We start from the raw sequence: 247229 nt of genomic DNA, 5'->3' as shown, positions 1-247229 counted from the left end.
CATAGGAGCAGAAGAATCCTTTTTGCGAGATATAAAACAAGACTGAGTTTTAGAAGGGTTGAAATCAACTAAGTTGTCTTTGCCCCACTGGAGAATTACCTGAAGATCGGCATTTAAGGAATTGGTAGCAGATTTTCGAGAAGCTGAAGCTGATTGAGCAGGACAAGGTTTCTGAAAATGGAAAGTGGAATGCAATGTGCTGTCATTGGCAAAACTATGGATAGGATTTCCAGTCAATGGAAGAAGGTCATTAATATACAAGAGGAAAAGAGTAGGGGAAAGAACTGAACCTTGGGGGACACCGGCATTAGTGGAGAAGTAAGAAGACAGAGAGCCATCTACCATCACCCTCAGTGAGCGATCAGAGAGAAAACTGGATAACCAATTACTAAAAACAGTTGGCAAACCATAATATGGAAGCTTGTTTAGAAGACCTTTATGCCAAACACGATCAAAAGCCTTTGAGATGTCAAGAGCAACTACTTGTGTTTCACCGAACCTTTCCATTGAATAGTCCATAAATGGGTAACATAAGCCAGAATATCTCCAGTGGATCGACACTGACGGAATCCATACTGGTGATCGTTGATCAGACGGAAGGTTTCTAGGTAGTTTAAGAGTTGGCGGTTAATTGATTTCTCCATTACTTTAGAAAGAGTAGAAGTAATTGCAATGGGACGATAATTGGATGGGAGGGATTTGTCACCCTTTTTAGGAACTGGCTGGATATGAGCAAATTTCCAAGCAGAAGGAAAAACACCTTTGGAATAAGAAAGTGAAAAAACGCGGCAAAGAATAGGACTAAGTTCAGGAGCACAGGTTTTGAGAACAAGTGAAGAAATACCATCAGGACCTGGAACTTTCTTAGCATCAAGATTCATCAAAATCCTTCTGATATCCTTTTGATGGAAGACCACAGGAGGCATTGAATGGAGCATGTTGGGAATGGTGGGAGGTATTTTACCAAGATCATTAATACATGAGCTGGAAGAAAAATGGGATGCTAGCAGGTCAGCTTTATCCTTGGCTGAAGTGGCAACAGAACCATCTGGTGTGGACAGAGGTGGGAGCAAAGATGGGCAAAAGTTGCGGCCAATAGGTTTGGCAAGAAACCAGAATGCTCGGCTACCATTAGGGCAAGAAGCAAGTTTTCTACTCCTAGCCTGTTCAAACTCTAGTTTGGACTGTTTATAGCTGCTTTACAACTGTTGCGAGCTTTGGTGTAGGCAGAAAATGAAACTGAAGAATTAGAAACAAGCCAATTTTTTTTTTTTTTTTATGAAAATCCCAAACACGAAAGGTATCAAAACCTATAGTACTTAGTACCGTGCATGGGTTGAAGGAAAAGTATGGGAGGAGGGGGATGCCGGAAACTTTGCTCTAGAGACTAAACATGGGTTTCACCACTTCAAGCCTCCAATAAGCAAAGTGGTGGTATTTCACCGGTTGATGAAAGTCATCTACCACCTGAAATTTACGATATGCAACGTTCTTCTCTTGGACAGCCTTAGCACATTTATTGGAAAACCAAGGTTTAGATAAAGGACGAGATTTTAAAGTGGAGTGTGGGATAAAGGATTCCATTCCTGCAAGAATAATTTCACTGACACGATCTGAGCAAACGTTGACATCAGAAGTTTTGAAACAGTAATCCGACCAAGGAAAAGAAGAAAAGAAGTCTCGCAGGTCATCCCATTTTGCATTCTTGTAATGCCAAATGACACGTGGTTGGGAATAGCCATGAGATAAAGGTTCCATTGGAGAAGAGACAATCACCAAGTTGTAATCTGAAGTGCCTAAAGGACCTCTCACTTCGATCATGTACTTAGAAGGGTTGTTTGTGAGAAAAAGATCAAGCGTATTGGCTGTATGATCAGGATTGTCCGGTATTCTTGTAGGTAAATGAACAATCTGTGCTAGGTCATTAGTAATTGCAAAAGCCTCAGCATCTCGACCTGCTGGGTCGGTGTGACTAGAAAACGGAAGCCAGCTGGAGTTGTGAACATTAAAATCACCAAGGAAAATTACTTCACTGTTAGGAAAGTTGGACTGGAGAAAGTCAAGTTGCAAAGAGGGGAAGTCAAAGAGCTCCAAGTGATTGGTGGAGTTGGGAGAACGGTAGAGACAACAGATGAATTTGACACAATGAGGTACAGAGATTTTAAGCCAGAGAAGATCAAAGAGAGGAGATTCCAAATTGCCAAGTCTCTGACAGGGAATATCAGAACGGACATATGCACAAGTACCACCTTTGAGGCAAAAGGAATCATACAGCGAATAATTTGGGCATCTGAGATGAGCAGTAGATGAATCAACCGATAACTGAGATTCTGTCAGAAAAAGTACATGGGGTTTGGCAGACTGCAAGTGGAAATGGACATCGTTGAGATTAGAATTGAGACCACGTATATTTGTGAAATGAATTAGGAAGTCCTTGGGAAGTTCTGATCATTTCGCAGATAAGCTTGCTCTATTAGTTTGACAATTCATGGTGTATTCAATAGTAAGAAAAAGTAGGTGGGACATGTTGTATGAAGTAATGAAATTTTTGGATATGGCGTACATGTGGTAAGAATATACCCAGATCCTTGACATAACGTGGCCTCGACAATGCTCCCCGCATTCACACTACTCGGACTCCCTCCGGTCACTATCTGGCAGAGTAGAGGTAGCAAGATTATTATACACTAGCTGATCCGGAAGCTTCCTAGAGAGTTACCAATAGGTTCAGTCCGGTGTACTAAGTAGCGGCCGGCCTGCGAATACCGTTTTAGAGCTGTACCCTCGAAATGTAAGGAATATTGGATCTCGCCACGACGTTCATCAATTAATCAACTATAATATTACAATGGTCAAATGAGACAAGAAACCAGACTTATTATTATTATTATTAAAGTTAAAACTGAAGTTAAATTTATTCTTGAAAAATCTTAAACACTATTTATGAAGAGTTGAATCTTCAAAGGAATGTATCACACAACTTAAGGAATCCAAAAGCAGTTGTTTTGCCTTACCCTAGGGTACTAAATAGATTTAGAGATAGGCATACAATGAACATATTAAATAACTTGTTGGCAAGCATTGATTTCAGGCTCAGGAGAGGTTATTCAATCTGTAAATTAAAATTCCTAGTAAGAAAAATTTTGATACTCAGTGATACAGTAGAATAGATTTTCAATGAGGATCAATCACTACCTCTGTTTACAGAGTGGAATGTACTATGTGTAATGACTTCATTGTCTTTTCTGTTAGCTAACAATTTTGTATGCAAAAACTGATTTAACTGATGAATTGCAAGTTGTTGTCAAGAAATTTACTTTTCTTAACGAGTTCTTGTATTGTAAACAAATTCACATGATAAATAAATTTGTATTGTATTGTATTGTATATTATTACTATAATTATTATTATATTATTAGCTACATGGTGCAAGGAAGCCTGAGGCTTATGCTGCACCAGCCAAAAAAAAAAAATCCTGAGCTACCCTCAGCGAGAGAGAGATGCTACTAGGCTTTACATACCAACTAAGAAATATTATTCAAGGTTTAGGCTTAAATGGATGTCAGATGAACTAATGAGACATGTGGCAGAGAAGAAAAATGCATGGGATACATATAAATTAATGGGCGACATGGAAGCCTATGATAGGTATAAGCTGGTCTGTAACCATTGTAACGAAGTCACAAAGGAGATTAGGCAGGCAAAGGCAGATTATGAGAAATCCTTGGCAAAGGATGCAAAGAAAAACAAAGAGTTCTTTACCTATGTAAACTCTAGAAGGAAAGAGATGAATCAGATTGGTCCACTGGATATTGATGGTTCAACTGTTGATGATCCTGCTCAGGTGGCTAACAAACTAAACGAGTATTTTGCATCTACAGTCACACATGAGGAGTTAGCATTAGCATTAGTAGAGGCATTTGATGCAAGAAAGCAAGCTTATGCAGCATCAACCAAAAAAAATAAAGTAAAATAAATAAATAAAAATAACCACTTCCACTTCACCCCTCTGTTCGTTCGCAATACCTATCCAGCTGAACCTTAAACTTATTTAGGCTATCAACTTCCACGACAAGGGATGGAAGTCTGATCCACCTACCAACCACCCGCTGGCTAAAGGCAAATTTCCGCACATCTATCCTACATCTGTCTTTCCTCACTTTGAATTTATGCCCTCTCAGGTGATTATTCTGAGCAAGAGGAAGAATCCCATCAGCATTCAGCATGCTCAACCCATTCAAGGCTTTGTACACCTCTATCAGATCACCTCGCTGGTGCCTAGTCTCCAGACATTGTAATTCGCAAAACTTAAGCCTTTCTTCTTAAGAGCACCCCTTTGTTCCATTCACTAGTCTCGTTGCCCTTCTCTGTACTCGTTCCAGCAGCTCTACATCCTTCTTGAAATGAGGCCTCCAGGCCTGTATACAGTACTCTAGGTGTGGCCTGACCATTGCCTTATATAAGGGAATAATCACCTCCTTATCCCTGCTAGAAAAATTCCTATATATCATTGACAATACACCATGAGCTACTCTTGCAGCCCATCTGCACTGCTCAGAGAACTTCATATCTGCCTGCACAACCACCCCCAAGTCCCTTTCATTCTCAACCACTGTCAGTGTAGTACCACAGAGTTGATATGTTGCTGTGGGGTTGCTGTTTCCCATATGTAGTACTTTACATTTGTCAATGTTAAACTTCATTTGCCACTTCTCAGCCCATCTGCTCAACCTTTCCAGATCCTGTTGCAGCAGCATAGTGTCAGTAGTGTCCTTGACAACCCTGCCAACCTTCGTATCATCTGCAAACTTGGACACTAAGCTTGATATACCATCATCAGTATCATTTATAAATACAGAAAACAATAAAGGACCCAATACTGAACCCTGAGGGACTCCACTAATAACATTAGTCCACGATGAGCAGTGTCCATTGATTACCACTCTCTGTCTTCTCCCCCTCAACCACCCCTTTATCCATAGCTGCAATTTGCCTCCAATGCCATGCTGCTCCAATTTGTGCAGCAGTCTTTCATGTGCAACAGTATCAAAAGCCTTTCTAAGATCCAAGTATATAATATCAAAGTTATTCCCTGCATCCAGTTCTTTTGTGACTGCATCATAGTATCCAATCAAATTGGTCAGGCAAGACTTCCCCTTAACAAAACCATGCTGTGTCCGAGCTATAACTGAAGTCTTGTGTAGATGATCCTGCATTGCTTCTTTAACCAGTGCCTCCATTAATTTTCTGGGAACAGAAGTTAAACTCACAGGTCTATAATTACTTGTGTCAGCCTTTGATCCTCCTTTGTGAATTGGGGTCACATTTGCACATCTCCAGTCCATGGGCACCACCCCCGAGTCCAAGGAAGCTCTCATAATTATGGCTAAGGGTTTGTTTACTTCCTTTGCTGCCTCCTTTAATATAACTGGATAGATCCCATCCACCCCAGGTGCCTTTCTTGTGTTTATCTTCAACAATTTCTCCTCCACTTTACTCTCAGTTATTACAAGATTCTCTAGCTTACTGCCAGAGTTGAATACACCTCTGCTCATCGTGGACTAATGTTATTAGTGGAGTCCCTCAGGGCTCAGTGTTGGGTCCATTATTGTTTTCTGTATTTATAAATGATATTGATGATGGTATATCAAGCTTAATGTCCAAGTTTGCAGATGATACAAAGGTTGGCAGGGTTGTCAAGGGCACTACTGACACTATGCTGCTGCAACAGGATCTGGAAAGGTTGAGCAGATGGGCTGAGAGGTGGCAAATGAAGTTTAACATTGACAAATGTAAAGTACTACACATGGGAAACAGCAACCCCAGAGCAACGTATCAACTCTGTGGTACTACACTGACAGTGGTAGAGAATGAAAGGGACTTGGGGGTGGTTGTGCAGGCAGATATGAAGTTCTCTGAGCAGTGCAGATGGGCAGCAAGAGTAGCTCATGGAGTATTGTCAATGATATACAGGAATTTTTCCAGCAGGGATAAAGAGGTGATTATTCCCTTGTATAAGGCAATGGTCAGGCCACACCTAGAGTACTGTATACAGGTCTGGAGGCCTCATTTTAAGAAGGATGTAGAGCTGCTGGAACGAGTACAGAGAAGGGTAACAAGATTAGTGAATGGAACAAAGGGGTGCTCTTACGAAGAAAGGCTTAAGTTTTGCAAATTACAGTGTCTGGAGACTAGGCACCAGCGAGGTGATCTGATAGAGGTGTATAAAGCCTTGAATGGTTTGAGCATGCTCAATGCTGATGGGATTCTTCCTCTAGCTCAGAATAATCACCTGAGAGGGCATAAATTCAAATTGAGGAAAGACAGATGTAGGAGAGACATGCGGAAATTTGCCTTTAGCCAGCGGATGGTTGATTGGCGGAACAGACTTCCATCCCTTGTAGTGGAGGTTGATAGCCTAAATAAGTTTAAGGCTCAGCTGGACAGGTATTTTGAACGAACAGAGGGGTGAAGTGGGTTTTTTTTTTTTTTTTTTGGCTGATGCTGCATAAGCTTGCTTTCTTGCATCAAATGCCTCTACTAATGCTAATGCTAATGCTATCCTTTCTGTAGACATTGTACTCCCCAAATTCCCATTCTGCATTCCTTATATCTGTGTGACACCACGTCTCTGAAATCCCAACAATATCTGCCTTTGATGTTTTGAGCAATACCTCAAATTCATCAAATTTATTTACTAAACTCCTAGCATTGGTGTACACGCAAGTATACATGCACCAGCTCTTCCTCTTAGCCACCCTAACACAACCCATGTGTTTACTTGAACCCCCATGATTCCCAGCAGTCTCTGAAATATCCTGCATCTTATTTTCCAGGCTGCTGCTCATTCAAATAGAAGCAGTGCAAGAATCACTTTCTCCTCTGCCAGTGGCTACTGTTAATCTATTATTCCTTGTATCCCCCCAATCTAGCTGTTTTCCAACCCACCTAACACTGCCTCGATAGCATCAGCAAACATACTTGCACCCTTTCTATTTAAGTGTATCCCATCCCTATAGAAGCAGTCTCTCCTGTTAACAAGTACAGACCAGGCTGAAAAAAATTCTACCTCTTGAGCCCTGCACAATCTTTCCAGGGCCGAATTGATCGACAGGGCTCTCATCATATACTCCCTCCTATCGTGTCTGGGCAGAATTGCAGACACTTTCAAATTCAACCCTAATTCACAGCTTTTTTTCATCAGTGACCTGTACTTGTTAAGTAATTCTGCCGGTCTCCTACTATTAATATTATTAGTGCCAACGTGTACAACTTTATCACCTTTTGTGCCCTTAAAAGATTATATCCGCTCTACAACGTCATCAACCTTTGCCCCTGGCAGACATACCCAGGTCCTGTTCCACCTATCCTTTTTACAAAGCATGTTTCCCGTTTCCCTGACAATAGAGTCACCAACAACTACTAGTTCCTTTGGGACCAGTGCATTCTGCCTTCAGAGTTATTCAGGAAGGGGAATGCCAGAGGTGAAGTAAACTCTGGCAGTGAGCTAAATGATTTTGTAATAACTGAGAGGAAAGTGGAGGAGAAATGGTTGAGGATAAACACAAGAAAGGCCCCCCCGGGGGGGGATCTATCCAGTTATATTAAAGGAGGCAGCAAAGGAAGTAAGCAAACACTTAGCCATAATTATGAGAGCTTCTTTGGACTCCGGGGAGGTACCCATAGACTGGGGATGTGCAAATGTCATCCCAATTCACAAAGGAGGATCAAAGGCTGACACAAGTAATTATAAACCTGTGAGTTTAACTTCTGTTCTAGGAAAATTAATGGAGCCACTTGTTAAAGAAGCACTGCAGGATCATCTAGACAAGACTTCAGTTTTAGCTCGGACACAGCATGATTTTGTTAAGGGAAAGTCTTGCCTGACCAATTTGATTGGATGCTATGATGCAGTCACAAAAGAACTGGATGCAGGGAATAACTTTGATATTATATACTTGGATCTTAGAAAGGCTTTTGATACAGCTGCACAAATTGGAACAGTGTGGCATTGGAGACAAATTGCTGCTATGGATAAAGGGGTGGTTGAGGGGGAGAAGACAGAGAGTGGTAATCAATGGACACTGCTCATCGTGGACTAATGTTATTAGTGGAGTCCCTCGGGGTTCAGTGTTGGGTCCACTATTGTTTTTTATATTTATAAATAATATTGATGATGGTATATCAAACTTAATGTCCAAGTTTGCAGACAATACAAAAGTTGGCAGGGTTGTTAAGGACACTACTGATGCTATGCTGCTGCAACAGGATCTGGAAAGGTTAAGTAGATGGGCTAAGAGGTGGCAAATGAAGTTTAACATTGACAAATGTAAAGTACTACCTATGGGAAACAGTAACCCCAGAATAACGTATCAACTCTCTGGAACTACACTGACAGTGGTAGAGAACAAAAAGGACCTGGGGATAATTGTGCAGGCAGATATGAAGTTTTCTGAGCAGTGCAGATGGGCTGCAATGTAGCTCATGGTGTCTTGTCAATGATATACAGGAATTTTTCTAGCAGGGATAAGAAGGTGATTATTCCCTTGTATAAGGCAATGGTCAGGCCACACCTTCAGTACTGTATACAGGTGAGGCCTCATTTCAAGAAGGATGTAGACCTGGAACGAGTACAGTGAAGGGCAAAAAGATTAGTGATTGGAACAATGGGTTGCTGTTACGAAGAAAGGCTTAAGTTTTGCAAATTAGTGTCTGGAGATTAGGCACCAGCGAGGTTATCTGATAGAGGTGTATAAAGCCTTGAATGGTTTGAGCATGCTCAATGCTGATGGGATTCTTCCTCTTGCTCAGAATAATCACCTGAGAGGGCATAAATTAAAATTGAGAAAAGACAGATGTAGGTTAGATGTGGGGAAATTTGCCTTTAGCCAGCGGATAGTTGGTTGGTGGAACAGACTTCCATCCCTTGTTGTGGAAGTTGATAGCCTAAATAAATTTAAGGCTCAGCTAGACAGGTATTTCGAACGAATGGAGGGTTAAAATGGGAGTGGTTTTTTTTTTTTTTTCGTTTTTTTTTTGGCTGATGCTGCGTAAGCTTGCTTTCTTGCATCATATGCCTCTACTAATACTAATGTTCTCCCACTCAACCATCCTTTCATCTATAGCATTTACTTGCCTTTAATGCCACATTAAAGAATTCTTAAAATCCAAGTACCGTAAATGATATCAAAATTATTTTTTGCATCCAGTTTCTTTGTTACTGCATCACAGTATACAGTCAGACAAGAATGCCCTTTAACATATCCATGCTGTGACTGCAGTATAATTGCATTCCTCTCTAGATGGTCCTGCATTACTTCTTTAACCAGTGACTCCACTATTTTCCCTGGGATGTTAAGGTAACAGGTCTGTAAATACTCATGTCACCATTTGATCCCCCCCCCTTGTCAGTTGAGGATACATTTGCACATCTCCAGCCATACATACCTTCCCATGAATCCAAGGATACTCTCATAATTATGACTAAGGGTTTTGCTGGCTCTCTTAATATAATTAAATAGATCTCATCTACCCCCATACAAGTGTTTTTTATGTTCAGCTTCAACAATTTTCTTTCATTTTCAGTTATTACAAAATCATTTATCTCCTCGTTGAAGTTTGATAAGCTTCTGGCATCCCCTTTCTAAAGAATTGCTCACGTGTGAATGTAGATGCAAAATATCTATTCAATTTGTCAGCAACCTGAGCAGGGTTGTCAACTGTTAAACCACTGACATCAAGTGGCCGAATGTGATTCAGCCCCGTCTATTTACTGTAATATATGCAAAGTCTTTGCTGCTGTTCTTTGCATTCTTTGCCAGAGACTTCTCATAATTACAGTGTCTGGAAATTAGGCACCTGCGAGGTGATCTGATTGAGGTGATTGAGGTGTATAAAGCCTTGAATGGTTTGAGCATGCTCAATGCTGATGGGATTCTTCCTCTTCTCAGAATCATCACTTGAGAGGACATAAATTCAAATTAAGGAAAGACAGATGTGCGGAAGTTTTCTTTTAGCCAGCGGGTAGTTGGTTGGTGGAACAGACTTCCATCCTTTGTTGTGGAAGTTGATAACCTAAATAAATTTAAGGCTGAGCTGGCCAAGTATTTGGAACAAACGGAGGAGTGAAATGGGAGCAGTTTTTTTTTTTTTTTTTTTTTTTTTTTTTTTGGCTGATGCTGCATAAGCTTGCTTTCTTGCATCACATGCCTCTACTAATGCTAATGCTAATCTACCTTAGTTTGCCTAAACTCCTTTATGATTTTATTATAGACCAGTTAATATCTGCCATAGCTTCTGTATCACCTGATAATTTACATGCATTTCACACATTTTTCTTCTCTGCCACAGGTCTTATCATTTCATCTGACATCCATATAAGGCCAAGCCATGAACAGTCTTAGTTGTGGAAAAAACCTAATAGCTTCTATGATTATTTCCCTGAATGCTTGCCATTTAGAATTTGCTCTTGGTAACATCATCAGTTTGTCCTACTCCATAGAACCCCCAGGGGCTCACATCTGATATGGGTTTTGCACACCCAGGGTCCTGAGCTGGATATCATCATTCTTCTCTTTCTTGGCGATTCCCTTCTACTTCTCTCTCTCTTTCTCTGGGTAACTCAGAAATTATTTTTGGCTGGTGCAGCATAAGTCTCAGGCTTTCTTGCACTATGTGGCTAGTAATAATAATAATAATTTAAAAACTGTCTAAAGGCTGCTACACACATTCAGGTAAACCTGCCAGTTATGCCTGCGCAGGCACACCTGTACAGGTCTGGCAGACGCTCACAGTGCATCCACATGCTCCAGTAAACCTGTCACCATTCATTCAGTCGGCTGACCATGGCATCACAGACAACGTTTTAGCAATAGTTGGCTTATTATTTGCAACAAAGTGTTTTTTTCATAGAATTTATGTAATTATTAATGATAGTCGAATAGGGAAATCCCCCAATCTGGCAGTGTGCCTGCCACATTGCTACACATGCTCCGGTTTGCCTGCACAGGTCACTCCATTTTTCATATTTCCTCCGGTCACCTGTGCAGTTTTATGATCCACATGCTCCGGTAGACCTGTACTGGCATGCCTACACAGGCATAACTGACAGGTTTACTTGAACATGTGTAGTGGCCTTAAGAGCACTGCAGTCACCATTATGAAAGCAAAAACCTTTCCCTTTACCGTTGAGAGTAGTTTTGTCTTTAAGTAAATGCCACATTAGTACACTGATCACTGCCACCCATCGGTCTTTTCAATGCTGTATTTACATATAAGCTAAAAGCTATAGCTTAGGGCCTCACATTACAAGGGTGGTCTTGCTACATCTTAAAAAATCCTCTTAATATTGTCACAGGTGAAACTGTAAGAGAGAAGGGCTTCATACATGTTATAGCATAGGGACACAACAAGTTTAAATCCAGCAATGGCTCTTTTATCTGCAGCACTTTAATACATGAAGACTCGCTGCTGTGAACCAGATGAGTGTTGCCTCTCTAACATGCTGCTGTAGAAAACAATCATCCTGTAATGTAAATATACAAACGTTTTCTAGTGCATGAATGATGAACACACAAATTTCAATCAATATCTGGGAAGTTAAAATGCCCCATTATAAGGTATTCTAATTTCCTGGCCCACTCTCTTTCTCTGTATAGTTGTGTAGTATCATCATCTCAATCATTAGGCCTATACCACAGATTATTAAGTACAGATAGTCAACTTCCACAAAGTGTTTGCAGTGCTTCACTTGGCGAAATGCTCATTTCTTTTGGGTGTACTTATGGGACAGTCTTATATTTTGGGAATATGAATAAATTGCATCGAGTATTTTCGAAAGAAAGTGATATTTCAGTTATAGCTGGCCGATTGATGGGGTGGGAATTAAAATTCAGCTAATTACAAGAAGAAGAAAAATGAAGTGTGCTGCAGCAGCTCATTGCTGATGGATCTGTGGCCTATAGCCCACTTCCACTCTCAATTTTGTCGTCAGAGTGCTTATGTCATGCCAAACTGACTGAACATTGCATTGGCCACCCATATCGACTGTATGCACTGCCTTAGATTTAATATGCTTCTTAACTAAGAGCATAACTCTCTCCCTCCTGTCCTGTCTGTTCTTCCTGTATACATTGTACTCCCCATATTCAAATTCATCATCGCTTATGTTTGAGTGACACCATGTCTCCGATATCCCCACAATGTCTGCATTTGATGACTTTATCAGTATTTAAAATGTATCAAATTTATTTGCTCCTCATTAGCAAAGAAGCAAGTATAATCTGGCCATACAGAATTTTGGGTGTCAAAATTTAGTTTCGTTTCAGCCTATGTATCGGAACTAGTCGAGAAAGGGAATTCCTAATGACTGAATACATCTCTCCCCCCAACTGATATATTCAAGTTGATCTGTTTCTGAGCCATTTGTTCTTGTGCATTCTTTTTCTTTCTGAACATACAGGTATTTCAGTGCTGCAGAAGACCACTAGAAATTAAATTTTATATGAAAGAGATAGGTGAAATATTGGTGATTAGTCATAATTAAGGAGTAATTGACACAACTTTATATAAGGTCTGAACTGAAATTGTGAGATTTATTAGATAATGAGCGGTTTCTATTACAATTAACAACTAACGAATAAATGACGCAGTCTCTGTATCTAATCAATCTGACAGTCTTGCTCGTACAACTTAAAACTTTGGAGTTCATTATCAAGTCATGAAAATGCATCTGCTTTTTCTTGCAAAGCTGGTGGTTAATGCCAGTGCCACTTTCTCAGTGTTACCAAGAGTACGGAGGTAACAATCAGTTTTCTAATAGATCTTTAAATTTAAGGTCAAACTTTATGTAGTGTTAGAACGAGTATTATAATTAGTAGTGCCAAATTATGCAAGCATATAGAGCATTAGCCAGAAGAAGAACAAAAAAAACTCATCTATCCAATCCCTCTAATAATTTGTCTGATTTCTCCTTAAAGGTATACAAACAATCCACTTTCGTGATATCACATGGTAGTCTTTCATCCAATGAGCAACTGAATGTTACAGTCAATTACCCTCAAGGTGAAAGCAAATTTTACCACTTCTATGAACATCTGAGACATCTTTTGTGTGCGCTTGACTAGTCTGGTTGATCATCTCTGCACTCATTCTTTTGTGTGCGCTTGACTAGTCTGGTTGATTGTCTCTGCACTCATTCCAAGTGATCAACATTCTTCTTAAAATGAGATTTCCAGAGTACTGTATGCAGTACTCTGGATGTGGCCTGACCATTGCCTTTTTTTTTTTTTTTTGTTAGTGCATCGGCTTCTGTGGCCATAATGCACCTCCCAAAGTTTTTGCATTTTACTCTGATCCAAGCCAGATGCGGGATTCAAACCCGCGACCTTTGATTTGTCAGGCAGGCACTTTACCCACCTGGCTAGCCCGGTCGGCGACCATTGCCTTATACGTAGGCATAAGCTTGTGTTTTCTACGGTTACTCTCTTGAATACTCATTTAGAATTTGCAATTGTTAACATCATCAACTTGTCCCACTGAAAGGAATTTAACAACTGTCTAAGGCCACTGTACTCGCCTTTACGAAAGCAAAAACACTCTAATTTATCGTCGACAGTGGTTATACCTTTAAGTAAATACTACATCAATATTATTATGATCACTGCCACCTAGAGTTAAGTGTAATTGTGCTTTAGTGAATACTTAAGGTGGTAGGAAATGAAAAAGACCTGGGAGTAATTGTACAGTCAGATATGAAGTTTTCTGAGTAATGCAAACAGGCTGCCAGGGCACGTCATGGGGTTTTGTCAATGATATACAGGAATTTTGCTAGCAGGGAAAAGGAGGTGATTGTCCCTCTGTATAAGGCAATGGTCAGGCCACGCCTTGAATATTGCGTACAGGTCTGGAGGCCTCATTTCAGGAAGGTTGTAGATTTGCTTGAGCGTGTACAGATAAGGGTAACAAGATTGGTGAGGGGAATGAAGGGATCCTCTTACCAAGAGAGGCTTAAGTTCTGCAAATTGCAGCAGCAGGAGACTAGGCACATGCACGGTGATCTGATTGAGGTATATAAGGCCTTGAATGGGTTCAGCACACTGAATTCTGATGGGATTCTTCCACTTGTTCAGATTACAAACCTAAGGGGGCATAAATTCAATTTAAGAAAAGACAGATGTAGAATAGATGTGCGGAAATTTGCCTTTAGCCAGCGGGTGGTTAATTGCTGGAACAAACTTCCATCTGTCGTTGTGGAAGTTGATAGGTTAAATAAATTTAAGGAGGAACTGGACAAACAATTAGAGGGGATTGTTTTGTAATTTTATTTATTTATTTTTTTTTTTTTTGGCTGATGCTGCATAAGCTGCACTTACTTTCTTGCATCACATTACACTACTACCACTACTTGGAAATGTCAAGAAGCCATGTGTGAAAGATGTGGGCACACTGAAACAAAATCCCACATCTAAGAGATGTGGGACTTAGCATTAGCATTAGTAGAGGTATATGTTGCAAGAAAGCAATTTTATACAGCATCAGCCAAAAAATAAAAAAAAAATTAAAAAAATTCCCGTTTCACCCATCCGTTTACTCCAAAAGTTTGTCTAGTTTAGCCTTGAATTTATTTAATCTGTGAACTTCCACAACGACAGATGGAAATTTGTTCCAGCTGACTAAAGACAAAATTCTGCACAACTACAACTGTCTAAAATTCTAAATTATACAACTGTCTTTCCTCAATTCGGATTTGTACCCTCTCAGGCGATTAATCTGAGAGGATACAAATCCAAATTAATCGCTTTAGAGGATACAAATCCAAATTTGGATTTGTATCCTCTCTAGTTCGGTGTTAGTCCAATCTATGACCCAGAAGGTGTATGTTAGTACTGGAGCTGCATAGGTGTTTATTGCCTTAACTGTGTTCCCTCCGTTCAATTTTGCTTTCAGCAGGCTTCTGAGTCTCTGATGATATTTTTCGGTCAGGCACTTCTTGATTTCCTTGTGTTCCAACTGCTCAGCCTGCATCATGCCTAGATATTTGTAGGTCCCTTCTATCATAGCTTCGATCTCTTTACCAGTCAGCAGCTGGTAGTTTCGGCCAACTAATTTTTCCTGGTGCAATCTGTGGTCTTGTATTTGTCTAGACCAAAATTCCATCCTAATATCATTGTTGAATTCTTCGGTGATCCGGAGTAGTTGCTGGAGTTGATTCTCGGTTGCCGCGTATTGCTTGATGTTATCCATGTACATCCGGTGGGTGAAGGTGTACAGGCTCTTTCTTCCTTCTTTGAGATTATATCCATAATTGCTGCCGTTGAGCATGGTGGATAGCGGGTTGAGTGCTAAACAGAACCATAGTGGGTTCAGAGCATCTCCCTGAAAGATTCTAATAGGGGATTGGCTTGGTTGTGATGTTCTCGACCTTAATGGCGGTACTCCATTTCACCAATGTTGCTCCTATAAAGTTTGTCACTATCGGATTGACCTTGTAGATCTTCAGGGTCTCTATTAGCCAGCTATGAGGTACGGAGGCGAAGGACTTGCGGTAATCGATGTAGGCCGTGTATAGATAACGGTGCTTCTTGAAGGCTTGCCCCATAACTGCGGCATCTATGGTTAATTGCTCCTTGCATCCTTTGCTCCTCCGCTTGCATCTTTTCTACTGTTCGGCCATTATGTTCTGGCTCTCTAAGTGGTCTGATATCTTCTTAGTAATGCAGCTGGTCAGGATCTTGTACATCGTTCGGAGGCATGTGATTGGCCTGTATTTCGCCAGGTTTCTTGTATCTTCATCTTTAGGCTTTGTGTGCAGACCTCATGACAGGAGATATGTGACTCCTTCAGTGAGAAGCTTCGGGATTGTCTCCGGGTGCTTTATTATTCGAGTGAACTGCTCTGCTAGGTGCTTGTGTGTTCAGGTGAACTTCTTGTATCAGTAGTTGTGGATGTTATCAATTCCCGGGGTTCGCCAGTTGTGGGTGTCCCTGATCGACTGTTTTACTTCTTCTCGCATATTCCACTCTCTCATCTCTTGTATGTCCTTCGTTTTCTTCCGTTCTACTTCTATCCAGGGTGCTTTTCTGTTGTGTCTTACTTCACTGCTCGAGATATTTCCCCAGAGGCGCCTCCGTAGCCAGGTGGGAAGGAACAGCAGTGCGTAGCACACGCTTCTTGATTAGACCGGGGTTCGAGCCGTCACCACCGAATACGGAGGATGCGGAAAGGTCAGGGAATGACCACCGCATATCCCCGGAGCAATATGGCCTTAGTTGCTAATGCTCCTAAAATCCAATTAACTAACAAACAAACAAACAAACATTTCCCCAGAATTCTTCGATCGTCTTCTTCTCGGGTGGTCCGTTTCCTGCTTTCTCATCTTCACCCAGTTTCCTGTAGAAGGCTGTTTGGTCCTCCTCGAAGATTCGGTTGTTTATTTTCCTCTGGAAGCTCTCTTTGTATCGGTGTAGTCTCTTGCTGAGTGCGAGGAGGTTCTGCTTCAGTGTGTCCAAGTATTCTCCTGTTCTCTGGTCTCATGTTTGCTGTGGGCGCTGTCTCTCTTCTATTTCTTCGTAATAGAAGAAATTCTTACTTTTATTACGTGTTGATACTGGGTCAACTGACCTATCTTGACTCTTAATTCTTCTATCTTCTGCTAAAGTCTTCTTTCCCAAGCTGGCGATTCCTTCTGTTTTCGGTTCTTCTGCTGCTGGTCTGAAACGACAGACCAATAATCCTAGTGGCTGCTATGGCAGCACAGTATACGGCTGTGTGGATAGCCTCCAGCGTTGCCCCATTGTTGTTAATGTAATTAGCATTAGTAGAGGCATTTGATGCAAGAAAGCAAGCTTATGCAGCATCAGCCAAAAAAAAAAAAAAAAAAACCCACTTCCACTTCACCCCTCTGTTCGTTCAAAATACCTGTCCAGCTGAGCCTTAAACTTATTTAGGCTATCAACCTCCACCACAAGGGATGGAAGTCTGTTCCACCAACCAACCACCCGCTGGCTAAAGGCAAATTTCCGCACGTCTATCCTACATCTGTCTTTCCTCAATTTGAATTTATGCCCTCTCAGGTGATTATTCTGAGCTAGAGGAAGAATCCCATCAGCATTGAGCATGCTTAAACCATTCAAGGCTTTATACACCTCTATCGGATCACCTCGCTGGTGCCTAGTCTCCAGACACTGTAATTTGCAAAACTTAAGCCTTTCTTCGTAAGAGCACCCCTTTGTTCCATTCACTAATCTTGTTGCCCTTCTCTGTACTCGTTCCAGCAGCTCTACATCCTTCTTGAAATGAGGCCTCCAGACCTGTATACAGTACTCTAGGTGTGGCCTGACCATCGCCTTATACAATGGAATAATCACCTCCTTATCCCTGCTGGAAAAATTCCTGTATATCATTGACAATACTCCATGAGCTACTCTTGCAGCCCGTCTGCACTGCTCAGAGAACTTCATATCTGCCTGCACAATGTATATCTGCCTGCACAACTGTAATGTGACATTATTTGCCAATTGAGGTGGTCTGTTACTCTCCACAGGATTTTATTTGGCCACGTGGGTTCTTGTGGGGTCCATTCCTTCGAATTCTGTTAGGGCCTTCTTCCACTCGTCTTCTATTCTGGATAGCATGACTTCGTCTCTTTCCACTTCAGCTACTCTGGGTCGTATTTCTTCTTGCTGTTCCTCCTCCGATTCCATGGTATGCTGTTCCTCCTCTGGTTCTATATTGACCATATTCTTTGTGATTTGTAGCAGCCTGTTGACATCCTGCTTGATTTTTTCCAAGATGACAGGAGCTATTAGGTTCTTCGTGAAGATGGTCCTTCTCTGGTCTTCTAATCGCTGTTCGGGGACCTGAATATCCGGGTATCGTTCTAACCCCTTGGTATGTAGTCGCGATCTGTTCATTGTCATATAGATCTCTAGCCTGGTTATTTCATACTATGCTTGTATGATGTATGTATTCATTTCAATGCTCCACTTCATGTGTTGGCGTTTTCTTTCTTTCTGGATGGTCACTAGCAGAGTTGCGCAGGAAACACTTCCAGTTGGTGAGGCTGGATGGTCTTGCCTTTCTCTTGTGGTAGCCTTACTGGGGACAGCGCCACTTGCTTCATTGTCTTGCTCTGGAGACTGTCTCCAACTTTTCGAACCGACCCCTCTGCCTAAGGCCTGAACGCGAGTGACTTTATCCTGCGCCAACCTCGATTCAGTATGAATAATATTCATCTGTGACCTCATCCATCTATGGAGGCGGACTTCTTTAGCTTCGACTTATTTCCAGTGGTTTGTTTATTTATTTATTAATTAGTTCTTGTGAGTGACACCAGATGGCGCTACTATCTGCTTCAGCCATCACTTCGACCTTGGGGAAGGTAAGTGCAATGGGATTACTTTTGCGATCTTTTTTTTTTTTATCATTTAATATTATTATTATATTGGTCTCCCAATGTAATAGAGTCACGTACGCTTCCACCAATGCGGGATTTGAACCCGGGTCCATCAGGCTGGTAGTCCAGTGTCTTAACCACTGGGCCATTGCACCCCTTAATTATAATTATTATTATTCGTTTGTGGATCACATTTTACTACATTAAGAATAAGTTAAATCTTAGAACAAAAGTTACCTTATATTATGCATTAATGGATTCCCAACTCAATTATTCAGTAAATGTATGGGCACGAGGAAATATAACTGAAATAAGGGTAATAAACAACTCAATCAACAGGATTTTGAGACTTTTAATGGGGACAAACTTCTTTTCGAATGACCTGAATAGGAGAAGGCAATTTTTGTTGAAATATAAAAATACTTTATCCAGTTCAAAAACTGAAGTTAAATTTAATCTTGAAAAATCTTAAAATTATTTTTGAAGAGTCGAATCTGCAAAGAAATGACTCACATAATTTAAGGAACCCCAAAGCAATTGTTTTGCCTCACCCTAGGGTACTAAATAGATTTGGAGATGGGCATACGATGAATATAAAAAACAACTTGTTGGCTAGTATAGATTTCAGGCTCAGGAGAAGTTATTCTAGCTCCAAATTAAAATTCTTAATAAGAAAATTTTTGATATTCAATGATACAGTAGATTAGAATTGCTCTGCAGATAAATTGCTATCTCTGTTTGCAGTGCGGAATGTACTATGTGTTGTGATTTTATTATCTTTTCTGTTAGATAACAAATTTGTATGCAAAACTGTTGTAAATGAAGAATTACAACTTGTCGAGAAATTTACTTTTCTTAACAAGTTCATTTATTGTAAACAAATTATCTTAATTAAAAATAAATTGTATTGTATTATTATTATTATTATTGCTCTTATATTATTTCTCCCTGATTCGGGGTTCCACCTCGTGACGGGTATTGCTACCAAGTACACAAGGTGGTTTTTGTTGTTATGTCTGGTGTTACTGTTGGTCGAGGAACTCTCTGACTATCCTACAGGTGTTCAGGATTGCGACTTTCTGGAGTTCCTTATAGGTGTTCGGTGAGAGACCTATTGCTGCTAGGCTGTTATGTAGGGTCTTTGGCACCATACCTGTGTTTGACACGATGATCGGGATGGTCGTTACTTGTTGCATATGCCACATCTCTTTGATCTCTGGTCTTAGATTCGTGTACTTCCTGATTTTTTCCCCATGGGTTTTCTGCAGATTGCCAGTGTTGGGTACCACTATATCAATCAGATAGGTAGTCTTTTCCTTCTTTTTGTCCACAAGGGTTATGTCTGGTCTATTGTGCGGGATGGTCTTATCCGTTATTATGGCGCGATCCCAGTACAGCTTGTGGGTTCGGGTCTCTAGTACTGCCTGGGGTTCGTACTTGTAGTATGGTACACTTTCTTTGTTCAACTGGTATTTCCTCGCTAGCTTCTGATGTATTATCCTTGCTACCTGGTCGTGTCTATGAGCGTACTCAGTCGGGGTGATCACCTTGCATCCCCTTGTGATGTGTTGGATCGTTTCTGAGGCCAGGTGGCATTGTTGACATGTATCATTGGACACTCCGGACTGCTTGGTGATGTATTTTCTATAACATCTGGTGTTGATTACCTGGTCTTGGATGGCCAGCATGAATCCTTCAGTCTCGGGGAAGAGTGTCCCGCTCATGAGACATGCATTGGAAGCAGTTTTACCTATGTGATCTTGATGGAGATCATTGTAGTGTCTGCCATGGAGTGTCTTCTCTGCCCATCTTTCTAGCTTCGTTTGTATCTCTTGGTTGAGGGGAGACTCCTCGCTTAGGTTGAGTTGGGTATACCGCTTGTCGATCTTCCTTACGACCTGGTGGAGTGCTGCTGTGTGTTTCTGGAAGTAATCCTTCAGGTTAACTATCGCTGTCTTCTGTTGCTCAATGAAGTCTATCAGTTTCCTTCTTCCCAGGCAATTGTCAGTCTCTCCACGGCAGATCTCAGGTGGTGTTGGCAGCTCCTGGTCATCATTGTCCTTGTCTTTCTCATGATATCCTCCAGGTCGGTGTTAGCTCAATCTATGACCCGGAAGGAGTATGCTAACACTGGGACTGCATAGGTGTTTACGGCTTTAACTGTGTTCCCTCCATTCAGTTTTGCTTTCAGCAGTTTTCTGAGCCTCTGATGGTATTTTTCTGTCAGGCAGGCTTTAATTTCCTTGTGCTATAACTGCTGAGCCTGCATCATCCCCAAGTATTTGTAGGCCTCTCCCTCTGCCATGGCTTCGATCTCTTTAACAGTCTGCAGCTGGTAGTTTCGGTTGACTAATTTTCCCTGACGCAATCCGTGAGTCTTGCATTTGTCTAGACCAAATTCCATCCTAATATCATTGCTGAATTCTTCGGTGATCTGGAGTAGTTGCTGGAGGTATTTCTCGGTTCCCGCGTAGAGCTTGATGTCATCCATGTACCTTAGGTGGGTGAGGGTGTACAGTTTTCTTCCTTTCTTCTTTGAGGTTATATCCGTACTTGCTACTGTTGAGCATGGTTGATAGTTATTATTATTATTGGTGTTATTGTTATTGTTTTATTAGAATTATTATTATTAGAATTGCTATGCAGATAAATTGCTATCTCTGTTTGCAGTGCGGAATGTACTATGTGTTGCCAAGGCAACCAGTCAGCCCCCCCCCCAATCTCTTTCGTTCCAAAATGTAGTTACTACAGCAACTGTCTATTAATAATTGACATATTCGAATCATAAAAATATCCCGAATCTGTTCAAAACACACAAAACAGAGTCTGTGTGAATCAACTTTTTCTAAGTGCAAGTTGTGTGTTTCCTGCTACGCAAGTTAATCTCTTTCAGACACATTACATCCGCCATAAGGCTATACTTTCCTTAGTATTAGAATCAAGGAGACACCCAGTGATTCCTGGTCAATACCAAGTCTGTAGCATAACTGAATGTTGTTTCTGCATCAGGGAATCACCTTAAAAATGGAGATCGGTTTGACAAAGAAGGGGAACGTATATGGATAGAACTCTAAAAGGGGAGCGAATGAATATTTTATTAGTTGGGGATTTAAGTACAAATATATAAAGGCCTTATGAGCTAACTGTCTTATTCAGTAATTTCAGTAGATTGATAAAACTTTGCTACAAAAGTAAAGGCAAATAAAAGAATGCGAAGAGAAAGTTAAGTCACCAGTCTCGCCCACATCCTGGTTCCTGTCACAGATAATGTTATCAGCGGTACCAGACGGTGGATGGCGCAGTGGTAAGTGAGAAAGGAAATCGAGTTTACGATTACAGCATTTACGCAAAGACGCAGCTGTATGTTGGCCTGCAAGCCAACAGGATGAAGGCCGAGGCCCAGCAAGTGCGTAGATGCGTGCACCAAGACCTGGAAAGGTCCCACTAGAGGGCTGTTGACTTTGTCTCGAGGTCATAATCCTCATTGGACGGCAAGAGTCACCCCAGGAATTTAGTATCCAATCCGAAAACTCCTTTGTGTTTGTGAGGTGATGTAAAAAGGGAAGACGAGGAGCAAGAGGAGAGGTGTGGAAGAAGCCAGGTCGTTAATGTAGACCAAGTGAACGTCTCATCCCCCCCTACCCGTAGTGCGGTCGCCACGTCCACGGTGGACACGAGTCCTCAAAATTTCGCCTGCATCAGTATTCTCCCGAGTTCTCCTTAGAAGCTACTGACGTTGAGGCACACAAAAGTCCGTGAAATTGATCGGTAAGTGCTCCTTCTGCAAATAGTTTGCTTATTTAGACATCCCGGACTCGTGACACCGCCCCACACATACACACATACCCACTCCACACGGAACAGTACACCCCTTTTAGGTAGACAGCTCCCGGACCAAATTCCAACAATGTTAGGGTTAAAGAATTATGTAATGTCGTGAATCATTAAAAGGGCGTAATATTGATCATTGAATCAACTAAGTACAAGCTAATAAGATATTGCACCACTACTCAGTTGTCTAAGGGCCCACTCTGAAGAGGTAATTGTAAGGTGTTGGCCAATAACTCTGTTGTCTTGACTCTTGCCCATAACCACCATATGTGGAATAGTTGTATTGTTAATCATCCTGTTTTCTATTAAAATGTTTATCTGTTAATCCATAAATGTGTCCATGATCCTTTTATTTACTTGGGGGCATAAACTGAACTAAGAGACATATATAAATAGATAGGTGAACATCTAGATATAGAGAGAAATCTAGTTAGAGCAAGAAGTCTCTAGATAAAACACAACCGACAACAAGCATAAAGGTGGAAATAAATCAGTTAAGTAATATTTTAATACGGGTTATTGCGGCTCTAGGTTGAAAAGGAAGACCCAACCTGGAAAACCTAGGGTATCACACAACGCACTCTAAAGGTGAAAACAAGTGAAAACCTGCAAGTGAAAACAAACCCTTTTCACGATGGGGGGCGGATTCGTCCTAGACTCTTCTTTGAGTTGAAAACCACTAGTCCCCAGTTGGAGGTTTAATCGCCAAGTGAGCATTAGCTAAAGATTCCATTTAATGATGTTATTATAAGGCCAGGGGATTAGACCTCACAACAATATTGGTTGCCGTGTCCAGGATTATCTCAACTATAACAAATAGAACAATATTGGTTTCCGTGTCTAGGATTATCTTAATTATAACAAATAGGCCAGTTCGACTATAACATTCTAATCTCCCCTAACTCATTATTATTGTCAATTGACGTCTATTATAGTAAACAAAAAAAAAAAAAACGATACACTTGTATATATATATATCTGATATAAGTGAAAGTGTTGTCAATAGTGTTGAGAACTTGTTCGGTATGAAATCATGGGAGTGATAATATGTTTAATAAAATGTTATAGTTTCAGAATGAGGAGCTCTTCGACAACAGAAAGGTAAGACAAAAAAAAACTGTGTTTTGGTAGCAATTATTTCTAATTTCAGTTGAATTGAATGTCAAGTGTGTTTATGTGGGAAGGTAGCGTACATTCCTTAACGTATTATGGAGAATAACATGGAACAGAATGGGCAGGATCAATTCAGAGCTGCCGCACCCCTATTACAACCCACAATTGCTGGATTTTCTAACCTAGTACCTGTGTTATCAGGCTCGTCAGAAGATTCAATTTCCCCTAGCCATTTCTTTGCTAGTTTAGAGGAAATAGGTGGTCTAGCTGGATGGAACGACTTAGTTAAAATTATAGTGGCAAAAAGTCGCCTGAAGGGACCAGCATTTGATTTCCTATGTGAATCAACGGATCTGAAAAGAGAAGTAGACTTTGAGCAATTTAAGCAAGCTTTCATAACTCGATTCGAGAAAACTGAATCGTTGATAGTGCAGTTGCAGAAGTTTAATTCTGCCAAACAGGAGAATGGAGAGAGTGTGGTTCAGTTTGCTACCAGGTTGAAAAACCTGTGCCGTCATGCTTTTAAGACTAGAGGAGATAACGAAGCAGCAAGAGAATTAAGAGATCAGACGTTATTGTCTCAATTCTTAGCTGGGCTGCAAAGTAAAATTAAGAGATTAGTGTTATCACAGAATCCTCCTGATTTTGAAACAGCATTTGCTTGTGCTAAACTCGAGGAGGAGAACGAAAATTTAATGAAGAAACAGTCTCATGTTGGTGTTTTAGAAGTGATGGAAAGAAAATCTAAGGGTGGTAAGGAGCCGAATAAGAGTCCTAGAAGTTTGGAGGAGCCGGGCAAGAAAGAGGCTCAATCAGACCTAGGTATAGGGAAGTTAGAAAGACAAATAGCAGCATTGAGCACTGCAGTAGAGAATCAAATGGTAGATTGGCGACATAGAGTGGAGCACTCACAACCAGTTGTTTCTCCCTCGGCTGTGAATCAACCTCTGACAAGGGAACCTTTAATTCTCTTGCCCAATGAGGACACTCTAACTCTACAGCCAGAAAGATCAGAGAGGCGGTATGTGAATTATGTACCTTTTGATAACCGGTACACTTCACAAGGACTGTCCTCTAACATCCCTCGCTACAGGTATGGCAGTCAGAGGCCATTATCTTATTGTAGTTCGGATGCACAAGGTTTTCGACCACGGTTTTCTCCAAGAGGAAGGAGGGTGAATTTTGATATGGCACCACGCCCACAAAGGGAGCAGTATTTTCCTCCCAATCGAACCTATCGTTCACAGGTGGGCTTCTATCAACGGACACCCAGGAATGTGGCTGTGCAACCTACTCAGAGATGGTCTGGTGTGGGTAATACTCGAGCGAATTTTCAGTCAAACCAACAAACACGAGGAGGAAGGTGTGCTACCTACCCTAAAGAGAGATGGTCCCCTAGACAACTTACTCCGGTACAGAATGGTTTACAGTCTTATGCGTCTGTTAGCTATAATGATCCAAGTGGTAACCGGAAAGGAGCAAGTAGAGTTTATCCTTCTAACATAAATGGTGAATATAAGGGTAGCAGGTCTCAAACAGTCAATAACGTAACTGTAAATGAAGCAGGGGGATTTTCGAATAAGTGTGAGGGTTCTGAGCATAATGATTCTTGACTAATTAAGAGAGGTAGGTTAGGCGCGCGGTCAAAAAGGGTTAAATTTGAATGTGGGAGCGTATCAAAATTAGATGATAATATTTTGCCTATCGTTAAAGGCCTAGTTCAGGGTATTCCAACCTTATTTCTGGTAGATTCAGGTGCATCGGTTTCATTGCTCTCCCCTGAGATATTTTCTAAAATACCTCATAACGACCAATTGCCAAATAATCAAATATCAGAGACGGTCTATTCTGTTACGGGTCATGAACTTCCAGTGCAGAATAAAGTGACTTTATGCATTTCCTTAGATGGTGTGGAATTTATTGAAGATATCCTTGTCTCAGAAAGTAAACTGAGTGATAAATATCAGATGGTTTTGGGAGCTGATTTGCTGCGGAAGCACGACTTTGTGATACATATGGGGACAGGTATGATTAAGTCAGTGCCAAGGCGTGTCTGTATGCGTGAAGAAGGTGTTAGGGAAAAAATAATGAAGTCCTATGAACCTACCCCAGGTAGAACTGTTACACAGGAAATAATTCCACCTCTCACGGAACGTGTTCTAATGCTACAGTGCGACAATCAGTTAAAAGACGAGTGTGAAGTGGTTATAGAACCTAACCCTAAATTTAAGAATGACTCTTTGGCAATAAAATGTGTTCTTTCATGTCTCAATGACAAAAGACAGGCCCATGCTGTCATAGCTAATTTATCTACAGAACCAGTACGCCTGCAAAAGAACTCTAAAGTAGTTCAGGTTCACGCCATAAGTGACCAGCAGTTTAAGTTAGCTTCTGAATCTTCAGAAGGAATGGATGAAGACATTATTACTATGGATGATTTTGAAATAGATCATTTGAAGATGCACGAGAAAGAACAACTGCAAGAGTTGTTATCGAGATATTTGGATGTCTTTGCAAAAGCACCGCATCAGTTGAGTGGTTCAGATGTTCTCAAACACAGAATTAAACTCACAGATGATAGACCTATCAAACTGAAACAATATCGTGTTCCACATGTTTTTAGACCTGAAATCGACCGCCAAATACAAGAATTGTTAGATGCTGGAATTATTGAATATAGCAAGTCACCGTTTGCGGCGCCATTAGTGCCAGTTCGGAAGAAAGATGGCAGTTTACGCATCTGCATTGACTTTAGGAAATTAAATAGTATTACTGTACCAGGTGCTTATCCAGTGCCAAACATGGAAGATACTCTTAGTATGATCGGGAAGGCTAAACTATTTTCGAAAATGGATCTTGCGTATGGTTACCATCAGCTATTTGTACATGAAGCTGATCGTTTCAAGACAGGCTTCATCTGTCATGCCGGGTTATTTAATTACCGACGCCTGCCTTTTGGGCTTCGAAATGCGCCTGCAACGTTTAACCGTGGCCTTCAATTCGCTTTAAGAGGTCTCCAATCCGAAGCCATCTTCATCTATCTGGACGACATCATTTTGTGCTCAGAATCGTTCTCTGACCACCTCCGCAAACTTGAATTAGTGTTTGCAAGATTGAGACAATATAATCTGAAATTAAAGCCTAGTAAATGTGAATTTCTGAGAACTGAGATTGATTTCTTGGGACATGTCGTTAGTGCCGAAGGAGTGAAACCCGACCCCAGAAATGTGAAAGCTGTAAGGGAGTGTAAACCCCCAAAAAACGTGAAACAAGTTCGTGGATTTTTAGGAATGTGTAACTTCTATCGCAAATTCATCCCAGACTTTGCTAGTATTTGTCTTCCTTTGACAAAACTGACAAAAAAATCTGTGCAGTTTGTATGGGACGAAGCTGCAAATAAAGCTTTTGAGAAGTTAAAAGAACTGTTGACTTCCGAACCAGTTCTTATATATCCTGATTTTGAGAAGGAATTTTATTTAACTACAGATGCCAGTGAAAAAGCGATCTCTGGAATTTTGGAACAATGTGGACAAACTGGTGTTCGCCAACCAATAGCGTATGTGAGTAGGCAACTAAGGGCGGCCGAGCTAAATTACAGTGTTACAGAAAAAGAAGCATTAGCAATTGTCTTTTCCATCAAACAGTTCCATCCCTTCATATATGGACGACAAATGGTTATAGTAACAGACCACAGACCCCTGCAATACTTACTTCATCTGAAGAATCCAAATGCACGTCTTACACGTTGGAATCTTATGTTGATGGGGTACGATTTTACAGTTCAGTATCGCCCGGGAAAGAAAAATCAGAACGCAGATTATCTGTCTAGACCAGTTAGTGCACTGGACACACAGATGCCAATTGACTTGAATCAGCCAAGTCAAGATGGGAGCAATAGTGACGGTAGCGATCCACAAGAGATCACTCGTAAATTGCAACGAGAAGATCCAAAACTAAAACCAATTTTGGAACAATTAGAAGGAAAGGCAGAACCTCTTTCCCCCAAATTAGCAAACCAATACTTTGTAAGAGACGGACTGTTGTATCACTATTCCCTACCATCAGATAAGTCAACTAGGGGTGAACCTTTGGAACAACTAGTAGTACCAAGTAAATTAAGAGGTGAGATATTAAAAGCATGCCATGATGCACACTGTTCAGGACATATGGCTCTCACCAAGACTCTTCAGAGAATCAGGCAGGACTATATATGGGACAACATGTACTCCGACACAAAGAATTATGTTAGTTCTTGTCCAAGTTGTATGGAAAGACGAGGTTTTAAACCTAAAGCCAAAGCGAATTTGGTTAGAGCTGAAGCGGAAGCAAAACCTTTCTATAAAATTGCAGTCGATGTGTTAGGACCATTACCAACTTCAGAAGAAGGTTACAAGTATATCTTAATGGTAGTGGATCACTTTACACGGTATGTGGAGGCATATCCTATGCGTACTCAAACAGCTCAGCAGGTCGCAGAAACCCTCATCAATGGAGTAATAAGTCGTCATGGGATACCATCCATAGTACTCTCAGATCGAGGCAGTAATTTTGTATCACAGTTAATGCAAGAAGTGTACGCAAAACTTGGAGTTAGAGCAGTACGAACGAGTGGATATCATCCCTCAAGTAATGGAAGATGTGAAAGGATAAATCAGACATTAGAGAACATCTTGTCACACATGGTTGCCTCTGCTCAACATGAATGGCCTAAATTTTTGCAGATTGCTTTGTTAGCCTATCGCTCTGCATTTCACAGCGCTACAGGAGAAACTCCTAGTTTTCTACTGTACGGACGTGATATTGTATTGCCACAGCACATCTGGAAATCTGATGTTCAGCCAACATACTCGTCATTGGAGAATTATAGTGAAGCATTGTGTGCACGACTGAAGAGAACTTATGAGATTGTCAAAGAAAACTTAGAAGAAGCCGATGAAGAACAAGAAGCCTATAGACGTAGGAAAGCAATTGACAAGAAAATACGAGTTGGCAGCGTAGTTTATTTGTATGTGCCTAGAGTGAAAAGAGGTTTTACACGTAAGCTGGCTCGCCAAAATGTTGGACCATATCGAGTTATTAGTCAGACATCTCCTGTAAATTATGAAATTCAAAATTTAACCAAACCAAAAGACAGACAACTCGTACATGTAGATAGACTTACAAAGATTACTGAAAGGAAACCCTTTTTGGAAGTGAAAACTAGAATAGAGGAGCAAACCGCTCCAAAGCATGTGGAGGTACACCCCAAGGCGACCTCAGTTGAAATAGAGGAAGGAGAGGAGAGCGACCAAGAAATTTGGTGGGATGCTCTCCCTGGTCAGCTGGGTAGGACATATCGGCAGATAAGACCGGTATCCAGACCAATAGATGAGTCAAACAGGACAATTAAGCGATCACTGTCGTCGGAGGAAGTTCAACAAGCATCACGAAGTGACTCACAAGAGTATCCTGACTCTAGAACGTGGTTAGGCCGACCAACACATCACTATCACTTAAGAAGTAGAGATCGCCAATTAGAACGAACCTCAGAAGAAGCAGATGTCAAGAGTACTGTTGAAAGGCGTAAGCCAACTGTCATTTTTTTAAGCCAAGAAAAGGAAATTCCAACAGATGGCGAGGCATCACTATCCACAGGTGAAACAACTCATGAGTTCGAGGTATCTGCAACGGAGGAAGAGGATGTAACAGATGACATTGAGACAGATAATGATGTTGAAGGAAGAAGACTATCCACAACGGAAGAAGTTTCAGATGTTGAGGGTACGGAAGAACGGTCATCGCAAGATGCTTTAGAATGGTTTAAAGAAACGGTTGGTAGATGGAAGATTTAAAAAAAAAAATAAATAAAAAAAAAAAAAAAAATAAGAACGAATGAAATGAAAAAAAAAAAAAAAAAATTATATATATATAACACAATGAAAAAGTACATCTCCTGAGGAAGATATTGATGGAACAGGTGAGGAGCATCTACATCCTCCAACTTGCATGTTTTCTAAAGGCTTTGATAGGTGGCTCGCAGGTAAACAAACAGAATACATATATACTCATAGTTTGTGTGCATATGATTACTTCGTATTCATTCATCTCAGTCAACTCTGTACCAGTTGGTTTTACCTTGTAGGTTCCCTCCTGTGAAATAAGGCTATACTGAAAAGGCAAGACTAATAGAATCGTGAATATCATGAGTCCATGGTTTGAATCTTTAATATCACGGAATGTATGGATGATAGGATGTTTATTAATTATAATAGTAAAGGAAGCTGAAGCTTATGAGATAGAAAAATGTACCATAGTAAATGGCAGTTATCGCTGTGCATTTGTAAAGCCAAGTGAAGTGAAACTCGATTTAATGGTAGAAGGCGGATGTGTTAAAAATAGATGCAGAAATTGTTTAAAACAGTGGGTAACCAGAATACTGTATTCCAATGGATCATTGGGTATTCCTCAACACTTTATTATTAATCAAGTAATGCGTAGAAACGGTACTTCTCAGGTCTATCGATGCCAAAAGGAAGGAAGACCTTGTCACTGCTCACGTCAGAAGTGTAATGGGTCGATGGAATTTTGTTTTCAGATGGAATGTAACCAACAGTCGGATTGCATTTGTGACATAGAATCAGCCGAAACAAGCTGGTTAGCATTAACGGATGGAGGAATTTCTATAAATCCAACGCTTATCTCTTTTAAACGCTGCACTGTGCTGCGACCTTCTTCGAGGTCACATCGACAGTTATTAGCTGAGGAGATGGCTAAGTTTGAGGAGCAGGGAATTAAAGTGCTGTTTACGGATTCAGTATTTACATTAGATAGAAGAGGGACTTTAATTATTCGAAAACAAGGCATCGAAAAGATAATGCGTGTCACTGAACCTTTACAAGCCCAAGTACCTTTAGAAATGTTGAGAATCCCAGGAGCATTAAAATTTTCCTTCATTACTGAAAAGGGCAATGTACTGCAGGGGGTAGTACATGTTTCTGGAAGAAATGAATGTTATCAGTTGAATTGTGTTTTTTGTTGGGAGCTAATTAAAAATAGGCATTGTCTACCAGAATCTTTAGTGTATTGTATCTATGTAACTGTAGGCATTATGACATTAATGGCTGTCTACTACAGTAAAGTACTGATACAATTATTGTGGCAAGTTATCAGAGCCTTAACATTGCTATTAAGGGCCGGATGGCGTTTAGCGAAATTAGCAGGTCACATTTCAGCTATTGCGGGAATTAATACCGGTGAAAGAATAGCCCAAACGACTGAGCGAGTCAGTCAACATTTTGATAATCATGCGAGAGGAATGGGTAGAGTAAATGATCAAGGACCATTGATTGCAACTGTTATTATGTTGATAGGGTTAATAATAACCACGCTAGCTGTAGACGAATGTAGTAATCATCAAGTTATACCATCCGAAGTACGAGAGTGTGATGGAAACGAAGGCACAAATCCTTGTGAACTGTTTACCCATGCTCGAGTTACACTGAGGAATGCTGCCCACGCTCACAACTTTCTGCCGACATGCCATATGACAGCCAAAATAGGGTGATACAGGCACTGACCAATCCACTACGATTACAAGCTCTGACGAAATCATGTAATCACCATACCTTCAAGAAGAACCCTACCAGAAGCGAGTGGAAGGAGAAGGAAACATTATTTGCGTACGTTCGAGGATACATCTGTAAGACATATCCTGGCTCCAGTCTGTCAGTTATTGGTTCCTCAATTACCCGACTCGATGCCTGGTACTCAGCTTTGGATATTAATGCCAATATTCCAATCCTCGAATCCGAAGAGCGAAGAGTTTTCATGGAGAGAACCATCGACGAAATATGTGCAGGGTTGAAACTCCACACACTGTGCATACAAGCAGACACGATTGTTCATGCACGAACACCACTTGCGAAGTTATGTTTTAAGAGTCGTGGGCCTCGACGAGAAAAACTAAGAGTTACAATTTGTCTGAACAATTCACTTGCTGAAGCTAGTAGCTACCTTCTCCAGACTTACGTAAGATTAGATGTAAGGGTAAAGATTCTCGTAGGGAACCTGAAGAACATCACCAAGAAACTTCACAAGGAAAAAATTGGAACACATGGCCTATCCTCCTACGGACTGTCCTTGATGGTCATTTATTACCTACAACAAGTTCGTCCACCCGTCCTCCCAGTATTACAGGAGATACCTGGGATGACAAGAGACTGGTGGATAGAGCGACGACCTATATCTTTTCAGAATACCCTAGGAGAAATAATCAACACTTGGCCCATATGGAAGAGGAACCAAGATCAAGTTGGAGAACTTTGGTTACGTATGTTACTCTTTTACAGCGAAGAATTTGATTACCAGAATGTAATCATATCGATCACACGTGGACGAATGTGCTTCCGAAGAGCTGAGTGGGAATGGAAATCCCCACTAGCCATTGAAGACCCACTTGAAGTAGAACGAAATCTAGCAAAGCAAGTTAGCCAATGGAACTTTCTTCAATTTAGACAAACTCTCCGGTCAATACTCATAAAGGTTGCCACTACAGAAACAGAATTAGAAAGAGAAGCGCTAGTCGGGAGTAACCCTTCCTTTGTTGACCGTGACGAAGAAATTGCTAAGATTGAACCAGCTGAATCTAAAGCCCTGTCATGCCTGACGACACACCAAGAGAATCATCAGCAGATACCAGACACTGAAGTCACATGCTGCAAAGAAGAGATGGTTTAAATATGTAAATGTAGAACTATCAAAAAAAAAAAAAAAAAAAAAAAAAAAGGTTGTATACTTACAACCTTGCCTTCTAAATATTATTTTGGGTAATCCATTGGTAGGTAAACTATGTTAAGACGCAATGTTAACTTAATTGGTATATAAAATATGCACTCTATTCCTTCTTAAAAGCATTCACATTATAAAGAAGTCTGTGATGAAAAGGTTGCTGAAAGATGATGAATAATATTCTCAATGCATACTTATGTAATGATTTAAACTTCTTTGGTTGAATTTCTGAAATTGAGAGGAAGGATGTTTTAAAAAAAAAAAAAAAAAAAAATATCTATATTGTAATAAGCTTCTTAATGAATATTGTTATTTCTATGTAACTTGAATTGAAATGGTTAGTTTATGGTCATGTCATATTACTATATTCATATTCTTATATCACATGATATTATTATACCTTACTAGGAGTATGTTATCTCAAGATATTAGGTAACCTAACGTATTGTATCGTATTATAATATGTCCCATACGGACAAATATCAAGTGTATGTGTAGTTCCATTTGAACTGGGTTGGTTTCGGATATATCAAACGAAAAGCCACCCAGAAATGTATTTTGGAAGTTTAAGGAGGTAACTTAACCATTTAACATTTAACTTTATCATTTGATGTTTAAGGTATCGTGTTTATCTATTTACTATAGTGATATATATAACCAAGATATAATGTTAAATCAAGAAATATAACATTGATTGAAATGGATACTAACAGTCAAATGTAAAATGACCTAATATAACCTACTATGAGCTGATTTGTAATACTGATATTACGTTTTGTTCTTTTTCTTTCATGTAAATGGGCAATGAGTGACGACAAGAGAGAAGTGCCATCATCAATGTTGGGCCGATGTGTTCTTAGTGTTTCTCAATGTATTAGGACTTGTCTTAATGTAAGTGCCATTTAAAGAGGAGAAATATAGATCTATGTAACTCCCAGGGACTCAAACACACCAACATCCTATTCCGTTCTTCTTCAAACAGACTAGAACTTTGTTCAAATAAGGACCTGCTCTCCACAAAGACGCTGTTGTTCGAGGAGTGGATCGGTTACAACCCTCAGTGATTTAAAAAAAAAAAAAAAAAAAAAATGAAAGATTAATTTACAGAAAGACTGTGTTTTCTCACAAGAATTTCTCTGAAAACTGTTGCTGAACATTCCAAATTAGACTCTTAGTTTTCACCTTCCTAAAGTGTAAATTGACTGTTCCAGAAGTGTGTGTGATACCACAATGAAGATTTGTTCACCAACTCTGGTGATCTATTGTTGTTAAATTTTATTTTGATAAATTAATATGAAGTTTTGGTAAAGAAATTGGATCAATGATCAATGTAAATTTCTCACAAGTTAGAGGTATAACTGCGGAAATTAACTTAAAAAAAAAAAAAAAAAAAAAAAAACAAACTTTACGCGCAAACGAGACACATACTTAGAAAATTCGTGTTTCACAATCTTTTAGCTCAGTTATTACTCTTTCCTGATAATATACCGTAAATTAGAAAGGGTCGAAAGGGCCTACGGCTCCTAACGGCACCCTACAACTTCTTCAGTCAGTCGCACTGACCTTTACCGAGGAGAACTTCTACCACACAAGAGAGCGCGCTCATATCAAGTACCTTTTTAATAATAATAAGAAGAATAAATAAAAATAAGGACATAAATATAATAAGAGGAATAACCATAATAATAGTAAATAAATTGTAAAATTTATCAGCTTACATTTGGTTCTACTCCAGGGAGGGAGACTGTTCTCGACCAATCCTTGGTCTTCACAGTTGGTGAATGGAGGAATGTTGCCAAGGCAACCAGTCAGCCCCCCCCCCCAATCTCTTTCGTTCCAAAATGTAGTTACTACAGCAACTGTCTATTAATAATTGACATATTCGAATCATAAAAATATCCCGAATCTGTTCAAAACACACAAAACAGAGTCTGTGTGAATCAACTTTTTCTAAGTGCAAGTTGTGTGTTTCCTGCTACGCAAGTTAATCTCTTTCAGACACATTACATCCGCCATAAGGCTATACTTTCCTTAGTATTAGAATCAAGGAGACACCCAGTGATTCCTGGTCAATACCAAGTCTGTAGCATAACTGAATGTTGTTTCTGCATCAGGGAATCACCTTAAAAATGGAGATCGGTTTGACAAAGAAGGGGAACGTATATGGATAGAACTCTAAAAGGGGAGCGAATGAATATTTTATTAGTTGGGGATTTAAGTACAAATATATAAAGGCCTTATGAGCTAACTGTCTTATTCAGTAATTTCAGTAGATTGATAAAACTTTGCTACAAAAGTAAAGGCAAATAAAAGAATGCGAAGAGAAAGTTAAGTCACCAGTCTCGCCCACATCCTGGTTCCTGTCACAGATAATGTTATCAGCGGTACCAGACGGTGGATGGCGCAGTGGTAAGTGAGAAAGGAAATCGAGTTTACGATTACAGCATTTACGCAAAGACACAGCTGTATGTTGGCCTGCAAGCCAACAGGATGAAGGCCGAGGCCCAGCAAGTGCGTAGATGCGTGCACCAAGACCTGGAAAGGTCCCACTAGAGGGCTGTTGACTTTGTCTCGAGGTCATAATCCTCATTGGACGGCAAGAGTCACCCCAGGAATTTAGTACCCAATCCGAAAACTCCTTTGTGTTTGTGAGGTGATGTAAAAAGGGAAGACGAGGAGCAAGAGGAGAGGTGTGGAAGAAGCCAGGTCGTTAATGTAGACCAAGTGAACGTCTCATCCCCCCCTACCCGTAGTGCGGTCGCCACGTCCACGGTGGACACGAGTCCTCAAAATTTCGCCTGCATCAGTATTCTCCCGAGTTCTCCTTAGAAGCTACTGACGTTGAGGCACACAAAAGTCCGTGAAATTGATCGGTAAGTGCTCCTTCTGCAAATAGTTTGCTTATTTAGACATCCCGGACTCGTGACACCGCCCCACACATACACACATACCCACTCCACACGGAACAGTACACCCCTTTTAGGTAGACAGCTCCCGGACAAAATTCCAACAATGTTAGGGTTAAAGAATTATGTAATGTCGTGAATCATTAAAAGGGCGTAATATTGATCATTGAATCAACTAAGTACAAGCTAATAAGATATTGCACCACTACTCAGTTGTCTAAGGGCCCACTCTAAAGAGGTAATTGTAAGGTGTTGGCCAATAACTCTGTTGTCTTGACTCTTGCCCATAACCACCATATGTGGAATAGTTGTATTGTTAATCATCCTGTTTTCTATTAAAATGTTTATCTGTTAATCCATAAATGTGTCCATGATCCTTTTATTTACTTGGGGGCATAAACTGAACTAAGAGACATATATAAATAGATAGGTGAACATCTAGATATAGAGAGAAATCTAGTTAGAGCAAGAAGTCTCTAGATAAAACACAACCGACAACAAGCATAAAGGTGGAAATAAATCAGTTAAGTAATATTTTAATACGGGTTATTGCGGCTCTAGGTTGAAAAGGAAGACCCAACCTGGAAAACCTAGGGTATCACACAACGCACTCTAAAGGTCTGACCCTGCAAGTGAAAACAAACCCTTTTCACGATGGGGGGCGGATTCGTCCTAGACTCTTCTTTGAGTTGAAAACCACTAGTCCCCAGTTGGAGGTTTAATCGCCAAGTGAGCATTAGCTAAAGATTCCATTTAATGATGTTATTATAAGGCCAGGGGATTAGACCTCACAACATATGTGTTGTGATTTCATTATCGTTCCTGTTAGATAACAAATTTATATGCAAAAACTGTTGTAATTACAATTTGTTGTCAAGATATTTACTTTTCCTTTATATTTACTTATATTTACTTTTATTTTTATATTGTAAAGAAATTCTCTTGATGAAAATAAATTGTATTATATTGTATTATTATTATTATTATTATTAGCTATATAGTGCAAAGAAGCCTGAGGCTTATGTTGCACCAGCTAAAAAAAATTTCCGAGTTACCCTGAGAGAGAGAGAGAGAGAGAGAGAGAGAGAGAGAGAGAGAGAGAGAGAGAGAGAGAGAGAAAGGAATGATGATATCCAGCTCAGAATCCTGGGTGGGCCAATCCCATATTCACCAGATGTGAGACGTTTTATTATTATTATGATTAGCCATATGGTACAAGGAAGCCCGAGGCTTATGCTGCACCAGCCAGAACCCGAGTTACCTTGAGAGAGAGAGAGAGAGAGAGAGAGAGAGAGAGAGAGAGAGAGAGAGAGAGAGAGAGAGAGAGAGAGAGAGAGAGAGAAAGGAATCACCAAGAAAAAGAAGAATGATGATATCCATCTGAGGACCCTGGGTGCGCCAAGCCCATATTCACCAGATGTGAGCCCCTGGGTTTTGTTTCAATGTACGCTAACTATTTCTTGTGTGATTTTATTTTTAAATTTGCAATCCTCAACGTTCGTTTGTGGATCACATTCAGCAATAACAAAGCAATAATTATTGTAATTATGATTTGAACAAATAGACGAATTTCGGAACATTTCTGTGGGTTAGTGAGATAAAATCCTAGAAATCAAATAGCTTGCAAATTGACCAAGCTTATCCATTATATTTTGAACTGTTATTTCCCTCTGGTTTTCAGTGTCAAGTGATATTATTGTGTATTTGTCATAAAAGTACATATATAAAATAAGTTCAAATGGCGAAAATATGCTTTTATTAATTTTTATTATTATTTAATTATTTATGAATTTTGAGTAATTTCATGTTTCCGTTTGATTGTGGTGGCGTTCATAGATTATGACTGTGAGTGGCGTCGGAACTTTAATGGGATATTGTTTGTATTGATAGCAGCAAGAAATAACCAAACACTTCAGAAAATGATGTTTGTATTTGTTCTGATAAAGTGCCCAATATTTTCATTAATGTATTCAGTTTAAATTAAAGTAACGAAATACCTCGTAATTTTAAAGAATGTTCTAACTACTCTGTATTTTTGGATATCCTGCTTCGTGTTTTGGGAAAGGTAAAATATGTACACTTACATCTTGGGTGAGTTTAATTTTTCGAAGGTACAATAAAAAAAATAAAAAAAAAAAAAGTGAAAAAAAAAATATGTACTTATGGTAGTAAGCAATGAAATACCTCCTGATTGTAAAGAATTTTTTTCTTAACTATTTTGGATTTTTGCATATTTTGCTTCGTGTTTTAGGAGAAGTGAAACATGCACAGTTACATCATTGTCAGGGTGTTTTGTACACAGTTTAGGAAATATAGTATCTCCATACGCCCAATAAGAAAATAATCTACTCAAAAAGTGAAATTAAACTACAAACGTACATGAAATATACGATAAAAATTAAAGGAGCATTAAGCGTATTACAGTGTTATAAGATCATTTTTGTTGCATTAATTATCCCTCTAGTAGATGCACACCTGTGGATGTCCCAACCAGAATACCCCAGGGGCTCACATCTGGTGAGTATGGGCTTGGCACACCCAGGGTCCTGAGCTGGATATCATTCTCTTTCTTGGTGATTCCCTTCTACTTCTGACTCTCTCTCACACAGGGCAACTCTGGATTTTTTTTTTTTTTTTTTTGGCTGTTGCAGCAAAAGCCTCGGGCTTCCTTGCACCATATGGCTAATGATGATGATAATAATAGGTGTATTGAGTACTGTACTTATTAAACTGCTTAGCAACGGCTTATTGTCACAGTACTCACCTCAAAATCTGTAATTAAAAATTTGGATTAATAGAAGGGTAAAAGAATTAAGATTAAACTATTTAAAAACATGCCCTAAGGAGAAAGAAGTGCACAACTTTTTTTCCAGGTTGTCATCTGTATACTATACTCCACAATACCATTAAAGTGTTTGTTATAAAGGCAATCAATCGGTTATTTAAAATTAGGTACTTGTTAATGTATTCATTATCATGAGAGTACAGTAGATGCAAGAAAAAATAATATATATATATATATATATTTTTTTTTTTGTATAAGTTAATGTCAACAGAATTAAAAATCACTGATAGATAGTAGATGTTTCCATAAGCATATAAATGCACATAGAGACCTTCTGTGGAATATCTTTTAAGCATATACAGGGTGTCTCAAAAATATTAGTACAAACGTTGAGGGGAGGTAAGTAACATCTAAAGGAATGTGAATTCGTATAGGAACCCATAACTGGAAACGTCACGGGAAAGTAGTAGCAAAGGCAGAAATGACACAAGACAGTAATTAGTGGCAAACATTTATTTGACATAATATTAACAATGGAGTACGAGATGGATGCATTTCATGATGTTACAACAGATGCTCGAAGGTTTCACCATGAGACGCGATGCGTGCATGACACCGACGCAACAGGGATTGGCAGACATGGTCGAACACACCTGGAGTTTCTTTGACAGTAGCAGCAGCAGCGCAGACGAATCTCGCCACGAGATCCATTTCCGTCTCCACAGACAATTCATACACAATAGATTTGAGGGCCCCCCACAGAAAGAAATCAAGGCTCGATAAATTATGTGATCGTGGGGGCCAGGCAACGGGTCAACCACGGCCAATCTATCGACACCCAAAACGCCTGTTCAATTGGTCACGAACACACCTTCCATAATGGGCAGGCACCCCTTCATGTTGAAACCAAATGTTGCGTCTCACATTTGCTGGAACATCGTCAAGTAACCCTGGTAGAACTTGTTCAAGAAAGATCCGATATTTAGCGGAGTTCATGCGGGATGGTAACAGGTATTGGCCGACTAAGCAGTTACCGACCATACCTGCCCACACATCTATTGCGAAGCGATGTTGTGCACACCTTGGGGTGCACAACATCGCACACCGTGTGGGTTGTCGTGAGCATTGTGCTGATCGAATAAGCCTTTCCGAGTGAAATAAGCCTCATCTGTGAACAAAACATTGACATTTTCCCTCTCACAAACTGATGAACAGTGCTGTCTACCAACGTACGGTGACGTTTCCGGTTATGGGTTCCTAAGTGATTCACATTCCTTTAGATGTTACCTACCTCCCCTAAACGTTTGTACCAATATTTTTGAGACACCCTGTATGGTAGAAATATATTTTAAAATAAAAGTTTTATATGTTTTCATGGTTAGTTTACAATCTGGTACCTCCTGATTGATTGTTGCAAGTAGCAGTGATTGACATACCTAACCCGCTGGTTAGTCTCAGGGTGTTTATCCCCACCTTGCCACTGTTTTAAAATCGGGAACTCGTTTTCCGATTGTAAAGATTAACTGAGAGCCAGATTTGCTCTGACTATTTTCCATGCTTGATTGAATTTCTGCAATTCAGTCAACAGTGCATGATGTATGTAAATCAGATTGAAAATAAAAAGTAATAAATTTGCAAATTTAAATCTGCAAATGAAATCAATAATGTTAGGTGCTGATGTAATAATAAAAGTTTACTTATTAATTTTTAGTATTGTATACAATAATGACAGCCATATGTAGAATGAAGTGCTGATGCATTAGGAAATTTTGTGTCATACCAGTATTCCACTGGTGCCTGCTGTATTTTGTCTACCATGCTAGCTGAACTCAGAAACTGGCCAGAAGACTTATAAAAATTTTAATGAGAATTCCACTTACACAATCAGTTTCACAGAATGTAAAATCTACTAACAACAAAAAAAAACATTCTTTTCATAGACTTAAACTTGTAATCCAATTACATCATCTACCAAAAAATTTATAATAATCTAACTAGCACACTTCAAACTGAAACAATATGTAAGATATGAAATCAAAACCAAAAATAAATGAATTTTAGACCTCTACATCCCTCTAGGGGCAATTTTTTGAAATGATGACATTCATTTTTATTAGACTCGTGATTTTCTCAACAAATGTTTAAGCATACTGTTATGCGAGCAAGTGTGTTGGCATATGCAGAATGCTTAATGCTCAGATATGATTATTTTATTGACATACTTTTTGTGTTTCAGCAGAATCACTGATGCAGATTGAATGACAAACTGTACTGAGGAATATTAACATTTGCACTTGCATCACTCTAATAACCATTTTAATTTTCAATTTTTTTTTTTTTGTTGGTGTACAGGAAATGCTAATGCGGCTGTTTTAGGGTGAATTTCATCTGTGATTATATACAGGGTGTATCATAACACGTGGGACTCACTTCAAGGATGGATTTAGGACCTAAAAACAAATAAAAAAAATTCATGTGAACATAGATCCGATTTCGCCTTTCTGAGTTATACCCATTTTTTATGCTCCAGGAACTGTGCGCTTACGTTTACAGAAAATGCTCAACATAACCACTTTTGCACCTGAATACTAGCTTGCAAATGCCTCATCATAGATCCCTCCTCACTGCTCAAAAGTACTAGGTATCTGTTGGATTTGCTGGCAGCCTTGTTCCACTTGGTGGCGGACCATTTCAGTGTTATCAATTATTGTGGAATACACAATGGATTTCAGATGGCACCACAAGTAAAAAATTGAGTGGATTTGGGTCCAAGGAGTGTGCAATGGGTTCTGCACAACTTATCCATTTATTAGGGGATTACTCATCCAAAAAGTTTTTAGCAATGTGGCTAAAATGAGGTAGAGCACTGTCATACATAAACTACGTGCAGTGATTGACATCAAGTGTAATTTCTTCCAACAACTCATTTAAATGTTCTCTTAACAAATTGCAGTAGGATTCTCTTGTTAATCTACCAGGCAGAACAATAGGCCTAATTAAGTTGTTGCCAATTATTCCTGCTCATACCCTTTATGCTGAATTGTTGCTGGTGTCTTGATTGAACATTGGCATGGGGATTTTCTTCAGCCCATTGATGAGTGTTTTGAAAATTGACTACACCATCCCTTGTACATCCAGCTTCATCAGTAAACAATACAGCAGATAGGAAATGCTGATCACAAACACATATCTGCAGAAACCAAGAACAAAAAGCTTCTTGTGGCAAGAAGTCAGCTTTAGTAAGTTCTTGTACTCGCTGAAAATGATATGGATAAACCTGATGGTCACATAAAATTCTCCACACAGTTGTATGTCCCATGTTCTCTGCTTTTGCTATCCCTTTGGGCATGAGCGGATTAAGGTCGGTTGAGGCCCCGGGCGCAGAAGAAAATATTGGGTCCCTTAAAAAAAACAGACAGACAGGGAAAATAAAAATACATGTTAACCATTTTTTTAAATAAATAAAAAATATTATGTACTATTAATGTTTTATTTCCAATAAAATTTGAATATAATATAATTAATAATAGGATAATAATAATCACAAAGTTTTGTGATTATTATTCAAAGATTATTTTCAAAGTTTTGAACTAATATGTTCAACTAATTTGTTGGGGTTTTGCGTGGGCCCTTCAGAAGTCGGGGCCCAGGGCGCGCGCCCGGTGCGCCCCCCGTTAAATCCGCCTCTGCCTTTGGGTGCTGTCACCATCATTTTCTTCAACATGATTGAGGATCCATTCTTCCAAATCTCAGCAATTCTGGTGCTTATGACACTTATCTACCACCATCTGAAACTCGTTTTCTAAGTCAACCATTTTCCACATGTATTCTCTGAAAGGTCTTTTAGCAAGTTCATAAGTGAGATGCATGTCTGCCTTCTCTCGATTTGAATCAGTTTCCATTAAGACCTCAAATGCACAGTATCAAAATGTTAATAACAAGCTCCAAATGTAGTGCACTTGTCAAGAGAACTAATTAAAATCGCTCAAAGAGCACTATGAGATCTTGTTTGTATAAACGCAGTGAGCCCCCTCTATGAAATGTCAAGTTAATTTGTAAACAGTGGAATACAGTTGAATGGAGCCAGCTATGCTAACTCAGTTTGTGGAGAGAATTGCTGGAAAACAAAAATGGCTGTAACTTGGAAACAAGGTGAAATCAGACCTATGTTTACATGAACTTTCTTAATTGTTTTTAGGTTTTATGTCCTAAATCCATCTCTGAAGTGGGTCCCACATGTTATGATACACCCTGTATATAATGTATAGGGTAGACCATTTATTAGTTTACCGAGAAGAGGTGCAGTTAATTAAAAAAGTAAATTGTGGAAAACAGTTTGAATAATTCATTTAAATCATAAACAATATGTAAATGTAACATTAATATTAATAAAGTAATGTGAACACGAAATTGACTTCAAGACTAAATTGTACAAATTATTTCTTGGTAAACTAGTATATGGCCTGCCTGTATATCGAAAATCAGTAGGTAGTGGCAAATGATGCAAAGAAGCAAGCTTATATAGCATCAGTCAGAAAATTAAAAACTATATACCTCATCTGTCTATCCCCTTTAATAATTTGTAATTCTCCCTTAAATGTATTCAAGCTATCAACTTCCACAACACCAGATGACAGTTTTATTCCATCGAGAAGATGAAAGCAAATTTTTTTCACATCTGTCCTCCAGTCGTCCTTTTTTTTTTTTAGTTATGTCCCCTTATGTGTGTTGTCTGAAAGAGTAAGCACTGATCTGAAAGATCAACATTGCACATTATGGGCTTAGCTGCCAATGCGCCATTAAAAACAAAACCAAACCAAACCATCAACATTTAGTTCACTCAAATCATTTAAAGCTTTAAACACTGCAATCAGGTTTCCTCACAGGTGCATAGTTTCCAAGTACTGCAATCTGCAGAGATTGCAGTACTTGCAATCTTTTGTGATAAGAATACTGAATGCAAAGAAGGTGATACAAAAAATGAGGCTTCCAGACCTGTATACAGTACTTAAGATGTGGCCTAACTATAGGATAATTTCCTCCTTATACTGGCAAAATTCCTTTATATCATGGACAAACCCCAACAAGCTGTCCTAGGTTTCATGTTACTCCGAGATGTTTCTTATTCTCCACCACTTTGAGTGCAGTACCACCTAATCTTTTGTTATTCTAGGATTACTGTTTCCCATGTGTAGTATAGGGAATCCTTGTTATCCAAGGATAATTGTTTCCAGAAAATTCCACTTAAAACGGGAACCAATTTTCGTAATGTTTATTATTTAAATAAAACTAAATGCAACTAGGCATAATATTTTAGGAGTTTAATATTCTATATCTATATAATATCGGAGTAGATACACCATAGACAACTCTTAAAGAAAAACTATGATAGTTGTGTGAAAAGCATCACTTCATCTGTATCTCTTATTGTGCTCATCCTTCACAATGAGTTGCCCATGTACTGTACTACCTCGAACAAGTAGCGCTTCACTAATAGAGAAGACTATTGTTACTTATTCTCAGTGGGTGCTACCACCCAGATGGCACCGTTTCAAGGCTAGTTGGCTTTTCATCAGTGGGTGGGCAGGTATTGCAAGTGAAACATTACTTATTCGAGGCAGTGCAATACATGGACAACTCATTGTGAAGGATGAGTAGATATGGTGTATCTACACCGATATTATATAGTAATGTTTGTTATGTACTTGTACATAGTAAAAAATGGATGAAGGAACTGAAAAATGAGAAAATTATTTAATTAGACATTTTTTATTATAATATGCTACACAATGTAAGGTTAAGTAAAGTTTATTGAAGTTACACTATTTTTCAGTTGTACGAATAAAGAATGAATCCAAAGTTGTTCATGTTTTTTTTTTTGTCATATTTTTTCAGAAAATGCTCAACATAACCACTTTTTCACCTGAATACTAGCTTGCAAATGCCTCATCATAGACCCCTCCTCACTGCTCAAAAGTACTAGGTATCTGTTGGATTTGCTGGCAGCCTTGTTCCACGTGGTGGTGGACCATTTCAGTGTTATCAATTATTGTGGAATACACAATGGATTTCAGATGGCACCACAAGTAAAAAATTGAATGGATTTGGGTCCAAGGAGTGTGCATTAAATTCGCACTTAACATTTGTTGCACAGTCATGGGAAAGGTCGTTCTCACAAAAAAAAAAAAAACCTTGCTTCGTTAATTTTTTCAAGGGAAAAAGCTTTAATTCTTTAATTTTCAAATCCTCATAACTGTGGGTACTCGGATACCAGGGATCCCCTGTACCTTTCATTGTTAAACCTCAATTGCAACTTTCAGTCCTTGTTGATTGCCCAAAATATGCAAGAGAATGGTAAAATCTTTTCACTCCAGCCACAACAGATGACCCTCTTTCACTTATAGGCAATAAAACAAATGTCTCAAGCATTTTTACCTTTCTCAAAATGATTAATGTATACCACCTCCTTTAATTAGATAAAAAACTAACTTGCTGGTACTATTTTTTACAATTATCTCTATCTGACAGGAAATAGCATAAATTCTTACCATATATATGGCGCACTATGGCCATAGTTGCCGATGCGCCTAAGAAATCTCTAAACCAACCAATCAACCAGCAAATTTCAGCCCATCTGCCAAATTTTTCTAGGTCTTGTTGCAGTTCACAATGCTTTTGCTATATTTATAAAATATAGCAAAATTGTTGATTTTTTTTCCTCTATCCGGGAATGGATTGAAATGTTTGTCCCAATTACATTACACATTTCACTTTTAGGCAATAAAACAAGTGTCTCAAGCATTTTTACCTTTCTCAAAATGATTAATGTATACCACTTTTACATTTCTCAAAATGATTAATGTTTGTCCCAATTACATTAGATTCACACATTGACATCACATGCTACTCCTGTGCAGTGTGTGTCTTATTGCCTGCACGTGATGTCACTTTCTCGTTCATCATGTTTCTCCCTAATTTAAAAATTTGAAAGTATAATAATGCTGTGTGACACAATTTCTTGATTTAAAGTGATTATTAGTATTATAATGTACCCAGTATATAAATTTGCAAAATTCTAACATTAATACTGTTTTTACAGGTATTGTGACCATGCTTTGAAGATGGCCGTCAAAAACTTTGTGTGTTAGCCACCCCTATGCTGAGATGCATTGAGTACTTTTTATGGTTATTAATTATGCATATTTAAAATTTGTTGCTGTTGACATAAAATATAGGATTAATTCTTAAATTAGTCCATATGTACACATTTCTTTTTCCATGATGAAGCTGTCGAGAACTTTTTTTGTTCTCATCATCACTGTAGCTTTAACCTCTTTCTTTATGTTCAAGTTAATTTTGTTCTCTGATGTGGAAAACACTAAGACTGACCAGCTCCAACATTCTACCCAACAGCAAAAAGGAGTGGAAGTCAAGGTGAATATTGATAGAAGGAGAACTGCTTTTCAAGAACCAAAAATAATTTTGCTTTGGACAACATTTTTCACAAAGGTCGATTACATTCCTCCTCTAAAATCCTTACAATGCCCAATTTCAAACTGTCATATAATTTCTAATCGTAGCATGTTGTCTAAAGCTGATGCTGTTATTTTTCATTTAAGAGATATTAATTTGGATGATATGCCACAAACAAAATTTTCATGGCAACGGTGGATCCTTCTACATCATGAATCTCCACCACATACGCCTGATATCCTCAGGCCACTGAATGGCCTTATGAACTGGACTGTTACTTACAGACTTGATTCAGATGTTATACTTAATCCTGAAATCTTCCACAGCCCCAATCCAGTTACTCAGAGTCAGAATTTTGCATTAAACAAGACAAGAATGGTTGCATGGTTTGTTAGCAACTGCCACACTCCAAGTAATAGAGAAGGCTTTGTTGAAGAGTTCAAGAAAAGCGTTCCAGTTGATATTTTTGGCAGCTGTGGACAGAAAAATTGTTTACCAAAAATGTCCAGAGAGTGCTATAATGAAATTGCTAAACAGTATCGTTTTTATTTTTCATTTGAGAATTCTATCTGTAAGGATTATGTAACAGAAAAATTTTTCTTTATCCTCGAAACAAATATGGTTCCTGTTGTTTTGGGAGGAGCAGATTATTCAAAAGTTGGACCACCAAACTCTTATATTGATGCATCATCATTTCGTTCCCCTCGAGAATTGGCCCAGTATTTGTTGTCAGTAGCTAAAGATGATAAAAAATATAATAGTTATTTGGAATGGAAAAAACATTATGTGCTAAAACATTCTCACTATGCATGTGAAATTTGCCGGAAGTTACATGATGCATCTGAACGTCCATTTGTATATACAAACCTTCGTAAATGGTGGTTTGATGAAGCAAAATGTAAAGCTTGGAAACCAAATGTTAATTGATATTTTGCATGCATGTGTCTGTATGTCTGTGTATGTGTCTTTTGTAGGGTATATGTATTTTATCAAGATAGTCTTATTTCATCTTTAAATTAAGTTATTGAGAAATACTGCCACTATCAAAGGAACAGACCCAAAGTTTGTTTTACTTTACCATTCTTCATAGTCAAAACTGATTTAAAGCAAAAAAAGAACAATTTGGTTATAATTATTAATAAGGATGAACGTGTTTCTACATTAGTGCCAAAAATAGGAATATTTGCCTGAAGTGAAAGAGGGTGATCCTTTTTTCATACGTACCACCTAAACTGTAGAGTTCATTATGGTACAAGTCCAAATTATTCATCTGTTTTTATTATTATTATTATAATACAACTGTTCTAAATATTTCTGTTGTTTAGAAAATAGCATAAATATTCAAACCAAAAATGTCCCCGAGACAGAAGATGAAGGAAAACTATGTTGTGTGTTCATATTAGATCAGTATGTTAAAGTTAGGAGTCATGTAAACCATAATTGATTACATTCTTTAAATCCCATATGTATAACTTATATTCTGTTTATTTAACTGTCACATAAATTTTAATATATATTATTTTTTGGTAGCTTTAATTTAAGGCAAAGTTTTATATTATATTAAATATGTCAAAAATTTTATATTATACAAGATGAGCATAAATTACATCTTTACTATACATCATTGTTAAATTTTAAAAAGCAGCAAGTGAGGTAGAAAAGAAAGTTTTGTTCCATTGGTTATTCAGAATGGTTTTGTGATGTATAACAAAGTCAGTGTATGCTACTTGAGCGAGAAGAGCAATTATTGAAAATTTCACGCTGTAAGAGATTTATTCAGACTAAATATAATATTCAAGTGCAAGGAAACTCAAGCAGTGTGCAAGGAAGACCCACCATTGGCCCACATATGGTATAAATACCGTGTGAGAGGACAGTTTACTTTGGAGTGATAGCAATTGGCAGCTTACTTTGAAAGAACAGGTCAAGGGAACTCAAAAAATGGTTTCTCTGCAGTCCACAAGGTGCAGTTACTGGTATTTAGATGCCACAGTCAGCAGTATACACTGAGTGGACAGCCATCAGAAACCTACCTAATAATGCGCAGACCCACTTTTCGCCCGGATAAGGGCAGTCACATGGAGAGGCATTGTGTCCACTAGTTCACGAAAGCATTCCACAGTTATTTCCATCTATGCTTACTGCACCACTATCCGTAATTCTGTCGCATTCCTGGATGGAGGATCCAAAGCTTGAATGGACCTTTCTATAGCATCCCAAACATGCTCTACAGGGTTTATGTCTGTGAACGAGCAGGCCATTCCATGGTGATGAAATCTGCGGAATGCTCTTTGAACCATGTTCTAATCACCATGGCTTTGTGGGGTGGCGCATTGTCCTGCTGAAAGAGTCCATTGAGTGTGAGTGCACGATGACCATTAAGGGATGCCGATGGTCTGCAAGAATGGACATTTAACCTGTTCAGATGTACCAGAGGTCTCAACGTGTGCCAGTTGAACACACCCCAGACCATTACCGACCGTCTACCTGCCTGAACAGTTCTTTGTTGACATGACAGGGTGCATAGCTTCATGTGGTTTCTGCCAGATACGCACCTTCCTGTCTGCTCAAAATAACTGGAAAATGATTCGTCAGACCAGGAGACCGTCTGCAATCATCCAAGGTCCAGTGCCGATGTTCTTTTGCCCAGTTCAGTTGTAAAGTCCTGTGTTGTGGTTTTAGCAATAGGACTCTGGTTGGCCGGTGGCTCCCATAACCTATTGCAGCTAATGATCGCCTGATGGTCTTGGTGGAGAGGTTTCTGGCACCTCCCTCATTGAAGTCGGCAGTGATTTGTGCCACTGTTGCTCTACAGTTGGCTGGAACAATACGAGACAAGATGGCCATGTTCATCCACCACCTTTCTCTGCCCACAGCGCTGTCCACGATTAGATGTTATTCCGGAAATGGCGTATTCCAGATACACTCTTGATACTGTTGAATGGGGATAGTGCAATTTCTGTACCACCTCCACAATTGTGTGACCCATGAATCGGGCGTCTCCGTAGCCAGGTGGGCAGGAGCGGCAGTGCGTAGCACACATTTCTTGATTAGACCTGGGTTCTAGCCTGTGACAACCAAATACGGAGGATGCAGAAAGGTCAGGGAATGACCACCGCATATCCCCGGAGCAATGTGGCCTTAGTTACTAATGCTCCTAAAAAAAAAAAACCAAATAACCAAGCATCGGGCACCCACTTTCATCCTTCTTTCAGAGTCAGTTAATTCACAACGTGTATCCATACTGACATCAAATTACCATCTACGTGAATGCAGTGTACGTATATACATGACAAGCAGTGGGTTCGTCCACTAGCAAGAGGGGTGACAGCACTGCGTTGCCCAGGAACCAGGTATCACATGAATTCTGTTCTTTCGGTGTACTAGGTGTATATACATTCCCGTCTGCATACATAAAAACCATGATTGCTGTATGCAATAACACCAGATGTTGGAGCAATCAGGAAAATTTCTGCCATTGTTGTTTAAAGGTTTATGATGCGAAGGCATCTCAGGCCAAGGTGTGCCTTACCTAGATTTCAAAATTTTAAGCATGGTTACACTTGGTTTTCACCACTAGTTATGGCTGATAGACCATAAAGGAAATTTGTCTTCAAATAAATAATACTTTTTTATAGTCCAAACTATTTGTCTATGGTCACATTCTGGTATATTTTCTTATATGTGCTACATGTGGCATGCTTTTCACATTCAGCAAATCTAGGAAGTGATGATATTTCTAGATCACTGTGTGAAATATGGATCAACATAAAGTTTTATATGTATACCATGGAGGGGTTGGTATGTTTGCATTCTCTTCCATTTTTTGAAGTTACTGCTTGATTTTTATGCTATTTCTTGAAGACCATAAGTAGGAACAGATTTACCAAATTTGTGTGCTTGCTCTTAGGTACAAAGCTTCTGCACCCTGATATATTTTTTAGAAGAGAAAAAATTGTAGCAATAGAACACAAGCAGCTACTTTGGTGACATTCCTAAGAAATTATTAACTTTGCCAATGGGAAATTTGGCTATGGCTAGATTTTCGATTAATCAAAACCACATGCATACAATGCATTACATCATAGGTGTGAAACTCAAATAGGAATGAGGGGCCACTAAACCTTATATGAGGATCAGTGCAGACCGCATATTGACTTGACTTGAAAACTCATTGGTTTTCAATATTATATGTACCGTATTTATATTTATTTATTTATTAACACATATATGCATACAAATCAGATAAGAACTATAGATAAAAAGAAACTTATTATTTTAGGTTTTAATATTGAATAGATTCAGAATCACTACAAAAGATATCACAACCAAAAGAGGCGAAGATAAAGAACGCGAGAATTACGAGAAATGTCGGATAACTTATGTGGAAAATTAGTTTCCCGATAACGGCACTCTAGCGCTGCTCACTCAGTAAACAGACGGTAGGTGTTATCGGTCTGGAGCAAAGTTGAGAATGATATATTGATTGACAAGTAGGCGTGGCAAACAATGTGCTAATTGGTGTGCGAACACAACACATGATAACATCGGTTTAGTATCACTTTAGTAGCACTAATGGTAACTTGCCCTAATTGCACATGCTCTAACCTTTTTTCACCATTATTTCATAATGGTGAAAAAAGGTCAGGTTACCTCCACTTGAACCTCTTGGGAGCTTGAACCCCCTCCTGAAGGGGGTAACCTAACCAGGGCTGGGGAGTAGTGATGATTTTGGGGTTACTCCTTGCCCTACTCCGGAGTAAGATATTTTTTCTTACTGTTACTCCTACTCCTATTATACTCCTCAATAAAAAATATTTCATCATTGCCGCATGACTCATCAGGCTACTTTTTGGAATTCTGATTACATTATGATTATATGGTAATTACTATTCAGAATTCAAATGGCTGTATTTTTTTTATTTAATGCAAATTTGAAATTACACAATATATATTTGATACAAACATTATTTATTCAATACAATGCACTAATACAGTAATTTTTAATTTAATTTTAATTTTTTTTAATTTTAATTTTTTTTTAATTTTACAAAAAGAGCAAAAAACTAGTAAAAACTAAAACTAAACTATACATTGTCTTTTAGATTGAGTTAGTTCTCAAAAACAGTATGGACTCAATCAAATCTTCTTTCATCGAAGCACATAAATCAGATTTTATTATTTTGAGTGCTGAAAACAGCCTTTCAACACTGACTTGGGTAGGTGGTAGAGCAGTAACGCAAAAGGCTGCATCTTGAACTATTAGTGGATATGTTTGTATTGCATCTATCACCTGTAACTTTGATGTACGACCTACTTTCTCCACTAAAGTTAAAGCTTGATAGAAATCAAAGCGGAACTTCTCGTAACTGGTTGCTTCCAGCGCTGCAGCTTCTCCTTGGTATTTGTATTACTAGCTTGAATGCGTCTCTTTTTTATTTTTTCTTGATGATCATGCTGTTTTTCAAAATCACATTCATCAAATTCTGAACTAGAAGAAGAAGGTGATGTGTCAAGCTCAGGGGAGGCCATATAATCTTCTTGTTTTAATCCTGTTATTTTTTCACTTAAATCAAGTAGTGCAGCTTTTCCTCTTACTACCTGATCCTCTGATAGCAAAATTCTGTAATTTGGATCAACATAAATTGCTATTTAATAGAAAATGATATCTAATAAGATATCATTTTCTATTAAATTAGTTTCTCTGCGCTCCATAGACTGTTTGATTCCATCAGCAATGAGACCACCAATTTGGGAAAACTTGAGATTAGACTTTTCCATTCTTTGTAGAATGATCCAGGTGTTAAATAAGACTCTTGGAACTTTAAAGTCGCATTATATGGGTGGCGAAGTAATCTTTCAAGCTGCTCAACTTCTTCCCATTCGTGATCAGATAAAGTTATTTCAGGATTTGCCATATCAATAAATAGAGGCTTTAATTCCAAAAGACATTTGATCATTAAATAAATACTGCCCCATCTAGTAGCTTGATCAATTAGAGCTCCTTTTCCGCAGCACCTCTTCAGAATAGCATCAATCTTGGGGGATCGAGCAGCTACAGCAACCTGGCACAACTTATGAGATTAGCTGCATGAGCTCCTTTCAGACCATCAAGGATTGCGAGCTGTAAAGTATGCACACCACACCTCATATGTTGTATGTTGACGTTGGGGAAAGTGAAACTAATGAAATTGTTTGCAATAGCATCCAAGGTCTTGTCTAAGTACTCATCTTCATCTAAATCACTGTACACACAGCTTTCTCCTGATTCAAAATCTGTCTTTTCCTCATTAAGCTTCTCAACAGTTTTTATCATGTTCGATGCATTGTCTGTAACTATTGTCAAGATATTTTCCTTCTTAATTCCAAAATCTTTGAGCACATTTTCAATCAATTTGCAAACCTGTTCGCTTGTATGTTGCGCTTTGGTATCTTTAAGTGCTAAAGTACGTATTATCGTTTCTTTATTTTCATTCACAAACTGGACATTTATTCCAAAATAATTTACCCGTTGACGGGTGCATGCATCCATCTTCAGATGAATATACTTTCCCTTTAGCATCTCCTTCAAAAAATTTTTTGATTGTTAGCTTTCTCTAATATTATGTCGTTCCAAAGATACTCTCAGTTTGGCTGCCATTTCACCACTCAATCCAATAAAACCTGGAGAAGTCCATTCTTTACAACAAATTCAATAGTACACCCTTTGAATTTAGGAACTGTCATTGCTATAGTAATTTTTTGGGTCTCAAAGTACTTTGTTAGAATATTTTTTCCTTCTACTTTACAACCTGTGCTAGAACTTGATGAGTTTTTGTTGCTTTCCTTTTCCTCCATAAGCTTGAATTGTTTTGAATGCAAGCGCTCTAAATGGTGTTTTAAATTGGATGACCTGGTGGGTAGCCTCCTTTCCCTGCGCTGATTTCTGAATTGCATGGCTTATCTCCATTCATCAATTGACATATGAAGACATTTTTTTCTTGAGATAATTCAAAGTATTCAAATACTCCAGCTTTCTTTTGTTCCATTTTAGACTAATTAAATTAAGTAGTTTATCTCAAAATTAACTTTAAACAGGCTTACAAATTCATATTACCTAAACAAAAGATAAAAATTTAAAATTTAAATTAGACAGTGCAATATAATAAAATTGTTTTTTGGTGTTTGCATGTACAATATAACAACAGGAATAAGGAGTAACAAATATATTTTGTTACTCCTTATTCCTACTCCTGTAAAAACCTCTTACTCCTACTCCCCAGCCCTGAACCTAACCTTTTTTTCTTTAAAATCACAGTCATGTTTAGAAATACATTCATAAAAAAATAAATTTTTTTATGACTGTATTTTTATTTTCTTGTTCAATAATATGCCCTAATGGTGAAATAAGGTCAGGTTACCTCCACTTGAATCCCATGGGAGCTTGAACCACACCTGAAATGTGTAGGAGGTAACCTAATCTTTTTTCTTTAGAATCATGGGTGGACTAGCGCATAAATTGTTTATTAACAAAATATTAATTTTTTTATTACTATATTCTTTCTTTTTCTATTATTTCCCAACCTAACGAGTTTAGGTTGCGAAATATAAGGAAACCTTTTCTTTTATTTTCTAACTACTATTTAAGCTCATGTTATGAAATACAACAAAAAATAAAGAAACCTTTTCCTTTTTTCACAACCAAACCTAAATCAATAATACAGTAAAAACACTCATCAACTCCAAAAATCTGCTTTTAATCATGAGAAAAAAACAACGAAGAACATAAGAATGAACGGAACGAAACTTTTTTCAGAAAAAAAATTCATGAATACCTGAATAGCTATTTGCAGTTTGAGTAACAATATTGTGAAAAGTATCTTCATGATTTTTCCCATAAATTTGACACCACATATTCATTGATGTGACCCATCAACATATGTTTCCAACTGCCATTTACTCTTTTAGTTACACTTTTTTAGTTTCTTCCACTGGGCTTCATTATTATTCATATGTGCTCCTGTATGTGGATCTACAAAATGTTCCTTGTGTTTCACCATTAAATGTTTGTAATTCTTTTTTTCTGAGGCCGTAATACGGCTATATCCACGCCATTCATCTGTTATGATGATAGTATTTTTCTTCGCTACTTTTCTAATAATGCACAAAAGAGTTTTTGCTTTCCGATTTTTTATCAATTTCATGAAGACGAATTTAGATTCTCTTTCAAACACACCAAACAGCCATTTCTTCTTAGCAGTTAAATTTCTCGTCCTCTGTGATGTTTTGGTTTTACCAATACAGTTTCGTCTGCTTCTACAATTTCCCCCAATCCTCCCAACTTAATGGGTTTTTTTATCAACTGCAATTCGCAAATATCTCTTAGTTTCTTATATAGTATGAACCAGAGCTGTAATGCTAAATACTTTCTAATTGATATCAATGTTTGTAATAATAAGAGAAGTTTACCTCAATATAGTACGTAGAACACTTCCGTATAATACTCTCCAGAAATTAAACAATCATTGTTAGTACACAATAGGCAGAAGAGCTTCCAGCTATTCGAGTTTATAGGCAAATATGTAAGGTTGACATATAGTTTCCTTTATCGCTACTGGAAAGCAGTATCCAGTAGTCAGTACAATTGATGACACATTCTGGCATTAATACAGAAAATGGATTAATACAGAAAATGGATGTACATCTGCATGTTTATCTGGGAGGAGAGAGGTTAGTATGTGATATTAGGTAGGGGACATAGTAGTAGATGTGGTTGTTCAGTAATTCCAGATAGCCGGTCATTAAACTAAAAGGCGAACTTACCCAAAAAGCTCCATAGCGATTTGCTAGGCACTACCTGCTCTTCCTCATCAGTCATAGCGGGAAATTATGTAAGTTAGCTTTCCAATAAACTCACCAACAACCCCCGTTTTTCCCCTATTCCCAATATATAAATGTCCCTCTCCCCTTTTGGATGGTGCCTCCGTAGCCAGGTGGGAAGGAGCAGCAGTGCGTAGCACACACTTCTTGATTAGACCGGGGTTCAAGTCCGTCACCACCAAATACGGAAGATGCGGAAAGGTCAAGGGAATGACCACCGCATATTCCCGGAGCAATATGGCCTTAGTTGCTAATGCTCTTAAAAACCAAATAACAATAACAAACCCTTTTGAATGGTCCTCTTTTGATTGGTTAACAGCCTATTTCTGTGGGGAAAAGCAAATCTAGGATCACCTATCCTCATAATTAGACAAGTTTAATTTGAGAAATCTATCGAGAGAAAGGAGCAAATTATTAATTGATATGCGGCGATATTTCCGGGTTATACCAAGGTATTCTCTTCATTCAAAGTCTATTCACCTCTATTCATTTTCTGACAAGAGTCAACTCGCAGTAATCAGTTCGAATTTCACTCAAGAGTACCTTCCTGATTCCGACTTTACTCACTGGCACCCACAGATTTTGCCACTGTATACCTGAGTTATACTAACGCGACACTAGTTAGCTGACCCTATCGAGTGTCAGCTTCATGCAGTAGAGTGACCGAAACTATGGGAGTGAGATGGAAATTCGATTACTGCTTTCCTAAAAATAGAATCGGACAAAACAACTTTCAACCCGGCCTTATTACTTCACACATATAGTGATTAGCAAAAGTAACGTATGGCTATTTATGAGAATATTTTCGATGTAAAAATGTTCACGTTTTTATAATCCTCCCTTCTACGCCGAAAATTTTTTTCGAGCAGGGAAAAAGTTACCTCCTGCTCAAAAAAAATTTAGGTTTTCGGATGCTTTTATAATATAAAAAAAAAAAAAAAAAACAAATAGCACGGAGCCTTTCGGAGGGGGGGGCAAAGGGTGGAAGAAGAACCAACATTTCTCCTCTAACAAAATTAAATTACCCTTATCTAATATACATAATACAAAATAAAAAGATAATTACATAACAGTTTTCCAAGTGCCATTTAGGTGCCTATAGGCAACAATGTTATCTTGTCACATAAAACAAAACTTCCTTCTCTCTTTTTTTTTTTTTTTTTTTTTCCTACCTTACCTTGGTCGTTACAATTTCTTCTGCAAGATTGCATATAAATAAGCACTAATATATTCTATAATGTTCTGTTTATGAAATAGCAAATGTCTCTAGGTTGTAAATAAAAAAAAAAATGTCTCTTGTATCCCGCACTGTTCTTTATTGACTACGTTGTAAAAGTGTTCTCTCGTTGATGACTGAATCTTGGGGAACCATGCTTTGAGCTTCGGGAGAAACACTACACTAGCGGTCCAAAGGGCACTAAGGTGATTTCCACTTCTAGGACAGGCTGCATGTAGCTGCTACGACAAACTCTTTGCTCCAATGTAACATGATAGGAAATAAAGGAAAACACAAATTAGTACCTGTTCTCGGCCTTAAAGACATTTACAAAGTATCATATACCTTTAGCATTAAACATGCTTCATTACAAAGTAATACATTATACATACAACATTATTCAACGACTTGTATAGATATATATATACTTAGCATTGGATATGAATTATGTTCATGACCGTTATTATATAGTCAGACAATACATTAAACACACAAGGTTATTATACACTCATGTTGATATACATTTTGGTTAAACATAAGATAGACTAGTTACTCCTCAAAATACATAAGGATTTACTAAAACAAATGTTCGGAGTAACTTTCAGTGGTAAAGTTTAACATATATTTATACACGAAATTACATTTATGTAAGATTATAATGATATAGACATTTACATTGTCTTACATTTTGATAATAATAAAAAAATATATATATTTATTTATTTTTTTTTTTTTTAGCATTTTTTTTTTTTTTTTTTTTTGAATAAATAGGGAAATTTCAATTAATAGGATAATATATTTGGTTAAGTAATAATATAATTCTGCATGGGGTTGCATGGCTATTTTTGTAATTATATAGTCATTCGTGCAACATTCAAGAATCTTCATATATAATAAGAAGATTATACAGTATATGAAGTCTCCCCTATATTTCTGTCTCCCCCAAATGTAATCAGTCTCAATATTGCCTGGCTGTAATATTTGGCTAGAAAATGATGTAATATACTATTATAAAATGATGTAAACCCTCATAGAATATGGACATTTATATGTCCGCCATTGGATACGTTCATTAGATAGATTACATAATGGATATATTTAAATACACTTAACATAGGTGGTACATATGATTAGATAACATTGCAAGTTTCTAATATACAATGCTTCCTGCAATGTTCTATGAGCACCAAGTTTACTGTTAATAGTTATTCTGTTACTCCAATCCACCAACGAAAGGCCCCCCCCCGTTTTTTTTTTTTTTTTTTAACTTAGTTATTCCTTTCCTAGCAATTGCCTGACACCCTGGGCTGTAAATTTACTCCCACCATTCCGTTATGGTAGGGGACAGTCTTGCTTTTATCAACCCCTTAATCTCAAGCCACTGGGTATATAGGTCAGCCGTGTACACGGCACAGCGCTCGGATGGGTGATTCCAGGGACATCTGAAGGAATGGTCCCTCACCGTTGGCAGTGATGCCTTCTTAAAGGAGGAGAGAACTCTGATATTTACTACAGTCCTAAAGGGAAGGATCTCTTCAAGGTGCTGTGCTTTTGCTTCCCCCCATGGTAAGGATTGTGTGGTATGGCCTTGTTGTTTGGAATAACCAAGATCCAAAATGTGGTGAGGGCCCCTGGTTTTAGGGTGGAAGTAATAAACTGGTTATCCCAGGTGACGCAGGCGATTTCTTCTGCGGAGAGTGTAGCCTCCACATCGTCTGAGCACAGGAAATCAACAACAATCCAATTGTTGAAAGGAACTTGGTACGGCTGGGGAGGAGGGTGTCTTATAGATGGCATCTGGGTTTGTTTCCTGTTTATGGGCTGCGTGCTGAATACCCCACACACTTGCTGTCGCTTGAAGAGTCTTTGCGGGGTAAGCACCAGTTCTGCTCGAGGGGCTTGATGGGTGTCCTCCGATGTGGAAGAACGTTTTACCGTTCTCCAAAGCCAACGACCAGGTACACACAGGAAGGACCATAGTGTGCATAATAGCCTTCCGAGGTTCTTCCTAATTGAAGTGGCTGAGAACAATAAAACACCTACAGTAAGTAGAGTACAATTCCCTTTATCCACTCTTCCTCTTCTCATTTACCTCTTTCAGTCAAAAGATTTGCTTCATTTACTCTTCTTTCCTTCTCCTTTTATGCATAACTCCATGGAGAGAGAGGGGGGTAGAAGATCTTATAACAATTGCACTTCACAGTTATACTTCCCATTTACCCTTCTTATTCTCACTCTCTGTCATAAATATCACTGTTTTGCTTCCCTTTCATTCGTCTTCAAAAAAAAATGACTTGATTTATTTGCGAAAGCATGCCATACATGAAGAAACAACAAATGTATCCAACAAGGTATGGATAAGAGCATAATAGGTATTTTGATCCAGGAGGTAAATCCTCCATCAATTAATTGATGAAACCATACTGACCGAGGTGACGGTCCGAATGCAAAACTAGATATATAGGAGACTTGTGAAAAGTTAGGGTGACTTAGCCGAGTGGGCAGGAGCGGGAGTGCGGTAGCACATGCTCTTTGAGTAGACTGGGGTTCAAGCCCCTGACTGCTGAATACGGTCGATCTGCCAACCCACACTGGACCAGCGTGGCAGATTATGGTCCATTTCCCTCAGCATGAATTGTTGAGGAGGCTTCCATCCTGCAGTGGGTTGATAATGGCTGCACTTTACTTTTTTACTTTTACTTGTAGCGCTGGGTCTTCCAAACAAAACTCTTATGTCTTTACAGGCTGTAATAGTTCGAGCAATTAAACACAAATTTTCTTTGTGACATTTAGTATCTCTCTTGAACTGGATAGTGTAAGTGGTTGTTTCTTGGGTTAATTTAACTGATCTTGTGGCCACTAATATGTTTTGGAAGTTTACCGAGACAGTTCCAGCTAGGCATGTTGAAAATGCTTGAAAAGTAAGAGTAGCTAGTGTGTCACATGTAAAACATCCAATTGGTCTAGTAATGTCTTCCACAAATTTGGGGCACACTGTATGTGTTTACAGATAAAAATCAAACTCAAAAAATGATAAATCCAGGGTCAATGGGGCTGATTGTAACATTGTTGATGTGAGCCTGCCTGAGGGCTCGATTTCCAACTGGTGAAAAACTTGAGTTTTTGGAAGTTTATTGATTTTGTTTGCTACCATTTGTTCCAAGTAGGATTCACTTTTTTGACATCGCACCTTCTCTTCATAAAACTGACATTGTATCATCCGGTCATCAAAAATGAACTGTTTTGAAACACTGTAATTTGCTTGTACGTCACCGATTTCTCCGTATTTTGGTCTGGACACTAAAGCTGCTTGGTCTAAATAAGCCTCACTATTATCACCTACTCTCGAAATCAAATGGTGTTCAAGGATATCAGTGGGCTGATCGAATGTTCCCAAGACTTGAATCTCAATGTTATTTCGTGTGATTGCAAAATTCTTTAGCACATGCACGTCAAAGCCCACGGATCAGAGATGAGATATGGCCGACGAATATTAACAGAATTTTCGTGTAATTTAATTTCTATGGTTTCTGCAATTAATAGTCGTGTATAAACGTTGGACACTAAGTATTTTGGCCTTGTTAAATAAAAACGTATGTTTTTCGTTAATGCCGTGAAAAGCTTATTTTACAAACTTAGTTTCTTATAATACTTGATTGCTGTCACTTTCAAAATCTCCAGAGGGAATGCTGTTGTAGTTACTGGCGTGCATGTTGACCAAAAGTATATAACGTACAGTATCTTTTTAAATGGAAGTTTTGTATTTTCCATAAAATTATGTTTCAATAAAGAAACTCGCGAAGAACATTTTTTTACAACATCAGAACTTTCCACGACTCCGTTCATGATTCAATTAGTTGAAAATAATTATTGCACTTAAAACGGTACAATTTCAGTCTTATCAATTTAGATTTCATCAAAAAATCGAGCAACATTTTATTTTCCTTACAAATTTCTTCCATCTCTAAAAGATTCATCGCTACTATTACCTGTTTACTGTTCCACAGGCTTTCCCGTTATAGTGTGTGCTTGCTGGGCAATGCTCAATGAAACCATATGGTTTACGTGCAAGCTCAGACACTAATATAGGTGTCCAGGAGACCTGGGTTTCTCACAATCAACTAGTGGTTTAGTATTGTTAGGACTACAGTCTCGTGTCCTCAAATCTTATCCTGAAACATGGAGGATAGATCCGCGACAACAAGAAGGCGCTGTGATCTCACTGTGAAACCCTCTTGGAAATTCATTGGGCTCCAGAGTATCGCATAACAATGGTTCTTTTACAATAACTTATTCAGTGAATTATGTGTAACTAGAGAGAATGGTCAAGACGCAAAAAGGTAAGCAAACAAAACATGATTTATTAAACATAAACACATATTACACTAAATGAATATAAGTGATGACTTATTGCATCTTCATGTTAAAAGAGTATAACTCTATACCTTCGTCACTATATACTGAAAGTTACACAATGTACTAAGGGTTAAAATATAAATGGTACATGTATAACAGTTGGTTGGTGTTCTTCGTGTGACATTTATAAACAGCCACTGCTCGTACTCTCAGGAACTGACAAACATCTTGCTGTTCAAGTTTTGGGGGTGCCAGTGTCTACAAAATTAACATATGAGTTCAACAATGATTAACAATATTACATTTAATAATGGGTCGCATTAATAATACATTTTAAGGTTCAAGTGCTATAAAACTGACATTCGTCATAGTGTATACTCAGGAGGAGAAATGTCTGTTAGGGACTTAATATTTAAGTAAAGTGTAGGACTTGATGTTGGTCAATTTAGTTTGGTATATGCGATCAAGCAGCGAGGGACAACTTACCGGAAAGTCTTTGCCTCATCTCAGAGATTTTAGATTCCTCACAACGATCCATTGGATATTCCCCTTCTTCCTTCATACAATACGCCTTTCTCTCCCTAAAACTTCGCTACCGCTTTCCACAACTGCTCTAATACATCAAAAATACGTAACCAACCACCCTTCTATGTCTTCCCTCAATATGTATATATATAGATTCCCCCTTTTCTAATTTTGAATCCTCGTATTGGTCAAAAGGCTAATTCCATGGGGAAAAGCAATTCCCAGAGACTACTGTGCCGGAAATCTGACACAATCAAATTGGAATTCATGAGGGGCATAGGGGAACTTCATATTTGTATCAGGTTGCGTCTCTAGACTGTCCAGTGGTAATCACTAGATCTAAAGTCTGATCAGTTCCACTTATTTTCAGACAACAATCATGAATAACGGCCTCTCGCTACTAACTAGCGGACACGTAACGGTGGTGTAATGTCTCACAACTCTTTCTCTGGTGCGGTGTCAATTGTACGTGTGAAAACGAAAGTAAAACACAGCCTTCTCCCAATCGTCTTACACATACAGGCAATGACACAAGTTTGGGGCATCTGCTCTCACTCTAAAGTTGAACCAAACTAGGTAAAAATTAAGATATTTTCACATTACCATTCATTACAAAACTATTATGCATCGTTCTTCACTGGTAAATACACATCATAATGTCAACCAATGATTGCACAGTAGCTTGTCATGCCCACCCCCAGTCATTTCATCGTTTGACATGCCTACCTGTCAATCAATATATCCTTCTCGATTTCTGCTCCAGAGCGATAATACCTACCATCTGTTTACTGAGTGAGCAGCGCTAGAGTGCTGTGTCGGGAAACTAATTTTCCGTGTAAGTTAGCCGACAGTTCTCGTGTTGGCTTTCTTTACCTTAGCCCAAAAAGATTTAAAATTAATTTCATATTGTTTGCTAGAAATGTGACATCCTTTGCAAGAAACTATTTTATCAATATCAGGTATAAGCTTTTGTGATAATGCAGTTTTCAGTATGGATGATAAGTGCTCACTTGTTAATCTCTTCCTATGTGAAGTTTTAATTGTCTTCAGGAGTGAAAATAACTGCTACTACCAGACATAGCTAAGATTCTTGCAGCAAACATGCGCATTTCAACAAAATATCTTGGCAAGTAAGAATAAAGTCAGGAACACCAACTTCACTACACTTCTCTTTTAGCACTGTGTTACACTGAATTTCAGCAAGTTCCATTTGAATGTTACTTTTTGCTTTTTCAACATCAAAAGAAATTGGAGCATTAAATAGTAAAAAATTGTTTTGACACACATCTTGAATCCTTCAAATCGTCTTTCAAATTCAAATAGTAATTCCTGAATATTTGAGGCTTACCTGCTGAAATTACAATAACCAAGTGAATCTTGATAATTTTTACAAATGTAGGAAAATGAGTCAAATCACAATTTTTCAGTTGCCTTTCCCAAAGTCTGAGTTTTATCTTAAAAGCTTTAACGCAGTCATACATAAACGTTATAACCTGATTTCGACCCTGAAGTTTTAAGTTCAGTTTGTTTAAATGCCCCATAATATATGAAAGCCAAATTCTGAATCCAGTTCTTATCATTAAGTTGTTGTGGTAACTATCCTTTCATTTCTAAAAACAAGTGCTGGCACATGCAAACCAAGGTCAAAAGAGAATTTTATGATTTTTAGCTTTAAAATTAAATATTATCTGCATTTTATTGTATTTTTATTATTTTGTTGAACATTTCCCAATTAAATTTTAATCTGATTTGGGCCATACTCAGGAGTACTTGTGGGCCATGTGTTTTGACACCTCTGCATTATATTATGCATCCATCTATGCTTTCTATGGTTATAGACTGTTTTTTTCTGTCTCATATTCTATTTTTTTTTGTTTAACAGTATTTTCAAAGATAATTTGTGTTCATCTAATTAAATATTTTATATTATATCAAGTATATTAATTTTAGGTACCACTTCACATACAGTATTAAAGTATATAAAGTTGCATTTAAATTAATATACTTAATGAAAATTAATAATATCTGCCTTTAAAATATTAAATATTTTTATAGATATTTTTGTACTATATATAAACATATTATTTTTCCTGATATATTTAAAAGTTAATTTTGTTTCGCCTCAATATTATCCAATATTCTTACCCTTCACTGTTATGCAGAAATATAAAGTAAGATGAGTTAGAGATGAGTAAGGCATTTTTTCCCTTTCCTCAGACCAGAATAGTTAAAATGTAACGAAACAATTCACTGTCCTACATTTCTATCTTTGATATTCATACAAGTTGTATATGTAGAACAAGTTTCATAATATGTATCTGTGATTTTCATTAATTTGTTAGTCATAATAAATAATTTTTCAGGGCACAACTGTTGTTCAGTTAATAAGGTTGTGTCTCGAGCCCTAGCTGTAGATATATTTTTGATATTGGTATTAGCTGAAACTAAATTATACAACATATTTAATTCTTCAAACTGTTGGGCAGATGAGTCAGTGCTGTCATCATGGTTAAGATAATAATACAAACTTAGTCACATTGTCAGGCTGTAATTTTTTATTGACTTCATCCTTAGTTTGAATGTGTGCTTTCATATTTGAAAGGTGAAGTTCATTTTCTGTTTATTAAAGAGGAAAATGATTGCTGTTTGTTTTTTAATCCAATTTTAATATGTTTTAAATAGTAGGCTAATCTCCATTATTTGGGTACCACTTGTCTCCGTGCAGTGGGCGTGGGCGTAGAACAGAGTGATTGTACAGTTGAGTTCTGTGATTGGGTGATTATTATGAAGGCATTTTCTTTCTGATTGTTTTGTTGTCATCAAGGAGGGGGGTGCTTAGCTTAGGTAGGGTGTTTATCTCCCATCCTGCTGTTTTAAAATCATAAAATGAGTTCCCGATTTAAAAACAGCGACAAGTGAGAGGATAAACACCCTAGACATATCAACCTAGGAGGACAGTGGGTGGGGAATGCAGTGAACGGCACCTGCCAATCACTGCTTTGTTCTGGTTCATTTGTTGAACTATAGACTAGTACCCAAAATCTGGAGTTTTACCAAATAGTATTACAAGATTGTGAGTTGTATATTGTTACTGGATGTTGTGTTCTTTGGCATCCTGGGGCTTAGCAGCAATTTCTTTATTAATACGTAACTTCAAACAGCTTTTCTCTTTTATATCTGAAATGCTAAAAACTAATTAGGTTAATGGGGTTTCAAAGAAATAGGTGTGCTGCATTCTCAAGTCATGCAATTTTTAGGTAGCGAATACCAATTTGAGTATAAGTAAAATTAAGTTAAATTATACTGTTTGTATAATTTTCAGCTTAAATATTGGTTTTCCTTCCTTGTAAGGCAAGGAAGAAAAATATCTTGAAACAGCAAAATAATTCGAATATAAAAAAACAAAACTTTAATAAAATAAATAAATCAAGGATAATCTATACAAGAATAAAATAAAATTCCCTCCAAACTGATTAAGTAAAGGAATAAAAGTATTAATATATAAGATAGCTTTTGAGGCAAGGTGTCTTGTTATCAACTCAAAGAATGAACTGCATACAGTATATGTGACATGCATCTGTCATAGACAAGCATAGCTGGGCTTAACAGTATTGAGTTGCATGGGAGGATTATCTGAGGAAAGATGGGTTTCTCTCTGCATCATTGAACCAACTTAAAAACATATTTGCTTTTAATATTAGTTTTTTAAATACTTTAGTCACTTAGTAGAATCTCTAAGAATCTCTTAGTAGAATCTTACTTGTGCATATGTCCGTTCTGATATTCCCTGTCAGAGACTTGGCAATTTGGAATCTCCTCTCTTTGATCTTCTCTGGCTTAAAATCTCTCTACCTCATTGTGTAAAATTCATCTGTTGTCTCTACCGTTCTCCCAACTCCACTAATCACTTGGAGCTCTTTGACTTCCTCTCTTTGCAACTTTCCTAACAGTGAGGTAATTTTCCTTGGTGATTTTAACGTTCACAACTCCAGCTGGCTTCTGTTTTCTAGTCACACCGACCCAGCAGGTTGAGATGCTGAGGCTTTTGCAATTACTAATGACCTAGCACAGATTGTTCATTTACCTACAAGAATACTGGACAATCCTAATCATACAGCCAATACGCTTGGTCTTTTTCTCACAAACAACCCTTCTAAGTACAAGGTTGAAGTGAGAGGTCCTTTAGGCACTTCAGATCACAACTTGGTGATTGTCTCTTCTCCAATGGAACCTTTATCTCATGACTATTCCCAACCTCGTATTGTTTGGCATTACAAGAATGCAAAATGGGATGACCTGCGAGACTTCTTTTCTTCTTTTCCTTGGTCTGATTACTGTTTCAAAACTTCTGATGTCAACGTTTGCTCAGATCGTGTCAGTGAAATTATTCTTGCAGGAATGGAATCCTTTATCCCACACTCCACTTTAAAATCTCGTCCTTTATCTAAACCTTGGTTTTCCAATAAATGTGCTAAGGCTGTCCAAGAGAAGAACGTTGCATATCGTAATTGGCTTGTTTCTAATTCTTCAGTTTCATTTTCTGCCTACACTAAAGCTCGCAACAATTGTAAAGCAGTTATTAATCAGTCCAAACTAGAGTTTGAACAGGCTAAGAGTAGAAAACTTGCTTCTTGCCCTAATGGTAGCCAAGCATTCTAGTCTCTTGCCAAAGCTATTGGCCGCAACTTTTGCCCATCTCTGCTCCCACCTCTGTCCAAACCAGATGGTTCTGTTGTCACTTCAGCCAAGGATAAAGCTGACCTGCGAGCATCCCATTTTTCTTCGAGCTCATGTATTAATGATCTTGGTAAAACACCTCCCACCATTCCTAACACGCTCCATTCAATGCCTCCTGTGGTCTTCCGCCAAAAGGATATCAGAAGGATTTTGATGAATCTTGATGCTAAGAAAGCTCCAGGTCCTGATGGTATTTCTCCACTTGTTCTCAAAACCTGTGCTCCTGAACTTACTCCTATTCTTTGCTGCCTTTTTTCACTTTCTTATTCCAAAAGTGTTTTTCCTTCTGCTTGGAAATTTGCTCATATCCAGCCAGTTCCTAAAAAGGGTGACAAAAATCCCTCCCATCCAATTATCGTCCCATTGCAATTACTTCTACTCTTTCTAAAGTAATGGAGAAATCAATTAACCGCCAACTTTTATACTACCTAGAAACCTTCCGTCTGATCAACGATCGCCAGTATGGATTCCGTCAGTGTCGATCCACTGGTGATATTCTGGCTTATGTTACCCATTTATGGACTAATTCAATGGAAAGGTTCGGTGAAACACAAGTAGTTGCTCTTGACATCTCAAAGGCTTTTGATCGTGTTTGGCATAAAGGTCTTCTAAACAAGCTTCCATCTTATGGTTTGCCAACTGTTTTTAGTAATTGGTTATCCAGTTTTCTCTCTGATCGCTCACTGAGGGTGATGGTAGATGGCTCTCTGTCTTCTAACTTCTCCACTAATGCCAGTGTCCCCTAAGGTTCAGTTCTTTCCCCCACTCTTTTCCTCTTGTATATCAATGACCTTCTTCCATTGACTGGAAATCCTATCCATAGTTTTGCCGATGATAGCACATTGCATTCAACTTTCCATTTTGAGAAACCTTGTCCAGCTCAATCAGCTCCAAGTTCTCGAAAATCTGCTGCCAATTCCTTAAATGCCGATCTTCAGGTAATTCTCCAGTGGGGCAAAGACAACTTAGTTGATTTCAACCCTTCTAAAACTCAATCTTGTCTTATATCTCGCAAAAAGGATTCTTCTGCTCCTATGCTTATCTTTAGTGACACTCCGATTTCTAGGCAAAATGATATATCTCTTTTGGGGATTACCCTGACTTCTAATCTCTCTTGGCACAAGCACATTACAAATATTGCTTCCTCTGCATCTAAAAAATTTGGTTTTCTCTTTCGCTCTCGGCGTTACTTTTCTCCCAAACAGCTGCTCACTCTGTATAAATTGCAAATCCGCCCCGCCATGGAATATTGTTCCCACATCTGGGGTGGTGCCCCCAAAACCTCTCTCAGGCTTCTTGATTCCATTCAGAAGAGGGCAGTTAGGTTAATTAATGATTCATCTCTAACAGAGTCTCTCCACTCGCTTTCTCATAGACGCACTGTTTCTGCTGCATGCCTCTTCTACAGATACTTCCATGGGCACTGTTCTTCTGAATTGGCTTCTATAATTCCCGCTCTCTCTCTTTCAAAACAGTCCGAACACGTGCCGCCACCAGCCAACATCCATTTACTGTCCAACTTCAAACCCACAGAACCAACTTTTCATCTTCCTCATTTATTCATTCAACTGCCATTTTCTGGAACAACCTTCCTTCATACGTATTTCCTGAAAATTACAATCTACAGAAGTTCAAGTCCAATATCAACAGATATCTTCTATCGTCTTCTCAACCTCCAACCCAAGCACGGTACTAAGTACTATAGGTTATAATACCTCTCGTGTTTGGGGTTCTCATAAAAAAAAAAAAAAGAACCAAAGAACGTTGAGGATAATAATATCACTTATAATAATAGGAATATAAAGATTGTTTATAATAATATATATAATAAGATTACTAACAATAATACAAATAGAGTAATAAGAATCACTTCATTGAACCAGATAATAAAATATCTGAAAACAGGCTAAAATTCCTTTTACACATTTTACAGAAGAATTATCTGTAAAATGTTAAAGTACAAAAGTATTATATGAGCTTTACATTAGATTATCTATTGAAATATTTGAGTATTGCATTTAAAACATTTAACATTGTTTTTATATATTCCATGGGAAGGGCATAATTTGATCTATTATGTCTGTTTATTAAGGTGATTGCTGCTCTAGGTATCAGTGTGTTATAACCCTCTGTAGCTTGTTGTAACTAATGCAGGAAAGCCACATACATATAGAATTGGTAGGTAGTCGCTAATTCACATCTCTCCATTAATTGGTACAGTCATATTTTTTTATTTTTAGTTTGAGAAAATATTTTTTACTGCATTATGTTTTGTGTCTGTTGCACTCTCACTCCAGTGATAACTGGCTGCAGAAACTGGTATATGTATTGAAGTGTTTACTCAGACTCTGTGATTTAAGGAGGTGTTGTTTGGCAGGCCATCTGGTTCTGCAGACCTTGTGAATATTTGTAACATGGTGTTTAAAGCTGAGCTTAGGGTAGAAGATAACTCTTCAAATAGGCCTACAGGGTTGGGAATATTCATATTGTGAATTAAGCAGTTGACACCAACTGTGTTAAAGCATGTTGAATTAAAATAAATAAACACGAAAACCAATTAAATAATTTAATATTACTCAGATAAAATGATGTAAATACTAATTACAATAAATACTATTTACAATAACTTATAATAAATTATAAGTTATATAATTTATAATAAGTTAATAACTTATAATCAACAGCACACTTTACCTTGCAGTACACCATTAAATACCCTCAGGCTCACGGCACTCCTCACGTGGTTCAGAAACACATGCAATGTTCTCATGTGTTGCAGAACCGGAAATGGCTCGGGAGCGTGCCAGGCGGAATCGTTCATCCCGTCCAAGGATCACTGCCTCAAAGAGGGGATGAATACGTATTCCCCTGTCCCTATTGATAGTATTGTTCTCAGCGGAACAAATCCGCAAGCTCTCGAGCCATTTGCGGTCCCAAAACCTGCACGCCCGATCAATGATAACCGCTTCGTCCGGGGAGATTTGATGATGCTCCTTCCAAAAATGCTCCGCCACAGCAGATTTTCCATAGTCTGCGTTCTTTATCGCACTCATATGCTCCCCCCAGGCGATCCTTAAAACGACGTTTTGTTTCACCGACATAACATTCCCCACAATCCGGGCATTTGATACTATAAACGACCCCACTTATAGATTCTCTTGGTATGGGGTCTTTTACCTGACACAACTGTGTACAACCTACGCCCTGAAAGCTGCACACAGTGTGTCTGGCAATTCCGTAACACACGCGCTATGCACTCAGTTAGACCCAGATAATAGGGAATAGGGTATGCCGTGGGAACAGGTGCTTTCGTCTCTGCTTTCCTTGAATATATTTATTTATGATCCTCTGGGGGTAGCCACATTTCAGGAGATCTGCTGTGATGCATTTAAACTCCTCCTTTCTATCCTCAAAGGTGCTGCAATGGGACTTAGCCCTGTCTATTAATGCCCTAATCACACTACTCTTGTGATGGCTGGTCTGAGCCATATTGTAATGCAAATACTGGCCTCGGCACATAGATTTCCTAAACACCCTAGTCTTTAACCTCGATCCTGCCCTATAGACCAACACATCCAAAAATGGCAGGGTACCCTCTACTTCCACCTCCGAGGTGAACTTAATAAACAGAGAGAAGCTGTTAAGAAAATTAAGAACTTCATCTTCCCTCCCCTTCCGAATAATTGTAAATGTATCATCTACATATCTTTTCTACGGACGCATGGGGAGCACTCTTTAATCAAATATTCTAACCTCGAGCTCCTCCATAGCTAAATTTTCGCTAAATTTTCGCATGGGGGAGCCCATTGCTGCGCCGTGATCCTGCTTATACATAGTGTTACAAAACATCATAGTGGTACTTGACAGGCATAGCTCCACACCACTGCAAATGTCCTCCACACTTACCTAGGTCCTACTATTTAAGGTGACATCCTTCTGTAGAGCCATGTGTGTGCACACTGCACTCCATGATCGATAGGATGCATGTAAATAAGGATGTCATATCAAACGATATCATGATCTCATCTTCTATGGACTGTTCCCTTACAAAATGTACAAAATCTTTACTGTCCCTAATACTGAACTCAGAAAGCCCCACTATAGGCGACAACAGTCTAGCCAGGTACCTGGACAATGCGTGTGTGGGACTGCCCATAAATGAAACAATAGGCCTAAGTGGCACCCCCACTTTATGTATTTTAGGAAGGCCATAAAACCTGGGCAGTTGACATCCCGTTGCATGTAAAGACCAAAACTGTTCCTTAGTAATCCTATTAGCCTTTAACCAAACCTGCAACATCTTATTAACCTGGCACTCCAAGCTTGCCAGTGGATTCCTACGAGTGATCTTATAAGTTGCTCTGTCGTTCAAAAGATCTAGGGCTTTGCTATAATATGCCTCCTTATCAAGAACCACAGTTACCCCTACCTTTGTCTGCGGGCAAGACCACAATACTATCTTCCTGTCTCAGACCCTTAAGTGCTAACTTCTGTCTAATGTTAAGATTAGGAGCTGTCCTAGCCTGGCTTAAAATGGCTGAGGTCCTTGCCCAAATTTCATTGGCTACAACTATAGGTAATTTGCTGACCGCTCTCTCTGTACCCATCGCCACCTCTGCAATAGGCGGAATCATTGAGAAATGATTCTGCCTTGGTTCCTAAATTTAGCACCTCTTCTTGTTCCTTGGTCAATTGTTTATTGCTCAAATTACATGTAAAATTGGTAGCCGCATTACCACTTTCAGTATTACGCTCGACCATAACCTCTTCCCTAAGTCTACTGAACTTATCCATTTTCCTCCGTCTGTAAATATTAGCAACATGCATTGCTTTAGTCGTCACTACCCTCATGATTGATGACAAATGTGCCGGGCTACACTATCACTTATCTTCCTTAAACACATCTTTTTCTCTCCTAATACAGTTCAAACTCCTATGCAACTTCCCAATCCAAATGTTCAAAATCTTCTTTTGATACCCCCTGGCAACATTAAACAGACGTTCGTCTTCAAAGGGTAGCTTAACACGGAAACCTCGTGGAATAAGATCACTCGTTTTACACCAATGGGGCGAACCTCAAATGTTGTTCTTGCTTGGTAGAAGATAACGCCAAGATCTCTGTGCTGGATTACTAGAGGATGGGAGTTCCATGGATTTCCAGGTTTAGTTGAGTTGGGTGTGATTTAAGTGAGAACACCATTTGTGTGGATTTATTTGATTTATCTTAAAAGAGAACTGTGCTAAGTATGTAATAAGATTCTTAAGGCTGTTAGTGATGGTTTCGGTGCCGACCGGGCTAGCCGGGTGGGTAAAGCGCCTGCCTGGCAACCCAAAGGTCGCGGGTTCGAATCCCGCCTCGGGCTTGGATCAAAGTACTGCAGAAAACCTTGGGAGGTGCACTATGGACACAGAAGCCGATGCACCAATAACTACCAAAAAAATGGTTTCGGAAGCAGAATCAGGTTGGTTGATCCCATGGATTTTATAGAGGAACTTCAAATTGTCTGTGTAACAGATAAATTCTGTTTGCTGGCACAGCAATGGGTGGATGGCAGCTGTAAAGAGGAGCCCAGAAAGAACTCCACCTTGGGGAACATCTACACACACTTTCCTTGTGAATGATTTTTTATTCACAGTCAGATGAAGGATCCTGGTGGTAAGTAGTGACTTTAAGAATTCTAGAATATTGCTTTTGATCTGGTATCCCTCCTCACAAAGCTGAAGGAGGGGCCAGACATCTGTGCAGTCTAGTGCAGACTGGATATCCAGATAAACAATTGCCATCTCAGCCCTATCTCGTAGAGCCCTCAGAATAGTGTTGGTGGTTGCCAGTAGGTTGGTGATGGTGGACCTGTGTTTTAAGGCAGGCATAATGAATAAATGATGAATCACAAGGTAGTAAACAAGGTAGTAGTAAACTGATCCTGTATGATAAGAAGAATTTCTAGAAGCTGTAACTCAGAAAGGTCTTTTTAGATCCATAAGTTCAAATGGCCTAACTTCGACAGTTAGGACACTTGAACAGTTGTTTAGTTATATTACTCCAGCTTGTGGGTTAATGTCACACTTTGGCAAAAATGTTTAGGATGTTAACAGTCAGTTGGAATAGTATTTGTGATTCCAGCATAACCAGTGGGTTTGGGCTAAACTGCATGAAACAGGTTTTGCTCACTGTGCATATAAGCAGTCTGCTTTATTTCTTAAGTATGTGCCACAGGAACATGATATCATCTGATGTGTGGACTGTGAAACATGATTCATCAGCTCACATTATTTGTGGACTGTTGCAAGTTCAGTTATCTTGGGCTTGAGATATAAGCCATGGTCATGGTATTTACATCTTTTGCAGCATCAATTGATCCAACAGCTCTTCTTATTTTCTGGTGTCTTGCTGTCTCTTTCTTGTGCAAGTGGAGAGGGTAACTTGGTGATTTACTGTTGCAACCTCTTTCAGCTGCCTTCAGGTCTGGGAATTGTTAATGCTTGCTCTTTGGGTGAATAATATTATCCTGTCTTCCTTTCATATGGTGTTTTATAACAGTTGAGATGACCCACTCTGTTGTTGATGAATGGACGTACTCACATTATGGTATTCTACTCCTAACACCTCTTTGGAAGGGGCACCTCTGTCTTCTCCTAATCCCATCCTCTCTAACTCCCTACACTTGAGTCTGCTGTGTTGCAGTATACCAGTTTTGTGATCCCTGTAATGAAGCATTGTTTTTGGAACTTTATGTGCTCTAGTATGTTTTGAAGGGTAAGTATATACAGTGTTAATCTTATTATACAGTACTAAGCATTGTATCATGGCAGTTTTCATATTAGGGCAAACTATTATACTGGGCTGAATGTACTGGTCCCTGTCTGATCGGTAAAGTTAGACTTGTTCTTTACTTGGGAGCGTGACCACCCTGGAATGCCTGATATGGCCAACTTTCATTTTAACCTGTAACCGTATATAGAGGTTTTTGCAAAGTATTCATTATTGTACTTGGGTGGCAGAACCGTACTTTGTATATAGTGTTGAACAAACTAAGTTTGCTACTTGGTGCTGTTTCTTTGGGCTTAACGGCACAAGGGCAACTAGGCAATAATGTGCCTTCTACTTGGTGCACTGATCTCACATTGTGGAAGAACTTTTCCATGAGTTTCCTTGGTATTTCCCTGCTCTGAGTAAAGTGCATTACTGCAATAGAGAATTATATTGCTGTTATATTTGAGGCGTTTGCTACTACCCAGACTCGTTTCAATCCTATATGGGCTTTCATTGGTGAACAGTTATGCAGTGTGATGATGATCTTACCAACCCAGTGACAGAGATATCAATATTGTCATCAAAATATTCTTTAATAACCTTAATAACCAAGTATACAGAAGTAAAATAAAAATATAAAACTGTATATTTACATGTAAATATTTACCCTCCAATTTATCCCATGTTCCCTGTCATTAAAACAACACTTATCCTATCTACCCAGGCCTTTTCTGCATTATTGATGTATTCTGCAAGTGGAAGTTAAAAGTACAGCCAACTTCCAGCTTGTAACATCTTGTCAGTAGCCTTGCAGATGAAACTGCCCTTGCCACTTTTCATGCAAAAGGTAGTTTATTGTACAGACTGCAAAGAATGGTATATATGTCAAACCAAGAGTTGTCTTCTAGACTGCACAGACCAGCATTTGACTTCTGTTTGAAAGGGGGGGGGGTATGTAGGATTCTCTTCTGGCTGGATAGTTTAGTGATATATAGGCTCAGTCAAGTTTAATAGACATCATGCCTGTCCACTGTACCATCACCATTGGTTGGAATCGCTATACATTTCCACCACCCCACTTGCTTTTACCACAACTTGGGCTACCCAAACCTGTTTTGGAATAGGTAATAACCCAGAGGGATAAGAGATGGAGTCAGAACATTGCAAGAACTGACCATGTGATCTTCCCATCCTGCTTTAGTACTGCGGTGCCTCTGTAGCCAGGTGGGCAGCAGCAGCAGTGCGTAGCACACACTTCTTGATTAAACCGGGGTTCAAGCCCGTGACCACCAAATATGGAGGATGCGGAAAGGTCAGGGAATGACCACCGCATATCCCCGGAGCAATATGGCCTTAGTTGCTAATGCTCCTAGAAACCAAATAACAAACAAACAACAAACATTTAGTACTGCTTCTCTAGTCTGTTTGTTTATTGTAACACATCGGTCTAAAACTTCATGGTTGACAAAGACATTCTGGGATGTTGAAGGCTACCATTTGCTTTTTAATTTTTTTTTTTATCCTGTTTTATCTTACTTCCACTTTATTTTAATTGAACAGTTCTTACCAGTTTTATATTTTATGTGCAAATATACAGTTTTATATTTTTATTTTATTATTTTTCTGCATACTTGGTAAGTTAGTTATTACAGAATATTTTGATGTTATTTGTTCACAACCCAGAAGGCCTCTTTCATTCAATATCCATAATATGAATACAGGAAAATAAAATGAAGTGGGATAGTTAATGGTGAAAGCTCATTGATATGTATGAAGTGCAGCTTTGTCACCCAAGTATAATAGTGATATGTATAGCACTCATAGCACAGGCTTTTGTTGTTAACCCACCTTGCTTCATTTTATTTTCCTGCACTCTCAGGTTTGTGAAATAGACTGTGCTCGTCAGTCATACCATTGCTATTGGTTAGAATCACTATACATTTCTACTATGCCTACATACTTTTACCATAACTTAGACCTACACATAGACCCGGTTTTTTAATAGGTAATAACTCAGAGGGATAGCATCTCACGTATTGTGAATACTTCTTGCGACTGATTTGTTAAGGTTTTCCGAAGGTTTTGTTAAGGTATTGGTGGGCAAAATAGGCGAATGCCTATTTGCCCACCAATGAGATCTCAAATAGGATCAAAACTAGTCTGGGTGGTGGCAAACGCTTTAAATAAAACGACAATATACTTCTTCATTGAAGCAATGCATGATATTTAGAGTAGAGAAATACCAAGACAGCTTGTGAAGTGCCTTCTCTTTTGTAAATTGTAAATTAGTACACCAAGCAATAAACTTATGTTTTCAGTACTACGGCTCTGTGACCCAAGTATAGTAATGGTATAAATAGCACTCATAGCAGAGGCTTTTGCTATTAACTCAGAAACTGTTTAGTTTATCTGTGTAATATTGAATATTTGCAATAAAGTTTCTCCCACCCTTTCCTTTTCATTAGTTGCCTAGTCATGTTGATATCTATTACACTCCAGCATAAGTTGGCTCTGTATAGGTAATAATAATAATTACTATTTTACAATATAATGGACTGTAGGCACAGTAGTGTGATTTAAGTACTCTCTCTAATAAATTTGTCATGCTAATGGGGCTTTTTAGGGTCTGTAGTCTAACGAAGGATCCTTATAATGTCACTCGGTTGTCTGTCTGTCTGTCCGTGTCACAGCATTGTATCTCTGGAACCACTCAACCTATTGACTTGAAATTTTGCATGGGTTTGTACATCATGTGGGCCAACATAATGCCATATTGATCACTATTGACAAAAATTTGTCTGAGAAATGGGGAAATGTGGGGGGGACAAAAATGTCGACAACCTATTATACACCGTTGGAAAGAGCTTAACGAGTAGGTTTAAAATATAATTTTAAAATTAAAAATGGTGGTGCCAGACAGGAAGATGTGAGTAATTTTCATGTCTCCCCCCTCTATTTCCGTCTCTAATGGAGCTAAAAATTTAAAAATCATATTAGTTATGCATTATTCGATGCTTATCAAGGGTAAACTATTCTGATTTAAATCTATCATTTAATTTTTGTGTTAAAATTAAAAAAACAATTTTTTATTGCACTTCAATAGCGTGCTTCTTTGTACTAAGTAACTCTCCTTTTGATGACAAAAAGTTTGCTAAATAGTTAGTTAATAATTCTATAAAGGTCATTTATAAATTTTGTGATGAGAAGTATTTTTTAACAATTTTCAAAGCAAAAGTTGTACCGGCAAGGAGGTACTCAGAGAGGTGGTGGTGGTGGTGGTGGGGGGGTCACATGTGCCAGAGTCTTGCACGGCCCTCACCTGCCATTGCTTCTCCCCGAAGACTTTAATCGCTTCTCTAGGAAAAAGTCAGAGTCACTTCTCCCACCCACATTCACAACAACTTTTTTCAGTTACCATAAAGCTCTCTATTTGAGTATACTAACGACCATTCTTGACTACGGACCCTTCATCCTGAGCATCTGGCACTCAGTAGTTGACCGGTTCATTTTCCATTACTCTCTCTTTCATTTTGCATTAATAGTGATAAAAGAAGTTTTTGAACAGCGAAAGAAAGTATAAGGCTTTATAAAATCATAATGTTATATGCATCATAATATGAAATTTTTCAGGAATAACGAAGTTTGGTTTTGCAGCTATAACTTTTTTTTTGTCTAACTGTAGCCTGGGATTTGGTTTTTCAAATTTTGGTATTTCAGATAAGCAAAAGTTATGCTAAATATAATTTTGGTTATTCATGAACAGTTGGAATGCACTCAAGATCCAGGGACTGGGTATCACAATTCTGTGGCTTTGATTATTTAAAATTATTTAAATTTTTTTTTTATCATGCTGTAAGGAAAATATAATACTGTATATGGCATTAATATATATATATAGCAGGGTTTACTGTACATTGTTATTTTATTTTATATTTAAGTATTTTTCTATTGTTTTTTGAATATTCCATTTATTTATCTTTCATTATTTTTTGTAATATAAATAATTTTTGTCTGAATATATTAGTAAATTTTGGGTTTCCTATCACATGTTGGGCCCCATGGCTGCAGCCCTCAGCACCAATGGCCTCTGATAATACTGCTACTAGAGATTTTTACCGTACTGTAAAATATATGGAAATAGTTAATATATATTGAAGTAAAGTTTACATACTTGAAAAATCAGTGGTTCCCTGGAAATAGCTGAAAAAATGGTTTGCATAGTTGCCAAATATTGCAAAACCATTGTTCAGTATACAGTATTTCAAATTATTATATAATTGAGATTCTTATTATATTTCATTAAATAACAGCTCAGTAGCCAAAAAGAAAAAAGTGCATTAATACTGAGTGATTGTGTGTTATTGTGCTGTTTATATTGTAATTAGTGACTGTTAGTTAGAAAAATTAAAATGAAAGTTTCCTTTGTAATTTTACATCTTGTGACCATGCCACAAAAATCTTATTTTTGTGTAGTAAATCACTTTGTGGAGTTGTATCACTTGTAGAAATTATAATGTTATGTCTCATTGCTTAAGTTGTTTCAATGAATACGACAGCATAATTATAATGCCAAAATCACTGTGTGCAAACCGGCAAATCCTTAAAAATGTTAGTTGCTACATAGAAGATTTTTACATTATCTGTTAAATGTTATATGCTGTATGTATATTTTGATATGGTGCCTATACTGTTGTTTGTATATATAGATAGTATAGCAGTAATTATATAATAAATAAGTAAGAAACTGTTTTTGATTCATTTAATGTATATTAGCAAATGGTAACCCTTCGTAACCTGATAACAAATTTCAAAAGCTGTCAATTTAAGACGAACTATAAATTTACAGCACTTGCAACATATTCATATTTAACTTTGAAAATTAGATAACATTTATATCTTATTCCCACATTTCAACAGTTCCATGCCGACCGGGCTAGCTGGGTGGGTAAAGTGCCTGCCTGGAAACCCAAAGGTTCCGGGTTCGAATCCCACTTTGGGCTTGGATATCACGATGGTGCCCCACTATCCGGTTGGATCTCACGGCCATAATACACGAAGGAAGCAGGAAAAAACTGGTTCCTTCGTGTATTGCTCATATCATACGATAAAAAAAAAAAATCCATATTTTACATATATATATATATATATATATATTGGTATTAATGGCTCCAAATTCATGCATTCATAAGTGTATTCACAGGTTGATTTGTATGCTATGGAAGTTGAGAAAACCTGGACTAACTCGTGGGTAGATAGCATAATTGGTAGGATCACAGTTCTCCCCACATCAATAACATTGCTTCCGATGCATGGCTCACAAGCGGGACGCTCTTCCCTGAGACTGAAGGATTTATGCTGGCCATCCATGACCAGGTAATCAACACCAGAAATTATAAAAAATACATCTCAAAGGAGCCTGGAATGTCAGATGACACCTGTCGATAATGCCATCTGGCCTCAGAAGCGTTCCAACACATTACTGCGGGGTGGAAGGTGATCACCCAGACTGAGTACACTCACAGACAAGACCAGATAGCCAGGATAATACATCAGAAGCTAGCATAGAAATACTATTTGGGCGAAGAAAGTGCACCATAATACAAGTACGAACCCCAGGCAGTACTAGAGACCCGAACCCACAAGCTGTATTGGGACCGCGCCATAATAACGGATAAGACCATCCCGCACAACAGACCGGACATAACCCTTGTGGACAAGATGGAAAAGGCTACCTACCTGATTGACATAGCGGTTCCAAACACTAGCAATGTCCCGAAAACCCATGAGGAAAAAATTAGGAAGTACATGAACCTGAGATCAAGGAGATGTGGCATATGTAAGAAGTATCAACCATCCCAATCATGTCAACAACCGGTATGGTACCAAAGACTACATAGCAGCCTATCAGCAACAGTTCTCCCAGAGAACACCTACAAGGAACTCCAGAAAGTCGCAATCCTGAACACCTGTAGTATAGTCAGATTTCCTCGACCAACAGTAACACCAGACATTACAATCACCCTGTGTACTTGGTAGCAGTACCCATCACGGAGTGGAATCCCCCAATCAGGGAGAAATAATATAAGAGCAACAAAAATAATAATATAATCTCCGCTTCTGGTGAAAAAAGACCTGATTTCGATTGCCATCATGATGCCAGGAATTTTTGTGGGTCATTTCCACAATGCGGCTAAGGTAGTCAGTTTCAGGCATAGTAGTAGTAGTCATAGCATATTAATGTATGCATGGTGGCACTTAAACTAAACTAAAAAAAACAACCAAACAGGCCATCCGAATAATTAAATTCATCTGCTGTGCTGTGTCTTATGTATGTTAATTGTGTGTTGTATGGTCGATTTGTCTGTTTTGCTGGACGAAAAACCCCAGTTTCTGTGGGGGAACTGTGCTGTCTGCGCCTGATACCAACTAACTCAGCCGTGGAGTGAAAAAAGCCCATTAAAGTTCCTCGCGTCATCGATGGGATTCGAACCCGGGCCTTTTCCGCCCGGTGTGGGGAAGACGGTGACGATACCACTGTGCTCTCCGTGCAGACGCACCTAGACTCAAAGTCCATCTCCACTGTATGATCAGTATCAAGTAGAACATGTAGCAATTAAAAAGAAAGAGCCACTCGGCCACCGGGGAGCAAACGCCAGATTTGCGATAGCTTCCCGCTACACATCCCTAGAGCTGGACCTGGGTCAACTTTTCCTGTCTGTGCACAATGCACGAACTCTACACCCATGGGATGAAGTGCAATACCGATAGATGTTACCTTCCCCGCATCCTGGCTGCCCACACCAGGAAGTACAAAAAAGAAAAAACGTATGCAAGCAGTCAGGAGTAAATCCTGCATCATCAATTCATGATGCTAGCATACAAAAAAAAAAAAAAAAAAAAGCTGACAGCATAGATAAAAAAAAAATAATAAAAAAAAGTGTACAGAAAAAAACTACACTTAATCACTGTAAATCAGTACATTAAACTGCCTCCTCTTCTGAAAAGCTTTCTGGCAAAATTGAAATGTCTGAAAATACTCAAAACTAGATAACAATTTATGTTCATTACTTCTGCATAAATCAACCACCACATTTACTAGATCAAGATTAATTCTCATCTGATCGTAAACCGAACAGTCAAATAACACATGGTCCCAAGTCTCTAAAGCCTAACAAACACAATACTAGTCAAACTCTATCCCTAGCTCGCGAAACTTGCTCTTCAAAGATCCATGATCAGTTAATAAGTAAGAAGTCTCCATTCTCAAATAAAACCACTTGTTCTTCTTATAATCTATAAGAAAGATCTATCATATCAGGAATAAACTTCCTGGTCACAGCTGCTGTCACACTGGAATTCCATCTTTCCTGCCAAATTTCTATTAGTTTTGACATAATATTCCTATTAGATATCTTTCAGTCAACCTGAATATCATTAGTAATACCAATAATAGTAACTGATCTACACTTTCTGGTAAAATGAAATACCCTAAAAATTATAAACAAATCCAAAGGAAGAGTACCTGCAAAAACCTGTATAGCGTTCGCAGATACCGTTTTACACACCCGTAATATAGTTAATAACATAGATCTTTGTAATGAATTTAACTTATTTCTAAATTTAACAGTATTCACCAGCAAAAACCAAACAGATGACACAAAAGGCAAAAATATAGCTTTGTAGTACAAGGAAAAAACTCTTCTATTCAACCCCAGAGTCTTTTCTTGCAATTCTGACAATAGAGGCTGTAAAAGTTTTAACCTTGCTGGCTAAGTGTTCTAAATGAGCAGCAAATGTAAATCTATCATCCAAAACAACTCCAAGATATTTAACCTGAGGAACAAGAGGTTTATTATCAATAAATACCTTCGGTGGACGATTGTAATCAAGCTTGCCTTTTTAAGCATCATCACTGTTTTAGCAGGAGAAATCTTGAGTTTGTTATTCGAAGCCCAATGAGCAAGACTGTTATCACCACTCTCCCAATTTTATGTTCAATTTGTTGTCGAGATTTACCCTCTACCAAAAAACCAAATCGTTCGCAAAAGCTATCTTATGACACTCAGACTTATCAAAGGCTAACCACAAGTTTAAAACCAAGTTCCAAATAACCGGGCCCAACACTGACCCTGGAGGACATCCGCCGTTTATAACCCTTTCATATTTCGAATGCTGGGACCTCGCTATGAATTTCCTGTCACTTAAATAACTTCTTATTATTTTATGTAGAATATCCGGGAATTTTAATAATATTAATGTTAATAGAACATTCTCAAACCAAACAGTATCGAATGCTACTACTAAATAAGGCCAATACGTACTTGCTATTAGATTGCTTACTGAAATTTATTGAACCATTGATGGCGTCCTCAGTAGAGCAACCCCTTTTAAAACTATACTGAAATTTTGAATTCTAAAATTATATCCAAAAATAAAGATTCCAATCTTAATAGTATTAATTTCTCAAAAACTTTATCTAAATTGCTAATAATGAGATTGGGCGAAATCCCTTGGATTAGTTAAAGGCTTACCCGGTTTCTGAATCAACTTCAATAAAGCTACCATCCAAAATGAAGGAAAATTTCCTTCAAGAAAACATTTATTAAATGCATTTATACATTTAACAACACATCAGGACACAATTGTGTGGCTCTAATAATACAATTATTTTCAATTTCATCCAACCCTGGGGTCTTATTTATAATTAACTTAGAACCATTAACTCACTTAAATTAAACAAATCTGTGTCGTTAGAACCATGATAAGCTCTGTTTTCTCCCCTAAGCATAGCCTGATACGCAGTATCCTGTGCTTCACAGTCAGTTAAAATTAACTTATCAGTAATAGACTTGATAATTGTATACCAATCACAGGATTCCATATCATCAGTTATGACAGTACTTATCAGATTATTAATATTTAACTTATATCTTCATATTTTAAATAATGAAGCCCATGGATCATTATTCCCAACAGACAACACTAAATCTTGCCATGCCTTGAGTTTATGAGAACAGATTGGTTATGATACTGTTTCCTTTTAATTCTAAAAAGTTCCCTACTAACCAGGGCCTCAGCCATACCTCGACCTCTCAATCTTTGATACCTTTTCCTCAGGTTAAACATCTCTGATCCTAATATAGATAACTCATCAGACCACCATAGTACATTGTATGCCCTATCTCTTCTCCTTCTTGCAGCAAAGGACAAGGCATTATACCTAGCTGATAGAAAAAAAAAAAAAAAAAAATACTAACTCAAGTGCATTCAATTTATAGAAACTGAGTTTAACTTCATTTGTAATATTACTCCAAATTAAACTATCAAATCTATCCCGATTAATTTTCCTGAAATTAAACTTTGAGCACTCCTGCAAATGTGTCTCAACCAACTGTCCATCCATCAAATTAATATAAAACACAATTTACTTATGATCACTACTAGTAAAATTAGTAATTACATTCCAATGAAATAATCTCCTACTTAATTAGTAAGAAGTCAAGTTTATATCAATATTAGAGTTCTCATGAACATTATCAAAAGTGTATGGTTTGTCAGGTAATATACTGTATTCAAATTCTGACTCAGAAAAAATTCCTCCATTTGAACTGCCCTAGTATCAGCTATGTTACTATACCACATATGGGACTTAGAATTAACGTCCATAGCTAGAAGAACGTTTCCTCCAGCAATAAAATCCATAACACGTTCCAATAGTTGGATGAAACAATCGATACTCACACTTGGAGGACAATAAGCTGAGACAATATAAAAAGACATAACAACTGTATTAATATGAATACATGCAACTAACTCAGCGCAGAGACTAGAAATCACTGTCACTTTTAATTTTTTATTTAATATCACTATTGCAGTTTTAGGCTTGACCCTCTTGGTGTGAATCACATTGGCAGTTATTGGAAAACTTGTCACCCTATATGATCCAGCAAATACTCCAACATAAGGCTCCAGCAAACACAATATTTCGAAACTGTTTTCAATCATGACTACCCTAGCCTCATCCATAAGAATTCGAGCTCTTTAGTTGCATACATTTCAAATATACTCCTGGAATATCACAGGTAACATTTACTGAATTCAAACTACTCATTACAGATACGCGTACTTGCAACCTCCATAGCTCTGAGAGACTCAGGACATTTGGGATCTCTAATAGAATGATCACTTATCCTTCCACGTCTTTCACAATTAATGCAATTTGTTGGCTGACCCTTACTCTGGCAATCCTTGTAAATGTGCCCTGATTGGGCACAATGCCCACATTCAGTTTTGTGAGAACAAAATGCAGAAAAGAATGTCCATAACCTAAAAAGTTAAACAGTTAACCTAAACAGTTTATTAGAAAATGTCCATAACCTAAACAGTTCAAGAACTTTGTAACAACTATGAACTTGCTGAACTTATGAGAATTATAACCAAGATAGATTCTATCATTGCAAAATATATACTTATACACTTTTGGTAGAAAATTAATGATCCAATTGGTTACTTTAGGTTTTAACCCAGTGTTAAACCTAAAGATTGTTCCTTCTTTCACCTCCTGCTCGCTAAAACCATATTCAAATAAATTCGTGTAATATAGATCCTGGAGCATTTCCTCTTTACTGATTTCTTTAGATACATCAAAAATTAATATAGTTGGGTTTTCAGCTTTACCTTATCTGCTTTAATACCTTTAAATTGCTCCAGACTGGCCATTCTGTTTAAATACTTTGATTTCTCTGTTTCTAACAAAACCCTTTTATTTTTAACAGTACGTAGGTTCCTAATCTTAACTCCCTTAAAATTCTGTCTCAGGGACTCCACCACAATAACTTCCTTAACTTTCTGACTAGTACCATACGATGAGCATTCCTCGGTCCTCAATATCAAAGTATGATTGATTTTAAACTTCACAACCTTTGGTTTCACATTGTCTGTTCTAACCTGTCCTTCATAGCAAAGATTTACCTCATCATCGACAAACGTCTTCTGGACGACATTAGATTTAACCTTATCTGCGTAAGATATCGTCTGTTCACTACCTCCACTCAACACAGGTTTCCCCTGACTAAATCATCAAACCTACCTTGAAGCTCATCAATCTTCGCCTTCAACTTTTCGTTGTCTAACAACAGTGTCATAGCGATCGTCTCCATATCCACCCATTTGTCCATAACGAAATTTGACACAGCCTTGGTCACTTTGTTGGATTCATTAGTTGTGAAATGAACAACTAACTTCCTCAATTTAGATGCTAATTCATAAATAGAGATAACATCCACATACCGACAACGCTGTTCGTGAATGTTTGCCACAATAATGTCACTTTCTCTGACGTAGTGACAGTGCTTCTCCTGCTAACAGCTCCAAACAAAGCTATCTTCATGTACATCCAAAAATTCTGGGTGTATGTCTGGGATCTCACAAAATTTTGAAAAGTTTAGAAAATATCTGTAATTCTTGTATTCCTTCCCTGATCTCCTCGATTTGAGTACCCTGATCCTCCACATCAGACTGACTCTGACTAGAGGGAAATTATCAACCCTGAGCTCGCTAATGTATGTCATACTACCAGTTCTAACTACAGCAACGGGCAGAGGAAGATTTGCCCCCTACAGCAGCTACACCAGTCTTAATTTTTCTCTTCAATAGCTTACTATCAGAAATTCTCTTACTGTCATCAGTATTTAGATGGGGAACTCTAGAAGAAATGGGGGAAAGCAGCCTCCTCCTCTTTCTTCCCCCTGCCTTCTGTACTGTCCTTCTATCCATTTAAATGGTTAGGAAAACCGCGAACTATTTGAAACATTTATTTATCTGAAATGAAAGGAGAGCACTATTTTCCCTGTAGACTGTCCCAAAGCAGATCAACTCCAGTTATTCTTCCTATTGTCTGCACGGGTAGCACAGTGGTATCGTCACCGTCCTCCCCACACCGGCTGGAAAAGGTCCGGGTTCGAATCCCTCGATGACGCGAGGAACTTTATTGGGCTTTTTTCACTCCGTGGCTGAGTTAGTCAGTCTCAGGGATAGATAGCAAGGTCCCCCCCCCCCAGAAACTGGAGTTTTTTCGTCCAGCAGAACAGGCAAATCTACCAGAGGACACACGCAATTTACAGACACGAATACGGGTTAATGTAATAATTTATCGGTAACCCTAATATAATGATTTGGTTATTCTTCCTATTAGACTTATTATCTTCTAGTAGATTGCTCATCTTCTAATCAAAAACGAATATCAGAAAATCCACACTAACAATGAGCAATCCGCAATTCAAGGTGGGGTCGATAGCACTGTTAACGTGCAAAACATCAAGGTTACCAAAAAGTAATTCCAAAACTTATATATCACTTGAATATCACTTACTTCAGCAGTTAGTAATTAGAAACAAATTAGAGGTACAAACAAACACTCAGCAAACAGCAGCGAAAGATAATCTGGTTATAACAATAATCCGCTACTCTGCTCCGAAGTCAGTCTCAGGCAAGGCAGCATGGATTTTTCTCCCGGATACTCGGGTTTTTGGGCCAGCAAACTGCAACCCTCGTGGCTGCTGTTTTTTATGGGCCTTTTTCAGAATGTGGCTGAGTTAGTTGGTCTTAAGTGAGGATAACATGATTTTTTTATCTCGAAAACTCGAGTTTTCGTCCAGCATAGAGAAAATCTACCTTAGAGCACACGCAATTTACAAATAATATGCATGGAGCAATATTGCCTTAGTCGCTGATGCTCCTAAAACCCTACAATAACAAAAACAAACAGCAAATCGACCAGAGCCCACACGCAGTTTATAGACATATTATATACAGCGTAATGTGGCCTAAGTTGCTGATGCGCTTAAAACCCTTCAACAATAATTGGTCTTCAAATTCCTCGCGACCTTTATTTAAGGGTAATGAAAAATATGAGTATGCGTGTCATTATCAAGACTACATAAATCGGGCATTGCAATGGGGATACTTTGAAGGAGACATGATTCAGAATTAGGCTATCCAAAGGAATCTTTTTTTTATTTTGATTATCATACATCCTATCTTGTATGGTAACCTAAACAATTTGAATTTTAATTGCATTTTTTTTTCTCGAAGCTTTCACGCCATCTATTGTCACCATAGAAAGTCACATTTTTTTGTTTTTTTAAACGATGTTATTATGCATCTGTATACAAACATCTTGTCAAGGAAGTTGGTAAATCATGCTTCTTAGCTTTGACTTTCGTTCAGGATTTGGCACAGATAGTACGCATACGTCAGTTTTTGAACAAGCTACATTTTGCAGTCCTACGTTATACCTCTAATTTTTGATGGGCTTTTCCGAAGGGTCATGACTGTGGAAGATCCTTTCTTCGTAGTCAAAGAGTAAGAACGAAAATCCTCTTCAAATGCTGTTAATTTATTAATTTTGATTTCAGTTGTGCTTGTTCTTATTGATAAAACTACGATATAATATTATTTATACTTGGTTATTGTTATAATACTTCTGTCTTCGTATGTACCATTACGTTAGGTGACAGTTATTATTCGGTATTCATATAATTACAAAAAATAGCTAATAAGAATATTTCAACTACTCTACTTCTCTCCCTTTCTCTTTTAACTCCTTGAAAAACTTGGTTTTGTGGTAACTTAATGTTTGCATTTCGATTATTTGATTCACAAATGTGAAGTCAGTTCCGACTTACATATTTATTACCCTTGATTTGAATGGATTCTGATCCATCCTTGATCTACGTTAGCATTAACATTAGTAATGGCATATGATGCAAGACAGCAAGCTTATACATTATCAACCAAAAAACTCCCACCACACTTCCTGTTTCATCCATTCATTCCTTTCAAAACTTTCTCCAGTTCTTCTTGAATCTGTTTAAGCTATCAACTTCCATAATAACAGATGGAAGTTTATTCTAGCAATCAACCACTTGCTGGCTAAAGGCAAATTTCTACACATCTATTCTGCAACTGTCTTTACTTAATTTGAATTTGTGCCCCCTCAAGTGCTTAATCTGAGCAAGAGGAACAGTCCCATCAGCATTGAGCTTGTTCAAACCATTCAAAGCTTTATATTATAGCCTTATATGTTATATATATATATATATATATATATATATATATAACATAAATATATTATATATAAATATTACTGGAGTGCTAAAGAAGAAAGTGTAACTTTCTCAAACATTTGGTCTTCTACAAATGAACAGATGTACTGTTCAAAATATGGTTATTTTGTAATATCTGGTGCCTGTGAGGTTATTTATTTATCAATTGTGATGCACGATAAAGCATGGCTTAGTGGCGAAGGCTGGAGTGGGTGGAAAAAATCTAGCACTGCTGATTGATTCTAGTAAAAATCAGCAATTTTAGTTACACTTTAACATTTACTAAGTAAGAGCTTCCCTAGGCTCAATTTTCCTACGTTTTATTAACATTCAATAATAATCAAAGGAATTACCTTTATTCCTCTATAGGACTTTTTATCCAACTCTCCCAGAATGCTGATAAATTACAAATAACTTAAAATCATTTTAAGTTATTATTCATAATTTATCAGCATTCTGGGAGAGTTTTATAAAAAGTCCTATAGAGGAATAAAGGTAATTCCTTTGTTTATTATTGAACTTTAACATTTAGTATTGTTTGATGAATGATTTTAAATACTGAACCAATTTGAAACTAAACTATACAGAACCATCAGTATGATAAGTAATGTATAGTGAATTATTTAGAACACATCCCCAACCCACCAGGGAAAATTGATTCAAGTAGCAAATATAATTTTACGTTGTAGGTTTTACTAGTGCTCAACATATCTGGTCTCCTGGTCACTATTGGAAGTTAGGGTTTTACAGGTTCATTAACAGCTCTCAGATTGAATTGAAAACTCTTGGTTTGCAATTGTTGTAGTCTGTATCTTGCCAGCCTTGACTTGACTTTTGACCCTTAGTACAGACACTCACTATTGTTAGCATTAATCCACTTCTGTGTGATCAGAGAAAATATTAATAAACATAAAGTTTTTCATTCGTGAAAACATTGTACTCTTTATGCTATAAAGCTTTGTTTGTATAAGTGTTGGTTGTAAGTCAGATGTTCACTACTTGGAATGACGTGGCAAATTGTCATCTGTTATGATTTTTCAATTTGTGTGCTTTGACAGGCTGTTAATAATTAATTTATCATTTATAATTAATTTAATGTACAGATAAAACCAATGGAATATTTCTAAAGTAATCGAGAGAGAGAGAGAGAATGTTATGCTCCACTAAGAATAAAATTATTCTATGAAGTGGAATGTGAGATTAGAAGTTAGATTAATTTAATCTATATAATGAAATTATATATAATATACAAATTTTCTAAAACATACAAATTTTAAAACTCTGGAATTCTTGAGTTCCAAAGTTTTTATAAGCAATGAAATAACTGATTGGCTGAAAGAGAAATGAGTTGCTTAACCTTCCATCACTCATGTTCTCAATTTAAAAGATACATTCGTGTGGTGGCTGTATGATATCCCTTTTTGTTTTAATTATAAAAAATTAATTTTTATTGAATTGAAAACAGTGTCAATTAAATATGATTTTCTGAGCCAAATTAAAAAATATCAAACATAAGTAAACAAGAGAAACTAATAATAATAAATAAATATTTATTGTATTTTTTTAGAATTTAAGGTTACTGATCCCTCAGGTTGAAACACACATGCTCATACGCATCTATATTTTTGTTAGCTACTCATGTTTATCTGAAAAAAATCAAAGCTCTATGGCAAGATTGGACATAATTAATGTTGTTAATTATGTCTAACCTTGAGTTCGGTGCTGGGCCCATTGTTGTTTTGTGTACTTATCAATGAAGGTATATCAGGCGTAATGCCCAAGTTTGCAGATGATACAAAGATTGGCAGGGTTGTTAATGACAGTAAAGACAGCATGCTACTGCAACAGGATCTAGAAAAGTTAGGCAAATGGGCTTAGAAGTGGCAACTAAAGTTTAACATTGACAAATGCAAAGTACTGCATATGGGTAGCAGTAACCCAAGAGAAACCAGTTAGTATAACTGTTTGGTACTACACTCAGGGAGGTGGAGAATGAAAAAGACCTGGGGGGTGATTGTGCGGTCAGATATGAAGTTCACTGAGCAATGCAGATGGGCTGCCAGAGCAGGTCATGGAGTTTTTTCAACGATATACAGGAATTTTGCTAGCAGAGACAAGGAGGTGATTATTCCCTTGAATAAGGCCACACTGTGAGTACTGCATACAGGTCGAGAGACCTCATTTTAGGAAGGATGTAGAGTTGCTAGAACAGAGAAGGGCAACAAGATTGGTGTGAGGAAAAGGGGTACTCTTACCAAGAGAGGCTTATGTCTTCAAGTTGCAGCATCTGGACTAGGCACCTGCAAGGTGATCTGATCGAGGTGTACAGGGCCTTGAATGGTTTGAGCTGGCTCGGTGCTGATGGGATACTTCCGCTTGCTCAGATTAAGAACCTGAGGGAGCATAGATTCAAATTGAGAAAAGACAGTTGTAGAATAGATGTGCAGAAGTTTGCCTTTAGCCAGCAGGTTGTTGATTACTGGAACAGACTTCCATCAGTTGTGGAAGTTGCTAGCTTACATAAATTTAAGGCTGAACTAGACAAATATTTGGAGTGACCAGAAGGGTGAAATGAGAAGGTATTTTTTTTTTTTTTTTTTGGCTGATGCTATATAAGCTTGCTTTCTTGCATATGCCTCAACTAATGCTAATTCCCATTCCCATGTGGCATACCACATGGGAATGGGAATTAGCATTAGTTGAGTTAAACAAAATTGCCTAAACAAAAGATATACACTTCTGCTTGCCCGGTGTCTGTTAAATGCTACACAAAAAAATTAGTCTCATAATTTATATGTATATTGAAATGAGAACAGAAAATACAGTAAACCCTCGATTTAATGGACTAATAGGGAAGAAGGGGTGTCTGTTAATGCTGAAAGTCCGTTAAATCGAATGTAACTTGGGGGGGGAGCATTTTTTATTGTTCTTAATGTAAAAAAAAAAAAAAAGCTTTAATACAATATACAGTACTGTACAATATAAAATTGTTGCAATTTGGCCTTTGATTTACAGATATCAGAAACAGTTTTTTTTTTTTTTTTTTTGTTTTCTTTTATGCCATAAATTTCAGAGAAATTTTATTAAATGTGCCAGAGAAATTAGAGCAAGATGCCTTGCTCTAATTTCTCTGCCACATGTAAGTTCACACGCTTTATTTTAACTCCACTATAAATAACTTGGTGCAATTTTAAATTGTAAGGATTGTAAAATTATATAATAAATAAAGTCACAATTCAGAAATCACAGAAACACTCTGTATACAACCTGATGGTACGATAGTGTAAGGCAGACTGACACCGAGACAAAGCGAGTCAGTAGACCTGCAGTTTATTGTCCCGAGTCACGTTCAGCTCACAAGCACCGCTCTCTTATCTGTTAACTGTAATCTGGGAAAACAGCTATTTGAACGCGTTTTCAGAAAGAATAAAAAACAATTTCCTGACTACAATTTTCTGAATTTGATTATAAAAATAAAAGTAGGTAATTATCAAAACAATAATGGAAATAGGTAATTATTATTAATTTTTAATTAATAATTAAAACTGAAGTTTTGTATAACCTAAAAAAAATAATATTGTCATGTACATTACTGTATTATTATTTGTCTGGTCTGTAAATCGAGGGTTTACTGTACTGTATAACCAGTTAGAATACCGGTGAGCAAAGGTACATGGGAGGATTTGATTTCATATACAAATAAAAAAAAAAAAAAAAAAAAGAAAAATTTAGAAAAGTGACATCTCTCAGACACCATACTAGAAACAGAAGGTTAAAAAAGGTCATATAGTTAACACACGAACAACCTGAAATTATAGTTAATGAAGTTGTTACTCCAGCTTAGAGTAGTCCAGAATTATTAAAACATTGTTTGAGTTCTGGATTAGTGTGTACAAATTTGTGCATTGAAAGATTGAGCTTATGCCCTCAATCTTTTGCAGGTTAATATATTGGCTGCCAAAAACAGTTAAAATGAAGCCATAAACTCCTAATCCTCTGGCTGCCTTGGGGCTATATTAGAGATTTTTTTTTTTAATTGAATGAAACCCGGTTTTGACTTCGATTTATATTTTACAAACGTGTACAGCCCATTGGCTATGCTATGAAGTTAAAAGCATGCTGCAAGGCTGTTAATTAGTTTTGTAAACATAATTAAATTCAGAGCAAAAGCCTCAAGCTATGAAAGCTATAAAAAATCATATTTGTTAGGCATAGCCTCATTCTGTATGTAGCTTGAACAAACAGTTTGCTGCTTAATGCCTCCACAATATGAATCAATGCATTAAGTAGCAAACTCAGTTTGCTCAAAGCCATGTATAGAAAGAGGCTATGCCCAACATATACAGTGACTTTTTACTTTTGTAAATTAAAAATAATACCCTTTTTGTTTTCAGAAAGCTAAATTAGGCCTCCTTGTGTTTTTTTTTTATTTTTCTCATAAGCAAGTTTATAATTTTTTAGAAATAGACAAGGAGTTACCTTTTATTTAGTCAGTAGGATTTCTTCTTTTCCAATTCTCTTTATGCAAATAAATTACAAAATGATACGTTAAAACCAGATTACATAATTTAAAATAATTTAAAGCTCAATGTGTTCCTCACTATTGACACATGGGCAGTCCAATGCTCCACGATCACAGTGGCCCCAGAAATATCAAAACTCCCCATGCAACTTCTAGTAAAGGAAGACATTTTGTCATAAACATGAATTCGAAATACAAAAGAAATACTATTAAAATGAGATAAAAGTACGATAAAACAATGAATTTAAAATGCACTAAAAATTCCTCCCTTATAAGCACTGTGAGGATCTTGAGGAATAGTATAACCTATTGCAGCTGCCAGCTATAAAAACACAGTCAAATTGTATTTCTGTATTCAAAGAGTTTGTAACCCGCCACTGCTGATGTGTCTGAGAGATACCACTATTTAATTTTTTTTTTTTTTTTTAATTTTGAAAAAAAAAATCAAATCGTTCTCTGTGCCTTTTTTTCACCATTTTGTGTGCCCTTACCTCACCATTTCTAAATGATTATGCACTATTTTTTGGTTTTGTTTCAATATAATATGAAATATGAGAAATTAGTTTTATATTTGGCATTTAACAGATGCCAGGCAAGCAATAGCATCTGTTTCCTTGTACTAAACCAGTTTCATGTGGTTTCTGTAAGATGCTGGTAAGAGCTGTCTAAGTTTTTTCTGCAAAACCAAAACCATAGTTTTGGTTTTGCAGAAATGAAATATGAACAGCAAAACTGGTAAAACATAGGCATCTGTCAGATGTCACGTCTGTGTTTCAATCTAGGTGATGAGTGACCTTCAAATTATAAATATAATAAAAACATTCTTTCTTATTATTATTGGTTTCTCTTGTTTATTTTTGTTTGATATTTTGTAATTGAGTTAGCAAATCATATTTAATAGGACATTTTAAATTCACTAAAAAAGCTAAAAATATTTTTTTTATAATTAAAACAACGTGTCTCACAGATGTCAAGTAAATGTTTGTTCCATTTAGGGTGTGAATGACAGAGGATTAAAAAAGAATAAATTATTTTAACATAGCAAAAAATATCTCTTGCATAATTTTTACTACATTTTGGCCAAAGTAAGGTATTGGTATCTGTATAATCCATTGCCTTTTAACCAGGCAGAGAAGTAACAAGTTGTAAAGTTGACACTTAAAAAGTTATTTTTGATCTTGTTTTTTCCAGTTAGTGTAATAAGTTGGAAAAATCTTGTAAAAGTAATGGATCCATGTTAAGTTATTCTCTCAGATATGCCAGACAAGCTGTTCTTGCTACCTGGGAGTCTAAAACGCTGATGGAACTGATATTCAGGTGACACTCAAGTCAAAGTGGACCCAATTTCGGCGAAGTCCGGACGGTCTATGACAGCCAAATCCTCTGCTAGCACCTTCACGATGGTGGTACTGTTAGTAATCCTGGGTATAACCTTCATGCACAAGTACATGGTGGGTGACCACCCAGGTGTGAACCAACGTAAGCAGGGGTCGAGGTGTGGCGCCCACACCACATGGAGGAATGCCGCCCCTCTATGTTACCAGGCAGTACTAGGTGGTAGATGACTCTCATCAACCGGTGAAATACCACCACTTTGCTTATTGGAGGCTTGAAGTGGTGGAACCCATGTTTAGTCTCTAGAGCTAAGTTCCGGCCAACCCTTCCCTATCTCTTCCATCATGCAGTATGATTGATGATTTTTGAGGTTATGATGAATGTCGTGGCGAGATCCAATATTCCTTACATTTCGAGGGTACAGCTCTAAAATGGTGTTCGCAGGCCTGCCGCTAGTTAGTACACCGGACTGAACCTATTGGTAACTCTCTAGGAAGCTTCCGGATCAGCTAGTGTATAATCTTGCTACCTCTACTCTGCCAGATAGTGACTGGAGGGAGTCCGAGTAGTGTGTATGCGGGGAGCATTGTCGAGGCCACGTTATGTCAAGGATCTGGGTATATTCTTACCACATGTACGCCATATCCAAAAATTTCATTACTTCATACAGCATGTCCCACCCACTTTTTCTTACTATTGAATACACCATGAATTGTCAAAATAATAAAGCAAGCTTATCTGCGAAAAGATCTAAACCTCCCAAGCACTTCCTAATTCATTTCACAAATATACGTGGTCTCAATTCTAATCTCAACGATGTCCATTTCCACTTGCAGTCTTCCAAACCCCATGTACTTTTTCTGACTGAATCTCAGTTATCAGTTGATTCAACTACTGCTCATCTCAGATGTCCAAATTATTTGCTGTATGATTCCTTTCGCCTCAAAGGTGGTACTTGTGCATATGTCCGTTCTGATATTCCCTGTCAAAGACTTGGCAATTTGGAATCTCCTCTCTTTGATCTTCTCTGGCTTAAAATCTCTCTACCTTATTGTGTAAAATTCATCTGTTGTCTCTACCGTTCTCCCAACTCCACTAATCACTTGGAGCTCTTTGACTTCCTCTCTTTGCAACTTGACTTTCTCCAGTCCAACTTTCCTAACAGTGAGGTAATTTTCCTTGGTGATTTTAATGTTCACAACTCCAGCTGGCTTCCATTTTCTAGTCACACCGACCCAGCAGGTCGAGATGCTGAGGCTTTTGCAATTACTAATGACCTAGCACAGATTGTTCATTTACCTACAAGAATACCGGACAATCCTAATCATACAGCCAATACGCTTGATCTTTTTCTCACAAACAACCCTTCTAAGTACAAGGTTGAAGTGAGAGGTTCTTTAGCACTTCAGATCACAACTTGGTGATTGTCTCTTCTCCAATGGAACCTTTATCTCATGGCTATTCCGAACCTCGTATTGTTTGGCATTACAAGAATGCAAAATGGGATGACCTGCGAGACTTCTTTTCTTCTTTTCCTTGGTCTGATTACTGTTTCAAAACTTCTGATGTCAATGTTTGCTCAGATCGTGTCAGTGAAATTATTCTTGCAGGAATGGAATCCTTTATCCCACACTCCACTTTAAAATCTCGTCCTTTATCTAAACCTTGGTTTTCCAATAAATGTGCTAAGGCTGTCCAAGAGAAGAATGTTGCATATCGTAATTGGCTTGTTTCTAATTCTTCAGTTTCATTTTCTGCCTACACCAAAGCTCGCAACAATTGTAAAGCAGTTATTAATCAGTCCAAACTAGAGTTTGAACAGGCTAAGAGTAGAAAACTAGCTTTTTGCCCTAATGGTAGCCGAGTATTCTGGTGTCTTGCCAAAGCTATTGGCCGCAACTTTTGCCCATCTCTGCTCCCACCTCTGTCCAAACCAGATGGTTCTGTTGTCACTTCAGCCAAGTATAAAGCTGACCTGCTAGCATCCCATTTTTCTTCGAGCTCGTGTATTAATGATCTTGGTAAAACACCTCCCACCATTCCTAACACGCTCCATTCAATGCCTCCTGTGGTCTTCCGTCAAAAGGATATCAGAAGGATTTTGATGAATCTTGATGCTAAGAAAGCTCCAGGTCCTGACGGTATTTCTCCACTTGTTCTCAAAACCTGTGCTCCTGAACTTACTCCTATTCTTTGCTGCCTTTTTTCACTTTCTTATTCCAAAGGTGTTTTTCCTTCTGCTTGGAAATTTGCTCATATCCAGCCAGTTCCTAAAAAGGGTGACAAATCCCTCCCATCCAATTATCGTCCCATTGCAATTACTTCTACTCTTTCTAAAGTAATGGAGAAATCAATTAACCGCCAACTCTTAAACTACCTAGAAACCTTCTGTCTGATCAACGATCGCCAGTATGGATTCCGTCAGTGTCGATCCACTGGTGATATTCTGGCTTATGTTACCCATTTATGGACTAATTCAATGGAAGGTTCGGTGAAACACAAGTAGTTGCTCTTGACATCTCAAAGGCTTTTGATCGTGTTTGGCATAAAGGTCTTCTAAACAAGCTTCCATCTTATGGTTTGCCAACTGTTTTTAGTAATTGGTTATCCAGTTTTCTCTCTGATCGCTCACTGAAAGTGATGGTAGATGGCTCTCTGTCTTCTAACTTCTCCACTAATGCCGGTGTCCCCCAAGATTCAGTTCTTTCCCCCACTCTTTTCCTCTTGTATATCAATGACCTTCTTCCATTGACTGGAAATCCTATCCATAGTTTTGCCGATGATAGCACATTGCATTCAACTTTCCATTTTGAGAAACCTTGTCCAGCTCAATCAGCTTCAAGTTCTCGAAAATCTGCTGCCAATTCCTTAAATGCCGATCTTCAGGTAATTCTCCAGTGGGGCAAAGACAACTTAGTTGATTTCAACCCTTATAAAACTCAATCTTGTCTTATATCTCGCAAAGAGGATTCTTCTGCTCCTATGCTTATCTTTAGTGACACTCCGATTTCTAGGCAAAATGATATATCTCTTTTGGGGATTATCCTGACTTCTAATCTCTCTTGGCACAAGCACATTACAAATATTGCTTCCTCTGCATCTAAAAAACTTGGTTTTCTCTTTCGCTTTTACCTTTACTTTTCTCCCAAACAGCTGCTCACTCTGTATAAATCGCAAATCCGCCCTGCCATGGAATATTATTCCCACATCTGGGGTGGTGCCCCCAAAACCTCTCTCAGGCTTCTTGATTCCATTCAGAAGAGGGCAGTTAGGTTAATTAATGATTCATCTCTAACAGAGTCTCTCCACTCGCTTTCTCATAGATGCACTGTTTCTGCTGCATGCCTCTTCTACAGATACTTCCATGGGCACTGTTCTTCTGAATTGGCTTCTATAATTCCCGCTCTCTCTTTCAAAACAATCCGAACACGTGCCGCCACCAGCCAACATCCATTTACTGTCCAACTTCAAACCCACAGAACCAACTTTTCATCTTCCTCATTTATTCATTCAACTGCCATTTTCTGGAACAACCTTCCTTCATACGTATTTCCTGAAAATTATAATCTACCGAAGTTCAAGTCCAGTATCAACAAATATCTTCTTTCGTCTTCTCAACCTCCAACCCAAGCACGGTACTAAGTACTATAGGTTATAATACCTCTCGTGTTTGGGGTTCTCATAAAAAAAAAAAAAAAATGTTAAGTTAGTTCAGTATTAACCTCCTATATCATTCGCTATATTCTTAATAATATTTGCCATTAAGAAATATAAATCTAAATGATTTAAAATGTTATTATCAAAGCATTAGCATGATTTCATGGATTGTGAATATTTTAAAAATGTTGACTGTGTAGACAAATCCTTTTGTCCGCACGCACGCATGTGCGCACACACACACTTTATTGGCTCTGCTCACCCTATTTTTTTTTTTTTTTGCTTAGTCTCTAAAAGGGAATTACAATTATCTTTGTCTTCCAGCAGAATTTCCCTTATGTACCAAAGCAACTATGGTAACTACACATGTCATTAGATGTGAAGTAAAATATTTTTAGAAAAGTGATTGCAGTTTCATTGTTTTGAGGAGCTGTTATTTTGTTGTTGTTATTTGGTTTTTAGGAGCATTAGCAACTAAGGCCATGTTGCTCCGGGGATATACGGTGGTCATTCCCTGACCTTTCCGCATCCTCCATATTTGGTAGCTCACGGGGCTCGAACCCCGGTCTAATCAAGAAGCATGTGCTACACACTGCTGCTCCTGCCCACCTGTTTGAGGAGCAGTAGGGCATTTATTAGTGTGGTGCATAAGATGAATCTTTTCCAGATTTTATCTGGGGAGTGCACTCAAGAATAAAGTTTATACAAATGACTTGCATACTGAGAATGAACTGAAACAAAATATTGAGAATTGCAGTTCTTGCCATTGATGAACATATTCTTCACAGAATTGTATCACATATACTAAAAAGAGTGAATGCATTTCTACACAAGCAAGGTGGACACTTCTGTAACCTTCTCTTTGTTTTTAACTCTGTATTTGTTGCTAATAAAATTTCATTATATTGTATAGTGGGTTTCATTCTAATTGGATTATTTCTTAAATTCTGCCCTGTGCTAGGTGGGAGCGTTTTGGTATTATTACAGAGCACCTTATCTTTTGCTTAATTTTGTAAGATTTTTCCCTTTTGGATTACTACAATTTTCCCCTTCCCCAAACAGATGACATATCTACTATATACACTGGCCAAAGCAATTACAGAATCGCTGTACAATTTATTTTATTGGATAATCCACTTTATTCATTGTGGCTGCAATGACAGTGTGCATTTTTCTGACTGACATGCAGATGTAAATTATTAAATTCTTCATCAAATATAGGAAGAGAACAAATTCGGGCATGCAATTGTTGTTAAATGTTTGACCACATCTAGATACATGTCAGTTTTTCAATTACAGCTACAAACAACAATATACATGTCAATTATCATCTGAAGCAACTGAAAATGCTATCTCATATCAATTTTCCCAAGTCTACTGCTTGGAGAGTCATCAGGAAAATGGAGATGGAACAGTCAGTGTCATTAGCAGGTTTGTGTAATCAGTTTCAAGAAACCCAGACCATTTGTAGATGTTCAAGTCAGGGTTATAAACTGTTAACAACACCAAGCAAGATCATTTAACTCTCTCTCCTTTCTGGCATATTTTTAGCTTTGGCTGCTGCACCAGCAAAATCTAAACATACATATAAACACTCTCCTTACCAATGCTTGAATGCTAGTGGATGCTTTGCAGCAACAAGAACATGGGTATCAAACCAACCACAAAATAGTCTGCACAGACACGGATTTCATGTGAGAAGGCCTATGGTATAAAATCCTTGAATGCCTGACATCATAAAGCCAGAAGAATGAGGGCACTCAAACATAATTGGACTAATAAGGAATGCTGCTGTGTACTCTTTACAGATGACTACAGTATTATGAATTTCATGAGCATATCCAAGAGGCCTTAGAAAGCTATATTGCTGACTGTCCAGTGATACTTAAATCAGCTCAAAACAGCACTTACACAAAAGTGGTGACTGATTTCACAAGGACTCATTGATATCTTAATTTTATCAATGTATCGCAGATGTGTGTTGTGTGTTTGTTTAGTTTTTAGGAGCATTAGCAACTAAGGCCATATTGCTCTGGGAATATGCGGTGGTCATTCCCTGACCTTTTAGCATCCACTGTATTTGGTGTTGACGGGATCGAACCCCAGTCTAATCAAGAAGCATGTGTTACGCACTACTGCTCCTTCCCACCTGGCTACGGAGGTACCTCCCAGATGCGAAATGTGTTTGGCAGTTATTGGGGACCATACTACAGTTGTCTTCATAGTCATTGTCCATGCATATGCCATTCACAATGGTTTTAGAAACTGTTCCTACAAACTAAAGCTGCAGTTACCCTTCACTCTGGAAGGTAACTGCAACGTAACAGGGTGCCTCCGTAGCCAGGTGGGAAGGAGCAGCAGTGCGTAGCACACGCTTCTTGATTAGACTGGGGTTCGAGCCCGTCACCACCAAATACGGAGGATGCGGAAAGGTCAGGGAATGACCAACGCATATCCTGGAGCAATATGGTCTTAGTTGCTAATGCTCCTAAAAAACGAAATAACAAACAATAACAATAACAAGCAATGTAACATGCACTGATTGGAACTTATCTGCAGCTACATCATGAGGTATATGCCACCACATTTACACAAAAAACACTGTTTACACATGCCGTAAAAATAATGATTTCCTAATTGTTTTTATATACACTTTTCAAGATGTCTGTACTGAGCACATAGAGGGAGTTAAATCTGTTTCCATAACTTATCATTAGTTGGTGTTGTGAAGGAAAATTCTTGCAGTTTCTTATAAAGCTTTTGGAAGGACTTAAGAATTCATGACTGTACTGCAAAAAATGTTAATGACAACTGTTGTAAATAGTTGCCAGTATATGAAGTTATGTTATGCAATAGATACCAATACTTGTTCCTATTTGTGAAATACAGAAATAATAATTGTAATCAATAATTACAATTATTACATGATAATTTGCCTTAGCAAGCTTGTGAAAATATCTAATGATGTTTCTGCTTTAAGGAAATATATTCTTAGGAATAAAAATTGTATTAAAATTATAAAATATCATAAGAATTAAAATAAACATTTTTAATTCATTTCATATATTTTAAATATTAGACATACATTTACCAAAACATTGAGGTTAGTCTGTACAAACTTATATATATATAAGTAATAAATAGATAATTAATTTCTCCATGAATGGATAAATCTTTCGTGAATTAATGCCCATGGATTAAATACTCTCCAAGCTTGCACATTTATTATTTACAAGGATGACCATTGCACAAAACAGAAGGAACTGGAAAGTTGCTGGAGAGGCTTTTATCCTTCATTGGATTGAAAATGCCTGATGATAATTGTATGTAATTGGGAATAACTCACAATATTAATTTTCTATCTTTCACAGTTGCTATATCAGCATATTTACAAAGAAATAATTTTGTTTAGAAATAAAACAGTAGCTTTTTAATGTATTTATGGCCATTTGGGCATGTTTTCAATTTTTCCTTCTAGTGAGGTAGTAAAAGCAGTAACAAAGACGAAAGATCTTTACCAACGCTGGTGTGAACTACGAGATCTAAATATTGTTAGCAAAGAAGAGCTGGAATGGACAACCAATGAATTGCGCAATAGTCTTCGTAGTATTGAATGGGATCTAGAAGACTTGGAAGAAACTGTCAGTATCCTTCATTAAGAAAACTTTGTGTAGGACTTTGATAATTAATTGAATTAATTAGGACCTACAATTTAAATATTAATTTGAATACTAAAAAAAAAAAAAGCAACAAATGCAGTATGGAAAATAACTATTCCTGCTTATTTGGAATTAGGAACTGCTATTTGAATATTTCTTCTCATTGGTGTTTATCAAATATTAGTAATGGAATCCTGTAAGGAATTATTTGTTTATAGTTGCTACCAAGAGTTGTAACTTATAAGTTACAACCCTTGGTAGCAACTATAAACTTAATTTTTACTTATAAGTAAAAATTTTCATTTTCTTTGCTTTTAAATATTTTGTAACAGCAAAGAAAATGAAACTTTTACTTTTACTACCAAGTACAACTCTTGGTAGCAACTATAAATAAATTCAGCCTTTTCACATAAATCCCATTTAATGTTCTTTCTTGAAGAAAACTACTTTAATATATATAGGTTTATATGTGGATAATTTGTGCTTCTCATTCATGTGAAGGGATTGGGTATGTTATGCCTACTTCCAAATTGCATCCTTACTGCCAGATAAGTTTAGAGCATGTTAGGAGGAATCCCAAATTCAGCAGCAGTATCAGACTGCTTGTTCTTGTTACCCTTTTATACAGTCCTAGTGATTTTATCTATAAGTACCTGCATTGTTCTGCATGATTAACATTCTTTTACTCCTAAGATGAGGGTAGCCTTTAAATTCACAGATTGAAGTTGCCTTACATTAAGTTGTCCTCATGATCTGAATCTTTTTTTACTTTTCAAAATATTTTCCTAAAAACTTTCTTGCACTATCAGTATATCAAAAGCATTATACAAGCCATTTTTAATATATCTCATTGTCATGGTTTGTGGTGATTTGAGGCTTTGTCTGAATTGACTCTTCGTCAGCTCCATATTTTTCCCTTGAAAATAAAAAGCAGTGTGTGTAGTTTGGAGAGAGTAGGGGTATTATGGAACATCTCTGCACTAGTACTTTCAGTTACAGTTTGTAACATGGCAAATGTCTGCATTTTTATTACAAAATATTAAATGTAAGAGCTGGAGGACATAATTTATTGTTTCCATTTATCATAACCATTCATATTGAAGTTCATGGTCGTTTCTCACAAATTTAACAACAGAGCATTTTAGAATTTCAACATGTGCTTCCTTATTTCCCATTTGTACCATGTAGCATAAAGTGCATTCTTAGAATACGTTTGTAATCAAAAAAAGCACTTTTTCATGGCCAAACAGTTAACTTTGGCATTTGGTGGCATAATGAATCTGAATGTTTTTACTCAAACTGTTGCTTATTTTGGATCATAATGAATAGAATCCAATTCTCATTGCTGGTTCTCTATGTGACTAAGAAATCTTTGGCTTTTTTGCAAATACCTTCATATGCCTCAGTATGTTTTTGTTTGTGTGTATATAAGTTTTGTATATTTGCTTGTTTGTATATAAATAAGGTATAACTTCCTACGAGCACAGAGATTTGACATTTTTAGGTGTCCTGCCATATGAGAAAATGTTGTTGATGAATTGTGATTTGTTGCTCTTTATCTGCGATTCCTATGCTTTTGCAATGGTAAATCAATGTTTCTGCCAGTTAAACTGCAGATCTTATCAAACTGTTCATGTCATTTCTTTTATAGTATCTACACTGTCAATCTTATCAAACACAAGCTTTCAACATACTGTTTATTCAGTCTATAAATGTTAATAGTGTAGTCTGCATTGCATTGCATTATTTCATGTATATTTGATATTTTTCTTAAATTAATTGAATATTTACATTTTCTCTGATTAATAGAAGTGAAAATTAAAGGACTAATTCACAGTTAATTACTAATTAATTAATAATATATAAAATGCACAATTATTTTCATTTTAAAAATTTCTTCATGGATTTTTAATAAAAATAATATACTCTTAGGAAATGTGATAGTGCTCAAGATGAACAACAAAACAAGCTATATTTATTTGTTTCTACTATAAGTTTTTTTTAATTATCAATAATTATGCCAATTTAGAAGTTAAGTTATTAGGGAAGTAAGTAAATTTGAATATACACATTCAGAATGAATTAAAATGCTCTTTTATATTATTCAGCCAACTAATTTGATGATTTTCTAGACTTGTTTTGGTAAGGCCAAATGATGCAAGCAAGCAAACTTTTTCTGCATCAGCCATAAAATAATAATAAGAATTCAAATAAAATAGAATAATCATAATAACAGTTTTATTTAAACAGTTTTAATCTGTCTAGTGGAGGAAAGTCATTTTTATATACCTTATATTAAGTCACTGCCTCTGTCATCAAATATGCCGATAGCTTTTTCAGTCACTTCTAATAGAGATTGCAGCTATTGCATGTCATATATCGGCTACCTGGATTTATACCTAATCTGGATTTTTGATCTTTTCTCCACTTCTTATCTGGTTAGAAGGGTGTAATTTTGTAAACAATCTCTTTTGACATTATAATGTTTCTAATTAAATTTGAGCTAATCCATCGCATGTTCCACTGTGCAGCTATTACATGTCTCATATCAGCTACCTGCCTTACATGGTTTTATGCATGTAATACATACATATAAAGCATGCAAGATTTTATCGTCTATCCTTGCATTGTGTAAAGATTTTTTGTTGGTGAAAATCTTTTCACATAAATTTTGAATCCTACTTTATAAAAAATGTATGAAAATTTCTATTCATAAAAATTAATAAAAATAAGAAAAATAATATAAACAACAAGTTTTTCAAAAATATACCTAAATTCCGATAAAATATAAGGTATGGCCTTTACCCCGTAACATAAAATGCCTCATTTTAAAAAATGGTAAAGGCCCCACACCTTATATTTTAATGGAATTTATTGGAATTAAGGTACAGTAAGACCCCCCCCCCCCGTATCTGCAGGGGATACATTGCAAGACCTATTGTGGATGGCTGAAACCACGGATATAAGCGAACACCTGCTGACCCCATATATAATGTAATTTTCTTGTACTGTACATACACTCATAATAATTGATAAATTAAACACAGTAAGACATTACCAACATTAAAACGGTAATAATAAAGTACAGCAGACTCTCGATTTCCCGGGATTGGATTAACTGGGACACTTCAAGACTCCAAATTTTAAAAAAAATAAAATAAATAATAATAATCAACCAGAAATCATAAAATTCCAGTAATACCTAGAATATGTATAAACAGATATTTTGAAAGTTGTAAATAAGCGACAAGAACCAGCGTTATAAGTAGCCATTGGGAGATTGGTGTACCTATTATCTTGCAATCCCCACTGTCTTCACACCTACAGCTTAAAACAAAAAAAAGAGGGAGATCAAATGTTTAGTTTGATTTGGTGCTTCACGTCAATTGTCATGTTCCGTCACACTGCAAAAGGACAAATTTTGTTTCATTATTTGTCAGGGATGTCGGAATTTTTTTTTTTTTTTTAGAAATAGCGAAAGTGATGGGCAAACACAAGAGTTTTGCTTTCAAATTAAACAAAAACTTGAAATTATTCAAGTTTGAAAACGGTGCATCCGTTAAATCTCTGAAGAACCTTTATAATGTTATGTTAGTGATGAAACCATATGCAACGTGAAAAATAAAGGGAAGCTATTCAATTTAAAATTTACATCGTAAAAAATAAAGGGAAGCATCATATTGAGCACGCGAGTAGTAAGTGTTAAGTTTTTTGTTTCTTTTCCATGGTTAACCATGGGTAACTGAATCAGCAGATACACAACTGTATATTTTATAAAAAGTTGTTTTTTTTATATTATTTTTTATTTCTATGTTACATTGGAGTATTTATTATTTATTATAAATTCATTATTTATTATATATTTATTATAAATGTATTTATTATTCTGTTATTTATAATTTTATAAACTATATACACCACAGTAAATAAATTTAATTTTTAAAAGTATTTATCATGGTGTTTTTATTTTTTGATGGATAACACCTGGGAAGAAAATGTCTCATTTAAATACATGATTAAATACATAGCCCATGTATTTAATCATTGTGTGAGTGGCTGCCATTAATAATGTAATATGTATTCAGTAAAAATGAATGTGTAACCTCTTCTGACATTGGCATTGGCTGTCTGGAGAATAAATTAAATTTAATTAATTTTAAATAAAAAAATTCTCTACAGCAGCATTCTTAATTAAGCACATTTTTTTGGAGCATGATCACAGGACATAATTGGGTTGAAAAGAATGAGGTTTAAGGGATGTCTAATATGGCCCACAAAGTTTTGTGGGCCACATAGTTGGAAGGCTTGCTGTAGGATGTGGAAAACATGATACAAATTGCTTTCTATTGAAATAAAAAAATGTAATCAAAGTACCCTTTTGAGGGTATTTTATTTGCATTTTTTATTTCAGTGCAAGGTGTTACATTAGGTCAGTGCCTGCCACTCTGTTGACATTGATATATTATGAACATGCCAAAAATAATTTAATACCCCCACTCAGAATTTTGTAAATATTTGACCCCCCCACCCTATTTGTTCCTTATTTTTAATTTGATGATAAATGCAACAGAATGACCTTCCTTTGTTTTGGGCAAAAATACATTTAAAAAAAAAAAGTAACAGTAAAGGAAGATGTAGTACTAAGCATAAGTTTAACTAAGACCATCTGAAGTCAATTCTTAGCTTTTGGAGAAAAAGAAGTGTCCAGAGCTCACTGGCTACTGAATATTATTATTATTATTAGCCATATGGTGCAAGGAAGCCTGAGGCTTATGCTGCACCAGCCAAAAAAAATTCCCAAGTTACCCTGAGAGGAAAGAGAAGAATGATTATATCCAGCTCAGGACCCTGGGTGTGCCAAGCCCATACTCACCAGATGTGAGCCCCCTGGAGAAAAGTAAATATAAAATTTTTAATGTATTACTCAATATTTACATTTTAATCAGTCTCTTTATAGTAGAATCTTGATTATCTGTAGTGGTTAGGAAAAACTTTTGCCTGGATAATCGAAAAAAATTTAAAGAATCATAGTTATATTGATTTAATTTTTTAAAAAACTAAACCTGTATTTTAAATTTAAAAATGATTCTTTAAATTTTTTTTAATTTAAAATGTTTTACATGGCACTTTAAAATATTGCTTTTTTAAGGTCCTTAACTAATGCTTCAGGTATTGTAGAAAAAAATCCCAAAAAGTTTAAGATAGACGACATTGAAATTAGCAATCGTAAAACATTCATTGAAAGAACAAAAGAAGACGTTCAGGTAATGCTTGTGGCATGCTAATAAAATTCTTTAAAATTTTTTTCATTTCACTTTTTTTTTTTTTTTATTCAGTTCAGTAATATATATATGCGCATTATAATTTTTAACATTTTGATTGAGCCCTCTTTATAGGTGGGTTCTGTGATTGTCTGAAATTTTTTTGAGCTGTTTAGAACTGACTAGTAGTCACATTTTCAATTTATATTATGTAGTTAGTGTCAATAACATAGACATTAAATCATTCCTTTCATTAATAGTTCCTAGACATTAAATCATTCATTTCATTAATAGTTCAAGTTTTTATTTTCTTTAAAAAAGTCCTATAATACTAAATAATTGCAAACATGTTTGGGCAAAGTAACCATTAATCTGCATCTTCATCATTTAGGTGTAAACATCAGAGCTGATACCTAAATAAAAAAAAATTTTTCCTTTTTTTGCAAATATTGTAAAATATGATATCAGTAATTCTACAAACCTTACAATCTCTCCTGTTTGCACTCCATTGCAAGTTCTTGTGTTCCAATTAGTGTGAACCAGGCTGAGAAAATTTTCACTCCTTCAGTTTCCACCATTTTCCGTACCTTTCTTCCATAGTATCCTCCTGCATTGATGCTCACATTGTGTATTTCTTTCTGCCATACCTATCAGAATTACATACTGTTGAACTTGGTTATGACGAGCATCAAGGGACTGACAAAATTTCCTTGTTATAACCATTACTCACTATATCAGTGATGAGTTAAAATCTACCCCTATTTTTTTTTAATTCTCAATAAGTTGATAAAAATATAGATTCAAAAAACAAAAAAAAATTAGAGAGAAAAAATATTAGTATATGCCTACATATTATTTGTATTAATATGCTTGTATTTGGTTTTTCAATCAATCTAACCAACCGTCATTACATACAAAATCGTCTCGTCCAAATTGTTTAGCAAATTTTTCTGCTTGAGCCTTCATGATCGGATTGTCTATTGAAAATCCAACACTTCTTTGTCTAGTGAACCATTGATGCAATGATTCATCGATGTTTGTAACCTTGCACTTTCTAAATTTTTTTTCTGGTTATGTTCTTTTCCAGTGCTGATTTGTAAATGTGTATATTCTTCTACATGGCGATACTATTCAAGAGGAAAAAGAAAACTTTTTGACACTTCAACATTTTTTGCGCCACATTTGAACTCACAAATATTTTCGACTTTTTCATGAATCAAGAGACTTTCTTTTGTTAGTAGACATGTTTCCAAAGGAAGGGTTCGTTTCTAACTGATTTAATTTAAAATGAGAGTAAAGTGATCTACATACAAAGTTCTTAGAAGCCCCATTCCCAAAATTCTTATAAGTCCCAAAATAAATTTATGGTTCAGTGAATACAAGACAATCTGTAAATAGGATAACCTGACAAGTGGAATGGCAATGACCTATTGTATAGCCCCTGTCCCCGAAAGGACAAGGTCATAAACTGTCCGCTAATCCAATGTGGATGGTCATAAAAGCTAATTCGCCCTTTTCATTTTTGTCTATTCTAAGAATTTGGTTTTATTGACTACCCGAGCAATTAAGAATGTTTGCATAGTTACCAGAATTTGTATGATATATCTGTGTAGTATTCTCATTATAACAGTGACCGATTGTATGGGAATATGCATAAATTAAAATCATTATGGCTTTTTACTCATTACAGCCGTGACTCGTTATTTCTGTGCTCATTATAACCAAGTTTGACCGTATCTAGAACGTGTATATAATACAGTAATCTGTCCCCACATCTGGAATGAAAATTTATTATTATTATTAGTAGTAGCAAATGATGCAAGAAAGAAAACTTATACAGCGTTAGCCAAAAAGGAAAAAAGCTGACACTTCCCATTTCACTTATCTATTCCCTCTAACAGTTTATGTAGTTCATCCTTGAATTTATTCAAATTACCCATTCCACAACACCAGATGGGAGTTTGATCCAACAAAAACTACACTCTGGCTGAAGGCAGATTTCTGCACATCTAACCTGCAACCATCCTTGATTTGAATTTATGCCCACACGTGCGTGTAGTTGGAACAAGAGGAAGGATTCCATCATAATTGATGATTCCATCAATTATGATGATTCCATCAATTATGATCCATTACTTGATCCATTCAAGTCCTTAAACACCTCAATTAGATCTTCTTGCAGGTGCCATTTGCTCCCCTTGTCAATCTTGTTGCTCTTCTCTGCACTGGTTCCAACAGATCAATATCCTTCCTAAAATGTGGCTTCCAGACCTGTATTCCCTATTTCTGCTGGCAAAATTAGTGTATATCATTGAAAAAACCCCATGGTCTGCCCTGGGCAGCCTGTCTGCAGTGCTTAGAGAACTTCATATCTGACTGTACACATGGGTTTTTTTCATTTTTCACTGTCCTGAGTGTAGTGCCACACTCAGGGCAGTGGAAAATGAATTGGGATTGAATTGATGAATTGTAAAAATGAATTGATCTGGGATTGCTGTTTCCCATATGAAGAACCTTGCTATGTCTTATCCCGTCTAACTAATTTGTTGAGATCTTGTTACAGTAGCATACCCTGATTACTGTGATTAACTACCCTGCAAACCTTTGTATAATTTTTTTCAAACTTAGATGTTAAGCCTGATTATGCCTTCATCAGTATCAATAATAAATATAGAAAACAGTGGGTCCAACACTGAACCCTGGAGGACTCTGCTAATAACATTAGTTCAAGAGCATTGCCCATTGATAACCACGCTGTCTTTTCCCACTCAACCATATCTTTATTCATTGCAGCAACTTGCCCTTAATGCCACACTTCCCTAATTTGTATAGCAGTGTTATGTTGTGATTTTTGCATCCAGTTCCTTTGTAACTACAGCGTAGTATCTAATCAAATTGGTCAGACAAGATTTGCCTGTAACAAATTCATGTTGTGTCTGAAGTATAATTGCAGCCTTGTGTAGATCCTGTATCGCTTCTTTTACCAGTGATTCCATTGCTTTCCCTGGAACAGAAGTCAAGCTAACAGGCCTGTAATTATTCATGACTACCTTTGATGCCCCCTTTATGAATTGGGTATATATTTGCATATCTCCAGTTCTGAATCTAGGGATGCTCATAATCATGGCTAAAGGTTTTCTTACATCTGTTGCTGCCTCCTTTAATATAACTGGATATATCCCATCCATCCCATTTGTCTTTTTTACATATAGCTTCAACAATTTCACCTCCACTTTCCTCTCAGTTGTCGCAAGATCACCACCAGAATTTGACTCACTCCTAGCATTCCCATCCCTAAAAAAATTCCTCATGTGTGAAGGTAAAAGGAAAATACCTATTCAGTTTGTCAGCAACATGAGCAGGATCATCAACAGTTAATCCATTCATAGCTGGTGGATTAATGTGATTCAGCCTCTTCCTTCTACTATTTACAGAAGTAAAGACGTCTTTGCCGATTTTCTTTGCCAGAGACTTCTTGTAATCTGCCTTAGCTTGCCTAACCTACTTTGTGACTTAATTGCAGACTAGTTTATATCTAATGTGTGTACCAAATTTTTATGTATATGCAGCAGTCCAGTCTTCTTAAACAAAAGAGCATGACAGTTATTGGTCCCACTTATTGTAAGTCATTAAAATAAAATAAACTGCTTATGTGGCTTTCCCTATCTAGGTGACCTTTAAATTGTCCTAAACTGTTAGCCTTAGACAAATAGAGGAAACTTATTCCTGTACTTAACAGTTCATTGGCTAAAAGCAAACTTCCTGCAATCCATTCTAAACCTATTTGCCCATAATTTGAATTAATGGGCCTCTCAGCTCTGATATTATTTATAGCTGTGAAAATTTCACCTTTATTCATTTTACTTCTCCATCTCAGAACCTTATAGACCTGGGGAACTGCATCAGTTCCCCTCCCCTAAAATGACCAGATCTCAAATATGTAAGATAAATAGCTCACATATTTGAGATCTGTATGAAGTTTTCATTCTACATACTTTGAGGGGGAGTTAGATAGGTAGTTTATTTTATTTTATTATTTATTTACTTATTTTTTTGATTGGTGTAACATAAGGCTCAGGTTTCCTTGCACCTTATGGCTAATACTGATACTTTCCTCATGTGGATATCCTTCTGCAAATCTCACCAGGTGCCTCACCTGAGTTAAAGCATTCCATATTCATATCATGCTGAAAGAGTGAACACACAGTTTGGGACCAGTGCAGTGTACTCTTAAGGACTGTCGGCAATGAACACTTTTTTTCAAGAAAAGGGTGAACAGAAAGTGGACATGGAGGAGTCCAAATGGATTAACAACTAATGAAATCGACTTCATCCTCACTAACAGAAGATATATCTTGAATGATGTTACCGTCCTGAATAAGGTAAATGTTGGAATTGATCACAGAATGGTAAGATGCACACTTGATATAGTTGTAGGAAAAGAAAGGAAAAAACTGACTCAAGTAAATAATACTTGAGTCTTTTAGATAACAGAAGAGGAGAAAAAGCAGTATGTACTGGAACTTAAGAACAAGTTTGAGCTTCTGCAGACTGCTTCAGACCAAGATATCGACGAGGAATATTACAACTTTCTGAAAGTGATAAAGCCCAAGAAACCTATAGGGAAGAAGAAAAAATTAGTCAAGAAACACTTGTTATGATGAACCGAAGGCGCCAAACGAAGAGCAAGATAAACACTGACAAGGAGAAAATTGAGTATACTGAGTTATGCAGAGCCATTAGAAAGAGAAGACATAAGAAGATTTAACACAAGAGAAGTAGAACAAGCATTAAGGGAAAACAAGACTTAAATCAGCAGCCATGAGCAGTAATACAGAAAGACAAATGATACTGAAACTGAAGAATAGTGATGGTGTACTTATAGATAGCAGAGAAGGCATAATTCAAATAGCAGAAGACTACTATAGAGAATTAACAAGGAGCGAGGGAATGATGCCAGCAGTGTGGAAGATGGATCACAAATTAGTAACACATATGACATACTCGATTTCTTCCTGATGAGGTAGAACATGCATTGAAGAATCAGAAAGCCCTGGGGGAAGATGAAGTTACTGTAGAGTTGTTAAAATTGGGAGAAAGAGACATAACACAGAAACTGGCAAGACTCTTCACAAAATGCATTAGAAAAGGTGTGATGCCTAAGGAGTGGAATAATGCATCATAGTTTTGCTGCATAAGAAAGGAGATAAATCAGAAATTGGATTATAGACCAATTAGCTTGTTATCCCACATCTACAAGTTGTTCACAAGGGTCATTACTAACAGCTTAGAAAAAATACTTGATGAGAATCAACCAAAAAAGCAAGCTGGCTTTAGGAAAGGATTCTCAACTATGGATCACTTTCACATAATATCACAGCTAATGGAGAAAGCAAATGAATATAAAACACCATTGTGCCTGGCATTTGTGGATTATGAAAAGGCATTTGACTCCATACAGCATAAGGCAATGTTTCGGGCACTGGAAAGACAAGGCATAGATACCCCACATATTATGATTTTGAAAAAAATATATGAGAACACTACCTCCTTTATTAGACTAGACAAAGACAGTAGCAAATTTAAAATTGAGAAAGGGGTTCGACAAGGAGACACAATATCTCCGAAGTTGTTTACTGCTGCCCTCGAGGAAGCTTTCAGAAGATTAGACTGGTTGCAGAAAGGAGTTAATGTGAATGGAGAGTACCTAAACCATTTACGATTTGCAGATGACATTGTGGTCATAAGCCATGATCCCAAAGAATTAGAGGAAAATCTTAATCAGTTATGCACAGTTAGTAAGGATTTTGGACTAAAGATGAATATGGCTAAAACAAAAGTAATGATGAACAAGTATGGCACAGAAAGGGACGTAATGATTGAAGGAGCAGTAATTGAAAAGGTGGAGTCATATACTTATCTGGGACAAGTTATTAGCTGTAATAATGATAAGTGGCTGGAAGTCAAGAGAAGAATAAATTTTGGATGGATAGTATTAAGGAAATATAGTCACATACTGAGGAACAATATCCCAGTTTGTCTGAAACATAAAATAATGAACTCCCCACCGTAACTTATGGAAGTGAAACTTGGACACTCACCAAAAGAATGGAAGAGAAGCTGAGAACTACACAGCGAAGAATGGAACGAATTATATTGGGAATCAGACTGTTAGATAAGAAGAGAAACGTGGATTAGGCAGCAAACTTTATTTTAAACCTCCTTTATTAGACTAGACAAAGACAGTAGCAAATTTAAAATTGAGAAAGGGGTTCGACAAGGAGACACAATATCTCCGAAGTTGTTTACTGCTGCCCTCGAGGAAGCTTTCAGAAGATTAGACTGGTTGCAGAAAGGAGTTAATGTGAATGGAGAGTACCTAAACCATTTACGATTTGCAGATGACATTGTGGTCATAAGCCATGATCCCAAAGAATTAGAGGAAAATCTTAATCAGTTATGCACAGTTAGTAAGGATTTTGGACTAAAGATGAATATGGCTAAAACAAAAGTAATGATGAACAAGTATGGCACAGAAAGGGACGTAATGATTGAAGGAGCAGTAATTGAAAAGGTGGAGTCATATACTTATCTGGGACAAGTTATTAGCTGTAATAATGATAAGTGGCTGGAAGTCAAGAGAAGAATAAATTTTGGATGGATAGTATTAAGGAAATATAGTCACATACTGAGGAACAATATCCCAGTTTGTCTGAAACATAAAATAATGAACTCCCCACCGTAACTTATGGAAGTGAAACTTGGACACTCACCAAAAGAATGGAAGAGAAGCTGAGAACTACACAGCGAAGAATGGAACGAATTATATTGGGAATCAGACTGTTAGATAAGAAGAGAAACGTGGATTAGGCAGCAAACTCAAATAAAGGACATTCTTATCAAAACTAAAGAACAAAATGATCTTGGGCAGGACACACATAGCTCGAAGACATGATGACAGATGGACTAAGAAAATAACAGAATGGTACCCAAGAGGAGCTAGAAGAAAACCTGGAAGACAACAATGGAGATGGACAGATCAAATTCATGAGTTTGTGGGTAGTAAATGGATGGCCATTGCACAAAAGAGAAGGAACTGAAAAGTTTCTGGAGAGGCCTTCATCCCACAGTGGATTGAAAATGGCTGATGATGATGCAGTGTTCTCTCTCTCTCTCTGTGGTACATTCCTTAATACCATATTTTCATCCTGTATTTCTTGTATTTTTGCCGGTTTTGAACTGTATTTCTCAATTGAAATGCTTAGCTCATGCATGGATGTATTGCTGCCTCTCTATAGATTTTCGTTTCTGAACTAACATGTACATTTTTTGCTGATGCATCTGGATTTGTTTTCATAATGTCTTAAAGATTTTCACATTTTTCTGCATCAGTAACATTAGTTGTTATTGATGCAACCTGAAAGGAAAAGTCAACACTTTGTGTGTATACACAAAATATTGACTATCCTCTTAGATCATACGTTTATTTTGGCACACTATGGCCACAGATGCCGATGCGCCTAATAAATCCCCAAACAAACAATAGGTTGAATGCCAGGTTGCACATATTTCCCATTTATATATGTGCAGGTAGGTTGATTGTACTTGTCTCTTTTTTTTTTTTTTTTCTCTTTTCTAGTCATAAGGGTGAAGCCTAGCATCAATTTTTTGGTTGTATAAATTAAAGTTTTTTTTTTTTTTTTTTTTTTGCCTGTCTTTTATTGGCATATTTATTGTTATTTTTTTCCTCCCTAATCCTCAATTTTCTATTGGACGTTAGTCTTGTGAACCATTGGTTTTCAACACTGGAAGAGATATGTTCCTCATCATTTTGAGGCATATATCTCTTGCAGTTGTATATTGGTGAGAGGTTACTGTATTTAGTTATGTTGTTTTGTAAAGTTCATTTGATGATTTAGTATAGTGGAACTGAGGTAAAGACAGTAAAGACAAATACAGCACTAACTGGGTGGAAGCCTCTGCTGATATAAAAACGAACATAGAGATAATGGAGTTCAAAGAAAAATATATGTGATGCAGTTAGCAGGCTTCTATCTCACAGGAACTGACTTTGAAGTGCAAGGAGATTATAGAAAATGCCGAGACGTGTTCGACGTCAACAACTTTAACAGAGGGCAGATTATCTGCCTTCGAGAGACTGGATGGTTGCTGACCATCATCAACGGCATCTGGAATGGTGCTGTGCATAGGTCACCTTGGATACAGAATACTGTCAAGTGCTGTTCGGCGATGAATCCTGCTTCTGCTTGGGGCCCAATGATCGCAGCATATGTGTAGTGACAATGTGGTGAATGCAGTGATCCTGGAGCCATTGTTGAATACCATACTGCGTGGCCTCCTGGTGTGGGGTTTGATAATTAGTGATTATCAACGTCAATCTTTCTGCTCTCTCACCAAGGTTCTGAAATCTGCTGCTCTCTCTCCTTTCTTACTGGAGTGCCTGACACCATTTTCAGCATGAAAATGTCTGAACACATATCCTAGGGGTTTCCTCTGAGTGTCTTCATACTGTGGACATGTTGACCAGCTAGTCTCTGGATTTCTCCCCGTTGAGCATGTGGGGGACATGATTGGATGCCATCCACAGATCCAGCACAGACCCACAGATGCTCTGCGGGAGTAACTTTATAACACTGATATTGCAGTACTCTACAGAGTACTGCAATATCAGTGTTATAAAGGTGTATGTATTATATTTATATTATATTATAATTAAATGTGTTCTATATATTATTGTCTTTCCTGTTTTGTGCAAGGGAGCAAAACCCCAGTGTTCAGTTTCCTGGAAATTGTCTAATCGGGACTGTTTGATGTGCTGTGTAAAAAGCCATTTAATACTGTAAACTACTTCTTTCATATGCTTTTTTTACTTACTATTATTTATATCTTCAGCATTCCTAATGAGAAAAACCCAATGTAGGAGTGTATTTCTTAACATAAGTATAGCTATCAAGATCATAGATGGCAAGTCGCACTCAGAAAACATGAATACAAACTTGAGATTCTTCAGTCATATGCATTTAACTTCTTTTTGTATATTTATTTCAACGCGCTGAACCATTAGGTGCCAGAGAGTGGGAGCTATTTATATCCTAAAATCTTTATCTAGTTTTACCCTCATTTAGGCAAATTGCTAGACAGTTATCTTGTGCCACCCAGTAGCAAAGTTTTTTTTTTTTAAAGAATTGAAGAAGTGGAATATTGTGTGTATGTGTGTGTGTGGGGGTTTGCATTATTTTAAATTATTTATATATTTAAACAATAGCATGACTAATATTTATATGCTACATATTTTCAGTGCATGAGAGACAAGATGTTTGACAACAGAGAAAAAAAAATAAGGCAGGTAGGTATCCCTTAATTAGATTTTTTCCCCCTTTTATAATTGGCTCTTTTATATTATATAAAAATTATATATTATTTTATATTATAGACTCAAAAATATTCAGATATCATATTTTTCAAGGAAATTAATAATATGAATTTTGGCTGTAATTTATAGCCACGAACCTTAAGTAGCTGAAATGATATTTTTTCAACTCCTCATTCAAAGCATTATCCAATTGTACAGTTTAAGAGCAATGTGCCACCCATTCACTGATGTACCATTACAATTAATCTCAAAGATGATCAACAAGATTCAGATTAAAGAGTCTGTACCAGCCTTGTTATTTCTGCATAATCATTCTCCTCAGGTGTTTGCAAGCCTGGTTTTTTGGTATTTAATGTACATATAGGGTTCATTTTTATGGAATTTCCACAGTGTAATTATTATGGAATTGTCTGATTCTTCTATGAGACATGACTTGATTATAGGCATTAAAGTTTATTGCTGGGACAATGTATTTTAATAAGTAGTGATAACATATTGGATCAGTGAGCTGCAGCTCTTCCACAGAAACCAAGGTCATGCAACTCTATATATGGGGAGCAGATACACTTATTCTCCCTATGGCCTATTTGCAGAGATGACTAATGGGATAATATCTCCCACCTAAGGTATTTATGATCCTTCTCTATAAGTCTCTAAGTACATATCTTGATTGTTGTACCAAGTATGTTCTACCATATTTTCTTGTTGCTGGCTACAGGTCAAAAATGTTAAACTGCTGTTCAGCCATTTCAGTTTACTTTGAAAGAGTTGAATAGATTGCAGGCAGGCAGTGAAAATGACTGATATTGCATCTGAAGCAAATCACTGATATTTTGTTACTGTTGCATTCCCTTAATGATGACTATAGCTGCCCTTTGCATTTGTATACAACCTTTCTTTTTTGAGCCGCCTCCGTAGCCAGGTGGGAAGGAGCAGCAGTGCATAGCATACGCTTCTTGATTAGACCGGGGTTCGAGCCCTTCACCACCAAATACGGAGGATGCAGAAAGGTCAGAGAATGACCACCGCATATTCCCGGAGCAATATGGCCTTAGTTGCTAATGCTCCTAAAAACCAAATAACAAACAAACAAACAAACAAACATACAACCTTTCTAGTGTCAGTGGGTGTGGGAGGAGGGGATAATTCAGAATGTTTAACCTATGTGGTTGTAAAATACCATAGTATGTGGGATAATTAAAAATACATTTTCCGAACCTATTGTCAAAAATTTAATTTCTGTTAATTAGTGTGTCAATAGAAGGATATTACATGGTCCATAAAGAATTAATTAATGAAGAATTGCTAAACCATATGAATTTCACTGTGCATAAAGGATCAGTTTTTACTGTTTTTGCTTATGTGAGAATAGTTAAATTACTTTGCTTTTTAGTAAGTGTTTTTCTATATCCTTAAATTTTCTAGTTTATAAGAAAATTTTCTAAGTCCAAACAAATTATTTACTATGCACATTACAAATTTAAGAATTAAAATATTTACAGAGTATTCTTAGTTCAGGGTCTGGACAGGCAAAGTATACAAGGCTTCAGAATGAATCAGAGAGTCCAACATACTTCATTGAAGAGAATCAGCAGAAGCAGCAGGTACAGGTTTGATTTTATATTTATTTGGATCTCCTTTCACTTTAAAATTTTTAATTTTAATAATTTTGTCTCTAATTAGGCTGTTTTATTTGTGTTATAAAATTTTTTTAAAAAATTTTCTCTAGTTAATTGTTCATGCACAAGAGGAGGATCTAGAACGTATTGCTGATACAGTAGGCACATTAAAAACAATGAGCAGGCAGATTGGAGATGAGTTGGACGAACAGTCTGTGTAAGTCTTAAGGATAACATCATTTAATTTTTGTTTAAATAGGTGTAGCTCATTATTGATATTTGTGAATGTTATTTGAGACTATTTGATAGTTGTTGAGTCTATTTAAAAGTTCTCTACTTTTTTTTTTTTTTTTTTTTTTAACTGATTAGCAAAATATAAAATTTTTTGTTGTATAACAGTGACTTCAATATATAAATCCATCAACGATGTATGTTAAATTTAAAGGCTGGTTAAAACTTCTTCCCCAAAAGAATGAACTTTCAGTTACCCTAAGTCAGTGTTTCCCAACTTATTTTAATCAACAAACCCTTTTCACCTATAAAAAATTTTGGAACCCTGACAATTTTTACTGATCAAAAAATCAAAAATAATTTATTGAAAATATAAAAAAAAACCAGATTAATAATGTAAAGGCAAATATTATTAATTTAAACTGGTAATTAATGCAAAGTATTAAACGTCTTCTTTTCTTTCAATATTCTTACAACATTTGGTTTAATTGTGGACAGCTGAATTCTAATATCAGGAGTGGCATCCAACTTACTTCTGTATTTTGTTTTTGTCGCAGTGTAGAGCAAAAATCCACTTTCGCACAAATATGTGGTACTAAACGGCAACAAACAATGAATTGCTTTTTTGAATAAATTTGGATATTCTTCTTTTAAGTCACACCAAAACTCAGTTAATGAAACTTCATTAAATTTAACTTTTATTTGGCTATTTGATGTCAGGTCGATGAGATTTTCATATTCTGAAGTAGATAGTTCCTCTGGTTTTTCTTTAATATTGAAACGATTGAAAACCCAATAGTTATTGTCATCTTTTAGTAGAGGAAAGTATTCATTTAATGCCACAGTTATTGATTTTAGATGAGAAATAATTTCTTTTCAAATTTCTTCAATTTCACAGTTTGATTCCTGTAAAAAGTCATTTAAAGTTGGAAATTTATTTTTTTCAACATCCATGGTCCAGTATTGCAACTTTTGTAATAATGATTGTAATTTATCTTTTGTGTTGAAAATATTTACATTTTTTCCTTGAAGGGAGAGAGAAACATCGTTCAATTTTGTGAATATATCTGCCAGATAAGCAATTTGACTCAACCACGAAACGTTTCTAAAGCAATCTGGTAATAGAAACTTGTCATTGTGTAAGAATATGGCAAGCTCTTCTCATAATTCAAACAATCTAACAAGAACTCTGCCACATGACAGCCATCTAATTTCAGTATGTACTAGCAAAGATGTATGTTGACTGCCCATATCTTTACATATAATTTGGAATAATCTTGTTTTCAACAGTCATGTTTTCACAAAGTTAATAATTTTTGCTGCTTCATCTAAAATACATTTTAAAGATGAAGGGATATTTCGACCAACCAGTGATATGAAGAACACAGTGGCTACTCGTACACATTTTGGCAACATTTTTAACTCGTGTTACTGCCCCTTTCACAGGTCCTATCATTGACTTCACACCACTGCTACATACATCGACACATTTCTCCCAACTTATTCTACGAGTCTTCATAAAATCGTTGATACATTTAAATATCATTTCTCCTGTTGTATTGATTTGTAAATTTTTACAGAGTAACATGTCTTCTTCAATAGAATTATTGTAGTAATAACGAACGAAAACTAATAAAATTGATAGGTTTGCAATGTCCATTGTCTCATCTAATTGTAAAGAGTACTCATCACATGACTGAAGTCTTAAAATAAGTTCCTGCTGAATATCCTTAACCATATCATGAATTCTGTGTGAAACTATTATTTGAGAAAGAAATTTTATCAATTTGTTGACAGGATTTCTCCTCGAACATACACTGAACAACGTCTTTGATGCATGGTTTTATGAGAGTTTCAGAAATTGTATGTGCTTCACTTGCGAGCGCTATATGGTAGCTTACTTTGTAGGAAGCCATTGTTGCCCTTTCGCTATCCGACATAAAATATTGTTTTGTCAAGAGACTCGAGTTTTCTTTCAAAAAATTTGACATCTTTATTTTTATATTCTAAATGGTTCGTTTCAAAATGTCTGCACAATTTAGCTGGCGCTAACGAACTATTTGATAAGATCTTATTGCATAATATGCATAACGCATCAGGGGCCTCGGGATTTCCTGTGGTCATGAATCCGAGTAATAAATAACTCGAGTCGTATTTACATCTTTTATGACTTGGTGATGTTTTGGTATTGACAAACAACACTTCCCTTTTCCTCGATTCATCTGCTACACAAGTAATGCTAGTGCCTTGATCTATATTGTCGTCAGTATCTACTTTACCAGTCTTCTTGTCACTAGAAACATGTGAACTGCTTGCTACACTTTTTTAAAACTCCTTCTCTCAAACAACGATCCATGTTATTTTAATTTGGGGTATACACAATCGTAATATTATAAATTAATATGATGCCCACTTTATTTTTATACGAAAAGTACATAAGACATCACAAAATGATTGCAGTGCAAAACACCACTGATCTATGACTGATATGCCCGCTCGTATGCTGTACCGCTGCACCCCCACCTCACTACAGATGATTTTGTCAGGGGATATGACTCAACTAGTGGTGGAATAATTGAATGCAAGTATTTGATTCAATTGTCCACCATTAGACTAACCAGATTTTATTTTCCACAAATGCGAGCTGCACAGTCTGTGCGCAAGTCTCCTCTCCTCTCCCTATGTAATATTAATAATTTTTGAAACTTTATTTAAATTTTTCATACATATTTTAAACTATTAATTAGAGCTCAAAAGCTAATTTTATTGCGGAACCCCAAATTTTATCGGCGCAACCCCCAAGGTTCCACAGAACACAAGTTGGGAACCCATGCCCTAAGTTATCCCACCATCTTTACACAAATTTGCTTTTAGAATTCAAATTTTGTGTTGCATTTTGTATATCCATTCGTGTACACTTGCTCATTATAACTTGCAGAATATGACTGTTATGCATGAAATATGAGGGATAAAATGTTGCGAATATTTTATTACAATCATTAGACCAGAAGTATAATATAAATAAAAAGATGAACTTTACAGATATTCATATTTTAAATCAGTTTTCCATCAAATCTGATAGCAGCAAATATTCACTTCATTTAAATAAGTGGTAACTGAAGAGGCATTTCAGAATGCATAACCCATACTTAGTCAAGGATGGACTATTGAAGCTGACAACTGAATTGAATTCTACACTATCAGAAAATTTTTATTCCAGCAGGTCAAAGAATGTACAAGGGGCTCAAATATCCTCGACTTGGTTTTCACCAAGGAGCCAGTAGCAGATAATCTCTACGATGTCATAAAATGAGTAGTATTAAAAGAGATTTCTGAGGTGAAAGGAAAAGGGGAGGACTTCAATTTCGAGAGAGAGAGAGGGGGGGGCTGTAGTGGATTGAGGTATTTCTTGGGCTCTATTTACTGGAGAGAGAGAGCTATATGCTGTTAGATAAGAGTTTGTGGATAGTATTTAAGGGAAATTTATCCTGGAAACTACAAATATATTTGTTATAGTGGAGAAGTTCTGCAAAAGATACCCAAGTGGATGACAATTGAGGTTAATGGTTTAATTGAACAAAAGAAAAAAGACAACAGTCTACTTAGACTATTGTGAGATACTAATTTATGAGTATTATGAACATATATATGTAATAAAACCACCAATGGTGAACACAGGTGAAAGCTATGTATGGGAAATACCTAGCAAAGAGAGCTAAAAATGGAAATGGTTCTTTTTGTACATGAACACAAAAAAAAAAAAAAAAGAAAAAGAAGAGTGAATCAAATAGGCCCTATATTAGTCTCTTCCAAGTTTGTTAACAAAGTTGGATCTGAAGCATCAATGTTAATTAGTGTATTGAATGTGTGTTTGTAAGAAATATGGAAAAGATTTTCAGTTTTTGGGACTAACCCATTTAATGTTGCAAAATAAACATGGAGAGTAAAGTGCTTAATTTTTAAAATTTTGAGCATTCATCGTATATAATGCTTTTGGCATAGTATATTCAAAACCAAATAGTATTAGCCTAAATATAATTAGGCTTTAAAAAAAATTAATTTTTGTAAGTCATCTTAACTGTTTCATAAATAAAAGTAATATAAATAAAACTATATTGTTTTCTTTTGCATCTGAAAATATCTCATTATTTTTCAGCATGTTAGATGATCTTAGTCATGAAATGGAAACAACTGAGTCCAGATTGGATCAAACTATGAAAAAACTTGCCAAAACACTTCATCTTTCAAATGGTAAGTTTTTGAGAATATACAACTTTGGAATCTTTTCTTATAAGAAATGAAATATCACTTCCTATCCTTTAGCATGAGGAACAGTATGTTTTGTATAAACCAAGTTTGCATTAATGAGATTCTACTGTATTAGTAAAAATAATAAAACTTAATTGATCTCTTAAATAATAAAAAAGATCAATTAGATTTATTAATTTTTAATCAGTGAGTCTAGTTTTTTATTTGGAAATTGTTTGAATTGATTTTCTTTACAAAATGCTTGTATGGATATTTTCTTTACAAAATGCTTGTATGATTTTCTTTACAAAATGCTTTATATTATTATTTCTTCCTTAATGTTCTGGATTACAGGTTAACTTTGTTCTTCACAATAGTAAAAAGCATTGAAAATAGACCCATATTGATTACATATGATCACTGTCAATAACAGAATGGTTTTTCACCATTCCTGTACATTTCTCTTACCGCCATTTTTATAATCCAGTTAATACCCCCCTCATGGCATTTTTCTATTTGTCACTGCCAGTTTATTTCTCCTTTTAAATTCAAAAAGCTTCTTCCTCCTCTCATTCCATCCTTTTAATCACTATCATTGTACACAATTCCTGTTCTGTTCCTCTGCTACCATCATATTCGAAATCCCTCTGAATACCAGATAACAGATCTTTTCATTTATTAATTACAGCATTATCACAAACTAGGTGAACAACTTTGTATACTAATAGCAGTTGTGTATAAAATGAATATGGAAAGATGGTCATAATAGTGAAGGGCACGTGTGTCTTCTTTTTTTTTTTTTTTTTTTTTTTTGAAACAATTAGTAGTTATCTGTCCCACCAGAGGCACTGCAGTAGCATCAACAAAATAGTTGATTTCTCCAATCCGTAAAAAGCAACGTCTTCTGGTTTGAGTAAACAAAGTCAGCAACAATAGTTTGGAGATGACTTTGCACTTGTTTTACAAAGAATCCTCCTAACAGAAATTTCATGAATATGAGTAATGCAGCAATTGGAGGGGGGGAATAAGACACTAGTGCTACAGAAGCGTTAGTAGCTGATGCCTACATCGAAAATTTTTTTCAATCATTTTTTTTTAGGATTGTAAAATTTTAAACAAAAAAAAAATAAGTAATCAATAATGACAAACACAGCATGCACAGGTCATATGTGGAGTAACAAGTTGACGAAGCTTAAAAAATAGGAATGAAGAGAAAATTCTGAAAATTTGTTTTGTATATGACTGAAGATTTCAGTGAAGGGGACACACATATCATAATAATGTAAAAACATACAGAATTCCAGCTATCAGTATTATCACAAATGCAATAAGATAGAATTGGGTACCTGTTTATAACAGATTGCATTAATAGAAAAACCCAATAAACCAGAAACTGGAAAATTGTTTTGTGAAAGTGACCTCCAGCAACGTGTTTTAATAAAATGTGAGCTTGCACGAGGTGGTAATAGTGTTTTTCCGCCTTAACCCTGTGAAGTTAAAAAGAATACAATAGAATTTTTTTTTTTTTTTTAGTCAAATTAGTTGATAAAGAGACAACTGTCTAGAAAGCCTCTATTGTATTTTATTGTGTTATCTATTAAATGTTTTACTGGTTTATATCATTGTATTCTTTTTAACCATGGACCCCAGTACACCAGGCCCATATATCATAATACATTCCCTGTAAAGTTCTTTACAGAAAATTTCATTATGACCGTTATCATGGTGGTACTAGTATATCTACTAAGAAAAGGAAAGTGATCTATCTGATCAGAAAATTAAAATAATAAGATGTATGAAAATGGTCAAAATTTAACAAATATTGTGAGGAATTTAAATTTGTCAGTGTCAACAGTAAAGACAATAAGAGAAGCGGTGAATGGATCTGCACCAATGAAGTCTTATATTAACCAAGGCTACGAAATACATTATACATTCAAGAAGGATGTAGAGCTGCTGGAACGAGTACAGAGAATGGCAACAAGATTAGTGAATGGAACAAAGGGGTGCTCTTACGAAGAAAGGCTTAAGTTTTGCAAATTACAGTGTCTGGAGACTAGGCACCAGCGAGGTGATCTGATAGAGGTGTATAAAGCCTTGAATGGTTTGAGCATGCTCAATGCTGATGGGATTCTTCCTCTTGCTCAGAATAATCACCTGAGAGGGCATAAATTCAAATTGAGGAAAGACAGATGTAGGATAGACGTGCGGAAATTTGCCTTTAGCCAGCGTGTGGTTGGTTGCTGGAATAGACTTCCATCCCTTGTCGTGGAAGTTGATAGCCTAAATAAGTTTAAGGCTCAGCTGGACAGGTATTTTGAACAAACAGAGGGGTGAAGTGGAAGTGGGTTTTTTTTTTTTTGGCTGATGCTGCATAAGCTTGCTTTCTTGCATCAAATGCCTCTACTAATGCTAATATGTTTTTACAGTACGTGTTCTTCTTTCCTTTTTTGTTTTCTCATGTGCCACTCCAGTTACTTCACCACCGTCCCTGGCTAAAATGTTTAATTGAGCTAATTAAAAATATAACTTTTTAATTAATTGAAAAATATATAACTTTTTCCTCATTCGTCTGAGGTTTTATTAATTTTGGCAGATCAGGGGTATAGTAGCAACATTTTATTAGTCGTTCCTGAGTTACGTAAAACTCAACTTATGTAAGAAGTCCTCTTCATCATAATTTGATGTTTATATAGCTGCACTATTTCTAGGATTTGCAGTTATTATCACTATCCTACTAGTAATAATATATTTAAGCTTTTTCAAACTTTCCATTATTTCTTTATTTGACACTGTTGCGACAATATTTCTTCTTTCTTCACTAGAACTCTTAAATCCTTAATTCTAAAATTTCCCCCACCAGATCTCAAACCTACCACATCCAGTTCACCCATCCATCTCCCTTCTTAACTTCCCTCCTACATCAAACTTGCATTTGATTGTTGCTGTCTTAATTCTCTTTCCTATCCCTCCCTTTCTCTTATTACAACTTGCTCTCAGCCATGAAGATTTTGCTTATTGATGACCTGGAAAGCCTCATCATCTTACTATAATCAGAGATCTCATCACCGATATCACAAACTTTTGAGTTCCCTGCCATCATATACAAGAAAAATAAAGAGGCCATAGTGATTTCCCATTGCGTTTCATGACCAAAGTAAATACAAAAGGTGTATTTACTTCACCTTTTGTATTTATCAACAAAGCAGGCCTTTGTCAATTAATTGTAAACCATTCATATTTCCATATCACTGCCAAGATGCAACTGTTCAGTTAACTAACACCAACCATACAAACAAGATAACTGGTTATTTGTCTTTAATATGGCTAATTGTTTACCTATACACAAGCAACATTCATGCAAAATTTTAAAACAGATTCATCCAGTCCTAGGTTGTTCAATTTTTATTATGCGTGGTGCATATAAAAATATTCTTATATGCACACTAAATATCATTACTATAAAAACAACAACCTACTTACTGTAATTACCCCAGAAGTATCTTATATAAAATCAGTTATACTCTTAAGATGCTGCCATCGTGTAGATGTCGTGATATCGTATTAGTAATGGCCATATGGTGCGAGGAACCTTAAGGCTTATATTGCCATCAGTCAAAAAGAAAAAAAATTAAATTAATAAATAATAATGAAAGGAAAAAAAATACCCTATGTGTTTCCCTCCTTAACTATTTAACTGACCTTTGAATTTCCCCAAACTCACTAGGATATTACCCATCTTTGGACTCTTTCAAGAAGCTTGTCTTTTTTTAGGTGCCATCTCCATATTTGAACACATTATTCTAAGTGTTGTCTAACATGGGCTTTCCTTGCAACCTGTCTATGATGCTTGGAGAACTTCATGTTTGACCATAACTCTCAAGTCCCTTTCTTCCACTGCTGACTTTAGTTCAACTCTGTCAAGTGTATAAGTTACTTTGGGGTTACTGTTCCCCAGGTGTAAGACCTTGCACTTTGCTAGATTAAAGCAAAGCTGCCACTTTTCTGACCATCCCTGAAGTCTATCTAGGTCACTCTGAAAAAGCTCTGCTTGGCAGTGATCATTAACTACTCTACTAGTCTTTACAGCATCTGAAAATTTAGACATCACACCCTCTATCCCTTCATCGATATCACTTAAGAAAATCAAAAACAATGGTGGTCCTAATACTGATCCTTGGATAACCCCACTTCTAACCTATGTGATACACAAACAACATTCATGTAAAATTTTCAAACAGATCCATTCAGTGTATATAGAATATTTTGTGAAAAGAATATTCACCTATTCTTTTCACAAAATGGGAATCTTCAGTAACAGCATCATATGTTTGTACTGTGAGATATAAAGCAGATGTGTAGGGATGCCATATGTGTGTGATTCCATGACAGGAAAGATGTAAGTTACCGAATGTGGCATAGTAGTCAGCACCTGACATGCAAGCATGGGTGTACCTTGGAAATTTTAACTCTGCTGAGGTTTTCACACAACTGTCTTGAGATGTGTCCCATAACTAAATAATGTTCAAACAATGGCAGTCTTGTGGTCAGAAAGAGCTGTGATGACTCAGTAAGCAGAGGCTAAAAAGACTTCTGTGGGGCTACAGTCAGTCAGATAACAACTATGTACAACATAAGTAACCAAAGAAGCATTTCAGAATACACAACTTGTCTTACCCTGTCGTGGGTGGGGTATAATGGACTCCTGTCAATGAAAAATAAGGTACAGTTACAGTGGGCTTGGGATGACCAACATCGGATAGTGAAAAATTGGAAAAATGTTGCCTGGTCTGATAAATCCCATTTCCTTCTGTTTCATACTGATGGGAGGACCAGAATTTAGTGAAAACAGTCAAGAGTCCATGGATCTATCCAACCAATGTCAACAATCTGTTATAGTGGTATCAGTATAATAGCATGTGGAGTGTTTTTATGATGCACGTTGGGTCTGTTGGTACTAGTGGAGTAACAGATTATGTGAAAATTGTTTCAATCTAGGCATGTCCCTTCATGGTTGCAGTGTATCTATTAGCAAATGGGTTTTAAAAAAGGATGTGTCATGTCACAAGGCCACAATTGTACAGAACTGGTTCCAGGAACATGAGTGAAGAGTTGTTGCTCTCCTCCAGTAAATCAACAGTATAGCCTACTGTTGATTTACACTAGATATCAATCCAGTGGAGCATTTATGGGATGAGTACTCTTATTAGAGATCTGGAGTAATCCAGTTTGCAACACAACACAGGCCAGCATCCCTGTTGCATGCTTTCAACACTTTCTGCCACATTGAATCTAGTCTGGTCTGAGGGCTAAACGGGACATGCTCACTATTATGCAGGTATATTTAATGAAGTGACATAATCAGTGCATGAATAAGTACATTTTGTCCTAAGTTGCTTTGCGTGCCTAAAAACTAAAACATTCATACCACCACCTATTAAGTAAAAGAAATTCATGTTAGCAAATTTATTTTAAAAATAGTCTGCTTTCTTAAAATAATTATTTTAAGTAATCCAAAGAATTAGCTTTCTGCTGCTACATTTTATCAAATACAAATAACACAGTTGCACATAACTACAGTAGTATCTTCCATAAATTAAAAAAAAAAAACTGATTTAGTCAGAAGTTTAAGCTATATAGACATTTAAATTTATCAGAAAAAGTCCATATTTTGACTTCTCATTTATTTTGCTTGTATTAGATTGTAATAACAAAAAAAATTATAAGGTGCATTTATTAACTTCCTCTAATATACATTTTTATTTTTCAGATCGAAGACAGTGGTTAGCAATCGGTATGCTTCTTACTGTAATGGTGGTTGTGATTATATTATTTTTCATTTTGTGATTAGTACAAAGGAAGAGAACTTTTTTTTCAGTGATATGCAGCTACATGTCTATGCAGCTCATGATTACAATCTCAGCAGAATTCTCTCTTTTTTTTTCCAGTCCTTGAAACTTTGCAGTTATTCTGGTGTATAGTCTTCCGTTTCCTCTACTAATGTGAATTATTTCAACATTCCATACTTTCATAACAAGAACGTCTGTTTAAAAACCAAAGAGTCAACACCAGTTGACAATGAACTGTGGACCGAACAAAACTGTAAATAGTTATAGGTGTGAATGTGTACAAAATCTTTATAGTAGCATGTAAGGTAGCAATTTAATTAGGACCAGTATTAACATTCTGTTAATTTAGGAATATTTGTTGGTTTTGTAATTTGTTGACATAGTAATCAGGTAAACTGATGTGTATTTCTTGGTATTCTGAAACTTTTTCAGAATTAGATAATTTTTCTTATGTAAATTATTTAACTGTGTACAGAAAGATATACAGATTTGTACTCTACAATCCTTTATAGATAAATTAAGTCTGGAGTTGAATAGCATTTTTAGTATTTCTAGTCTTTTATTTACTGTACAGCATCCATTTTTCAGGTTTTTTTTTTTTTTTTTTAAGTTTGGTTTAATATATTAATTTATTATAATGTATAAAATGTTTTAATACTAATTTTTTTAATATAAAAGCTGATAATTGTATATTAAATGATACGAATTGTGCAGAATGTTGTATACTACTATATTTAAAAAAGTTAGTGTTAGGTTAGAGTCATTGAGGTGGTTATTTCATTTGAGAATGAAAATGTATTTGCTCAGAGAAAGCCTGAGGGCTGACATTACATATTATCATACCATATTTTGCAAAATTAAAAATGGCAGCTTAATTTAATATACATAAGAATGTCTGTAAAGCTGGCAAATTATGTGTTAACATAGATATTTCAAATTTTTGTTTAAACACCATTATTATAGTTTTCATGGGAATAAAAGGAAGGCATGCAGTCCAGAAGTGAAGGTTACTACTTGAAGTATTTCTTATTGCATCCTTAGGAACCATTCTTTTAGAATGGTTCCTAAGCCATTGTTTTATCTCTGGAGAATAATTAGTCATCTGTTGATATATAAAATAATTCATGTTATGCTAAATTGAGTAGAATATTGCGGAGTATTTAATGTTGAAAGAAAATTGTTTGACTTTAATTTCTATATATTGTATATATATGACAGACCAAGTTTGTTCTTGTTCCATGACTCCTATTCTTTGGACTACATTCCATAAACAATTTCAGATTTTGTGAAACTTTTAGAATTGGATCGTCCACTATTTAATTTATATCTGGAAGATACCACAAATCCAGTGGTTTAGTCTTTCCTGAATAAAATGATATTGTCTGTAAATTATGTTCCAGAGTCACTTTCACAAGAAGCTTAAACATCTAAATCACTCGATCTATCAAACACTCTGAACATACTGATCTTTCTTAATTCAAAATGAGCAATGTACCAGTGTTCCCAGAAGCTTCTTCTGTTTGAGTCTGTTCAAGCAGTCCAATTAAACTATAATTTCATATACTCAGGAATTGGAGTATATTAAATCAGGGTTGGAATTATTAGTATTTTTTGCATAACTTAGTGTTTCACACAAACACTGCAATGCAGATGAAACTAGTAGAATGGGGATTTTTAACATTACCTTCTCTGTGCCAATTTTAAAATTGACTTTTTTTTGATTGGGGAAGGGTTTTGTAAAAAAATAGAAAACACATTCCTTATTTTTTAAATTTAGTTTATCCAAATAATTTTTTATAACAGACTTCTTCTGTAAACTTCTGCCAAGACCAAATAATTCAGTAATGTGGTGGGGGAGCACAAATTCCTCATGTTGACGGTATACAATCTTTTCCACACAGGGTGGTGATTATAACTATAATGCTACTCACAATGGCATCAAATGAGTAAGGCTTCAGCATTGAAAATGTGCAACATCAAACTAACATTGGCAAGATTTTTTTAGGTGGGTGTCAATATATTTTCAGATATATTGATATCCATATTTTCTAATTGAGTGTATTTTACAATCAGTTTGCCCATTTGCAGGACAGAAAACTGTTTTCAAGAGGAGGAAATCAATCTTTGCCTGAGGCTAATTAGAATGCATAGTGCCATTGACAGGATTCAAACACTGAATGCTTCCCCCCCCAAATGTAGTGGTTATAAAAACTCTGCACACACAAAAAAAAAAAAAAAACCCAGTAAATCACCAAAGTAATGGTATTTTTTGTTACATCTCATTGTGAATGCCTTCCCAATGAGTTACCATGATATTGCATTACCTTGAATAAGCAATGCTTCAATTGAGAAGACTAATGTTACTTATTCTTGGCAGATACCACTACCCAGATGATACCGTTTCAAAGCTTGTTGGCATCTCATTGGTGAGTGGGTAGTTATCCCAGTGAGTGACAATCCAGTTATGAAGTATAACTCCATGTTATGAGAGAGGCCAGATGGTGTGCAATAGTGAACATTAAAGAGGTTGAGGGCTGAAAGCCTGACTATGGGAAATTTACTAATGGCATTCACTGAACATTGTGAAGGCTTGTAATTAGTATAGTTTTCAGAATCACTGTCCTACACTGAAATATAGACAGCGAGCTTCTTGAAAGGGTGCAAAGACGGGTAACTTGCCTGGTGAGATCGGCAAAAGGGAGTCCTTATGAAGAAAGACTTCGAATATGTGGGTTGCAGAGTTTGGAAACTAGGCACCAGAGGAGATTTGATTGAGGTGTTTTAAGGCTCTGAGAGTCATCAATAAAATGAATGAGGTAGAAATTTTCAAGATTATAAATGATGCTAGAACTAGGGGACATAAATTCAAGTTATGGGGGGGGGGGAATGTTTAGATTGGACTGCAGGAAGTTTTATTTTAGCCAGGGAGTTAAAAATTATTAGAATAAGTTGCCTACATGGGTGGTAGAGGCTGACAGTTTGGGGAAATTCAAAGGTCATCTGGATAGTACCTTTGGGTGAGGGAAGCACATAGGATGATAGGTTTAATTTCCTTTTCTTTTATTAATTATTATTTTTTATTATCATTCATGTTTTTTTTTTTTTTTTTTTGGTTGGTGCAGCATAAGCCATAGGCTTTCTTGCACCATGCAGCCATTACTAATACTAACTTTAATTGATCATTTACACGGTGGCAGCTTTCTTTTTTAAGGCAAGGATTGCACAAAAACTTGAGCTGTTTCTTGGAAATTCTGAGTTTTGCCTAATAGGCAAAACTGTTTTCATTGAGACAGGTTGCCCATGATGCACATTTCTGCAGACCTGATTTGCCAAAGTTTTTCAATTTGGACTGATTGGGTTGTTAGCTGCTGTTAGATTTCAGTTGTTCAACCATGTTTTTCAGAGGTCCTCTTGACAATGGAACTTCAACAATTACATCCTATTCAATGTTAAGGCAGCTGTGCATAGTTGTTGGAGCAAGCTTATAGCAGGTTCTCATATCCACAACTAGATCACCATTGGAAAGCAGCTTGTGCAGGTTCTAGTATTAAAGGGTTTTCATCATTACTTGTGCTTGCAGTTAGCAGTGGTTATAATTACTGTCCTCTCCATGCTAGTTGGAAAAGGGCCAGGTTCAAATTTCATCAATGTGAAAGGAACATTCATGGACTTTTTTCACTCTGTAGCAGAGTCAGTCTCAGGCAAGAATCCCAATGAATTTATTATTATTATTGTCCAGCAAAACAGGCAAATTGACCAGAGAAGACAATTTTATGGACATAATACATGGGTGGATGAGGCTGGCCATTGGTAACCCTAATATAATACTTGTCAATCACCTTTAGAGAATTAAAATTCTGTGAAGATGGTGGTGGCCTTACAAAATGCTAAAATGATGTGTTGCTGGAAATAGATTTCTGTGACAGAAACCATTATTATTACAATGGCATAGAGATGTATCCTCTGTGATGGTATAGTGGTTTTGCCACATGTCTGGGTTCAAATACTATGATAAATCTCACCCTGATAAACCAGTCTGGTTTAGCAGGGTTAGATTTAGGACTAGGGAATAATCATCTTGATTTTTCTCCATCTGACATGACATGCCTTGACTGGCCATCCAGAACCTTGTTTCAACTCCAACCATGCACTTATTCAGTTATTGTTACCTTACCAGCCTACCACCCTCTGATGTAACACTAATCAGACAAATATTAGTGAGCTTCCTTAATATGCAAAGTGCATTAAGGCAGCTATTTTTCTGTGGGATGCCTTAGAATGTGTGCAGCAACCCTGGCAGTCATATTCCTCACAACATGGATCTCTTCAAAAAAAGAAAAACATTATTTCACACTCCTAACCTAAGTATTGTGGCATTAAGGCCAAAAAATGACATTCCAACTTAAGAAACAGTTAAATGAATTATTCCAAGGTTTAGGCTCAATTTATTTGCCAGAAGTCAATTATCAATTTCCCACTTTTTTAATCCACATTTGCAAGAAAGGCCAATGAACAAGTTTCCTAAGAAATATTTATCAACATTTTGTGCACCACCCTCCATTAGCAACATATGTCAAATATATTTGATTTCTTCTCGAAACTGTCCTGCTGCTGCTGACCAAACTGTTTATCAATGCAATGATTTTAATTTTATTTTCAAAATACTGTAAAAGTGATTGCATCTGCAAACATGGCTTCTTTTTTACAATTTCATATTTGAAATTTAAAATTTCAAATATAAAATTTTAAATTGTGCAGTTACCAAATTTTTTGATCTCTGAGTATTGAAAGAGTACTATTAAAATTTCTGTTGATTGTTGTCATTGTCTTTTGACGTTACTTTTCTTTGTAAGTGTAACACCAGCCTTCTGCAACGAACAAAAATGCTTTCTGTTAAATCATTAAATTTAAAACAACAAAATTGTTGAAAAGGTTGTTTATGCATGGGTAATGCAACTTCCATCATTTCTACTACCCAGGTAGTATGCATGCATTGTTTGATTATATCTTATATTGTGAATACTTTCACAACAAGTTGCTGAGGTATTGCACTGCTTTAAATAAGTAAAGCTTCACCATTGGAGAAGGCCAATGTTACTTATTGTTAGCGGTGCCGCCTGGGTGGTGGTGTCTGCCAATAATAAGTAACATTAGTCTTCTCCACTGGTGAAGCGTTACTTATTCAAAGCAGTGCAATACCTCGGCAACCTGTGAAGGTATTCACAATATGAGATATAATCAAACTATGCCTGCATACTACCTAGATAGTAGAAATGATGGAAGTTGCATTACCCATGTATAAACAACCATTTCGTACTCTTAGACATTTAGTCAAGAAATATTTTTAGATTAAACAAAGTTGTTCTTATCAATTTTGAAAGAAGATATGCTATGCCTCTAATTGCAACAACCAAAAATGTTTTGAAATGTGTAGCTTCACTTCTACTTTACGATTCATGGACTGACGCCATGGATCGTAAAGTATGGAAGAACATCACAGAGCAAGTCCGAAACCCTGCGGCACCTACAGCAGCATACTGGTTGCGTGGCCAACCACCTCCGCCAGCTAAGGACCAAGAAGAAGAAGAAGCTTCACTTATGTGCTTTTATTTTTTCTATATTTTTAATGATCACAGTAGACATTTTTACTTTACACAAAACCTAGTTTTATGCATTTTATTTACATATCACAGTCCTTGTTTCTAGTACAGGCAAGTGGCTGTATTAAACATTATGGATCTGCTATCTCTGATTATTCTTACACATTGATGCTATGGAATAAAAAATATGAAAAAAAAAAATCAATATGAATGAATGTTTTACACCTTGTTAGTCAGTTTGGATTGATTTTTAATGACATTAATGAAAAACACTTATAATATTGCGTAGCTCATGGGACGCTGTTCAACCAAATGGCACTCTAAATGAAGAACACTTTTTGGACAATACCAAATGGATACCAAAAGCATTAACAAAAAAAAAAAATCATTTTTATTTCCTAGTACTAGAATATTTGGCCTGGATAAAGCAGCATTAATAAACTACAATAAATGAACTATCAGTATGATAACAGGACTTTATTTACAACTCCACCTAACATTCAATATATGCAGCAAAGCAATATTAACTGAGCGTTAGGCCAGTTAATATGTGCATGTCAGTTAATTAGGAAACTACATTTAACCGAATGTTTTCTATAAATGAACATTAGATTCAAGATGTACACTTGAAGATGATTTGCAAATAATCTCGTTTTTTTCAAAAATGAAATAATAAATACAATTACAACACACGCCTGATAGTTAATCAGGCATGTGTTGTAACTTATTCAATGAAAGCTGGCAAGTTGCTTTTTTTTTCCCCATCTTAAAAAAATCTTATAGCAAACAGTGACATTGTGAAGTGCACAATTACTTCTTTCAATGTTGGGACTGGAATCCCCTATAACAATTCTCTTACAACTCCATTATTTCTTTTTAACATTTGAGATTCAGGCTCCTTTAAGAGGTACTGAAGATCATCACTATCATCCTTTTCTTCAATTTGCATTTGTTCCTACAATGCAATCAAACAGCCAATTACGAGGTCTTATCGTCATCATCCACTTCCAGGTTAAGGTGTTTTCTCCACACGTAAAATTGACTTTTTTTTTTGCATTTCTTGGAAATGTTTATTGGTCATATGGCAAAAAAAAAAAAAAAAAAAAAAAAATGCAGAAACCAGTCCAGGAAAAGCATTGCAGTAGCCCATTCATCTTATTCAATTTTTAAATCACTAGTAGTGAAGACTATTAATAAAACATATTTGAACGCCCAGGAATTCTCACTATGATACACTAAAAGTGACTAATTTGAAGTCACCAGTTGCATTACCACCTATTAATAAGATCAAACAGTCTTTGGCAACTTTGAAACCAAGGTAGTCTTACTGTACAATGCTAATCCTATGACGTCCACTTGAGTACCACTGTATACCCTGCCTCGGTAATTTCAGCTAGCAACATCTGTCAATTTTATATTATATAGTCCTGCAAGCATTTTGTATTTTTGAAACCATCAGCAGTTAAACATTACCAATAATGTTGGCCACCACGATCATCAGATCTATCCCCTCTTGATTTCTATCTGTGGGGTATAATGAAAGATCATGTCTACAAGACGAAATCACGAAGAATTTAGGACAAATTTGCCGAAGCTGACATTACAATGTGCGTGAGGGGCTTGTATGAATGTTATAGCAAGGGCTGAAGCTTGTATCGAACAATGGGGGGGGGGGGACATTTTGAACATTTTTTGTAGATATTAACATTCTGCTACATAAAGGAACATATTAAACATTAGGTGGCAGCATTTGAGTTTCCTTAATAAAGGAAATCATTAAAAATTTATAAGAAAAACTAAGAATTTGTAAAATAAATAGAAATAAAAAAGGAAGTTTTTTTCAGACCATCTCGTACTTATTATTGAGCATGTTAACCCTAACTCACTGCCAAAAGGCACCATACCTTCACTTTCAGCTCTTATTATTTAAATTTTTTCTTCAAAAGTAATTGTGCTTTTTTTTCACCCCATGTTCCCTTTGCCCTCTCTTTTCACTCATCAGAACCATGTGGTAAAAAATGCTTCTATATAATTACTGTTCTATTAAAACTATAAAAACAGAATAATACTACAGCAACATGACTGAGGCTGCTGAAATGATACTGAAAGTGAAACCAGACATTTGTTTTAGTTTCGCTTTTGGATTTATAAGGCACATTAGCTTTCTAATCTCATAAATAAACTCTGATATGATCAGGGGTGTACAAGTACATCATAGTGTGCTGAAGATGCAAAATTGTGTAACTACAGATGTACAGTAACCAAGCATTAGATGTATTATAGCAAAAGATATTATATAACAGCGGTTCCCAACCTTTTTTGACTTGCAAACCCCTTTCAACGTAATATTTTTAATGCGAAACACAGCCTATATTCTCTGAAATCATGTAATATTTCTGAATTTTTATTATAAAATATTTTCAGTACTACATTTTTATAAGCGACATTGCATAATAATAAAAATTAAGTATCATTTATACTTCATAAAGCAGTTGAGTCCAAGCTATATTTCAAACAGACTAAGAGTAGAAAACTTGCTTCTTGTCCAAATGGTAACAGCATTCTGGTCTCTTGCCAAAGCTATTGGCCGCAACTTTTGCCCATCTCTGCTCCCACCTCTGACAAAACCAGATGGTTCTATTGCCAAATCGGCCAAAGATAAAGCTGACCTATTAGCGACCTATCTTTCTTCCAATTCGTGTATTGATTATCTTGGTAAATCACTTCAAACCATTCCCAGTACACTCCAACGCCTCCTGTGGTCTTCCATCAGAAGGATTTTGATGAACCAATGCTAAGAAAGCTCCAGGTCCTCGTGGTATTTCTCCACTTGTTCTCAAAACCTGTACCCCTGAACTTACTCCTGTTTGGTGTTGTAGTTTTTCACTTTCTTATTCCAAAGGTGTTTTCCTTCTGCTTGGAAATTTGCTCATATCCAGTCAGTTCCTAAAAAGGGTGAAAAATCCATTGCAATTACATCTACTCTTTCCAAAATAATGGAGAAATCAATTAACCACCAACTCAAACTATCTGGAAATCTTTCATCTGATCAACGATCACCAGTATGGATTCCATCAGTGTCATTCCACTGGTGATATTCGGTCTTATATTACCCATCTATGGACAAATTTAATGGAAAAGTTTGGTGAAACTCAAGCCATTGCTCTTGATATTTCAAAGGCTTTTGATCGTGTTTGGCCTAAAGGCCTTCTAAATAAGCTTCCATCCTAGTTTGCCAGCTGTTCTTTGTAACTGGATATCCAGTTTTCTCTCTGACCACTCACTGCAGGTCATGGTAGACTGCTCTCTGTCTTCTAACTTCTCCACTAATGCTGATGTTAACCAAGGTTTAGTTCTTTCTCCCACTCTTTTCCTCTTGTATATTATTTTTGTTTATACTCCAGCACGACCACCAGGTCAGTGGAGTTTATAGTACAAACATTAATTGTATTTAGTAGTCACGGGCTTTAACCCCGGCCCACTCAAAGAGCATATGCTATTGCACTCTCGCTCCTGACCACTCAGCTACGTCAGGCCTATTAATGACCTTCTATTGACCGGAAATTCTATCCATAGTTTTACTGATGATAGCACATTGCATTCCACCTTCCAGTTTGAGAAACCTTGCCCTGCTCAAAGAGCTTCAACTTCAAGTATCCACTGCCAAATCCTTAAATGCTAATCTCCAGGTAATTCTAGAGTGGGGCAAAGATAACTTAATTTCAATCCTTCTAAAAGTCACTCCTGTCTTATGTCTTGCAAAAAGGATTCTTCTGCTCCTATGCTTATCTTTGATGATGCTCCAATTTCTAGGCAAGATGATATATCACTTTTGGGGATTACCCTGACTTTTAATCTCTCTTGGCATAAAGCACATTACAAATATTGCTTCCTCTGCATCTAATAAACTGGGTTTTCTCTTTGGCTTTCGGCTTTACCTTTCTTCCAAACAGTTGTTTACTCTGTAGAAATCACAAATTCACCCTAACCATGGAATATTGTTTCCACATCTGCGGCAGTGCCCACAAAACCTTTTAGCCTTCTAAATTCCATTCAAAAGAGGGCAGTTAGGCTAATTAATGACTCATCTCTAACAGTCTCTCCACTCTGTCTCATAGACATATTGTTTCTGCTGCATACCTTTTCTACAGATACTTCCATGGGCACTGTTCTTCTGAATTAGCTTCTGTAATTTCTACTCTCTCTCTCTTTCAAAGCAGTCCGAATACATGCCGCAATCATTTAACATCATTTTACTGTCCATGTTCAAATTCACAGAACCAACTTTTCTTCTTCCTCATTTATTCATGTTGTCAACTTCTGTTTTCTGGAACAACCTTCCTTCATAAGTATTTCCTGAAAATTACAATTTACAGAAGTTTACTTCTAATGTCAACAAATTTCTTCTTTCAACTCTTTTTCAATCCATGCATGGTACTAAGTACTATAGGTTCTAAAAAAAAAGTACATAACAGTGATCCTTGAGAATGAAAAAAAAATTAGTATGGAAAACATTTAACATGATATACTGTAAGATAAACTAATTATAAGGAATTGTGGGAGATGTGGTTTCTTTCTTTGGCATTTCTTTACTTTTTATTTAATTTTATTCTACTTTATTGTTTATTATTAGTAATATTTTGTAGTTTACAATAATAGACTTATGTAAATCTAAGCACATGCCATTATAGAATTTTTAGTGCGCACCCCTGGTTGGGAACCACTGTTATACAATATATATTAACGGATGATGCAGAGATGATACATTTTATAAAAATACTGTACATGCAGTTCTATTTATTGCTTTCAGAATATAGTTGTTTTCTATGAAAAATCTCATTAAGTTAAACTTAAAAACAAAATGTATGAAGTGACAGTTTGTATGGAAATCTTAAATTATAGAAATTTAAATATAATATAGGGTAAATTCAAAAACACAGTACTAAAAAACTTTACCCTAATTTTTTAAAATTTAAATTGTACTTGTTCTAATTACACTTACAGCTTCATAAAGGAAACATAAAAAAAAACCACACTTTTAATTTAAATACACTATACAAAACCACATGCATGGTCAAGTCCTAAAATTAAAAATGTATTTTAAGAAATATATATTAGGTTTGTGCCACACCAATTTAGTCAAAAAATGACAACAGCCACTGAAAGAATCCCAGAATAGATGACCACCAGCCTGCCTTTGAAGTTATCAGTCGATTAAGTTTTACATCAGAATTTATAAAATGTTCAACAATATCCATTTTTAAACTTAACGGCCAACCTTTAGGTTTTCCTTCATTCAGATTTAATAAGCAAACTGTCTTCATCTGAAAGAAATAAGAAATATTACATAATTTTAATAAAGTAACCAGGCCTGTTTTGTTAAATGACTGAATTGTGGAAGTCAGCAACAGTAATTTTTCATGACAACATATTATCACATTAAAAGCTTTGTGAAATTAAAATACCTTTATACATACGTAGAATGAAATAATTATTTAATACTCACATATTGCTTTAGACTAAACACTGTAGTAAATCTATCTGCAGACAGCAAAATGACCTCTTTGGCTGTATTTAATGGCCTCTTCACCTCTCGGGCATATGCACGTACATTTTCATTCCTACGCAACTCACATACTGCTTCAAGGCCTTTCTAAAAATGCATAGAGAAATTACAGTTAACAGCTGAGCCTCAATCATAAAATTCTACAACTTAATCTATTGCAACTAAATGATTGCATATATCAAGATCACCCATAAAACCTTAATTTAAAAAGAATAATCAATCTAACAGGACAAAAGATTTAACTTTCCTGATTTTAGTTGCTCAGTTCAAAGACAAATTAGAACCACTGCTAATATATCAATTGTTCTGGACTTATTTATAATTTTGAAGCTGATGCAAACTGGCAATGATGGCACTGGGTAAAACTAGTTATTTAAAGATTACAATATAAGGATTATGATCCTGAGGTCCTGCAATAGGCTACTAGTATGAGGATTGTCAATTAAACACATTTAAGGTTTTAAACAGTTACCTTTAGAACTTAGAAATTCACTCCACTTATCTATATTTTTTCATCAAAATATTCTTTTGGTTTTGGAACTATTCTTAAATGGCTGTTTTTACTTCAGTGTCCGAATTGAAAAGAAGTCTTACAACTTTTTTTTTTAACGGAATAAATAGACCAATGAGTCATATGGGTGAAAAATCTGGACTGCACAAAATGTTTGAGTGCCTTCTTTTGACACTGTGGGGGGGTTCAAAGTTTTGCATACCAATTTGAGTTAATTTGGCACAAGTTCCTTAAAGCCTAACAAAAAGAAAAAACACTATGGTAGTTGAAAATGGTTACTAACTTTTCTGGCAGCAACATTTTTATATTTTGCACATGCAGACTGAGGATTTCACTGTATACTGGAAAATTAGATTCTAGTTCAAAATGATGGCACCAAGCTTCACTCACCACAATCTTATTCAAAAATTCAGTCCTCTTTGTGACAATTTAACAAATGCCAAAATAAGTCTCATTTGCAATTTCTCCTCTCGGCAACCTTGAAATCTACCAAGCTGACTATGCTGGAAAAAAACCACAATTGTATATAACAGAGTGAACACTTTAAACACTAATATTTAGCAGCTGTGACAGTTCTCTGTTACACAATTGTTATAAGGTAGTACAATTTTATCTCCTCTTTTGCTTCTATCGCAAAATTTCCTGGCCACTTTACAATGGTAGTTTCTAAGTAGCAGTCTTCACCATATGAAGCCAACGATCAGTTATAAATTGTAATTCTTGTTGCCCTTCAACACTTTAAAATTACACAACCATAACAAAAAGGAGATAAAACAAAGGTCTTATTATGAGCTAGCAAGTTGATATGGTGATTTAAGCATACACGTGCCAATTTCCTTCACTCTGTTAAGAACTGTTGTGTTGATGGTGCATAAGCTACTTTGGCTATAATGTGCCTACTGTTTACAGCCTTCACACATATAGGTTTATTCTGACTGAGCCACTTATAGTAGTATTGGCATGTGATGCAAGAAAGCAAGTGTATGAGCTTATGCAGCATCAGCCAAAAAAAAAAATTTACAAAATTCTCTCTAAATGTTTATCTAGTTCCTCCTTAAATTTATTTAACCTATCAACTTCCACAATGACAGATGGAAGTTTGTTCCAGCAATTAACCACCTGCTGGCTAAAGGCAAATTTCCGCACATCTATTCTACATCTGTCTTTCTTATGTACATAGTATCCAGTGTTCCTGAGCTATATTCATTGATACAAACAATTTCACTGACAATTATAGTTCCTCAGCATAAATCTTGCTACCTTCAATTTTAAAAATACTTAAAAAGTTATGAAACTGAATGAACATGTATCCATTCATAGTGATAATTTTACAGTGGGCTAAATCTAAAAATGAAAAAATAGAGAAATAAAAGAAAAGTGCAACACAGCGTTAAAGTAAACTTATATGTAAACAAATTTATTTTAATGCAGCATGCATAAAATCACAATTTTATAATGTTTCATTAGAGTAACTAATGTTACCTGGAGGTCCACAAGTCCTGAATTAAAAGCGTTATAACAACTGAATTCCTCTAATGATGCTTCAAATTCTCGATGCAATCTACGAACTTCCAAATAAACCCTATATAGCAAGTAAAAAACTGACATGATTATATATACACACACACACACATTTCATGTAATTTATTCAATTTCTCATGAATTTTTTAAAAGTTCATTTTATTTTTGAAAAAACTTCTCTAATATTGGGCAAGCCAAAATAAGAGCATTTATATTTAAAACGCATTTATGTACGAAAGAATTTAGGTATTCGGGAATTTTCAAAACATTTGAAAAACCTCACACCTCAAGACCACACACAATGCATGTAAACTGATTTGTGAAAAGATAAAATTTTAAAAAATTGAAAAAAAAAATTTAATTAAAATTAGCGTTAAATTTACTGCAATCTGAATATTTTCTTTCAAAAGCATTTAAAAAAAGAAAATCTTTTGAAAAGTTTCTCTTTTCTTATTATTTAATTATTTATCCTGATCATGCAGTAGATATCAGATGGTCACCCACCTGTCACATCTACTGCAAGTGGTCACTTCAGCCAAGGATAAAGCTGACCTGCTAGCTTTATCCTTGATCTTGGTAAAACACCTCCCACCATTCCCAACATGCACCATTCAATGCCTCCTGTGGTCTTCCATCAAAAGGATGTCAGAAAGATTTTGAAGAATTTTGATGCTAGGAAAGCTCCGGGTCCTGATGGTATTTCTCCAATTATTCTCAAAACCTGTGCTCATGATCTTACCCCTGTTCTTTGCCGCCTTTTCTTTTTTCATTTTCTTACTCCAAAGGTGTTTTTCCTTCTGCTTGGAAATTTGCTCATATCCAGCCAGTTCTTAAAAAGGGTGACAAATCCCTCCCATCTAATTATCGTCCCATTGAAATTACTTCTACTCTTTCTAAAGTAATGGAGAAATCAATTAACCGCCAACTCTTAAACTACTTAGAAACTTTCTGGCTGATCAACGATCACCAGTATGGATTCTGCCAGTGTCGATCCACTGGTGATATTCTGGCTTATGTTACCCATTTATGGACAAATTCAATGGAAAAGTTCGGTGAAACAAGCAGTTGCTCTTGACATCTCAAAGGCTTTTGATTGTGTTTGGCATAAAGATCTTCTAAACAAGCTTCCATCTTATGGTTTGCCAACTGTTTTTTGTAATTGGTTATCCAGTTTTCTCTCTGATCACTCACTGAGGGTGATGGTAGATGGCTCTGTTTTCTTACTTCATCACTAATGCTGGTGTCCCCCATGGTTCAGTTCTTTACCCCACTCTTTTCCTCTTGTACAAAGGGTACTAGGAAAGTTTTGCAATACAGCTTTGTTTATTTAATTTTTTCAAAGTAATTTCCTCTACATTCAATACACCTCTCCATCCTCGGAAACCAATCTTTAAACCAGTTCTGCCAAGTTTCACTAGGGAGTAAAGCACACTCGCTGTCCCAAGCCCGTAGAAGGTCCTCATCACTGGAAAACCGCCTCCCTTTTAGCTTCATTTTCACATGCGGGAACAGTGCAAAGTCGCAGGGAGCAAGGTCTGGACTGTAGGGAGGGTGCTCGAGAAGTTTCAGTCCTGTCGTGGTCAAATATTCGGTGCAGGCTTTGGCGCGGTGAGCTGGAGCATTATCGTGATGGAGGTACCAGATGTCCATTCTTGACTTTGGCCACAGGTTCTTCACAGATCCATTGACTTTAGGCAGGCATTGTTCAGTATACCACTTAGCTGTGACTGTCTTCTGCGTGTCCAAAACGACACGTTCCACAATTCCACTCGATTTAAAAAATACAGCTATCATTTTCTTCTTTACAGATCGGGATTTTCTGACAATTACGGGTGTGTCGTCATCATCAAAGACCCAAACTTTGTTTTGAGCCTTGGTCGGCAGATCGTAATAGTACAGCCAAGTCTCGTCACCTGTCACGATGTTGTTCACATACCGAGATTGTCCCTTATCAAACTTTTTTAACATCTCCCGGCACCAAGTCACACGTCGTGTCATCTGCTCTTCAGTCAGTTGATGCGGCACCCAGAGAGAACAAAGTTTCTTCACGTGCAAATGATCTTGCAGAATCGAACGAATTGCTGGTGCTTTTAGGCCCAAAGTATCCTCTATCTGTTGGTAGGTCACTCGCCTGTTTTCGTCAAGCATTTTCCTCACAGCAGTAACGTTTTCCTCCGTAACTGACGTTCGTGGCCTTCCCGGCCTCTCAGAATCCTCCAGAGTGAAATTTCCCCTTTGGAATTCTCTATACCACCTGAATATCGTTGTACGATGTGGACAATCATCATCTAGTGCAAGAGTCATTTCTTCTAAGCACTGGTCTGTGGTTAAACCACGCACGAAATTATACCGCAAAACTGTCCTTATCTCATTTCGTGACCACGATGCCATTGCAAGCACTTTACACTCTCACTACTAATGAATAATTGAGCCCATCGACTTGGCGTGGCGGCTACTATGCACGTATGAACATGTCTCAACATGCAGCAACAAGCAGCTTCCTGTGATTCATTATTGCATCATATTGCAAAACTTTCCTAGTACCCTTTGTATATTAATGACCTTCCATTGACCAGAGATCCTATCCATAGTTTTGCTGATGATAGCACATTGCATTCCACTTTTCAGTTTGAGAAATCTTGCTCTGCTCAATCAGCTTCAACTTCTCAAATATCTGCTACCAATTCCTTAAATGCTGATCTCCAGGTAATTCTCCAGTGGGGCAAAGACAGCTTAGTTGATTTTAGTCCTTCTAAACCTCAGTCTTGTCTTATATCTCGCAAAAAGGATTCTTCTGCTCCTATCCTTATCTTTGGTGACACTCTGATTTCTAGGCAAAATGATATATCTCTTTTGGGGGTTACCCTGAATTCTAATCTTTCTTTGCACAAGCACATTACAAATATTGATTCCTCTGCATCTAAAAAACTTGGTTTTCTCTCGGCGTTACTTTTCTTCCAAACAGTTGACTCTGTACAAATCACAAATCCACTCTACCATGGAATATTGTTCCCACATCTGGGGGAGTGCTCCCAAAACCTCCCTCAGGCTTCTAGATTCCATTCAGAAGAGGGCAGTTAGGTTAGTACTGTTTCTGCTGCATGCCTTTTCTACAGATATTTCTATGGGCACTGTTCTTCTGGATTGGCTTCTATAATCCTGCTCTCTCTTTCAAAACAGTCCAAACACGTGCCGCCACCAGCCATTTACTGTCAACTTCAAACTTCACAGGACCAACTAGAAAAGAATGATCTGTCATTCTTTTCTATTTTATTTTAAAATACCAATCACCTCATAGTCCTTTAAAAGAACTGATATCACAACTAATGCTCTGAAATTGTATTATCATATGAATTTGTGTATCAAAAAAGGAAAAAGCACTGAATAAAAAAAAAAAAAAAAAAACAGTAAGAATATGTTGAAAAATATCTGAATATTAACATTCAAATGCTAATTAGTTGCTAATGCTTTGAAATAATTATAAAAGAATTGGTTTCCACTAAGATACATAAATCTATATCAGAACCATTATAATTAACCAAAACTGTATGTGATAAGCAATTGCTTCATGTACCGTAAACAACTTTTGAAAATTGCGTACTATGCTATTACAGCATGACCCATAACAATTACAAATTAGCCTGTCTGTGACCATGAATTTGCACAGTCCTAATATACACATCATACAAACTGACCAAAACAGTTTATGCACAAAAAAAAAATTTTCAAATTAACAACGGTGAAACTATTGTTTATATGAAAAGTTCCTAACCGACCATTCATCTACATATTTTATACAGCACTTTTTATTTCTTAAGGTTGTTCTAACAGTGCTGCTCATAAGAAAATAATTTAATTTTTTAAATTTAAAAAAAAAATTTAATTTTTAAATTTAATAGTTTTATTTATTTTATTTTTAAAGAGTACTGCAAAATATCAGTACAGACAAAAACAAATTTCATTAAAATTACAGGGAAAATGCCCAATAAATTCAATCTTCATTTGAATACCGATATTCAGAATATTTAACTAAATATATGCTTTCGAAAGCATTTTAAAATCTATTATATATAATACAATACTATCACCATGATTTATCTTGTTTTAGTATAAATAAACAGCAATTCAATTAAAATAAACAGTTTTATAGTACATTATCCTATCAAAAGTCACGGGTTGGTTTGGTTGTGATGACTACTTCAAGTGTGCAATGCAGAAGGCTTTCTGCAAATTTTGGAATATTGTGCTCCATTCCTCCTTTAAAGCATCAATGCTCCACTAATGAAGAGGGCCATCATGGCTTTGTCCTATTTCTGCATCCCATTTCATCTAAAAATGTTTATAATTAGGTTGAGGTCAGAACACTGTTCTAGCGACTGCATTATTCTGATGTTATTCCCTTCAAACCACATGTTAACAACTCTTGCTGTGTGACATGGAGGGTTGTTGTGCTGGGAGGTAAAAGATACAAACAATTGTCCAGAAAGCATTTGCAGATCCATGCACTGCAACCAGCAAATGAATCCAACAAAAAGTTTATGGCATGATCTAGTACATACCATAAGAAAAATCCCCCTCCCCCAAACATACTTCATTCTACTTCACAGTTGGGGCAACACACTCAGGAGCAATTTCCAAGCATCCTTCTTACTATCGTGCTGGAAGAGAGTGTAATATAACTCACTACTCCATATGACCAATTTCCATTCTTGCTGGCATGGTTCAGTATGCCTTGAACCATGCCAGCAAGAGTACAAGTTTTTGTTATCGAAGGCAAACTGCAGCTCTATGAAAATTCATAGCATGAAGCTTTCAATATGTGGAAACACATACAGGTTTGCTTGCATCCACTTTCAGCTCCAAACTCTGGTTCTCTTGGGACTGATAAGATGAAGTAACTGCTACCTCAATGATGTAGGCACATCTACTTGGTCATTTCTTAGGTTTGGTGTCACTGGACTTCCATTTCTTAAGCACGCTGCCAACTATCAAACTTGGGGGCATTAACTGCTGGACTACACATGTACAGACATGTATCCCATATGAAATCTAATTATCATTCTCCTCTGAAACTCTGTTTAGCTCCTTCCATGTGCTTGTTGTTTGCCATACATGTTTGAAAATAATTCCAGGCTAACTGCTGATCACCTGTATAAGGTCAAGATACTTGCATACACGATATTGTAGTTGCATATATACAAATACTAATATTTGCATAATAGTCTCCAACTGCTAGAATAAGCAACCCACATGTAGTTGGGAGTGCTTCTTTATTCATTAGTATTTGCATATCTCATATAATCAGAGTGGCATTCCCATTGACTTTTGGTAGGACACGATATATCTTAAAAGATTTGATAAAATAATTTGTTTAATAAGATCATACTTATTTTCTAGATCTGTAGAATTCATAGGCAGTGGCAACATAGAACTGGAAGTAAAGTGTTCAAAGCTATTCAGCAACTGTGTGACCTACATATAAAAAAAAAAACAAAATGTTATATATATGAAATATCAAAATATGTGCAACTTTGGAAATTACCAGTCTACCCTTAATCATCTGAAAGATATTAGACTGCTCCACTTTGAATAACTGGATCTTCAGAAATTTGGTAAATATTTATCAAATAATTTTATGAACTGGGTAAATGCTGTGTATTAAATATTGGTTAATTCATTGAGAAAACCAAGAAAGTAAAAAAAAAAAAAAAAAAAACTTTGGAACAGCTAAACAGCAAGTGGAGTGCCAATATCGTTATTCAATGCTATAAGGCAACACATATGTGCACATATATGTCAGAACTCATTCTATCACACCATCCATTATTTGTTCCTTTGTAGTACAGCCAATGTCCATCTTCTAGTTTAATCAAATCTTCACCTTTTCTTTGAATCTCACATACACCAATGATGTCCCAATTGATATTTTTCAGCTCTTGTAATAGTTCTTCTAGGCATGAGTCTGTACTCACAGACCAAATATTAAGCATTCCAATGTCTAAAGTCCAAAAGCAGCCTGATCAAGCCTGGTGATTCTTAGCACCCTCTGCCACTGAGCTGGTCTTCCTGCTGCCATAGGTAGTAGCTTGCAGGCCTGTAGGGAATGAAGGCTGTTTATTTTGATGTGAAGCCATGATGAGGGAATGGGCCATAATCTGCCATGTTGGTCCAATGCGGGTTTTTGGACTGATTTAGTCTGGTGTCTTAGCTGTGATCTGTTCATCATGGGTGACCCTGCTAGGAGTATACGCTCCCAGTGGCATAGTTTTCAGCTTCATTGAAATGTGCAAACACTCCCACCACAATAAGGCATTGGTCTATGGGAGTGATGAATTGTAGTTACTTGTGGTAAAAAAAAAAAAAAAGACATTTATCAATACCTTTGAATGCAAATCAATTATGTTCATTGTAATAACGAAGCTGAGTTTTTCATGTTCATCAATATTATTGTTGTACCTTAATAACAATGGACAAACAGTAGGCACAAGTGATTAATTGTATGACAGTCAGTGCCAGAGAAAGTGTACTGGACGCAGAACGCCAAGACTGGACATTTTAAGAGTAGAAAGGGTTACTTGGTCTGATGAATCCTTGTTCTGATTGTTCCATGCTGAGGGCAGGACCAGGATATGGCAATAGCAGCACAAATCAATGCAAAGTGACATGTATCAACACTCGTCTGGTGGCAGAAGTTTGATGGTGTGGACATAGGACTTAACATGGCGCATGCCCTCTGATACTGGTGGATCAATGCCTAAATGAACATTGCTGCTGCTAGATGCATCCTTTCAATGCTTACATTTTATTTATCTAGTAATGCTTACTTTCAGCAGGACAATAAACTGCATCAAAAGCATGGATCATTTGCAAATGGCTGCAGAAACACAAAGGTGACTTCAATATACTTCTGTCACCTATCAATACCAGAACTCAAGCAGTTTCATATGGAATGATTTCTTAAAATGGTATCCTTATGACTTTTTCCCATAGCCATGCATACTGTCTAGTAACACATGAAGTAAACATTTTATTGTTGCCAACACAAAATTTGAAACATTCCATGAAGGTAGAAAAGATCTCAGCAGAAAGGGACATGAAAAAAAAAAAAAAAAAAAAAATCAGTCAGTATTTTTTATATAATTACCACAAACACCAACTGTTAGAAATGAAAATGATAAATTTTAATACCTATGAAGGGCAAAAATGATGATTTCGCAATAGTTGCTTCAGAGTGAAACAGCAATAAGGATTAAGAAAAATTTATGCAAGATACATTTAACTCTAAAAATTAAAAGTAGTCTTAATTCTTAAAGATATCTCTTATGATGTACACCTACCTTAGACCTTATCAAATCACTTGCAAGCACTTCATTCGCTTTTTGCACCACTTCAGCTGCTTCTCTCAGCTCATTCTATGACCACAAAAATAATGCAAATGCAAAAATTAGTCATGTTATATACAAAAAAAATTTGCAAATTATAAAATGAGTTAAATCCTAAGTAAAGGCAAGGAATCTCTCTCTCTCTCTCTCTCTCTCTCTCTCTCTCTCTCTCTCTCTCTCTCTCTCCCCTCACAGTATCATTAATCACTACTATAAAAAGCATTGTTGATTTTTGAGGTATTTTTTTAAAAAAATGTCTCAATGATAACCAATGAGTTTCATCTATGTTAATCCATGAAGGAGGGAGTACTTTGGATTATGCATATCATCTTCAGATAGATTCTACTGAGTAAATTCCATGAATTTCAAAGGCATTTGGTTGTGTTTGCCATAATGCCATTCTAAGCAAGCTCCATCCCATGGTCTAGTATTTCCTTTTTGCAATTGGGCAATCAAAGTTTCCCTTTTGGCAGTTCAATCTGTATGATAGGTAATTCTCTATCTAAACTTCCTAAATCAACACTAACCAGTAGTTTAAGGTTCTTTTGAGATACTCTCATTGCTATTCACCTGAAGTACTCAAAATACTCACCACTTAAATTCTGATTTACAAATCATTTACCAATGTAGAGGAGGGAAACTTCAACCCTTCAAAAGCCAAAACTTACATTATTTTTTATTTTTTTAAATTGTGTATCATGTTTGTCAGGGGTGATTCATGAAGAAAAGGAAGCATTGTGGTTACAACTTGCATTCTGATTTTTGAAATCTTTTAGTTTCAAAAATCATACCTATAATTGTTATTATAGGAAATGATTTTTGTAAGTAGTTTTTAAATTTACAAATATTATTAAATTATATTCATAAAATTTCTATAATCACAATTTTATACTTGTCTCATCCACACAAACTGCATGGCTATGTTAATGCCATATACCCGGATTGCTGTGTGCACATGGAAATACCACTAAACATGTACACTCAGTTTGCAGGCTGACTGCAAGTACACTAGCACTGAGACTGCAAAATTAGATAATTGCACATGATGTGCTGGCAATGCTTATATTTGTTTAGGAGTAAGTAATATTAACCTTATAGCAGAGTTACAAGTAACTAAAATAATTTATAATTATTCACCAACTCCACTTGATTTCAAAAAAAATCTCTAAGTGTGCAAATGTTCAACCTGTCCATGAGCTGTCACTGATGGCTGTACAAACACGTGTGTTCACCAATTGATTTACATGTTGTGCAGGCTTAAAAACCTGGAATAACTCATGAGGGATACCCCACTCTCTCTGTCTGACATTGATAAACTGCAAACCCAGATTGAATTATGATGGAATTCAAACTTAGACCTCTCCAATCAGTCATGAGTGGAGAACTCACTATTTCTGATACACTAGCATATCAGAAATTTCACTTTTCCTGCATCTAAAAAATTAGAGATTATCTCTTTTGTTCTTGGTTATTTTTTTTCTGAGCAGCTGTTAACTCTATATCTGTACATCTCTCAAATTATCCTGTGGAATATTGTTTCAGCATGAAGGGCAGTGTTCTGAGACCTCAGAGCATCTGGATTAAACAATAGGTCTCTCTTCCTACCCACTCACTCCTTTTGTTTTCACAAGGATGCTCTGTTTATCTAGTAATTCCACCATTTTCTTCTAAATCAATAAGAAAACATACATCAACAACCCAACTTAAAACTCAGAAAACTAATTTTTCTTCATTTATTCTAGCAGTCTGTTCCCCAAAACAACCTTCCTCTATATGCATTTTTTCTAAAAACTGCAATGAGATCATTAGAAGATGGGCATGAGGTAAAAATTATTGAAATAAGCATTATAAAAAGCACAGCTTATTTTAATTTAGAAAAGGCACTGTTACAACACTTAACAAGTTATTAATGTTAAACTAAAATAAAATATATGAAATGTATATTTACCTTCAGCATTGCTAAGTATAATTTAAAGTATTTCTCTTGTATGAAGGCATTGCAATACTCATCAAATGCCTGCAATAGCAATAAAGAGAAAGATGGAAAACACAAACATTGAACTGATGATGACAGCTTAAAAAAATAATAATAAAAATAAATTTTTTAGGTAAGGAAGATAAATAATCATGCAGTTACATGGCAAGCAAGTGCCACTATACAATTAAATGATTTCAATGGTCAACAAGTATTTTTAATCAATGGTAAAAAAAAAAAGGGTGAGGGGTTGGACAGTTTTTGCATGTAATCTGTCTTTAGTTATTTTTTTAACGTGCCTAGTTTTTGTGACGACACTGTCTACATAAACACGATGGGTGATTAATACTATTCACATATATATTCTGCCAATCTAGGTGAATATAACAATATCAGTATGAAAAGCCTAGTAGCTTTCAAGATTAATTCCTTCCCATTTAGAATTTGCTGTTGGTAACATCGGTTGGTCCCACTGTACAGAATTTAAAAACTGTCTGAGAGACCACCATAGTCACCTTTATGAAAGCAGAAACCCTTAAACTTTACCCCTGATGATAGTTGCAGTATGATTGATGTCTTTTGAGGTTGGGATGAACACCACTGCGAGATGCAAACTTCCTTACATTTTGAGGTTACAGCTCTAAAATGGTGTTCGCAGGAAAGCCACTAGTTAATACACCGGACCAAACCCATTGGTAATTCTTTAGGAGGCTTCTGGATCAGCTAGTGTATAATCTTACTGAATCTAATCTGCCAGAGTGTGATTGGAAGGAGTCCAAGTAGTGTGTATGTGGGGGGCATTGTTGAGGCCACATTATGTCAAGGATCTAGGTACTGTATATTCTTAACATATGTATGCCATATCCAAAAATTTAATTACTTCACACAGCATGTCCCCCCCCTACTTTTTCTTACTATTGAATACACCATGAATTGTCAAACTAATACCATCAATTGTCAAACTAATAGAGCAAACTTATCTGCAAAAAAATCTATACCTCCTAAACGCTTCCTAGTTCTCACAAATATATGTTGTTTGTTTGTTATCTGGTTTTTAGGAGCATTAACAACTAAGGCCATATTGCTCCGGTATATGCGGTGGTCATTCCCTGACCTTTCCGCATCCTGCGTATTTGGTGGTGACGGGCTCGAACCCCGGTCAATCAAGAAGCGTGTGCTACGCACTGCTGCTCCTTCCCACCTGGCTACGGAGGCGCCTCACAAATATATGTAGTCTCAGTTATAATCTCAATGATGTCCATTTCCACTTAGTCTGCCAAACAGCATGTACTTTTTCTCACAGAATCTCAGTTATTGGTTGATTCAACCACTGCTCATCTCAGTTGCCCAAATTATTCGCTGTATGATTCCTTTCGTTTCAAAGGTGGTACTTGTGCATATGTCTGTTTCAATATTCCCTGTCAGAGAATTGGTAATTTGGAATCTCCTCTTTCCAATCTTCTCTGGCTTAAAATTTCTCTACCTCATTCTGTCAAATTCATCTGTTGTCTCTACCGTTCTTCCAACTCCACTAATCACTTGGAACTCTGACTTCCTCTCTTTGCAACTTAATTTTCTCTAGTCCAACTTTCCTAACAGTGAGGTAATTTTCCTTGGTGATTTTAATGTTCACAACTCCAGTTGGCTTCCGTTTTCTAGTCACACAGATCAAGGTGATCAAGATGCTGAGGCTTTTGCCCTATACAGCATACTAATGACCTCACACAGATTGTTCATTTACCTAACAGAATACTGGACAATCCTAACCACACAGCCGACATGCTTGATCTTTTTCTCACAAACAGCCCTTCTAAGTACATGGTCAGAAGGAGTTCTTTAGGAACCTCAGATCACAACTTGTGATTGTCTCTTCTCCAATGGAGCCTATATCTCATGGCTATTCCCAACCTTGTGTTGTTTGGCATTGGCCCGATGACGTGTGAGGTTTCTTTTCTTCTTTTCCTTAGTCGAATTACTGTTTCAAAACTTCTGATGTCAACGTTTGCTCAGATCGTGTCAGTGAAATTATTCTTGTAGGAATGGAATCCTTTATTCCACACTCCACCTTAAAATCTTGTCCTTTATCTAAACCTCGATTTTCCAATAAATATGCTAAGGCTGTTCAAGAAAAGAATGCTGCATATTGTAATTGGCTTGATTTTTGATGAAAATCCACCCTACTATAGAATATTGTTCCCACATCTGGGGTGGTGTCCCTAAAACCTCTTGGGCTTCTAGATTCCATTCAGAAGAGGACAGTTAGGTTAATTAATGACTCATCTCTAACAGAGTCTCTCCACTCTGTCTCATAGATGTTCTGCTTTTGCTGCATGCTTTTTCTATAGATACTTCCATGGGCACTGTTCTTCTGAATTGGCTTCTATAATTCCTGCTCTCTCTTTCAAAATAATCCGAACACTTGCTGCCACCAGCCAACATCCATTTACTGTCCAAATTCAAAGTAAATCCCACATCAGTACAGTGTGATCACTGCTGCCTAGTGTTTCCTTTATCTGCAAATTCTTAATGCATGAATAATAACTGCTGAGATCAAGAGTATTACTCCCCCTAGTTGCCTCTTGAACATGCTGCTTTAGAAACCAATGATCCAATAAATCTACAAAAGTCTTGCCAGTGTATGAAGGACCAACCACAAGTTCCAGTCAATATCTGGGAAATTAATGGCAAATGATGCAAGAAAGCAAGCTTATATAGCATCAGCCAAAAAAAAAAACATAGCTCACCCATTCATACCCTCCAAGAATTTGTCCTCCAAGAAATAGATGCTTGTTCCAACAATCAACTACCTGCTGGCTGAAGGCAAACTTCTGAACATCAATCCTGCAACCATCCTTCCTCAACTAAATACTTTTAGAATTGCCAATAAATCTGAGTGGGGAATCATGAATAAAAGTTGGTTAACTATTATCTGATTAAAAGCAGATTTCTTGGACCGTGCAAAGGATAATGCTAATTTTAGTATCAAAATTTCACTAATATCCCCTCTACTATAGAATACAGTTCTCTCATTTAAATATACAAGGTATTTATAAATTTAGCAACTGATTTCCACACATTCAAATGTTTAATAGCATTACCTTTGTTGCATCTTGACTTCCTTTAACTATCAAATGATTTATGTAAGCTGGCTTCCTTGGAATGAAATCACGATTCTTTGTAAAATGAAGAAATTTTTCTGTGAATCAAGATGCCAAATTTTGAAATAAATTTGAAATAATTTTGAAGTAACAAAAAATTCTATTAATGAAAAGGAATGAGAGTTAACACAATCTGAGCACATGATTTTGATTACTTACCTAGAGAGGCATTCACGGCATTTGAAAAGAATGTTTCAAGAACTTGATTGTTCTGTAGTTCTAAAGCTTCTCCAATATGCTGAATGCTATTCTACAAAAATAAAGACAGTTTTCAAATAATGACTTATTAATGATTAATATTGTACATAAGTTTTATTGACTGACTGTGTGTGTGCGTGCATGCGTGCGCATCCATTCAAATTTAAAGCATCCATTAAAATTTAAATCCCTCCACAGTATTTGTCAGTATGCCATTTAGTAGCCAATAAGTCTGAAGCAGAATTTTCTTATTCTTAGAGATTTCCTGTGCAATTTCCTACATGTGCTCTTTAGATATCATGTCTGTGCAATCACATATTCGCAGGACAATTTGAATGTTGTGCAGACTCAAAAACGGAGTAAATATGGTGGAAGGGAGGGCAGTCCCTCTGCCTGAAATCAGTTAACCCCAGCCTAATACAGCTGAGTGATCTCAAAATGAAAGTACAATGGCAAATGCATGCAAGTTGACCATGGCTCTAATCCACATGATAATGCAATAGTAGCCGAGTGGTCAGGAGTGCGATAGCACATACTCTGAGTGGGCCAGGATTCAAGCCCATGACTGCTAAATATGATTAATGTTTGTATTGATTGATTTATTGTAAACTCCACTAACCTGGTGGTCGTGCCAGAGTATAAACAAGAATATTTATAAATAAAATTGACTGAAATGCTTGAATGAAAAAAATGAAGATGAATGATTAAAAATTTCTCTTACAGAATAGAGTCATAGAAACATTTGTAAGACCTAAAGGCATAAAAAAAGGTAAAAGTTAAACTGCAGCCATTATTAATCCACTGCAGGATGGAAGCCGCCTCAACGATCCATGTTGAGAGAAACAGACCATAATCTGCCACGCTGGTCCAGTGTGGGTTGGCAGATAACCATAATTAGCAGTCAGGGGCTTGAACTGTGGTCTACTCAAAGAGCATGCTGTTGTTCTTATTTGGTTTTTAGGAGCATTAACAACTAAGGCCATATTGCTCTGGGAATATGCGGTGGTCAATTCCCTGACCTTTCCGCATCCTCCGTATTTAGTGGCGACGGGCTCAAACCCTGCTCCTTCCCACCTGGCTACGGAGGCACCAAAGAGCATGTGCTACTGTACTCTGCTTCTGACCACTTGCCTATGGAGGCCTAATGGCATAAGATGACATAAAAATACCAACCCATATTACATTACCAAAGGTGATACAGCTTGGTAACTTAGTCATAAATGCCGATTTTTTTCATGTCAACATATAACACAGCTGCATGTGAATATTTATCAATGAATTTTTTTAGGTATATTGACACATACGTAAAGTGCCTATCACCTACACATCCATCTTTTGACTAACAACTGGACTTCGAATGGAAGGATTTTCATGAAAGTTTACATTTAGTGCTTTTAGAAAGGTCCATCACATATTTCATTAAAATCAGAAAAACAAATCCAGCAATTATTTTATTTTTCATATATATCACATTATCCGCATATTATGTTGTAGTTGGATCACTGAATATTGTTTGTTGTGCACTGACTGGAGGAACAAATGGGCAATATGGTGGATGCACAGAAAATAAGTTCTTCATTTATTTAAACAACACATGTAAAAGCTGATTTTGAAGAAATCATTTTTTTATTTTATCAATTTACTAATTATATACATAATGGATTATTAGAATTTACTTATTATATTAATCACAGCAGAAATGTTAAGCAACTGTTGCTTTTCAAATTTTATTAAAATCCAGAAGGAAATAAGTAACCTCACATTATGTGAAGTACTTGCTGCTATTTGCTTATTTTATTAAATCACAGAATTAATTAATTAAATCTAGGAGGAATAAGTATTCCAAAAAGTTGAGTAAATAAAGATTGTAAAGTATGTGAAGCGAAAATAATTACTTTTATTTATTATTAGTTAATTAGTAATCAATTTAAAACTAGTTAATTAGTTATTTAATTTTCACTTATATTAATCACAGAAAATAAAAAATATCAATTAGAAAAAAATAAAAACAAATACTTGAAATGTAATGCACCGAGTACATTACCTGTTTATTTTGTCAACACTACGCTATATATAAGGTGTCTGCCTGTGTTCCACAGCATGCAATTATTATAGCCCTGTGTTACACCAACCCCAATAGAAAAATAAAGATTTATTCATTCATAGGAAAGATCAATTCAAAGAGTTTAAATCTGGTACTTAGGTTGTGGCTTACTGAGCATGCTACTAGGCAGAGTTATATTCCTTAGTATTGCAAAATGGCATCCAAGCAAGAAGGCATTTCATGTGTAGCTTTAGAACAAAATTTTTTAAATCCGTTGTGACAGTGGAATGACAAATTTGGCATAAGTATGTGACGAATTTACTAAGTAAACCATTGGTTCTTGGTTGGTAAAAGCATTTTGTACCAATGTACAGTAAGACCTCTCTTTAACAAACTTCCATATAGCGAATTTTTCTATGTAGCAAACTTCTTTGATTTTCCCTTAGTCGTTACATTGAAAATAGTTTCTGTATAACAAAGAAAATTTCCATATAACAAACTGATTTTGAGAGACCCGGGTACGCATTGTGCACACCTCTGGTTTTTAGGCAATAAAACTGATGCTGTAGAAAGCACGAATGAAGAGCTAAAAGGATTAAGAATTAACCCCTTCAGCACTTAAGTGCTAAAGGGATTAATTCCACAAATTAAGAGTTAAAATATTCTACAATTTAGTGGTGCCTGTAAAACGCTGCAGGAGGAAACTGGTCAACCGCTGCATGCAACAGAAAAAGATGGAAAGTTTTAGGAGAGACCTTTGCCCAGCAGTGGGTCAGAGTGTCTAAAAAGAAGTAAAACTTACACAACCTATGCATTACTGTATTGAGAAACTGTGCTTGTCAACTACTACTGAGTCCATAGCCAATTGGTAAAGATTAAGGCATATTGCCGACGTGGTCTTTGGCTCCGGTCAACTCGTTTTCTACTGTAAGTATCCTATTAGAGAATTAGGAGAAAGTGATTTTCCTTTATCCAGGAAATTCATCTGTTGTTTCGAAGAAATGAGTCATCCACACTAAATTTCACCTGTCTCTGTTTACATGGTAGGTACAAGTGGTCCTTCAGTCAGTTTGTTTTAGTTGCAGAGCAAGTAACCTTACAGTATCTAAGCAGAAATCCTTGAGTGTAGTGTGAAAAAAGTGGAAGTGATTAATAGCGTAGATCGGGGCATTAGAAAAAAACAGGGGAAAAAAAAAAAAGGAAAAAAAAAAGAAAAAAAAAAAGAAATTGCTTTAAAATTTGTATTCCTGCCAGTAGTGTGTTAATTCTTCTGAAAAACTGGTTTCGATTTTCAAACTGTTTGAGGAAACGGGACCCAGTCGGAATCTTGCAAAATTATGCTTTTGAAGATGTAGATGAAGCAGTTTAAGTGGATGATGTTGATTCGAGACCAAAATGTGCTGATAGGGCCATTAATAAAAGAAAAGGTGAGTATGCAGATTTTCTGTGGGATAAAACATTCCAAGCCAGTTATGGTTGGCTGGACAAATTAAAGGGCGGCACGGCTTACTGGAAAAAATTATTTCTGCTAAAAGTGGAGTTGTAATCGAAGGAGACTGTACTCATTGAAAAGAAACAGTTTTGAAAAACAATTATGGAGGACTACAAGTCATATTCAACGTGGATGAAATAGGTCTATTTTTTAAACGTTTTACGAAAAGGCACCGACTTTAAAAGGTGATAAATGTTCAGGAGCCAAAAATAGTAAGGAGAGAATTACAGTCTTGGTTGGTGCAAACATGGCAGGTAATAAAAAACTGAAGCTTTTGGTAGAGGCAAAAGTAAACAACCACGATATTTCAAAGGAGTCAAGTTGTTAGAGTTGGACTACAACTACAACATAAAAGCTTGGATGACGTGGAATTTTTGAACAGTGGATTTTAAATTTCGATAGAAAGATGACAAAAAAAAAAACAGAAAAATCGCATAGATTGTTGACAACTGCCCACCACTCGGTAATTTCGAAACTTACAAGCATGAAGCTTGTTTTCCTCCCTCCGAATACCTCTTCTAAACTGCAGTCAATGGACCAAGGCATTATCAAAGAATTTGACAATGTACTACCAAAGGAAAATACTGGAAAAAATAAAAATAAAAATAAAAATATATATATATAAATATAATGAAAATAGAAACCAACAAACCTATAGATTTGCAGATGTGCATATCAGAGTTAGAGAATGTGTGGAGTCAAGATGTGATGGAATCAACGATTAAGAATTGTTTCGGAAAAGTAAAAAGTAAAAAATAATAAAGTTACATTCACCCCTAGACAGCAATCAAATGTTAGGAGAGTAAACAAAACCATAACATAGCAATACAAAATCTATATTGGGTAATATAAAACATACAAAGATAAAGATACAATGCGAAGACATTACGTTCGACATAAATGCTCAATATACAGTCAGCATCTATCCAAGCAGAGTGCGGGGATGGCAGCAGGATATTATAGACTGATTGGAACAGGAGAAGGAGCACAGATCATCCTCAAGTACAGAAGCCACGTAGGACGATGGCAAAATGAAGGTCTAAAATTGCAAGATAGCATAGTATCTGCAAAAACTTTGGTTCTGTAGGCCTTGTCAACACACAAATTGCTTCACAGTTGATGTTTAAGTCATTGAGAAGTGTGATCGTGCTTGCTGGGAACATATGACTGAACGAGCTGACTTGGTTGAGGGCAGGTCGAATCACAGATGTTTGCCGATTACTTATTCTTCTGTTATTCTTGGGTGGGATGATGAGGCTATCAATGTTGGGAGAATCTAAGTTTACAGGAAATGAGCTTAGAGAAGGTAATTATGTTGTGAGTGATGATGATTTGCTTCTAAAGAATCATTCCATGCAGCGAATGTAGTATACCCCTAGAGATAGTAAGGGGATGTCTTGAAGTCCTATTGAGGGATCGAAGAAGCCAATACTCAATCCCCAAGAACTGCCATAAGTAGGTTGGAGGGGCAGAGGACCAGATTTCTGATGAACAGAGAGCCACCAGTACTACACAAGATCGGACTTACTTAGTTGTCAGCTTGCTATTGCGGTAACCCACCAGTTCCCGTTGAGCTGACCAAAGGGCTGAGAAGAATTTGTTTCTAGCTTCCTTGAAGTTCTCCCGAAAGACAGGTTCGAATCCCATACCGAGCCTAGGTCCTTGTGAGAGTTGACAAATTTAATTTGATGTCCATTTATAAAGATGTGTGTTGGAATTATTTTTCTTTTCATAAGCATCATTAAGCAGATTTTTCAGCATTTAGTTCAAGACCAATATATTGAAGAAAGGTGCTTATCTCAGATATTTGTTTTGTGCAGCTCTTTGGCTAGAGCGCGCTTGCTCTGGATGATCTGAAAGAATGAAGAGTTTCAGATCGTTGGCATGCAATGTCATAGGTTTTGCTAAAATGCAAATTAACAGATGTCAGCGACAAACTACTACAAGACATTGAGCAAGCTTGGGAAGAGTTCCAAGCGAGGTTTGATCAGTGGAGAAACTGTTCTTGACAAATTTTTAGGAGTTGATAATGATGTCATAGTAGCTGAATATCTGAGGGAATCAACACAATATCGACAATGGCAGGATGAAAATGAGTGAAACTTTGAAACTTTGTGTAGAGGCCTTCAGTGGGAATAAAATGTGCCAGAAAATATATTTGAGTGTTTAAACAAATGCTAACAATTTTTATGAACAATGTACAGTAAAATCCAGTGCACAACAAAAAATAACCAAATATTACGAAATAATTCTTAAAAGTGTACTAATACATTGTGCACATCATGAAAGTAGTCATTTCTTAATGTGTGTATTAATAAATTGTTTTAAAATAGTAGAAAATTTATTCATTTCTGAATTTACAGTATTTTTCATTGTTGAAAATGTCATATTTCTTTATAATGAAATTTTCTGCACAGTGAATTTTTTCAAGGGAACCATCAATTTCATTATATGGAGGTCTGACTGTATTTGAATTTTGCAGACCTGTCAGTGAGGGTGTTGAAAACAGACAATTTTTAGAGTGGTCTGTAGAAATCAGTGCAGCAAGAAATGATATGCAGCCTGCTGTCATAAAAGGCAACATAACATAGCCAAAACAACTGTTTGGCATGTCCTTCAAAAATACTTTCAATTTAAGAAAAATCGAACATAATCAAAATGTAGTGCAATGCATACATTAACTGACTTTTATATGTTTACAGTATGTTTAAGTTATTTTAATCTTTTATTCCTCAAAGTATATTTAAGTCACAGTTAAAAAATATAAACCATCTTAAAGGCCAACTCAAGGTGTAATGAAAAATTAATTCGGTGTGAGCACCATTAGTGATTCAAGGAACATTGAAGTGATATTCAACCTCCTGCTAAACTTATTAGAGAATAACTTGATCAGTTTTTACAAGGCTCTGATTTTTCTTGAGCTCTTCTAGTGTTGTCAGCAACAGAGGAACAGACATTCTTTCACCACTTGATTAATACAAATCTAATACATATTATTCATATTCCACTGGAAAATAGCTCATTAGATTCAATAACAGCAATTACTGTGACTAATGAACACAGAGAATCAACGTTTGGCATACCATCACATTTCACATTATATAAAACTATTATGCTCTACCAGAAACACTGATTGAATAAAAAAGAATGCCCCTTGAACCAATGTTATTTTCTCCAATTAATAGTGAGGCCTTCCTTGAAAATATGATTCTTGAGTTCTCCTCTTTTTAATTAATTCTATTTTATTTTTTTGGTCGTTCTCTCTCTCTCTCTCTCTCTCTCTCTCTCTCTCTCTCTCTCTCTCTCTCTCTCTCTCTATTTTGATATTGAGGAAAAAATTAATAAAAACAAAAGGAAATTAAAATCTACTTACTTTAATGGAAAAAAGATATCTCTCTCTTATATCATTTGTTACAAGACTACCTATTTCTGACAAAAAACCTGCAACAGCTGTTTTAGTTGCATTTTCGATATATTTCTTTAAGGAAACTGTTGTCACTGGTAAAGGCACATACTGTAAAAATTCCTCAGCTTCCAACTGAATAGATAAGAAAAAATTAGATTAATCAGAATAATTACTAAATACAGACTAAATACAATGAAAGTGAAAATATTACTGTAATAATTCATTCATCACAATAAATATAATAATTCAATTTTAACTAATGGAAACTTCACAAATAGTTTTATCTGACTCAATATTTTTATCAAAATGCTGATGAAATAATTTTCTTTTATCATTTATATACCATTTATCATTTACATAAGAATAACACTTATTTTTAGAATTTTTTTTATATTAACAATAACTTACACTTTTTTTACTGAAATTTATAATTTTTTTATCTTTTCTTCTTATAACAGTTGAACTTTGGACCAAATTCAGGTATGAATGAGAAATAACTGACAACTAATTTATTGTAAAATCTGATATTTACATATATACTTGACAATCAGTGAATTGTGACCACCTATCTAATACCATGTTGGGCTACCAATCGCACAGATAATAGCTGCCATTCTCCAAAGCACTGACCCCACTAGATGTCTGAATATGTCCGTAGGTTTGTGCAGCCATGCTGCCTGCAAGCCTTTCCACAGTGCTGGAACAGATGACAGAAAACTGAGGTCAGGCGAATTGAGGCCTATCAAGATGGGTGATATTTTCACTGTGTTCCTTGAATTACTCATGCACAGTGGTGCATTGTCTTGGAAGGTCCTGTTTCTGTCTGGGAAAAAATACAACATGGTAGGAGACATGTCTCCCCTAAGCACTGGCAGTAGACCTCACCAGTGAAATGTTGGTCAATATGCACCAGGGGTCCTAGTTCCTATCAGCAAAACATAGCCCCATATTAAGCGGCCATTGCCACCTGCCTGGATAGTGGGCACCATGCACAATGGGTCCATGGACTCGTGTTGCTTGTGTCATATACACACACAAAGGCATCCATTAGCATGTTATACCAGTTATTTTGATTCATCTGACCAGCACACTCATTTACAGTCCTCCAGCATGGTGTTGGCACCATGCTGGCTAAGTCCCATAACTGCTACTTTATCACTTTGATTTGTACAACCAAATGCAAATTACCACTGCTCTAGTGTATGAAGCTGATTGGTTTTTTATATTACAACCTATGTGGCATAGTCCATTACAGATGGTATAGTCACAATTCAGTGATCACTGAGCACATATATTTTTTAAAAAAATTTATTTGAATTTATTTTTTTTAAAGTATATTACAAAAAAAAAAAAGGAAGACACATACAATTTAAAAAGAGATATTTTTAGGCAATAAAATATGATCTCACAGAGTGTAACAATAAAAAGCATTATACATTATACAAGCATAATGTAACTATGATAGAAAAAGGGTGGAACTGCAAGAGCATACTGCAGGATATCCTGCTGATTTAGTAATACTAATGATTTTAAAAATCAAATATATATTATATATATTTTTTTTCTTTTTTTTTTTTGATTTCCAGCACTCCATTTTTGAAGTTCATAACATTGCATTAATATGTTCAGTGCTGACTGATGCATGTGTGTGCAAAAGGATTTTTAATCCACATGGATCAAAAACCATGTGACTAAGAATCATTTTCTTCTAATTCGTTGGAAAACTGGATATTTTTGTCAAGCAACCTTCATCAGCAGTTGTTTGTTGTTATTTGGTTTTTAGGAGCATTAGCAACTAAGGCCATATTGCTCCGGGATATGCGGTGGTCATTCCCTGACCTTTCCGCATCCTCCGTATTTGGTGGTGACGGGCTCGAACCCCGGTCTAATCAAGAAGCGTGTGCTACGCACTGCTGCTCCTTCCCACCTGGCTACGGAGGCGCCTCATCAGCAGTTGATTAATTCAGCCATGGTGAGAAGAAAGCATAAAAATGTGTCTGCTCTGTCCAGTCCAGACTGACTCAATTCCATGATTGAGTCAATTTTGATTGGATTTGGATCCTTAAGGTTGTAAGTAAAATTGGCAGCAAACATGTTAAACAGAGATGTCACTTTTATTTCTTTCTTTTTTTCTGTCAAAACAGATGTGCAGAAAACATTACTCATGTTTGCCATTTTCAAAAACCAAACTTTATTTATCCTGTAAGCGGAGTTTATAGAAGCTTAATTAAAGAACAATAATTCAGATATTAAAAGCAGTAAGTTAATTATGTATATGTCAACTTCCCACCCATCACAAGTGTCATTACTATGAGAACCAGAGCAACTTGTTATTGTGTCAATCACAAGCTGCTCTGGTCCCTGTTCTGCCTAGCAACATGCCACTCTGGATACAGAATTTAAGTTGTGCAACAATAAATGCTTGGAAAATACAGAGCAAGTGAAAGCATTATTAGCCACTCTATTAAAGCTGAAAGTAGTATATTTTTCTTACACATTACAAAAAAGTCATAAGAGGTAAGACATCTAAAAATAATAATCAACGAAAAAAACTATGTGCAAATTAAATTAGCATTTAACTGGAAGCTTTGTCTTATGCTCTGATATTCATCCATTATAATGTGTATAGTTTAGTATATAGATTCTTAGGACAGTACATGAAATTTCTCCCATTTCAATGTCTATCTTGTAATACTACTAAGCAAATAATTTGAACCCAGTTTATACTATTCAATGCTATTTACAGAAAGCATGGTTTCTGTGTTTTATTGATTATAGACTTAGTGCCAGAAGGCTATGAAACACAGCTTTGCCTAATTTGTGAACTTCTGTGATGATCACTGAGGAATAATGCAAACCACAAGGACTTTAATTTTTACTGTTTCAAAGCTGCTGAGGCAGTATGAACTGTAGAAATTATAATAATACTGTTATTATTAAAACTGAATTGATTAACTATACAAAGTGTATTAATTGGCAATAATTAAGATATGCATTATGAGATTACACCTAAACATCCTGCAATACCTGAAATTCACAATATGGTTTGAAAAGTTATTGGTTTACAATTAATTATGTAATTTGCATTAAAAAGAAATCAATGTCCACCTAATGTATCCACAAGAATATTTTTCTTCATATTCAATTATTATGGAGAAAGCATTATTCAAAACTTTTGTGCAATGTTTTCAGCAAAGGAGAGAGAGAGAGAGAGAGAGAGAGAGAGAGAGGCAGATAAAGAAATACTATAAGAGCTGAATAATGCAAAGTACAAGAATTCTATAGCCAAAGTAGTATCAACTATATGGTCATGTACAAAGAACAGAGCTATATTTCCTATTTTTTTTTAAGGCTATTGAAGTAGAGGATCATCCTGAAGTTCCAAGCAGTGAACGTACAAATAAAATGATATTCTAATTTGCATGTGCAAGAGAGAGAGAGAATTCATGATGTTATGATTCATGATGTTAAAAATGCTACCATTAGAGGTAAGCAACAAAGTTTTGTACAATAAATGTCACTTTTGGACAATTATTACTTGTGATTTGGCAGTACTCTGCCAAATATGCCAATTTCTGTTACTTACTGTGAACTGAATCCAGAGTCAATCACAATTTTCGAATTCCAACTCACCCTTAAAAAGGAACTATTAATGCTGTTGTTACCAGAGTAATAACAGATAAATACTCCTGCTATCTGACATCAGCTAACTACAGCCCAACTATAGAGGCCTTTAGAAATTCTTCCAGTCTATGATGGGACTTGAACCTAAAACTCTCCAAATGAGTTATAAGTGGCAAAACCACTATGCTCTCAGTCAAAATAACCAACAATCATGAAAATGAAAATGAAGATGTGTTAAAAAATCAGTGCAGTCTTCAAATACAAAGCTTGGAAATTAAGAAATCAGTTACATTCCTTCATGTGACATTAGGGTGCTACAAAAACAAAGTAACAATGTATTAAGAAATATCCCTTATTTGCATTTGAAGACCATCAAAAAATATACTTTTAATTTTTACTACAATATATCAATGTCAATTTCTGATGATAAATTTCCAAAACTCAAGAGTTCATATCAAAAATCTAATATAGATTTCTGATATGAACATTTACTGCACATTTATATTGATTAATAAAAAATGTATGACCTATAAAGATTATATTATAAATTGATTTACCACTTACTTCTACTCTATTCTGTGACTCTGTACATTTTAGTTTTATTTTCTTTTCATTTATATCTTTCATTCTTTCATATAACAGGCTGATTTCTTGCTTAAGTTTTTCCTTTGCTTCGACTGTTGCATCTTCTAAACTGTATTTCAAATAAGGATATTTAATTTACTGGTAAGAGCATCTTTCAATATTAAGAAAAAAGGGTTTTTAGTTAAAAACATTCAAGAATCAAAAAATTGAAAATTATAAAAATATTAATGATTACAGTTACTTCTACAATATATTAAAATGACTGATCAACAACATCCAGTGGTGCAAATGACACATGTAACAGAATAAAATGACACTGAGTTGAATTTATTTAGAAAGAGGCAGATAATCAGTGGCTTTCAGAGCAGAAAATGCAATGACCACTCCAAAGTTAGCGATTTAGCCGAATTTCTTGATCCTCATAGGGAAAGCACTTCAAGTGTCCCATGTCAAAAATCTTCTTATGGCATCTTATTTTATTTACAGTAAGTCCCCGACTTACGTAAATTTTTAAATTTTTTTTTAAAATTGTAAAATTTAAAACAGTAAAAAAAAAAAATAAGCAATCAGTAATGATGAACAGGGTACGTGAAAATTGCACAAGTGAAATACAGAGTAACAATCTTAAAAAATAGGAATGAAGAGAATATTCTGAAAATTTGTTTTTTTCTATGAAGGGGACACACATTTTACCATAATAATGTAAAAACCTATAGAATTCCAGCTATCAGTATTATGAAATGCAATAAGATCAAGTTTACTACCTGTTTATAATGAATTGCACTAACAGAAAAGCCCAATAAACTAGAAACTGCAAATTGTTTTTATTGTTTTATGGTAGTGACCTCCAGAAATGCTTTAGAGCTCATGTCAGGTGATAGTGTTTCTGCTGCTTTAAAACCTGTGAAGTTCTTTACAGAAAATTTCATTTTGACAGTTATCATGGTGCCAACTAAGAGAATAAGTGACAGCAGTGCTATTAAATCAGAAAATTAAAATAATAAGGATGTATGAAATCGGTCAAACATTAACAAGTATTACGCACAATTTAGATTTGTCAGTGTCAACAGTGAACAAAATAATAAACAACAACAACAGAATCCAAAAAGTGAAGGGATCGGCACCAATGAAGTCAACTATAATAACCAAGGCTCTGATATGTATTTCACTATGAGCAGCCTCTGTCCCAATAGCTGCACAGTGTGTGACAGGTCTGTAAATCCTTGAGATAAGGAATACACACAGTAGCAACAGAAGTTCTTCCCCCCTTACTCCAAACAAACCCACCCAAAATACTCTGGCCTAGCCCATCATTTTCACAGAGATCTGCTGTGCCTAACCTCCTCCAGTCTATCATTGGTGTGTGTGTGTGTGTGTGTGTGTGTGTGTGTGTGTGTGTGTGTGTGTGTGTGTGTGTACAATAACATGCGTTTTTTCTTCCTTTTATGTTTTCTTTTCTTATGGGCGACTTCCAGCTACTTCACCGCTATCCCCAGATAAAGTATTAAAGAAGTCTACCCCAATAATATTTTAATATGGTTTTTAATTTAATATAGTTTGACAATTGCCTTCTCTTTCTGGTCTATCATTGCTGATAGGTTTAGTTTGGGGGTAGGTTGATGTGCATTGGCTGCGCTTTGCTCTTCCTTGATAGCAGTTAGCAGACTATATGAATTGAAGACAAGTTTAGTTTTATATAATATCATATAATTTAACAATCACCTTTAATAGGGATATGTTTGCATTTTAATACTTAATTTTATATTACATTAACCGGATCAGTTTGATGTGAGCGTCGGGTCAAGATTTCCTACAATAAAGGTATGATTCGATCTTATATTTAAACAAGAAATTTTCTGAGCAGTGCAGACAAGCTGCCAGAGCAGGTCATGGGGTTTTGTCAATGATATACAGGAATTTTTCTAGTAGGGAAAAGGTGATTATCCCTTTGTATAAGGCAATGGTCAGGCCACGCCTTGAGTACTGCGTACAAGTCTGAAGACCTCATTTTAGGAAGGATGTAGAGTTGCTTGAGCAAGTACAGAGAAAGGTACCAACATTGGTGAGGGGAACGAAGGGGTGGCCTTACCAAGAAAGGCTTAAGTTCTACAATTTGCAACGTCTGGAGACTAGGCACCTGTGAGGTGACCTGATTGAGGTGTATAAAGCCTTGAATGGGTTGGGCACGCTGAATTCTGACGGGATTCTTCCACTTGTTCAGATTACGAACCTAAGGGGGCATAGATTCAAATTGAGGAAAGACAGTTAGAATAGATGTGCAGAATGTCTTTAGCCAGTGGGTAGTTTATTGCTCAAACAAACTTCCTTCTATCGTGGAAGTTGATAGCTTAAATAAATTCAAGGAGGAACTGGACAAACATTAAGAGGGAATGAATGTGCGAAAAATGGGGGGTTTTTTTGCTGATGATGTATAAGCTTGCTTTCTTGCTATTACTACTACTATTATAGACCTCACTATGTTTTTCAAAAATAACATTTCTAAATGGAATGGGAATGTTATGTTAGGAAAACATGGAAGGTTTCACAGTTGCTGATCATCTAACCTACTTAGTGACAACCGAATAGACAGAGAAAATAATTGATAACTTGCTCTGTAACAGATTAGTAACTCATAACTACAATAAAATAACACCAACCAGATAAATGACAGAATATGTAATAAAATACACAACTAAATACAGGATAAAACTATGTATTTAATAGAAAAAAAAATACAAAATAAAAGAGGCAGTCATCTTCAATGGCTTCCTTTGCCAGTGTAATTTACAGTGACAGCACATTCTTAAATAACACAGCAGGATCATGGCTCAGTATGTATTAACAAAAGATTACACGAGTTACCTCTACATGTGCACAGAGACCAGAAAAGGCCCAGAAACATGTCAGGCTAAATTCATTCTGTCCAAGAATCTCAGCCTGAAGCATGGGTTGAATACGGATCCCCCATCTCTCTTAATGGTGCTGTGCTCCAAACCCATAAGCTCTTGAGCAATTTCCTGTGCTAATAGCTATACAAATGATCAATGATAATTGTCTCTTGAAAAATTAGGAGAATCTCCTGAAAGTGCTTAGCAATAGCAGATTTCTCAGGGTCAGCAGACTTTAGTTCTCTTACATGTTCCCCATGTGATAATTAAACCTCTGTAGAGGTTTAATTATCTCTGTAGAGCATTCTACACAATGCAAACATTTCATCTTGTATATACAGTTCTAGTTATATCCTTTGTGAATACAATATCCTTTACCCTTAACACAACTATGAGCAGCCTCTGTCCCAATAGCTGCACAGTGTGTGACAGGTCTGTAAATCCTTGAGATAAGGAATACACACAGTAGCAACAGAAGTTCTTCCCCCCTTACTCCAAACAAACCCACCCAAAATACTCTGGCCTAGCCCATCATTTTCACAGAGATCTGCTGTGCCTAACCTCCTCCAGTCTATCATTGGTGTGTGTGTGTGTGTGTGTGTGTGTGTGTGTGTGTGTGTGTGTGTGTGTGTCATACTATAGTACATGTAGCTTGCTTTATTGCATTACATGCCTCTATTGCTATTACATGTATTGTCCCTGAGATAAGTTTCCTATATACTTTCATTTTTATTCTAAGGCCATCCATACCAATCAAAACAAGCAAAAAGTTTATAGGAAACCCATGTGTAGAGCAATACATACACTACAGTATGGCACAAGCCAATATTTATAAAAATAGCATAACTTTTATAATGCTTAAATTCAGGGCCTTAATGAATAGGGTTTAGTCTCACTTTAGCCACTCTGATAAAGTCTGGAGAAGGTTAGCCAGGCAAAAGTGGATCTTCAAAAGTGAAGCTACATGTTTTTTTTTTCTGGTGGGGAGAAGAGATGGAGAAAAAGCATTTACAACTTTTAGTCATCAGTGTATTATATTTTATTAAATACTCTCTCATTTAAGGAGATGGTGTTTTTGGTTATGGCTACGAGTGATTATTTTCCAAACTGCTGAGGCCAATTTGAAGAAATGAGAAAATAGCGTCCCATTCAGTGCAAGTAAATAATACCACATTTTGAATACCACATGCTGTTCAAATAGAAACTTATCTGAACAATGCATAATTATACTTCATGTTGTTGTAGGGTTTTTAGGGGCATTAGTGGCTAAGGCCACATTGCTTTGTGTATATTGTCTGTAAATTGCAATACTTCACGTAGATAAAAAAAAAGAAAAAAGTTTACTTACAGTGTTAAGAGGTACAATACTACAAACCTTCATTTCTCTGTTACTGAAACCATTCAAACACAAATTTTATGGATTCAGTAACAGAGAAAATTTATGAAATTGATTCATAAATGAAATGAAGAATTTATTTGTGGCATATCAACGGCAGGAGTAAATAGCATTGATATTGTTTAGGACCTATCTGCATAAAATTTCAGCAATTAATTTCTTCCTTCAAATTAAACACAGAAGAATTACAAATACCATGTCCTTTTCCATGTTTTTCTTTTCTCAATGAAGTACCTTGCTCAAACTTTTAGTAATCCAATCTTTTTGTTCTATCATGAAAATTTTAATGTTTATGTTTCAAAATACCAAAGTGTGAAATTTGGTATTTTGAAACTTGTGAAATTTTTTTTTTTTTCTGAAGCCATTATTATTGTATGTAATCAATAAACACGCGCAATCACTACAAATGTAAACAGCTGAGTGAAACTGTTTGCCATGAGGGATGTAGACTTAATTAGCTGAGTTACTAAAAACACTAGCCCTCAATAAAACACAATTTTCAGGGCTATTTCTACAAGGATTTCTTTTTTTAATGTAAATTTTAACTTGCTTAAAAAAAAAAACACACACACACACACATGAACAGAGGGGGAAAAAAATACTTGCTTTTTCAGACTTACCCATGCAAAAGCTGTGAGAGTAGGTGATATGATTTAGAAGATGCATGATTATGCCAGCTCTAAGGGAAGAAGGGAAAAAAAAAAAAAAAAAAAAAAAAATCACGTTATGCTCACATATCTCAGAATTTCAATCAACAGATTATGCATGCATTGTATTGGAGGAAGAGATTATGCAGAAAAGAGGAAATCAGTAATTGACTTATTGCTTATAACAGAATATAACAGGTTAGTTAGAGAGCTAAAGTGTCAAGTGAAAAACAAAAATTCTAAACATCAGGAAAATAATTTGGATTACAAAGATGTCCTGTAAGCATGTGTAACAGATGCATAAAGGTGAAGAATAATAGCACCTCATATGTAGTATTTTTTTATCGAGTATCTACAGGAAAAATTTTTCATCATATGCAGTTATTTACAGAGAACATTAACTGAGAGAAACATAGCATAAGCATCAGTTTACTAATGATAAAAACAAGATAGATTTGTGATTACACAAATTTCACATCATCTATTAATGATGTAAAATTTGTAAACATGAATATGTAACACTCAGATAGCAAAAGTGATCAACAATTGTAGTAGTAGTAGTGGTGGCATGTGATGCAAGAAAGCAAGTGTATGGAGCTTATGCAGCATCAAGCCAAAAAAAATAAAATTTCACACAACCATTCCCTCTAAATGTTTGTCCAGTTCCTCCTTAAATTTATCTAACCTATCAACTTCCACAACGACAGACGGAAGTTTGTTCCGGCAATTAATCACCCGCTGGCTAAAGGCAAATTTCCGCACATCTATTCTACATCTGTCTTTCCTTAATTTGAATTTATGTTCCCTTAGGTTCGTAATCTGAACAAGTGGAAGAATCCCATTCAAGGCCTTATACACCTCAATCAGATGCCTAGGCACCGCACAGGTGCCTAGTCTCCAGCCACAGCAATTTGCAGAACTTAGCCTCTCTTGGTAAGAGGATCCCCTTCATTCCTCTCACCAATCTTGTTGGTGAGAGGAATGACATGCTCTCTGTACATGCTCAAGCAAATCTACATCCTTCCTAAAATGAGGCCTCCAGACCAGTACGCAAGGCATGGCCTGACCATTGCCTTATACAGAGGGACAATCACCTTTTCCCTGCTAGCAAAATTCCTATATATCATTGACAAAACCCCATGGCCTGCCCTGGCAGGTCATGGGGTTTTGTGTTGGTACCGTGTAAACCATAGCGCGTTACCATTTCATATTGAAAAAAAAAAAAATGTAAATAACATGGGTGTCTTGATGGATCTCTGCTTGCATTATTATTCAATACCAGTAGGAGAAAGCCAGCACTGTTAATATTCAGACCTGGCTTCCTCTTATATAGTCCACGTACAGTGGCTGTTTATCGTCTGCACTCAGTGGTGAGGAAGGAGGGGAATGGATTCTGAGTACAGATCTCAAAGCTGCACTGTGTAAAGTTTCCAGTTTGCTTGATTTCTTCCAGTTTTTCATATTGTATGAAATCGGCCTCAAATTAAAGTTCAGTGATACTCTCATCTCCACCAACCAACAGCTTGTAATAGTTGTTTATATGTAATGTTCTTTCATATCTCTCCTGTGCAGAGTGGATTACCCAGACTTCCTTGGGATGAATGATGTGGTTTAATCCCCAAAAATGATGATTGAACCACATCCTGCTGTTCATGTAGAAGATCCTTATAGACTTTATTTTAAAAACTGAATGCATTTTGTCATTCAACTTCCATCTTAGAGTCAGCTTGGTCCCAGTGGCAACAGAGACTAAATTTTGACTGTTAAGGTTGGAAACTGAATGCGGAAATGTATATAATTTTCAAATTATTTCCATGCAGGTATCACTTCAAATAAAGGATGCAAAAACAAAACATGCGGCCAACATGTTTACGACCACTGCTTTGGCTGAGAGGAAGGACCACATGGTTTGGTTGGAAATAATCGTAAGCCCATCATAAAGTTAAATAAGTAGGTACCGATTAACATGATCACTGGTTAGTACAATCATCCACTTTATAGAATCAATTTCAAAAAGCCAATCCAAGCCATTAAAATGCACTACACTTTCATCATTTATTGCTGTGTTTGGTTATAAGAATCAATTTTGAATGCCTTTGATATTTTTCTAAAGCACATTTCTGGAGGTCACTACCATAAAACAAAAAAAATTTGCAGTTTCTGGTTTATTGGACTTTTCTGTTAATGCAATTTGTTATAAATGGGTAGAAAACCCGATCTTATTGCATTTGCAACAATGCCAATAGCTAGAATTCTGTGGGATTTTACGTTATTATAAGAAAAGTGTTTCCCCTTCCATTTCCAAGAAATCTTCAATCATAAAAAACAAATAAGTTTTCAGAATCTTCATTCCTTATTTTTTTAAGCTTTGTAAACTTGTTGCTCTATATCTCACTTGTGTGTATTGTGTTAGTTGCAATTTGTGCATGCCGTGTTCTTTGTTATTGATTGCTTATCTTTTTTACTGTTTTAAATTTTACAACCAAAAAAAAAAGTCAGTGAACAGAAATATCAGTTAGTTAGTAGGTATGTTGTTTGTTTGTTTGTTTGTTATTTGGTTTTTAGGAGCATTAGCAACTAAGGCCATGTTGCTCCGGGATATGCGGTGGTCATTCCCTGACCTTTCCGCATCCTCCGTATCTGGTGGTGACTGGCTCGAACCCCGGTCTAATCAAGAAGCGTGTACTACGCACTGCTGCTCCTTCCCACCTAGTACATATGTTACAGTATTAATTAAGCTATGTACGTAAGAGTTAAACTATGGAAAATAAGATTTTCACATATTTAATTTTGTTAATTGGTAAGATAAAGTGTAAATTTGTGCTTTATATCTTTCCTCCTATTTTTGCTCACTGTTTAATAGAATTAAAATTCAATTTGCAAACGTGATCACAATGACAGGAGCTTACTATATATTGTATAGTGAATGGTATTTTATTATGGAGAATCCATCATAAAGTGATTTGATCATACAGTAAACAAATCATAAAGCAGGGGTTCGCTGTAATTTGTATTTATCTACTTATTTTTTCCAGTGCAGCAAAAGTCTGTGGCTTCCTTGCACTGTATAGCAAATACTATTACTCACTCCAAACTCACAGAACCAACTTTTCTTCTTCCTCATTTATTCCTTAAACTTTAGTTTTCTTGAACAACTTCCCTTCATAAGTATTTCCTAAAAATTACAATCTACACAAATTCAAGTCTATAATGCCAACAAATATTTTTTCAACCTTCAACCCATTCATGGTATTAATACCTCTGAGCTTGGGACCTAAAAAAAAAAAAAAAAAAAAAAAAAAAAAAAAAAAAAAAATGCTGCAGCTTTTACTACTTGATATTCTTTACAATTCAATCTTTTTATTTCACTCATACATTGGCTAGAAAATTCAGAACCATAATTATACATGACCTATATACAGTATTTTATCAGATTACAGGATGAGATTAAAAAGTTTCCAGTGACTTCATAACACCGTTTCAATTTCCTTTTCAGTCCAACCATAGAAATCATTCTATATATTGGATACATTGCATACTTAGTTGATAAGGTTGAATGGACTCTGCTATCTTAGTAGATATTTTCTAATTCAGCTCATTTTCCTTTTTCTGTTGGAAGCATTGCTACAGTGGGATATGCAGCCAAAAATATAGTGAGGCTAGTGGCCTGCAGATACTGGATTCCTCTAGAACAGTGATTAAGTAGATAAATACATTGGTGTGCCAATCCCACAAACCGGCAATTATAAAGTGAGGAAGCATAAGGGTACTTTGAGAGCTTCAAGGCAATGCACTCAAGAAAAATGTTAGGAACCACTTTTCTCAACTGATATAGATACATTGCTTACTTCTAGAGATATAGGCATCAAAGAAATGATGGTCAATATTGTCAAGAAAAACTGTCTAAAGTTCCCAAAAATTTCAAAAGAGCCTGTAGAGAAACAGTTGCCAGAGGACATACTGCATGCAGAATGTGCCCACAACTGTTCCACAAATGAGATGCATGGCAATTTTTTTTCTAAGTATAACCATATCATGCAAAAAGAAAATGGCCTCTTGAGCAGGGAAACAGACTCTGAAGTGATGAATCTTGAGAGATGCTGTTTTCATGTGATGGTCTTTGTGGAGAGGTAGCTTGCAAAATGAACAATAACATAATATTCTTGGTAATACAGTCAGTCCTCGTGTAGCACGATAGTTGTGTTCCTAGAAACCCTTGTGCAATGCAAAATCATGCAATATAAACAACAAGTCCTATGGGAAAAATAGGGTTAGGTGCCGACCACCCAAGATTGAACACACATTTGTAACCAAAACATTACCAAACACAAATAATCATAATAAAATACTTACGTATTTTATTACGACTATTACATAATAAAATATTGCTAATGCTTTTGCTTCTATCGTAAGCAAACTTGTTTTTTGTTTGATTTTCTATCCAAACAGATGACAGCCATTCCATCTCTTCCAATTCTTTGTGTCTTAATCTAATGGATTTTAATTACATTACACTTTGAGTTGTTCCTGCTGTGAAAGTTGTTTTATTTTCTCTGCATTCTTTGTAATTCTCGGCGTTGCCTCATCGTGATGGGTCTGTAGCACGTGCAATATCACATGATTTTTCGTTTCACTCAAAGCGTTTCACAATTTCATATTTTTTTCTCTATCGACAAAGGCAGACTGGCCATAAGCCTTACCGGGGGAAACCCCTGTGGGCTGGAGGCCGGTGTGATTTTGGCCATAAACCATAGTATGAGGCCACTATAAATTTTCCCAGGTAAGAATTTTTGACCCAGTCCGCCTCTGTTTATCGATATTGCTTTTCTTTTTCTCTCTGAATCTGCAGTGTCTTCACCAGGACGCTTCCTTTTCACACCTTTTAAGTATTTTACTCATTTTTAGGGAATAAAGCACAATTACAAAACGAGGATGCACGCTTGATACACATAAACAAAGCTGCATGTGTAGCAACTGAAACAACACCGTAAAGGCAGAGATACACTATTAACACCTCACATTTTACTAAAGCACATTTCTAGGGGTTACTACCATAAAACAATAAAAACAATTTCCATTTGTGTTTCTGCTACTGGAATCTGTTATAAACTGGTAGTAAACTCGATCTAATTGCATTTGCGATTATACCGACAGCTGGAATTGTGTGGGTTTTTAAGTTTTAGGGTGAAGTGTGTTTCCCCTTCACTGATATGAAAAACAAATACATTTTCAGAATCTTCTCTTCATTCCTATTGTGTTGCGTTCGGTTGGGGTGATTCCGGTTCGACTGCCATTTCTTGTAAACACAAAGGCAAATCGTGCATAAGCGAATTCGGTTCATGTTATATAAGATACGTTCCCCTATTTATATATAGTGTATGATCGAATTTGTGTAGTGTAAACACATGTTATACGAGGACTGACTGTACCATTCTTCTAACACATGTAATTTTATGGTGCAGGTCTCTGTTTTTCAACAGGTCAGCGACCAGTTAAAGTTTGGTGTGCGATGGACTGATGAGTTCTAAGATACCACGCTAGACGCAACAGAACTACTATGATATGAACTGAAACAATATGTGAGGACTTGTCTGTGCAGGCCATAATTGCTTGTTGACTGGTTTGCTAGTGGGTAAAAAAAAAAAAAACCACTTATGTATTGTTAGGGCCATCTGAGAATTGCCTCATCTGTCCATGTGTATTATGTCTGTAAATTGCATGTGTTATCTGGTTGGTCTGCCTGGATGAGAAACAAGTTTTTTTGGGGGGGGAAGAGTGTGGCAATTATAACCACTATGTTATAAATGAAGACTGCTGGAGGAGTAGAGGGAAATATTTCTGATACCAGCTTTCAAATTGTGGAAAGTGTTTCATGAAAACTGTTTTATATTAAGGCCAAAGGAGTCCCATGCCATATTATAATTTGTTCTGTAAGCTACTGTTGTCTTTTCTCTTAAGTTTCCCAATACTTTTGGTTAAGAGCATATATTACAACATAAATATATTTGATATATCTCATATCAGAGAATTATATTAAGAATTTTTTTTTACTATAAAAAAATAAATTAACCTCTAATTCTGGTTTCCTGATGGCACCATCATTGTATTTAGCATGTAGTAATGCCATTTCTGATTCATAAAACTGCAAACAGTCTTCGGCAGCAGTGTGTTTTAACCTTTCAGTAAATGCATTCCACCGACTTGGTACCTAAAAAAAAACCAAAAAACATCTGTTTAGTGCAATGAATTAAAAGGTTAATGTTTATTTCAGATTTAATAATTTCATTCAATTATAATCAGAAAATTTCTATTCAGTTCTGGTTATGCCCATCTTCTGAAAATATCTTTCTCTCCTACTACTTCTGAAAAGATTCAAAACAAAAGTAATCTAAAACAAAGAACAAAAACATTTAAAATGTTCAAAAAATATTACTATATTTAATTATTTGTATTATATAAATAATCCCAGATGTGGGAACAATATAAATAATATCACATGAATTAATTTACAGTAATACCCCGACTTACGCGAACTCAGAGTTACGCGGTTCTTGATTTTTTTCGTTTGGCAACGCTGCCGCCCACTATCTTCAAGGTCGTTTTTCATATGTTATCGATATACGGTGCGACGGCGGAGAATGAGAGCGAAAGATGAACAAAATTTAACTTTGCTGCTTTTATGTTTTTTATATCAGTGAAGGGGAAACACATTTCACCATAATAACGTAAAAAGCAACACAATTCCAGCTATCGGTATAATCGCAAATGCAATTAGATCGAGTTTACTACCAGTTTATAACAGATTTCACTAGCAGAAACGCAACTGGATTTTTATTGTTTTATGGTAGTAACCCCTAGAAATGTGAGGTGTTAATAGTGTATCTCTGCCTTTATGGTGTTGTTTATTCAGTTGCTACATGCGCGAAGCTTTGTTTATGCGTATCAAGCGTGCCTCCTCGTTTTGTAATTGTGCTTTATTCCCTAAAAATGAGTAAAATACTTAATTAAAAGGTGTGAAAAGGAAGCGTCCTGGTGAAGACACTGCAGATTCAGAGAGAAAAAGAAAAGCAATTATCGATAAACAGAGGCGGACTGGGTCAAAAATTCTTACCCGGGAAAATTTATAGTGGCGTCATACTATGGTTTATGGCCAAAATCACACTGGCCCACCGGGGTTTTCCCGGTAAGGCTTATGGCCAGTCCACCTCTGTCGATAGAGAAAAAATATGAAATTGTGAAATGCTTTGAGCGAAATGAAAGACCATGTGATATTGCACGTGCTACAGGCCTAAATGAAGCAACGGCGAAAAGCACATGACAATTGCAAACTTGACAGGTTGAAAATTGAAAAGGGCTCAATTGTAAAGGGCTTAAAAATTTTAGAAAACAGACTCCAACGAAGAACGCGTTATAGCTACAAAGCAAGGAATAAAAAAATTATTAGCTTGCTACGAAGAAATTCTGCGTGAAAAAAAGAACGCGCTGTGTCGTCAGACGAATTTGTTAGATTTTATGAAGCCATCGACATCGAAATAACTTTTTTTACGTAAGTCATTTGTTTTTTAATACATATTTTGTATTAATATGTATAAAGAACTGCAATTTTATTAATATTTTTCTTCTAAACTAGTGTTTTTGTTAGTCCTTGGTCCCAATTAAGCAAAATTTATATGTATTTATATGCAAAGTTGTACCCCGACTTACGCGAATTCGACTTACGCGATTTTCGTCGGACCCACCTATCGCGTAACTTCGGGGTATTACTGTACTTCAGTTCATTGAACCTTAAGGGAAATTCAAACACTGAATGCATTCAGTTCATTTAAGAACTCATGGATTTAAAAACTTAGCAGGATAAGTTTCTAAATCCACTTTTATATTTTACTATCAGACTTCAAAAAAAAAAAAAAAAAAAGCATATAGTTTGAGTATGTTCTCTCATAAAAAGTGGAATAATATTTCCATCAGAGAAGCCAAGTAGTGTTCTACTTTCCATGAGCAAATGGGCATGTGTTTCCACACTGTGGACATATTGCCCACTCCAAATGTTGTTCCCCTAACTCAGATTAGCCTACCTTTCCTGTTTCCAATGAAATTTGAATTCAGAGTGACAAATAAAAGCATGAGAAGTAATGAACACACTATACGGTTCTCAAACTTTGAGCCCATGCCTCCCTTGACCTGTAAAATATTCCTGGCACCTCCTTTGAAGTAAAACATCTATAATTGTGCAATTTCTTATTTTTAATATGTTAATACAATAATTATTACTACATGAAATAATAATCGGGATACTATTTTATTCTTAAAAAACATTAATGTGATGTTTGTGCTTGCTTTTCATTGTATAATTCATGAAACCTAAGCATTATTTTTGAAATTGCGACATATTTCTTTTTTAAGATTTAATTTTGATCTGTACTTAGATTTAATGACTGCCAATGCTGAAAATCCAGCTTCACTGAATGCATTCAAAAGGTAAGAACTTACAAATGGCACTGGTATTCACGAAGCTTTATTGCTACATTCTGGGTATTCATGATTTGATAAACACCAAAATTCATATAAAGATAACGACAAAAAGGGAACACAATGTTCTCTTCGTCAAAAATACACCAAATATTATCTATAATTATTTAGATTAATAATACAGATCACATAGTAGTAGATATCTAATAGTAAAAAAAAATCATTCTTAATACATTTTTAATATTTGCCATGGAAATCTTGCATAAACTATTACATTGTCCACGATTCACAGTTTGAGATTACAATTATGGCACCTCCCCAGGGTGTCGCGATGCACAGTTTGAGAACCATTGCACTATACTATTAAAGAATTTTTAAGATATTTGTTGACATTAGACTTGAATTTCTGTAGATTGTCATTTTTAGGAAATACATGTGAAGAGTTGGACAGTAAATGTAGATGTTGACTGGGTTGTGGCATATGTTTGGACTGGTTTGGGGGGGGGAGATAGAGAATTATAGAAGACAATTCGGAAGAACAGTGCCCATGGAAGTATCTATAGAAAAGGTGTGCAGCAAAAAGAAAACATCTGTGAGACCAAGTGAAGAGACTTTGTAAGAGATGGGCCATTAATTCATCTGTGAGACCAAGTGAAGAGACTTTGTAAGAGATGGGCCATTAATTAACCTAACTGCCATCTTTTTGAATGGAGTCTAGAAGACTGAGACAGTTATGGGAGTACCATCCCAGATGTTCCATTGGTAGGGCAGATTTGTACAGAGTGAGTAGCTGTTTAGAAGAAAAGTAACACTGAGAGTAAAAGGGAAAACCCTGTTTTTTTTTTAGATGGAAAGGAAGCAATATTTGTGACATGTTTATGCCAAGAAAGATTAGAAATCAGGGTAATCCTAATAGAGATATATGTGATCTTCTCTAGAAATCAGAGTATCATCGAAGATAAGCATAGGAGCAGAAGAATCCTTTTGTGAGATATAAACTAGGACTGAGTTTTAGGATTGACATTAACTAGATTATCTTCTGTTGTATTTATCTTCAACTAAGAAGTTGAAGATAAATACAACAGAAATGGGACTACAATGGAAATGGATACAATATAATAGAATACAATGGAAATGGATACAATATAATAGAATACAATGGAAATGGATACAATATAATAGAATACAATTTATGGAATACAATGGACTTAATTTATATAAATCGCTTGACAAATATTTATGAAGTGAAGTGAATTGGGATATTTTTGGAAGGGTTGGGATTTTTCACAAATAACCCTATTCAATTAGTTTAACTTTTGTGATTTACTAAGATAGCTGAGTAAAAGTTGAGGATAGGGGAGGGATGTAGTATGAAGTGACAATGTTTTTAGATATATCCCATACATGTGGAAAGGTATATCAAACTTCTTAATATTAAATCCCCTCTCTAGTGACCTTCCTCAATGATTAAAATAAAAAAATAAATAAATAAGTGATGAAATGATTTCAGGAAAGTCACAGTGAATTGTGCATGTGTGTTTACCTAATGAAGGGATTGAAATAAATAATTTCAGAAATTATTTTTTTTTCCACAAAAGCAAGCCCATTAAGCCCACAATTATTTCTTTAACTGATTTCACCAATAACATAACCTATGCCATTAATTTCCTAACACATAATCTAATTCATTTACAATTTAAATGAAAGTTAAAGTTAAATAAATATCAGAATGATTTTATGTTGAATATCATAAACTTAACTGAATACATACATACTTCAGCCAATGATCCTTCATTAGCAGCATTAACTAAAATTTCAAATAGACCAGCAAGTTCAATTCCAGAAATTGGTTCATCTATTTTAGGAAAAAAAAAATAATAAAAAATAAATATTAACACAATAAATATTAAGCACTTAATGAAACTAAGATAATAAATTTATTAAGAAAACTATTCCAAGTACTAGAATCCTAAGACTTATTAAAAATTCATTTGAGAAGATTAACTAACACAACAGAATATACCACTTTCTTTGGTTCAGCACTATTTGTACTTTTCATTATAATGTAAATAAATCTCCTTTCTACTTGACTTTTTTTTATTTTTTAATTATCTACAGGATGATTGGAAAGTTTCTATCTATTTTTAAAATGCTGTTATACAGGGTGCAAAATCAGACAGAATATTTATTCAAATATTGTTATTAGCCTTATTTATTCAAATAAGGCTAATAACTCAAACTATATTATTAATTTCATGTGATATAAGAGTGGTATTAAATACTGTATAATAATAATAATCTTAAAACAAAACAAATTTTAATATTTAAAGCAAGGTAGCAGAATACTTTAGTTAACACTATAAGAATTTCTTCAACAAAACAAGCTGCTAACTGTCAGATTAATAATACAGTAAAAAAAAATGCACTTTTTCCTCTTAAAAGCATAAAATGTTATTACCTGATAATTTTACAGGCCACAGCTATACAGAAACATTGTCTACAACTATAACATAAAATACTGGAGAAAAATTGCACAAAGAGGAAGAATGATATGCGTGAAAATAAATAATTATAAAATTACTTTTACATATCATTACAGAATTTTACAATCTTAAACACTATAATTTCTCGAATAAAACACTTACTATTCTTCTTCTTTGGAAAAATCTTCTTCAATTTTTGAAGAAGCTCATCTCTTTCCTGCCTATAATCAGTTGTCAGATCTTCTTCAGTAGCCTTAAAGAAATTAAGAAAATATTTTCATATTATTTTGAAAAAGGTTTTATTTAACAGAAATTTAGCACCTCTTAATTTATACAATTAAAAAATGTGTGCACATGCACAACACACAAGTACTGAAAAATACTGTGCCAATGTTTAATCAAAGGAAATGACATATGTTGGGAATTACATAAATAAGGTAGGCTCAGTCCATCATTTCCTTGGCAAACACTTGCTAACAACTGGACCTTGCAGTTTGCAATCCCACATACCATATGCAAGAATTTTTTTTCCCTTAATTTTCCATAAGATTTTCTGTAAATGCTGTTGCCATTTTCTTTAAATATAGGATTTCCAGTTCTTAATATTTTACATATAGGTAAAATAGTGATATTAGAACTGCATTGGTTGGGGGGAGGGGGGCAAAAAAATTGTTGCTTAATTAGATTTAAATTTTTTTAGCTGTGCAATATGTTTTATTTTTAAATTCTAAATATAAAAAAATTGATTGATGAACAAAATTAATACCTGAGAAAGATCCACAAGTAGGGATTTTTTAGTTGCTGGAAGGAACAGAGTGTGGCAGTCAACTGATTTGAAAATATCTAAAATAAAATTCCAAAAGGAACTTATTATATCTCTTAGTTTATATGATCATCTAAAATTAATAACTTTGATTATTAGTTTTTAAGATATAAAATAAGGAATTACTGAAGGCAGAATTACAGGTTCATTTTCTGCAATGGATATTACTCAGGACTGCACATTATACAGACTAACTAGTGTTACATCAATGGCAATGATGTAATAAGGATACAATAAGGTGCCATGCCACTATACAAGTATTATGCAATTTTTGTAGCTAACTTTAGAAGTATGGTTAATGAACTAATGAAAAAGTAGTTATCTTTTCTCATTAGTTCCAGTAACTCAATGGACAGTACAGTTAACAGGAGGGAATGTATCGCAGAGAACCTCAAACATTTTGTTTAAGGTTCTCTGTGATATGAAAGATTTCATCTAGTTCTTTGATCGTTACCTCCTTCGTGGTAACATTTTGATCTGGCTCATTTAAAAATTTGAATTTTTAAATTCACGTCTGCATTGACTTTATTAGCAGGAGACAAACACTTTAACACGTCTTCTTCCGATGGTTGATGGAACACACTGAGGCGGGCAGCAAGCAAACGTTTGTTTATTGCCTATCCAATGCACAGTAAGCCTAACGCATGATTCAAATCTTTTTAAACTATCGCATAAAAAAAAAAAAGATTGCATTAACTGGAAATTTTCATCGTGTAAAGTGAAAAGTGGTATAATTTTTTCAAATAGCAGTAACTGAAAAACGCATTAATCGAACTCTCATTATGCGAGGCCTGGCTGTACATATTTACGATTTTGTTGATACTTGAAAAAAAAAAAGAAAACCTTTTAAACCTGGGAACTCCATAAAGTGGGAACTGCCTGTATATATGAATAAAATTAAAATAATTACTAGTCTTTGAAATTTTAGTCACAAGCAAAGGATGAAAGGAACAACATTTCTGAATTAATACATGGGGTATACAGTAAAAATTACATTTTGATAGAGGTTAAGAAGAGCTTATATGGCTGGAAATTAATTTAAGGAATTTCAACTAAATTTCCAGCCATAAGCAAATAACGTGTTTTGGACTACACACTAAAACACACTGTTCCCAATAAGTTTTGTCATCAAGACAAAAGCATGGATAGCATTAAAAAAATTTCAGATCTATTCACACAAATCAATATTGCAGAGTGAAAAAAAAGTCTAGTCTCATACACCTCCATAATACTTACCAAGAAGACTGATTTCGTAATCTTCATTTTCTCGTGCATGACTTTCCATTAAACGGTGGAGCCACTGTTTAGGGGTTTCATTGTCCAAAGTTAATTGTACAAAATCTTGCACTATCTATAAAATAATATTAAGTATTTTATTTTATACATAGTAATTTATAAAGGAAGCTAACAGCCAAGAGCATGATAATATTCAATGATAATGATATACGATAATACTCAATGATATTAAATTCCACATTTCATTAGATGTGTTTCAAGGGAAAAAAATCATTTTTTGAGAAAAAGTTAATAAATCAATTAAACTGAGAAGATTTTAATTACCCACTTAAGATTAATCTATTTGAAATACTGGTTCATTCCATTTTAGACAGAAGAATAATGGGATATTTCACCTCTGCTAGTCAAGACAGTAATTAAAGGTAATGTTCAAGATGGCAGTTACACAAATACTTATTTTGGTGCCAAATATCTAATTCCATCTTTTTTGACTGAGTAATCACAATAAAATCCACATTTTCAAAATTAAATAAACAAATGGTTTTATTTAATTATTTTTCCTATGTAATAAAGGAGTTTGAGTAAGAAATATATCCGGTATACATGCTTTCCATCCTTCATAATCGCATTCATGCAGTTGAAGCTTTGCATGACCATATAATCAAAACCATTCCTAATATGCATGGCTGCACTACAAAAAAAAAAATAAAATAAAATAAAATAAATGCAATAAAATAAAATGTATAATTAACACTGTTTATATTCAAGGATGCTTCAGGTTAGGAAAAACATGCATTCATACATTAAGAACCTTCAGGTAAAAGAGCCATTGGGTGGCAGCAATCACAGTGAGGAATTTACTAATGAGGAATTTAATTGTTTGTTATTTGGGTTTTAGGAGCATTAGCAACCAAGGCCATATTGCTCCATGGATATGCGGTGGTCATTCCCTGACCTTTCCGCATCCTCCGTATTTGGTGGTTACAGGCTCAAACCCCGGTCTAATCAAGAAGCGTGTGCTACGCACTGCTGCTCCTGCCCACGGAGGTGCCAGGAATTTAATTACAAACATAACTACTGTCATGGGAAGATAAGACTTTTGCTTTAGTAAGGGTGACTACAGTGGTTTTAGATAGTTTTTCAATTCCGTGTAGTGAGTTCAAGTGAGGACGTTACCAACAGCAAATTCTAAATGGTAGGTATTCAGGAAGAAATCAAGGAAGGTACTATGCTTTTCATACCAATGAAGAAATACTGTTCAGGGCTAAGACCTAAATGGATGTCAGATGAACTCTTCAGACATGTGGCACAGAAGAAAAATGTGCATGGGATGTATATAAATTATCAAGTGATATAGAAGCCTATGGAAGATATAAATTAGTCTGTAATCAAGTCACAAAGGCAGTTCAGCAAGCTAAGGCAGATTATGAGAAGTCTGCAGCAAAGACTTCTGCTTATATTAACAGAAGGAAGGGGCTGAATCACATTGGTTGAATATCTATGGGTTAACTGTTGATGACGCTGCTCAGGTTGCAGACAATTTGAATAAGTATTTTGCATTTACATTAACACATCAGGAATTCTTTAGAGAAGGGGATGCCAGAAGTTTATCAAACTCTAATGGGGAGCTAAATGACTTTGTGATAACTGAAAGGAAAGTGGAGGAGAAATTGTTGAGGATGCACATAAAAAAGGCACCTGAGGCAGATGGAATATATCCAATTATATTAAGGGAAGCAACAAAGGAGGTAAACAAACTCTTAGCTATAATTATGAGAGTATCCTTGGATTCAGGGGGAGGGTACCTATGGTCTGTAAAAGTGCAAATATATTGCCAATACATAAAGGGAGAGCAAAATGCAACATGAGTAATTACAGACCTGTTAGCTTAATGTCTGTTCCAGTGAAAATAATGGAATCACTAATTAAAGAAGTAATGCAGGACTATTTGGACAGGCATGCAATTATACTGCAATCACAGCATGTTCAAGGGGACAGTCTTGTCTAACCACTTTGATAGATTATTATAATGCAGTGATCAAGGAACTGGATGCAAAAAATAATTTTGACATCATACACTTGGATTTCAGGGTAAGCTTTTGATAATGTTGCACATAAAAGACTGCTGTACAAAGTGGAGCAATGTGGCATTAATGCAAGTTACTGCTAGGGATAAAGGAATGGTTAAAGTGAAAGAAGACAGAGTGGTTATCAATGGGCACTACTCAATGATATTAATGAAGGTATATTAGGCTTAATGTCTAAGTTTGCAGCTGATACAAAGGTTGGACAACAGTCAAGGGTCAATGGGTTGAGAAATGGCAGTTGAAGTTAAAATCGATAAATGCAAGGTACTGCATATGGTAGGAAGTAACCCCAAAGTAACTTATCAACTTGTAGTGCTACACTCAGGGTAACAGAGAATGAAAAAGACTTGCAGGTAATTGTGCATTCAGACATGAAAATCTGTGAGCAGTACAGACATGCTGCCAGGAAAGCACATGGGGTTTTGTCAATAATATACAGAAACTTTCCTAGCAGGGATAAAGTGATTATCCCTTTGTATAAGGCCATGGTTAGTCTGCATCCTGAGTACTGTACACAGGTCTGAAAGCCTTACTTTAGGAAGGATGCAGATCTGCTGGAATGGGTGCAGAGAAAGGCAACCAAAATGGTGAAGGGAACAAAAGGGTGCTTTTACCTAGAAAGGCTTCAGGGTGTCTAAAGCCATGAATAGATTGAGTAAGCTGAATGTTAATGGCATTCTTTCACCTGCTATAGCTACACATATGAGAGAACATAAATTCAAGTCAAGGAAGGATGGTTGCAGGATAGATGTGCAGAAGTTTCCCTTCGGTCAGTGGATGTTTGATTGTTGGAATAGGCTTCCATCTGTTGTGGAAATGGATGGGTTGAATAAATTCAAGGAAGAACTCAATAAATTTTTGGATGGTATGGATGGGTGAACTGTATAGGTTATTTTTTTATTATTTTTTTTTTCTGATGCTATATAAGTGCTTTCTTGCACCATTTGCCATTAATACAACTAACTTTTTATCAGCAAAATCAAAGCTGCTTTTTTCAGATGAAGAACTGCAGAACATTAAAATTAGTTTTAAATTAGTTTAAAATATACCACTTCTGTGCCTTTAGATATAGGGAAGATAACCAACAAAAGCAACCTGATAGATTTATAAGTTTTTATTTATTTGCTTTGTGTGATTGATTTAAATTTGAATAAATTAATGCCTGCAAGTTATGCATTAACTTCGCTTCTGAAAATAGAATATTTTATACTTTGCAAACCATTCTTTTTACTTCTTCAAATGATGATCCATTCCTTCAGTTCATGTAATATATAAAACTCCCTGTTTAATGCCGGTTAATTAGTACCTCCGAATTATTTTTTGTTCTTTACTAACTTAACAAAGAATATTTTTATAGAATATTAAAGAACTTCTACATATCAGAAAACTTACCCACATAAGAGGAGGAAAAGTGAGGAGATCATGGTTTAATTCATTTGTCCACATTGCTTTAGACATCTGTGATCTCAAGGCAAAAAGCTATGGAAAATTTCAATTAAAATGTTAATTTACACCTGCAGTTTCTTTTGTGCTGGAAAAAGCAAAAACAAATCAAACCAGAAAAAAAGAAAACACTGTGCATAACAACAAAAGTTAGTAATCCAATTTTAATAACAGTGGAACCCAAAAGGCCAATTAAGATTTAACTTTTATTATATTTGTCAGTAATATTAACATAGTTTTCGTTTTGTCTTTGTATTATATTCTAGATATACATAAAAGCAATACAAGTTTTCAGAAAGAAAGCATTTAATGTAAAAGTTGTTTAAGCATAATTTAAATAAAAACACTAATCAAAAAATCAATTTAAAGGTGGCATAATTCATCCAGAAAGATGACTTAAGCTAAGCCATTCACACAAATATGAGCCTTAACTTAATGAGCAGTTCCTTGGAAAACTATTGACAAGCATATGAGACTGTCTGAGAACTTTCTTTTTAGATGAGAGGCTGTCAGAAGGGGGGAAAAAAAATTTTTTTCTCTGTGAAATGGTCTGTAACTAGTTGCTACTGACTGTTTTGTCTATATTTTTACAACTCATGTAATAGCTAAAGTATTTTCAGGCTAGCAATATTCAATAGAATAGATCAAATTTATACAAATTTTAGTGGACCTAAATACAGAAATTCCATGTAACCAAGCTGAATTGATGTAGTGATAGATATGCTTAATTATTTTTTGAAATTTTGCATGAATAAATGCTAAAAACATCTTAATAATCTCAGTTTTAATTTCTGAATGTACTTATAAAATTTATGAATATGGTCAAAGACAACAATCAGATATCGATGACTTGACTTCTGATATGCTGATGCACATGCCTGTAGCAAAAGTAGTCACTGCAAGCACCTACTGTATCAATTTGCCCAAAATTTAAAATGTGAATAAAGTTTTGAATAGCAGATAACTGATATGTTATTAAGTGTAATTAGTAGATAACTGATATGTTTCTCATATCAGTTATCTCATACATACCTGCACGACTTTTAGAAAATGGATTCTTTTATACAGATTCATTTTCTAGTTGGAATGTGCTGAGACAGCATACCAGTTTTCTTCTAAATTAACCATTTCAAAAGTATGCACGTTGATCTAGATTTTTCACGTGTGGCAAGAAAAACTGATAATGAATGATTTGTAGGTTGAACAATGAATGATAATGATATGTGGCGATAATACTTTCTCAATGTATAAAACAAAAGAATTTAAATTTCCGAGGACAATATAGGTATGCCACTACATTTGGAGAAAACAATACTTGCAAAAAAATAATGAAATCTTGAAGTATGCTGCACATTCCATATTTTTTCTAGAGCAAATAATTAAGAGAATTCATAAAACATTTCATGTACATTGTTTCTTGCTCTGGGTTAAATATGAGCAGATACCTGTACTGAGGCACAAAGCTGCTGTTAAGACAGGCACTTAACAGCAGCTTCATGTTTCTGCCAATAAACTCATTAATTCCTTAATTGAAAAACACAATGCATATGATTTTAAAAACACAAATTTGACCAAATTCTGGAAAAAAAGTAAAAATTTTCATTCAACCATAAAGGATACATGAATTGCAGGAATCTTCTGGGGAACAACCAGAAAAGTTTACTAGTACACACATGAACCCACTGGTCACAATTTTTGTACCTGCAGATAAGCTATTTTTGATTACAGGAATTCCTCAATTGGCGCGAGACTCAAATTAGCACGGTTTATATTTAGCTACCAATTTTCGATTGGCACGAATCAAAATTTCGATTAGTGCAGTATTTTGGCTTGGCTAACTGAAGCTGGCGATGCTACGAAAGTCAGTACTAAGATACGAATGTAAATACACTGCTAAAGTATGCATAACATTAGAGAATATTATAGAAACACATCGCAAGGGGCAGGGAAGAAAATGCGTAGGATGCATATAAATTATCAGATGATACAGTAATCTATGGTAGATAAGGTACTGTAAAAAGGCAATTATGAGGTATCTTTGACAAAGGATGAAAAGAAAAACAGCAAAGATTTCTTCATTTATGTAAACACAGAAGGAAGGAGATAAATCAAATTGGTCAACATGATATCAACTGTTGATGATCCTGCTGAGGTTGCCGACCAACTGAATGAGTATTTTGCATCTACATTCACATATGAGGAATTCTTTAGGGAAGTGGATGCTCTGTTCACAAAAGGAAGTTACTGTTTATTTCATGTCATACCTTCTCCATTCAGAAATAAACAAAAACAAACGCAAGATACAGTGTGGCAAGCTAGTATGTTTTTCTACCATAAGAAAATAAAAAGAAACAGGATTATTTCAAACGTGTATTATTACAACAATTGAAATATTTTCTAACATTATGCACTCTGAAGGACAACACCGGCTGCACTGCATTTATTACATACATGCAGATCAGTTGCTTTCAGTTGTTCTTGCGTTGTGTGTTAATGTGCAGACTCCCGTGTATCTTCCACCATTAATTACTGCGCATACTAATCAATTACATTAATTTCTATTAAATTTTTTATATAGTATTAGGTAATTATTAACTATGGATAAAAGGAAAAGTGTATCTGATAGTGCCTCTGGTAAAAAGAAAAGAAAAGTGATAACGTTAGATGAAAAAATTGAAGTCATAAAAAGATTTGAAGATGGTGATAGTAAAATACAAATTTCTTGACATCTTGGAATGCCTGAATCAACATTTCGGACGATTTTAAGTAAAGCCAGCGCATATTAAGGAAAAAGGTAAGCTTGCTTCATCATCAGCACGCACACAAACCACAAGAAATAGAAGTGTTAAAAGTCAACAATAGAAAACTTGAGTAGAGTGGTAACTGAAGAAAATGTTCAAGAAAGTTCTTCAAAAGAAAAAGTGATTTAAGCGGAAACTGAAGAAAATTTCACCACCAGTAAAGGCTAGTTTGAACGTTTTAAGAAAAGAACAGGACTGCATAATGTTGCATTGACTGGAGAAGGGCAGATAAAGGCACGCAAGTGCAGATAAAGATGCAGCCATGAAATATCCCAAAATTTTAAAGAAAATTGTTGATAACAGCAGCTACACAGATCAACAAATATTTAATGTTGATGAAACAGGCCTTTTTTGGAAGTGAATGCTAAAAAAAAACCTTTCTAGCAAAAAAAAAAAAAGAAAAGACAACCAGGCTATAAAGTTTCCAAAGATAGAATAACACTTTTATTGGGAGGCAATGCAGAAGGCGATTTGAAATTAAAACCCATGGTTATCAACAGAAATGAAACTCCCAGATCTTTTGGTAAAGGTTTTAATAAAGCAAGCCTACCTGTTGTTTGGCCCTCTAATAGAAAAGCTTGGGTCATGAAAGCTTTATTTGAAGAGTGTTTCACTAGCTATTTTTGTCCAAAATTAAGGCTACTGTGAACAAAATTATCTTGCATTCAAAATTTTATTAATTTTAGACAATGCCCCGGGCCACCCACCAGCACTTTCTGATTTGTGTGAAAACGTGAAAGTTATTTTTTTTTTTTTACCTCCAAATACAACAAGTCTTTTACAGCCTATGGATCAAGGCATAATCGCTACTTTTAAGGCCTATTATTTACGCAGAACATTTACACAAACAATTGAAGCAACAACTGGAGATGGTGCAGTTTCTTTAGTTGAATTTTGGAGAAATTACAACATCAGGAAAGCAATAGACAATATTCATGAGTCATGGTCTGAAGTAACATCCAACAATATGAGAGCAGTTTGGAAGCATATTTTACCACATTGCACAAATGATTTCTGTAGTTTCACTCACATCAACGCTATTATTGATGAAATAGCAAATATTGGAAGAGATCTAGGTTTGATGAAATTGACAACAGTGATGTTTGCAAATTGCTGGAATCACATTCAGAACAATTAAGTGATTCTGACCTATTGATGAACGAGCCTATGATTGTTGTTTGTTATTTGGTTTTTAGGAGCATTAGCAACTAAGGCCATATTGCTCCGGGAATATGCAGTGGTCACTCCCCGACCTTTCCACATCCTCCGTATTTGATGGTGACGGGTTCGAACCCCGGTCTAATCAAGAAGCATGTGCTACACACTGCTGCTCCTTCCCACCTGGCTATGGAGGCGCACGCAAGCATATGACGAGGTGGAAATTTGCAAGGAAGAAAATGTTCAAGAAAAGAAGTTGACATTAAAAGAACTTGAAGGAATATTTCGTACAGCTGAAAATTTGAAACAACTAATCATGAATGCAGACTCAGATATCGAGCGCAGTATGCAAATTCGCAGGAACATTGAAAAAGATCCATACAAGAAAAATTTATGATGAAAGGAAAAAAGAAGTCTGCGCAAACCAGCCTTTTGAAATATTTTACAAAGAAATAAAGTGAGTTATATATTGTAATTTTTTAATTTCAATAAACTTTTGATTACTGTACTTCAAATATTTATAATTATCCTTTGCTTTTATACTGCTGTATAAAAAATTTCCATAAATAATTTTAAAAATATTGATTGGAATATTGTAGGTCTTGGAATGAATTAGGCTATTTTGTATTGATTATTACCTTCAATTAGTGTGATTTTGCATAGCGCACCATTTTTGCGGAACCAATTAATTGCGCTAATCAAGGGATTCCTGTATATTTTAATTCTGAGGTCATCCCAAAAAGGAATGAAGTTACGAATTCTATCGAAGCATTAGTAATACCATACCTGAGTTCTCCTTGCCAAGAGTTCCAAATAATCAATATCGACCTGGTCAATGATCTTCACAGAATTGTAAATCAACTGCGAACTTATCAGTGTTGATACAGCAAAAATCTTGGCATCATAATTTTCAGATACGTTGTTAGCAGCAAATCCTAAAAATGAAATATAGGCATTTCATTAATATGATATTCATGAGAAAGGCAGTATTTCGCTAAATTTTTATTAGCAAAAAAATTCATAGAACTGGTAATATGAAATCATTAATATGTACACTGCTTAAAGTAAATCTAAGTGATCAGAAAGCAAAGTTAAAATGTTGTCATTTTAACATGCTCTTAGTTCTGTAGAGCTAGTTTTGCCTTTTCACTGAGTTACTCCATTACTGCACTACTTGAAATAAATAGCTTCACAAAAGAAAAGTACCTGGCTATTTATATAAACCGTGTAACACTAACATGACAGCTGTTTCCATGGTGCTGTTATCCCATTGGGTAGACACCAGACAGTCCAGACACCATCAGGATCTGAATGATGAAACTAAGACCATGTTACAACAGAGAGAGAGAGAGAGAGAGAGAAAATAGCGTTTTAGTGTCTAAAAATGCTGAGGCACAACATATACCTGAGACAATAATATGGAAAAGAAACAATCAAAGAATGATAAGTTTTTGGCGGAATAAACAATAAGCAACATTAAATATTATAAAGCTAAGCTTCCATACTTTGAAAGAGTAAAAAAAAAAGTAAAGTGCAGCCATTATCAACCCACTGCAGGATGGAAGCCTCCTCAACAATTCATGCTGAGGGAAATGGACCATAATCTACTACGCTGGTCCAGTGCGGGTTGGCAGATCGACCGTATTCAGCAGTCAGGGGCTTGAACCTCGGTCTACTCAAAGAGCGTGTGCTACTGCACTCCCACTCCTGCCCACTCGGCTACGGAGGCCCTGACACCAATTTCCAAGGTCAATCCGCCCCCTCCCTTTCACATCATGACTACATCATTTGTGAATGCTTGAGTAGGCATTTTCATAATTACTAGATTGTGAGGATAAAACTTACTTTGTGGCAGGTTGATTCTTTAGAACTTGCATTAACAAATTTCGTATCGTGTGAGTGAAATATGTAACACAAAGCATATGTAGTGAAAGCGGCAACAAAAAACATCCAATCAAGCATTTAACAGAAAAATCATTTGACAAGGTTACATTACCTTACCAAATCAAGATCTAAGCCAACAAATGAAATGCTAGTGGAGTAGGATGAGAGAAAACTGCTAGAAAGTATTGTGATCTTCTTTCAATGAAAGTGGTCAATAAATTAACAAAACCAGAGGTCAGGAAGATTCATGCATGTAAATGGTATGACATAGAATCTTAATATAAAATTCACAGTGAGCACAATTTTAGTATTCCTCCAGTACAATCTTCAGTTTTGATCTCCATCAATGACCATTTTTTAAATGTGAGAAAGATGTGTAAAAAATTCTTTACAGCTACATTCATGTAAAAGGAGTTCGGCATATCCCCCACACACATCAAAAATCCTTCACATCAATGAGAAATAAACGTGACAGGGTCACTGTCAAAAACAATTGAAATTATTCCCTAAGCTGAACTTAGGGAATAATTTCAATTGTTTATTTGGATTTCAGCAAAGCATTTGACTCAGTTCCACATGAGCAGTTACTTTATAAGCTGGAACAGGTTGGAGTCACAGGGAAAATCCTTAGATGGATAGCAGGGTGGCTTCAAGGCAGAAGGTTGTGATAAATGGTTATTCCTCAGATTGGGTTGATGTAAGGAGTGGGGTTCCCCAAGGATCAGTATTAGGACCATTGTTGTTTTTGATTTTCGTAAATGACATTGATGAAGGGATAGAGGGCATGTCTAAATTTGCAGATGATGTAAAGATTGGTAGAGTAGTTAATGATTACCGCCAAGCAGAGCTTCTTCAGAATGACCTCGATAGACTTCAGAGATGATTGGAAAAATGACAGCTACGCTTTAATCCAGCAAAGTGTAAGTTATTGTACCTGCGGAACAGTAACCCCAAAATAACTTATACACTTGGCGGAGTTGAACTAAAGCCGGTAGTGGAGGAAAGGGACTTGGGTATTACAATACAGTCAGATATGAAGTTCTCCGAGCATTGTAGACTGGTTGCAAGGAGGGGCCCATGGTGTCCTATCGATGATTTATCAAACAATCACTAGTAGAGATAAGGACGTCATAATCCCATTACATAAGGCTATGGTTAGACCACACTTGGAATACTGTGTTCAAGTATGGAGACCGCACCTAAAGAAAGACATTGTTCTTCTTGAAAGGGTCCAAAGATGGGTAACTCCCCTGGTGAGATTGGCAAAGGGTGTCTATATGAGGAAAGACAGAATATGTGGGTTGCAGAGCTTGGAAACTAGGCATCTTAGAGGAGACTTGAGGCTCTGAGAGGCATAAGCAAAATGAATAAGGATGAAATTTTCATGGTTATAAATGATTCTAGAACTAGGGGTCATAATTTCAAGTTATGGGGGGAGTTGTTTAGACTGGATTTCAGGAAGTTTTATTTTAGCCAGCGAGTTATAAATTACTGGATGGGTGGTAGAGACTGACAGTCTGGAGAAATTCAAAGTTCAGCTGGATAATTATCTAAGGAAGGAGGGAAATGCATAGGTTGTCCATTTCCTTTTTTCTTATTATTTTTAAAATTTTCTTATTATTATTATTTTATTTTGTGTATTTTTTGTTATTTTATTTTATTATTTTTTTGATTGGCACAGCATAAACCATAGGCTTCCTTGCACCATATGGCTATTACTAATACTAATATTAATTTCCACAGAGTTTTGGTATAGGAATTTTGCTAGCAGGGAAAAGGAGGTGATTATCCCTCTGTATAAGGCAACGGTCAGGCCACGCCTTGAGTACTGCGTACAGGTCTGGAGGCCTCATTTTAGGAAGGATGTAGATTTACTTGAGCGTGTACAGAGAAGGGCAACAAGATTGGTGAGGGGAATGAAGGGATCCTCTTATCAAGAGAGGCTTAAGTTCTGCAAATTGCAGTGGCTGGAGACTAGGCACCTGCACGGTGATCTGATTGAGGTGTATAAGGCCTTGAATGGGTTCAGCACACTGAATTCTGATGGGATCCTTCCACTTGTTCAGATTACGAACCTAAGGGGACATAAATTCAAATTACGAAAGGACAGATGTAGAATAGATGTGCGGAAATTTGCCTTTAGCCAGCGGGTGGTTAATTGCTGGAACAAACTTCCATCTGTCGTTGTGGAAGTTGATAGGTTGAATAAATTTAAGGAGGAACTGGACAGGCATTTGGAGGGAATGGTGTGATTTTTTTTTTTTTTTTTTTGGCTGATGCTGCATAAGCTCATACATTTGCTTTCTTGCATCACATGCCACTACTACTACTACAATAGACTTGAATTTCTGTATATTGTAATCTTCAAGAAATGTGTGACAGGAGGCTGTTCTAGAAAACAGAAATTGAAGAAATAAATGAAGAGTTGGTTCTGCGAGTTTGAAGTGGAACAGTAAAGGATACTGACTGGTTGTGACACTTGTCTGGTCTGGGGGGAAAGGGGGGGGGGTTTATAGAAGCCAATTCAGAAGAACAGTGTTCACAAAAGTATCTTTAGAAAGGGCACATAGCAGAAACAGAAGTCTACAAGACTCTGTAAGAGGTCTGTCATTAATTAACCTAACTTCCCTCTCTTGAATAGAGTCCAGAAGCCTGAGAGAGGTTATTGGGCACCACCTCAGATGTCGGAACAATATTCCAAGGCAGGGTGTGTTAAGATTTTGTACAGAGTGAGTAGCTGTTTAGAAGAAAAGTAACACTGAAAGTGAAAGAAAAAAAAGCCAAGTTTTTTAGATACAGAGGAAGAAATATTTGTAACGTGCTTATGCCAAGAGATATTAGAAGTCAGGGTAATCCCTAATCGATATATGTGATCTTGTCTAGAAATCCAAGTGTCATCGAAGATAAGCATAGGAGCAGAAGAATCCTTTTTGCAAGATATAAGACAGGACTGAGCTTCTGAAGATTTGAAATTAATTAAGTTATCTTTGCCCCATTAGAGAATTACCTGGAGATCAGCATTTAAGGAACTGGTAGTGGGTATTTGAGAAGTGAATATTTTTGCAGGTCAAGGTTTCTGAAACTGGAAGGTGAAATGCAATGTATTATCATCAGCAAAACTATGGATAGGATTTCTGGTGAAGGCCATTAATATACAAGGAGAAAAGAGTGGAAGAACTGAACCAGCATTAGTTAGAAGACAAAGAGCCATCTACCATCACCCACAGTGAGTGGCCAGAGAGAACTTGATACGCAATTACAAAAAACAAAAACACAGTTAAATAACCATAAAATGGAAGCTTATTTAGAAGACCTTTATGCCAAACATGAATGATCAAAAGCCTTTTAAATGTCAAGAGCAACTGCTTGAGCTTCACCAATCTTTTCCACTGTATTTGTCCATAGATGGGCAACAATAAACCAATATATCACCAGTGGATCTACACTGACAGAATCCATACTGGTGATCATTGATCAAATGGAAGGTTAAGAAGCACACAGAATCTAAGGTAGTACACCCAAATGATGTGGATAGACAGTGCAATGTTGAGTCAGTCTGGTGTTTGTTTTTTTTTTTTTTTTTTTGGTTTTTAGGAGCATTAGCAACTAAGGCCATATTGCTCCGAGGATATGCAGTGGTCATTCCCTGACATTTCCACATCCTCCGTATTTGGTGGTGACGAGCTCGAACCCCGGTCTAATCAAGAAGCATGCTACGCACTGCTGCTCCTTCCCACCTGGCTACGGAGGCGCCTTCAGTCTGGTGTGACATAAGCGTAGGGAAAACTAAAATGAACATGGGAGTATGCTACAGATGAAGTGACTGTCATAAGTATAATGAACAACTATACAGAAAAATAGAATAGGCCAGTAAATCAGAATATCTTATAATGGAGGCCTTTAACCATCAAGATATTACTGGAGCTTGTGGGCTGGTCACTTGCACCATAGCAGCAATTTTATGGCTTCATTGGATGACTGCTTTTTACAGCAACAGCTTAGAAAGGTAACAGGAGAAAGCAATACTCTTGATTTGATTATCAGCAGTGACTCTTTTCTTTAGGAACCCCTAAGCAGTAGTGATCATAATAAACTGATGTGGGCTCTACTTAAAGATATAAGTACTGTCAATGGTAAAGAGAAGGGATTTTGTTTCCTCAAAAGTGACTACAATGGTTATAAGACAGTTTTTAAATTCCTTTCAGTGGGACTAACTGATGTTGTTGCCAAATGCAAATTGTAATGGAATGAGAAGAAAATTCTCCACGATGAAGGACAACAAAAGAGATCTAGGGGTGACTGTACAATCTGATAAGGTTTTCTGGGAGGTTCAAACATTGCTAAGACAACTCATGGGATTTTTTCAATAATACACAGGAATTTTGCCAGCAGGAACAGGAGGTGATTACCAATGGTTAGGCTGCTTATTGGTCTGAAAGCCTCATTTCAAGAGGAATATAGATCTTTTGGAATGGGTACTGAGCAGGGCAGCCAGGCCAGTCAAGAACACAAAAGTGTACTATTACCATGAAAAAACCTCAGTTCTGCAAATTGCAGTACTTGGAAATAAGGCACCTGCAAGATCTGATTGAAGTGGTTAAGGCTTTAAATGGACTGAGTAAACTAAATACTGATGGCATCATTGCTCTTTCTCATTCTCAGGCAACATATATAAGGGGAACATAAATTTTAAAAAATGGATGGCTACAGGATAGATGTGCAAGAATTTGCTTTCAGCCAGAGTAATTGATTATTGAAAGAATCAAACTACCATCTGGTAGTGGATAGTTTAAATAAATTTAAGGAAGAATCAGATCAGATATTATTAGAGGGGATGGACAGCTTGTTTTGGCCGATGTATAGTGTTGCTTCCTTGCATTATTTGTCACTACTAATACCAATAAGTGAGAGTGTTGATATTATATGTATCAGCATCAAAGTACCAACAAATTGATATTTAAATATATATCAATATATAAATTAGCACTAAATTTGATCAATTTATTTTTAATATATTTTTATACAGCATAAAGCTGGAATATATTGGGTGCCTCATATTTCTGTACACTACTGTATGCATAATTCTTTCTCCAAGTACATATACTTGGAGATAGTAATGACAAAATATAAAATCAAATGGTACTTACCTTCTGTATCTAAAAAAATAACTGATACTTTCTGTCCAGAAGCCAATTCATAGACCACAGGCTGAAAATTTAAGAATACTTTGTAAATAATTTGAAGAAACATGTTCTAACTTCAGACACAGACATAGATAAGGCACACAAGCATGATTCTAAAAGCACTTTAAGCAAAAATTATGTTGCTGCTAAACAAAAGCACCCTGTCTCTTTCTCCCTCTCTCGCTCTCTAAAAAGTGAAAAATGAAATATGCAATTCAAAATAAAATAAACATTAACACATTCATCATGGCAAACACTAATTCAATAGTTTATGTTATGTTTTAAATATCCGTACAAAATTTGTTTATTCTGTTGTATGCCTTTGGATGTGGTGCATGCATGTGTGCCACAATAATTCCAGTTTGCACAAAATGACCAGATGAGCTATAATATCTATGCAGTACTGTTTCTCAAAAATGCCAAAACCATGTGAAGGGTAAAAATAAGGACTACAAATTACTCTGACAAACAACAAAACATTGAGAAATGCAAGGTACGTAACTGCACATAGGTAGCAAATCCCAGAGTAACTTATCAACTGTGTGGTACTACACTCAGGGTAGTGGAGAATGAAAAAGACCCAGGGTAAGTAATTATGCAGTCAGACATGAAATTCTCTGGGCAGTGCAGATGTGCTGCCAGGAGAGCTGAGAATGGGGTTTTGTCAATAATATACAGAAACTTTGCTAGCAGGGATAAGGTGGTGATTATCCCTTTGTTTGCAGCCTAACCATAACCTAACCTAAAGCCATGGTTAGGTTAGTACTCAGCATCTTGAGTACTGTATTCAGGTCTGGCAGACTCACTTTAGGAAGGATGTAGATCTGCTGGAACAGGTGCAGAGAAGGGTAGCCAGATTGGTAAAGGGAACAAAAAGGTGCTCTTACCTAGAGAGGCTTCAGTTCTGCAAACTGCAGCATCTCAAAACCAAGCACCTGAGGGGAGATCTGATTGAGGTATTTAAAGCTTTGAATGGACTGAATTAGCTGAATTTCAATGGTATTCTTCCACTTGCTGCTGAGACTACTCACGTGAGGGGGCATAAATTCAAGTTGAGGAAAGACTGTTGCAGGATAGACGTGTGGATGTTTGCCTTCAGCCAGCAGGTGGTTGATTGTTGGAACAGGCTTCCATCTGTTGTTGTTGGAAGTGGATGGGTTGAATAAATTCAAGGAAGAGCTAGATAAACTCTTGGAGGGTGAACACTGCACTGAGATTGAAAGAAATCATTTTTAGAAGCACTTGTGAAAATACGCCAAAACTTTTAAGACAAGACTTAATTGCCACACATGATACTTTTGTTTCATAATAATACTCCTTCCACATCTTCAACGACATGAAGAATTTATGGGTTTTTTTCATAAATGGCCATGTTGGTCTCAGGCAAGGTATGCAAAGTTTATCTCCCAGAAACTTTTTTTTTTTTTTTTTGTCCAGCAAAACAGGTGAACCAACAAAAGAATACAGGAAATTTAATGGTGAAATATACTATGAGAATGAGTTTTTGGCTTGGAGAATCCTCAATAAGTTTTTTTTTTTTTTTTTTATTTGCATTAAAAAAGAAGTTGCCTCAAATCTCAACATGAACCAGTAAAAAGTTTTCAGACTATTGGTCATTCAAAATAATATGCAGGCCCAAATTTTTGGGTTATCCGTCATAAATTTCTTTAATAAAAAACCATTTTCTTCAACTTTAGTGGTGTCTAAACATGAATTTTTTTTTTTAAAATAAAAATAAATAATAATTCATATTTTTTAGCATTTTCACCCAAATGAGAAATGAAAAAAAAAAAAAAAATCCTTGAAAATAGCTAAATCAACTGCAATTGAAAAGGACTCAATAAATTGCTCACATCAGGGATTCAAACTTGGAACTTTTCAAAAAGACAGTGAGTTGATACAAGCTACAAAAGTATTAAGTACTACAGAATTGTGACAAATGGGCCTGGAGTACTGGGGTCCATAGTTTAACAAATAGATATTTATTTAGAGTATACCCAGTATAAAATAAAATAAAATAAAATATTTCAGTAGCTTTCGGAACTCGTGTCCCTTTATCAACTGACAAATTTGAATACATTACAAGCAAAGTGTGGCACGTTACTCATTCGTCATTGTTGTAGCACGGACGTGTGCTGCCTTGCGCCAGTGATCATCCATCAATAAAACGGTTGTCTCCAGGATTGGATGTATACGCATGCCTTTCTGGCGATTTAATGCCTTAGGGTTGTTCATTATGTTTAGTGACTCTAGCCATAGGCGGTGGCGAAAGTGTCGCGCGTGGTCCACTATCTCAAAGTCGCCATTATTTCGGCTTGCCGAAACTGACCAGTCCGCGCTTGCAGAACATTTTTGGGCTACCAACCACGATCTTGACCCCAAGCGCGACTTTGAGATAGTGGACCACGCGCGACACTTTCGCCACCGCCTATGGCTAGAGGCGCTAAACATAATGAACAACCCTAAGGCATTAAATCGCCAGAAAGGCATGCGTATACATCCAATCCTGGAGACAACCGTTTTATTGATGGATGATCACTGGCGCAAGGCAGCACACGTCCGTGCTACAACAATGACGAATGAGTAACGTGCCACACTTTGCTTGTAATGTATTCAAATTTGTCAGTTGATAAAGGGACACGAGTTCCGAAAGCTACTGAAATATTTTATTTTATTTTATTTTATACTGGGTATACTCTAAATAAATATCTATTTGTTATACTACAGAATTACTAAGGTACATAAATAAAGTGAATTTAAAAGAAGTCTAGCAAAAGCAAAATGTAATATGTTTAACAGTTAGGAATCCAGAAGATATGAATCGTCTGTATTCCTCACTTTTACATTGATTATTTGATTTAATTATTTTTGATTTATGCATTAAACTTATGCATACATTATTTGATGTATGCATAAGAAAAGTGCAGTAAATAATGCTTAATAATATTACAAGTCATTACAGTTTCTTCAGGTAGGATTAGGTGTTCAGTATTAGCTGAGATGATCTCTTAATGTTTTCAACGTCTGCATAATATTTACAATATGTTACCTTACCTGTTATATGTTACCTGCATCTTGAAATGATACTAAACATGCTTTTGAATATTTCATTAGTCGGCTACATTAATGACATATAACTGAACCAGTTTAAATTATGTGCAACAAAAAAATTAATTTAAGAAGAAAAAATTAACAAAAGAATTAAATTATGTCCACTTGCAGCTGACACTGCATGTCAATTTTAAATTGATAAACAACGATATCATAATAGATATGCAATTTTATTTCAGCCAGTCAGATAGAAACTGATTGTTGAAACAAGCTTCTATCTGCTGTTGTGGAAGTGGTTAATTTGAATAAATTTAAGGAAGAATTAGACAGATTAGTGGGGGATGGAGATTATGTGGGTAGTTTTTTCCTATTTTTTTAAGGCTTACACTGTAAAAGCTTGCTTTCGTGCATTGTTTGCCACTTAATATTAACATAAGTGACAAGAGACTGAAGAGGACCCCAATTTCAGAAATTCAATAGTGCTAGCATTTGTGAATATTTTGATTGATTTGTCCTCTCTTCCCCCAAAATCAGTATAACTGTATAGTGTGCAACACTAAATGATCTTATTTCTATTTTCAATGGTTATTAATTATTTATTTTTTAAAAGTCATATTTATCCATTTCATTTCAAACTTATACCAGATTTTGGAAGTTTAAAATATGGTCACCAACAGACATATTTTTCCTTTAAATTTTGCTATCAGCTCAAATATATATCAAGAATGTCATGCTAGTATGCCATTGCTCAAGTGGGATTTCAAAAAACCCACATGAGGAATAGTAATCCTAAAATAACAGTTGATAGGAATGAATTAAAAACAGTAAAGGGGAAAAATGGATCTGGCAGTTAAGACATGGGAGCAGATATGAAAGTATTAATGTAAGTATCAATAGATAACATTCCTTGAATGTTTTGTTTCCATATTTAAACAATGGGTATCTTTAAAAAAAAAAAATCTGTTGGGAAACTTTCATATGGATGTAATTTATCTTCTGTTTCTGTATCAACTGTGATGCTGAGGTTCTTCACAGAAATCATATTAATCACCTTTGGTTAAATCAAATCTCCAACAAAATGCAAATTATTTCTGCAACAACTAAAAAAATAGAAATTATGGTAAATACAAATGATGCGAGGACAAGCTGACTACATATTGGAAAACTCAAAATCTGGTTTTTCGAGTTATGCAGTAATCCAAAAAGTTAATGCTTTTACAGAAAAAAATTCTGCACACATTGCAATTTCAAAAAAAAAAAAAAAAAAAAACACACACGTTACGTTGAAAAATATTATAGAAAAGAATGTGTTGCCAGATAGGCAACAGACATTCTTTTCTAACATTTTTTAGCTATAATTTTTTTCTATCATTTTATTCATATGTTTCTACATTTTTCCTGTTTTCTCAACGGTTCATGGAAATTCCTTGAATTTTCAATAAAGAAATTAAAGAGAATACTTGCTTTGAAGGTAGGCAGAATTTCAATTGCACATATAGAATGGATGAAGGGTATGAAAAAAACTAAAAACTGGTGTACTCTGACACTACGTATGTGGGTCAGGTTAATAATATCAGTAGATAACATATACCCTATAGATTATATTCTTGTGTCAGGGACTATGAAAATAAAATCAAGTACTTGGCGATTAAAAAAAAAATTTCACCAAAGATTTCCCAAAACATTCACAGCATGAGAATAAACTTCTTAATTTGTAATACAGTAATGCCTTGTAATATTACAAGCAGTTCCATTATCGAGAATTATGGAACTCATCTACTAACTCTACTCACTAAACATTAGATACAGATAAATTATAAAATGTATGATTAGCACAATTAAACATTTGTAAAACTGCACAATTTCATCAAAACATTGCTGCATGAAATGCTACAAATGGAAACAGTTAAAATTATTTTTTTTTGTCTTACCTTTCCCCACATCCATATTCCCATTGTTTTAGGCCTAACAGATGGTCCAATACCAAATCCATCATGAGATTTGCCCATTAACTGGTTCATAAGAAAAGATTTTCCAGAATGAAATTTTCCAACTACTGCTACTACTGCAACAGAGCCATTTAATCTGTGTAAGAGCTGAAAAATGAGTAATATATTCACAATAAAAAATAATACAGAGAATGAATACTTGAAAAATAAAAATCTATTAAAAGGACTGATTCTTTAATAATACACTTAATTATAATACACTCATTTCAGTGGCACAAAAAACTAGCTATTATCATTATCGTGATAATATTATGCTGTTAAGTACAGTACATGTGAAATTTAAATAACAATAAAAAAACTATTACCCTAATATTTTCTTTCAACAGAACTAAGTTTTTATGTTTTTCATCTGGTATAACCAGCTGAATAGGTTCATCTGGAAATCTGTCTGCTTCATCCGGGAATCTCTCAGCTTCATCCAGGAATTCATTAGGTTCATCCTTTACAGCTGTATAAAAGAAAATTTCTTTGATATAAAGAGAAAAACTATGAATAATCATAATTTTCACAAAGTTAGAAATTACAGTTAAAGGATATTTGCATAATTGCTCACTGGCGAATAAGAGACTGAATAGACAAAGATAACTACAAATATAATGTACAAATTCCAAAGACTTCCCAGACATTCACAGCAATGGATAAACTTCAATCACTGATTTCTTTTAACATGAAATATTCTTTTTCATTTTAAAATAAAAGAAAAAGGCTTTTTCCATTTCCAGCCATTATTATAGGAAGTATTTCCACTGCTCTCATCTTAAATTCTACACTATAAAAGAATACATATAGTCAGGCATATAGGTGTCCTGTGTAGCACTAAAAAATCATCTCTAATTCTGAGGGTGATACATGCTGAGTATAAAATCCTAAACGGCGCCTAGGTAGCCAGGTGGGAAGGAGCAGCAGCGCGTAACACACGCTTCTTGATTAGATCGGGGTTCGAGCCCATCACCACCAAATACGGAGGTTGCGGAAAGGTCGGGGAATGACCATCGCATATCCCGGAGCAATATGGCCTTAGTTGCTAATGCTCCTAAAAACCAAATAAATAATAATAATAATAATAAATAAAATCCTAAATTTCAGTTAAAAATGTGTCCAGGGTTAGAAAAACATGAATTAATGCCTATATATTATAATTTATTACATATATATTTTTACACAAATATACATTGTTGTCAACTTTTAAAAATGCAATTTTGTTCTTCATACAACTAAAACAGTTCATGAAACTTGCCAAAGTTCTGCTTATGTTTACTTTTTGAGCTCTCAAAAAAGTAAACTTTCAAGATCAACAGTTTCTTATAGCAAACATTCTTCCATATTCAGGCACTGTTTACAAGAAAAACCAATTTGCAATATAGAAATAAACAAGTAAGAAATGGCTCAGTTACATAATCAAAACCTCCAATTTAAACATATAGCATTAAAAAAGAGTGATGTCACATTATCACCTACGTTTTGATTCCAGACTTTCTAGATAAGGCAATACTGTATTAACAGTAACAAATGATGCAAAGGCAAGCTTAGACCTCAGCCAAAAAAAAAAAAAAAAAAAAGGCATAATTTACTCATCTTCTCTAATGATTTATCTGATCCTTCCTTAAATTTATCCAAACCACTTCCACAACAAAAAGATGGAAATTTGTTCCAACAGTCAATTGCTCTCTGGCTGAAAGCAGATTTTTGCATTAGTCTTTAATTTAAATTTGTCCCTTAGATATCCAAGAAAGACCATCAGAATTTAGTTGACTCAATCCATTTAAAGGCTTAAACACTTGAATAAGGTCACGTTGCACCTAGTTTCCAGATGATGCAATTTACAAAACTTGAGTCTTTCTTGGTAAGAGTAAACTTTTGTGCTCCTGACAAATCTTGCTGCTCTTCTTTGCACTCATTCCAAAGAAGCAACAATACAGGTTCTATACCTTTACAGCTTTCTTTATAGTTTACTGAGCAGTGTAAGAAAATGGCACAATAGAAACTTTTAAAATAAAATATGGAATTAAAAAGTAGACAAATTGATAATAAGAACCATACTGCAATACACTGCTACAAGAGATGCACAAGATGACTTAAAAATGGGGTAAACTTATAAAACAAATGTATAAATTCAAGAAAGTAAATAAATCATTGAAGTTACTAAGCTTTTTGTACCAATTAAGAAATGTTATTCAAGGATTAGACCTAGATAGATGTCAGATGAACTGATGTGACTAGTAGAGAAAGAGAAGAAAAATACATGCCATGATTATAAATTAGGGGGAACCTACAGTAAGCATAAACTAGTCTGAAATCAAGCCACTAAGGGTGTTAGGAATGATAAAGCAGCTTACGGATCCATCCATAATTATGAGAGCATCCTTGTGTATGGTAGGGGTTCCTACAGATTAGAAAACATGTAAATGCCTCCGCAATTCACAAGGAGAATCAAAAGGAGGAAGCTACAATAATAACTTGACCTCTGTTCCAGGGAAATTGAAGTCAATTGTTAAAGTAATGAAGGATCATCTTTTTAGCATCAGCAGAGGCATATTATACAAGAAAGCAAGCTTATGCAGCATCAGCCAAAGGAAAAAAAAAAAAAAAAACTGCTCCCATTTCACCTCTCCATTCATTCCAAATACCTGTACAGCTCAGCCTTAAATTTATTTAGACTATCAACTTCCACAACAAAGGATGGAAGTCTGTTCCACCAACCAACTACCTGCTGGCTAAATGCAAACTTCCGCACATCTATCCTACATCTGTCTTTCCTCAATTTGAATTTATGCCCTCTCAGGTGATCATTCTGAGCAAGAGAAAAAATCCCATCAGCATTGAGCATGCTCAAATCATTCAAGGCTTTATACACCTCTATCAGATCACCTCGCAGGTGCCTAGTCTCCAGACAATGTAATTTGCAAAACTTAGCCTTTCTTCGTAAGAGCAACCCTTTGTTCCATTCACTAATCTTGTTACCCTTATCTCTACTTGTTCTAACAGCTCTATATCCTTCTTCAAATGAGGCCTCCAGACCTGTATACAGTACTCAAGGTGTGGCCTGACCATTGCCTTATACAAGGGGATAATCACCTCCTTATCCCTGCTAGAAAAATTCCTGTATATCATTGACAAGACACCATGAGCTACTCTTGCAGACCGTCTGCACTGCTCAGAAAACTTCATATCTGCCTGCACAATTACCCCCAGGTCCTTTTCATTCTCTACCACTGTCACAGTGTAGTACCAGAGTTGATATGTTACTCTGGGGTTGCTGTTGTTGTTATTTGGTTTTTAGGAGCATTAGCAACTAAGGCCATATTGCTCCGGGATATGCGGTGGTCATTCCCTGACCTTTCCGCATCTTCCGTATTTGGTGATCACGGGCTCGAACCCCAGTCTAATCAAGAAGCGTATGCTACGCACTGCTGCTCCTGCTGACCTGGCTACGGAGGCACCCTTTCAACAGGGATGGGATACACTTAAATAGAAAGGGTGCAAGAATATTTGCTGATGATATTGAAGCAGTGTTAGGTGGGTCAGAAAATTGCTAGCTTGGGGAGATTCACAGACTAACAAATTAACAGCAGCTGCAGGCAGATGTGAAAGTGATTCTTGCACTGCTTCTATTAGAATGAGCAGCAGCTTGGAAAACAAGGTGCTGGGGAATTCAAGGACTGCTGGGAATCATCATGAAACAAGTAAATACATGGGCTGTGTGTTATGGTAACTAAGAGTAAGAACAGGTGCATGTATACTTGAATGTACACCAATGCTACAAGTATAATAAATAAATTTGAAGTACTGGTCAAGACATCAAAAGTGTCTTGAGCAGCAATAAGGAACACAGATATAAGGAATGCAGAATTGGAATTTGAAATGTTGACAATGTAGTACAATGGGGAGTACAATGTGTACAGAAAGGATAGATATTATAGGAAGGGAGAAGTAATTATGCTGTTAGTTAAGAAACACATTAAACCTAAGGCAGTATATCCAGTTGATATGAGTGGGCAGTGCAATGTTGAGACAGAAATTGGAAACCAAAAATGAGAGTAGGAGTGTGTTATAGGCCTAATACCTCTGATGAGGAGAATAAACTGTACAGGAAATAGTGAACCAGTAAATCAAAATATATATAAATATATATATGTATTTTTTTTTAACTTTCCAGATATTTACTGGAACTTGAGTCGGTCATTTGCGCAATAGTTGCACCTTTGTGGATTTATTTGATGACTGTTTTCTAAAGCATGTTTGAGAGGCAACCAGATTATCAGCAGTGATTATTCCATTAAGAATCTGCAGATAAAAGAACCACTAGGTTGCACTGATCACAGTGTACTGATGGTAGATTTACTTAAAGATGTAATACCATCAAGAGTAAAAGAATGGGTTTTGGCTTTTGTAAAGGTGAATAAAGTGGTCTCAGACTGTTTTCAATTCTATAGTGGGACCAACTGATGATGCTACCAACAGCAAATTCTAAATGGGAAGCAATGAAGGAATTAATCTTGGAAGCTACTAGGCTTCCAAGATTAAGACCTGATTAAGACCTGTGTCATCTGATAATTTATATGCAACCCCTGCATAGGGGTTGCATATAAATTATCAGATGACACAGAAGCCTATGTAGATATAACCTAGTCTGTAATCAAGTCACAAAGGAGGTTAGGCAAGCAAAGGCAGATTATGAGAAATCTTTGGCAAAGGATGCAAAGAAAAACGGCAAAGAGTTCTTTTCTTATGTAAACTCTAGACGGAAGGGGATAAATCAGAATGGTCCACTTGATATCAATGGTTCGACTGTTCATGATCCTGCTCAGGTAGTTGACAAACTGAATGAGTATTTTGCATCTACATTCACACATGAGGAATTCTGTAGGGAAGTGGAGACCCAAAGCTTATCAAATTCTAACAGGGAGTTAAATGATTTTATAATAACTGAGAGCAAAGTGGAGGAGAAATTGTTGAAGTTAAACATAAGAAAAGCACCTGTGGGGATTCAGTTATATCAATCCAGTTATATTAAAGGACGCAGCAAAGGAAGTAAGCAAACCCTTAGCCATAATCATGAGAACATCCTTAGATGCAGGGGAGGTCCCCATGGACTGGAGAGAGCTGCAAATGCATCCCAAATTCAGAAAGTGGGATCAAAGGGTAACATGAGTAATTACCGACCTGTTAGGCTAACTTCTGTTCCAGGGAAAATAATGTAGTCACTGATTAAAGAAGTATTGCAGGATTATCAAGACAAGACTGCAGTAATAATTCAGACACAGCACGGGTTTGTTAAGGGGAAGTCTTGTCTGACCAATTTGATTGGATACTATGACGTGGTCACAAAGGAACTGATGTAAAAAATAATTTTGAGAATCATATACTTGGATTTCAGGAAAGCTCTTGATAAAAGACTGCTGTACAATTTGGAGCAGTGTGGCATTAAAGGCAAGTTGCTGCTGTGGATAAAGAGATAGTTGACTGGGAGAAGAAAGAGTGGTAATCAATGGACACTGCTTTTCATGGACTGATGTTATTAGTGAAGTGCAGAGGGTTCAATGTTGGGCCCATATAATTTACATGTAATTTCCAAATGAAATATAATTTCATTTGGAAATTATATTTCATTTGGAAATTACATGTAAATTATAGAACTGTTAAAGAATTATAGAACTCCACAGAACTGTTCTTTCATCTACCCCTTTTGTCCCGTATCAAAGATCATCCTCCATTAACTAGAAATGTTATCCATAGGTTTGTAAATGGTAACGCACTACATTCCACTCTGTAGTTTGGTAATCTTTTCTACACATACACAATTACTCAAATAGCTATCACCAATTCCTAAAATTGCAGATTTCTAGGTAATTTTCTAACAAGGGATAGTAAACTCTGTTAACTTCTTTCCCTCTAAAGATACATCTTATTTCCTGAAAAGAATAAATAAATAAAAAATCAGTTGCACCTTTGCTCACCTCCTTGAACACTCATATTTCTGATAAGAATGCAGCTCTTTGCCTCAAATTAATCTAACTTCTAGGCATGGCATTCACTGCATAAGCAAGTCACAAATGTTGCTTCATAAAAAAAAAAAAAATTCTTTTACTCTCAAATTCCTTGCCTCTGTCCAAAATATAAGTAATCAGATTAATTAATGACCCTTCTCTCACACTTAGCTGTACACATGCATTCAATTTCTGTTGGCTCCTTTCAGCTTTGATGCTGGCAATTTTATCAGCAGAAATCAGAAATGTACAAAGTGAACTCATTAAGGAGCCAAAGGAGCTTAAAACATTAACATGTTTTAAATAAGCAACTACGGTTAATAAAAAAAAAAAAACTGTTAATACTGTTTTTTTAATAACCACAGCACTTAACTAATGCACTGCTTCCCAAAAAACTGCATGAAGGAATTTAAAAAAAAAACAAAACACTTAAAATAAGTTACAATATTTATTATTCTTATAATAAAACTTTCCCAATATAAACTACACAAGTAGTGCAAAAGATGTATGCCCCCTCATTTTCTAAGAATCCAATGGCAGTGTATTCTCTTTTACAACTAAACTTTTGAAAAGCCACTTATAACTGAATACTTATATCACCTTCCACTGGATCTCGATATTTATTATATTCAGAAGCCAATGTAATGATATCTCCTGGAAGAAAAAGATCATTTAAATTACATTTTTATAATTAAAAATATTCCCAGGTTTAAAAAAAAAAAAAAAAAAAAAATTACTAAGGCCAGAATTGAGAGATCAAAATCTCTTAGAAATATTTCAGATTAATTTATGAAAATCAAGAGCCATACTTAGTAGACATTCCTAAATTATATTAGCACAGAGTGCAGGACAAGGAAAGCAACTGTAATTAGAAGAAATTTTCTGAAAAATGCAGTATTTCAAACAATGTTTTATAAGAAGGATCTTTATTGCAACACTTAGAATGACAATTTACATAATAGCAGTTGCAACAGTCTGTCATGGCACAGTGGCCAGGGGTTAACAATGTTCTACAGAGACATATTACTTCAAAAGCCAAAATACTCAAAAGCCTCTAGAAGGAAGGGGATTAATCAGATTGGTCCACTTGATATCAATGGTTCAGCTGTTGATGATCCTGCTCAGGTAGCTAACAAACTAAATGAATATTTTGCATCAACATTCACACATGAGAAGTTATTCAGATAGGGGAATGCCAGAGGTGAGTTGAACTCTGACAGTGAGATAGATGATTTTGTAATAACTGAGAGGAAAGTGGAGGAGAAATTGTTGAAGATAAACACAAGAAAGGCACCTGGGGTGGATGGGATCTATCCAGTTATATTAAAGGAGGCAGCAAAGGAAGTAAGCAAACCCCTAGCCATAATTATGAGAGCTTCCTTGGACTCAGGGCAGGTACCCATAGACTGGAGATGTGCAAATGTAACCCCAATTCACAAAGGAGGATCAAAGGCTGACACAAGTAATTATAGACCTGTGAGTTTAACTTCTGTTCCAGGAAAATTAATGGAGGCACTGGTTAAAGAAGCACTGCAGGATCATCTAGACAAGACTTCAGTTATAGCTCGGACACAGCATGGTTTTGTTAAGGGGAAGTCTTATCTGACCAATTTGATTGGATACTATGATGCAGTCACAAAAGAATTAGATGCAGGGAATAACTTTGATATTATATAATTGGATCTTAGAAAGGCTTTTGAAAGGCTTCTGCTGCACATGGAAGACTGCTGCACAAATTGGAGCAGTTTGGCATTGGAGGCAAATTGCTGCTATGGATAAAGGGGTGGTTGAGGGGGAGAAGACAGAGTGGTATCAATGGACACTGCTCATCGTGGACTAATGTTATTAGTGGAGTCCCTCAGGGTTCAGTGTTGGGTCCATTATTGTTTTTTGTATTTATAAATAATATTGATGATGGTATATCAAGCTTAATGTCCAAGTTTGCAGACGATACAAAGGTTAGCAGGGTTGTTAAGGACACTACTGATGCTATGCTGCTGCAACAGGATCTGGAAAGGTTGAGCAGATGGGCTGAGAGGTGGAAAATGAAGTTTAACATTGACAAATGTAAAGTACTTATGGGAAACAGCAACCCCAGAGCAACGTATCAACTCTGTGGTACTACACTGACAGTGGTAAAGAATGAAAAGGACCTGGGGGTAATTGTGCAGGCAGATATGAAGTTCTCTGGGCAGTGCAGATGGGCTGCAAGAGTAGCTCATGGTGTCTTATCAATGATATACAGGAATTTTTCTAGCAGGGATAAGGAGGTGATTATTCCCTTGTATAAGGCAATGTTCAGGCCACACCTTGAGTACTGTATACTGGTCTGGAGGCCTCATTTTAAGAAGGATGTAGAGTTGCTGGAACAAGTACAGAGAAGGGCAACAAGGTTAGTGAAGGGAACAAAGTGTTGCTCTTACGAAGAAAGGCTTAAGTTTTGCAAATTTCAGTGTCTGGAGACTAGGTACTGGCGAGGTGATCTGATAGAAGTGTATAAAGCCTTGAATGGTTTGAGCATGCTCAATGCTGATGGGATTCTGCCTCTTGCTCAGAATAATCACCTGAGAGGGCATAAATTGAAATTGAGGAAAGACAGATGTAAAGTGTAAAGTAAAGTGTGTTTAGGGTCAAACGGCACCAGAGGTTTCCCCCATCTCCACATAGTTTACATTGTGGGTGAACCAGTTGACTGGAAAAGCCAGAGATTTTAAAGTGTATGGACTTTGTATATGTGTGATGCCTTGTACCATTATTCATCTGGTCATTTAGCTGCTGGGCCCCTACTGAGGCCCAACGTTGCCCCACTTACGCCCCATGGAGGCAGACCAGGAACCCAATTTCACTCTTTTCATTCTGGCAGGTCCTGCTGCTTAATTTTCCGAGATTTCGGCAGCTAGGACCTAAAAAAAAAAAAAAAAAAAACCAGGAAAGAAATAAACGCATCAACGTAGGGATAGAATCGCTTAGTTTTGCTAGGCCAAGTTATGGGCGTAAGGTAATTTAGACATGTTAAGTTTTTGGTGTGTAGGGCTTTCGCTAGAGTATAGGTAGAGAGTGGGGGAGGCAGAAGGCTGGGGGGAGAAAGACAGAAATATGGGGCCAATAGAGAAGGTAGCCAGAGTTTTCAGTGGGCATGCCCCTGCCCCACCAGAGTAGAAGATATAGGGTGGAGAGGAGGGGAGGGGAGAACGAAAACACCCCCCCTCCCCCCAAGGAAGTAGCTATAAAGGTGAAGGGGCTAGAGTGCCCTCTTCAGATCGCCATATGGCTATTGGCAGCTACTGTTGCATTTCTGTTTTCAAGTTTCTTCACTCATGGGGCAGGCTCCGTCCTTCTGCTTGTGTCCCTCATCTTTAGTTTCAGCCCTTACATTGTCCTTGCTGGTGTCTCAATAGTGGTACTTGATGTCAGTCATTGTAGATGGTGATTAATGTCCTTCGCCTGACGAAGAGGTCTTGTGCGAACTGGGATAATGCTCTATATTCATCCTCAGTATCTATGAAATGGGATTCCAATACTTTTGGTATGTATCTTATTTTTGTTATAAGTACCCCTCTGAGGTCTTCATATTGCGGGCACTCGTACACTATGTGATTCCAGCTTTCTGTCTCCCCGCACGTACAGTAGGATAGATGTGCGGAAATTTGCCTTTAGCCAGCGGGTGGAACAGACTTCTATCCCTTGTTGTGGAAGTTGATAGCCTAAATAAATTTAAGGCTCAGCTGGACAGGTATTTCGAACGAACGGAGGGGTGAAGTGGAAGTTTTTTTTTGTTTTTTTTTCTGGCTGATGCTGCATAAGCTTGCTTTCTTGCATCATATGCCTTTACTAATGCTAATACATAAATAAATAATAGAATGATAAATAAGTGAAATAAAGTACAGAAAAATGGAGAAATGACTTGAGTATACTACATATATAGAATATTAAGTGAGTGTACAACCATTTGTTTCAAAATACATACTATAAGGATATAACATTGAAGTGCATAAATATGTACATAGTTGGTTGTGTTAAGAATATACACTACTCAAATTATAATAGTAGTGGCCTTGGCCACCCCACTGAGTATTCCTTTCCTATATTGTTGATCTCAACAGAACTTGAAGTCGACATTAAGTTCTGGACTCGAGATAGCATCTGCTGAGGAAAAAAACTGGTCCGACAGATGGAGTCTTTTTGCAGAGGACTTAACTCAGGGATTGCTCGTAGACGTGCCGTTGGGATCCTCCATGCACAGTTATCAAGGAGGGGGAGGAGATGAGACCGGTCATGAGTTTGACTGTTGTGATGAGCCTCCTTTCATTAATGAGCAACATGAGCCTTGGGATGTTAAGTGCATTGGCCATATCAGTGGTCCGGAGCTGGGGAAGCAGGCTAAGTTTGTGGCACGCCCACTTGAGAAGCCAATACTCGGATGAGAAAACTGGTTTGGTGGTAATAATTAATTCTCTATTTAAATTCACAAGTAATTCTCTATGCAAATTTCTGCAGCATAGAGAATTACTTGTTTTAGTTCATTGATAGTCACATGACAATTGTGATTTTTAGCATTAGAAGTGGCAAATGATGTAAGAAAGCAAGCTTATAACAGCATCAGCAAAAAAAAGACCTCCCAGTTCACCTATTCATTCTCTCCAATAGTTTGTCTAGTTCTTCCTTGAATTTATTTAAACTATCGACTATCAGCATCAGATGGAAGTTTGTTCCAACAATCAACCACCTATAGACTAAAGGCAAACTTCTGCACATCTATTCTGCAACCGTCCTTTCTCAATTTGAATTTGTGCTCCCTCACACGTGTTGTCTGAGCAAGAGGAAGAATCCCATCAATCCTGTTGCAGGAGCATACTGTCATTAAATATCCTGTCAACCTTTTGTATCATCTGCAAACTTGGACATTAAGCCTGATATGCCTTTATCAATATCATTAATAAATATAGAAAACAACAAAGCTGGAGGATTGCACTAATAACATTAGTAAATGAGAAGCAACGTCCATCGATTACAACTATCTGTCTTCTCCCACTCAAATATCCCTTTATCCATAGCAGCAATTCGCCCTGCCATACTGCTCCAATTTGTGCAGCAGTATCAAAAGCTTTCCTTTAGTTTGTTTTATCTAACTGCAGCTAAATGTTAACAAGGCGAACGACAATAAAAACTAATAAAATTAAATAATGCAAATAAATTCCAGTTTACTTTCTTTTAAAAAATCTCCTTAACTGTAACTTGAAGGAATAGCCTTAGCTAATACAAATATGGTTATTTGACAAATTAAACTTCGCGCCTCAATGCAGTTACTTTCTCATGTTACAATTCTTCAGTTTTAATGAAATATCTTATATAAAAAATCATACACACATATGTATTGTCTTATTTAAAAAGAGAGAGAGAGGGAAAAAAAATATATATACATTAAAACTATTCCATTATTGCTCAAAAACTCAATTTCGTGAAAATAACAAATTAAGAAGTTAAAAGGGAATGTCTTACTTCGTTCCGATTCACAAGAGGAAGACAGGAATAGTAAAAAATAAATATTTAAAAGCACAAATTTTAAGCAGTCCATCAATACTAATTGTAAAATCCTAATACACACCCTTTACTAACACCCACTCTAATAATACATTAACAGCTAGCGGCAAGACATCACCTGTCTAAAACCGGTAAATGTGACCAATACGCCACCTGCTGACGTAAAAACAATTAAATATCAGTTTGGACAGGTGTGAAACCTCTCCCTCACCGGTGGCGCAGTGGATATATTGACCACTCTCCACACCGGGTCAACGTTGAATCCAGGGAGATGACCGGAGGGATGAAACTCTCCCCTGAAATAAAATTCCCCCCCACCTCAAGCGAAAATTGTAATTTTTATTTTAATATTCGCTCAAAGATCTCGGACGTTGAAATTTTCGATACATTTTTTGTTTAATTTTAATTGAAATTTAAAATTTCTGGTTTACTCATACAAGCAGTAGTCGCCACACGAAGAGCATGCATCGATATACGAACTGTGAGCTGACAGACATGCACCTAGTGTATGGATTAGCAGAGGGCAATAGACGAGCCGCTCAATGAATTTATGGAGACGCTTCCCAGACAGACGTGTACTGGACCACCGTTTGTTTGCGCGTGTGCATCAAAATTTGTGCGATTATGGGTCATTTAGAGGTAACAGGAGTAGTGCGGGCAGACCACGTTCGACGCGAACTCCCGCAATGGAAGAAAGTGTGTTGAATGCCGTCCAGAATAATCCTACTACCAGCACACATGCCGTTCCCTCTGCCTTAGGGTCTGGCACCACGATTCCTTACACCCCTTTCATCTCCAAAGGATTCAGTTACTGCTCCCCCTAGATCATCCTGCATGTGTGGCTTTTGCGCAGTGGTTTCTCCAAGAAAGTGTTCAAGACTTGAATTTTCCAGCCTATGTTTTCTTCAAGGATGAGGCTTATTTCACTCGGGAATGCTTATTCAATCAGCACGTGTGTGGGCTCACGACAACCCACACGGTGTGCGCCAGAATGCGGCACAACATCGCTTCGCAATAAATGTGTGGGCAGGTATGATCGGTGACTGTTTAGTCGTCCCATACCTGTTACCATCCCGCATGAACTCCGCTAAATATCGGATCTTTCTTGAACAAGTTCTTACAGGGTTACTTGACGATGTTCCAGCAAATGTGAGACGCAACATTTGGTTTCAACATGACGGGGCGCCTGCCCATTATGGAAGGTGTGTTCGTGACCATTTGAACAGGCGTTTTGGGCGTCGATGGATTGGCCATGGTGGACCCGTTGCCTGGCCCCACGCTCACCTGATTTATCGAGCCTTGATTTCTTTCTGTGTGCTTTACCTCTCGAGTATCTTTGCCAGAATCGACGTCTTCAGCTGATAAGTACGCCGCTGCGGAGGTTGAAAGTTGGGGAGATTTAGAAGGGGTCGGCCGCTCATCCTTACGAAAGAACATAATGGATAACTGGACGGTGGCTTTTTTTTTTCTTTTCATCGTAGATTTCTTTGTAGCAAGCAAGCATTCATATCATTCACCCCTCTGTTAACTTTTAAGAATCGTTCGCTGTCAGGATCCATCTCCTCAAACCTCGCCATTGCCGATGCAATTTCACGAAATGTCATTGCCATCTGGTGATGAAGCGTCTCGGCTCCTCATTTGGTTCATCTCGAGCTTCGGTAGAAATATGACTCTCACGTCCGAATTGAAATCATCTAGATGCGTAGGATGTCCAGGAGCATTATCTAATAGAAGCAAAATCTTGAAAGGAATGTCGTTTTCTTTACAATATTTTTCAACCTCGGGAATGAAGCAGCATTTAAACCAATCCTCAAAGAGAGATATTGTTATCCATGCTCTCTCATTAGAGGAGTTCCTGTAATGTGATTTTTGTGAACTGACCATTAGTATTTAAATGTTAAATAATAAATATTTCCTTCTGCTTCCTATTTTGATTTCTCATATTCTCTTATGTTAACATTCATAAATATAGAGATTTGTTTGTAACATATACATACACTGTGCTGCCACACCCCTGTACACATGACCACAACTGTGGTCATGTGTGCAAGTCACATGACCACAGTTGTGGATATAAATGCAGCAGAACAAGCTTTCTAGTATCAGTTAAGGTAACAAACTGTAGCAAGAATGGACTTCGAACGTGGTATGGTAGTAGGTGAAAGACGTGTGGACAAAGCATCTCTGAAACGGCAGTTCTCCTGAACTTTTCACGCAGCACAGTTTCAAGGGTGTATTGAGAATGGTGCAACGAATAGAAAACATCTTCTCAACGGCATTCCTGTTGAATAAAATCGCTTGTTGATGACAGAGGTCAGAGGAGGATGGCTAGAATTGTGGAAGCAAACAGACAGCCCACAATGTCGCACATCACGTCAGAATACAACCTTGGTGCGCAGAACAAAATATCGTAACGGACCACTAGTCGCACTTTGTCGCGAATGGGCTACAATAGCCGACGGCCACAGTGCGTACCTTTGTTATCAATGAAGAACAAGAGAGCCCGCCTCCTGTGGGCACAGCAACACCAGCACTGGATTATCGAGGATTGGAAAACAGTTGCTTGGTCTGACGAGCGAAGTTCCTGGTGCATCAAACTGATTTGTTGATGGAAGGCTCAGAATTTGGAGAAAACAACATGAATCGATGCACCCGTCATCTCTGAAGACTACTGTGCAAGGTGGCAGGGGCAGTGTTATGGTGTGGGGAATATTTTCTTGGCACACGTTGGGTCCATTGATACCCGTAGATTCACTTCTGAATGCCACATCGTACATAAACATCGTTGCTGACCAAGTGCATCCATTCATGTTGATGGTTTATCCTCAGTCAGATGGTTATTTCTAGCAGGATATTTTTAGCCTGTTATTTTTAGCCTGTTATTTCTAGCAGGATATAGGATTTAGCCCCACTCAGTCCGCGGGTCTAAATCCTATTGAACATCTTTGGGATAAGCTGGGAAGGGCTGTTCGTCCAGGCCTACACCTCCGTTGAATCTCAAGGAACTGCGTGACACACTCATGTCTGCATGGTACTCCATTCCTGCACAATGTTTTCAGTATCTTGTTCAATCTATGCCTAGACGAATTCAGGCTGTTTTGAAGGCTAAAGGAAGCTCAACACTCTACTAGGTAGGTGTACCTAATAAAGTGGCAGCAGAGTATATGTTGTAAATATTAAATAATAATAATAATAATTATACACATATACTACATGCACCCCCAAAATTTACATTCCTTCTCCCATCTGGTATAAACACTCTGGACTGAATACTGACACCGGGTGGACAAGTCTTATCAAATCACTTCAATGACGCGAAGAAATTTTACCTTTTTCACAACGAACTGAGTTCGTCAGTCTCAAGCAAAAGTTACATTTCTGTCACTCTTTTATTTTAAATTTTGAGATCCGGGAGAGATATACGTAAAATGTCCACAAAATATCCAAATGGACCACGGGAAAATAGGGAAAGTCCCTATGGACTGGAGATATGCGCATGTGCCTCAATTTCATAAAGGGAGATCAAAAGGCGACATGGGTAATTACATATCTGTTGGCTTAACATATGTTCTGGGAAATTAATGGAATTACTCGTCAGGCATCTGGACAGGCATGCAGTTTTATTGCAATCCTAGCATGGATTTGTTAAGAGGCAGTCTTGTCAAACTAATCTGATCCATTGCTATGATTCAGTCACCAAGGAACTGGATGAAAAAAATAATTTTGACATCATATACTTGGATTTCAGGAATACTGTTGATACTGTTGAACATAAAAGATTGCTGTACAAACTGGAGCAATGCGGCATTAAGGGCAAGTTACTGCTATGGATAAACGGATAGTTAAGGAGAAGAAGACAGAGAATGGTTATCAAAAATCACTGTTCTTCGTGGACTAGTGTTATTAGTGTAGCTACATAGGGTTCAGTGCTGGGTTCATTGTTGTTTTCAATATTTATCAATGATACTGATGAAGGTATATCAGGCTTAATGTGTAAGTTTGCAGACGATACAAAGGTTCGCAGGGTGGTTATCGACAGCCATCAGGATGAGCTACTGCAAAACGATCTAGGAAAATTGAGTCAATGGGTTGCGAAATGGCAGTTGAAGTTTAATTCATTGACAAATGCAAGGTATTGCATATGAGTAGCAGTAACTCCAGAGTAGCAGTGTGGTACTACGCTTAGGGTAGTGGAGAATGAAAAAGATCTGGAAGTCATTGCACAGTCAGACATGAATGCCCTGAACAGTGCATACATGCTACCACGACAGCTCATGGGGTTTTCATCAATGTTATACAGAAACATTGCTAGCTGGATAAGGAGGTAATTATTCCTTTGTATAAAGCCATGGTTTGGCCGTTTGTTGAGTGCTGTATTCAGGTCTGGAGGTCTCAATTGAGGAAGGAACCTGATCTGCTGGACCAGGTGCACAGAAGGGCAACCAGACTGGTGAAGGGGACAAAAGGGTTCTCTTACCTAGAAAGACTTCAATTCTGCAAATAGCAACGTCTCGAGACTAGGCACCTGCGGGAGATGTGAAAGAGGTGTTTAAAGCCTTCAATGGATTGAGTAAGCTAAATGTTAATAGCATTCTTCCACTTGCTGAGACTACACACGTAAGTGGAAAATTTTTCAATTGAGGAAAGATGGTTGCAGGATAGATGTACGGAAGTTTGCTTTCAGCCAGCTGGTGTTTTTTTTTTTTTTTTTTTTTTTTGGAACAAGATTCAATCTGCAGTTGTGGAAGTAGATAGGTTGAATAAATTCAAGGAAGAAGTAATAAATTCTTGCACGGTACACATGGGCAAACTGCGTAATATATATATATATTTTTCTTTTTGGCTGATTACGCTTGCTTTCTTGTATCATTTGCCATTACTGCTACTACTACACTATTTATTTATTTATTTGATTTTATTTTTATTACAATTTTTTTAAATTATTTTTGTTTATTATTATTATTTCTTTATTTTTTATTTATTTTTTTTATTTCTGGTACACAGTCTTCGTCTAGCCAATTGTAGTAAATTGATTTATCAAACACTAAGATCGTATTTCAGTGATAGACAGATTAAGGTTGTGTCACACCATCTAGTTTTCAACAAGTTTGTTTCCAGAGGATGTCCATAGGGCTCAGTCCTTGGACCTCTCCTCTGGAACTCGGTTCTTGATCAATGGTTAACAAGAAACACTAAATTAAGCTAAGCTATACATACGATCTAGGAACACTACAGATTGTTTCAAGTTGGCCTATGCTGATGATCTACTGATATGTATTGCAGGGTGATCCAGGATTATCCTGGAGAATAAGGGTAAAGAAGTACTGGATGATTTTTAGGGTTTGGCTAAAGACAATAAATTCAAGATATCGGAGACCAAGCTTATGATTTTTAATCATCACCTGGATTACAATCGACTTTCCCTTCAATGAGTTATGATATTGGCTACCTATAGGTGTTGCCGAACCACTTCTACTAATTATCTTCATGTTATATCTGGACAGATCCCTCTAGAGTTATATATAGCATACAGAGGAATGCTATATATAAGTCTAGAGGAATCTAGACTTATGATGGGTATGTAACCTCAAAAAAGACTTGTCATGCAAGATTATGGATATTGAAAGCAACCCTGCAGTTGACTTTAAATTAGAAAAACAGAACTTATGGGCACAATTCTCTGTGGTGTGGCAGAGATGGGCTGAAAGTGAAACTGGAGTAACGACACGACAGTTTATAGACGATGCGCTTTTTGCTAAAAATAAAAAGGCAATGCATTGGTTTTACCCATCGATGAGCACCTCTTTTATCATAACGGGTCATGGCTCGTTAATGAATAAGTTGTTTAAATTGGGGTTAGAGCCAAATCCCTTGTGCTTCTGTGGGGACAGTAAGAACTGGAGCCATGTTCTGCTTTCGTGTCCAGCGTACGAGGAAGAGAGAGCTGAATTACTATTACTTAGTGTTGTTCATAACATAACCTATGATAATGTCAAGATTCTTGAACAGGACATCAAGAACTTTGTGGCTTTGCAAAGATTTTCGGAATTGGTTTTTAAGAAGAGACTTACTTTGATGGTTAGGACTATTTGAAGGACTTGTGGACTTGCTGATAGAAAACTTGGTAATGGACCGTCATTTGGTATTGAAAATTCTGTTTTGTTTAGTGCTGGCTTGTGCCAAGTTGAGAAGTTTTTTATTTAACATTGCTTATTAATGCTTTTAATAATATACTATACACTGAGTGATCCATGAATTATGACCACCCTATGAAAACTGAATGCGACTCGTTGGCCAGTGAGGTGCGAGAGTGCGGAGTTAGTCGACCTACGTAGCATAGATAAGGTGTCAGTGGTTCAGTAGGTAGTAAAATTCCGAGCGTGATGGATAAAATTAAGGATTTATCGGACTTTGATAAAGGACGGATTGTGGGTGCTTGACGAGCTGGTGCCTCGATTTCTGCTTATTATTATAATTATAAGTCTGATTGGCTTACTGCTTGGAGGGAATTGATGTGTACATAACTTAAATCTAATTGATTTTAGAATTGTTAATAATGTTATTTTACTGATTATTTCATTTGAAAATAGGTGACATGTTTATCTACCTCTGTGACTAAAGGGGTTGTCTTATTTTTGACACAAATCATGTCTATCCTTAGCTTGGTTAGATTTCACCACTATTTTTTTTTTTTTTTCTCCTGCAGGTTGGACAACCTGTGGGATAGAGTGCATCCATTGGTATTATCCCTTTGTACAAGGCCTTGTACAAAGGGATAATACCAATGTATTATCCCTTTGTGTGGGTAGGCCGCACCTTGACTATTGTATACAGGTCTGGAGGCCTAACTTTACGAAGGATGTCAATCTGGTGGTACGTGTGCAGAGAAGAGCAACCAGATTGGTGAAGGGAACAAAATGGTACTCTTACCTAGAAAGGCTTCACTTCTGCAAATTGCTGCTTCTGGAGATTAGAAACCTGTGGGATAATCTGATTGAGACGTTTAAGACTTTGAATGGATTGAGTAAGCTGAATATGAATGGTATTTTTCCTCTTGCCGAGAATACACACGAGGGGGGGCAGAATTTTAAGTTGAGGAAGGATGGTTACAGGATAGATGTGTGGAAGTTTGCCTTCAGCCAGCGGGTAATTGATTGTTGAGTAGGCTTCTATCTGTTGTTATGGAAGTGAATGGTTTGCAAAAAATTCAATGAAGAACTAGATAAATTCTTGGAGGGTATGGTTACAAGAAGTTTGTAGTGTTTTTGGATGAACCTATATAAGTTTACTGTCTTGCATCGTTTGCCACGACTACTCCTATTAATGTATAATGCTCTAACGTGTATATACTGGATGGGGTAGGCGAGGGGTCCGGGTAGAGGTTATAGCCAAAATAGCGTTTTCTTTTTTCCTGATAAATGATGATTAAAGCTTGATGATTCTCCAGAACACTATTTTATCGCCCCTTTAGAAAATCCTCTGATCACCCCTATGATGTATATGATAAAATATAAAAACGAAGATTTCAGGTAATGAATTCATAAATATGCCAGTAGCATGGCAAACCAATAAAACTTAACCTAATAAAATAACAAAAATAACAGAAAAATAGGGGGGGGGTGGAGAATAAAGAATAAGAGGTAATGTTGAAGCAACGTTCCTAAATAATTTAGACAATTCAAGCCAATTCAGAACACTATTTTATCGTCGAGATGGGGCATAATGGTCAGTCTATTTTATTTCATTTTATTAATTATTATTTTCAGTTTATTTAGTCACATAATGTTGTTAGTCCACGTTTTCACCTTAGTGAGATTTCATATAATTTGGAAACTGGTGCCTACTAGGGGATGATAACGCCACACCCCATCGCACTGCAGCTGTTGATATGCTTTTGGAAAGTGAGGACGTTGTTCGTATGGATTGGCCTGCTCGTTCCCCAACCGATCTAAATCCCATCGAACACATATGGGACGCTCTGGGGAGACACCTAGCGGCTCGGTCATACCCACCAGAAAATGAAAATGTTCACCAGCTAAAGATTGCGCTGACAGAGGAATGGACGATGTTACCGCAAGAACTTATCAACAACATTGTTCTAAGTATGGACAGGCGGTGCAAAGTCTGCATCGACATTAGGGGAAGCCATATCTCCTACTGAGGACCACCCTTTGTTCTATCTTTGGCAGTGATGCATCTGTATCATGCTATGTTGCCATTTTGGAATAAAGTCCCTCTGTACCGTTTTGTTTCTTCCATCATTTCTGTACCTCACGAGGTACCTTTATGCTTTTCCCCATATCCAGGCCACTCCTATGAGAAGTTACAGGTGAAAACCTGACAGGTCCTTAAATTTTGCACTTTTGTATATATATATATATATATATATATATATATATCTTTATTGAGATGCAAAGAGAATGGAGCTTTTTACCAGGGATCGATAATAAGCCCCACTCTCTTGGATCTAAGACTAATCAACTAACTAATGATCTCCGAATTCAGTGCAAACATATCTTTTTGCATGCAGACGACCTAATTATCAGAACAAAAGACGGTATCATCCATTTTCGTAAAAACTAAATCCACATCTAGACACTCAGGGCCAGATTTAAACTTGTTGTGGGCCCTAAGCTATAACATGTATGAGGCCCCTCTCTCTTGCAAATTCGCCTGTGACAATATTAAAAAAAAGATTTTATTTAAGATGGAGCGAGGCCCCTTGTATGTGAGAACCTAAGCTGTAGCTTGTTCAGCTTATATGTAAATCCTGCCCTATGGATACTCGGAAATATTTACAGGACCATATCACCCCGTTCACTAGTACCATGCCCTTCGCCGAACCAACTGCTTAGAAAAAATGAACATTCTTAGAGCAATAGTTGTCAAAAACTGGGGTGCTATTCGTACCAGCTTTCTCACTCTTTATCGAGCTTTAATTGGATGCATCTGGGCTATGGCTCTCTAGTCTATGACTCTGGCTGAGGCAGGAAGAGTGTACTAGCATGCCTTGAATCTATCAATCACCAAGCTCTCAGAATGGCGTTAGGAGCCTTTAGAATGTCCCCAGTTCAAAGCTTATATATAGAGAAGCTCAAGAATCGCCATCATCTCAGAAGGAAAATGTTATTAGTAAGCTATGCATCCAAAGTTTGGAGCCTGCCAACTAAAGTGATTCAGCTACAAGACAAACAACATACATTAGTATTCTTCTGGATCTCAGCCCATTGTGGAACATTTGGAAACGAAAACGCAGATCAGGCAGTAAAACCACCAATAAAATCAAATGTAATTGATATGAAGATTCCTGTCCAAGATTACAAAACCATTGCACTAAAAGCTTACTACTCCCAATGGAAAAATACATGGCAAGAACATAGTAACAATAAACTGATGGAAATTAAGACCCAGCCATCCTTCTAGATCTCCAGTACCAGGAAAGTAAGTGTGATAAATAAATATTTATTCATCTTACTTTCCTAGTACTGGAGTGTTGATCGTGACGTTGTCCGCGAACTATGGTGAAGATACAAGGAGTCAGAAGCTGGTAGCAGTATACCTGGTGGAGGGAGGTATGTTGCTAATCTCTCTACAGCACCAACTTTCTGGTACTGGCATAAGTTCGCAACATTGTATCGACTTCTTTCAGACATATCTACTACAAGAATGTCCATATGTGACTGGTGCAATCTATTTATGGAAGGAGGGGTGCAAAAGAGCGACTTCTATTCAAGATGACTGGCGGGTTTGTGTGAGATGTTGCCTGTTTTCTTTCATATGTTACAGTGGAGAGACAGAGAGAAAGTATATTAAGTGACAAAAGCAACGAAGGTTGTGAAGCTTCAGTATATTCTGTCTGTATATTCTGTGGTCAATTTGCCCATTTTCTGGAATGCAACCCTCACCTGTGATCCAATAACTCAAACCAGCATAAAGCCCATAAAAATTCGTCATCCCATTGACGAATTCGAACCCAGGACTTGGCCCTCGTGAGTAGCACACTTAGTATAATCATTGTCCTCTCCACACCGGTTGGAAAACACCTGAGTTCAAACCACGTCAATGACGCGAAGAATTTTTATTGGTGGATGAGTTAGTCGGATATCATGATTTTTCTCCCGAAAACAACGATTTTTTATCCAGAAAAGCGCAATACATTATAGAACACGCAATTTACAGACAATATGGCCTAAAATGCTGATGCGCCTAAAATCCTGCAGCCTACAACAACCAACCAGTCCCGTACTTTGCCACCCGGCATGAGTTCTTGTAGGGTTTTTTATTTTACTTTCTTTCTTTTTTAATGAAAACCCTAAACACGAAAGGTATTACTTGATAGCATGCGTAAGCTGAGAAGATAAAAGAAGATTCTTGTTGACTTAAATTTCTGTAGATTCTAATTTTCAGGAAATACATGTGAAGGAATGTTCTTCCAGAAAACAAGTTCAAGAGATAAATCAGCAGGAAATAAAGTTGCTTCTGTGATTTTGAATTGGACAGTAAATGGATGTTACGAACGTTTCGCATTGGTTAGAAGACAAAGATGGGATTTACAGAAGTCAATTCAGAACAGTGGCGTGGCAAAACCTATAGAAAAGGTATACAGCAGAAAGAAAACGTTTAGAAACAGTAGAGAAACTTTGTAAGAGTCAGTTAATTAATGAACCTTACTGTCCTCTTTTAAATGTAGTCTAGAAACTTAAGTCACCAAAGTTGACAAATTGTGTGAAGACCTCTAAAGATTGTCCACCCAATCGATTTTAAAATTTTTCTATTTACTGGTCGTAAGCACGTTGAGTTCTATGACACAATGGAGGTCAGAAATTTGATGTACTCAATTTAGTAAAATAATTTCGATTTAACGACTAGAACAAAGTACCATATTCTAAAAGCATAATACGAATTGCTTCCCCATCGTTCTTATTTCTATCTTTCCTCATACATATTATTTTTAAAATAAATCCATTCCCGGGACTTTTTGATCCGACCTCGTACATCATACACAATTATTAAAAGAACGCTCTCATATTGGATTAATAACAAATAAGAATTCTGGTTGCCTTTCACATGTTTTAGAATATTTACGTCTACACTAGGGTTCATGGATCATAATCTGAAAAGACATTATGGGGAATTTTGAAATCAGTATTACAATAATAAAATTTAAAACCTGGTGATGTCATGCCCTGAATTTAAAGCAAACATCTCTTTGATCTACGCACAAATACCTTCTTTAAAGTTTGGAATCTTTCTAATGTTCAAGTATAATTTGGTCTTATAAACGGGATTCCTTTAATATTTTTCACCAATTTTAGTGTCCATCGCAAGGCTCAGTGTTCAGCTGGAAGATGATAAAAGTTTGTTTGTTTGGGGATTTTTTTTGGCGCATGGGATGCGCCAAAAAAAATCCCAAACAACATACAACATAACAACATACCTTGAAAACATCATGTTAAAAATGTTAGTGGCAGTTTCTTAGTAAACTTCAAGTCATAATAATAAAGATCAAATTATCATTTAGTCCATGGTAGTCGAAGCGTAAATTCTTATAAAACATTTTATTTACATCTAAAAAAGTCTAAAAGAAAAATATCACATGGCACGTATTTCTATCACAGTTATGATATCTGTGAAGCCAAGTATTTTTAAAGATTATAAACTCAGCTCATTAAAAAGATGTTCCAAGTCTACTTGGGGGTCGGATTCTGGTAGTTCATTTTCTACAGTCAGTGACTCAGTAGGTTTCATCCAGATGGCCACTGATACTGTGGTAGTCAATACCGGTAAACTTCTGAATATTCTCTTGTAAGCCTTGCAGTGCGCATCAAATGACATAACGCTTTTCTTGTGGCAGAAAGGACCGTAGATTAACCACAGTCCCATTTTACTCGACTCCTCGGAAATATACTTGAATGCTTTGCCACCAGCACTGTCGCAATAGAAGACCAAAGCGGCTGGTTTCATGGAGGAGAATGCGACCTGAAAAAGAAAAATGTTCATTATTGCAGCAGCATTAGTTTCGGTTAGGAGTATTTTAAACTCCAAGCAACTAATTCTGTGAGGAATCACTATATTATGTCTGTAAAAGTACCAACGTACTTTTATAACATCATGTCGTAAATGGTAGTGGTGGTTTCTCAGCAAACTTGAAGTCATAGTAATAAAGATCAAATTACCATTTAGTCCATACAGTAGAAGCATTCGTATTCTTCAGTCGGTTTGCTGTTTTCTGGACGAAACACTCGAGTTACCGGTTGGAGGAAAAACCACAATCTTCGCCCATGACCCAGCTAATTTAGCCAGTGGGAAAAAAAAAAAAAAAAAAAAAAAAGAAAAAGAAAAAAAGCTGTCATTGATGGGATTCGAACTCAGGCCTTCAACATGAACGGATGCACTTGGTCAGCAACGATGTTTAGGTACGATGTGGCATTCAGACGTGAATCTATGGGTATCAATGGACCCAACGTGTGCCAAGAAAACATTCCCCACACCATAACACTGCCCCCGCCACCTTGCACAGTCTTCAGAGATGACGGGTGCATCGATTCATGTTGTTTTCTCCAAATTATGAGCCTTCCATCAACAAATCAGTTTGGTGCACCAGGAAGTTCGACTCGTCAGACCAAGCAACTGTTTTCCAATCCTCGATAGTCCAGTGCTGATGTTGCTCTTGTTCTTTATTGATTACAAAGGTACGCGATGTGGCCGTCTGCTCTTGTAGCCCATTCGCGACAAAGTGCGACTAGTGGTCCTTTGCAATATTTTATTCTGCGCACCAAGGTTGTATTCTGACGTGATGTGCGACATTGTGGCCCGTCTGTTTTCTTGACAATTCTAGCCATCCTCCTATGACCTCTCTCATCAACAAGCGATTTTCTTCCACAGGAGTGCCGTTGAGAGGATGTTTTCTGTTCGTTGCACCATTCTCGATACACCCTTGAAACTGTGGTGCGTGAAAAGTTCAGGAGAACTGCAGTTTCACAGATGCTTTGTCCAGTACGTCTTACACCTGCTACCATACCACGTTCGAAGTCCGTTAGATCACTCCTTTTCCCCATTCTTGCAATGGTTTGTCCGTTTAACTGACACTAGAAAGGTTGTTCTGCTGCATTTATATCCACAACTGTGGTCATGTGACTTGCAACGTTGTGGACAAAGCATTTGTGTGCATAGCAGGTGCGTACCTAATAAAGTGACAGCACAGTGTACAATGATTTATCGAAAAGAATTTAAAAAATGAATGGCGTTTATTCTAAAAGAGCGAGCGAAATCTGTGACGTGCTTTCATTTATTTGAACGCTCTTTCTAAGTTCTGCTTTATTTCCTTAAATATTTAATTTCGGTTGTACAAACATATGACGAAAACTATAACTTTGTGTATAAATTCATAGTAATGCAATTTGCAATGACTATTTCTATAATTATAAGCATTAAATTTAAAATGCATATTTTAGTTTGTAATGGTTTAGGGGAGAAACTAAAATATTGTTTATTCACTGGGAAAAGTTTTCTCTTTAATACTGCAAGGCTTTTCTGAAATGATATGGTCGTGGACAATGAATTTCTGTTTGCTTTATTATACATTTTTTAATACCTTATTTTAAAACATCTAACACAGAACCTTTCTAATAACATAATGTATTAGAAAGGTTCGGGTACTTATTATGAGCAGGCCGTAATGATTCATCGAGCTGCATATAAAAAAAATAATAATAAATAAAAGAAACTAAGCCAAATTTCACCTAAAAAATTAAGTCTTCAATTAATGAATTTAAATTTTAATATATTAAATAAAAAAAAATAAAAAAACTTCGCGCATTATGGTCTAAGTTGCCAATGAGCCATTAAAAACCAAATCAAATCTTAAATTAAAAAATATAGTAATAGTAATAAAGGCATGTGATGCAAGAAAGCAAGCGTATGTATGAGCATCAGCCAAAAAAAAAAAAAAAAAAAAAAAAATTCACACAGGCATTCCCTCTAAATGTTTGCCCAGTTCCTCCTTGAATTTATTTAAGCTATCAACTTCCACAACGACATATGGAAGTTTGTTCCAGCAAAGAACTACCCGATGGCTAAAGGCAAATTTCGGCACATCTATTCTACATCTGTACTTCCTCAATTTCAATTTATGCCCCCTTAGGTTCGTAATCTGAACAAATGGAAGGATCCCATCAGAATTCAGCGTGCTCAACCCATTCAAGGCCTTATACACTTCAATCAGATCACCTCGCAGGTGCCTAGTCTCCAGCCGCTGCAGTTTCCTGAACTTAAGCCTCTCTTGGTAAGAGGATCCCTTCATTCCCTTCGTCAGTCTTGTTGCCCTTCTCTGTGTACGCTCAAGCAAATCTACATCTTTCCTAAAATGGGGCCTGCAGACTTGTACGCAATTCTCGAGGTGTGGCCTGACCATTGCCTTATACAAAGGGATAATCATCTTCTTTTCTCTGCTAGCAAAATTCCTGTATATCATTCACAAAACCCCATGACTTGCTCTTGCGCCTGTCTGCATTGCTCAGAAAACTGCATATCTGACTGCACAATCACACCCAGCTCTTTTTCATTTTCTACCACCCTAAGTGTAGTACCACACAGTTGGTACGTTTCTCTGGGGTTACTTATACCCATATGCAGTACTTTGCATTTATCAATGTTCAACTTCAGTTGCCACTTCTCAACCCATCTGCCCAAATTTTCTAGATCTTTTTGCAGTAACACACTGCCATTACTGTGATTAACAACCGTACCAACCTTTGATCATCTGCAAACTTGGACATTAAGCCTGATATACCTTCATCATCATTGATAAATATACAAAACGACAGTGGGGCCCAACACGGAACCCTTCGGGATTCCACTAATAACATTAGCCCACGAAGAGCAGCGTCCATTGATTACCACCCTCTGTCTTCTCCCACTCAACCACCCTTTTATTCATTGTAGCAACTTACCCTTAATACCATTCTGCTCCAATTTGTACAGTAGTCTTCCATGCACACAGTTTTAAAAGCTTTCCTGAAATCCAAGTATATGATATCAAAATTACTTTTTGCATCGAGTTTCTTTGTAACCACATCATAATATCCAATCAAATTTGTCAGACAAGACTTTCCCTTAACGAACCCATGCTGTGTGTGAATTATTGCTGCAGTCTTGTCTAGATGATCCTGCAATGCTTCTTCAACCAGTGACTCCATTATTTAACCCGAAACAGAAGTTAAACTAACTGGTCTGTAATTACTCGTGTCACCCTTCGATACCCCTTTGTGAACTGATGATACATTTGTACATCTCCAATCCGTGGGACCTCCCCTGAGTCCAAGGATGCTCACATAATTATGGCTAAGGGTTTGCTTAGTTCCTTTGCTGCCTCCTTTAATATAACTGGATAGATCCCATCAACCGCAGGTGCCTTTCTTACGTTTAACTTCAACAATTTCTCCTCCACTTTGCTCTCAATTATTACAAAATCATTAAGCACCCTGCTACAATTTGATAACGTTCTGGCATTTTCAATCCTTAATAACTCCTCATGTGCGAATGTAGATGCAAAACACTCATTCAGATTGTCTGCTATCTGAGCAGGATCATCAACAGTCGAACCATCGATATCAAGTGGACCAATCAGATTAATCTCCTTCCTTTTAGAGTTTATATAAGTAAAGAAATCCTTGCTGTTTTTCTTAGCATTCTATGCCAAAGATTTCTCGTAATCTGCCTTCGCTTGCCTAATCTCCTTTGTGACTTGATTACAGAGTACCTTATAAATTTTAATAAAAATTTACGATTAAATATTGTCCAGATATTATTCAAATAAAATTAATTAAAATTTTTAATTATTTAAAAAAATCGAGTAAAAATGTTAATCGGTATAACTGATGAAAGGTGTCGCTGTGTTAGCAATCAGTGAATCTGTTCGTCTGCAAGGAAATTCACGTAGTCAAGGGGATAGTAATAAATACACCAGCTGCCGTTGCAGATGAACTCAACAGTTATTTTGCATCAATATTTACAAATGAAAAGCCTTTTGTGGCAAAGGGAAATTGTGGGAGCGAAGTTAAAAAATATGTAATTAATGATATTGAAATTTCGCAAGATTATTTAATGAAAAAACTTTCGAGCCTACAGACCAGTAAGGCTCCTGGAGTTGATGGAATATACCCTATAATCTTAAGAGAGGCAGCAAGCGAGTGCATTGAACCATTGAGGCTAATTATGCGAGCATCATTAGACTCTGGGGAGATTCCCTTGGATTGGAAAAGTGCAAATGTATCTCCCATACATAAGGGTGGCTCTAAAAGTGAAGTTGGAAATTATCGACCTGTCAGTCTGACTTCAGTAGTAGGGAAAATCATGGAGGCAATGATCAAGGGTGGAATTCAGGATCATTTGGATCGAATTGAAATTCTCAAGGATACTCAGCATGGTTTCGTAAAGGGAAAATCATGTTTAACAAATCTGGTTCGCTATTTCGAAAGGGTCACTCACGAGCTGGATTTAGGGAATAATTTCGACATTGTTTATTTAGATTTCAGCAAAGCTTTTGACTCAGTCCCACATGAGCGGTTGCTTTATAAGCTGGAACAGGTTGGAATCACTGGGAAAATCCTTAGATGGATAGAAGGATGGCTTCAGGGCAGGAGGCAGAGGGTTGTGATAAATGGCTATTCCTCAGATTGGGTTGATGTAAGAAGTGGGGTTCCCCAAGGATCAGTATTAGGACCACTGTTGTTTTTAATTTTCATAAACGACATTGATGAAGGGATAGAGGGCGTGATGTCTAAATTTGCAGATGATGTTAAAATTGGGAGAGTAGTTAATGATCACTGTCAAGCTGAGCTTCTTCAGAGAGACCTAGATAGACTTCAGGAATGGTCAGAAAAATGGCAGCTGTGCTTTAATCCAACAAAGTGTAAGGTATTACACCTGGGAAACAGTAATCCCAAAAAAACTTATTCACTTGGTGGAGTTCAACTAAACCCAGTACTGGAAGAAAGGGACTTGGGTGTTACGATACGGTCAGACATGAAATTCTCTGAGCATTGTAAACAGGTTGCAAGGAAGGCCCATGGTGTCCTATCGATGATCTATCGAACTTTTGCAAGTAGAGATAGGGACGTGATAATCCCATTATATAAGGCTTATGTTAGACCACATTTGGGATACTGTGTTCAAGTATGGAGACCGCACCTGAAGAAAGACATCGAGCTTCTTGAAAGGGTGCAAAGAAGGGTAACTCGCCTGGTGAGATCGACAAAAGGGCGTCCTAATGAAGAAAGACTTCGAATATGTGGGTTGCAGAGTTTGGAAACTAGACACCTTAGAGGAGATTTGATTGAGGTGTTTAAGGCTCTGAGAGGCATCAGTAAAATGAATGAGGACAAAATTTTCAAGATTATAAATGATGCTAGAACTAGGGGACATAAATTCAAGTTACGGGGGGGAAATGTTTAGATTGGATTGCAGGAAGTTTTATTTTAGCCAGCAAGTTATAAATTACTGGAATAAGTTGCCTTCATGGGTGGTAGAGGCCGACAGTTTGGGGAAATTCAAAGGTCATCTGGATAGTACTTTCGGGTAAGGGAAGCATATAGGATGATAGGTTTAATTTCCTTTTTATTTTATTTTTTTTATTTATTAATTATTATTATTTAGTTATTTATTTATTATTATTTTATTTTTTTTTTTTTTTGTTTTTATCATTGTTTTGTTCGGATTTTTTTTTTTTTTTTTTTGGCTGGTGCAGCATAAGCCATAGGCTTTCTTGCACCATGCGGCCGTTACTAATACTAATACTAACTAATACTAAGTAGGAATAATAATTATTATTTTTATTTTTTTAATTTTCCTATATCTGGATTGTGTAAATGAAAGTATTTTATTTATTATTTTGAACGTGCAATTCTAAAGAAAATATACAGTTCTAAAATCTAATATAAATGCAGTTATCCTAACAATAAATATTATCTTTCTCAGAGGATATTTGATATTTATAAGCAAACTATTCTCGACACTGTGCACTTTTAAAAATTCTTTTAAAATGGGAAATGGAATGGTACGAGTGTTTATAATTTCATATTTAATTAATTATTTATATAAAGGTCAATGATAAGAAGTATATAATATTGAAAGAAATGGGGATTTCAATTACGATTAGATTTTAGTTTCGGACAGCTCACAGGTCAGAAATTTTTCCCCTATGCTTAAAGTCCCCTTAAAGGAGATAATTTTCTATAATTTTCACTAACGGAAATTTAGTCATTACCTGTAATAAATTCCTAATTTTTGTTTCTTCTCTATCTTTGAACACAGATAACAATTTAACCAAGGAAATAACGTCAGCTCCTGCTATGGCATCAGTCACTTTACTATCTAGAGGCTTTAGAAGGTCGGCTTCCACGAACGAACCAGTCACATTGGTCTCTGATAAGACAGAATTCTCAGGTGCGTTCATGGTCTCCTGTACAGCTTGGACAACGTGATTAAATGTAATACACCACTCCTCGTAGAGATCCACAACGGTCATATGGAGTTTGCGATGATAATGTCGGCTTTCCAACCACGTCTGAAATGCTAAGAGGTCAGCACCAGGGCCTCCTCCAAGGGAACAAATATTCAGTTCACCTCCATGTGGGAATCCTCCGATTGGTTGGAATAACTTCCTGATCTGCTGTTTTGCTTCTCTTGCATGACTCCAAACAACCATTAGATGGCAAGTTGAGTATAGATATAAGTAGGCACATCTATTTGCTGGTTCAGAAAAGTCCACAACGGCCTCCCCTGATGCGAGGGACTGTCGAGAGTAGCGCCAGTGGAGAAAACTTACGGCATTAGCGATATTATTATTCGTCAGGTTAAAAATCTTTTGTTCCTTCACGCAAATTTCACAGACCCACTTGAATAACTCCATAACGAGACAGAGAAATCAAAACATTGGGACGCAATGTGACCCCCAGTATTATACAGCAAAAGATAATATTGGTTTAATAAACAGTTTTACTTTGTACTTTTATTATGATTAATAAATTGCGCACGCGCTAGCTGTCCTCTAAAGATGGTTTAGGTTTCGCGTTTCTTTTAAGTTTTTCGTTGCCAAGACTAATTTCATTTCAGAAACTATAGCAGATGGTTGCATCCTTTTTTGTATTCCATATTTTTTTCTCAAAATATTATAAAAATAATTATTACATCGACCATTAGCCAGAAATATTTTACTGGACGAAAATGATGAAAAACAAATCATGACTAAAGCAAGAAAATTACAATAAACATTGAACATCAAACTATCAACGTCATAATAACTATCTTTGAAATAAAGTTGTAAGGCTTCAGTGTCTTGTGTATGGTTTCTCTTTGTATGCTACTTTCTTCATTCAAGGAATTCCCGGGATGAAGAAACTAATTACCGAGATTTCCAGAAAATCCAGGAAATGGTGGTAAGAGAAAGGCCATTTTTTATTGTTTGGTTATAAGAAACCCTTTTAGAATTGGAAAAATTAATTACTTATGCTTAGATAATCATTTATACCGCATTGTAATACTTGAATTGTATTCACCATCAGCGGCTCTCGTGGGTAGCACAGTTGGTAGGACACCGTCCTCCCCCGGCCGGGTGGAGAAGACCTAAGTTCGAGTTCCGTCGTGACGTAAGGAATTTTTATGGGCCTTTTTTCATAACGTGGTTGAGTTACTCGATCTTAAAGTAGCATGGTTTTTTCTCCCAATATACAGGAAGCAATATGGCAATTAGTCGCTGATTCTCCTAAAACTCTTCTACTACAACAACACCATCAATGATGGCTATTTATCAAACATAATTCTTATCATCAGCAAAGGACAAATAAAAGACTAAAATATTACATTCCTTTAATTATAATTAAGTACAGCATTTCTTCTCTCACTAATCCTCTGTATTAAAGTTTTTCATTTTCTTGGTAAAATCCTGATTTTGGTTGGCTTATCTCATAAATTATAAAAGCAAACATACCATCAGCAATTAGCAAAGTTGCATCACAGTTATACAATTCTTCTGCGCCAGTAAAAACTGGCGCAGGTAAATGATGTTCGCAACTCATTAGTTTTCCAAATTTAATTATCTTACCGGCACTATCTGTACCACAAGCAATAATGTGCTTCTGAATACCGAGATCAAATTCTTCTAGTTTAGCCTCCACTGCTCATGCAGTATCTTCTGCAGAAAATTATCTAATAATTCGTACCATTCCTAAGATCCGGAATTTGCCTTCATCCACATGATTTAAGTATCTTCTATTTTTCAAAAACGAATCTTCGCCAAGAGGGATCCAAAAGAAGCTTCGACAAGCTTCTTTTGGATCATTAAACATTGATCCTTCTTTTTTCCTTGCAGAAATTTCATTTTTAACTTTGGCTTTAATGATATCATATTTTTATATGTTATATTCATTAATCACTAGAGTTTGCAGGAAGCGAATACCCTTTGTCTCGTATTGTAATTGCATTTACAAAGAATCCATCAACGGCAACAAGTTTTCTAACAATTTCTTCTTGGGTATCATTTTCCTTCTTAGCAAAATACTTTAATAATGTTTGCTTTCGCTTACCAGTAAGAAGTATTTTCTTCACCATGTCATTTTGATCGAATCGGCCATCTTGAGGGAATTGACCATAATCTGCCACTCTGCTCCAGTATAGGTTGGACCGTATTTCAATGCTCACTTTCTCTGTTTGTTTTTCTAGATGAAAAATCCTAGTTTCCTGTGGGGTTGCTATGAGAATCGCTCAGCCCTCGAAAGAATTCGACAAGGATTCAGGCCAAAGCATTATATAAAAAAAGAAAGTTATAATAATTTTGTGCTTATACAACAGACCAAGGATCATACTCCAATTTTCTGCGCTGCATTAAGGATATTTTTCACAACAGATGGCAGCACTTCGATAAGGCGGTCATGGGCTCATTCATCATATCATTTTATTCATGCATGCACAATAGTAAAAACAATAAGAGTGTATGATATTGTACGTAGGAGTTCCAGACAGAGAGCTGAACCTAGCGATTGGAAGTACAGTAGTCTTGTAGGGAATGACAGCATATTTAGTCTTTAAAGTTTAATGTATTTCTGTTAATAAAACCGTTGGTTTCAAAGGCATTGCTACTGCTTGCGCATTGCGCATGCGCATCAAAATGATCATTGTTTTAACCGTCTAATTATGGAAGGTTTATTACTAATTGAGACATTGGAATGGAAAATGAGGTATTGACATCATTTTGTTGGATGTATGGTGAGCTGGTTGAGTTGAATCAAAAAAGAGGGTTTCTCCAGGATTGATTATAATTGATGATGATCGAGCGGTTCATTGATATTGGAGTAGATTTTGACATTATTTGCAGAAAGGGCTACACTTATATGAAGTGCTAATAAACTTTACCAAATCATTGATTAAAAAATTAAACAGCAGAGATCCAACGGAACAACCTTGGAGAGTTCACTTAAGGGTATGAACGTACCCGAATGCAAGTGGTTGACGATCGCTTTACGAACTCATAGAGAAAAGTAACTTTTTCGCACCGCATAAAATAGAAATTTTCGATTCCATAAAGTCCTTATTTACAGATTAATAGTTCATGTACACTGAAAGGATAGAAATCGTGGGATACCTGGTTGCTGAGCAATGCGACGCTGTCACCCCTCCCGCTAACGAACGAACCCACCGCTTGGCAGGTATATAGGTACAATGCATCACTGCATTCACGTACACGGTAATTCGATGTCAGTATGGATAAACGTCGTGCGTTAACCGACTTTGAAAGAGGGATGATAGTGGGTCCCAGACGCATGAGTCACTCTATCGCAGAGGTGGTACAGATATTGCACTGTCCCCATTCGACAGTATCAAGAGTGTATCGGGAATACGTAATTTCCGGAATAACATCTCATCGTGGGCAGCGCTGTGGGCGGAGAAAGGTGGTGGATGAACGTGGCCGTCAATGTCTGTCTCGCATTGTTTCAGCTAACCGACAGTGGCACAAATCAGCACCGACCTCAACGAGGGAGGTGCCAGAAACGTCTCCACCAAGACCATCAGACACTCATTAGTCACAATAGGTTATGAGAGCCGCTGACCCACCAGAGTCCCATTGCTAACATCACGACACAGGACTCTATGTCTCAGCTGGGCGAAAGAACATCGGCACTGGACCTTGGATGATTGGAGATTGGTTTTCTGATCTGATGAGTCCCGTTTCCAGTTATTTTGAGCTGACGGTAGGGTGCGTGTCTGGCGGAAACCGCACGAAGCTATGCACGTGTCATGTTAATAAGGAACTGTTAAGGGAGGTGGACGGACAGTAATGGTCTGGGGCGTGTTCAACTGGCACACATTGGGACCTCTGGTATTTCTAAACACATGTCTGAACGGTCCAGGTTACGTGTCCATCCTTGCAGACCATCTACGTCCCTTCATGGTCATCGTACACCCACATGGGTGCACGATGGCAATAGATTCTTCCAGCAGGACAATGTGCCTCTCCACGTAGCCGTGGTGACTAAAACATGGTTTGAAGAGCATTCGACAGATTTTACCACCATGGAATGACCACCCCGTTCACCGAACATGAGTCCTGTGGAGCATTTTTGGAATGCTGTGGAAAAGTCCGTTCGAGCTTTGGATCCTCCACCGAGGAATGGGACGGAATTATGGACAGCGGTGCGGCAAGCGTGGATGGAATACCTGTGGAACACTTTCAACGTTTCAACGTGTTTCACTTATTAACATTAAACAACTTCAATTGCCATTTCTCTGCTTAACCTTTCTAGAACTTGAAGTAAATACTAAACAAAAATCTTGATCTCCATTCCTTCTGATTTCTTTCTCTTTCTGTCCTGGTATAATTTTTAATGGCAAACATTTTCCTGATGACGCGGGAAGAGTTGCTTTGGTGCTAAGTATACAGGCACAACTTACATATCCTGACCTAACCTGGGTGATTAGTCGATCTCAAGAGAAGTTGTATGGTTTTCTCTCCCAGAAACTCGGGTTTTTCTTCCAGCAAACAGAAACTCCACCAAGGAACACACTCGATTTACAGACAGTATATATAGAGCAATATGACCTTAGTTGCAGATGCTCCTAAAACCCTATTACAACAACAACAGCAGCATGCAACAAGCATCTTAAGAGACAACTTTCATTTTCGTACACTGTTATTGGAGTTTTAACCTTATTTTGCAAGAACGTTTGCAATTAAAGAGACAACGTCAGTTTGGTTGAAATAACATCCGTTTTATTGGTTCAATTCACAGTTAGTATACATGCATGGATGAGCAACTTAAAACATTCCAATTCTTGAGTTACTCGTTGTAACTCAGGAACATCCCTAACAGATTATTATGGATTATATAAATATGTGTATCCCATGGAATATAATTGTCACGGAAATGGTACAGCTGGTCTTGGTTTCATCCAGATAACCATTGAAATGGTGGAGTCTCGAAGTGGTTCTTGAATACGCTGGACAGGACCATATATGGGAATTAGGCCAAACAACCTGGCTTCCCTCTCAATCAATACAAAGGCGGAGCCACCTGCACTGTCCAAGAATAACACGAAAGTTCCTGGTCGAATTACACCGAACACAACCTGTGGAAAGAAGAAATTACTCTGTATTCCTGAAAGATCAACTCAAATAAATCAACATTTCATTGTACAGTTATTGATTGACTACATAGATACTATGGTCGAATAATCGGATTCGAATCCGCGACATGTATATCACTGTTCGCTCTTATTAAAGATGTATCACTTAATGTAAAAATACTGTACCTGCAACAAAATGCTAACGAGAACATTGTTCCCTTCAAGGACCGATAAAAACTTAATGATGGAGATTATATTAGCATTTTTAATGGCGGCAATAACCTCCTCTCCTAAAATTTCCAGAAGATTAGCTGTCATATAAGACCCACTGACTCGGTATCGAAAGTTGTTTGCCCTCAATGCACAGAGGAGACTTGACCTTGGCCGGCCGTTACGACCGGACACGTTATTTCGCGCTCCTGAATTTGTGTGGAAATGAAGTGTTTAAAATGTTAAATCAGTCTAAAAAAGTGTTCCACCTGAAAGAGCTTATCTGGAGGATTCCGTAGGTGAGATTAGTTTTAATATCTATTGGGAATTTAGTAAATTACCAGCGTTTCTATCTGTGTCCTTTGTTGTCAGACTACAATGGTCACCATGTGGCTGGCAGAAGGGCCATAGAGAGGCACTGATGTAAAGCAGAAGCCACGTTGGTAGTTTACACTTGACTGGGGAGTTGCCCAAGCTGTGTTTAAAACTGAGCTGAAAGACTGCTCCACCAAACTGTACCGTAAACCGCCGAATTTTGTAAAATCGTGTGCTTCGAACATGTACTTAGTGTAGAGAACTATTTTTTACTGCGCCGTGCTACACTGGGACGGCCTGCGACGACACACATTCTGCTTCACCCATTGTTCTTGAACTGGAGGGTGTGACTACAGTGATCTGCATTATTGAGTGGGGAGGGTGACCCCCATGTGTGTAAATGCTTAAGCCTCTATTAGCGAGAGCTCCTGGTTGCCATCTACAGCCTTCGGCAGTAGCTTCGTCATCGCCACAAAAAGCAGCGACCACCTGCTTTTCACAGCATTAACTTTCCCACTATACTTGGGTTAACCCCCCCCCCAATCATTTGTGGGGAATCAAAAGTTTAGATTGACCACTGCTAGGCCCGAAATTGTGCCACGGACTTACGATCGGCAACATTTGTAAACATTCCTAGCCGGTTCTTGAGTGTGTGGATCCTACCTCGATAATCCGGATTAGTCTCGATAAACCGTACCTGAGACAAAATGATTAGCCATAGTCAGAAATTGACTGAACTTCAGCCAGAAGATGAACACCAACGAAGAAGGCAACAACCTATCCTACAGCAAAATGATGATTTGCAAATTATAGAGAAGAATGACCACGACGATGGAGCACAGCCACAACACACTTCAAAAAAGAAATACAAGAAATATGTCGCCCCGAGTACGGGAATGGAGACAAGATCGCAAAGCGAATCGAAAGACCAGCAAAACAATGAGGACCCCCAACCAGAGAACAGCGAAGAATTAAGTAAGCAGCCCCAGCCTACCACAGACCCCAGATTGCCGGATGGAACGGTACTGGACCAGGTTTTGGCCCTCCGGGTGGAGCTTGAAAACAAACTGAAAGACTCCGCAAGTAGAATCTCAGCTGCCCTTAGGGCTGATATTGTAGGAATATGGACCAAGCTGGAGACGGTCTTCCACAAGGTTCGCAGTGAGGCAGAAAGAAATGCAGCCAAACTGGAGGCCTACCAGGAATGTAGGGTTACACAACAAATGCAACAGCGTATCCCTACCTATGCAAGTGCACTGAGTAATCCACCAACTGTGACACAGATGCCAAGAAACGAACAGCCAAAGAAAAAGACACTCCTCCCAACGCCAAACCTGGTAATACTAAGGCCCAAAAATGCCGAGGAAATAACAACAAGTGAAGAAATTAAGGCAAAACTAATAAGCACCATGAAGGAAGACCTCAAACAAACCCAAATCAGAGGAATACGCAAGATGAGGAGCATAGGACTGGTAATAGAAACCGAGACAAAGAAAGAGATGCTAGGAATAATACAAAACCCGAAAATAGCCACTTTGGGTCTAACAGCTGAACCACCCAAAAGAAAAGGGCCAGCCATAATAATATACGACGTAGATAAAGACATCACACCGAACCAATTAGCGTACGAACTCTACCATAGAAACCTACAGGGTAAAATCCCTAACAAAAATCCACAAGAGATAGCAATGCCCAAATATTCCATTAAAGCGAGGGATGGAATAAACAAAAACTGGGTAGTAGAACTAACCCCGGAAGCCTGGCAAACCCTGAAGAACCAAACAAGGGTGTTTATAGAATGGGGCTGCTACCGATATCACGAACGTGTGGTCGTTCCGAAGTGCTACCGCTGCTGCAAGTTCGGTCACACCACGCATACGTGTGCACAAACCACCCCAACATGCGGCCACTGCTCAGAAAAAGGCCATGAATATAATGCCTGTCCCCACAAAGATGTGGGACCTACCTGCGTAAACTGTAAAAACTTAAAGCTAGAGTACAAGCATTCACTGAGAGACCCCATGTGTCCCACGTACCAACGAGCCAAGAGTTTATACCAAAGTAGGATTAACTATGGGGACGAAAATTAAAGCTTACAACACAAATATACTAAAAATAATTCAAATAAATGCGCAGAGGGCTAGAGCAGTAGCCGACCAGATCCGAGTTAAAGCTGAAGAGGAAAACGTCGATGTCATCATATTACAGGAGCCATACTCGCATGGGAAACGGGTTGTAGGCTACCCGCTCACCTACAAAGTGATACACACAGTTGAAGACACCCCATGGGCTGCTGTCCTGGTAAGGAACAGCAATATCACAGTGACTAAAATCACGCAGTTCTGCACGGAGTGGGCCGCCTGTGCCCAGCTAAATACAGCTTTAGGGAACCTGTACGTTGTGGCACTCTATTGTAGACCAGGACAACAGATAGATTTTGCAATCGAATATCTTCAATGCCTGCAGGACATCCTACCAAACCAAAAAATCATCATAGGAGCTGACGTGAACTGTCGATCCCCGACATGGCACAGTACTACCCCTGGCAGGCGTGGAACCCAAAATGGTCAACTCCTTGAGGATTACTTGGCAGGATCACAGCTGACAGTGCTAAATCAACCTCACCACTTGCCAACCTTTTGCAACACCCTCTGGGAGGCTACGATCGATGTATCCCTAGCTACTAGGAACTTGGCGGGATTTGTGACTGACTGGAAGGTGGAGGAGGCATGGACTACCTCAGACCACCGTGCAATCACCTTTAAAATAATCAGACAACTGACAACAGTAACACGAACAAACCAACAGAAAAACAGATATGCAGTTGCCAAAGCAGACTGGATGTCATTCAAAAACCTGCTCATCACAGCCATAGAAAGCAACCCAGCCAGTATAAACCCGCAAAATGACCCGGATGACCTTCTGAGGGGGACTACAGACCTAATACAAACCATTAGCGATCGAACAATCAAAAGAAAAAACCCAAAACTTGGTGCTGTTCCTTGGTGGACCCCAGAAATAGCCGTGCTTCGACGCCAGATGCAAAAAGCTAGGAAAGATTTCCAGAGAGCCCGTAGGACTTGGCCTGCACATGAAGTGGAGGCTTTAAGACAGCGCTATCGAGAAGTCAGAAATCAGTATACGGACGCGATACAGAAAAGCAAGAAGCGTTCCTGGGAGCGTCTAGTATCCACGACAGGAAGAACTGACCCCTGGGGTGTAGTTTACAAGGTGACTACAAACAAACTGCCCAGGGGGGAGGTGATCAGCACCACAAGGACCTCGCAAGGAGACTATACAACCACTTGGGAGCAATCAATGGGTAATATACTCGACACAATTTTCAAGGAACCCGCGACCCTAACTCTGCAAGAACAACATAAGATTTGCGAAGAAAATGAAAAATATATCACCCCTGCGCTCGAGCCCCCCTTCACCCATGAGGAACTCGGCGCGGCTGCTACCAGGATCAAAAACCGCAAATGCCCGGGACTTGATATGATCGAACCGAAGATACTGAAAAAAATAGTAGAAATTGCTCCGCAAATCCTACTCACCCTCTACAACAGATGTTTGGAAACAGGGAAATTCCCTGCAGCATGGAAAACTGCAAACACCAAGCTAATTCTGAAAAATCCTACTAAGAACCCAGAATGTCCATCATCATACAGACCCATCGCTCTGCTCTCAGTAGTCAGTAAATTGTACGAGAGGCTACTCCACATGCGGATACAGAACCACTACGAAAGGGCAGGCCTAGCAGCTAAAAATCAGTTTGGCTTTAAGCCAGGATCCTCTACGGTGGATGCCCTTGGAAATCTGCTTAGGAAAGCACAAGAGTGCAGGAAAAAATATCTATTGGTCATTTCAGTCGATTTTGCCGGGGCGTTCGACTCACTTTGGTGGCCGAGCGTCCTGAACAGACTGAGAGAAGCTGCAGTACCAATCAACTTATACAAAGCAATGGAAGACTACCTTTCAGGCAGAAGAGTGGAAATAAATACAAATTATCAAAAAATCACAAGAAACATACATAGGGGATGTCCGCAGGGGTCTGTCTTGGGTCCTCTCATTTGGAACATGGTCTTGGACGATTTCCTGTGCCAGGACTTGGGGCTGGCTGAGGCCCAGGCCTTTGCGGACGATCTCATTGTTACTATTGAGGCAGATTCCAGAGTCCAACTGGAAAACATCGGCAATGAGGCAATGCAGAAATTACAATACTGGGCCACAAAAAACCAGCTAAAAATTGCACCGACGAAAACCATATCCATCTTGCTGAAAGGAACTCTTCAGGTACAGCGTCCGCCCCAAATAAAAATAAATGGCCTGACCATCAAACTCACCAAGCAAATGAAGTACTTAGGAGTTATCTTAGATAATAACCTATCCTTCATACCTCACCTGAAACACATAAGAATGAAAATAAGAAGATACTCAGCCCTAGTGGCTAGGATTACGAGGAAGGATTGGGGACTGAAAAAACGAACCCTAATGCTATATTATAAGTCAACCTTCATTCCAGCAATAATCTACGCAGCTGCAGTATGGTACACCAAAACATCACTGGTAACCAACAAGAAAATCCTGGATATGACACATAGGACCATCCTATTGACAACCACACGAGCTTGCCGCACGGTAAGCACACCTGCACTGCAGGTGCTTGCTGGCGCGCTACCCCTGGATTTAGAAGCTGTGAAAGCAGGACTGCTCTACTTGCACTCAAAGGGAGTGGCCGCAAATCATCAGGACTTCACAATCAACCCAGCAAGCAGTCAAAAAACGGAAAGAGCCCGACTACAGACCTACCTCCTTCAGGAGTGGCAGCAAAGATGGACAGAGACGACAAAGGGCGAGATCACTCGTAAATTCTTTCCAGAACTGAACAAAATATACCCAAGGCAACCGGGTTGGTTCTTCCCGGGCTTGCACCTGACCTCATTACTCACAGGACATGGACCCTTCAACCAGAAACTGTTCAGCTTCTGCCTCGTCGATGACCCAAATTGCACGTGCGGGGAGGTCGAAAGCTGGGACCACCTGCTTTACGACTGCCCACAATACGAAGACCTCAGATGCACCCTCATCACGAAAATCCATTACCTCCCCAAAGGACTTGAACATCACTTCATTGACACGGAAGAGGAGTACCGAGCGCTCTCCCAGTATGCACAGGACCTCTTCACAAGGAGAAGGGTGTTAATTGCTATACATCGAGACTGATAGTACAGTAACATAAATCGCATAAGACAGAGACAATTCCTGGAAAAGAAAACTGTGGAAGAAAAGAAAATGAACGGAAAAGAAAGGAATAAAGAAAATAAGGAAAAAAGAAGAAGAAAAGAGAATCAACGGAGAAAAAAAAAAAAAAAAAAAAAAAAAAGGGGGGGACAGGGATTGCCTCATGAGTGTCCCAATCTGAATCAAGTGGACAAGAAGAGAGACAACAAACTGCAGCCTAGCTCCCAAAGCCTCACGGCAGCCTGAAGAGGGCACCCTAGCCCCCTTCACCTTTAAACCCTACTCCCCCGGGGAGACGATTCTCTCGTCGCCCCCCCCCTCATTTCCACTCTGGTGGGGCATGGGCATGCCACACTAAACTTGGGGCTGTCTTCCCTATTGGCTCCATATTTCTGTCTTTCTCCCCCCAGACTTCAGCCTTCCCCCCCTCTCTATCTTCACGCTAGCGAAGTCCCACACACCTAAATTTAAATACATCCAAAATATCTTCACCCACGTTCTGGCCCAATTCAAGCGACGTCAACCCCACGATTGACGTTGGCACATGTATGCACGTTGTGTGTACATATATGTGCTTGTATACATGCATATATGCATGCAATATAAATACATTCTTTTTTTTTTTCTTATTATCCTTTTATTTATTTATCCTTTTATTATTATTTTATTTCTTTATTTATTTTATTTTCTTTTATTTATTTATTTATTATTATTTTTATTATTATTATTATTATTATTTATTTTTTTTTTATTTATTTATTCATTTTATTTATTTATTTATTTTTTTTTTTTTTTTTTTTTTTATTATTTTTTTTTTATTTTATTTTTTTTTCTTTTTTAGGTCCTAGCCACTGAAATCTCAGGAAATTAGGTGGCAGGACCTGCCAGAGTAACTTAAGTCTACTGGGTTCCTGGTCTGCCTCCACGGGGCTAAGGTGGGGCAACGTTGGGCCTCAGCAGGGGTCCAGCGGCTAAACGACCAGATGAACAACGGTACACGGCACTACACATATACAATATCCATACACTTTTAAATCTCTGGCATTTCCAGTGAACTGGTACACCCACAATGAAAACTACGCGGAGATGGGGGGAACCCCTGGTGCCGTCTGACACTAAATACACCTTACACCTTACACCTTACAATGCACAGAGGACATTTTGGAAGGTGTCAACCCATTCTCGGTAGATATCTACAACCGTCAGATGCATCGAATTCCAGTTATTAAGATTTGGCCATAAGGAGAAAGCGAAGAAATCAACTCCTGGACCGCCACCAAGGGAACAGATGTTCAGTTGGTCACTGGTCATGGTTGTCCATCTCAGTATGCTTTGTCTTGCCTCCAGGATATAGAACGATGTCTGATACAGATGCCGAATGCTATATCTAAGGAGGTAGGCATACCTGTTTACTGGCTGAGAAAAATCAGCTATTGCCCTACCAATTCGGAGTGAGTCAATAGAATACTGTTGTTTAAGATAACGGGTGGCGTTTTGGATTTCTTCTGATCGGAAGTTATGAAGCTGTTGTTCTAAACTGCACACTTTGTTTATCCACTCATCTAAGCGCTGAAATAAATCCATGTTAAAGGCAAAACCATCCTACAGATCACGTTTATATAGCACCAGGAGATAAAAGTAAGATAAGTCCTGATAAGAGAGGCCGACTGAAATTGAAATCAAAACTATAGAATAAGAAAGATTATCAATGTCTGCTGTTTTATCTTATCAAAGTTATGAACATTCACCATCCTGGCCAGTGACTCACTTCTACAGAGGAGGAAGGGGTCCCTAGTTCTATCTATTATTTTATCAGTTCTATCTGCCATAGTCTTATTTTTATTTTTCTAGAATATGAGTATGCTCAGATTTACAAGGTGTGGCTAAAATTAAACGAGACTCGTTGCTTCTCAATGCCTTTCTACTGCGCATGTCGACAACATTCATGCTGTGGCTTGTTTTTTCCTGTAAAGATTTGTTTCGTTGCAATCGGTTAGGTTTTGATTGAATTGTGTCTTTTTAAGTGAATTAGTGTTTTAATTAATTAATCTTTATTGATACCATGTGAACCATTTTTCCATACATCTAGATTACAGGAATTCGTGGTTCGCAGAATGGAGTGACACAGATCGAGTTTCTTCACAGTTCACAGATAGATTTTAGAGTTCAAATTCGTCCCCCTACTGGGTTGCGGAACAGATCGCTTGCGTTTGTTAAGACCCGTCTCCTGTACTGCTTGTTGCAGGCAAACCGGTACGATCAACGTCCAGCGATTGTATAAATCGTGTGGGAGGAAATCTTTCAGCCATATGCAGTCTCCCATGGGTCGAGCACAATTGTGGCTTTGCTCTCAGCGCAGGAGGAGGAACTCTTCAGCAGATCACGAATTAGATGTTGGGGGAGGAGATCTTTCCCTGAGCATTTTCACAGTGATGGTTATGCGTTTCTCTTCCATTTTCACTGGCAATCGTTCCAGATCGAGAGCCATGGCCATCGCTGTAGTTCTCTTCTGTGAAGGTAACTGTGGCTTCCATTTGGCCCATTTGAGTAACCAAAACTCGGCTGTATACATTGGTTTTAAAGTAGTTTTGGTAGAGAAATCCCAAATTTCTACTCCGTAGAGGACGAATTGAAAAATTGCGGTCTGGATGTATTTCTTGATATTGCTTTGGTTTGTGATATGAAGAAGGTGCTGTTTCCCCATCCAGCGATTTCGGCTCATTTGAAGGTGTGGATGTTCAAATTGGTAGTTGAACCGTAATTTTGCGTCAAAGATCACTCCGAAGTCACGATACTTCGCTACACTTTTGATGATTTTTCCACCATGCGTTGGCTGAATGACTATTGGTACGGGTTTCAATGAAAAGACCATGCAAGCGGACTTGTCTGGATTAATATTCAGACCAAAGAGTTTGAGATAGATTCCTAGCTGTGTGAGACTGTTGTTAGTTGCGTGTTGCACGTTATCCGAAGGCTTTATTGTGGTTAACATCTTTAAATCGTCCTCTTAACCTTGCAGAAAAATGGAGTCAACCATGGAGTTGTACGAATGGAGTGTACGAATGATACAAACGGTCCAGAGAGGGACAATGACAGAAGATGTCCACGACGACAAGAAGACCGCCAACTTCAACGAAAGAGGAAAACATTGAAAACTTTCTAGTGATTGTGTGCCAAGACCGTTGGATGAGTATTCGACTATTCGCAGAAGTGTAAGAAGAATTTTGACAGATGGTTTTTCATCACGAAAATGCAACGCGTAGTTCCTCTGTCGCAGTGAGAGAGATTTTAACGAAAAACGATATCACAAGGTTGGAGCACCCTCCTTCTTCTTCAGATCTGACGCCATGCGACTTTTTTTTTTTCCTTAAATTAAAATCCCCCCGAAGGTATCTACAGTTTGTCGTAGTGGTGGGGCTTGGGTGGCCAAATGATCCTGTGAGATAAAACAGCGGTAGTCTCACTACCAGCTTGGCCACCCATGCCGGCAGGTTACAGGTGATGACTATAATGAGAAGATATTAAGGAAGCACTGAGTGTAGCAGCAGAAGAGGCACTTGGAGTGGAACAAAAAAAGAGTGAGAGATGGAGAATAGATCCTGGAAGAAAGAAATCAAGCCAGTCAGAAAATGTTACAGAGAGGAACTAGAAAGAATACTGAGGATAACAGGGTTAAAAGAGTCGAAGTGAAGTCAGAAGAAAAAAGAAAAGAGAATGGGAAAAGAATAGAAAAAATGCAAGAAGAATATGACAGAGGGCAGATCAGGAAATTCTATAAAGAAGTAGGAAACGTAAAAAAAAGGTTTCCAGCCCCGTCTTAACCTGTGTAAGAATAAGAAAGGAGAAATAGTGGGGGAGGGGAAATACTGAAGATCACAGAAGTTTGGAAGGAGCATTTTAATTCCTTAGTTAATAAAGAACAGGCACGCCCAGAAGAAACTGTACAAGGGAAAGAAGAAACAGATAATGCTGAAGGTATCTTGGTCCCAACAATAGAAGAGGGACGGGATGCAGTCCAAAAGGCTAAAAATAACAAAGCATCCAAGAGAAGATAACGTCCAGCAGAACTCACAAAGGCAGGTGGGGTGAAACTGATCTAAAAATTACATCAGCTTATATCGGGCATAAAGAGAAGAATTGTCAAATAACTGGAAGACAGCGGTAATCATCCCAGTCCACATGAAGGGACATAAACTAATATGTGGAAACTACAGAGGGATTGCCTACTTAGTGCAATATACAAGATTTTATCCTTCATCATGACTAGAAGAATATTAAGACTAGCAGTAGGAACAGTTGATGAAAATCAAAGTGTGTTCTGTGCAGGTAGTTCGACTGTTGACCATATTCAGACAGATCTTTGAGAAGTGCTACGGATATAATGTAGATCTGCACCATCTCTTTATTGATTTCAGCACTGCATATAATAGTGTGAATAGATTGGAGCTGTTAGAAACGATCGGAAGCAAGGGCATACCAAAAAAGCTTGTAAGGCTGACGAAGATCATGCTAGAAGGAAGCAAGTGCAAGGGAATCTCTCTCAGTTCTTCGAAGTGAGGAGAGGGCTGAGGCAGGGGAGCCGTTTGTCACCTGTCCTTTTTTAACTTGGTGTTGGAGAGGTTTATGAGGAAAGTGTCAGCCACCTCCAATGAGATCATATATAACAGACTTTACCAGCACTTAGCCTATGCAGATGATGTAGTGATGACTTCCAGAAACCCACATATTCTGAGGACAGCTTTTGAAGATTTTGAGAAATAAGCAGAAAGTATTTGGTTGAAGGTAAATGAAAATAAAACGAAGTTTATGATTATATGTATTATTATTATTAATAATTTATTTCTCTGTTGAAGAGACATCCCTGGGACAGCCATTGGCTAGAAGGGTGAGAGTTACATTCTAAAGTGTGAAGCGGACCCATGAGCAAAAGGTTACAAAGTTCTTGAGACATTCACCCTGAAAGGTTGAATATCGAATTTTGGAATACATTTTGGCATCTTTGAACAGCATAGAATATTTAAAATTTCGACATCATCTTAGGTTGGCGTCGAAGTACCGAGAATATATAGTTTTTTGAGCCGAGTGGCTGTGCACTAGTTAAAGGAGACGACAGGAGTCGGCAGAGACTTGCAATCTGTAGGCTTTTTCGTTACAGAGCTTTTCCGGTTCAATTCTTAGTTGATTGAAGAGTTCTATTGTGTTTGCTGGAAAAAAAAGCGACTTAGGCTGTCCAGGTTTTTTAAGTTGCTTTGAAGAGGATGTCTTGTTTCAGCAATTCTGGTGGCTTCTCGACGAGAGTGAAACAAGCCATCAATACTGGGAGCGTCTAATCTTCCTGTTAGTAGTTGGGCTAACCTGAAAATGTTTCTTGTGTTTATTGTCTGTTTCCAGGGAGGAATGCTGAGATTGGAAAGTAGAATGGCTCTAGAGATAGTAAATGGGTGGTTCGAGATCCTGTTCAGCCATCTCAAGAGCCAGTATTCAATACTAAGGTTGCTTTCAGGTTGCTCGGTGGGGCAGAGGACCAAATCTGTGACGCATGCAATGGGATGGGAAGTATACATTTCAAGATATACTTTTTAACAAGATCTGTGTTTCTAATGCCAATTAACTCCTGTTTGGCAGCCAAGAGCGCTGCATATATTTTAGCTTTGATGTAATCAAAGCGCTCGGAGAAGGTTAGTCCCTCATCCCATTTTAGGCCAAAGTCTACGTGCAACCTTTTTTTTTAACCTTTGGAACTTCGCATCCGCTTACCAGCATAAAGATATTGTTCCTGCTCTTTTTCTTTGTAATTGACATCTGAGCAGATTTGCTTGGGTTTAAACGTAGTCCAATACAATCGAGGTAATGCTGCAGTTCATTTATTGTGTTATTGGCTTGTTGATTTGTTTGCTTAACTTGTGGTATATCTTTAGATTTGACGAAGAATTTCAGGTCATCAGTATATGTAATAAAGTTGTCTTTATGGGATGCAAAAAATGGTTCCAGAGCTGCAGCAAATAACAGTGAGGAGAGAACGCCTCCCTGTGGCACTCACTGCGAAATGGAGTAATGGGCACTAAAAGCGTCATTACGGATTATGAGACATCTTTCCTTCA

General features: G+C 36.8%; 2 protein-coding genes and 1 pseudogene across 3 annotated transcripts; 2 read left to right on the top strand and 1 right to left on the bottom strand.

Annotated features, from left to right (window-relative positions):
- The first annotated feature begins 45376 nt into the window (after positions 1-45376).
- Positions 45377-46195, top strand: LOC150083897 (core alpha-(1,3)-fucosyltransferase pseudogene; annotated as a pseudogene).
- Positions 46196-84871: 38676 nt separating this feature from the next.
- Positions 84872-125962, top strand: LOC150083896 (syntaxin-6-like). Of its 2 annotated transcripts, none has more exons than XM_090374936.1 (8): positions 84872-85077; positions 98813-98979; positions 104163-104257; positions 113574-113621; positions 115151-115258; positions 115378-115484; positions 119655-119749; positions 125517-125962. In XM_090374936.1, the coding sequence occupies exons 1-8, from the start codon at positions 85043-85045 to the stop codon at positions 125591-125593; spliced, it is 732 nt and encodes a 243-aa protein (XP_090231062.1). In that variant the 5' UTR covers positions 84872-85042; the 3' UTR covers positions 125594-125962. The 2 variants fall into 2 exon arrangements, with proteins under 2 accessions (XP_090231062.1, XP_090231061.1); XM_090374935.1 differs by having other exon boundaries at positions 115151-115252; positions 125517-125954.
- Positions 125963-136325: 10363 nt separating this feature from the next.
- Positions 136326-211821, bottom strand: LOC150083895 (uncharacterized). The gene is made up of 22 exons (XM_090375557.1): positions 211702-211821; positions 200521-200663; positions 200138-200302; positions 195120-195180; positions 188875-189023; positions 184079-184165; positions 180600-180714; positions 179307-179383; positions 178703-178793; positions 177833-177912; positions 173659-173796; positions 167562-167620; positions 162637-162766; positions 158416-158580; positions 151468-151558; positions 151249-151346; positions 148124-148192; positions 146131-146205; positions 144180-144265; positions 138755-138854; positions 136702-136848; positions 136326-136519 (listed from the first exon to the last, which is right to left on the bottom strand). The coding sequence occupies exons 1-22, from the start codon at positions 211775-211777 to the stop codon at positions 136331-136333; spliced, it is 2391 nt and encodes a 796-aa protein (XP_090231683.1). The 5' UTR covers positions 211778-211821; the 3' UTR covers positions 136326-136330.
- Between the last annotated feature and the right edge of the window lie 35408 nt (positions 211822-247229).

Source organism: Mastigoproctus giganteus, chromosome 6 (assembly GCF_048544385.1).
Source record: "Mastigoproctus giganteus isolate SK-2022 chromosome 6, ASM4854438v1, whole genome shotgun sequence".
Lineage (NCBI taxonomy): Eukaryota > Metazoa > Arthropoda > Arachnida > Uropygi > Thelyphonidae > Mastigoproctus > Mastigoproctus giganteus.
Note: the sequence above shows the minus strand (reverse complement) of the source record. Positions and strands in the feature narration are given on the sequence as shown.

Coding starts and splice junctions, on each gene's coding strand:
- LOC150083895 (XM_090375557.1), bottom strand. CDS start 211,777: ATGGACTGCTTAAAATTTGTGCTTTTAAATATTTATTTTTTACTATTC. Junction 178,794..179,306: donor TACTTGTGGATCTTTCTCAG/GTATTAATTTTG, acceptor AATTTCTTTAAG/GCTACTGAAGAAGATCTGAC. Junction 148,193..151,248: donor GAAGTCAAGATGCAACAAAG/GTAATGCTATTA, acceptor TTGCTATTGCAG/GCATTTGATGAGTATTGCAA.
- LOC150083896 (XM_090374936.1), top strand. CDS start 85,043: ATGACTGTGGAAGATCCTTTCTTCGTAGTCAAAGA. Junction 98,980..104,162: donor AGACTTGGAAGAAACTGTCA/GTATCCTTCATT, acceptor CTAATGCTTCAG/GTATTGTAGAAAAAAATCCC. Junction 115,259..115,377: donor AGCAGAAGCAGCAGGTACAG/GTTTGATTTTAT, acceptor AATTTTCTCTAG/TTAATTGTTCATGCACAAGA.